At 32.0% G+C, this 247357-nt stretch overlaps 3 protein-coding genes across 10 annotated transcripts; 1 reads left to right on the top strand and 2 right to left on the bottom strand.

Annotated features, from left to right (window-relative positions):
* Nucleotides 1-51165: 51165 nt before the first annotated feature.
* Nucleotides 51166-74227, bottom strand: LOC130445790 (heparan-alpha-glucosaminide N-acetyltransferase-like). 2 transcript variants are annotated; one of them, XM_056781663.1, is made up of 8 exons: nt 73720-74227; nt 72151-72251; nt 71973-72094; nt 71489-71700; nt 70067-70325; nt 63487-63763; nt 59079-59203; nt 51166-52184 (listed from the first exon to the last, which is right to left on the bottom strand). In XM_056781663.1, exons 1-8 carry the CDS (start codon nt 73962-73964, stop codon nt 51822-51824), a joined length of 1704 nt encoding a protein of 567 aa, XP_056637641.1. In that variant the 5' UTR covers nt 73965-74227; the 3' UTR covers nt 51166-51821. The 2 variants fall into 2 exon arrangements, with proteins under 2 accessions (XP_056637641.1, XP_056637639.1); XM_056781661.1 differs by having other exon boundaries at nt 71489-71721; nt 73720-74215.
* Nucleotides 74228-74911: 684 nt separating this feature from the next.
* On the top strand, nt 74912-194535 carry LOC130445787 (serine/threonine-protein kinase Genghis Khan). Of its 7 annotated transcripts, XM_056781654.1 has the most exons (30): nt 78890-78997; nt 85945-85982; nt 95962-96191; nt 112010-112266; nt 114831-114994; nt 115783-115933; nt 115988-116042; nt 117284-117489; nt 120822-121030; nt 122652-122923; nt 123897-124114; nt 124788-125063; nt 128246-128359; nt 128447-128596; nt 138094-138304; nt 145911-146085; nt 148868-148971; nt 164498-164706; nt 167162-167369; nt 172747-172839; nt 172893-173086; nt 175271-175502; nt 178410-178699; nt 181622-181808; nt 184623-184811; nt 186192-186377; nt 188110-188218; nt 188282-188456; nt 189706-189936; nt 193500-194535. In XM_056781654.1, exons 3-30 carry the CDS (start codon nt 95990-95992, stop codon nt 193614-193616), a joined length of 5184 nt encoding a protein of 1727 aa, XP_056637632.1. In that variant the 5' UTR covers nt 78890-78997; nt 85945-85982; nt 95962-95989; the 3' UTR covers nt 193617-194535. The 7 variants fall into 7 exon arrangements, with proteins under 7 accessions (XP_056637634.1, XP_056637636.1, XP_056637631.1 ...); XM_056781656.1 differs by lacking the exon at nt 85945-85982 and having other exon boundaries at nt 74912-78997; nt 123900-124114; XM_056781658.1 differs by lacking the exon at nt 85945-85982 and having other exon boundaries at nt 74912-78997; nt 128447-128587.
* Nucleotides 194536-217487: 22952 nt separating this feature from the next.
* Nucleotides 217488-241749, bottom strand: LOC130445789 (dual specificity protein phosphatase 23-like). Its single transcript, XM_056781660.1, has 4 exons — nt 241584-241749; nt 237046-237170; nt 228062-228222; nt 217488-218232 (listed from the first exon to the last, which is right to left on the bottom strand). The coding sequence occupies exons 1-4, from the start codon at nt 241643-241645 to the stop codon at nt 217927-217929; spliced, it is 654 nt and encodes a 217-aa protein (XP_056637638.1). The 5' UTR covers nt 241646-241749; the 3' UTR covers nt 217488-217926.
* Nucleotides 241750-247357: the final 5608 nt, after the last annotated feature.

Here is a 247357-nt window from a genome sequence, read left to right as displayed (position 1 = left end):
AGAGGCTCAACAACCCCAATCGTTGTCAACAATAAGTAGAGCGATCGGTGTTTCATCTTCTACAGTTTTCCGAGTTCTACATAAATTCAAGTACCACCCATACAAAGTTAAGTTGGTGCACGAGTTGAATGAAGATGATTTTGATCGTCGTCTAGAGTTTTGCGAATCAATGACGCAAATTATCAATAACAATCCACAACTGTTAAACAATATTTGCTTTTCTGATGAATGCACATGGTCATTAAATGGCTTAGTAAGTAGGCATAATTGTAGATATTGGGCTGAAAGTGATCCACATATTATGCGTGAATTCCATACACAACATCCCCAAAAGTTAAACGTTTGGTATGGTATCCTAGGTGACCACATTGTCGGACCTTCCTTCATCAACGGAAATTTAAATGGTGAATCATATCTTGAGTTACTCAGGGAAGGGGTTGACCCACGTATTACAACAATAATAGAAAATGATGATAACCTTTCCGAAGATTTACTGGTATTTCAACAAGACGGAGCTCCCCCACACTATGCTATGCCTGTCCGACAATTTTTAAACGAAACATTCCCCGCTCGTTGGATAGGTAGAAGGGGGCAGATGATGGAATGGCCACCTAGGTCACCGGATTTAACACCCCTAGACTTCTTTTTATGGGGGTATTTAAAAACAAAAGTTTATGCTACCCAACCAGAATCTCTGGATGATTTATGAGAGAGAATAGAAAATTAATGTCGACAATTAAATCCAGCCGTATTAAGCAATGTCAGAGAGGCATTTCAAAATAGATTATACCATTGTATGGAAGTGAATGGTACTCATTTTGAACACTTATTGTAACTTCATAATAAATAGCACAGTTAAAAAGATTAAAGAGTTTGAACTGTTGTACAACCCATTTTAGTACAGGTAAATAAGGTAAGTAAATAATAAGTAAAATTTGTGCTCTTAAAAGAAAAATTGTTTATATCATAAACTAACCACTTTAACCTACAAGTCTTATACATTTTTGAAATCAGCTCAAAGAGGAGTATCCAAATTTTACATAAAAAATATGAAAAGTAATTTAAAAAAATAAAGGGGATGCTGCTAGAGGTGAGGGGGTGGCTTTTCCAGTGAGTTTAAATAAGCTATAATGCTTGCCCCTTCCAACATAAATTGACGTGTTTTTGGATTTTTTCTAAATACCAGTATTACAAAAGTTATTAAAGGTGGATACTTTTATCTGAAAAGCACTGTATACAGCCTACGCAGGCTCACTATGTGTGTGAGAAGGGAGATATTATATAAGCTCGAGTAAACTTTGGCTTACTGGTCAAAGAAAAGCATGTAGATTCGTACCTTAAAATGCAGGGATAGAAATACCTCTCACCCGAAGACAAAGCTACCGTCGCCAAAAACAGCCTGCAAACTATCTTTACTCTTGCTGACAACTCCCATTTTTAACGAACTTTGCCGAAGAAACCCACTTCTTACCCAACTAAATGAGAACTTCTCGCACCATTCACCGTTGATGTCGTTAGGTCGGCTTACCAAGCTGGGAAGAACTCCGCTCCCGGGTTGGACGGTGTCTCAAGATAAGCAATGAAAAACCTGCCTGAGACCTCTCTCTCTAAGCTCTGTAGCCTATTTGACACCTGCTTGGCATTTTCTTACTTTCCTCAATGTTGGAAATTCGCCGGCACAGTTCTCATTCCTAAACCTAGCAAAGACCCTATCAAATCTGAATCTTACCGCCCTATTTCGCTCATCAGCGTCTTGGGTGAAGTCTTTGAACGTTTGATTAAAGACAGAATTTGGGACTCCAATTCGGATTCAGGCTCGAACACTTCACGCACAACGCCATCACCAATCTTCAAACTATCTTGACCAAATGAACCAACGCCAGTGCGCCTCCGCCATTTTCATGGATGTTCAGATGGCTTTCGATCAGGTGACATGCCGGACTTGTTAGGAAGCTTCTGACTATCCGACTGCCACCTCCTACTATAAACTCCAGTCCCCCTACAGTAAAGGTGCAATTGTATGCGGACCTAACCGCACTCATCGCCTCCGCCCAAAATATGCGCTTCCTCAATATTAAATCCCAGAATCTTCTGAACCAATTTTCGGATTGGTTAGGAAAATGCAGAAAATGGAGGTTGACTCTCAATTCCCAAAATACTCAAGCCATCGTCTTCATACATCCCAATTGCGTGCGCAAACATCAACCCCAAAAGCTCCACTTGAGACTTTGGAGAGACTCGAAATCCACAGATAAGCCGTCTATCTGGATGTAAAATTCACTCACACTCATAGTTGCACGGCCAATCTGAATGTCACTCGAAACAGAGTACGGAAACCAGTCTGTTCATCAAGGCACTTGGAGGAAATTTCGGTCGAACCCACTCCTAACCCTACTTCATACGTACAAAACAAACATCCGCCCCATTATTGAATATAGAGCAAGCTGCAACCTGATGAACCGGTTCTTCAGCCAAATGGCCGACGATAGGGAATAATGCAGCCGCAGCTGTACCCGCCCACCTCAAAAAAAGAACAAACTGAGAAGGTCGTTTTTGCTTACAACACTTCGTTTTCATTCAGCCAAAATCTCCTACTAGCAATAGTTAAGCAAACACAACCCAACGAAACCACCACAATCCCAACCCTGCAGAAGAACTATTCCTGTATCAGGGCCTACTCAAACAAAACACATTCTTGGCAAAAATCCTCTTTATCCTACCAAACTTTTACCATCGGATCTATCTCTCTTCCTCTCTTTCTCTCTCTCTCTCTCTCTCTCTCTCTCTCTCTCTAAGAACAACTATTTCTTTAATATCCTCCGTTAAAAAATTTTTGAAAATCCATAACATGCTTTCACAATTCTTATTTAAAAAAGCCACATATTTTTCACGAATCCTTTCTCAATTGTTGGCTAATATCAGAAAAAGTAGAAAAAAATATAAAATTTATTTATACTTTTTAAAGTACATTAGTGAAAAAGAAGCCATGAATCATTTTCGTATTTATTTACACTCTTTCTATTCGTAGGGTGAATTAATAAACACTGTGTCTTACGTTCTTTTAACTTATAATAATCTATTTATAAATACCACTTAAATAATTTCTGCCACTACTTTAACTAATTCTTTTCACCACGACTATTTATTTAAAACTAACTTACTATGCATTAACTTATTTATATACCACAAATAGAATTCTACAAAGTTCCAGAACAAAAATAAACACAAGAAATAAATAAATAGACTTTCCTAGAAATTATACAAAAGAAATACTGAAATAAATCACCCTCTACAATAAAATGTTCATCAAAGGCAGGTCCGTCATTTGTAAGAAAAAACAAATCAAAGGCGTCGCACGAATTCACCGAGTTTTAAAATCTATAGTAGCTGGACAGGGCTAGACTAAGGACCCATTTCGCAAATCTTATTCGTAATAGTACGTTAAATTTTAAAGTTTATTACGTGTTTTAATAAGTAGTTATTGAAAATTTGACCCATTTTGGTTCTTTCAAATATTCAAATATTTTTTTTTAAATGAGACTCCCTACTAATGCCAATAATGACGTAATGATAAATTTTTTTGAAATTTTTAGTCGAAAACCCTTCAACTTTTGATAGAAAAAAATAAAATTGCGTTTTTCCCGTCTGGCCAAAAAGTTTTTTTTTTTTTAATTTTTCCCCAATTATCAAGTATTCAGCTTTAGACTAGCACGAAGACGTGTTTTTGAAAGGATCTACATACGAAGTCTGACCATTAAATAACGGAATGCGCGATTAGAGGACGCTCTAGACGGGTGGGGTAAAAAATGAGTAGTGCGTTGGGTATCTAGATATCTTGTCTATGCATATCTCAAAACACGTTTCCGTCACTAAAATAGTATTTGTGCAGTAGCGGTTTAAAACGAACGTGTTTTTTTTTCTCATGCCGAAAACCATGTACAACCAAATCAGTATCAATCTCAAATTTCTCGTTGGAAATTGGAAACTGAGTACTATAAATTGTTTCAAGAGGCCTATGGGGACAATTCTCTACCTCGTGCGCGTATTTTTTGAGTGTAAGCGCTTTAGTGAAGGCCGAGAGAGCACTGAACGCCAATAAAGAAACGGTTAGAAAAATTTTACACGAAAAATTATACATAACAAAAGTCTGTGTGAAGTTGGTGCCAAAAAAGCAAAGCGGTAAAGCAAAAAACGGCAGAGCTACTAAAGGCGCTCATGAAAGAAGACTTCCAGCACTGCTTCGATGAATGGAAAAAACGTATGGGAAGGTGTGTGACGAGGGGAAGTTAATAAATTTAAGGGGAGCATTCAAATGTAGAATAATGTTCATAATAAAACCCTTTTTCGTAACCAGTCTCGTTATTTTATAGCCAGACCTCGTACAGTACTTTGCGCGTGTAAGAGAGTCTCTTTTAACACTATTTTTCGTGAAAAATAAATGTTCTACGAAAAAATGTTCAAAAGATTTTTCTGAAAAATTTTATATCAAGGGAAATTTTTATATTTTGCACCGTTAACGAGATATTTCAAAAAACTGAAAAAGTTTGTTTTTTTCCTGAAAACATTGGTTCATTTTGAATTACCCCCTTTCAAGTTTCCAATTTAACCATAATTGAAATATCATGGAATTACCTGGCCCTTCAAACCTTCCTATCTTGAACTAAAGTGATCTACTGATACCAAAAAATTCTTAGGTACTTCATATTTGACTCGTGGAATCTGAAATGCTTTCACAAGAATGTTCTTTGAAATAGAAAATATGTGTTTAACTGCTAGCTTCTGATCATTATCTATAGACTTTCAGTCAACCTCAGTATGTTTATTAAAGATACGTATTTCGTTCCTATTTCCATTCATTCATCTCTTCTGTAGATTGATTATTGGATTTGCTAAAACGGATTTTTTTTTATTTGATTTCTGTAAAAACTTCTCAGACATAATAATGATAACGCACATATAGCTAATGATCAGAAAACACCAAGTACTTAGACCAAAATGAAACCTTAACTATTTTATTTTCTCATTTTTCCCTCCCGCACTTGATATATTATCTGAAATTTTCTTACAGTACCTTAAACCAACTGAGATAACAGCGGTGAGCTTGTAGTTACAGCTAGATTACCCATGGATAATGATATGGATAAATTTCAGCGAATCTGCCTTTTAAAACTAATTTTGTAAATTCTGAAGATTTCCAGGACCAAGAAAGTTACTTATACATCACTTATACATCAATTATACATCACTTATACATCACTTATACATCACTTATACATCACTTATACATCACTTATACATCACTTATACATCACTTATACATCACTTATACATCACTTATACATCACTTATACATCACTTATACATCACTTATACATCACTTATACATCACTTATACATCACTTATACATCACTTATACATCACTTATACATCACTTATACATCACTTATACATCACTTATACATCACTTATACATCACTTATACATCACTTATACATCACTTATACATCACTTATACATCACTTATACATCACTTATACATCACTTATACATCACTTATACATCACTTATACATCACTTATACATCACTTATACATCACTTATACATCACTTATACATCACTTATACATAACTTATACATCACTTATACATCACTTATACATCACTTATACATAACTTATACATAACTTATACATCACTTATACATCACTTATACATCACTTATACATAACTTATACATCACTTATACATCACTTATACATCACTTATACACCACTTATCGATCACTTGAGTTTCTCGTATGTACTCGTGTTAGCTCTTGGTTTTTCCGCTAGTGAGGGTTGTTTTGAATTCTATTTTGTTTCAGGGTGCTAAGAAGACTCCATAAATACTGTTTAGATCTGTTTCAGTAAAACTAATACAGCTGATGGTGAGTATTTTTTCAATTTTTTTACTCAGTTTGTAAGTAAGTTTTCAAGCGATTTACTAAATTTAGAACAATTTGTGCTTAAATTTGGGGCTTTTTTTAACATGAGTTTTAACTGTTGCGTGTATGCTTATCAAACATTAGTTAATACTGTTTAAGGTTGCAGAGTGATAACCCAGTGGTAGTTGAAAGATACAAGGACAAACTTGGAGCTTTAGATGGAATTAACCTTTTTTTCATTAGATTAAAAGAGCTTTAGTTAGAATCCTCCTCATTTTCTTTAAGTTTCCAGTCTACTTCATTCACCGTTTCCTACACTAAGCAAAAAAAAGACAAGAAAGCCACGTTTACCGGGAGGAAATATTGTACTTATTTTTGAATCAATTTCTCAATAAAAATGGAAACAATAAGGTCTAAAATCGAACAAATAAGTCACAAACTAGACAAAAACTAAGGGGAAATCCATTTGGGGGTGTTTTGACAATTTGATACATTGCTCTATTCTTCTTGTTCAACTGTGAAGTTGAAGTTTCCTTCCAATCGTTGAGATTGTTCACTGACTTATACCAACGCACTAATTTAAGCTTCTTAGATTTAAAAAAATGTTCACATCTTTGTAAATAGAAATTCTTTGCTGGGTCGCCATTTAAAGGATGAATAAGAAAAAACAATGTATCAATTGAGCTATTTCAATGAATTGAATTAAATCCAAAGATTCATTGCATATATCAAACTACATAATATTTCTTGAATCAGCAACTTGTATTTAATCCATAGATAGTTTAATGCTTAGATTTTGCTTAGTTATTCCAAATAATATTCTTTGGTGTTAGGGACCTTACAGTAAAATTCTTTTTTGCTGCAAAAAGCTTAAAAAAAGTATGTAAGAATATAATTTGACATAGAACGCGAAAATGCTTACCATAGCTAATTCCAGCAAACGTTAGCTATAGAGTGATAAATAATAACACTATTTTCGAAAATACCTACCATAAATATTTTAGAAATACAACTAGGGCAATTTGAAACAAAGAAAATTGTGAACCTCAAACGAAGACACATGGATCAGTCATTGACCAGAGAAGAGAAGCAAAAAACTTGAAATTACAGACCCCAATCCAATACTTCTTATGGGTCATTTTTCTTTGATAATCATCCTCTTCATTTTAATGATAATCGCTACCACAATTTTGCTCCGGAATAATGACCGGCTACCGAAAATTCTTCAACTAAGAAACCGGAAAGAAAAATATAATTCTACGAAGTCAATACACTCTACTCAAATCCTTCATCTCCACAAGGCGAGAATGTTTTAACGAGATCAGGATTACATCAAAGCATTCCTAACAACACTAATTGTAACACCTCGTGAAACACCCACTTATGTGGAGCTTGGTAATAGACGAAGTCATCTACGCAAAATGATGTTTGAGAATACACTCTGTGATATAGTATAAAAAGGTGGTGACGATCGGTGGGGCTAACCGTCGATCCGATCAAGACCTACCTAATTTCCATCACTAGGAACAAAAAACCCAACCTCAAACCCATCAAGTAATCGAGTGGAAAACAGAGGGGAAATATCTTATTGGAAAACCACAAGAGCCCTAAAAGTAAGCAGAAACTTGCATCCTACTGTGGATGTACATGGCAATTGTAAGATCAATTATCACATAGGGTGCAGTGGTTTGGCGTACTACACCTGGGAGTGCATGAAATAGAAAACGAAGATCTCTGGCAATTAAAGCTATCCCACATTCTAGACTTTTCAAAAGGAGTGGGATTAATGGATCCGCTGTAAACCCTGGGTTCGCCGGTATCGCCGCAAGGGACGCAATAGATCCTTTGGGTCGCAGTGTACACGATAACCCAAATCCTTACATATGTACTTACCATAGCAACGAAAATAACTTATTAGAAGTGTAATTGAAAAGTTTGACGTCAAATAAGAGTTACGCAATAGATTAAAAGAAAAAAGATGTCCACCGAAATTGTGAAAATCGAAAAATTAGAGTATCGAGCCATCATCAAGTACCTGTATATACTTAATATCCTTGGTGATCAATGTCCTTGGTATGCGACCGTAAAAATTGGACTGTAAGCTTCAAAAGAGGTAAATTTTCCATTGAAGATGATGACCGATCGGGAAGGCCAGTTTCTATGTCGAAAATATCGAAGCAGTTCATGACATGATTTTATCAAACCGTCGAATTGGGCTAAAACGGATATCTGAAGCACTGAATATTTAATACGAACGCGTTTATCATATAGTTCACGTGAATTTGGACATGAGAAAAATTGCTGCAAAATTGATCCCCAAATGTTTGAATGTTGAACAAAAGCGTGCAAGAGCAGAAGCATCGCGCTCGATCTGCGCTCGATTTGAAAATGATGTAGACTTCTTAAACTTGGGTACATTTCTACGATCCAGAAACAAAGCAACAATCAATGGAATGACGACACTCTGGTTCTCCAAGACCTAAGAAGTTTCGTGTCCAAAAATCTGCTGGAAATTTCTTGCTTCAGTATTTTGGGATTGTCATAGAGTAATCATGATTGATTTTTTTGGAAAGGGTAGAACAATAACTGGACATTACTATTCGACATTACTAGCTACTCTACGGGAACAAATTGAAGAGAAAAGACGCGAAAAGCTATCCAAAGGTGTTTTGTTTTTGCAGAACAAGGCCCATGCACACAAATCTCATGTTACCATGCAAAAAATTCGTGATTTAGGGTTTGAATCACTAGAACACCCCCCTTATTCACTAGATTTGGCTCGCTCTGTCCGTCTCTTTCCTCAACAGAAACATTTTTTTAAAGGTCTAGAGCGTTGCAGGTTCACTGTAATGAATGTATCCAATTAAGAGGAGAATATGTTGATTATTAAAATATTTTGATATCGAAATTTTGTTTCGTTCTACAGTAGGCTAAGAATTTTTCAATATAGCCTCGTATTGGGGTATGCCCATTTATTCTTTCTCTTTGTAGTTGCACTATAATTTATAAAATAGAATTATAAATTTTACTCAAATCGTTTAGGTTCTCTCCTTTTCTAATCTCATTTATACTTTTTCCAATTCACCTCGGGATTGTGTAATAATAAAATATTTCCATATGCTAAAAATTTATGCTTCTAATAGAATTGTCAGTATTTGGGCTTGCATTATGATTATTTCCAATGTGAGGTTAAACAGTAAAGTAGATGAGGGGTCCTTCTACTTCAGCCCTATTTTCCCCGAAAACTTACTGATAGTCTTCCTCACCATACTACTATGATCTCTATAATGATGATACTATGATTAGTTTTCTTAGGACACCTAAGACTTCTGTAGTCTCATACAACTTTGTCCTCTCTATTGTATCGTATGTTTGCCTATAATCTATTAACTGTAGACGTAGATGTAGTTCTAGGTTTTGTTTCCTCCCTAAAACCTCCATGATAATCACCGACTTTTGCATATTTACTTCCTTCATCATATCTTCTTTTATTGCTTCTGTATTTAGATTTGGTCTTAATTTTGCCTGTTTTCTCTTTACGTCAATCTACATTGCTTGTTAAACCAATTCTTTTCGCCTATCCTAGACATTCTTACTTGGTTTCTACCATTCATGATCTTATTGTAATTCTTCCTCGATATGAATATGATCAATATTAAATTCATGCAATTCAAAAATCAATATACAAATTTACACGTGACATAAAAATGGAGCTTTTTATTCTTGTTGCTGTTTAAATTATTGTGTGAATGTTAGGAGTGGCAGTGAATTTGTATTAGTCACATTAATGACATAATTTTATAATAGATCATATGAAATAACAATTTGGCTACATATTTGAGATGTAAGCACAAAGAGAAAATTAATTTTTATCATTAGAACAAAGTTCTATGTTGATTTCATCCTTATTTTGATACTCATGATGCAAGTGATCTATTGATTAATATAAATACGCAAATTGTCAGTGGCAAAATCATATGTTGGTAAAGACTTAAAAAAAAGTCGAAACGTCAATTTTTATCTGTGTTTCAAAAATTATTGAAAAAAACTAATTTTGAAACAGAAGAGACCTAAAATAAACGACATTTAGAAACATAAACATATCAAAAGGTCTAAGAAATAAGAAATTGAAGGAATGATAATTATTATACCCAATACATATATTATCTTTTCATACTAAATTAATCATGGTCTATGGTAAATGATAGAATTCTGTCACAGAATAATAAGGTCTTTTAAGAAAAAATGTCTTTGTGAATATTCGCAACTTATTAAATGTACTTGCCATTATTAATTCCTAAGGAGGCCGATTGAATAATTTTTTGACGCTGAAGATGACGAAATTTTTTATCAGATCAGAAGTGGGTATAGTTAAGTAAATGCCCAAATGCTTTCTTCTAGTATTATAGCTATGAATGGAGAAGGCTTATTAATTTTTTCTAAAATTTTAGTATTTTGAGAAATTCTGTATTTTTCGTGCCCTCGCAAAGAACTAAATACGAGTATTTTTTTAAATTTCTGATACATTATACGAGGGTTAAATTAACAATCCTTAATTTATTTCATATCAAAATTTTTTCAAGATGAAGTTTTTTGAAATAAAATTATACTTAAAATATTTGTTTTATTTAAAAAAGATTTCCCTCTCAATTTTTTCCCAATACCAATAGCTGTAGAGAGAAAAATAAACACCATAATTGTTAATTTTTCTAATAAATTGAATCGAGAACAGTAAAGATGTAAAATTTAATATGGTTCATAATAAATGCTGGAAATGACCACCTCTAGTCAAAATACCCGTTTAGAAAAAAATAATAAAAACTCAACTTTAGTCACCACCTTTTAAGGATGATATCTCGGAAAGAGGTGGTCGGAGAAGAGAAAATATATACATAAATTTCTTTAATTTCTCATTTCTTAGACCTTTTGATATATTAATGCTTAACTTGACCATAAATTCCAAAATCGATATTTCGAAAATGTATTCCTGTATATATATATATATATATATATATATATATATATATATATATATATGAGACGAATAGTCAACATTACCTTCTTGTAAAGACTTTTATTATATCACTTCATATCTTCCGCTTCTTCCTTTTGTTAGTTTTCATTCTTTGTACTTTCTTGATTATTTATTATAATCTCCTCCATTATTCTCGTTAGTCATTTCCTTATCAGTTGCCTTATTGCCATCTTAATTGCCGCTCTTATAAATGCCTGTCGGTTGTTTGAGATATTCTCTTCTTGTTCTTCTTGAATTCGTTCTTGCTCTTCATTTCATGTATATACTCTACCTTTATAACCAGCTTTCTGTAACAAACTTTCGCCCGTTTACCTTTTTCCCTTTCCTCTTTTGCAGTCGTTCTTATTTGATTCTAAATTATTTGCTCCTTCTTTGTGAATTCAGAATCTATTGATATTTTTTGAGGTAGCATTCTAAATTGAATTGTTTGTTACGTAATATATCTTAATTTTCTTCAAGAATTTCTGTTTCTACTGTAGAAACCTCACCTCCCACTTTTCTTGCATTTCTTAATATATATTGATTTTAAGTTCCGTCAACATAAAACTCTCAATCTGTTCCTTTAAGGCTTGCTTTATCATCGTTAATATTGTCTTCAGAACCGATATTCTTAAGTTTTACTTCTAGTTCCGTTGCTCTTTTTCTATAAATCTTTTCCTCTTTCATCTTTTTGTTCTCTTTTTAATTTCCTTCAGTTGTTGTTGGCTGTCTCTAAGCTTCTTTCAGATTAGCTTCACTCACTCCATTAAATCATCATTTTTATTCATTAGTTCCCTTATCATTTCTTCTGTGTTTCTCTTTTCCCTACTTGTTTTTACAGGCGATCTCTTAGTTATTTTGCTTCGACCAAAGTATACGTCCATCGTTCCGCTCATGTTACTACAGTACAATAGTAAAAATAACCCAGATCAACTCTTCGGACTTTATATTTTTCCTATCGGTATACATCCGAAATTCTCTCCTTTTTCTATCACTAATTTAGCTTCTACTATTTCATTTATTTTTCAGATTTTTTGAACAGTATGGCAACACCGCTTTTTTAATGAACAGGGTTTTATTGTTTGCGTATCTATTAATTTTTTTCCCGATGCCGTATGTTTTTGATCACTCTCATTAATTGTTTATTCACTCATTTTGTACGGTAAAAACTTGTTTCGATCAAGAAATGTTTAAGTGGCTCAAAAACCATTCAGGGCGCGTAGTTGCCCATTTACAAATAGGATGTTCGTTTAAAAGAATCGTATGGAAAAGCTACAACAGTTCAGAATGCAAGTAATCTGGCCTAATATTTTTCCAGAACCGGTAAAGACCAAAAATGAATTTAAATCAGGAGGATATGGAAAACAGCACACCTTAAATTCACAGATCACATTTATTATCAACTGAATGTATCAAGACCTCTTCAATCCAAAAAATCCGAGTAATGATGTCGCATCAATTTTAAATCCGTCAGCAATGAATAACAAGAAAATAGATTCGTGGACCTAAATGTAGAAACATGTGTAGAGAATTCTGATTCAGTTAAGGTAGCTGGTAGCTTTTGAAGCTTGCAGTCCAATTTTTCACGGTCGCATACGAAGAACATTGATCACCAAGGGTATTAAGCATATCTTCGTAAATCTACTTACCTTTCAACCCTTTTAAATACAGGTAATTGATGACGGCTCGATACTCCAATTTTTCGATTTTCACAATTTCGGTGGACATCTTTTTTCTTTTAATTTATTATGTAAGTCTGGTTTACTTTTTTGACGTAAAATTTTACACTGACACTTCTAATAAGTTATTGTTCGTTGCTATGGTAACGCAATATTTTGTTTATGCATGGAACTGGTCTAGGGTAACTAGACATCAATATATCCTCGTATGGAAAGAAGAAAAACTGAAAACAATAATTATCCCGAATAAATAATAGATAATGTATTAAAGGGAGATAAGCCAATATTTTAATTAATTTCCGAGAAAAGAATCTTAAGCATCTAACATTAAACAGCTAATTTAGCATGTGTTCATGTAAATCTAGGACTAACATATATTAATTTTTTAGTTACCCATCATCAAAATATGTTTTAATACAATCTCCACACTTACCAAAGAATAATTTAAAAGTGTTTATAGATCTGAGATATTTCATTCATGAATATATCCCTGACGTCACTGTAATCTGTAAATAAATGTACAATGAAAATTAGTTCCCATTTTTTTGACAGGCTATTTTATTTATTATGAAAAATTCACCTCATTTTTTTAATATACCAAGAAGTATCCACTCCAAAATAATTTATATTATGAATATTCATTCCGATCTTACGTCACCAGCTACGATTGATAATAATTGATAGAAATTATTTATAGCAATAAGGCACACGTGCTGGAGGAACTTAACATTTTTATATAAAAAGAATTCAATAGTATAATTATGGGTAGGTGTGTGCATCATTTCGACTTTATTTTTGTGTTTAGCTGCTTGAATTAACTTTCTATATTTCAAATCCGGATTTTTTATTTTAGGGTAAAAAATTACAAATCTGTCGGCAATTTCTATAAAACAGAATTAATGATATACGTCACTTTTTTATGAAAAAAATTTTTGTCTCAAGGCTTATAGAAAATAATTTAAAACAAAGCTTATAAAATACTCCAGTCAGCCTTCTTTGATCTGTACTTCAAACTTCTTATCTAACAGTCAAAAGTGTGGTTTTATACAACGAGTAAAGACATTTCTGTTTTTTAAAGAAGGGTTAAAATTATTAGGGGTGCAGTTTCGAAAACTGGAACCTACCGATTGGCTTCAAATTTTTGCCAAATACTCTATTATACATTAGATGAATGCACCTACAAGGATTTTTGATGCCTCGCAAGGGGGTGAAAAAGTAATAATTTTCTTTCAATAGTTTTCAATCAACTAATTATATATATATAAATATATATATATATATATATATATACAGTGCTTTTCAGATAAAAGTATCCACCTTTAATAACTTTTGTAATACTGGTATTTAGAAAAAATCCAAAAACACGTCAATTTATGTTGGAAGGGGCAAGCATTATGGCTTATTTAAACTTACTGGAAAAGCCACCCCCTCACCCCTAGCAGCATCCCCTTTATTTTTTTAAATTACTTTTCATATTTTTTATGTAAAATTTGGATACTCCTCTTTGAGCTGATTTCAAAAATGTATAATACTTGTAGGTGTTAAAGTAGTTAGTTTATGAGATAAACAATTTTTCTTTTAAGAGCACAAATTTTACTTATTATTTACTTTCACCTTATTTGCCTGTACTAAAATGGGTTGTACAACAGTTCAAACTCTTTAATCTTTTTAACTGTGCTATTTATTATGAAGTTACAATAAGTGTTCAAAATGATTACCAATCACTTCCATACAATGGTATAATCTATTTTGAAATGCATCTCTGACATTGCTTAATACGGCTGGATTTAATTGTCGACATTCATTTTCTATCCTCTCTCGTAAATCATCCAGAGATTCTGGTTGGGTAGCATAAACTTTTGTTTTTAAATACCCCCATAAAAAGAAGTCTAGGGGTGTTAAATCCGGTAACCTAGGTGGCCACTCCATCATCTGCCCCCTTCTACCTATACAACGATCGGGGAATGTTTCGTTTAAAAATTGTCGGACAGGCATAGCATAGTGTGGGGGAGCTCCGTCTTGTTGAAATACCAGTAAATCTTCGGAAAGGTTATCATCATTTTCTATTATTGTTGTAATACGTGGGTCAACCCCTTCCCTGAGTAACTCAAGATATGATTCACCATTTAAATTTCCGTTGATGAAGAAAGGTCCGACAATGTGGTCACCTAGGATACCACACCAAACGTTTAACTTTTGGGGATGTTGTGTATGGAATTCACGCATAATATGTGGATCATTTTCAGCCCAATATCTACAATTATGCCTACTTACTAAGCCATTTAATGACCATGAGCATTCATCAGAAAAGCAAATATTGTTTAACAATTGTGGATTATTATTGATAATTTGCGTCATTGATTCGCAAAACTCTAGACGACGATCAAAATCATCTTCACTCAACTCGTGCACCAACTTAACTTTGTATGGGTGGTACTTGAATTTATGTAGAACTCGGAAAACTGTAGAAGATGAAACACCGATCGCTCTACTTATTGTTGACAACGATTGGGGTTGTTGAGCCTCTAAGCTGACTTGCCCTAAAATTGCCACTTGGATTGCTTCGTTATTTACGAGTCCCTCTCGCTTATGCACTTTATTGCAAACAGACCCTGTTGTGGTAAATTTCTCCACCAGTTGAATTACATACTTATGAGTTGCATGTCTTCCGTCATGTAATTCGTTAAATATTCTAGCAGCAGCTCTTGCACAATTATTATTTTGGTAGTATAAACCTACAATTTCAATTCTTTCTTGCAAAGAGTAAACCATTTCAGAGAAACAAAATAAATAATGTATCAAATTACACTATCAATAGTGACTACAAATTCTAGTTGACAATGTCAAACTTTAATAAAAAGTAGAGTTTTTTGTTGTTTGGATTTTTTAAGTAGAATAAATAGCACAGTTAAAAAGATTAAAGAGATTGAACTGTTGTACAACCCATTTTAGTACAGGCAAATAAGGTGAAAGTAAATAATAAGTAAAATTTGTGCTCTTAAAAGAAAAATTGTTTATCTCATAAACTAACCACTTTAACCTACAAGTATTATACATTTTTGAAATCAGCTCAAAGAGGAGTATCCAAATTTTACATAAAGAATATGAAAAGTAATTTAAAAAAATAAAGGCGATGCTGCTAGGGGTGAGGGGGTGGCTTTTCCAGTAAGTTTAAATAAGCCATAATGCTTGCCCCTTCCAACATAAATTGACGTGTTTTTGGATTTTTTCTAAATACCAGTATTACAAAAGTTATTAAAGGTGCATACTTTTATCTGAAAAGCACTGTATATATATATATATATAATATATATATATATATATATATATATATATATATATATATATTATATATATATATATATATATATATATATATATATATATATATATATATGAATTGTAAAGATGTCTTTGCCGGCTATATTATGAACGGTTTTTTATTGGGAACGTGCAAGGAAACACTAGTGTGGGCCAGTGGTGGACTAACTTCAATATATTTTCCGACCTTTGGAATACTTACGTATTCATCACCTGAGAAATAATTAATTAAGATTGTGTTTGTATGTGTTTCGATAAAATGTATTTCAATTTTTCTCATAGTTTGTCTTCTTCTTTACTTGAATGTATTTGTGTAGTTGGATTTATATTGTTCTTATGGTGTAATTTGTATGTGCGTTGTCGGATGATTCTATTAATTTGTTTTTCTGGATATTGATAAATCTTCAAATTTTTTTATTACTTCGTGGTGATATTCTGGGCAAGTTAATTTTAATTTAATGTTTTTTGTGATTTGAATGGGCTGAGTTATAATTAAGGTACCTTCCAGACCATGTTTCTTTTGTATAATATTTAGTTTTCAATTTATTAGATATTGATTTTAATAAGCGTCATCTCTAAGAAATTCATTTTGTTGTTGTTTTCAATTGCTAAAGTGAAATAGATACTTGGATTAAATTTATTAAAGTTATCAAGGAATGTAATGCATTTGTTACTAGGAATTACCGCTAAACAGTCATCAACGTATCTTCTGAAAAACACTACATCAATATCCATATCATCCCGTATCTTCTCTTCTATATATTCCATAACAATTTGCCCTAGACTTGAGGAAATTAGAGATCCCATTGTACATCCGTTTAGTTGTTGGAAAAAGTTGTCTTTATATTGGAAATAATTATTAGTTTGTATAATACCTTCAAGAAATTCGTCATAGCTGAGTGATGTATGTTGTTTGATTGAATCCCAACTATTTTTCAATACGTGCGTTATGAGATCATTAGGAATATTTGTATACATTGAGACAATGTCTATAGATATGATTTTGTAATTGTCAGGAATATGTACTGTATCTAAAAACTACTTGAGCATAAATGGTTCTTTTATGTAAAAACGTTTTTTGGTTATTTTTGATAAAATGTTGGCAAGGTATTTGGATAATTTATAGAAAGGTGACTGGGTATTATAAGTAATATTTCATCTAAGTTTAATTATTTTATATAAATAATCAACGAATCCAGGAAATTAAAGAGATGAAAAAAATAAATTCATATATATATATATATATATATATATATATATATATATATATAAGAGCGATTTCTTGTTGGGAATGTGGCAACGAAACACCAAAGTGGACTAACTTTAATATATTTTCCAAGCTTTCGAATACTTAGGTATTTATCGCCTGGAGAATAATTAAGATTTTCGGTGGTATTGGATAGTATTAATGCTTGTTTAAATTTAGAAACTCATAGAACTTAATTCACCCACCGAAAATCTTAATTAATTATTTCCCAGACGATGAATACCTTATTTTTTCGAAATCTCGGAAAATATATTGAGGTTAGTCCACTTTGGTGGCTCCTTGCCACGTTCCCAATAAGAAAACGTTCATAATATAGCTTGTAAAGACTTCTTCACAATTTATATATATATATATATATATATATATATATGCATCTAAATGCTCTTGATTTTAGGTCTCTTCTGTTTCAAAATTAGTTTTTTTTTGATAGTTTTTAAAAGAAAGATAAATTTTTACGTTTCGACTTTTCTTTAAGTCTTTATCAAAATATGATATTGACAAAAGGTCTAAAAAATAAGAAATTTAAGAAATTTATAAAAATATAAAATAAAAATAAAAATAAAACGATTTTATTCTTATTTTGATATTTATAATGTAGATGATTTATTGATAAAGTGGAAATGTCAATTTTTATCTGTCTTTCAAAAATTATATATATATAATATATATATATTATATATATATATATATAAAGTAAGTATTTTTAATTAATAATTTTTGAAAGACAGATAAAAATTGACATTTCCACTTTATCAATAAATCATCTACATTATAAATATCAAAATAAGAATAAAATCGTTTTATTTTTCAACAAAATAAATTAATTTTTCCTCAGTTTTACATCTTAAATACGTAGCGATCATCAATTAAATTATTTGTAGTTTGTATATATACAAACAAATTGATTGTTGTACTATTGGAGCTTCCATTTAAGTGTTACAACACAGTTACAGTATTGGAAGATCTTGGGGAGAGTGTCCTAAGCACACTTAATATAAATATTCCATTCTTTTTCCGATATGTAGATGATTGCATTAATGCTGTACGAAAGAATCAAATTGAAAACATAAAAACATAAAAAATTCAATTCTTGTCATAAAAAACTTCAATACATAATCGAGGTTGAGCAAAATAATAGAATCAATTTTCTTGATGTCACATTTTATAAAATTAATAATGACATAAGAAGAGGGTATACGAAACCAACTTGGTCCTCAAGATATTTAAACTTCAATTCGTGTCATCCTATTTCACAAAAAAGATCTGTGATAATAAGTTTGACTGATATATCTATCCAACTATTAAATCCTGAATTTAGATGGTCAGCTATTCAAAAAGCAAACACTGCATTAAAAGAAAATAATTATACGCAAAAAAAGGATAAACAACGTATTCAACAAAAGTATAAACAGATACTACAATCATTTAAAAAGCAAAACAGAAACGAAACACCAAAACATAAAACATTTTCCTTACCATATGTACAAGAACTTTCCCAACAACTATCGAATTATTTCAATAAATATATTAGTATAAGTCATAAAGACAAAATATTTCACTAAATTAAAATCTAAAACACCAAAAAACAAAAGACTTGATATTATATATCAAGTGCCTTGTACTAATTGTGATGCTGTTTACATAGGGCAGACATCTAAGTATTTAGAAAATAGAGATCATCAATACGATAAAAAAATAGAACTGCATCAACGAACCAAAAAATATCAATAAACATAAATGCAATATAAGGATTCAAAAATTCTTGGAACGGAATCTAATACACGAAAAAGGGAATTTCTAGAAATTGTTCACATTCATAAGAAATAAAAAGCTATAAATGATAAAAAAAACCTAAATTATTTGACAAAAATTTATAGCTCAATTTAGTATGGATGTATTTGAAATGTAAAAACTAAGAAAAAATTAATCTTTCTTCTTAAAAAAAAAACTATTTTGATTCTATTCTTGCTTTGATATTCAAAATGTAGATGATCTATTGATTAATATAAATACTCAAATTGTCAGTGGCAATACCAAATTTTTATAAAGACTAAAAGAAGTCGAAACGTCAATTTTTATCTGTGTTTCAAAAATTATTAAAAAAAAACAAATTTTGAAACAGAAGAGGCCTAAAATAAATGACATTTAGAAACATAAACATATTACCCCTACTAGTTATTAATTATTTGTAATAGCTACAATTGAACCATAATAAAAATATCATTGATTTTTGACAAATGCACACATGAAAGTAGAAAAAAAAACAAAAGCCGCTACTATTTTAATAGTCTTGATTTTTTTAGTTCATTATTTATTTGTAATATAAAATGGAGAGCAATAGATTTAATTTATTCACATTAGGAAATGAGTTAAAAATCGTGAAACTATACTAACTTGGTGTGAGAAAATTTTTACCTGAAGAAAGATGAAGAAATATGACAGTACTGGTTAAAGGAGTTTGCGCAGTATTTTATTACTAAATATATGCACAAAATATCAGTAGCGGAAAATACGTGGTTAGGTTAGGTTAGGTCAAGAAATTTTTTTTACCGTTTCCTTGCGAGACGCCAAAAATCTTTTGTGTGATAGAGTATCTGGTAAAAAGTTGAGGCCAATTAGTGGGTTCACGTTTTCGGAACTCGAGCCATTATTTGGAAAATAGGATAATTGTTTTTTGTTCATCTTTTTATCACAAATATTCACCAAGATTTTGAAAATTTATCGGTTAGCAATACTCTACACTTCTTTTTGAATAGTATTAAAAACTCTTCAAAGAATAAATAAAAGCACTTTCATAAACATTGGTAAAATGGAAAGGATTTAACTATTCATATTAATCTACTGAATAATATAATTCGATAATATATATATATATATATATATATATATATATATATATATATATATATATATATATATATATATATATATATATATATATATATATATATATATATATATATAAGCAGTGTAGTGGATAATAAAAACATCTTTTTATTCAGTATATAGTCATTGAAATTAATTTTAACTCGTACACCCTTTTATGTTTTTATTGTTAATTGGTCTTGATTTTAGGTCTCTTCAAAAAAATTTGATAAAGACTGTAATAGATTAAAGCCTCAACATTTTTTTAACTATTTTAAAAACTAATTTTCCATCAGAATAAACCTAAAATCAAGACGATTTAGGAACAAAAACACTAACTAAACTCACAGACTTATCAATTCTACCGTCTACAACAGCTGTTAAAATGATATTTAATGTTAATATTGTTAAAATTTCCAATATAAATGTTCTAGTTAGACTAAGATGCAGTCGACATTTCGTTTTGAGCCATCTCATGAAGACAACTTTACCTGGCTTTTGGACAACATTAATAATCACGCTACTAGAAAGATTTTCACTGGCTATTACATTCGTTAAGCTAATTCTGGAAGTTCTATTCTCCAGGCACTTATGGGTAATTTCTTGAGACGACCATGGTAATATAAATTGACTATTACTACAACAGAGAAGAGATAGATTTTTCGTGATATTTTTATCACGTAAAATCATCTAACCATTTTATATTATTTTCCAGAATTATTCTCAGATCCTTTTCCCCGTGAAATTTTTTTTATTCTTTCTTCTTCTTCTTTATTTGATATAAGTATATGTGGTTTCTAGGTTAGTTGAAATTCATTTAAATTTTATTTATTTATATTCATCTGTAACAGTAAGTTAACTCTTTTATAATCTAATTCGAACGATTCGAACATAATGGTAGTACCATGCTGTAAAAAGTTTCTCAGTCTTCAAGAATGGCACTACTTTTTACACTACTAAAACTAAAGCAAATATAATTAAACGTCGTATCATATCAGATTGAAATGATTTCTGAAGACCGCCGTATACCCATTCGCCATTCCAAAGAGTAATGACAACGCTCTTGCTGGAATTCAAAACAGAAGAATTTTGTTAATTCTCCAACGATACATAAACACATTTCTCATTCAAAGAAAGTTGTTAAGAGACTTCGAAAAGCCAACTTCATTTTTTAATCCAGGATTCCAAAATTCTGAATTTTAATTTCTTAATATGTCGTCTTTGTCAATATGTGATGAATTTTGATGTTTTATGTCATGTTTTGATTTATGTTAAATATTAACTTTATGTACTGTAAATTACTGTTACCTTATTATCAGATTTCAATATTTGTTTCATTGATTTCTAAAGGGAGTTGAATCATGTTACTAGGTTCTAAAATTTCATCTATAGACGGGGATATTCCTGGTATATATTTGTCATGAATGTCTGACCTCGAATGGTTGATTATGCAATAAAGAAGCATTTTCATCATCAGGTGCTTATAGTCTTCTATTCCCTTCTTCAACCTATTTGGCCAGGTCAAATAGTTTCTACTGCCTCTTTGAACTTACTCACAAGTAAAAACTTTTTCGGTTGTCTAATTTGTTTGTGAAGTTTGGATATAAAAGTAGAAATTTGACGATTAAACGGAAATGTACTTGCTATGCACAGAAGAGTTGGTTACGAAGATGTGAATGTCTTAAAATGCGTTTGTCTTGATTGAGGTGTCTAGACGAAATATCTGGTGGAAAATAACTTCAAGGATTGAAAGAGGAAGTACTTACATGAAAATAATGAAAATCAATTTCATTCTCCTACACTGGCAGCATGAACTTCAAATGTCCTTTCAGGAAGATTTGTGGAAGACTTTAAATGATGAGCTTCTAAAGATATCCCTAGGAATGTTCTCGGTTTCTTATTTTTCTACTTGGAAGTAATAATCAACTACAAATGTCTAATAACGACAAGTTTCCACTATACAGACGCTTTTGCGATCCTACTGAGTGCGCCAATTATGTTTTCGCTTTTAAAAAATATATTTTTTTTAAACACGAATTTATTGAAAGTGAAAAATACAATACAAACAGTAGGTGTCATTCCAAGTCAGATTCTACATCAACTTCAAAGTATATTATATGCCATTATGTTTAAACATATAAAACTGCATTATCAGCACAATCAGCGTCTTCTAAACAACTAATAGTCTATTGAATACAACATTTTAACGATTATAATTTCTATATAAATATAATTAAGGGGGAACAAAATACTCCAAGAGATAGGACAGAGAAGCACTTTCGATCATATTTATATGGCTGAAAATTTATTCAGATAACTTACCACCTCCATTAACTGAGTTAATAAGAGAGATAAGAGATAAGAATGCCGATTATTTCTTCAAAAACTAGGAAATTTATCCCTCTCTTGAGGTTGCAGAGCCATTCGCAAAAATAACTAAACAATTACATTACATAAAGAAGCGTGTAGAAACTGGATTTAATTTTCTATGGCTTTTCTGTGGTTTTTCGTTATGGAGATTTTTTTTCTGTTGACATTACTTATTGGTTTGGAATATCCTTGATTTTTGAACTTTTCAAACTGATCTTCATTGGACATACACTGTGGATGATTTAACTTCAAATTAAGTTTATTTATTACAAAAGGCTATCCATATGTTGTTTTAATGAAATATTAACTCTTTATTTTTTGAATATCATTCTACATGGTGAATTTTCTACCCTTGCTCACTTTTTATTAAATCAACTTTTCTTCGATTGGACATATTGCTAAGAATTGATTTATTTCCGAAATACTCTCCATATAATTTATTCTTATTTTAATTTTCATGTATGGGCAATTTGTAAGTTCATCATTAATGGTTAGGATGCCACGAGTATAAATTTTTTCAAAACTTGAAATATTTTTATATTTCAATTCAAATGATAATTTCGTTTGATGGAAGAAATTTACTTTTTCAAGCTCGGTAATATTTATAATACACGGATATAGAGCTTTGCGTTTAAAAACCAATTTTATACGGTTATCATATTCTCTAGATCTAGAATTACATTGAACATAAATCAGAGTTCGGTAAATAGTTTACTTATTTTGAATAGATAAAGCATATTCTAGAAAATCTAAAATATATCTTATCATCACATCACAAAAATCATTAATTCTACAATTTTTGCGTTATACGGTATTTCCTAAATTGTTTCATTAAAATTGTTTAAAATTTTGTTGCTAGCCCTTGTATTTTCATTTGTTTTGGGAGTTTTATTGATTTTGGTTCTGTTTAAAATGTTCCAAAATTGAATTAATTCTTACCTAATAATCTTTAGTTTACTGTATTATCTTCACAATATGTTTTGTTTCAGTTGAGAAAAGTATATTATTGGATAGATTGGAGAGAAAGAAAAAATTTATTGTCAAAAAATTGTTACAATTTATAGACAAGAGCTTGTAAATAATTAATATAATACACAAATAACTAAATAGATACACAAATGAAAATGAAATTTGAATATATACAAAAATGACAATGAATATCGATATTACCTTTCAAAATGTGCAGGTTTTATATGTAATATAAATTACATGTATACATTGTGACAAATAAACCAGTTAATAAAATTATTGAATATACCACAATCCTATAATATGCAATAATTTGTATTAAAAATCAATATTAACATTGACCAAATGTGTAAAGTGTAAAATTCTTATCTTACTATAGAACCAATCAAAATATCAATGTCAAAATATATTATTACTCAACATATTCTCTATTCTTGTCTCTAGACTTTTCAAAAAAAATGTTTCTTCTTGCTCTGCAAACCAGACCTCCACAGCTTAATTTTATTAACTCCTCGTTGGAAGAAAATTTTACGATCTTTTAAACTTTTTTTCATTTGAGGAAAGAGGTGCAGAAACAAAACACCTTTGGATAGCTTTCCGCGTCTTTCCTCTTTAATTTTTTCCCGTAATGTAAGTAAATAATATCGAATAGTAATCTCTAGCAATTGTTCTACCCTTATTCAAAAAATCTATCATGATTACTCCATAGTAATCCCAAAAAACTGAAGCAAGAACTTTTCCAGCAGATTTTTGGACACGAAACTTCTTAGGTCTTAGAGAAACAGAGTGTCGTCACTCCATCGATTGTTGCTTTCTTTCTGGATCGTAGAAATGTACTCAAGTCTCATCCATAGTAACAATTCGGTTTAAGAAGTCTACATCGTTTTCAAATCGAGCACAGATCGAACGCGATGCTTATACACTTGCACCCTTTTAGTCAAGATTCAAAAATTTGGGGATCCATTTTGCAGCAATTTTTCTCCTGTCCAAATTGACGTGAACTATATGATGAATGCATTCGTATGAAATATTCAGTGCTTCAGATATCCGTATTAGCCCACTTCGACAATCAGATGAAATCATGTCATGAACTGCATCGATATTTTCGGGGACTGACACAGAAACTGGCCTTCCCGATCGGTCATCATCTCCAATGGAAAATTTACCTCTTTTGAAGCTTGCAGTCCAATTTTTCACGGTCGCATACGAAGGACATTCATCACGAAGGGTATTAAGCATATCTTCGTAAATCTGCTTACCTCTTACCCTTTTAAATACAGGTACTTGATGATGGCTCGATACACCAGTTTTACGATTTTCACAATTTCGGTGGACATCTTTTTTTTCTTTTAATTTATTGCGTAGCATGATTTAAAGGTGATTAGGTCGCTAAATATAGTCTTATGATATTGGTTGCTCCAAGAGAAACTAGTAACGTCCACAAAATACATATTTTACCGCTGATGTCTATATAGCCAATGTCGTTAATAAACAGAAGAAACAAAATAGGGCCAAGTACTAAGCCTTGAGACACTCCACATTCTATTGACTTGCAAGAAGACATCGGTGTGACAAGCAGACTTCTGTTGGTACGGTATGACTCAAGTAGTACTACTGCAATTTTTTTATTATGATATTATGATTTACAGAAAGTTGTTCCAGTTGACTGATGATTGCTTAGGATGGAATTAACAGGAGGGAGAATTAGCACCATTTGTGTATTTGTTACTTAAAAATCCAAAATGATGGGTAGTAAGTATTTTATATTTAATCAGAAATGATCAAAGCCTTTTTGACCAATCTTTGAGTGAAATTCCTTTTTGACCAATTTTTCAATGATCTTAGGTAACATGAGAAGGAGTGTAATTGGGCGATAATTAGATGCTTGATCTTACCCTCCACCTTTATGAAGAAATATGATGATTGGCGTCTTAAGGCAATTTTTAAAATGCCATTTTGAAACGAAGTAAAAGGCAAACACTTTCAATGTAAGTCCATCAGTACCAGATGAGGATAAAACCACGGACACAAAGAAAGAACTGTGTAATTTCACATTATCATCAGGGAGATATGAAATCGATACATTCAAAAATTATATATTAAGGTTACCAGATGAAGTAGAGCTTTATTTCTTAGATCATTCATAATGGGCCATGCTTCTTTCGCAACATTACGAGAATTGGTGAGTCGCCTATTATAATAAACTAGCAATACCCGTCGCGCCTTCGCCCGTGGTTTATTGAACCTCTCGTAATATAGGGATAATTCACTGAGAAATGACATGTATTCTATGCATTAATTCAATTTGAAAGTGTTATAAAGAAAAGACAAATTATCATTTAAAAATTGCACACATTTATTATTTATACGATAAATAATATAACAAATACATACATACATTTCATTAACATAAAGATATTAAATAAATGATTTATTATTAAAGTAACAATGATTACAAAAGCTCAAAACAAAATATTGTATCATCAAACGGAGAAATTAGTTTTTATATATTCACACGGGACCCATTTCTAAAAAAGAATCGCTTTGATATCACATTTCGTCATGAAGAATTGCTAAATATATGGTTCCGTAATAAAAATTTTTGTTCAACTCTTTGAACCCTTTCCAAGCCGAATTTTGAAAATCGCAGAAATTAGTTTTTAGGTATTTGTACGGAGAATGTTTTAGTGCAAAAACGAAGTCAATATCTCAATTAGCGGCCGAGAAAAACGCAAAAATCGAATTTGCAAACATACCTTGTTTTACCCCTTGAAAATCGAAATTTACCCGCTTAAAATCGAAATTTCGCAAAATACTTTCTTAGCGCACCTCTGCACACTGATACAAACATACTCCTAAAAATTTCATGTCTCTATGTTTAATAGCCTTGGATGGGCGTTGATGAGTGAAGTCGGTCAGTTAGGACATCCTCTTTTATAGATATAGAGCTTTTACTGTCTGATAATAGATTTTTCTGTATAGTTTTTCATAATTTTGGAAGTAAGCACTGCCCAAGAATTTTCTTAGGTGGGATAAACATGTTCTTGGCAAATAGACGTAAACCTTTAATAGACCATGGCTTCTTTTGCTTATTTCTAATACGCCTGAGAGAAGACTAGTTAGTGTTTTTATGAATATACAAAATTGGAAGTAGAGATCACCAGAGAGAATGTCCCAGTTAGTTGTTAGACATGCATCGGTCTTAAATTTTTTCTGAAACATGAATGATTTTACATAGTCTATAATACTAGAACATAGTCAATAATACAGGAACTTTCTCATTAAACTGAGTTATTTCGAAAAAGTCGTTGTTTTTGGACATTATCCTAGTAACTTCATAATATAAATTAGTTATATTAAATCTGCCCACCGTGGTATAGTTCTTGACAAAAAAACAGGCTCATTATTATTTAATACATGTTCAGTGATTGCAATGATTTCTGGAAAATTAAGTTCCTTTAGTAAAAGAAATAATTCATCTGTTTTGTGTCTTGAGGACTGAATATTAATAAGAATTAAGCTAAGCTTGCTAACGTTGAGTTTTTCAAACGGTGCTTAATTCTCTGATCGTGTCATTTCAACTAGAAATATTTACATATAGATGGAGATCCACTGGAATAATATTTGTTATCAGTTTCCCTAATTTTTCTAAGCTATAGAAGTTTCTACGTTAAAAATAGAAACCTGAAGAAATATTTGCTCCAACTAAAGCTGAACCAATACCATAGAAGTTGTGGAAGCGATAACACAACTTACGAGTACGCAAGAAGTCCACGAAGCTAGGAAGTCCCTCTGATGCTAGCGTTAGTTTGATGCTGGTATTCCTGTCCTTAGAAACACATACTGAATTGTTGGCAATGGAGATAGAAGGAATAGCTTGAGAGCTTTTAAGATGGCATCTGAATCTCGCGATAATCTCACTATAAGTGGAGTCATCGGATCCATATGTTAGAAATCATCTCTCTTCCATCTTCCGAGACTTACAAGCAGCTGTTGCCTCCCTGTCAAAACTTATTCCAGCAGTTTCCACTTCCTTAGATAAATATTTTCGCGTTGAGCCAGATTCTCAATGGTGTTTATTTTAATATATTCACTGGTAGACGGAATACTAGGATCTAGTGGATGTTTAATTGCTTTAGTAATGAGTTGTCAGTATCCATTTTGGTACTAGCAGGTCACTTACTTGTGACTTTGAGCAGTTATAAGTATCGTATAAAGTCAGTTTTTCTTACTTTTTCTCTTTCTGTATATATAGGCGGAATATTGGACACCACCACGTAATTCCAGTGCTCCTTTGTGGGGTTTATTTGAATTGGGGATAAAATAGTTTCTAGAGATATAAAAACGGCTATATTTTCATTATTTGTATGGTGGATATGCCCTGATATTGTCTTTTTTCACTGTTGATGGTCTATTACAAATATTTGTTTTATCCTTGTCATCAAACTTCTCCAGCATAAGTGTCATTTATGAAATACTTTGTCTAAGATCAGCTGTGTTTCTTTGATAACACTTCCCACTATCATAAAGTGTCAAATGAGTTTGATGCCTATCAAACATTAGTAATTCTTTAACAGACGCTTCCTATATATTCTTAATCCACCATTGGTCGCTATAACATGCTTCCTACCCATCAAATACCGACTTTAAAACTTTAAATTAGATTTCGAATAATTTCAATTCCATAAATATTCCTGCTTCCCCTCGCAACTAATACTTTTTATGAACTTTGCAATTAAGAGCACGTGATAGGTCATTATCCAAATATTGCTCAACTCCACTAAACTATTTCGGGATATCATTTGCTGAATTGTTTGAGCTTGATGCAATAAATGCCTATGAATTCTCACGGATTAGCATTGAAAAATTCACATGCACAAATTCCAAAGTTGAGTATCCTTCTCAAAGGATCGAATGGAGTGACTACGAGTAGCGTTAACGCGAACATTTTTCACTCTTCCTAAACTGTAAGGTAGCTTGAAATATAACTTGCTGGTCCGCTTTCCTCTGACTAGCCCCGTTTTTTATTGCTTGAAATGCTTTCTGTATATCAATTTTTGTATATTAATTATGAAAAAAACTTACTGATTCCTCAAGACTTCAAGATTGCGAAGTGAATCTGCACTCAACATTGACATTGACAACATTGAAATGATATAAAAATATTATCTTATTATTAAATGTATATCCAAAACGATACAATAAGGAACCAAAGTATGGGTACAGATCCAAAAAAATTGAGACCCCCGCTACAACATTATATAACGGAAATGGGAATATCGTCATTGGTAAGACAATAAAACAATGTTAAAAGATTTGAATTAAGTGTCAATGCTGTAGCAGACGTTTGGTTCTGAATACCAAGATGGCTAGAAACTCCCAATACGACTGGGAGTATGAGATTTTTATTGCATCCTTATCGTGGTGACCCTGTTAAAACTGAACTAGCTAATCTAGACCAAGAGGTGGATAAATATTCCCCGAAACCAAGTTGGCACACGTAGTGGTGATAGATGAATGGCATCAGGTTGATTGCTGTTTCGAACGATTCCCCTGAGGCACCGAGTCACACCCTAATGTATCCAGATCTTACTCCGACAAGCGGAGCTCTGCTGGAGTGGATCATTCTTTCCTCAGCTACTCGTTGCAACAATCCTGGAGAAAAAACAGCAGGAGCCAACCAGAAAAACGGAGAAACCATCTACCTCTCAAGTGAGAATACCTTAAGAGAAAGGGAAACAGGAAGAAGAGCGATCCTCATCTACAAAAAATGAAAAAAACCTGCCGTAGCCAGGACAACTAAGAAGCAGAGATGACTCACAGATACGTGGATTCAATGAAGCTTGTACTAGAGGAAGCACGAATCAAAGCTTTGGAACTCAAATCCAAGGGTAGTGAAACAAAAACGCTACTCTCAGCTTCAAATGGAAAAAGGATTGAGACTACCCCAACCCATAATCCGAATATATATAAAAATAAAAGATAAGAAGCAGGTAAATACACCGTTTCAAACTCTACGAAGGGCACATACGCAGTTGCTGCCAAGCTGGTAAAAGTTGCTTTTGTGTCGAAGGACTAAGGAGTTGGATAAAAAACGGCTTCTACAGCTAATGGAATTGCAGGATGAGAGCCTTTACATCTCACAATGGAAAGTCCTAAATTGGAATGAAGAATGTGATGGTCAGCTCTTAAGAGTAGGTATAAACGAACAGTTCCATCTGACCATAAAAGCCAATGGTTACACTATCCATTATAGATTTGAGAAAATACCAATTCATGCTCTAGATAAAAAGGAGAAAAACTAAACCACTCCCAGCACTTCTAATGAAGGCATTGAAAACGCTAAATAATATGTGAGAGGCCAGATCACTTTCACGTCGACAGTCTGGGCCAATAAAAATAACCTCTGAGGCCCAAATGGAAATAGAAAGCTCAAGTATCGAGACTACAGCAAAAGAGCACCCTTAGTGAGCCGTACGAACCACAGGTTTTATAAAAGGCGTCAAAATAGCACAAGGGAACGCTCATCACTCAAGAGGGACATCAGCCCAGACGTTCACTCAAGAAAACCTTAGCGTAGTCCTAATCTAGGAACTCTGGGTCTACAGGAAACATGTCAAAGGACTCACCTGTGAAAACAACAAGGTAATGTATGGCACTTGTAGCGGTAGTATGAAAAGATCATGAATCATGATGAAAAATGACATAAATCACTTTTGTTTTTGAGTATTTCTGACAATAGACCTCGTACCATTTCGAGTATACATCGAATCAAGAAATCGTCAGTCTTCTGCTACTTCGATGGGAACGGTCCTGCATCGCCAATAAAACTGCAAAGACTAGTGGAGTACTGCTAGAGAAAGAAGCCGCCATTACTCTTAGAAAGCGATGCAAACACTGTTTGGGTAAGTAAAGGCCCAACAGAGGTGATCAACTCTGTATGGTGCAAATGAAAAGAATAATTTCGTTCTTCCCTATGTCGGAAAAATCCTGAATCCCGTTGATTTTTATTTTTATGCGGGCTATTCGTAAGGATATAGGATTATTTTTCAAAATATTTTATTATTTAACATATTACCTCCTCGCTGAAAAAAAATTTACGACATTTTAAACTTTTTCTCAGTTGAGGAAAGAGATGATAGTCGGACAGAGCCAAATCTGGTGAATAAGGGGGCTTTTCTAGTAATTCAAACCCTAAATCACGAATTTTTTTCATGGCAACATGAGATTTGTATACAGGGGCGTTGTCCTGCAAAAACAAAACACCTTTGGATAGCTTCCGCGTCTTTTCTCTTTAATTTTTTCTCGTAGAGGGTCAGTAATGTCGAATAGTAATCTCCAGTTATTGTTCTACCCTTATCTAAAAAATCAATCATGATTACTCCATGGTAATCCCAAAAAACTGAAGCAAGAACTTTTCCAGCAGATTTTTGGACACGAAACGCTTTTGGTCAACATTCAAACATGTGGGGATCCATTTTGCAGCAATTTTTCTCATGCCCAAATTGACATGAATGATATGATGAACGCGTTCGTATGAAATGTTCAGTGCTTCAGATATCCGTTTTAGCCCAATTCGACGCTCTGATAAAATCATGACATGAACTGCATCGATATTTTCGGGTACTGACACAGAAACTGGCCTTCCCGATCGGTCATAATCTTTAATGGAAAATTTACTTCTTTTAAAGCTTGCAGTCTAATTTTTCACGGTCGCATATGAAGGACATTGATCACTAAGGGTATTAAGAATATCTTCGTAAATCTGCTTACCTTTTAAATACAGGTACTTGATGATGGCTCGATATTCCAACTTTTAGATTTCCACAATTTCGATGGACATCTTTTTTCTTTTAATTCATTGCGTAACTCTGGTTTACTTTTTTGACGTCAAACTTTACACTGACACTTCTAATAATTTATTATTCGTTGCTATGGTAACACAATATTATGTTTATGCACGGAACGGGTCTAGGCTAACTAGATATCAATACATCTCGCAATGACTTCATCGCTAAAATTTTTAAATGGAAACGTAGGTGTTCTAATTCATTATTTCGAAGATCTTTAAATACCTATTTAGCCAAGTCAATATATAATTGATTTGCGTATTTTCAGTTCTCTTAATAGAATGTATTAAGTATTGGTTTGATGTATTTATTGACACCCAAAAATAAGTTTTCTAAAGACCGATACTGGTAATGAAATATCTTAACTCTACTACTAATTTACTCACCTCATCAACATCAAAACTGATACTTGGACATTCAAACTTAATTAACTTTCGGACAAGTGATTAATAATATTATTTTAGTATTGAAAAATTCTTTGTATTTGTAAACATGCACCTAACTGAAACGCAAAAATTGAAATTCTAATAATTATTGGTTGTGGAGATAAAACACGAACTCGGAAAGAAGGATGTTCGTTATTTAATAATACATACCCCAACCAAGAAACAATTTCACATAAGAAATTCAGTGAAACGGGTCATGTCAAAGACCTTCCTAACCAATATCAGAAAACAAACAACTAGATGTACCATTCATTCAACAGTCTTAGAAAGCTAAAGAAGAAAAAATGGCATCGCTACAAAGTAAGTTTAATACAAGAATTCATGGAAGATGATATTGATACACTCATTAAATTTTGTGAAATTTGAAATTATAATGGTACAAAATAAAGCTAGATTTCTATTAAACGGTTATATCAATCGTCAAACTTATCGGTACTGGGCTAAAGAAAATCCACAGTGGCATGAATAATAGATAATACGATTATTGCACCATACTCGAAGAAACCTTAACATGTCCTCGATATTTAGAATTTCTCCAAAATTTCCTCCTTGAAATGAACCGTTTGTTTCCAAACGGAAGTGATTTACGGCTGCAGCAAATTACGCCTCAACACTATGCTACCTTGGTGCGCAACTACTTGAACAACACACATTCCAAATCCTTCAGACGAATAAGCCTCACACCAGGCAAACAGGCAAATCTACAGAGACTGCTCTGACACAATTGACAACTGCAATTCGGAACGCATTAACGATCAAAGAAAACGTAATATATGCCTTTTTCTTTATAGAAGGTGCCTTTGACAATACTCCACATGCGGCTGTCAAAAGAGCATAGATATGAAAGGAGCAGATAGTACAACCTCCAAATGGATAACTACAATCTACTAGAAGAAATGAACGTAGGGCAAAACACTATTCAGTTACTACTAACAGAGGGGTAATCGTATCCCCACTTATGTGGAGCTTAGTAATAGACGTACACTTATTAGAGCTAACCGAACTCAGCAAATCCTGTCAAGGATATACCCAGGATATAATCATCTACGCAAGAGGATACTTTGAGAATATACTCTATGACATAATTTAAAGAGAACTCAACTATACAAAAAAATGGTGTCGATCGATGGAGCTAACCGTCAACTCAAATAAGTCCTACAAAATTTCTTTCAATAGGAAGAAAAAATTCAAGCTCAGGTCCATAAAACTAGACGAATCATTGAGTCGAGAACAGATCGAGAGAGATATATCTAGGACTCATACTAGACAGTAAACTTCTCTGGAACAAACACGAAAAGGAGATAAGTAGAGGGCAATCGTGAAACCAATCACATATCGTAGTTAATTTCACAAAGTGTCGTATCTCAAGAAAATTCTGTTTTAAGATAGTATTAAAAACGGTAGCGTTATACAGATATTTTTCACCTCTCAAAGTATCGTAACTCTATCTCTGATACTTTTCTCATAATGATATTATGAGATGCATATTATAGGAATTGAATGCTATAAATCTAACAAACAGTCATATTTTGAGTCATGACTTGTTTATTCGAGCAGAAGTATATTAATTTTGCCGCGGGTTTATGCATTTAGTCTAGTTTTAAACGCAGGGTAGTGCGATGAAGCGATATTGGACGGTGATATTAATATATTTTTACGATGGATGTGCTTGTACTATGGCTGGATGGTACAAAAAATGTTGTGTTTCGTGGTACATTAAAAAAAGGAACCCAAGTAAGAATGTTTTATGAAAATAAGTGGTATAATATTTCCGATGAAAATACTTCAATACCTGTAACTAAAAAGAAAGCGAACCCGTTAGATGACGTCTCCGTTGGTGAATTTAGAAATACAGTGAACAATCCAGATGTCGACTCTCTTTCCGATTCTTTGGATAATATTACTCTAGCCCAAATAAAGTGACTTATCAAGTAATCAAAATGCAGCAATTTCAGAAAGACCTGGAAATGAGAGTGAAATAAGTGAGGAACTCTTTTATGATTCGGAAGGCTATCCTCCTTACGTAGCTACCTGTGAATATTATCGATGCAAGGGAGAAGTATGGGGTTCCATTGGATATCTCCGATCGCGTAGGGAGAACTGCATTGGAGAAAACAAACTCGATTGGTGTTGTTGAGATGTACAAAAGAGGAGAACGAAAATTCGCTCTGATATAGAAAAACACATAGATAGATATCCCAGAATGGAGTACCATCACTGTAGGGCCAGTTCAAATAGGGAATATTTGCACCCTGATCTATCAGTTGCGAAAATGTACTTTTTATATTTTCAGTCATTTTCCTAAGCCAAGTTTATCTACATATCAAAGAGTTTTTCAATCGAAGTATTTATCCTTTCACGCCCCAAAAAAAGATCAATGTTCATTATGTGTAATGTATAAACCAGGTGATACCAGTGTGGATATAAAATTAGAAGAAAAATTTATTAAACATACTGCAGAGAAGAATTCTGTTGGACAACTGAATGAAAATTCAAAACAAAAAGCTGAAAACTATACTACATTTTTGTGTGCCTCCTTTGATCTACAGCAGTTAATATACCTACCATGTAGTAATGAAAGTACTGTGTTCTATAAAAGGCGTTTGTCAGTGTTTAATTTCACCATTTATAATATGTTTAATAAGGAGTGTTTTTGGTACAGTTGGAATTATGAATTCAAAGAAACAAAGATGGCTTCATTATATTCAAATGGTTATAGTGGCCAAAATAAAAATAGTATAAAGACTACCATGATGCTGTATACAGTTTTAAAAAGTATAAACCTAGAGGAAGTTTCTTTGAAATTTTTTGAGACATCTCATGGATAAAATTAAGGAGACTCTGTCCATAGTACTATCTCTCACGCCATTAAACATGCTGGCAACATTTTCATCCCATCCCAGTCTTTAAACTAGCTAGAAGACAACAACCGTATAATGGTTTCCCCATAGAGTATAACGACTTTTTAGATTTTAAGTTATTGGCAAAAGAGCTAAGAATTTTGACAGTAAAAAAATCCGAAAGTGGAGAGCCAATAAAATGGACGGAGTTCGAAGTATCATCATAACAGCAGATTTTTTCAAAACTAGCCACCTTACGGTAGACTTTTTTATCCTTAAAACTTTTTGGCACGGATCTTAGAAAAGTGGTTCCCAACTGTTTGAATAACCAGCCAATTAAGATTTCTGAAGAAAAATATTCCGACTTACAATCAATGTGTACCGGAGAGACTCAAAAATTTTTATCGTTTACTGCCACATTAAGGAAATCTAATCATATTTCAGTTTTATGATTTATAATTTTATGAAAAATTGGTTCATTTTGAAGGGGTTGCATACATTTAATCTCAAATCACAAAGACGTATCTCAACATTCAATAGAAATTTATTGTCACCAAGGCCTTATCTGGTTAATTTTTTTATCTGCAGTTTAAAAAAATATATCACAAAACACGTCACAAAACTAAAAAATAATATCCCAAACCTTATGAAACACAACCATATGATTATATGTTGGCAAATGCTTTTTTACACTTAACGATTGTCAAATTATGATGAAAATATTCAAATCTCCGCCCTGAAAAATAATAAAAAATGAAATACGACACTATAAAATTAACGACGATATGGGCAGTTGTTTGGGGTACTAGAACTAATTTGAATACCACAAGGAACAATCTCTTGAAGGTACAAACACTGGTTTCTATATGTTCAGAGACGGAATCGCCAAAGAAAAACCGTCCCATAGTAATAACCTACCATGAGATATTCCTCTGGATGATGCATCAAAAAAAATTAGCTTTAAGAAAAGAGCTCAACACTAAACTGTAGAAGTAAGAGGTATCGAAACACCATACAAGAAATAAACAGAAATTGCATTGAATGGTATATGGACAGATCTAAAGAAGCAGACAGAACTGAAATATTAGTTAGATAGCTAGATATTAGAGCTCTAAACTCCAATATCCAAACTTGTTTGGGCATGGCCTAGAAAAACTAAACGAGCTAGGCAACATAAATTATACAATGAATTCCGGAAGTCACCGGAATTAAGGGAAATAAAATAGTTGCTAAACGCGCTAAATGAACAATGGAAAAAGCACTGGAAAAGAAGGTAAATAGAAGCAAAACCAATTATTGGGACAATCTACAAGGGCTGATACTGGCAAAGATTCTTCTGGGAAACTATAACTAGAGTAGATCTTCTAAATGTATCTACCTAAGTAAGAACGAATGGACACGTGAAGACGCTAGACTTAGCAGATAATGTGGTCTGCAGATTTTTTGCACAGAGTACGAAACCTCCTGAGTTGGCCTGGATATTTTCAAATCCATGTACTTTCAGTAAATACCGGCCGTATCACAAGACCATCACGGACAAAAATTTATAAAAATCGTACAAGCCGTTTCCGAACTAATTGAGGAGTTCCATACATAAATTTCACTCTGTATTCACACAGACTCTTGAAAAATCGATTTTACTATGAATGAATCATGAGTTTATAATATATTTTTTATATTTTTATATCAATATTTTATAAAAATATTGAAATGCAAATTCGGAAGATACGAAAAAACCTGTTGCTAAGAATCAATTAAATATAAGCTCAATACTATGAATATATTATGTAATTGTAGGTAAGACTACTTATTATCATCACTTTAATTCAACGGAATTGTTTTGTAATCGAAATTTTGAAAATAATTTCGATTTGATAATCTATATGTTGGGTATATCTCATCGGTGTTCGGTTCATTTAAATTTCAATTTGGATTTTTTGAATTCCAAAAACGGAGCATTTGCAGTGAATTAGAACTATTGTTGTTTAAGTTCCGATAAAAATGTTTTTTAAGCTACATTAATATATAAATTTCTTTTCAAGCTTCCCATGTCATTAATTTTACTAAAGCTACCAAAAACTCTATCATAGAATTGCTATAGTCGTTATATTGTTATATCATAATTTTTTACTGAATTCTCATTAAAATAAATTTCCTTTTCCTTCTCTGCGAAATTTTTCATCTAAACATCTATCAACTATTAATTTGAAACAGATACAAAATGAGGATTTTATTTTCGATCAGATTTATTGAAAGCAGTTATTTTACATGAATTTTTTTCATAAAAAGTACCTTTGTACCACGTAACTGTGTTTTTCTAGGAATATGCAACGTATATTTGCCTAACCTATGACGTCATTGATAACAACCAAACCTAACCTCACATCCTTCACAATGACTCAAACTAACCTAAACTTAAATTTGGCAGATTTCATTTTCAGAAACAAAAAAGTCATTGAAATTAAAAAAACTCAATATTTATTTTATTACAAAATTGAGATATAACAATTTTCGGCTAATTAATGTAGAGTAATTTTCAACTTTTTAATATTTTTATATAGAACATATTAATCCTCAATCCCCGATGATACATTCACAATTAAAATATTTTGTTACATGCTGCACCAAAAATTGTATCTCTATGAAGAAAAAAATAAAGTTTATTACATATTTTGGTTTTGACAATAACTTATTTATCGTACGATGGGGCGATTACGTGCCTGTGAATAAGACTTTCATCAAAATATCAAATTACATACCAAACTCGTGATTGTACTTGTGAATCATTTTAGTTTATGATTTGAGTAAATGAAAATATTTGTACAAAATTATTCATGGAATACTTGGCATACCGATACTTTTGTAGCTGTTGATTTACGTTTATGTTTTTCTACTCACGCGTCCAAATACCAAATATAACTTCTTGTGGAGGAATCTCACGAATGCTGGTATATCTTATTAGAATAAAAAAGATATATTATTAATGGAGTAGCAAAATGATTTATGTTTAGCGGTGGGTACCATAATTTCGAGATTTATCCGTAAAAATCTGAGAATTTAGGATTCGATCAAAAAAGGCCTATCGTGCCACGAAAAAGGAAAGAAAATAGAAATATGATAGTAAACTCACCGGACCTAACCTAACCTGACCGAATCGATAGCATCGACGTATTACCCGATCCCGAAATAGCATTAAAAACAATAGAAATAAATGAAAAGCAATTCTATTCCATAAAAATTTAGTCACTTTCCTCATCCTCTTCCTTTTGAGGTCGATCATTCTTTCCAGGATACAAAAATTTTATCTACAATCGAATGGATCCACATTTTTTCGCCGCCTCGCTGTTTCCAAAAAAATTCACAAACATGCAGGTCCAAGTTACTTCTGATTCTCCTCCTTGATATACTTCTTTTCATGTGCCTCCAGCTGGGTTCAATATTTTGGCTGTTTCAGAGTCAACAAAGTGCTCTTGATGGTTGTCTGTAAGCTGGTAGCCTTCACTTTCTAGCGTCAAATGTCCTTTCCAACAGTCAGTATGAATGATAGTCACGACTTTGACATGCTTCTTTATCAGCTCCATCAATATTTCGGCACTTCTAGAGTTATCAAGACATATTTCCAATATTCCTCGACAATGCGCCCTTTATTTCATTTTCTTCGTCTGTTCAAATGATGATTCAATAAGTGATGATTATTCTTTGACAGACGATAGTGTGCAATCGTTCGAACCATGTGTCTTCTGCCGCTGAACCTTTATCTGCCCTTGATTTTTCCGAAACATCTAAAGTTGCCAAAAACGGTACCATCATCATACCATTTAGCAAACTGGTTGTGTTTGCTGCCCCATCTATTGTTCCATCTTTTTGAGAGGATCTGTGTCTGGGATGATGTTATTTGTAAATATGAACTTAAAAATACAAAATTAATCATCAATTGATGAAACATTGGATTATTTAATAACTTTTTACATTTTTGAAAGTATTCCTTCTAATTTTAACTCAAAAATCAAAGAAATGTTTTAACTTGCAATGTTTTATTTACCATATATTCAATGAACGATCAAATTGGCAGATATTTCTGCTCCTACTTACCTGTGCACGAAATGACCGCGATTTTCGACCTTGCGAGGTCACGGGAATTTCAAAAATATCGATCTCATCTGTAAAATTTCATTGGCATTTTTCGGAAATTCAGCCAATTTCCCTGAATGTGATGACCTTTTAGTCTATTTTCTAAATACTGAGATTTATGCCATATGTAGACAGCGTCAAAACTAGTACAAGGCACTTGATATATAATATTACGTCTTTTGTTTGTTGGTGTTTTAGATTTTATTTAGTGAAATATTTTGTCTTTATGACTTATACTAATATCAAATTTATTGAAATAATTCGATAGTTATTAGGAAAGTTCTTGTACGTATCTAATGTTTAGAAATGTTTTATGTTTCGTTTTTGTTTTTTAATTGATTTTAGTATCTGTTTATCATTTTTTTCGAAAAATTATTTCGAAAAAATTTGATTTTTGAATAGCTAAGTATCTAAACTCAAGTCTTCTCTGTTATAAAATTATTTTTATTATCATTTTTAAAAGACCCCTTTTTTTAGTTGATTCCAGGGCATAAATCGAAATCAAAAAATATGAAAAGATAAAAATAGAAATAAAAAGTAAGATGCTCACCATCGATAACACCGTGGACACTAACACTATGACTGCTGGTCTTGAGTTCAGTTAGCTAATGTTTGAGTAGATCCAACATTTGGACAGCATCTACTAAAAAATTTAGATGCTTCTCAAATACCAAAGTTTCGACAAGTTGCTTCGACTAGATGAATTCGACATCTCATCACATGTCTGGGCCACATTGTGAAACCAAAACCAAACTTTTCAATACCAATAGTTCCCATACCAAAACATTCGAAAGAATTGAAAGGATTTCTCGGACTCTTTGATTATCATTTACGTTTTATAAGTTTTTTTAAGCTTTACCAAACCATTAACTATTAGATCAAAAAAGTACAATTCTCCATATAATAGATTAAGATTATGACGAATATTTCAAAAATATGCCAAAATCTATTGATAAATGAGCCAATACTCCAATGTCTAAATCAGTGATTCCGAACCTTTTATGAGGTATCGCCCCTTATTGGAAAACGACTCACCCCTGTCGCCCCCCTTCTCTTAGTACGATACACCCTTATTTGAATGTAAGAAACGTATTATTGTAAAAATAATAGACTCAATTATTCAGTTAAATGATTTATTACTATATACAACAAATAATAATTAACCAATATAGATGTATCCAGAATTCTTCCTCTCATCTTATGAGTTTGAGCTCAATTTAAAATTTTGGGGTATCTTGTAAACCTGTTGAAGAAACAAATTTTTGAGAGTTATATCAAATTAAATGAAGAGTGTAAAATATCATCATCGTCATCAGATATCCAATATCGAATTTGTGAAGCCTCAACGCTTGACTCAATTCAGGGTCACAGGAATCGAGAAACTCAGTCACTGTTTCGAACAATTCAAAAAATCGACGCAAACAGTTTCATTTTGGAAGTCACCTCACAGCCGTGTGAAGGAGCAACCGCTCAAATTCCTTATCATTTTCGTGGCACAGTTGTCGGAAGGGACGGTCTTTCAGGGCACTGGCGATGGATGACGCAGTGTTTGGGGATAACGCCTGGTGGGCCAGAAACCCAGCATGGCGACTAGACATGGTAGAAGCTCTGTCTTTGTAGCGCAAGCGCTTACGTTTAATAGGGGTATATCCTTTTCTTCCAAATACTCTTTCAATACATTAAAAATGGACGACCCCTTCGCATCAGTGATTAAACTTGCAAACAACATTTCCTCGGTAATTTACTTCTGCTCATTGATGAATCTCACATAGGCCAACAAAATTGCTTTGTTATCAATTACAGTAAATTCATCTATCCGTGAAGCAAATTTACTTTTTTGACGTCTGTAGTCATTTCATCAATTCGCCTGGAAACAGTATTGTTGCTTAAAGGCACCGGTTGGCTTATTTTGTTACTAGAACCCTCGCCTAATATAATTTCAACATTTTTTTTCCAGCCAGTAAAACAAGAGTTTCGCCAAACGTGTGAGACTTGCCACATTTAGCGATCAATAATGCTACCTCGTACGAAGCAAGACGACCTTTGTCAAGATCGTTTTTTAAATAGTTCACTTAAATGGGGACGTTTTTCTACTTTAGCTTTGAGCTCTTGAAAGTAACTGACATCTTTATTCACCTTGTCACTGTGTACTCTTGATAAATGTTCTAATGTTAATGATAAACTAACGAATACTAAACAGATACGCACAATGTAATCGCATTGTATACACTGGCGTAGCCTACTAAAAACATAGAAGAATTATGACAAACTGGGTTGAGTGTTACGATTGACACGAAGACTAGATGTGTACGAACTAACAACAACACACCCGCAACACTAACCTGTGATGGTGGTGCCAGTGGAGGGGGTAGCGTTGTGACCTTGCTAGCGAAAAATTCCCTTACCGGCGGCACGTGACCAACGAGCCCTGAGGAATTACGCAACTCTATAATGCACACTTGCATATTTATACAGATCATATTTTTTGCCCATAATTTTTGAGTGAATTTGTTTTTAAAACGCTACTGTGTTTCTGCGACAATTAAGATTCTACTCTACAGAAGAGTTTTTTTTCCTTTTCATACTGATCGCCCCCTTTCACCCCCCACAAATTTATCGTCTTTCTTAAAACACAAATCGCCCACCGGAGACGATCGCCCCCAAGCTGGGAACCACTGGTCTAGATTATAAAAAAACTTCTCAATCTTAGAAAAAAAATGCAGGAAATTATATTTTAGTTGCTGCTTATATCAGTAGAACCCGGCCAGATTGATTCTATAAGCAAGAAACAACTTCTTGCAATAGTTTGGGTGATTAAATACTTCTGTCCTTATCTTTTCGCTGGAAAAGTTACCACTACCATTATCGACCATTAATCACTTCAATGATTATTCTTACTTACTAACCTAACCTAACCTAACCTTACTTATACATCTAACCTCCAAATTTCTTAGACGGCGCTTGAAACGTAAAAAATTCGATATTTTTAGAAGTCATTAGTTTATAAGGATAAATTTAATAATGAATATAATGATGAAAACCAATTTCAGATTCAACAATAAATGGAAAACAGCAATTCATATTTTCAGGAGTAATTTTTCTACGAAACATTCAGTATTGCTCCTCAATCTCACAAAATTCTTAATCGAAAATTAGAAGATGTTCTTATTTAAATGAATAATATACGAGGATATATTGAAATATTCTTAACCTACTACAGAACCAAACAAAATTTCAATGTAAAAATATTTTATTACTCAACGTAATCTCCTTTTAATTGGATGCATCTATTACAGCGAACCTGCAACGTCTCTAGACCTTTCAACAAAAATGTTTTTTCTTGTTCTGCAAACCAGATCTCCACAGCTTTTATTACCTCCTCGTTGGAAGAAAATTTACGAACTTTTAAACTTTTTCTCAGTTGAGGAAAGAGATGATAGTCAGACGGGGCCAAATCTGATGAATAAGGGGGGTGTTCTAGTAATTCAAACCCTAAATCACGAATTTTTTTCATGCAGGGGATTTGTCCTGCAAAAACAAAACACCTTTGGATAGCTTTCCGCGTCTTTTCGCTTTAATTTTTTCCCGTACAGTGGTTAGTAATGTCAAATGGTGATCTCCAGTTGTTGTTTTACCCTTATCCAAGGTCTTGGAGAACCAGAGTGTCGCCATTATATCGATTGTTGCTTTGTTTTTGGATCGTAGAAATGTACCCAAGTCTCATCCATAGTAACAATTCGGTTTAAGAAGTTTACATCGTTTTCTGATCGGTCATCATCTTCAATAAAAAATTTACCTCTTTTGAAGCTTGCAGTCCAATTTCTCACGGTTGCATAGGAAGGACATTGATGACCAAGGGTATTAAGCATATCTTCGTAAATCTGCATACCTCTTAACCCTTTTAAATACAGGTACTTGATGATGGCTCGATACTCCAATTTTTCGATTTTCACAATTTCGGTGGAAATCTTTTTTCTTTTAATTTATTGCGCCACTCTGGTTTACTTTTTTGACGTATAACTTTACACTGACACTTCAATGTCAAGAGTTAAACCAAACCTATGAGCCAAGCAAAGAAAATCCCTGGCATCTATGGGTATATCAACGCCATCAGCGTGTACTATTACAACCATGTTTCATCTTGATAAATTATGTGTCTCTTAGAACTTTGGTAGTCTTTTATCTGAAGCAAATAATCCTGTTGCCATCGAATTATCCTTGACGATTTTGTGTTTAAAATCACATGCTGACAAAACTATATGCAATATTTCTAAACTGATATAATTGTATTCTGGAATGCTGAAATCTGCTACCTCTTGCTTAATTACTTCTAATATCACTATCCTGGTCTCCTTATATAAACTATAAATTATCATACCTATAAAATCTTGAGTAACTGTTTCAACTAATTTCAGTTTTTCTTTACATGTTTTTCGGTTCTGTGATTGCGAAGAAGCGTACATACAGCTTCGACCAATAGAAATGCATTTATGTATACGATTCGACGTTTGGTTTCATTTTTCTTTTCATTGGTAAACAATGAAGATGATGAGTCCACGTGGACTGACAGTTTGTTAGATGTATACCGAATTTTATACGGGGATTAAACATTATTTTTCATTTCTTAATTTGGTATGTATTCCTCGCATAACTGTCTTCTGCAATTGATATTGGAAGAACTTTACTATATCCGGTATATCTTCACGTTTTTCATTAGCTTTAGAGATAACTTTTGATTTATTCCCATACAATTTTTGATTTATACTAGCATATAAAACTTTTATTTTATCTGTGATGTGATTTTGAACATAATTATTACGTCAACTACTTGATCTATTTCAATATCAAAAGGTGTACTAAGCGTTAATAAATTATTTAGGTTTCAAATTGCTTGCAAAGTGAATGTTATAATTATATACTGATGAAGCACAAGTTATTTCGATTTCAATAGCCTTATTTTTGAATATTATTGATTATTTAATATTCTAACGTCTTCAATGATTGTGGAGTGGAACCTTGCGGTAATTCCATTCCAATCAGGATGGTGAGAATTTATAAATTTTCATTTTATGGGCTTTCAGTAACTCATTCATACAGAATTTTTCAACTTGATTCCAGCATCGGAAATTATTTGTTCTGGTATACAATGGTGTGTGAAATATTTAATTAAACTATGAGCTACTACTCCTTGACTAAACTTTAAATTGATCGATCATATTTGCAAAATTGTCGTTAGAAATTTGCTATTTTTTCAAGTTATGGTATCTAAATGCAGAATTAGCGGAGGTTTAGTAGCTTTTAGAGTAACATTTAAAAATTGTTTTGTTGGTCAGTGTCAGTGTAAAGTTTGAAATCAAAAAAGTAAACCAGAGTTATGCAATAAATTAAAAGAAAAAAGATTTCCACCGAAATTGTGAAAATAGAAAAATTGGAGTATCGAGCCATCATCAAGTACCTGTATTTAAAAGGGTTAATAGGTAAGCAGATTTACGAAGATATGCTTAATACCCTTGGTGATCAATGTCCTTCCTATGCAACCGTGAGAAATTGGACTGCAAGCTTCAAAAGAGGTACATTTTCCATTGAAGATGATTACCAATCGGAAAGGCCAGTTTCTGTGTCAGTCCCCGAAAATATCGATGCAGTTCATGACATGATTTTATTAGACCGTCGAATTGGGCTAAAACTGATATTTGGAGCACTGAATATTTCATACGAACGCGTTCATCATATAGTTCACGTCAATTTGCACATAAGAAAAATTGCTGCAAAATGGATCACCAAATGTTTGAATGTTGACCAAAAGCATGCAAGGGTAGAAGCATCGCGTTTGATCTGTGCTCGATTTTAAAACGATGTAGACTTCTTGAACCGAATTGTTACTGTGGATTAGACTTGGGTACATTTCTACGATCCAGAAACAAAGCAACAATCGATGGAATGACGATACTCTGGTTCTCCAAAACCTAAGAAGTTTCGTGTTCAAAAATCTGCTGGAAAAGTTCTTGCTTCACTTTTATGGGATTCCCTTGGAGTAATCATGATTGATTTTTTGGATAAGGGTAGAAAAATAACTAAAGATTACTATTCGACATTACTGACCACTCTACGGGAAAAAATTAAAGAAAAAAGACGCGGAAAGCTATCCAAAGGTGTTTTGTTTTTGCAGGACAACGCTCTTGCACACAAATCTCATGTTGCTATGCAAAAAATACGTGATTTAGGATTTGAATTACTAGAACACCCCCTTATTCACCAGATTTGACTCCGTCCGACTATCATCTCTTTCCTCAGCTAAATAAAAGTTTAAAAGGTCGTAAATTTTCTTCAATTTTTTTTAAAGGTCTAGAGACGTTGCAGGTTCGGTGTAATAAATGTATCCAATTAAGAGGAGAATATGTTGATTAATAAAATATTTTGACATTGAAATTTTGGTTGGTCCTATAGTAGGCTAAGAATTTTTGCAATATATTCTCGTAAATTGCAAAAAGACATAATTAGAGCAAAATAACAAATAACATAACTAATTCTTCACAACAAAATAAAATGACTTCTTATTTAAATGTAATTTACAAAAAAAAAAAAGCAGAAAAAAAAGTTTCTAAAAGACCATCTGGAAATATTAGTTACAAAAGCTGACAAAGGTAATGTCACAGTTATTCTATACAATAATCAATATATGGAGCATGCCAATAATTTGTTAAACAATAATACATATTACAAAATAATAAGAAATAATCCGAACTCAACACCACTCCAAAAAGCACGAGCATTGGTCAGGAAATACTCTGAGATATGACGAGGATGGAAAGCTCCTAAAGATGACCTCCTCTATAATTTCAAAACTTTATGGATTACCAGAACTTCACAAAGAAACCTTAAGGCTATGTCCAATTGTTTCTTCCATAGAATCACCCAACGAAAAAATTGTACAATTTATCACCAATAAACTTACACAAACATACAATAAAAATTACACGTTTTTTGTCAAGGATTCTTTTGATTTTGCATTGTTTATTCAAAACCTACTATGTAATCATCAGTTTAGATGTTGAATCACTTTTTACGAACATTCCGGTTGACCTGGTAAAAAGTAGCATTTCATCAGCTTTGGAGTCAATCCAAAACATCTACAGATTAAACATAAACCAATTTTAAGAACTTGTAGATTTCGTAAACGATACCGCTTTTGCTTTCAATAATAAATACCACATACAATATTTTTGGAACACCAATAGGAAGCTCGGTATAAACCATTTTTGAACAGTACATAATGGATGATCACCTATTGGAGTGTGTGGAAAGATTACAATTCAATATTCCTTTCCTAAAAAAATACGTGGATGATATCATTACAGCAGTACTTGAAGGTATGATTGAGACTGCTCTTGAAACCTTCAATGGTTACAATTCACACTAGAAGAAGAATCCAACAGATCTGTACCTTTTCTTGACACAAAACTAATACCAACCAATGAAAACAAGATAATCCTTGATTGGTAAGTAAAGCCTACCAGTTGGGTTAGGGTAGCCTACCAGTTCGGGGTAATATCTCAACTTTAAATCAAATCACCCATACAAAATGGAAGTAAATTTAGTGCTAGAAATGGAAAACAGAATTTCAAAAATTTCACACCCAACCTTACTCCAAGAAACTTCAAAATACTACACTATTGAAAAGGTTGATCCACTTCACCGCGAGAAGACAGTGATGAAAATGAGCAAAACATCCCTAATACCCAAATGATAGTTTTTGGTTCTATTCTATACATTTAAACTCCTTCTGAAAAAATTAATAAAGAAATCAAAGGGGAAACAAACATTAAAATTGCACATAGAACTGTAAAACCTTTATAATACTTTTCACTAAATTAAAGCAACCAGAAGATCTAAAAATGTGATCTATAGTAATCCTTTTATGATGATATATGTAGGTATGACATCTAAAAATTTAAAATCACGATGCACTGAATTATGAATTATATTTTGGACTTTGTAATATCTATTTTACCCTACTAACCATTTTTTTATAGAAAATTATGTAAATGATAAAATTCTATCCCTTCCGTACAATGATATTAACAATTTGCTATAGTTTGGATCCTCCTATATAATTGACAATAGAAAGAAAGAATATTGAACAACCCTTACCTTTTATTACCTTTCCTTGACATTAAAAACGAAGACGATAAAATTTCAGTTGACTAGTATAGGAAACCTATAAATTCTGGAAGATATATCAATTGTCTTTTATATCAATCACATAACTAACATTAATTTGATCAAAAAGATGAAAAATAGGGTTCTTAAAATTTCAAATCCAATGTTTTATGAAAAAAACCTAAATATACTTTCCAAACATATCTTCTGGAACGAATTCTATATAACACATATTATGACAGTCACTTTAACATCATGTCAATCTCACCTTCAACGCCAATTCCGACCCATTTTTATATACCTTCAACATTTATAAAATCAGTTACTCCTAAACTTTCCGGAATCAACATAATATTAAGAGACCGTACACTCAAATCGTTAATATTCAATATATTTATACTAGAATAGAAGACCAAACACCAGTTAATGAATTGACAAGCCTTCTTTATGAAATTGTGATGAAAATGCATTGGCAGAGTAAGAAGTCACTCACCAGTCGGATTAACTCTCACAAAAATTATAACAAATTATATTCCGATAGATGCTCTTTAGCATCACATGATTTCTATGAAAGTCATTCTATGAATTCATAGATCAAGCAGCACGTCAGTTGAGAAGCTCCGTTTAGTAAACAAATCCAGCCAATTTTCAGGAATTGCAAAATCGAATTATTCTAGAGATAAGAGTAATTGTTTAGAAATGTTTTATCAAAGTGGTTTCATAGAAAACTAAATTAGTTTCATGTCTTTAATATGCTTTTCGCTGTCGAGGCACGTTAAACTGAAATAAAAAAAAATGCTTTTCTGAAAGAAAGAAAGGAGAAGTTAATTTTTCCTTTACTGGCCTATTTCTAATTTGTGCGTATTTCAACCGTGATGTTATTTTGGTTTATTTTAATCCAAAAACGTAGGAGGCTTTTTAAAAATAGTAAATATATCGGAAATATGGAGGCTTAGAATGCAGGTTACGAGAAAGAATTTCACAAATCAACAGCATTGTAGACAGCGATGTGGATAAAATTTATAACACAGAAGTGATGTATGGAAAGCAGTGCTTAGCAATGGCTTTTATTACAAATTATTTTTAATTTAAGACGACAATGAAATAATGTTGTTTACAAAAGTCAATATTTATTAATGTAATAAATACTACACACGTAGAGATTTTATTAAGTTTTTTTTATCAAATTCGAACTAACAATAATATGATGACTCAGTTCTCACTTCTCAAATTTTACAAGGAAACGACCTAGTTCACTGTCATCCATATAAACACGGAAAATTATTAATTTTCGGGATCTTTCAACAGAAATATTTGAAAATTTCATATATAATTCACCAATTTATTTTTTTCTTTGTGCTGTACGCGTTTGTTGGATTAAATTTTTCAAATATTTTCAATTTTCTATTAAGAATTTTCGCCTTAAAGTTAAATCATAAACTTTATTTTTTTGTTACAAATGTATTGAACTATATAATAAAAATTAGCGTGTTTAGCTTTGCTTGAATAATTTGAAACTAGAAATAAGTAATAAAATTTTCCTTGAATCATTCTAACCAGAAGTTGATGGAATATCTCCTATCGTATTAAAAAATTGCGCAGCCGAACTAACAGTCCGCTATGTGAAATCTTTTCATTATTTTATAAAAGAGGCCTCTTCGCTATGGATTGGAAAATTGCTCAGTTTCAACCCATATGAATAAAAAGGAAGAACGGTTTCTAATAACTAGCGTCAGATTGCTTTAGTTCCAGGCATTGCCAAGCTCATGGAGAAAGTCGTTAACCAGCAATCTCGAGTCTGTTAGCATCATCTGAAACCATCAATACGGATTCCGTAAATAAAGATCAACCGACGATCTCCTGGCCTATGTCAACAACGTTTAAACTGAAGCTTTAGATAAATATGGCGAATCCAGAGCAATCGCACTGTACATATCGCAGGCTTTTGAAGCCTTTTGCACGGTTTTGTTCAACATTCAAACATTAGGGGATCCATTTTGCAGCAATTTTTCTCATGTCCAAATTGACGTGAACTATATGATGAACGCATTCGTATGAAATATTCTGTGCTTCAGATATCCGTTTTAGCCCAATTCGACGGTCTGATAAAATCATGTCATGAACTGCATCGATATTTTCGGGGACTGATACAGAAACTGGTGTTCCCAATCGGTCATCAATGGAAAATTTACTTCTTTTGAAGCTTGCAGTCCAATTTTTCACGATCGCATATGAAGGACATTGATTACCAAGGGTATTAAGCATATCTTCGTAAATCTGCTTACCTCTTACCCTTTTAAATACAGGTACTTGATGATGGCTCGATACTCCAATTTTTCGATTTTCACAATTTCGGTGGACATCTTTTTTTTCTTTTAATTTATTGCGTAACTCTGGTTTACTTTTTTGGCGTGAAACTTTACACTGACACTTCTAGTAAGTTATTGTTCGTTGCTATGGTAACGAAATATTTTGTTTATGCACGGAACGGGTCTAGTTTAACTAGATATTAATACATCCTCGTATATTTCTGTCTCAGCTTTAATCTGGTTAACACGTTAACCTTGCTACGCCTAAGATTTGAGTGTTCCATCTTCAATATCTTTAAGACTATTTGCACCGATTAACACAAGCCAAGATTTAGTGAGCCGGCTAATTTTTTAAGGAGGGCTTATTGACGATTGCACCGATATATAAATCAGTTGGCTTTAGTAAACTTTTCTTCTTCTTTCTTTCTAGTGCCAATTGCCGAAAACTGTACTAAAATTTCAATGTTTAGGTCAATTATTTTACATTAATGTCGTATGTCATTTTAACTGAAGACTGTATTGAAGTTGATTTGTTGTGTCTAAATTGTCGATTAATATACAGTATCCTGAATCTATATTATTTCAAATAGTTTGTCAATAATGAGTGTTAGACAAAGGAAGTCGTTAGACGAAGGAAATGCAAACTTTTTACATGATGAAAAAATTATATTATTGAACCTAATATCAAGATGTAAACGTGCAATTGATAAAAGTAAGGAGCTGTTGAACTGCATTTTTATACAGCGTGAATCTCTTAAAAAATACTAAATCATCCATTTCTTCGAAAGTGTTAAGTCTAATATATAACTGTCTAGGAAATCTATAATCGATAATTTCCAATATATCGACATCATCCTTCAAGATAACTTCAAAATATATTTTTATATAACAAAAAAAATATAGTGTGTCACAAAATGAGGTTAGGGGACAGTAATGCCAAGCTTAAGACTCCAATATTGATGGTTTAAAATAGTAGAAGCGTAGCTTTACTGGTGGCGGAAATGAATTTTTGACATAAACGAGTTTATTGTTTTATCGGTGAAAATGGCCCTTACTACACATTTCAGCTTTCAAATTTTGCATTCAATTTTTCAAAATGTTGCAGTGGTTTCCGAGATCTATATCACTTTAAATGTCTTTTACTAACGTCAGCTTATTAAAAATATCTATATCTTAGGTTCTGTTTTTTGATTATATTTATTTTTAAAACTTTAGTCATAGCTGATGTATTATTTTGTTTAATACCTATTCTAACATGATGTACCTGCTTGTGGTCTTGTAATGACTTTTATTCAAAATATTTAGATACATGCCCATAGTTACTTTCCAATTTATTAAGAACTTTGTGCAGGAAACCCATGGGCTAGACACTCATGAGCGTGACACACAAGAATTAATTGGAAAAACTTTGGCGAGTTTTGTGTCAAGTGTCTTGATCACCAACATCTTCAGTAACTTCTTTGTTACACTTTAAAAATCAGTAATTGCTCTATTTTATCTTTTATTATTAAAGGAAAAGGGCATTCACCATTGCTATACCAAATAACAGTTTAATAGCAAAGTACCTATACCACTTCAACGTCTTTATCAAATAAGTGTTGTGGCTTGCCATTTGATCAGACAGATTTACCTTTGTTATATAGTCAATCGCGACTTGAGGCTTTACAACTACTCCTGATCGTCTATCAATGCTTACTGTCTCATCAGCATGCTTTCTAGAGAACATCAACACGTCACGCTTGTCTTTTCATTTTTGTATTGTTACATGCCATAAAATTAAGTATGTGAGATATATATATATATATATATATATATATATATATATATATATATATATATATATATATACATAAGACCATAATTTCAGAGGAACAAAAATTTTGTCGCATAGGAAAACCCTGTATAGAGGGTTTGATGTTTGCATGAGGTAATTCATTTTTTGTCCTAAATAATCTATGAGATATAAAACGTCTTTTTTCATTTTTTCATGACAAGTCTTGGGATTAAATGAAAACACAAAAACGATACAATTATTTATTAGATTAGTAACTAAAGAGAGTTAGTACATTATGTAGTTTGAAATAAACGGCACGTACATTTAACAAATAAATTTTCCTATATATACCTATTGTACAAAGGTATAATATATTTTGACTTCTTTGCTATAACTTTACATTGGTTAGTATCAATATTTTTTAAATGGCATTATATATCAACAATACAGTCTCGTAGTTTTTAGCCTTTCCCAAAGCTCTCAGTGAAATAATTTATTTATTTCATGTCATTTTATATCAATATATTATACGTATTTTCTCTTCTTGTTTCAAATAGTTGTTATCCAAATTTGAATAATGTTTGGATCAAGCTAAACAGAAGATACTAAATAAAAGTAGTAGATTGTAAAGGCAAGTGCATATTTAGAGTTTTCTTTCTTATCTTGTTGTATGATTGATTGATGATTTTTATTTCAAGTTTTACTTATGTTTTTTTAATCTCAGATAATTACAGCCCCCAAGATTTATATTGAACCATTTCCCACTACCTATCAAAAATTAAACATAGAAATAACTTTTGCAATTTAGGTCAGTCAAATATATTTTTGGATAAGATTAAAATTAATCGTCATTAACTAACTATAAACAAACAGTACTTATACAATAATAATATCACATTTTTTTATATTTTGAAAAATATGTTATGTTTGTACATCCAAATTGAGATTGATATCCATAAGAATGTACCCCAAAGGTTCATGAATAGATACGTTGAGTGCGTCGGATAAGTTGGTATCCATCCGAATGGAAAGGTGTTCTTGAACAATTCGTGTCCTACATACAGAATGATAGCATTCATTCCCGGATAGAATAATGGTCTACCTCCCCATTTCTTCAAGACGTCCACAAACAAATATAGACCAGCTTCAATAATGAAAGCCATTCCGGCCGTCACAAATGTATAAGAAAGAGACCAAAGCTTTTTGTTAAGGGGAATTGAGCCTTCATTTATTGAAAAACTACATAGAATTCCACCCAGAAGTGCCTAAAACATTATCACTATAAATAAGGTTTCATAAACTGTATTAATTATTTATTATAATAAGGAACATGTACGTATTTTTTACTATTACTCTCAGGAAGCATGTAGCAAGTTCGAGTTTTTTGCATTTAATTCTTGTATAGCTATAGGTTGGCCGAAACGAAAAAAATTTTTGAGCGTTACTGAGAAAAAATTAATTAAATTAACTCAAGTTGTAATCCCATTGGCCAAATGACCTCGAATGACATGCATTGTCGTGAATCGACATCAATCAACATCAAATGACAATTGACGTCAATTTTTCATCCATTCATAAACTAATTATTATGGGAATTGTCAGGAAATAATGAGGACAAAATTATTAAATAAGTTATTTATGCAACAAGTGCAAAAATAAGTGTTTATTGCACCCGACGTGAATTTGTCTTATGAAGCCATTAGGCCAAGTTTGACAAAACGTCGAGTGCAATAAACATTTTTGCACGAATTAAATACATTATTTTTTCTACGTTCATTATAAAAAGTTTAGTTATAGAAAAATAAAAAGCATAATTTAAGAGCAAAATATTTAATAATTAATTAACACTATCGGTTAATATTGAGAAAGTTAATAATTAAGAATAATTTAACTTAAACATTATTTGTACCATTAATATTTACAATTTTTGTAATTTTCAATATTAATATATCTTAGCGAATTATTTTTTAATTCTACTTCTTGATTTGTGACTTCACCAAATGTACTAGTACTTGGAATCTGTACATTGTCATTTTCTTTAGTTTGAAATATTTGTTTTGCAACATTGAGTTTGTTACATATCCTTCCGCTTCTGTTGACGATTTCCACCCACCGTGTCATTTGAGCTCTAGTATATCTGCTCCAGTATCTGCAAAAAGTGTTGCGAATGATCTCCTAAAGCAGTGAGCTGATTCTCCAAATTCAGAAGTTTTGCAATTTCATATGGGATTTTAGCAAACGTATTTACACCAAGAGCTTGGACAGTGCACTTTCCATTTCGGTAATTGATGAACAAACGTTTATGTGAAATATGACTGGGACATAATTTCGTGTATTTGCGGTATATATCAACCAAATTTAATCCCTGTTCAACATAACCTCTAATGACAAAACTTCGTTCCTTGTCAGTTTTTTAACGTGACACTTTACAATTAATATTGATATCTACATCTTCTATGTCTTCGATACTCAATTTTTGGAGCTCATCTCTACGACATGCACCTGCGATGCCAAATATTGCAGCGATCTACAACAAGTAATATTAAAACGTCTTACAAAAGCTAAACAATAATTACTGACTTACGTTTTTCATCAAATACTGGGAATTCGGAGCTTCTTTTATGAATCGATAAATGTGTCCCCTGTTAAATACTTTTTTACCAAAATCCTGCAGAGTTCTGTTTCATAACTGCTATTAGTTTTTTGTAATTTTTAATATTATCTTTTCTTGTAGAAAGGCAAGCTTTCACCATTGATACTCAGACTAAAGTGATGAGGGTTTAATATATTTTGATCTTTTTGGAAAATATGCAACCAGCACATTTCTTGTAAGATTTACAACTTTTTTATCGAAGCACCACTCTTTAAAACGATTATAGCGAATTTCATATTAATCAGTGATTTTTTAAGAGGTATAAGATTTTTTTTTGAAAAAATTGATGAATTCTTTATTGGAATCGATAGAACGATCAGTATAATTTAATGTTTGAAGATGATTTCATGCAAATGTTGGACGCGGCTCCGTATTTCACGAATAAATTCTTCGATATTGGCTACCAGTGCGTCAACCGTTGTTGGTTTATCCCTGTAGACATTAGCCTTAACATGGTCCCATAAGAAATAGTTCAGAGGCGTTAAATCCCACGATCTAGGCGGCCAATTGTCGGGCCCAAAACGTGAAATGAGCTGTTCACCAGAGGCGACTCTCAATTTGGCCATTGTTTCGCGAGCCGTGTGGCATGTGGTACCATCTTGTTAAAATCACATGTCAGGCATGTCCAATTCTTCCATTTTGGACAAAAAAAAATCGTCAATCATCACACGGTAGCGCTCCCCATTCACAGTAACGTTCCGGCCATCGTCGCTTTTGAAGAATACGGCCCGATGGTGCCACCGGCCCCAAACAGTGACTATTTTGAGATGCATTGGTAGGTAGCTCTTGGCAATGCTTCTGCTGGTTTTCACTCCAGATGCGTGTTGACCTCTCTATTCAACCAGTAATGAGCTTCGTCGCTAAACACAATTTTTCGATAAAAAAGTGGATCTCCCTCCAACTTTACCAGCGCCCATTCACCAAATGTTAGACGTTGTGGGAGATCGTGTGGCTTCAATTCTTGCACCAGCCGTATCTTATAAGGTTTTAAAACCACATCCTTTCGCAAAATATTCCACGTAGTAGAGTAGCAGAAGCCCAATTGCTGCGAACGGCGGCGAATCAACATTTTACGGTTATAGTCTATTCCGGAAATGTATAGAGCAATAAAATGGGGAATTCCGTCCAGTTCGGCTCAATTTCGGTGTCGGCCATAGGTGTAGGTCTTGAAATATGTAGGGATTACTTAGGTAGTAGATTATACAGTTACGTTTTGCTTTTAACAGGTACCGTTTAACCTTGTGCCTCTTCCTAATTTCAACCCTATTTCAGATTCGGCTTAACCATGCGCCGTAAGGTGCCTTACCCAAAGTTTTTTGACCATTATAAGTATATTTGTTTAGTTTAACGCATCCGTATTTACTGTTAAGCCGTAAATAGTGTTCACAGTATTATAAGATTAGTAATAAAATGGCGACATTTACACCAACAAAAAAATGTTCTAATAATTCTCCACTATCAGTGAATGAAAAACTTTTATTTTCTTTATATTTTAAATGTACACGATTGCATAAAATATGATTACCCGAAATTTACTGTAGAAAGAAGAAAAGTCCAGGCAGACCAGTAAAAGTCCTTGATGAAAACACCAAAAGTGTAATTCGAAGAAAAATTCACTCTTTTTTTTATTTTAAAAGAGAAATACCCACCCTAGATAAGATTTCAATGGAGCTTGGCTAGGATGACAGTATTCCGTTAATAACTAAAAAACTTTTATGGACCACTTTAAGAAATATGGATTTTACCTAGGAAAAGCACTTTTACTGGAAAGCGATAAAATTGTTTGCTGACGACGAAAATGCTTAAGAAGTATAAAACAGTACAGAAAATAGTGAAAGAAAATATTTTATCTTGATGAGACGTGGATTAATGAAGGTTATATACTACTAAAAATGTGGCAAGACAAAAATATAACCAGAGTTCGCCAAGCTTTCATGAAAGGCCTGTCAACAGGTATTAAGGTGCCTTCAGGGAAAAGACTAATAATCGTCCGTTGGAAGCGGAGAGGGATTTTTAAAAGAAGGTTTCCTAACCTAACCACGAGGACATGGATTCCGATGGTTTTGAAGACTATTTTGGTAAAATGATGAAATATCTTCCAGCTGATTCAGTAGTAGTTACGGATAACGCAAGAGAAGACTCTAATTTCATCTTGGAGGAAACAAGAAATTATTGACTGGTGAACCACTAAAAGTTTTGAATTTGAAGATAATTTGATAAAAAAAGAACTATTAGCTATAGCAAATTTACACACATCTTTTTATGAAATACTCCGTGGAAGATATAGCAGAACAACATAGTGTAATTGTGTTGCGCACACCACCGTATCATTGCTAACTAAATCCTATAGAACTTATATGGGCGCAAGTTAAAGGATTAAGCCATTAAGGAGATGAACTGGCGACAAGCAGTCCAGCATGTCAATAAAGAAGAGGAAAAAATGTGAAATCTTGACTACTTGATCGATCGGATCGTAGACCCATTAATTATAACGTCAAGAGGAGATAACAGTTCCTCAGATGACGAAGAATATTATGATTTTTTGTAATAAGATTTCTGTATAATGCATTTTTTGTATTATGTTCAAAAAAAAATAAGAGTACCTATTACTATATACATAATACATAATACATAAAATTTATTCTGTTAAAATTAAATTCTTTCCTTTTTACGAGTAACCTACCGGGACGCCTTTGGCACCATATTTTCAGTGTTTGTAAATTGATAACAATAGGCTAAACCCATATACTGACCCAAACCCGGGTGGTACTACTTGCACTTGATAAAAAAAAATTTATTTTTACAGTGAAATCAATGGCAAACTATGAAAGTGGTTTAAATATTCGTTGGGTCACTCTGTGGTGCCTTTACATACCTAATGAGATTTTATTGTTCTCTACCTTTCTGAAATAAACTATAATAGTTCCCTCAGTATGCCGAACAAACTGCCCATAAATTTGAAGAAGGGAGCGATGCACTCTCTTAACCGAGCATGAATTGTGATACTAAAATTCTATAACTTGCAATAGTTGTTCGTGCGTAAGTCGATTCATGATTAAATTATAAACCAAACTGAACAAGTCTGACAATGACAAGAGACACGAATCACGCGGGATCTGTCCACAAAAACAGTGTTGCCAAAAAGATACCAGCAAAAAATCATTAGTTTTCTTGATTTACTAGGTAATAAGTTTAATGACGGTCTATTTGCTATTTCACCAAGTTCTGGTAGGATCCCAACAAATCTATTTTTCCAACAATTTTCATTATTACTAATTTTTTATTAATTTACTATTACTAATGTTTAAACTTTGTTTAATTGTCAAAATTAATTTTCGACTGACATTATTAGAACTGCAGAGTTGTATTATCCAAATCATTGCACTAGTGCAATAAAGATCCACTTTTTTCAGTAAATATAGTTCAATAAAGTTGTATTTATTGCATGAATGTAGAAAAACAAAATTATTGATATTTTTTTGCGTTTTATTTTTAACGGAAACTTTTTATAAATTGAGATTTTTGTTAATATTTACTGATTGCTAAAGTTCACTTGTTATATTCTCAATTCTCATTTTACATAGCTATAACTCGATGAAAAATATATATTCTATCCACAAAGTGGAAATAATATTTAAAGGATCGGATAAATATGGCTTATTTTGAACGCCGCTATTTTTCGCGGGCTTTGAATGACATCAATCGCCACGTATTTAAATTGGAATTTCTGGAACCGTTGGTGATCTTCGTTCTGAACAAACTGTTTACACTACCACTCCACCAACACTCACAATTACACGCGCGTTTCGATAACAGTCTTCAAAAACTGAAGGTAAACTAAAACCTAAAAACTTGACTTACCTGTTTTATACTAAATTTTCCCACCAATAAACCCGAAAAAATTAATTCCAGCAGGAAAAACACCTTGGCGGGAATCTTCACATACATTCTTTGACTACTAAACTATAAGGTGGACTGTGAGGAATTGGCCCTTTATACCTATTTAAGCTACTCTTACATTTAGCAATTTCAATGCTTTCAAATGGATCCAACAATTTTCTATTGTATACATTTTTCAATAATTCAACATTATTTATATTTATTTCATGATTATGACTGGCGGGGTGATCGAAAAGACTCGATTTTCCGGTCCGTTCATATTTTAAATTGGCTGTGGTGATTGTGACTGAAAGTATATTGGGCAGATTAAGAGATCTCTTATTGTCCGTTTTAAAGAGCACATACCTCATTTAAAATATGGACGGACTGGTAAATCAAGTATTACCAATCACGCTGCTAATCATAATCATGAAATAAATATAAATAATGTTGAATTGTTGAAAAATATATACAATAGAAAATTGTTGGATCCATTTGAAAGTATTGGGATATTTAAATGTAAGAAAACCTTGAATAAGGACAAAGAGCCAAGTCCTTACAGCCCACTCTACAGTTTAGTAGTTAAGGAATAAATGTCATATTTACCCCTGAAATTGCCTTTAATTAATTTGATTTTTTTAATGGTGAACGTACTGAAAACGTGTTGTCATACGAGTGCTATTGAATCTTGGTCAAAACATGGAATTAAATCGTTAACATTTTCGTGCGATGATTTTCTATGACGTGGATTAAAGCAACAACAGTGTGTGTCGATCAACTCGTTTTGACTTTTGGTGATGAAGCACTATCTGTAGCAATCGTGCTTCGCTGGTTTCTCGAATTCAATCGTAGTCGAATTTCGCTACAAGATGAATTTCGTGGGGGTCATCCAAAATCGGCTTTTGTGCCAGAAAACATAGATGGTGTGCGTGACTTACAATATTGCATAAACATTTGGTTGTCAAAAAGATTTGTTCTCATATTTTGACAATCGCTCAAAAAAAACAGTTCCGAGTCGATAGGTACAAATAAATGATGAAAAAAATTCAAATATATCATTATGACTAATTGGCTAATTCAAACGAATCATGGATCTATGCATATGAACTCAAAACTGAGCAACAATCGACTGTATGGGTCTTTCAGGACATTGAAGCAAATAGTCGCCTGTTTTTTTTTGGAAATAAGAGGACATGTCATCACCGTTCCATTAGAGCAACTTAGAACAGTCAATTCTGAATGGTACACCAGCATTTGTTATTCTCCACCACGACAATGCGAGCTCTAACAGTTCAAACGAAGACGTCTTTGAACAATCAAAGCATTGAATGGATGGGTCATCTGCCGTACAGTCCTTCTTTGGCGCCCAATGATTGTTTCTACACCTAAAGAAGCAGTTGATGCGTTCAAACCACATTATTTGGAGGTAACTCAATCAGAATGGAAAAAATGCTTCTACAATTGGTTTAAACCATGTATTTATGTTGCTGGAGAATAAATATAAAAACACAACTAATTATAAATATTTGTTTTTGTCTATTTCAAAACTCAAGTAGCAACACTCGTAACAAGTTACGTGTTAATTTCACTATGGAATATAGTTTATTGAATACAAAATAATACTTACAAATATAAAACCCCAAATGAACCATCTGATAAGTTTTCCTCTGACGCCTTCATAAATAATCAAGATCTTTCCAGCCTGAACTCCGAAATAGGCTGTGAGTATTGAAGTAAAAGTGCTAAGAATACCTGAAATTTTTTTAACTAGTTGAAATACCAATAAAACAAGTAAATATCTGAATAATGTTATAAATATAAATTTTGCATTGCCCCTAATTTATACAGTGCATTCATAAAGTAATGCATAAATTCATTATTATGGAAATAAACGATAAAAAATATCAGTGAAGCTACATTTCTTAATTTTAGTAGTATTTATTGAAAAAGATTGATTTTTAAAAAGCGCGTCAAACGGTGTTGGGGAAATGGTAGTGTTGCCAAACGTCCCGTATTTCCCGGGACGTCCTGGAATTTAGGCTTAGTTTAAAATGTCCCGGTAAGATTGACTCTGCCCCGTATTCGAACCGTGTTTCGTTTTTTATTAATAAATCGATCGATCTAGACAAAAATACGCACGCATGCAACGTTTGGATATGCATCTACATTCGAGAGAATTTACGGTTTAATTATTCACTTTAATTGTTAATAATTTTAAAAAATATTATATTCGATAACATGTTTTCAAACTTTCCAGACTACTTTCAATTGTAGAACATTTTATCAAAATTTTATATCCACCTCTTCGAATTTAACCATAAACTTCGTCAAAACCCATTAAATTTATACACTTCTGCTGTCTAAAAATAAAAACATTATTTAAGCTGGTTGCTCTGACCATATTCTCCATAATGCTACAAAACATAGTACCGATAAATTAGAAGTGGACGTTGATACTGAAAATTTTCAGTCTCTCTAGTTGATCTGCAAAAAGAAGAGTGGACTTGGAACTCCAATATGAAGGGATGAAATCACGAACCACGTCTCGACGAGATTTTTGTCTCTCGGTCCTTCTGTTAGAAGAATGATTAAAATAAAGTCTGCTCTAAAATCACAAATGAAGACGAAGAGAAAAATACTTTATCTTTTTAGGTAGAAGTAATAATGGAGAAGATTGAATCAGTCGGTTGTTGATATGCATTGGTTTTCTCGAGAAGATCGAGCAAAGAATAAACGACAAGTTTTTTGGCAGTCAAGCCATTGCTAAAAAATTATTTTCTACAGTTCTACAATAATTTTACAGGCTATCTGTTGTCACGATATGATTTTTCAGAACATAATACTCCCTCCAAGGTACTTTTTTTAAACATTAAATCTGAAAATAAGCTACAACAATTTTCAAGAATCTGTGGAACATTTTAAATCCAAATATTCAAAAAAAGCCTGAATATTGTTAATATAACTCTATAACTAAGGGTTTTCTAATACCGAAATCCTTAACATTTTCCGAATGAAAAGTAGTAACGTAAATTACCTATACTGAATAATCTGCATGTATTTGGCTGAGATACCAAAAACCCACAAAAAACCTCAAAACTTGACAAGAAAAATAAAAAACTTCTAATGATAAGATTTTCGAATAATGGATATTGGCTCTGGAATAAAGACGAAATGAAAATCGAAATGCACAAAAATGTGGAATTTGATAAAGAATCTAAAAATAAAATAAAGCTCAGATAATGGAAACAAGGAGGATGAAATAAAATTTAAAACCAAAGACTATAATGAAGAGGAGATTTATGTTGAAGACAAAGAAGAAAGTCAAAGGAGGATTAAGAAATATGGAGGAAGAAATAACATTTAAAAACAAATGATTCTCAGGAAGAGAAGAATGATGTTGAAGACAAAGAAGAGAGTCAAAGGAGGATTAAGAAATAAGGGGAAATTCTGTCTCTTGGCATGAGCTTAACTAATAAGTTTATAGATTTGACGTGGGGCTATTACCTCGAGCCAATCACAGAGCAGCACTGACATTTGACATAATATAGTGGATGCTTAGTCGATTTGGAGCGGATGCCTACCAACAACAACTTGTTTGTAACACGTGTCTAGTCGGAAAGAAGCGTTTTAATTTATGTACAGTTATTTTGATACCTAAAATAGGTGTGTAAAAGTGTTTAAACTCAAATTGTGGTCAGACAACTAAGATTTAAGGATATAATAAATATTTTTTGTTTCATTTCTAAAGCTCTATTCTACCCATAATTAAAAATGAGAGTATGTTTAAGACCAAATTTCGTCCAGCTATTTTTCGAAACAATTCATTGAACTGTTTCGAAAACAACTCGACGAAAGTTTTTAATCTAGAGTTTGAATTTGAAGTATGCCGCCAAAAGCAGAAAGGAAACTGTTTCATGTACCTTTAGTAGTACTCATTAATTAAGAGATTGCGCTGAAACGAGAACTCGAGTTGGCTATCAATATGATGTGGTTCATCTATGGTATTGACACTATTCTAGTATAGACAATTGTCAGTATTCCACCATAACTGGAAAGCTTTTTATTATTTATTTAGTAATTAATTAATGACAGTCATCGGAGAATATGAAAATGTAGGACTCACTATAAATATTGAAAAAACTAAATTCATGATTATAAGTTAGAAACAAAATATTAATATTAACTCTATTCTCACACTGAATAGAAAACAAATAAAATGGGTGCAAAAATACAAGTATCTGAAGATACCCTGGACTGACGGAATCACCAACGACGAAGTACTAGACGCATTGGTCGCAAAAGAAAGCTGTTGACAATTCTTAAGATAAGAAAAACATCTTAAATAGGACACATCTTACGCAACGACAAATACCTAGTGCTACAGAACATAATGCAGGGCAGAGTAGATGAAAAGAGAGGCATCGGCAGGAAGAAGAAATCCTGGCTCCGTAACATAAGTGAATGGACAAATCTCAGCGTCGGAGAATTGTTTCATGTTGCGAGGGACAGAGACGTATTTAAAAACGTGATCGCCAATCTTCAATGAGAAGACTGCCCGAGAAGAAGAAGAAGAAGAAGTCGTCAGGTTTGTCAAGTAAACAGTGTGTATTGGTGTTCCGAGATAATAATTTTTATTTTGTTAGCGTTTTGTCGCACCTCCGTTATTTGATTGGGATTGTTTAGAACAGGTAATTTAACAACTGAATAAAACATATCTGGAAAAACTAAAAGAAACAAAAGTTGTTTCCACTGATAATATTGATAAGGAAAATAGGAGGGAATTTTCGAACCGTTGAGGTGAATGAACTCCTTTCTCTGCCAAAGTTAAACTAATTATTGAAGAGTGATGATATGCAGGGTGCGAAAGAGAAGTAAGAAAAAATGTCGGTAGATGAACTGACATAAGATAAAGAAGAAAGAAATAAAAAAGATAAAACTGATAAAATGATACAGTTGCTACATTAGTTAGCATTTGATATTGAGGATAATAAGGAGCAAAAACTATATGTAGAAGAAATAGATAGCTAAGCGGGGATAATGAGAGGTTGAGGAAAAAAAATGAAATTATCCAGAAGGAAAGCCGGCAAATAAAAATTGAACTGATGGAACTGACAGAATCAAATAATAGGGTAGATACTATGAAAAGAAAAAAAATGTGTTCATCGCCGGTTTAAAAATAGATAAGAAAATCCTCAAAGAAGCTATGGAGAATATGATAAAAATGATCTTGAACCTAGATATCAATGTTAAATCTATTGTAAAACTAAAGGAGAGAACATGCTTGGTCCATATGGGTAATGCTGACGAAAAAGAGCGAGTAATGAAGGCGAAGAGTAAAGTGAACGAATGGAAAGAGGAATAAATCTACATTAGCACTGATTTGACTGAATAAAAAAATAATGCAACAAGAACAAGAACAAAGAGACGCGAGATAAGGGAAAAATAGTAAAAATGGGGTTCCGGAAACTAGTAATAGATAGCAACATTTGTAATTAGAATCGAAAAGAAATCTGAATCCACCTTTGCTCTAACATTATGGACAGAAATTGTATTAATAGAGGGGCAAAAAAATAATAAATCAAAAAAATATATTTATGATAGGATAAAAATAGGGTCCTAGAATGGGCATGCCACATCAGAGGAGAAAAATAATAAAGTCAAAAATGAATCTCATGAAAAGATTCAATTTATCTATAATAAAATAAAAAAATATAATGTTAAATTAGTTAAATTTTTATCAAAAGAATTTTGCTAAATATATTGATGTTAACCATATTAATAAAATACAAACAATTAAAAAAGTGAAATTTTTTTTTCAATCAAACAAATAGTAAAAATATTAGTCATAACGATTTTTTCTACTGTTTTACCAGAAATTATGATTTGATTCATATGAATATTGTTGCCGACTTAGTCACGTGATGGAAAACCTTCACCTTTTCTATTGTAATATCATCTTTTTACAAACATCGCCCCGGGGCGGGTAGCTAATAATTTATAAAATATTTACAATATAGATTATTTTGTTATCTCACCTTCGGGATCAAAACGAAGTATATTTTCATAAACTCTCTGCGTTTCAAAATTTTTGTACATATGGTTACCAAATACTGATCGATCTATGTATCCTGCCACACCTCCTGTACAGTTGTAATGATGTCCTCCATCTTCTAAACCTCCTGGTCCTAAATAGCCTTTGCCGCAGTTAGGGACTTCAGCGAGGAAAGTTATACAGGTATGGATTAATATCAAACACGAAACTACTGTCCACTGTATCCAGCTTGAAGTAAGGTCTGACGCCCAAGATAAAGTCTAAAATTAATAATTAATTAAATATAATAGTCACAATTAGCGTGGTCAATAACTTTAAATATATTTTTTACAGCATATTTTTTAGAACCTACTCATATTAATAAACTGCACACAAAATCTCAATTGGTTTCAATTGCAGATTCGAAACATAGGTGTTTATAATAATTGCAATTCATTGAGAAATTGCAGACATACTTTTTTTAATAGACCAAGAGCCAGTGACCAATTTCAGGTGGTCATTTCAAAAGTCACGAAACTTTCTACAGTAAATCCTCTATACCTACTGAAAATGGAAAGCCACTTCTGGCAGCTCTTTTTGGCCGGAATAGACTACCCTAAAATTTTAAGGATGGTAAGAATTAAGATTTATTTAAGTTAAAGTACGAGTATCGGCGATAAAATTTCAGGAAATTACTTTCGACTTTCGTGACTTTTGAAATGACCGCCAGAAATTGGTCACTGGCTCTTCCTCTAAAATAAGTCTGTGGGAAACGGCCTATATTCTATAACAATGCATATGTTGTTTTTATTGTCGAATCAAGACAAATCCAAAATGTAAGGCCGGATATCTTGAGCATTGTAGTAATAATGCAATCAATTTACCATATTATAGTCTATTATGAACGAAAAAGTAATAAAACCTACTTACTAGTTCATTACTTAGCAGGTAGTCTGGTCAATTTAGACATAAAAATAGTGGTCAAATAACAAAAATCACCGGAAAGGAAAATATTGGTGGAGAGCTGAAATTTACCAAGTTTTAAAAATCCCCATCGATCCTATGTGTGCTACAAAAGTTATTCAGGGTCAAAATTTGAGGTTTTTGGAATTTGGATTCAAACCTAGGTTTTACATCTTAAAATACTCCACAAAAATGGTCTTAATGAATTTTTTTCTAAGAGTTACCATTCGTGAGATATCGCGATTCTAAGAGTCACATTATACATGATATGCACATATAAGTCACGTATATACATATCAGGTACTTAAGACAAGTATAAATACCTATTTGTCTCTCTAAACAAACTCAAAATGACGTAGAAAAATTTTGCAACAAACACAACAATTGTAGTTGGTGAAGATGTTGATTTGTTGGTAGTACTTACTGCAAGGACTCCAATGGATAAAATTATTTATTTTCTGAAACCTGAAAAGGTTCAACAGCAACAGAAATATATTTTTCAAAATCTGCTTATCCCAAAACTATATTTTATTTTTACATGCGATAATCGGCTGCGTCAGCAATGTACGGAAAGGGCAAAACGTCAGTATTTAGATTATTCGAACTGACTGCGCTCAAGTATTTACAGAAATTGATTCAACACCTCAAACAATAATTACGGAAAGAATTCGCTCTCTTCTTGCGATTTATGGAACTCGAAAAAAAATTACTTGCAATGATAAATATAGATACTTAACTTTTGTAAAAAATACGCGAAACAAGAAACAAGTACAACTATCATGTCTTCCTCCAACATCGGCATCTGCTATTCAACATTTGTATCCAGTGTACTATCAAGTTCAAACATAGCTAGAGTCAATCAACTGAACCCAGAAGACTAGGGTTGGAAATTGATAGATAATACTCTGGAACCGATTAAAACTTTACTCCCATCTGCTCCAGAAAAACTCCTCAACACTATTTTTTTGCAATTGCAAAAATGGTTGTAGTGTCAAATGTGACTGTAAAAAAGTCTGTGTTCTCCACCGTGTACCAATTGCCACGGTCAGTCTTGCTCAAATGTCCAGTTGAGTAAAATAGAAGAAGAATCCTGTGATTTTAATGAAGAGAACAATGACTCAGCCACATTTGAATAATTTATGAACATTCACTAAGAGTAAAAGAAAGAAGAAGAAATCGAAGAAGACATGACTGTGAAAGTAGACTTTCAAGAGTATGAATCTAATTAAAATATCTAAAGAAATCAAAACAATAGTTAACTCAATAATCAATATCAATAATAAGGTAATATTTTGAACTTGGCGGGATGGAAGACCATTTTTGTAGAGAATTTTAAGATCTACAACTTTGGTTTGAGGTTTTTTTCGATAAAACTTTTTTGGGCTTTTATTGGTCTTTTATTACCATAAGCTGTATTGAAGGATAAAAAAAAGGTTTGAAGGATTATGTAACCCTATCTTTAGATCTATAAATACCTATCTACCAATAGAAGTTAGAAATTTTGTTTTATTTATATTCCAAGAATATCTTCCCCATAAATTTAATCAAAAATAAGATTTTAGGGTTCTCCATACAGTGAGGGATTCCAAGTTGTGTATTCTCAACAGTTTAGTTTAGTCGCAACTTGTAAAGTGCAGTGTAAATTTTAGGGTAAATATGGAATATTTGGAAGGGCCGCGTAAACGCTGAAGAATCTGTCTTTTAATTGTTAATGGAAAAACATTAATATCAAATTGTTATTAAATCACTCACAAACATTTATGTAAAAGTATTGATGTCACAATGAAATTAGTTAGTAGTATGGTTCCATTCCAAAAATATGAAATTGCACAAAAATCGTGGAATGACGGTGATCAGATCTCCACCATATCATTGCGAACTAAGCCCGATTGAATTGATATGGGCACAAATAAAGTGAGAAGTTTTAGAGAAAAAAATAATTCTTTTGAAATGAGTTAAACAGTAAATAATTTGAAGCCTGAATTGGGTGAAAGCAGATAATCATACGAATAAAGAATAAGAAAAAATGAGAAAATTTGATACTGATTAAATGATCGAGTAGTCGAGTCTGTTTACACTACTACTACACAAACACTCACAATAACACTGTGTGACGCGCGTTTCTATAACCGAATTATCGTCTTCAGAGACTGAAGGTGTAAACTGAGTCACTCATTGTAAATATTGGTTCTCTGTAATAAAGCATTTCGTTAACAATTCGGCGATTCGGCCTTTCTGTTTTTCAATTTTTCTAGTGTCTCATGTACTTCTTCCTGTGTTATTTTATCTTCTTCTGTGTAGTTATTGTTTGCATAATCTTTGTTATCAATGAAGAAGTTTTCATTTTTTTTTATATAGATAAATTATAAAAATTTAAGTAAAATAAAACAAACACGTGAAAAAAGAAGAAAAAATATCTCAAGAAATTAAAAAGTTATGGGACTTTGAAGTTGCGCTTGCAAGAATAATTTTATTACGATGCAACACGTATTCGCTGAGTACGTACGAATGTATTGTTGTGTAGTTGCTTGCGCCGTTCGATTCGCATTTTGTTTATTACCCGATGGCAGAAGTTAAAAAAAATGCCTAAAAATATTGTATTGTTCCTATGTGTCAAAGCACAACAGTTAAAAATCCCAATAAATTTTTTTTTCTTGTACCAAATAATATAACAAGGAAAAGTAATGAATCGTGATTTAATTTGCCCTAAAAGCACTAAATATGTGTGTTAAGATCATTTTGATGTAAGTAACTATTAATAATAGGTGCCTATTTCTGATCGATATACCTATTGAATCGTAAGTAGGTCCGGAATAACTCAGTAAAAATAACTATATATTTTATGTAAATATATTTGTTATTTACTTCATATTTATGTAAGTACTGTGAATATCGAATTTATTTACAGGTTGAAAATGACACAGAAAATTTAGTTAAACATCGACTAGTTGAGGGAACATTGAAGTTAAAAGCCAACATATGTCCTCATAAATTTGACTGTCAAAAGGCGGTGAAACCTCAAAAAGAACGAGTAGCGTATGAAAAAAGATGTCGAATTGAATTTTATGAACATCTATTAACAAAAGAAGAAGAAGAAATAGAGGATCCGCTATCAGAGAGCATTATTTTTACAGAATCAGATAATCATCCCAATAAAAAGAGAAACAAAGGAGTTCAAGTAAATATGAAAACGTCACAGAAAAATCAAGCAGTGCAAACAATTGTAAGGAGGAACAGTCCGAAAAATACAGGAAATAAATACTCCCAAATTGTTTATGAATCTCCTCAGCACTCTCCATCGAGAATATCGATATCTTCTCTAAGCAGTTCCCAATCAAAAGCATCAATATTTTCACTGAACAGTACAAGTTCGGCTAGCTCCTTCTCAAACACAATCAAGCCTCAATATTTCAATGGCTATAGATTCTGACATTTCTAAAAGCTCAGTAAGTAAAATATTCAATAAAACTGTTTCCTTAATAGCTGACCGAATGAAACAGTTAATATATTTTCCACCTATCGAAAAAATAAGTAAATAAACACGAACGAAGCAAGAACCCTAGCGCAACTGAAACTAATACTTGAATGATTCGTGGTGCGGTGATATTGAATAGGTCAAATGATGCCACAAATGTTCCGTACTAAAATACATAAACTTCAATAATATACTACTTCTAAGTCATTTATAGATGGATTTCAAAAATTTTTTCAGTGATTAAATACTTTTGATCTATATTTTAATACCATCACGTTAAATATAATATTAACAACATCATGAAACTTCTCCATTGCTAGTGATCTGGTATAGGTCTCTTAGGTCTTCACCAATATACTGTATAGTTATACAGGGTGTTTCTATATTCGACCGACAACGCTCTACCATAGAGAGATCTCAATAAATGATTTTGATATAGAAATCCTAGCTGCTCAGATATAGGGTGTTCAAAAGAACGCCTTAAAATTTGTTTTTTCAAATTTGGTGACCACTATGCTCCTTAATAAAGTAATATTTTGACAAACAAACTTGTTGTAGAAATTTGCCTATAAACATAATTATTACAATATTACAATAATAAAATTGGCAATGAAAATAAAAATAATAATAGCACAAATTAAATTTAAACTACACCGTATTACAACAATAACAAAATTGAAAAAGTTACAGTAGCTGTTCAAACTGTTGGCCGATTAATTCAATACACTGATTGTTTTGTCATTGAAATAAGTGTCTTTGAATGATTTCTAGCTATTAGATCATGTTCAGATTCGATGATTGTTTCGTACACCAAGGACTTCATATAGCCCCATATAAAAAAATCGATAGGATTTAAGTCAGGTGATCTTGGAAGTCCACCCCGACCAATCCATTTTTCTCTTAAACGTCTTTATAAGTAATTTCTTGCCGCTGTAGCAAAATGAACAGATGCCCCATCGTGTTGAAAAGGAAATAATAAATAATATTTTTGAAAGGCCATCTTTAAGTACTCGAATTGTAGATCGCGTGTATAATATCTTATGCAGTGGACTCAAATAAGTTCAATATCATTAAATTCGCAATGGTAGGTAAGGTAGCCTTAAGATTTCCTGACCATGTTTTCAGAATTATCAATGATGTAGTAATTTTCTTTTAAGTTCATCTTAGTAGTTTGTAATAGATTCCATTGAACTCAATATTGTTGACATTAATCTGAGTGATAATTTCATATTTTTTTGACAAAGTAGAAGATTAAGCGCATTGTCCATTACTATTAACGGCGGTCCTTTTAAATTAGGAGCTAACTGTTTCGCTATCCACTATGTAAATATTTCTTCATTTATTTCACAGTGGTAATCTGACAACGATGATAGAGAAAAACATCTTCTACGAATTCTTTTGATGACCCAGTGTTTATACTGAATACATTGTTTACACCAACACTCACGATTACACTGTCTGACGCGCGTTTCGATAACCAAGTTATCTTCTTCAGAGACTGAACCACTCATTATAAATATTGGTTGCAACAGTTCATCTTCTGATTTAGATACTGATTTGGATTTGTAAGAATTAGCTCTACTTATACAGGGGAGTTTTTATATTAAAATTATTCTCTACGTAGGGTTGTTTAAAAAACAAAGTTTAAACCCTTATATCTATATAACCAGTATGCCACAATGTGCTTCATACCTTGTGGAAAAATGAATCATTATAGAAAAGAAGAAAAGAAGTGATAAGCCTATGAATCGAATGCTTCATTATTTCACTACCCTCTCAGAACATTATGGAATGTATCAGAGGACGAGATCACCTATTCTCACACTTTTGGTTTTTTCCATATAGTCAATACATTGGAATTGAACAATATTGGTGATTTAGAACAATTTATTATTACAGATGTAAGCATAAATTTCTAAAAGTACGACAACAGAATCTTGTACTGTTGGGGAATATATGAAATTTATTTCAAACAACTTTCATAAGTTGATAGTTTATATCTAATCTTCAGTTTCAAAATTTCAATAGTGTGTACGAGATATTATATAAATAATTATATAAATAAGTAGACAGAATACTATTTTTAAATTTGAAAGTTCAGATACTAAATAGTAAAATACAAATGATTGTTTTTCTTTCAACTTACTTCTGTTTGAGATCTTTTAATGAACACTATTTCCAATATACCAATCAGTAAATATACTAAACCAATCCTTTGAAGTACACCTGGAAATCTTAGTGCTGCAATTGTTGACATATTTTTGTTAGAATTGAGCAAAACTCCAAGAAGGATGAAAATCAACGATCTTCTAATAACTTGAAAAACCATAAGTCTTCTAGGTACCAGAGCTCTCAATTTATGTTGCATCGACATTGTCATAGAAAATCCCATTAACCATATAAACCTAAAACAGAAAATGTAATGAAATTTCATTCAAGACTTTTACCTTCTTTTTTTAATACTATAGTTGAAAGTTCGTTTTTATATTGATTGTAACATATATTGTAACTAGTGTGGAAAATAGGATATTTTATACACGTGTGAAAACATTAAGGTCACTTGACAGGATGCAATATAACGTTCAATGCAATGCAAGACGCAATATTTAATAAATTTAAAACTAATATATTACATTTAAAAAAGTTTAAGCTGATTTTGATTCCTTTTTGATTTTGAAGTGGGCCTCTAGTCGATTTTAGCCCCAGACCCCACTACTTTTTAATCCAACGCTGGTCGCATTCTCTACAAATAAAGTGGGCAGAGGAGAACGATATATACACAAGTGTTAAAAAAACTTCAAAAAAAAAGTATTGAAAACCTCTTTTCAAGCGATGAAACAAAATAAAGTTGGCAGTTTTTCAGTTCCCATGGAATAGACATTCATTAATGTCTATGTTACAAATATAACTTTGTATTGAAAACCTCTTGTAAGACATTACCATTACCAAGTATTAAAGATTAGTTCAGTTTGCAGTACAGTACTTCATTTTTTTTCAATGGAACACAATATCGAAAATATATGAGACAATGCCCTCTAGCATTTATGTTGCTAATTAAATTGCTTAAAATATACATATTTTGTATAGCCGGACAAAGGCTCTTTCAGACAACATCAAAGTTTATAAAAACGTTCCCATTCTCCCCCACCTCTTATTTAAAGATATAAACTAAAACTTGTGAAATGAAAAATGCGCAGAATGTATTGAAGAAATAGATTATCATACATAAAGTAAATTTATTATTCATTTTTTTATTCCTATATTTTCAAATTCGTCCTCTAGTGTTGAATATAAAATTTTGAAAATAATTTTCACATGTTCCTCGGGGCCACTTCTGTTATATTTTTTTTCCCTGAACTGTAAAATAATCTGATCCTGAAATGTGGTCAAAGACAGTTCTTAGTTGCCCACCCTATACAAACCTTATTGTCATGTTTAACTATGAAAAAAAATTACTTAAAGATTAAAATGTGAATATTTACTCTTGAAATTTATACTAGATATAATCATTAAGTACTTGATAAAATTTAATTTTGTATTATCTGATTAAAAATTTCTGATAACTTACCAGGGGAATACCAGGTCAGCAATTGTTAATCCATTCCAAATAGAATGTCTGAAAAACGAGTATTTACCTCCCCCATAGTTAACAAATATCATAACTGCAATACATAAACCTCTAAAAGTATCTATGGACTTCAAACGATTGGGATGTTTTGCTAAAGCTGTTGGTGGCCTCTCGAAAATAATTGGAGTTCCCGCTGATGAACCAATCAAATCCTGAACATTCAAAAATTGATACTACTTTTACTTAAACAATCATTATTTTTCTGTATTACTATTATAAGTCTAAAGAATAGATCATTTTTCCCTCAGTTCTATAAAAAGCAAACACACAATATTTAGATCCAGTTATTTATGAAAATACAGAGCATTTTTCATATTTCAAAATTGTTCTAATAGTTAAAAATTATATTTTATATAGTTAGTTTAACTTTTCATAGTTACACTGCCCGAGTAACATTTATAAAATATTTATAATTATAACTTACTTCTTCCATTTCCGTATTCCAAGTTAATATTTGTCTAACTCTTCCACTATTTTTGTAAATACATTTGACCATATACCAAAATGTTCCAAAAGAAAATAATATAACAAAGGCCATAAGTATAGCTACAAAAAACATAGATGTCTAACAGAAAAAAAATTATTTCTCAATAATAGCTTACGTAAGTAGGCATCATCAGCTGGCTCTTTAATATAAATTTCAGAGCACTTGTTAGTAATATTTAACCCATAACGATAATGTTCATAAAGAAGTTGGTGGTAACTGCAAAAATACAAAATCCCGCTTTACTTAACCTTTCAGATGGAACATGATATGGACAGATATGAGAATTTAACTTCTTTTTTGAAAACTCACTCAATATTTTAATGAATTTATCTACCCCATCTCACTTTTTTGTTAATTAAAACATTACACAATTCGTGGGTAATTAATAAATCAATTACAGAAACTTATAATAATAAAATAAAACCAAATATCACTAATAAGTAATTGAAAGAGATAACATGAGCAATTACTATCAGTCAAATACAAAAAAACCTATTTAGACTGAGGTAAATGCTAAACTACCCCTACTACCCCTTTACTTGCTCCCTACCGAGATCTAGAACCAAATCTGTAAACAATACCTATCTGTCTGACAAATGGATGTTTCAGAACAAGGGTTAACAATTATTCAGCAATATGTTATGTTTTAATCTTTACATTAATACTTTACATAATGTAAAGAAGTTATATTATAATATATATGTAAACATTTTAAAACACTATTATTAGTCTATCCTGGTAATATCAAATTGGAATAATAATTAAATACCGCTAATGTAGTTAAAAAAAAATATACAAAAACCCTCTTCATAGCGCAATCCAAGATACTTAGGCAGTCTAATGTGACTCAAAGAAATCAGAAAGGGCTATCATCAAGATGATTAATGGCCAGTGGTATGCTGCAAAGCACTTCAAAATGATGGGCATCCCGCAAGATGCAAAGGAAACTCCACTCACTGTTCAATTGCAGTCCTCTTTGATATTTGAGAAGACATACTGAGAAGGATTGTAGGAGAACATATTGAAATTAAGAAGGCAAATATATGAAAGCTTTGTTTTTTAGCAGACAAAATAGGACTCCATAATCCATCTCCAATCCATGAATTGTCTTTCATAGGGCCTGAGCTCAACTAATGAGTGCAAGACTCAATTGGAATCTAATTCCAATAGTAAAAACATTACTTATAGCATAGAGGAAAACAAAAATATACCCTTTCACCTACTGCAGATAAATTATTTAGGTTCACCATATTCAATTTAGACCAAGTAAAAAGAACTAATTACTTACTATTTTTGATGTGACTTAACAGCAATTAGATAATTTTAATATTTTCAAGATATCTCTTAGTTTATATTACAACAAAGATATACAAAAAATAGTATATTTATATTTACATTTCTTTAATTTTAATTTCTTATTTCGTAAATTTATATATATATATATATATATATATATATATATATATATATATATATATATATATATAATTATTAACATTTGAACTCTTATAACTTTACAGCACTTATAATTAATTATATATTGGAAAATTTCAAATCTAAAATTCTTTATGTTTGAATTTCTTGAATACTGAAAATTCTTGTGATTATGTTGTTCTTTATTTTTTTGAAATTTAAAAACCTTGGAAATGATCACAATAGATAAGTTTAAATACGTTTTACTCACCGACACGTTATATTTGTAGAATCAATTCGTATTATTTGTATAGGAGAACTGGTCTTAGTGGGAACAGACGTATTTTTATATGGCTCCAAAGTCGTCAAAGTTTGGGGATCACACTTATAGCATTCATCATACTGATACAAGATTTGAACTACTACGTTTAGCGTATTCTGGATGTCCAAGCAGGCCTCATCATAAGTTAAATTAGGTTGCGAGTCCAAGCACTTATTTATATCATCAAATAACATTTTACATAAAATGTATAGTTATAATGTAAAATAATCCACCAGAATATTAAAAACTTAACAATGTGTATCACTTATATGTTCTTTACCTCATTTTAGAAAATTTTATTCTATCAAAACAACAGTCATCGCCCCTCAAATATCATAAATGTTTGTTTTGTTCATCCTATCTAATCTTTTATTCATACTAACCGAGAAATAATATTTGTTATGAACTATTGCAAGAACCATCGAATATTGACCTTTATTTCGATGGTTGTGAAATCAGATTACCACAGATATAAAATAAGTGGTTTGTAGATATATCACAAACCACTTATTTTATAGACACTTTATAGATAGGTGATTTATGGATTATATTTTATTATTGTAGGACTTTTCGGAAACTATGATCGGATTAACCCGATCATGAACTGAATGATACGAAACTGATCCGAATCACGTTCACTGTTGTTCATAATCTGATTGAGTTGATCCTATATATATATATATAGGGTGCATTCCACTAAGCACTTACGATAATCACCTTGACCTTTCCCGTTCCACTTAGTCTAGAGCCTTATAATTGTAAATCCAAGTGAAATGGCTTGCGAGGCGTTTTAAGTGTTGAAATATTAACGAATGGCAAAATAGAAAGTAATTAAGCAAAAGATTAAAGAAGTTATGTTACAATATGTAACTCATTGAATTTTTTAGTGGAGTGGTTAATTAATATACATTGCGTCACAAGAATGATTCAAATTATATATAATATTAATTATAATATCCCATACCGCATCAAATAATGAGATAGATTCTCATGGTTGCAATCTGCGCTAGAGCTTTGAAAATTCGATCGTAGTCGCTATGTGGAACGGTCGAAAGAGTATTTCTGGCGCCGTGAACGCTTAGTGGAATGCACCAATAGGAGGACATACTAGTCATCCTAAAATTATACCGTCTGGAAATAATTAACCACCAACTAAATAAGTTTGTTAATAGACACACAATAAAAGAGCGATTGCATATTATTGATAACGAAAAAAAATACAATGAATTGTAAAATTAAATCTATGAAGGTTTTCAAGGTCGGTGACTACGTTTGTAAGAAGGTTAATAAATTGTCAAATTTGGTGGCATATGAAGTTTGGTGAAACGAATTTCAGAACAATAATTAGATCGGAGTCGTTTCTGATCAATTGTAAATAATTAAGAATGTAGGAACCACAATAGACGAAAATTGCATTATTCAGACAGTAGAGGATGTTTATGTTTCGAAAATTGAGCTACATGAGAACTGAAGATGATTTGAATAAAAAATTGGTCAAGTCTGAAAATGTTATTTGTTTAAAAAAAATAAAAATTGTGATACAGCTTAGCAGAATAATGTATTTATCATCTTTGCTTCGATAAATTTCTCATTTGGAATATATAGCAAGATTAGGTACCTATACAGAACAAGAAATTTCCAAATGGTATGAGAAAAGGTCATTTTTGTAATAGACATCCTATTACAATTAATCCTCATTCTGAAAACGGTAATTTCAGCATTTAGAAATCAAATCTGGTATAAAAATCGTTAACTATTTGCTTCATTTTTTATTTTTCATTTTTTTTATTATATCTTTTTTTAAACTGATGTTTGAATCTTTTCTACTCTGGGTGGGAATCTTGTTAGAAAATCTGAAAACCACTTTACGAATACCAATCCATTCATATCATGTCATAGATGTATCTATCCATATTTTGGAATTTGTGACATTCATTTAGCCATGTTTCATCAAGTTAATTAGGTAATTTTTTCTACTGCTACCACTGGCACTAAGGCCCTCAAAGAGCTTGACCTCATCCACTACTTGCCTCCAATCATCACGGTCTAAGGGTCCATGTTTCCACCTTCACACCTACCTCACGAAGATCCTCTTTAACATGATCTGCTATCGTTTGGCATACTATCAAAGTGACATAGCATCTCCTACATCTCACAATATCATCGAGTTCTATCAAAATATTCTTTCTATTTCTTTTCAAGTATCAAAAAATGTAATTTTCTTAGTACATACCATGAAATAAATAAAGGAACTTTCAATTCATATAAAAATTAGTATACAGTAAAAGCTCTTTATTTACGGGGTATATGTTCCAAAAATATGCCGCGAATGCAGAAACCGTGAATACAGAATGGTAATTTGTATAGGATTATGAGGGATAAGTTCCTAGGTAACAAAATAAATAAATAAATATATAAAAAAATCAATTTTATTTAAGTTTTTGAACATTTTGATTAATTAGGCTTAGGCAACGGTTTGAAGAATTTTGTAATTTTCTCTTGCTTGGCAGTTTTTAAAAGCTCCTTCGATTCACACTGATATGGAGCAGTCGCTTTAGCAATTTGCCTCTTAAAAATAAGGCGTCATTCCATAGATGGATCAATGTTCATAAAGAAATCGCAAAGCTTATTTGCCATTCTTAAACCTTCACTAAGATTTTTCAAATTAAATGTCACGTTTCCAGTGCTTGTTGAAGCCTCTTCTTCAATAGGCTGTGAATTTAACATTATCTCCAAGTCGGTTTCAGTCATAGTCATAGTCATAGTCATAGTTTGAACTTGCACAGATTCTTCATCATTTTCCGCAGTCAGAGCAGGTCACACTTTTTTCCAGCATGACTTAAATGTGTGTGGCTTCAGTTCTTCCAATGCAATGTCAAATTTCTTCCAGCATTCCATAACATTCAATATCAGGATTACATTCCATATTATCCAATATGATTCTGATGTAATAGAGCTTAAAGACCTGTATTATTCCTTGGTCCATAGGTTAAAGCAAAGCCGTCGTGTTGGGAGGTAAAAATGACACTTTTATATTTAGATGCATAGTTTCAAGTTCGCGAGGATGACCTGGTGCATTGTCTAAAAGTAGAAGTGCTTTAAAGTCTAAATTCTGTTTTTTATATAAGTTTCAACTTCAGAAACAAAACAATTCCGGAACCAGTCACAAAAAATAGCGCTTCTAACCCATGCTTTCTTATCAGCACGCTAAAACACTGGCAGGTTGTCCTTGTTTTGATTTTTTAGAGCCCGAGGATTAAACGATCTGTACAGCATCAGTGGCTTAATGACACAATCTTCAGATACATTTGAACATAGCTGCAGTGTAACTCTATCCTTTGCTGCCTTAAATCCAGGAGCAGACTTTTCGCTTAAAAATGAATGTTTTGTTTGACATTCTCTTCCAAAACAGTGCAGTTTGGTCTGCATCAAATACTTGCTCAGGTTTGTATCCTCCATCAGCTACTAGGTTTGCAAATTCTTCTGGATATCTCTGCAGCAAAGCCACTTTTACCATAGAACGGAACAGCAACATTTAAAATATGTATATGTACTTCATCATTGAATAATAAGGTTGCTTTCATTCTGTTTATTTACATTCTAAAAAACACCGATTGCGGCGAAGGCGGCAGATGTCAAAGTCGTCGGCAATATTATTTAAAAACATACTTTAGGCAAAGTTTTTATAAGATCTACTTTACTTTTTTTATTAATCCATTTGACGGCATTTACAATGGGTATTGGGTTGGATACCTATTGGAATCCTTTTATTATTATGTACGTACTTATAAGATCCGCGAATAAGGAACTTTTACTGTAATTTGTGGCTTACCTAAAATATGATGAATGAGAAATGTGTGGTAAATCTGGGCATTTTTTTATTTCCGCTACAATTTCATTCAAAGTTGGTATGTCATTTATAAAAAAAAACTATGAACAATGTATTTTCTACTACAGAATTGCCAATATACACGATACAGATACACTGGTATGCTGCGAAATTTGACACGCCTCGCGCATGACGTCAGCTGAATTCAGAATGTTTTCTTAGCCATTAAGATTAGGTTAGAGTTGTATAGTTCTTCCAATATCAATTGCAGAAGACAGTTATGCGAGGAACAATCAATTTTTCATAAATAGGCATGGCACTCATACCAAATTAAGAAATGAAAAATGTTTACTCCACGTATAAAATTCGGTAAACATCTAACAAACCGTCAGTCTACGTGGACTCATCAATTCCATTGTTCACCAATGAAAACATCAAATCGTAAACATAAATGCATTTCTATTGGCCGAAACTATATGTACCTTCACAATTTCTTCCTGGCAGGGACATGGGCAAACGTAAATTCTTCAAAATTACGAAAAATGTTATCAGTCTTCAGAACTGAGTAAAGAGATTGTAGAACTTGCAAAGAAAGTTCTAGCAGCAAACCGCCAAGAATTTTGGAAACACTGTGTTGAACATGTTATCAAAGAAGAAGATGAGTATGTGGTATCACCCTCTTTACAACCCGTCATAATTCAATCAAATGATAACTCTACTTCAGACGATTCTGACTACCATTATTATTTATAAACATACTTTGGAATTGATATGTTTTTTAATTTTCTTTTGCAAAGAATTATTTTCCTGTATGATTTTTACTTTGAAATTTCGTCTACCCGAAAAAAAAAAACGTCTGGTACCCTATTTAAACCAAACTTCTTTACAGGCAGGTACACTTTACTCGTCTATTTAAGTTTTATAATTAAATATTCGGGACAAAAATATTTACTATCGACTGTTCGATTATCTACTGAGTCAGTTGTTATTGGTTTATGCAAAATATATTTGACGTATAAACATGCAACTATAATAAAGTTTCCATTAATACTTGTCTCGAAAAATGGAAAAAAATTACTTACTTAAATCAAAAGCATATTAAAACAACTACTTTACTTATATGTATCTCCATCAGATTATTTGAAAATACAATTTTTTTAATTTTAAATTAGTTACTAGTACAAGCGACCTAACTTATAGTTATAAAACTAACCAGATTGTATTGTAAGTTTCAATTTCAATTCCGTTCACATTGACATAAATGAAGTATTTCAACGATTGGTTTAGTATTTAGTACGTCCGTGGGAGAGTCATAGACAAACATGGCTGCCGTTAGTGTGTGTTGAAATGGTTATAAGTAATGAAGTGATAAAAAGCACCATTCAAATCAAGGCAAAGGTGATAGTGATATGAGGTTTTGTTTACAAATATTTTATAATATATAACGCCCTAAATTGATTAGGAGAAATCTTTTCAAATAAGTGTATTTATATAGGTTAATCTCGCCTTATTTTTCTTAATTATTATATTCAGGTAGATAGCTAATTCTTTTTACATAACAGTAGATTTTCATTTTTAACTAATACTATGCTGCTGTTATTTTAACAAAGAAAATAATTATATACAATATATTTTTAACTTAACTGACCTGTGACATTTGTGTTTTGATTGACATTTTATTTTAAGCATAAAAAGCCAAACCTTATTTTACATTACTATTACTAATACATCTACTTTTGCTTCACACTATTTCTATTATTACGCTTTTTACTATTTAATTGGGGATCTAGTGAAAAGGTATGGGTCTAGTTTAAAGATATTTTATTCTTCCAAAACAGATGTTTTGGTATAAAAATTTTTTATTGAGCCATTTACCAATTTTTTTAACTAATCATCAAATATTTTATACAATATATAATTTTCATTTTACTTGAATATAAACTATTATTTAGCATTTTTTCAAGTCTAGAAGAATTTATTGTAAAAGTATTCAAATATATTTCATTGTAAATAAATTTAACTTATGCAAATATGTGCTGCTTTTAAGTTTTAGAGTGTATTTTGGAAGTATCTACACTGCCCTTATCAATCAGTTGCAAAACTGAAGTATTTTCTCAATAAATTGAATAACTATACTTTATAAATATATAATATATTATGAAAGCAACAATATATTATTTCAATAATATTTAGATTTGATTGAAGTACACATTGCAAATTTATTCTTAAAAATAAAAATCAAACATGTCTGCAGTTTTACAAGGTGACTGTGTCTCTTCTCTAGTAAATTATATAATTGATAATATTCACTTCTTTCCTTTGCTATTATTGTTATAATTTAATGCTATTGTTGAAATGTGATAATAACTAAGCCAAAAAATACTCATGTTAGTTAGAACAGATAAATTTCTCACTAAAAAGTCTCTGCTCTACCTATTTATATTAATAAGATTACTTAGAAAGGAAAATGTTTTTTTTTTGTAAAAGAAAGCACCTAGAGGGAATTTTTTTTCTAACCCACTCGTAATGTGGAAATTCTTAAACCCTAAGGTCCTACTCATTAGTATACTTTAGTGTCTAATAATTCTAGCAATTCTACTGTTTACGTGTATTCTTTGCTTTGAGCTTCTGTGCGGTCCATAGGCCCACAACTGAACTTTACCCACAACCCAAAGCGGTCCCGCACAACATATTTTATTCCAAACCTACTCCAAGGCTCAAGAGATGGTATTTAAATATGTTTTACAGTTTGGTCGAGCCATTCTGAGTCCTTGAAATCTACATTTATTCCATTTGATTTTTTTTTCCATGATCTTCAATTCCATTGTATTATATTTTTTTTTTGTTTTTTTTTTTAATTTAATACAAATAATATTTAAAACAAGTCTTACATTTCTGTACACTTCACATAAAAGCATAAATTATTCTTCAAAGGATAGAAAATCAAACAAAATCTTGTTTTTCCTTACTGCAAAATATAATGAATGCAAATGCAAAAATGGTGTTTTTTATGTTCAGTCCATGAAAAGCAATTTTTATTTCAAATAAATTTTTCCTTAAATTCAGACTCCATATACAAAAACAATTTTGGTATCAGGGGAATGTTTATCAATTTTGGCAGGGACTCAACGTGTAAACTTACACTGGTATTTAAACTAACTCAAACGGCTTGATCCTATTAAGCCTTCTCACTAAATTGACATTGTCAAGGGGTTGAATAACCTCAATGTGCCCATGTTGTATCTGTTGTTCATGGCTACTGGAAAATTTGGCTGTAGCATGGTTAACAGTTTTCCCATTGAGATCCCTATGGAGATCATTGTAAGTGTAGTACCAAGGTACATTAACGATGTTTCATTATACTCTATTTTGGTTAGAGTATCACTTGAATGTTATTTTTACTGGCACAGCCCCAAGTTGTATCCTCATGTCTAGGGAGGTTTCAATATATCTTTGTATAGAAACAGTTATTGTGCATGTACACTCATTTGGAGCTCCTTCCTATAATCCAGTACATCTTTTTATATTTTATACCTAGCTCTTCAGGTTTCTTTTTAACCTGGACTTTTCAGCAAAGTTTAGCATTCAAGTGTCATTCTCCAAATTATTAGTATAAGGAATTTGAACATTGTTTATTTTTACTAGGATTTTTTGGTTTTGTTTGTTCATAAAGTTAAAATGTTCGGTTTAACTTGTAGATGGTTATTTGAAATACATACTTTGTATCAATTGCAAAACTGAAGTATTCTTTTGACAAATTGATAAGTATACTCTAAATATATGATATATTATAAATGCAATAATATATAATTCCAATAATATTTAAATTTAATCTAAGTACAAGTTTTGTGTTGAAAATGAAAATAAAAAATATCTGCAGTTTTACAAGGTGGTAGTGTCTCTTCTCTTATAAATTATATAATCGATAATATTATGTCGATATAATTTGGCATACTTAAGCTGCATTTTGTATGCGTTTATTATCTATCTCTCGATCGTAACGCCAACTTAGCGGCCAAAGAGTGAGGTAACTAAACACCTGTGAAATAAACCATCCTTGCTACCTTCAAGACCTCTGTGTAAGAAGGTAGCATAGGCAAAATGTAACTGGTGTCCTAGTAATATCAAGTTTTCCAGATATTGATGATCAAATACTAGATATTCATACAAAATTTTCAATAAATGGCTAAAATTAAATTAGCATGTTATGAAAAAAGGTCACAAATATAAAACCCTAAAGAATTTTGACCTAACAATGTTTAATTCGTTAAGTGTCAAAGAAGTCACTATTTGCAGAACTACTCGATTAACAATTGAAAATAAAGACCAATTCATAAACATTACTTCCCATTTGACGATGCCGTTTGCTAGTGACGTTCGTAGCAAATTCTACACCTTATTCATAAACTTGACATTAACCTAAAAATCTTGTTATTCTTTTTGACATGAAATATTGAAGAGAAAACAAGCAAAACCAACAAACCATAATAAACAAACAGACAGAAAGAGAAATAACCTCAACGTCATACGTCAAAATCACGTTACAAATGCAAACAAATGTGATTGCCGAAGAGAAAAGTGAAAATTCGTTTATGTTGAAAGTCACCAACGGCAAACCGATCGGCAAACGGCAACTACGAAGGTCTTATGCATTTCAATGTTTTTAATTTTGTAACAGCATACATACATACAACTACTAAACTGCCACCAACGATAAGTCTGAAGTAAGTATTTGAAATGCGAGGCATTTTGGAAAGTGTAAAGTTAATAATATAAAAACAGGCAAGCGATATTTCTTCTTCAATATCTTTCAAAATAATATAAAGCAATATAGAAAATTGTCAAAATACCAGCCGTGGGGTAAACAAATGCTTTTGCCTAAGTTTTTGTGTGGTTTGTGAACTTTATTAGTTGGATTTTAGACCTTATTTTTCCCAGTTTTATTGCGAAATTGATTCTTAAAGAGTTGATACTAAAATAGAAAATAATAATATTTTCTCCCGAAAACGTGGCTTTTTCGTGTTTTTTCTACTATGCTGTTTTTTGCTTAGTGTAGGCAAGGGGTGAATAAAGTCTATTGAAAACCCGTGAGAAATGAGTGTTGATTCCACCTAAAGCTCTATGTTTGTCTTTGTACCTTTCAACTACCACTAAGTTATCACTTTGTAACTTTAAAATGTATTAACTAATGTTTGATAAACATGAACGCAACCACTTAAAACTAATGTTCAAAAAACTCCCGTAATTTAAGCACAAAACAGACACAAATGTCCTAAATTTTGTAAATTGCTTACTTGCAGACTGATTTTAAAAAATGCAAAAATACTAAGCTTCTGCCGTATTAGTTTCACTGGAACAGATCTTAAAAGTATCTGAAAAAAAAAAGAATTCAAACCAACTCTCACTAACGGAAAAACCAAGAAAAGCTAACACGGGTAAATACGAGAAACTAAATTATTTACCCTACGGCCGGCAGTTTCACGTAGATCAGTTGATGAATAAACTAAAAAGATTTTAACGAATTGTAAAAATACATTGGTCAATCCAAACGGTGACCCACCAATCGTATTACATCTCAGAAAAGTCTCAGCAATTCATACCCTGACAGAAGCTCGCTTACCGAACAAGTTTTCTATGGATTATGAATCTGTTATTGTCAACAGAAAATTAATTAATAAATGCCTATTTTTAGAAATAATATGTATTACTCAAGATGATCGCTGTATTAATAGAAATCTTGATGTAAATAACATAGGTTATATATATAATAGATATGAATAGAAAAAACAAATTCTGTAAAAAATTCAACATCATCAGTAACGACGTAACCTAAGCTAATCTAACCTATAAAAATTATCTGTCTTGAAGATTTAATATAAACTTAAATTGAAATTAAACTTTAAGACCAATTGAAATCCATGAAATTGAACAAACTCAATATTTGTCTACAGCCATTTTGAATGTTGTATTTTGCATAATATGTTTCACTGAAACAGATCTCAAAAGTAACTATGGAGTCTTTTTACCACCATGAAACAAAAAAAAATTCAAACTAACTCTCACTGGCGGGAAAATCAAGGAAACTAACATGGGTCAGTTTGGTTAGAAACCTTGAAAGAAGCATTTTATTTAAAAATTTTCCAGTTGACTTAACAGTCAACACCAAACGAATGTTTTAACGTTTAACATGGTGCTAATAAGATCCGTACATATGATAAATTCAATTGTTTACCCCACTGCCGGCAGTTTTTGTCTGTCCAAATTAATACCATCATTTGACCCATGCAATAAACTAGTCTGAAGGAAAAATCATTAGTGGATACTGGCTACTCGACTAAATTACTCCTACGTTTTCTAGCATATGCCACACGTAAAAATTCTAGGATAAAAGTATCAAGGAAATCTTCAAAAATACCAATAGATTAGATTTTTGAGAATTTTTCGTCCATACCTCGTAAAATATTTGAGAATTGAAATTGGTCTAGTAACATCAGCCAATTAATGTATATAATAAAAAATGTATACTCATCAGAAAAACGAGATATATGCGTTTTGTGTTGTTCATTCAGATCAAGTTCCTTCTCAGTATTTGCTGGACATTTCCACGAAAAACTTTCTTCAATACTGCTACTTCTACAGCTTAATTTTCACCCTTCCTACTTTTATTTTGAACAGAACGAGAGATTTGAAGTAAACACTTTCATTAATTTATTTACTACTAGAGCTGATATTTCAATACTCATACATTGCAACTGCAAAACATGTTCATTAGAGAATATATTTACAAATATGAGAAATACGAAAAAGTTGTTTTCGATGGGGGATTAAATTCTCTATAAATAAAAGTTTTTCTACTATCCACCTCTGAAATAATTTCAAAATTCAATATATCGAAAATGTATTCCGCCGTTCTTCAAAGGGGAAAACAACTACTTATATGGCTAACGCCTCGACGAATATTGAATTACAGCCCCTCTAAAGGGCGTGATGTGAATCGACACTTTTGTCGATATTAACATCCCAATGGCTCGCAATTGCAAGGAGAGGATGTAACTACTGACTAGTTTAGAAGTTATTACGTCTTATCAGAGCAGTTTAAAAACCCTTGAGACCCGAACTGAAGACAACGTCAAAGAGTGTCGCTATTTGGTTCATCTAGTTAATCATTCCCTAGCGAACGCTAACTGGCCGATAATATTATCGGCGACTACGCTAGATTTCTACCTGACCAGTGGTTCGCAGTTTGAAATGAAGATGGCGCTAGTTTGTGCTCTTCAGATGAGTTCTAATTCAATATTCGTCGAGGCATTAGCCAGGAAAGTAGTTTTTTCTCCCTTGAAGAACGACAGAATTCTTAATACTTCTATCAAGAATGAATTTGAATATAGAATTTTGAAGTTGATGAATCTAATGTTTTTAGAAGATGTAACAAAATTTATCACACCGCAATTCTTAACTAATAATTCCCAGACGATGAATACATTTTGGTGTTTAATTTTGCCACATTCCCACTACGAAAACGCTCATACTCTAGCTGGCAAAACTAGGTAAAAAATTGAGGTTTTGACACCTTGATACATATAGGTAGCAACGTCAATTTTTTACTTATTTTATAAACTAATTATCAATCGGAAATCAAAACAATTTAGCAACAGAAACATATAAAAGTGTCAAAGAAATAAGAATCTAATAACATTTATGTAGCTCTATCAGTCAAACTAATAATCACGGAGCTTTTTTGTAATATAGGATGACATGTATTGAAGTTTAAATGTCTTTATAACTATAGATTTGGTAAATTCGTTTTGAGGTATGTCTGTGTGGATTTTAATTTATCTTTTACAATTGTAATAGGGATATTCGTATACGACGACACCACGTTCAACTTAATAAATACATATTCATAAGCAATTATGATATTTTAAATTTTTTATATGAAATCCAATGTGTTTTTGATATATTTGTTTCAAAATATGTTTTGGAATAATTAGATAATGGGGTAAGTGGATACAATTGGTTAAAAAGGTATTTCATGTTTTAGCAGTTTTGGTAGGCCAGATAGAGAGTAAGTTTTATGTATGGAACGACTCAATTATCTCGGAAAAATTTTATAAATTTTTGTGTACGAGGGTCTTGTGATTCGGCCAGTATTATGGTGATATTTACATTGTTGTCAGTTCTTTCCTTTTTCCTGAAAAATAATGAACTTTGTTATTTCAAATAAATCACCCTTTATTTATTATGGGATTTCGGTTAGGATATAAATTATTAAAGATATTTCTAGTTTCTTGTTGACTTTTACGCCTATCAGTATATCATTAAAATATCAATTCGTTCTTTTTCAGATGAACGATCCATTGTGACTCACTCTGTATTTTAGGAGGTAAGGAATTATGAATTTTCAATTTTTTCGAATCTGATGGCTTTGTCTTATCATCTAGTATTTTCATTATTCTATTATTATAATATTTTGACTTTCGTAATAATAGTTGTCTCGAATTTATCTGCTTTCAAAATTTGGGATGTTTGTTTTGTTTAATAAATTCTTAATTTTAGTTATATTTTGAGATTTACTACTGCTCTGTCTTACGTGTTTTTATTTATTTTTGAAATTAGTGATATTACAATTTAGTTTCGTTATTTGGATGATTGGTGCTATATTTAATATTCTCTTCTAAGATATTTTTCACAGGTAATTTGTCATTAGAACAATTCTCGTCCAAAATTGTCACCTAAAGATAAAATTTCATTTAGTATTTCAGTATCAGTTGAATTTTCGATCCATTTTGATTTTATTTCATGTGTACATCAATAGAATGTTTTTTCAATAATAGGTTCTCAATTTTCTTAATATTTCTTTCTTTGCGTTTTTTAAAGTTATACAATTATTTCTCGACATTTTTCTTCAACTTTTTGTTAAATCTTATTAAGAATTAATCAACCTATTTTAATTGTTATGTCTTTCAATTCATTTTCTAATTTCCTTATTGCCGTTGTAGATTCAATAATAGATAGTTTTCTAATTCTAGTGAAAAATGTGGAATATTGAAAGCAGCACTTATCATCTGAATAACGAAACTAAAGATAAAATAAGATCTGATACCTGTAATATAATCACTAGTTTTAAAAAAACATGAAAAACAAAAAACAACAGAGTAATATCAAACCTCAAAACATAAGTAAAACCAAAGAATTTATTAAACAAAACATCTTAACATTTTAAAGAAAGCAGACAAATCTAATAAAATGATGAAACTACTAGATTATAAGACAACTTATAAAAAAATTAAACAAGACACTACGAATTCGTATCAAAAACAAAATAATGATCTAATTCGATTTTGGAAAGATCAACTTTTTATTTCGCCATTAGATGCAAAAATTGACAATGAAATATATGGTTTACCAAAACACATAAAACTGACTTCGACCAATTGTTTCAAGTATTCATACTCCTCTCACCCCATTATCTAATTATTTGAAAAATATTTTTAAACAAATTTGAATATAGAAAAATTCTTAGCCTACTATAGAACCAAACAAAATATCAATGTCAAAATATTTTATTACTCAACCTATTCTCCTCTTAATTGGACACATCCAACCAGATCTCCACAGCTTTTATTACCTCCTCGTTGGAAGAAAATTTACGACCTTTTAAACTTTTTTTCAGTTGAGGAAAGAGATGATAGTCGGACGGAGCCAAATCTGGTGAATAAGGGGTATGTTTTAGTAATTCAAACCCTAAATCACGAATTTTTTGCAAGGGAACATGAGATTTGTGTGCAGGGACGTTGTCCTGTAAAAACAATACACCTTTCGATAGCTTTCTTCTCTCTTTAATTTTTTCCCGTAGAGTGATCAGTAATGTCGAATAGTAATCTCCAGTTATTGTTCTACTCTCTTATCTAAAAAATTAATCATAATTACTCCATGGCACTCCCCAAAAACTGAAGCAAGATTTTTGGACACGAAACTTCTTTGGTCTTGGAGAACCAGAGTGTTGCCATTCCATCGATTGTTGCTTTGTTTCTGGATCCTAGAAATGTACCCAAGTTTAAGAAGTCTACATCGTTTTCAAATCGAGCGCAGATCGAACATGATGCTTCTACCCTTGCACGCTTTTGGTCAACATTCAAACATTTGGGGATCCATTTTGCAGCAATTTTTCTCATGTCCAAATTGACGTGAACTATATGATGAATGCATTCGTATGAAATATTCAGTGCTTCAGATATCCGTTTTAGCCCAATTCGACGGTCTGATAAAATCATGTCATGAACTGCATCGATATTTTCGGGGACTGATACAGAAACTGGCCTTCCCGATCGGTCATCATCTTCAATGTAAAATTTACCTCTTTTGAGGCTTGTAGTCCAATTTTTCACGGTCGCATAGGAAGGACATTGATCGCCAAGGGTATTAAGCATATTTTCGTAAATCTGCTTACCTCTTAACCCTTTTAAATACAGGTACTTGATGATGGCTCGATACTCCAATTTTTCGATTTTCACAATTTCGGTGGACATCTTATTCCTTTTAATTTATTGCGTAACTCTAGTGTACTTTTTTTTCGTGAAACTGACACTTCTAATAAGTTATTGTTCGTTGCTATGGTAACGCAATATTTTGTTTATGCATGGAACTGGTCTAGGCTAACTAGATATCAATACATCCTCGTAGATACTACATCAAAAATACTGAGACTTATTTATTACTTCTTATGAATATGTATTTATTTTGTTAGATCTAGTTTCTTTATGTACGAATATTCTTATTACGATTGTAAAAGGTATATTAATAAAGCGAATTGATTAAAAAAATGGTAATCAGGTAATGATTGTGACGTAGGACAAACATCTCACTTTTTGGAAAATAGATTGAAAGGTCATCAATACCTTAAAAAAATATATAAATAAAATATATATGAAAAAAACATACATTCAATTATAAAAATTCGATATTTCGTGAAACAGAACCTAATACAACATTTTGAGTAAAATATTTTCTGTTTTATAATATTTCAATGCAACTATGAATAATTCAATTCATCCTTGCTACTTATTTTTGAGATATGACAATTAAGGATGAAAAAAATTGTTTTTTTTGTTCAAAACAAATTGTTTTAATATTCATTGATTAATATGCGAATTGCCAATGTCAAATCTGATTTTGATAAAGACCAAAATGGATCTAATTTTCTACAATTATTATTTGATAGACATAAAACGTTTAAAAACCCATGTATATGTTAAAATATTTAATATAATCAATACAACTAATGAATTTAATTTGAAATTTTTTCTAGCAGATAGAAAGTTATTTTTAATAATTAAATGAAAAACAAAAAACAACAGAGCAATATCAAACCTCAAAATATAACTAAAATCAAATAATTTATCAATTTTAAAATTTTGAAGAAAGCAGACATATCTAATAAAATGATAAAAATATTAAATGATAAGACAACTTATAAAAAAATTAATAGGACACTACGAATTCGTATCAAAAACAAAATAATGATTTCATTCAATTCTGCAAAGAATGCGAAATAATTTAAAATTCATAATACCGTACCCCCTAAAATATATGGTCTACCAAACCTGACATTGTATCAAGTATTTAAACTCCTTTTGCCCAATTATCTAATTGTTTGAAATATTTTGAAACAAATTCCATACAAAATAGATGACAATTACACAATTAAAAATTTCAAACATTTTACGAATATGTATTTATTTCATAGTTTCTTTACTTACATATATCTATTACAATTGTAGAAGATATATTAATAATTTGAATTGATCAAAAAATTAATAAAAAATCGTAAAAGACATAGTACATTATCCAAATATTTCATTAAATTAAAACCCAAAACCAAAAGGATTAATACCTTGTACCTTGTATTGATTGCGACATACATCTCACTTTTCGGAAAATAGATTGAAAGGTCATCAATACGATAAAAAAATAAAACTGTATTAACTAACTCTCCTGATTTAAAATTGTATTTTATTTTATTTTTAAAGATAGGTAAAAATTTGACGTTTCGACCTGTTTCGGTTTCTATCAAAATGTGATTTAACACTGACAACTTTCGTATTTGTATTAATCAATAGATCACCTACATCATGAATGTCAGAATAAAAATAAAATCAAACAAACTGTTTTAACATAAATATTAATTTTTACTTAGTTTTTATATCTTAAGAATATATAACAGCCATCTATTAAATGGTTTGTAGCTGTATCAAAATTTACAACATATATTGATAGCTTTCTTGTTCATATGAATGTTACCCATTTCTAAAAATTCTCTTTTTCGTGTATTAGATTTTTTTTTCATAATTAAATGTATTTTTTTTGATATCTCGTGGTTTGTTAATACAGTTTTATTTTTTTAACATATGATGACCATTTAGTCTCTTTTCTAAATATTGAGATGTCTGCCCTATCTAAATAGCGTCACAATCATTACAAGGTAGTTGAATGTAAATTTGAATTTATGTTTTTTTTATATTCCGTGGTTTGTTATTGCTGTTTCATTTTTTTTTCGTATTAATGATCTTTTAGTCTAATTTCTAAATATTGAGATGTCTGCCTTATGTAGACAGCGTCACAATTAGTACAAGGTACTTGATATATAATATTATTTCTTCTGTTTTTTGGTGTTTTAGTTTAGTGAAATATTTATGACTATCATATTTATTGAAATAATTCGATAGTTGTTGGGAATGTCCATGTACATATGGCAAGGAAAAACGTTTTGATGTTTCGTTTCTGTTTTGCTTTTTAAATGATTGTAGTATCTGTTTATCCTTTTGTTGAATATGTTGTTTATCATATTCTCACGATAATTATTTTCTTTCAATGTTAATGGGGGGGAGGGTATCATCGGAATGAGACATAGTGTGACAAAGGGCAGGGGGGGTCAAAAACTTTGTGACATCACATGTTAAAATTCAAAATTCATCACGCAAAATTTAATTAGTCGTTTGTTGCTTCATAACTACTCGTTTGTTTTTCTGTTGTCTAAAATATTTGACTTCTTTATGTTAATTTTATCAAAGATTATATAATAAAAGTAAGAAAAAAATAAAAATAACTGTTTTCTTTTGATTATTTTTGAATAAATATATAAATTTGAAAAATGTGTGACGTCACATCAGGGGGGAGGGGTTTTTGAAATTGTGAAAACCTGTGACAAGGAGGGGGGAGGGGTTAAAAAGTCCTGAAATTTCTGTGACGTAATTTATGGATGGCCCCTAAGCATCTAAATTCAAGATCTGATAGTTGGATAGATCTATCATCCATACTTATTATCACTGATCTTTAAAGTTCAAATATCTTGAGGACCAAGTTGGTTTCGTATACTATTCTGTTCTTATGTGTGTGTGTAAGGGGGGAGGCGGTTGGCATCAGCTTCTGCTATTTGCCACATACTAATTTTGGTGTGTATAGTAACTAAAATGTAACACTAGTTTATATAATTGGTTTTTATGAATTTTATGATAGAATCTGAAACCGATTTATCGTTTGAAAAAATTATTGTAGAAATATTTAAAGGTATTTGGAATCCATGTTTCGTCAATTGAGCTATCAGTTCATTTGTAGGTAAAATATGATTGGTGCACTCGAAGAATATATGATTTAGGTCGGCAATTTTATTATTATTGCAAGTACAATTTAGAGAGCTCACTAAGCCAAGTCTACGAAGATGCGCCGGGGAACGACCATGATTCAATTTTATTCTTGATATTGTGCTAGAGTAATATTTACTTATGTTGGGGAATTTGAGGTGCGATATTTTTTTTGGCAGTTTAGGGTGAATAAGGAAGTATTGATTTTTAGATTTATTAGCGATATCATCATATATTTTCGACCAGTCTGATTTAATATGATTTCTGTAATTACTAATGAGATCAGAGTACTGTGGGGGATAGTATGTAACTGCTCCCGTGATAGGTTTCCTGGCTTCAAAATCTGCTTTTTCATTACCTATGATCTCTACATGAGCCTTATTCCAGATAAATGTTGTATTTATATTTGAAGATCTAATGAAATATGTCAGTTTTTTTATGTTGAAAATTACATTGTTTTTGAAATGTTTGAAGCCCTGAAGAGCTTCCAGAACTGATTTGGAGTCGGATATGATTATAACGCCTTTTGTTTTTTGTTGCAAACACCATGTTAGTGCTTTTTCTATAGCAAGAGCTTCTGCGGTAAATATTGAACATATATTTGGTAATCGGCAGCGAAATGATATATCATTATTAGAGTTATATAACGCTAAACATGTTCCATCGTCACTCCTCGAACCATCTGTGTAAATAAATGTGTGATTTTCAAATTTATTCAATATAGTTTCCATGAGTGCGTTATTTAATGAAGGAATGTCGGTATATCCAGGAAAGATTATGTTTGGCGTGAAAAAGATAATCTCAAATTTGCATCAATAAATTGGATATATTTCATTATTTGGGATGTATATATATATATATATATATATAAATATATATATATATATATATATATACATATATAGTATTTTGGGTATCAACAAAAGCATCAGCTAGTGGCGGAGAGTTTTTTTTATCCAATATTTGTTGGTAAGATTTTGTATATTCAAATTAGCTATGTTTGAAAACAGTAATGAATTAAATGCTCTGTATTTAATGTTTTGTTTACGAGCTAAATAAAGCCTTCTAACATTCAATGGAGGCTCTTGTGCTTCCGCCAGAATTGCATGACATGGGGAAGATTTCATAACGCCTAAATATATTCTCAAGGGTTTGTACTGGATTCTGTCGAGAATGAGTTAGTTTGTCTTGTAGGTTGATCCATATAACGTACAACCATAATCAATGAGCGAGTGTAAAAGACAAGTGAGATGCCTGCATCAGCTCCCCATTTTGTTTTAGAAACAATTCGAAGAAGATTCAAACCTTTCTCACATTTATCCTTCACAAATCTAACATGATTAGACCTAAGCAGTTTTTTGTCTAGGACAATGCCAAGATATTTATAATAATCCACTATAGGGAAGGAGGTGTTATTGATTATTATTATGTCTGCAAGATGAAGCCGGTGTCTCGTAAAGCACAAAACCGCCGATTTCTCTAGTACAAGACTAAAATCAAGATTGTATAACCATCCTTTGATACAGTATACTGCATGATGGAGCTCCCTCACGCATCGCTCATAAGTAATATGGGAGATTTATATGCGTATATCGTCCGCGCATTGAATTATTTTTATATTGTGGTTCATAATGTCATGCAAGTCTGTGGTATAGATATTAAAAAGAATTGGTCTAAGAATAGAACCTTGAGGTAAACCATTAATCACTATTCTAGGGCCATGTAATACATTACTGTTATCGCGAATAAATATCTTACCGTTTTTAAAGAGTTCCAAAATGTTAGCACATACCTTTTTGTTTATACCCATCATATTCATTTTAGAGAATATTATGTTGAGTTTACAACATCGTAGGCTCCTTTGAGGTCAATAAAGAGACATAACAAGTATTCGTTCTTAGAAAAAGATAATTGGATATCTGAGACAAGTTGTGCTAAGGCGTCTACAGCTCCTTGACCTCTACGAAAACCATATTGACTTTTTTCTACCAAGGAGTTACTTTCTATAAAAATCTCTAGCCGATTCTTAATCAAACGTTCAAAAGTCTTTGTTATGCATGAGAGTAAAGAAATAGGTCGAAAAGATGTCGATGAATCAGGTTTTTTATTGGGTTTTAGTATTAACGTTATAATAATCTCTTTCAATTTATCTGAATAATCTTGTCCAAGCCACCAACTATTATTTATATCTAGAAGAAATATTTTGGCTGTTTCAGGAATATTATATACCATTTGAAACTATCTATACCGGGAGCAGTATTTCGCGACGTTTTTATTGCAGTATGCAGCTCTTCTAGAATAAATGGTTTTCCTAGTAATTCCGATTTTGACTACTTAGTACTTAGTACTTTGAGTACTTTTATTAAAACTATTTAAATATTCAAGCCAACATTGCTTCTGTTTTTTCTTGAATATTAATGTTGCTTTGGTGGCAACATTTTTATAATATAGATAGTTCTCTAAATTAGCCAGACGTTTGTATTTATTCAATGCTTTTTTCCGTTCTATAGATGCCGATGAACAGGTAGCATCCCACCAGTATGGTCTAGGATGAAACTGTTTATGAGATTTTTTTATGGGCATCGCTTGATTTGCGGAAGTGGACAGTAGTTCAAAGAATAATGATAGTTTGTCCTCATTTGAAGACAAATTTTGATCACAAGACTTAAGTTTTGATTCGATAATATTTTTGAAAATGTGCCAGTCTGCACGAGAGTCTGTCCATTTAGTTGAAGGGTTGATTAGAGTATACAAGTATACACGGTTTGAAATTCCATAATTATTGGGTAGTGGTCCGATCCCATTGTATCATCAATTACTTCCCAGCGTATTTTACTTGCTAGAGGAGTTGTTATGGTTAAATCAACTGCTGATTTATATTGATTCGGGGGGATTACTCTAGTAGAAGAACCGTCATTGAGTACCACTAGATCTTAATCGTCTACCACGTCGGCTAACATTATTCCTTGAGGAGTATCCGGATGAGGACTCCACATACTAAAATGTGCATTAAAATCTCCACAGAAGATTGTAGCCAAAGGGAATTGTTCCCAATCTTTATTATTCGCATAAATATTAGGTGGTTTGTATATTGATACAAAGGTGAAATTGCAGTTAGTTAATTCTACTGCACAAACTTCAATGTTTTCATTGAAATAGTTTTTTACTTCTAATTGCTTACAGATAATTAAATTTTTAATAATAATTCCGACACCGCCATAATCGTCACCTCGACATTTTTTTAAGAAGTTATAACCTTTCAAGTGAATTGTACTTTGTGGTTTTATCTGTAATTCTGATAAAAGAATAATATCAATATTCTTCTCGTTTAAAAATTTTTCGAGGGTTCCTTTGTTTTGAAGCAAGGATCGAATGTTCCATTGGAGAATTTTCATATTATAGTTACTATTATTAATTGTTATATAATCCATACTATTCTCATAATTTGTATCTACATTGTTGAATGTATTGCCTCTATTATAAAATATATAATATAGATGGTCTTTAATCTTAATTTCATCGGTTGATTCTGGTTGGTGACAGTGGAGGGGAAATGCATTATCTTTTCTTGGATATTTTGGAGTTAATTTTAACTGAGGAGTTTGAAATTTTTGGTTTTCTGAGGAGGTTGTTCGCATCTCTAGATGACACTTTTGGAAAATTCTCATCGTTTTTCAGTAATTCGAATCTATTCTACATGACTATTTTTGCAAAAGATGGGTGTTCTATTACAAACTTAGTTTCTTTGAATGTTGCATTCTGGTGAGCCATTGTTTTTTTAATATTATATTGCTTGATATACTCTGGGTAGTTTCTAGAAATAGAGGTGTGATCTGACGTGTTACAAAATAAGCATAATATTTCTGATTCGCATTTTTTATTCTCATCACTTTCATCATGTTGATTAGTGCACGTTTGACAACGTTTTTTACTTTTACATTGAGCTGACGTGTGACCATAACGCAAACACTTGTAACATTGCACCACAGGATGTACATATGGCTCTACATTAAATTACTAAGTTAATTTTGACTGTGTCTGGAATTTTGTTGCCTAAAAAGGTGACAATTATCATTTGCCTATCTACATAGCTGACTTGTTTTGATTCTGAGTCGATTACCCGTCTTTTCAAACGTTTCACCTCGCCTATTAGATTCGATTTCAGTTTTTAAAAAAATTTCTGAGAAAAAAGTATGGACCATTTGAATGACTTCTTTTTTTGCGTAAAGAATTTAGGTATAAATGCGATTAGGTTATTATTTTTTATCAAATTGTGGTTGATTGAAGAATTAGCAATATGATATGATTTGAATTCTATTCTGACTCTTTTCATATTTATGGATTTGATACCTGTCTTTTAGAGTAAAAACTACTAAACACTTTTTTTTAGCACCAACACTATGTTAACAATCTTACTCGTAGTAGTGTTAGAACTCGACTGTATTCTGTTCTTATGTTAATTTTATATAATGTGACATGGACAAAATTAATTTTATTATTTTATTCGATTTCGATATGTCGTTTGAAAAATTTTCCATTTTACTACTATAATCTGTTACATCGCCTATTAGGTGATGTATTGTTTATGCTGGTTAATTAACGTTCACATTAATGGAAACACGCAAATTGAATTTTATAATTGAAATTTACAAGAATGAACGTTGAATTTTTATATCATAATTTTCAACAATCTAAGTTAAACATCAAATCTTTTATTTTCAGGTGCTAATGGTATTTTCACTTGAGTGAAATGAGTGTGGGAGCCATGCAAGGAGCTTCAGGTGAAAGCCGTTTACGGCAATTGGAAATGTTGTTTCTGGGGGGCCCCGTAGTGGCGAAAGATCAAAGTTTCAGTATTGAAACCCTTATAGATATTTTAATTGTTCTTTACGACGAATGTTGCAACTCAAGCTTAAGGAAAGAGAAAACAGTTTCGGATTTTATTGAATTCGGTAAGTATATTATATAAATTGATAACTAATAAACTACTCCCTAATTATTTAAATAATTATAATATCGTTTTTGGATACTCATTTAGGGAAATATTTAGTCTAGATATGGGGAAAATTTACCCGATTTGTCGGTGATCCAATTAAGAACAAATTTAAAAGAATAATAAATATACTATATATATATATATATATATATATATATATATATATATATATATATATATATATATATATATATATATATATAATAAATAAATATTTTTTTGAAATATTCGCAGAAGTCAATAAATAACAAAGTTTCGAGGGAAAAGTTTTCTTTCAATATTTTCCGAAAAGTTATTAATGTGTCATTGAAAATTTATATTTTTAGATAAATTAATGCATCTAAATGTTCTTGATTTTAGGTATCTTCTGTTTTAAAATTTTTAAAATAAAAAAAAATATCACTTTTCAACTTTTCTTCAAGTCTTTATCAAAATATGATATTGACACTGACAATTTGCTTATTTATTTTGATCTATAGATCACCTTCATCATGAATATCAAAATAAGAATAAAATCAACTTAAATTATTTGTAGTTTTATTAGAATTTATAAAATAGAGCTTTTATAGCTTTTTCGTTCTTATGAATGTGAACCATTTCTAAAAATTCCCTTTCTCGTGTATTAGATTCCGTTCCAAGACTTTTTGGATCTTTATAATTGAATTTATGTTTTTTTGATATTTCATGGTTCGTTAAAGCAGATTTTTTTTTTATTGTATTGATGACCTTTTAGTCTATTTTATAAATACTGAGATGTCTGCCTTATGTAAACAGCTTCACAATTAGTACAAGGTACTTGATTTATAATATTATTTCTTTTGTTTTTTGGTGTTTTAGATTTTAGTTTAGTGAAATATTTATGACAATCATATTTATTGAAATAATTTGATAGTTGTTGGGAATGTCCATATACATATGGCAAGGAAAAATGTTTCGTTTCTGTTTTGCTTTTTAAATGATTTTAGTATCCGTTTATCCTTTTCTTGAATATGTTGTTTATCATTTTTTCCGGATAATTATTTTCTTTTAATGCAGTTTTTGCTTTTTGAATAGCTGACCATCTAAATTCAGGATTTGATAGTTGGATAGACATATCATCCATACTTATTATCACTGATCTTTGAAGTTCAAACATCTTTAGGACCAAGTTGATTTCGTATATAATTCTGTTATTGTTAATTCTATATAATGTGACATCAAGAATATTGATTCTATTATTTTGCTCAACCTCGATTGTGAATTGAAATTTTTTATGATAAGAATTGAATTTTTTATTTATGTTTTTCTATGTATTCTTTGGTATAGTAGTAATGCAATCATCTACATATCGGGAAAAGGATGGAATATTTATATAAAGTTTTCTTAGGACAGTTTCCTCAAAATCTTCCATTACCAATTGTGCTATAACACTTGAAATGGAAGCTCCTATAGCACAACCATCAATTTGTTTGTATATTGCATTTTCATATTTGAAATATGTTGTTGTAAGTGTGAGTTCTATAGATTTTATAAATTCGTTTTGAGGTATTTATGTATATTCTTTAATTTTGTCCCATTTTTTCATTGATATATTTTTCACAATGGTAATAGGAATATTTGTATATAAAGAAACCACATCTAATGAAATAAATACATATTCATTAGAAATTTTGATACTTTTAATTTTTTCTTTGATTATGTGTTTTTGATATAAAATATTTTTCAAATAATTAGATAATGGGGTGAGAGGAGTTTGAATACTTGAAACAATCGGTCAAAGGGAAATGTCATGTTTGTACAGTTTTAGTAAACTATACATTTTAGGGGGTAAGGCAATGTGAATTTTCAATTTTTTTGCGTCTGATGGTGAAATAAAAAGTTGTTTTTCACAAAATCGAATTAGATTATTATTTTGTTTTTGATAAGAATTCGTAGGGTCTTGTTTAATTTTTTTGTAAGTTTTCTTATCGTTTATCTGCCTTCAAAATTTTGAGATTTCTATTTTTATTTGTTAATTCTTTGGTTTTAGTTATATTTTGAAGTTTAATATTGTTTTGTTGTCTTTTGTTTTTCAATTTATTTTTGAAATTAGTAATAATATTACAAGTATCAGATCTTATTTTATTTTAAATTTCGTTATTTAGATAATTGTTTATGCATTCAATATTACATAAGATATTTGTCACAGTTAATTCTTTGTCAGTAGAAATATAATGTGCAAAAATGGGACCTAAAGATAAAACTTCTTTTACTTCATTTGTATTTTCAAGAATAGGTTGTTGTTTTCATATTAGCTTATCAATTTTCTTGATATTTTTTTCTTTGTAATTATTAAAAAGTGATTCAGTCATTTCTCGACATTTTTCCTCAAATTTTTGAAAAATATTTATTTCAACTGTTATGTTTTTTAACTCATTTTCTTATTAGAGTAGTTGATTCCGTAATAGATAGTTGTGTGATTTGGTAAATAAATCTAGATAAAACTTGATTTTCATATTCATACTGCATGCGACTATTTGTAAATTTTATATGGGATAATTTTAAATTTAGAAATGTAGGTATCAACTTATCTTTTTTACATCTGAGTAGAAAAATTCTTCGGTTTTTCAGTTTTGTGGAGGATATTTTCGAAATTTTTCAGATTCTTTTTGGCTTCAGTTCCATATGTAAGTTCAACGTTACGGTAGGTAGGCATTATTTCATCCAGGCCGGTATAAATTTCTTATTTCTTACAACTGCATTAACGAACCATTAAATATAAAACAAAAAAACATAAATTCAATTATAAAGATTAAAAATTCTTGAAACGGAATCTAATACACGAAAAAGGGAATTTTTAAAAATGGTTCACATTCATAAGAACGAAAAAGCTATAAATGATAAAAAAGATAATTTAAGTAAAATTTATAGCTCTATTTTGTAAATTCTAATAAATTTAATATATTTAAGATGTGGAAACCAAGGAAAAATTAATTTTTTTTATTGGAACAAAGTTCTAAGTTGATTTTATCCTTATTCTGATATTCATGATGAAGGTGATCTATAGATCAATATAAATAAGCAAATTGTCAGTGTCAATATCATATTTTGATAAAAACTTGAAGAAAAGGAAGAAAAAATTATCAAAAAAAACTAATTATAAAACAGAAGAGACTTAAAATTAAGAACAAATTTTTGAAGAGTTTTTCTCAAATAAGAAATAACAGTAAATGGAAAACTTGATCAACAAAACTTAGACCTAGACTTAGAAAATTTAAGAGTTACCAATGGAAAAATCCACGACACTAGACAAATAGTCCGGGAGACAGATGTAACTTTGGTTAATTATTTCCTTTGGACAGATAATATCCTCGTTGTAAGTGCAAAAGGTCGTATGTCCAAAATATGTATTTTACAGGAGAACAAAAAACTGATTATTTATTTAAACTTTTTCATGCAACAGTATATTGTTAATTATTTAACTTCTTTTTGAATATAAAAACTCAAGGTAGGAGTTTCAAATGAATAATTTAATAATTTAGTGATTTCCAAATACATACGACGTTTTTCAACTAAGTACATAGACACTTTTTCACATACTACCTTTTACCTTTGAACATAAGATCTTTTGTATTATATATTTTAAGAAATAACTAGAAAATATCAGAATGGAAATAACATCAAAATAGAAATCTGTTTTAAGAAAAATTGTTATTTCGTAGTTCGTTAATGCAGAAACTTCTATTCCACCTTTGTACAATTCCATAAAGTAGAACAACCGTTTCCTTATTCAGATCATTTTCTAGCAAACAATGCTGAAAATAATTGTCATCCAAAATAAATATGGTAAATAGCAAGACGATTTATGCAAGAAACCAAGTGAAATATCGAAGTCAGAGTGTGAGCAATTCGAGTTGTCAACGGGAGTCGCGTGCAACCTTGTCTGTGTTTCACTCAAATCCAGTTGGCAACGCGAATCACATAAGTTACACGCAACGCTGTCTCCCGGTCGCCTGCAATCTCAGTCGCGTAGTTGCGTGCCGTACAATAGAAGATCGGAGGGCCTTATATTATTTAAAATGAGTGATCAATCTCAATCAATCAATATTTCTTTTGTTGAAGAGGTGGAGAAGCATGAAGTGTTGTACAACTACCACCTTCCTGGTTATTCAAAAAAATATCTATTCTGCTTCTGTATTGTAGGAGCAATCAATCTCACCAATTCTTAAAAGCTTTCTTTTGTTATCCTATAGAATGCTACAAACTCTGCAACTGTTTCTTTCAGTTCTTCGGCAAAAACAAACAGCCTGCGGCTTAAGTCTTTTTGAATATACGGATGACACCAATATTTCCATCTTCCTCCTCTACGATACCGTCTGTACTGATAGTTAACTATCATTTCTTTCTCAGAATCACTACTGCTAGAATGCATTTTCAATAACTAGCACTACTAAAAGTAAAATTATAGAAATATAATTTTACTCGTCCGAACTCTATTGCCAACTGAAACCGACTATCAACCGAGAGTTGCGGACTGAAGTTGTAAACAAGTTGCACAACTCCAATTGCGCATTGCCAGTCAAGTTGCAAAATCAAATTGCAAATGAGTCGACCCGTATGCGGAGGGCCGTAGAGTTGTAGTAATAAATTACGGAAGACTTTTCGTTTATTAAAAGATCTGATATGAAGAAGTGTCGCGTCGGTTTGGAGAGATTCAAATGATATCATCTTTTGATTGAGATAACTTTAATGAACAAAACAGTGATTGGTTTACACTTGGGAAGAAAATAATGTTTATAATGAGTTTCCTTAAAAAATGTTTTCATAAAAAATAACTTTCCACAGAACAGACTTAAAAGTTTATACTGAGTTTCCTTTCAAATTTGCAAATAAAAATGTTGTAATGGGAGGGATGAATACATTATGATATTGTCTTTTGAAAACGACATTTTTAACTGTGGCGTAAATTGTCATAAAACGAGTGGTAGTCTTCTTCAAGGCAGGTCTTCAATTCCTGTAGGTCTTTAAATTTCTTCTCATTGCTAGAGGTTGGTCATAGAGATATTTGATTTTGTAGAACACTTCAGATATTGGTTTTGGTCTTTTAGGCAGCTCTGTCCACTCTTCTTGTAGGTCTATTTTGTAATAAATCAAACCATCTGTAGCACACTTGAGATATCTGAAATCGGAAACGTAAGGATCTCCTTTTTTTGACCCAGGGCGTATACTTTTATAGTATCCATCACTGTAGTTAAAAACGTCTTTGTAGTTTATACTTTCAACAGTGTATGGATTTGGCTTGATCCTTGCAGTCCTGATAGCTCTTACAAAGTCTGCAGATACATAATGTTCTTGCTTTGCAAGCTTTTTTTCAATTACACTATGCATCAAGTCAACTTCCATTTGGGTATGTCCTACCTCCAAGTATTTTTGATACACAGTAACATTTTTATTTATTGCAAAATATAGAAGTGCATTAGCAGTAGTTTCACACCTATTTTGGTAAGTACACCCATCACTCCACGGCCTTTTTCTAGTTCTTTTGTCAAAAACCGCACCAGCATTGAAGCGAATACATTACTATCTAAATGACCGTTCCCTTCATGCTATATATAACATGTTCCTTCTTGTGTGCCTAAGTTATAAACACTCCAGTTATGTACCTTCAATTTTGTCTTATAGTACGCTGTGGATGCTTTTATATCTGGACAAGTAAGAACTTTCTGGACATTAACTGAAACATTATTTGATTTTTCAGCTCTAGTCTTATCTTTTTCTTCCTCGTTTCTTGCTTCAACTTTTTTTTGCTTTTCTGATAATCTTCCTCTGAAACTTTTCCTAAGCGTTATTTCAAACATATTTTACATTGATCTTTCTTAGGATGAAAAAATTCTATGTTCATTGATTCAAATACTGTGTGGAAGAGAGCCATCGATCCAGGCTGGACATTTTTTCATGGCAAATTCGTTCATATTCTCTGAACAATTGTGATTTGCTTTCCTACATTGGCTCTAAATATTTTTTAGTTGTGTTGGCACGACAGTAGTGAGACATTCTAGGTAAATAGTCAAAAAATTGCTTAATGTCCTTCCTTTTTCCAGTGTAACACTTATTTTGGTGAGTAAACCCATTACTCCACGGCTTCTTTTCTAGTTCTTTTGTCAATAACCGCCCTAACATTGAGGCGAATACATCACTATCTAAGTGACCGTTTCCTTCATGCCATATATAATATGTGTGTAAATTAGATAATAAATAAACTATTAAATTAGATTAAAATAATGCTGACATTCTCATTAACCATGATCATTGATTTGACCATCGAGTATTTAGACCATAATGAAGAGCTATTTCATGTTTTTGACTGAAAATTTAAGGTTTGGAAAGAATGCTTTTAAAAAAATAGCTTTTTATTACCACATCAAAAAAATAAATCAACATCACGTAATCTAACGTTTTCACTGCTCGCAGCTTGCGTTACTTTTGTTATAAACATTATATTATATAAACCTACCAACTTCTTTTTGTAAATAATTTTCTTTATAAGATATTTTGTCATATTATCTTTGAGTATAAACATTCAAATATTATATTTATTATATCTTTTGTAGTTTTGTACATACTTGTTGGTTCCCGAAATTTAAGTTATTTAGTACAGTTTAATTTGTCCTTTTGTTGTACTATTTTAATTTAAACAAATTGAATGAATTGTTTTGAGGTTAAGTCTTGGTCTACAGGACGCACGCATTATTCGAAATTTGCCAGACGTGGTATAACTGGTTGCAGAATTATGTTGTATGCTGTAAAATCAAAGTTGCTTCCCCTTAGAAGGTTCGAGCGACATCTAGTTAACTGTTCACGAATTAAGTTATTCATGCAGTATTTTTATAAATTTTGCGGATATTAATTTTTGGTTGTTCAGTCCGTTTACAGGTTGTTTTGATGAGTGATTCGTTAGCTGGTGTTTTTGAAATTGAACTATTGTTGCACCTGGACAGATTGTCGTCATGACGTGTGACCCGATTTTTCGAATTTTCTAATTAAATTAAAAAAAGAAAATATACGAAATGCAATCTGTGAACATTTTGATCAATTTTTAGATTGCTAAAAAATAATTTATAACTTAAATTTTCAACATTTATCCTGAATGGAATTAAAAAAGGTACTCTGTAATTTGAAGCCTAACTTAGAACTATTTCTGCTTTTACAAAAAAAGGATCTTACCTTGTTTTCTAACGAAGGGAACCTATATCTACTTCTTATTAGAAGTCAATAAACAATTTTATATTCCAAAATTTTTGAAATCTGCGGAAGACTCCTTTAGGCCGGCAAAATCCCGCTTTTCAAAAATTTTAAATCTAGAGTAATTAATCTTCACGTTAGCACGATCGCTGACCAAAAGAGCAAGGTAATCATCTCTCCAATTGCCAAACTCTCAGTCGAAAATTTCACGACTTCCGCAAATATAAAATTGGAGCTAAATTTAAAACTTTATAATCAAATCCATAATGAAAAATTCCACATCGGTTGACAGTCAAAAGGAAAATATGAATGAAGTTAGCAGCAGACTTTTTTTTAGCAAAATCGGGTTACACGTCATGACAACAATCCATCCAGGTGCACCAATAGCTCAATTTTAAAAACACCAGTTAACGAATCGCTCATCAAAACAACCTTTTAACGGACTGAACAACCAAAAATCAATATCCGCAAAATTTACAAAAATAGCTCAGGGATAACTTAATTCTAACCTTTTAAGAGGAAGCAACTTTGCTATTACAGTCAACATAATTCTGCAACCAGTTATACCACGTCTGACAAATTTCGAATAATGCGTGCGTCCTATAGACCAAGACTTAACCTCAAAACAATTCATTCAATTTGTTTAAATTAAAATAGTACAACAAAAGGACAAATTAAAATGTAATAAATAACTTAAATTTCGGGAACCCTGTATGTCACCAACAAGTATGTACAAAACTACAAAAGAGATAAGAAATATAATATTTAAATGTTTATACTCAAAGATAATATGACAAAATATCTTATAAAGAAAATTATTTACAAAAAGAAGTTGGTAAGTTTATATCGTATAATGTTTGTAACAAAAGTAACACAAGCTGCGAGCAGTAAAAACGTTACAGTTTCTCAAAATTTACTTTATTTTAATAATCAAATCTAATCTAATGAAATCAAAATAATAATAATTGTTAATTTCTTGGTCAAGTTTGCTTGTAATCTTTACATTTCATTTTTTTATTACCAATCATTATGCATTTGAGATTTTGAAAACATATTAAAATTTTTGAACATCATAAACACTACAAAATCTTGTAACGAACCCAGACAACATACATTTGCGTGATGAGCTTAGCCGGAGCCCAAAATGTGACCTTGTAGGTTAAAGTACCTTTTCGAAGAATTAATTGGAATAATTTGTCCTACTACTTCCGCACTTTTCTCAGCAATTTTATTTGAATAATCAGCCAATTTTTTCGGAAAATATTTTTTGCAATTCCAAGACTTCATTATTTTTTTACAATGTTACCTTAGTGACTTCTGTTAATTTTTATTTTTTTTTTTTAATAAGAAGAAAATGAGAGGCTAATTTTCAGAAAAATTGTCAAATATGACTTTTTATATTTTAATATAATCTTGCTTTTCATTTAAAACCGACAACGCTATGAAAAAAAAACATATTATGATATACGTCCGTTATTATTACTGTACTCGATTAGATATTGTTGACTCGGCTCTTTCGTCGCCTCGACCATAAACATCTATCTCGTACCGAACTAAATAACTTCTTGGACTTATAACGTAAATAACTATTTTTTCGTGTTATCAAGTATCATACTTTTCGATTTTGTTTGATTATGACACAAAACAAAATATCATATATTAGAAATTCATTGGCTGGTTTTAGTTTAAATACCGCTCATTTTTTTGTATAGATGTTTTGTACATTTTTTTTGATATTTTCTATGTTTTGGTAAATCAAACTTTTTGTCCTCTGTAGATTAAACTCATATAAAATAAATGTAGCAAAATGTGTATCTATTGGTGTTTTAATTTGTAATAATAATAAAATTGGGAAAACAGGCAACACATTTAAAATATTTAAAAAATAATGAGTGATTCGAAAATTTGTCTATGGCAGTCTTTTCAATAAACTCACTGTTTTCTTTTAAATAATTGCGATGTACGCTCATCAGACATAAACCCGTAAGCCTTTCTTCACCCATGGTGCTTCTAAGCCACGTTATAACTTTTCGCAACGTTCTACGGTTGCCGTGGTGCGTGGGATAGTGCTTAAAATAATCAATGCCTTTCTGACAGCAGTGTAAAAAATATTGGCTTCGTTGAACTGATCAACTACTTCTATGGTCTTTAATTGATCACCCATAAATTATGCCAAAGATTCAGTTCTCCGGTGATACCCAGGTTATAGAATTCTTCGAATGATTCTGCGTTCTTGTGTAAGTCTGTAATGCTGGTTTTGGTGATATACAAAGGATGTAGCTTACTTAAAGCAAACGCCGTTTTCTTGGGAGAATCGAATATTCAACGATGAAATGAGTAAATCAATTTATGATATTATCAGGGAACGCCGCCAATATTCGTTATCATTTTCTGATGGCGGATTACTTCTATGTGTTTGCTTGTAAGCAAGACGTGGAGCCGAAATTTCTATGTTCAAATCCATTGCAACAGCTAGCGCTTTTTGAAGCATTTCATTACTTATTCTATCAGGAAACTCGTGGTCATTTCTGAGAATGTCTTAGATATTTTTGATGTGTTCCCCCACCGAGATCATGTCGATCGATTTAGCTTGCAGTGCGTTAACTACTGGTTCTAAAACTGCAGATTATTAGGCTATTGTTTGTAGAGCAACAATAAACACTGGTTTTGTAACGGCTGAATGCAACTGATATCCAGATTTTTTGGTGGCATAATTTCTCTCTGCGGATAACGTTTCTAGAGATTTCACAAGCTCTGGGAAATGTTGAGACAACTTTCTGGTTGATTTATATTTTTCGGATCATCTCGTCTCGCACAATCGTGATAGGTTTGGAGCGTAGATTCGACGTGTAGTCGATTCTCTGAAAAACTTTGCATGCTTTCGGCAGTCTTCGTGCATATTTTTGAACTTTATATATGGCTTGACCATAAATGATCCCAAAATTCCTTTCACAGTGCTAATGGGCAGAGGGAACAAAACACAGTGCCTTTTAGTTGCTTGGAATATACCAGCCATGGTGCATATTGATCCAACCAAGCATGATTGAATTTTTTTTTTTCAAATGGCTTGCATCACTTTCAAAATCGTAATTTCTGGGCGGGATCCAAGGATTTGGATCTTTCCCGTCGATAGCTGGGTAGCCAACCCAACATATCGACCCAGATCTGCATTTTCACGATAGCCATCGTCCACTACAATTTCAGGATCGACGTTGACGTCATAAGTTTGTTGGGATGTCGATGGAGAAGAATAGTCGGCAACAGATATATTTATAGGTTCTGCTGGAGAATGTGACGCTTGTCCAATGTTAGCATGCAATGATCTTGGCATTACATGAGTAGTTTTATCATGTTTATCATTTTCATTACTTCCACTACTACTTTCCCGACATTTTTTTTCTTTTTTCGCGCGTTGTCCCTAAAAAATGGATACACAAAATTACTCTTACGGCGTTTAGGCATAGGACGAAAATAACGATCAAGATACCTATAAAAACATCACATTCAAATATCATTTGAATTTCGCGGGAGATTTAATTTATATTGCGTCGCTAACAGTATAATATATCGAATGTTGTAGAATATTTAATTATAGATAAAAAAATATTGAATCAAAATATCTGACTGAAAATATATTTTGTTTCCAACACTTCATTTTGTGCAGAGTAGGTAACAAGTTTTTAATTCCCACTTGCCAGGAAAATTGACGTTTATTTTATCTTCTAGGGGGGGGGGCAGTTGCCCTTACCTAGGTACGCCCATGCCTCACAACCTTTACCTGTGACAGTAGGGATAAATTGCGATTATCAAGTATCATCGAACTTTTCTGAAAATCAATCAGAATTTCGAAGACGATCAAATTTAAAAAAATTTATATTGCTGAACAGAGGACTAAAATCCCTTTCCAACAAGGTGCCACAAGACCATCTTTCTTATTTAAAATTAATTAAAATAATATTTTAATACTCATACTAATTGTCAATTTAAGAATAAAAATCGACCTATTTCAGGTTTTTTCACATAACGCATAACGGGTGGCGTAAAAAGAACGCATGAATTTGAGTTGAGTAGTGGGAGTGGAGGAGCGGGGGCTGGTTGTCTTGTAGGTTATGGCGTCCAGTTTTAGGCGCAGTGAACCGTGGCGCATCGAGTTTTCGCTGTTGTCCTCGTCGCTTTACAAGGCGGCGCGCTCCAATTCTGAACTTGTCTCAACGACGCTGCAGCGCGTTCTGAATGATGATTATCAAACTTCGAAGAAAGACTTTTGATGTGTATCGATGCGGAAGGGCGCCATATGTCTGAAGTAATCTTCTAAAAGTGATCAGCTCACTACAAACAGTGCATATCGATATTCCAATGAACAAAGTCATAAAATTGGATAATCTAAACATTGTATTCATGTGAGTCCATTCTGTACGTAATCAAAATAAAGCAAATTATATTGGTTTGAAATTCATGCCTTCTTTTTGCGCCACCTTGTAATAACGCTAAAATTGAATTTATTACATACAAATAGACCGCACTGTATGTATTAAACTGATAAGTGTAAAACCATTGATCTAGTGCTGAGAGCTCTTTACTGATAATTTCTCGCCCACGGGATTTAGAATTGAAAATTTTTGTTCAAATAGCATTAGAACATTTTGGAAGAAACAATTTATTTCAAATGATGCGTTTTTAAAAATACCTCAAAAAATAAAGCAGATTCAAAAAACTTGATAGATCTTTTTTTCATTTATTATGTTATTTTTTTTTAATTTCTGTTGAATAAAAATTGCACCCACAACTATTGTCTGAAGAAAATCGCAGTTAAGAACGAGAAACGTGTTTCTGAAGCCCTTTGATCTGGAAAGTATTGAAATCGATTATGTATAATATATTCGATTTCATAGGACTTATGGCTATTAAAACTATCTGTGAAATGGTTTTTATTTCGATGTCACAACTATTATATTAAGGATATTATCTGCGAAAATTTATAGTAAAGATTACAGTAGCGGAAGTAGATAGTGAAATTTTTAGGACTTGTTTTGAAATGGAAGTTGTATATTGCCGCCTTATCTAAAAATTAAGCTCCTCCTGTTTTGCGTTGAGATCAGTTTCCAAAGAACTGAACCTCTCCACCTCGTTAACAGTTTATTATGCACTTATTGAGTCGCATCTTCGATATGCCCTTCCCTTTTGGGGTACGTGTTGTGCGACTCAATTTGAGCAAATCTTCAAACTAAAAAATTAAAAATTCTGACTCTTCCTTCCTTATTAATCTCTGAATCCGTTTGCGTAATTCGTAAGCACGCTTCTTCAATTTCAGGATGTTGTACGGCTATCGAAGCACGACCTTTTCCTACCTATGTACTTCACGTTCAGAATTAGTTATCGGCTTTATATATTTTACAATGCAAAAAATGCACAATCACTTGCAAATTGAAATCAAATCGATATCCATAGCGACTTCTATTTTAGTAATAATAATATTTAATTCCTGGCATGCTGCATGAGGGTTAAATTTTCTATTGACTTATATACTAATTATTATCTATTACTTCTTCTTCTTCTCATGCCGTCTTATCATCCCTCGCAACATGAAACAATTCTCAGACGCTGAGATTTGTCTATTCTCTTATGTTACGGAGCCAGGATTTCTTCTTCGTGCCGATACCTTTCTTTCCCTCTACTCTGCCCTGAATTATGTTCTGTAGCAGTAGGTATTTGTCGTTGCATAAGATGTGTCCTATCTAAGATGTCTTTCTTATCTTAATAATTGTCAACAGCTCTCTTCTGTGACCAATGCGTCTTAGTACTTCGTCGTTGGTGATTCTGTCAGTCCAGGATATCTTCAGGATGCGTCTATAGAGCCACATCTCAAATGCATCAAGTTTTTTTATCATTTGAGCTTTCTAGGTCCGAGTTTCCACTCTGTACTGCAGTACTGACCACACATAACATTCCATGAATCCTATTATGACCTGGAGGTTTAGATTTCAATTCTGACATATTACTATTACCTATAATTTTGTTATTCATAGTGGTTTTTTTCTGTATATTTAAATTTTATTTTGTTTATCTTTATTTATTTATTTTTATGTTTTTTTTAGTTTTTACAAGCTTTTGTCTACAAATTGTAACAATTTTTTGACAATAAATCATTTCTGTCTCAATCTCTCTCTGTAAAAACATTAATAAAAATATAGAGAGGCTTAAACCAGCAAATGTCGTCGTTACGTTGTTTCGATGAGTACATCTATAGAGTTAACTTGTTGACGTCTTAAGCGTGAAGTAAATCATCGAAGGTGAAAAATCACCTAAAAATAAATTTATTTCTTTTTACTCTTAGAAAATTTCCGACAATAAAATTTACGTTTAATTATGTGACAACTAGTCGACTACTAACTGCCGGACACGTCTCTAACACAACCTAGCCTAACCTAACCTATTCTATCCTTACCTAACCTTACAAAAATTACTAAATTTTCATTTTATCTATCCATTTTTCGTGAAAATAATGCATTTGCATACTTTTTACACAAAACTCTTCTGTGCATGCGTCAATCATGGATCGATACCTGTTGGCCTTTCTGAGATAATGGCCACTTCCGGTATCTCTGGAAGTAAATTTTTCGGCATAAAATAGATAGGATAAATCGAATTCTCGTATCATCAATAGTTCATGTATAGAGTTTCATAATGATCTTTGTGAGATGGCTTATCATTCTTGTGCCTACGAATTATCTAGAAATCTATTTTATATAAATAAGCGCTAGTTTAGCAACCAGAGTCAGTAAACAATTTGATGTCATAGTAATCGCTTCGGATTAGTAAAAAGTAAATGGTGCATTTAAATAAATTAGTAGGTCAAGAATTAGATAAGTGTTTATCAATAATTGTTAGTGGATAGTTTAGTATATTTAGGCCGGGTTTCTGCATTTCCTAATAAAGTCCCTACTAACTATTATTTACCGAATAACTAAATATTCGGTGTCTTCTTCTAATAAAGTAAACCTTCGAGGAAATCGAATTATTTGCCAAATAAGACAGCCACAAGTGTCAATTAAAGAGTTTAGTAGAAACCTAACCTAAAATATTATACATCAAAAGTGATTTTTTAATTTATTATACTTTATTTGATTAGCTCATTTTTGGAAATATTAGTCATACAAATAATTAAATATTTAATATGGATATCTTCGAGATTTAGATGATTTCTTTGATGAAGAATTGATTGAGAAAATACAGAAAATTTCAGAACTAGCTATTCCCTTCGTCATAAAATTGATCATTACAATTTTTTGTCCGATGATGAAATTTTTTGACCGTTTTCTTTTTTCTTCCCTATCAATTATTTTCAATATAAACTACAATTTTCAGACCAGCAAATATTTCTCCAACTAGCGACTACTTCAATATTAACCTTAATAAAACACGTGCAAATATAATTACGCACAGATAATTGTCACAAACACAAATCATAGGAAATCATCAATAGAAGAACATTTTTTCGCTCAAGGTTACTAGAATAATAGAAGGTTTGTGACATGCGCATGTTTTTGTAAACAAAAGATTAGCTGCTAGAACACCAGCCACGTCATTATGTTTACATTTTTGTTTTGTTTATATTTTTATGTCAACCAAAACGTCACTAACATTATGTTCGAGTTATGAGGATGTGTGTTATCTCTTGCTGATCTGGCTATACAATCGAATATGTTTCTAACTAACGAATTCACAGCTGTGAAGAACCGGTGACGTCACTTGTCTACTGCGCATCTTGTTATTATCACAAACCTTCTATTATTGTAGTAACCTTGTTTTCGCTTATTTGTTTCCTTCTTCAATACATGAACGATTGCTATATATGCACCTCTTTCATAGTGTTACCAACAGTATGGAGGGTAGAGGTAAGGAGAACCATCTCTGCTACAGAAAGTGTTTATCAAATTCTTTATATTAGGGATGCGCTACTATCGCAGGAGTGTAAATTTTATAAAGCGAAGACTATTCATTTAAAATTTTTTAACACTACATATTCAAATAAGACGGACGGAAGACTGAACTGAACGAACATATGATATCTCGTCCGACAGGAGCGTCATTCTGGCCAAATTTTGAAAAAAACGGTTGACATTTATTCGTCAATTAAAAGTTATGTGGCTAATAATTATTTGGCACTTTAATTAGAACGTAAAGAAACCGGCCCTTAGTGTTAGTGCTTAAATAATGTCTGTAAGATAAACCGTGTCTGTAGATTCGCCCCACCGTTTAGAAAACTGTTTAAATAAATAAGATCATTACAACAAGTAAACACTAACATAAAAGTAAGAAAGAAATTGTACAAGCATTTATCAGATCTGGCTGTCTATACTTCAGTCATATAACGAAAACACTGACTGCAACATCGTACATTATAGGAGAACAAACGTTTCAATTTGTCTCAAATATATTTGCTTGATTTTTTTTTCCAGTACAGGGTAAATACGTAACTATTTTGAATATTTAGTACATATCTTTGTTGATTTGACTGTTTTTCTATTTAAATAGTTTTGAAACCAATAACCACTAGTCTTTTTTTAATTTTAGTTAAGCCTGTAGCCACTTCAGTCAAATCCTTGAGGTTAACCCGCGACGATTTCGAAATAATAAAGGTGATAGGTAGAGGTGCTTTTGGAGAAGTATGTGTAGTGAAATTTAAGTATACCGAAAAAGTATTCGCGATGAAAATTCTAAACAAGTGGGAGATGCTCAAGAGGGCTGAAACTGCATGTTTCAAAGAAGAACGTGATGTTTTAGTTTATGGAGATAGAAGATGGATAACTCATCTGCACTACGCATTTCAGGTAATAGTTTTCAATACCAAATATTTGATTTCAATACATTGATTCGTTTTTGCTAAAATTACATTCAAGCAAACTTATTTAACCCACACAACCATCTTCCATAGAGCAATTTGTTTTTTATTCCACTATATTTTGTCTAATTTATTTTGTGTAGTTCGTTCTCCCTCACTTTTGTTTATCATCTGTTCAATCAATCAGTGTGTAGCAATTTCTGTAATAGTACTGGTATATTGTTGAAAATATTGACCCGCAAAGCGAATAATTTTCAAAAATTATTCAAGCTTCTGTATCCTCTTATTACTACTTGGAATAATGAAAAAAAAAGTTCTTTTGAAATACAATCAGGTCTCAAGCCCGAACGAGGGTTGTTAAACTGCTTGGATATAATAATGTCGAAACTAGTCAGTAGTTACAAAATCTTGTAATTGCGAGCCATTGGGATGTTAATATCGGCAGAAAGGTCGATAGACATCACACTCGTCAGAGGAGTTGTAATTCAATATTCGTCGAGGCGTTGGCCATGGGAGTATGGTGAATCACTCCTCATTGAATTTTCTTGGCTTACTATCCAACCTGCTGCAACTTCTTGCTCCCTTCCCTCAGTATCTTCCTCAAGATCTTTCTCTCCATTATTCGAAGATCCTCCTCGTCCTTTCCCCGACAGACACATGGTTCCAAACGCAATGACGGGCCTAATTTCTGCTCTATTTTTAACTTTGTGTTCTTTCTCACGTCTTTACTCCATTGCGCTCTATTTGCCACTTTGATTCTCTCTGCCATTTCTATGCTTCTATTATTTGCCTTGCTTATTGTCACACCCAAATCTTCAACTCTTTGGAATTGATATCCTCCTAGAATGATCTCCTTGTCTTTATTTGTCATTCTTTTAGTCACCAACATGTCCTTTGTTTTTTGAACATTCACCTCCCATACCATTTCACCAGCTTTTTCCATCAACTACACTATAAGTTTTCAAGTCCACAAATATAACTTACAGGTCCATTCTGTATTCATAGAACTTTTCTTCAGTTTGTGACATTACATGCATTGCATCTATTGTAGATATGCCGGCCCTGAAACCCTTCTAGTAGTCTCCTAGTTTTTCTTCAATACACCCCACTAGTCTAACTCTTATAAGGGTGCTCAGAATTTGTGTTTAGTGTTATTGGTTTATAATTATAGCACAGCTTGTGGTCCCCCCATTTTCAGGATTGGAATCATCAGTCCCATATTCCATTCTGTGGGCATATTGTTCTTTTACCAACTTTCCTTGTTAATGTCGTATATTTTTGTTGTTAGACTTTCTCCCCCCTTATTTATTAAATATGTAATGTCATCTACTTCTGGTGCTTTCTTCTGTCTCAGCCTGCTAACTACTTCAAAATATTTTTCATGTGATGGTGCCTCTTCTTTCCCTCTTGGTTACTTTTTTGTTCTCTCGTTTCTCTGGAAGTGGCTTCAAAGTATGTTTCCCATTCCTTCCTTTCTATTCTCGATAATGCCTTCCTGAGCATATTTAGTGCCCTGATAAAGTGGAAAAGTTCTCTGCTGTCTGCTATTACCGTCAATTTCCTCAAGTATAGCATTTATCTACTGTTTTTTCTTTCTCCTGTAGCATTTTACTACTTCAAACTTTTGATATCTGCATCTCACAAGCTCGTTTTCTTCTTTTGTTGTGAATCCATTGCAGCCATGTCTGTTTTTTCTTCCTGGTATTTGTCTTGCACCTTTATCAAAGCCTACTAAAAGTATATATAATAATTTAAAACCTCAAATATCTCGGAAACTGCTAAAAGTTGGAATAAGATTATTAATACAATTTGATTTGATTTTTAAGACTTGGCAAGATAAAGAAAAAAACTTTTTTATTTCTTAGTGCTTGTATAAACGGGTCAAAATAAAATTTAGACCACACCTGCATCTCTAAAAATTTACAGAAAATATTTAATATCTGGAAAATGGTAAGGTTTAAGTATAGGAAAGTATATATGAATTTGCCTTATTTTTTACTTCTGAATGCATTAAAATAGAAAAAATCGGGTGGCTCTATTTAAAAAAATGAAGAAATTTGATATTTACGACGTTAAACATTGAACACTTTTTATACACACCCTGTGATGAAAAATTTTTCAACATAGATTCAAATACGTCTGACCTTGCTAAAAGCAACCGAACAGAAACCTGGGTGTTCCGTTTAAAATAACAAAGTTACAGTACCGGAAGTCGGCCTTCTTTGAAAATATTTTAGTTAAAAAGATCGTTTCGGAAAACACAAACGTAGAAATTTTCATAATTTTACTATGAGTATTTTGCCATATATAGATAGTTTTAACTCGTCGTGGGACACCCTGTATACTTACCTACAACCCATAGCTTATAACTCACTGAATATAAAAATGAGAAACCTTCTATTTTATTCAAATTCAAAGAAACGTATTTTTTTTTAAATTTCGGTAACTGCTCAAAGTTATTTCATATTTACTTCGCCCTTTAACAACTAATTAATATCTGTTCTCAATCAACATTTCTCGTTTAGTTTGTGTTGAATATAATTTTTATTTCAGGACGAATCTAATTTATATCTTGTTATGGATTATTACTGTGGGGGTGATTTGTTAACGTTATTAAGTAAATTTGAAGATCGTCTTCCAGAGGAAATGGCTAGGTTTTATATAGCCGAAATGGTCTTAGCCATTGACTCCATACATAACCTCAAATATGTACACAGGTAAGTCTTGAACTCATATCAACTAGGGGAGGGCCGGACAAAGTGGATACCTTAAGGTATTTAAGGTTATTGCAGAAAAGGTATACAATACAAAAACAAAATAATTATTACAAACCAGTCTTTATTTATTGCTATTACAAATTCGAACATCAGTTACCATTAATATTTAAACAATAATCAACTGCAGTTAAAATTTATAAAAGTACGAAAATATTAGTTGCGCCCGGTACCCCGGGGATCAGCTAATTCAAATGGACCCAGAACCCATGGCGTAGTCAAAAGGCTCTGCGGAGATGGATAGAAACACATGGCATGAGGCAAACTAGAGCATATATAGATGGACCTTTTGCCACTCTGAACAAACAACTGTTTCACTTAAATAGACGTAGAAAGGACTATCTGAGATGCTATCTTCACACTATGAACATCATGGTCAACCCGTAATGCCATTGGTGTATGCAGACCATTTCATTGGTGATTGCTCAGTACTCATACATGCGAGATAAAATCTCTTGATCAAGCCTCATAGTTTGCCTAGTGACATCAAAAGGTTCAAGCCTTCGAGTGCCTAATTGGCTATTTAAAGTATATATTGCCTTTGATAGTTTTGAGTGGAGCACGACGGATCTATCAGAAGGCTCAATGGTCCTTGACTGTCCCCAAACCAACTGTGGACTATGAAGATTACGCGTATATGTGTGTATGGGCGTGAGTGTGAATGAGACATTCCAAAATTCGATTCATTGTGATAATCTGACATCAGTTTTTTATAACGTATTTTATTTCAGGGATATCAAACCTGACAATGTCTTATTAGACGCTAATGGTCACATTAGATTAGCTGATTTCGGAAGTTGTTTAAAGCTAAATCAAGACGGATCTGTGCAGTCAAATGTAGCAGTAGGGACACCTGATTATATATCACCTGAAATCCTCAGGGTAATGTTGAATGCAATCTATTTTTAGAATATGTGTTTAATTTAAAAATTACAGGCGATGGAAGATGGACAAGGGAGGTATGGACCGGAATGTGATTGGTGGTCATTAGGTGAGTTAATGTATTCAATTCAACTCTACAAAGGAAACTGAATTTCCATATTAACAGTATAATATAAATCTATATGTAGAGCAATTTTGTTTTTGTGTTTCTTGATTTGATTTATTTTAGATATTGCTAGGAAATTTTCCTCTAACTTTTTTCATAACTTTCAACTCACTCATAAAATTTGCAATTTACAGTGCATTCTAACGAGTCAAGGCGTGGTAGAAAATTTACCCTATCGATTATTTATCTTAGGTTGAAATATCCCTACAGTAGCCACCACGACAATACACCATAAGACATGGACACGAATTTTTGACCAAAATCCACTAATGGACCCAGAACCTTTTCATGGTGTAGCCAAAAGTTGCTATCATATCTCTCAGTAGTCTGCTCACAAAACGGGCTCTGCGGAGATAGATAGAAATGCCTTGTAAAAGAAAAACTAAGGTACACATATATCGCCCTTCTAATTCCTTTAATAAACAACCACTTCACTCCAAAAATTTGACTACTGACTAGCCTTATACATGGACATGGTTATCTAAGACTCCATCTCCACACTAATAGAAATCACGAATGATCTGGATTGTTACTGGAGCATGGGGGAGGAAGAAACTGCAGACGAGTTATCCTTGTTCAAGATTTGAACAAGCCATTCTGTTTGCCTAGTTATGTTGAAAGTTTCAAGTCAAAGTCCCTGATTAGCTTTCCAAATGACATCGGCATTTGTTAGTTTTAAATTCGAGTTGCATGAAGATTTGGAATTAAGCTTGAATTACCTTATCTTCAAAATCTACTCTATGCCGATATGGGCTTATTACTCTAAGAGGTGAAAACAACCTTTATTGCAAAAAATCAATAAAACTATAAGTATAAGCATTTAATGAGTAGAAAAATACTTTTCAGATATGAATAAAAGTTGTTTAATGCTTTAATATAGTATTTATATGATTTTTTAACTCTGTTGATGTATATCATCCTTTATAAAGCAGTCCCGGTTAATATAGAATTAAAAAAATATTATTTAATTACTTTGTATAGCTTACTTTTATTAAATTGACTCTTTTACTACTATCTTAAATTGATTAAAACTAGAAATGCATATGTTCTGTAGTTTTTTTGGTATATATGTAGATTTTAAATCATAATTTTGTCTGTTGTAAAAAAATGCGAATTTCCATACCCATTAATGTTTAATTATTAATTGATATAGATAATTTTCTATAAATAGAAATATGTTGTAGGTGTATGTATGTATGAAATGTTATTTGGCGAAACGCCGTTTTATGCAGAAAGTTTGGTCGAAACTTATGGAAAAATTATGAATCATAAGAATTGTTTTGATTTTCCAACGGATGTAGAAGTAACGGACGCTGCCAAAGATTTGATTAAAAAGTTGATCTGTAGCCAAGAATTTCGCTTGGGGCAACATGGTATTGAAGATTTTAAGGTAACATATCCTGTTGTTTACAAAGTAATTTTAATCAAAAATTTTTGCCAATCAGTAATTTTAAGAGAAAAACTCGACCTTTGGTCTAGAGATTTTGTCAAATTTTTGGTTTTTGACCAAAATTATTGATGGAAAAATTTTGTGTTTAAAAGAAATTTATCCTTGAAAGAAAAGGTCGAGTGTTTTTTGGTAAGATAAATTAACGACCTAATATATGAATGAACAACAACAATAATTATTTATATTGATACAATTAAATTATTTAAATAAAATACTAAATAATAAATAATGTTTTCGAGTCTGCCCGATTGCACATTAAATCATCTTACCACAATTAACGTTTCATTACAAAATGGCTGCGCTCTCTGGGCATGCAGAAGGGGCTTTGGTTGTACATGGGATCGTTCACCTAAGATTCTCCACTGAATTTATACCTTAATGATCAAACCTTATCTCACATATGGGGCCGTCGTTTGGTGGCCCTGTACGTAGAAAGCAAAAACTAAACGTCTTGCATGCCTCAGTATCACAGGATCCATGAGTCCGACCTCAACTGGGGCTCTTGAGATCTTAATAGACCTTCCACCTCTAGATCTTGTGATACAGTTCGAAGCCATCAGAGAACAGCCTAAAGGCTGAACATCCACAAAGAACTGCGGGTTGGATCAATTGGCCATATAAAAATATGGGCATAGACCACAGGGGAATACCCAATCATTTCGATGGACACCGACCAAATGTCGCCTACGATCTTGAATAATAAGGATTTGGAGGCACACATCACTGAGCGGGAGCAGTGGAATGATAATTTCATGTCCGCTGTATTGAAATATGGAACAACCTGGTACACAGACGGTTCTAGGAGGAATGGCTTAGCCGGTGCAGGTAAATGGGTACAGACTTACAATACTCAATCGACGCCACAGGAACACAGTAATATCGATCTGCTCAAACAGCAGAGATGTCATACAAGCTATAACTGCTGAAAATGTATGCTCTCGGCTAGTGCGGGAATGTGAGAGAATCCTTCAAAATCTGGTGAGTGATGGCTGCAAGATCCAGCTCGTTTGGGTGCCCGGTCATTTAGACGAAGTGGACTCACTCGGCAGACTGGGTTCGGCAAACCGACTAATGGGCCCAGAACTCATCCTTGGTAAGGCCAAAAGCGCTGTCATCACGTCTCTCAACAACCTTCTCGCAAGGCGGCCTCGGCAGAGATGAATCGAGACGCCTGGCATGAGACAAGCGAAGGCCCATATATATGAACCCCGTTCGTCTTTCACCAAATAACTACTCCAGCGAAATAGGCGCGAAATCAGACTAGTGTCCGGACTTCTAACCGGACACTGACATCTAAGATGTCACATTCACACCATGAGCATCATGGATAATCCAGAGTGCTGTTGGTGGATGGAGGACGAAACTGCAGACCACGTTATCTGTTAGTGCGGAGCGCGGTTTAAACACCTGGGGAAACTCCACAACCTGCCTAACGACATCAAAGGGTTGAAGCCAAAGCGTCTGATCGGCTTCTCAAAGGACATCGGACTTTGGTAACGTCAAGTAGGGTACGACGAGCCTATGTGCTCAACGGTTTCAAGGCCGCCAACAACACAATTGTACTTTTTCTCAGGTCATCTAAGATCATGGAAAGATTGGTCAAAAAGAGACTTTTATCATTTCTGTTTAAATATTTACTTACTATCCATGAATTTGGGTCTTTAAGTAATAAATGCATAAATGATGCTATATTCTCCCTCCTAAATAATGCCTACTCTAGCCTCTAAACAGCCATCACTCCACTGCAACAACTTTTTTGTGATTTCGTATGGTTTAAGTCATACCTTACCAACAGAAGTAAGGGTTGATACAACGATGTCTTCTTTCAAGACAACGGAATGTGGAGCGCCGCAAGGCTCACTGTGATCAATTTTGTTTCTTCTGTCTATAAACGACATCGCCTATGTAGACACTATCGGTAAAATATGTCTTTCTGCAGACGAAACTAGTTTCTCTTGAAGCAACCCTAATCTCACGGCACTTTATAGGACCATCTAGTGACCTAATCACCCTTAAATCATGGTGCGATTCTGATATTCTCTCTCAAAGTTTCTAAAACTAAAGTTTTATCATATAAAAATACATTGCTGCCTTTTTATTGAATAACACCACCATTGATGTTTCCAAAGAACTGAATTTATACATCTCCTTATCAGTCTATTATGTCCTTATTGAGTCACATCTCCGATACGTCTCTCCCTTCTGGGGTGTGTGTGTGTGTGGTGCGATTCAATTTGAGCGAATCTTCAAACTGCAAAAGAGAGCTGTTAGATATTTATTCGGACTAAACAGCAGGACTCACTGCAGGGACTTCTTTAAGAAATTAAAAATTCTGACTCTTCCTTCCTTATTCATCTTTGAATTGGTTTGCCTTATTTGTAAGCACGCTTCTCCAATTTCAGAAATATCATTGCACGGCTATCTACTTAGGGACGCAGAGCACGACCTTTATCTACCTACTTCACGTTCAGAATTAGTTAAGGGCTCAATATTTTACTATGGAAAAATATGCACAATCACTTGTCAATTTAAATCAAATCGATATCATCTTTTTCCGCATTCCGCAATAATTTTAGGGCATATTTACTGGAAAGTGCCTTCTACTCCGTGCTCGACTTCTAATAATAATATTTAATTCTGGGCATGCTGCATACTGGTTTAATTTTTGCTATATGACATATACTAATTATTACCTATTACTATTACCTATAATTTTGTTACCCATTGTAGTTTGCTTTTGTATATTGAAATTTTATTTTACTTGTATGCTTATTTAGTAATTCTTCTGTTTTTTTTTTAGTTTTTACAAGCTTTTGTCTACAAATTGTAACAATTTTTTGACAATAAAGCATTTCTCTTTTACCCTGTGGGATGCGTATCATGTCAAATATATGTTTTTGTATATTTGGATGTGATATTGGTGAAATAAAAAAATATGCCAATGATGATAATAAAAATATGATATTTTAACTCATAGCTTGCCTTTGTTATCTTGGTAGAAGTGGTAGTAACTTTTTACTGTAAAATCAAAGGTATATTATTATTTAACATCAATGTGGTCAGTATAGACTCCCGTTGATATTTACAGAAAACTAACAAAAATTGTTGAGTTATGATTTTTGTTAACTATCTGTAATACAAACCATTGAATATTTATATAAGCAGTGAGTTGAAATGATATTACTTTAGTAATCTGAGGCAGAATGTAAAATAGTTCCTTCCGATAATCAGTAAGCTGTTTTTTCCTTTCTTACAATTTATGTATTTTATAGAATCATCCTTGGTTTGAAAATTTGGACTGGGATGGCATTAGAGATAGCACAGCCCCCTATATACCTGAAGTTTCTAGTCCTACTGATACTTCAAATTTTGATGTTGATGATGCAGATATTCGATTGTCAGATGTGTTACCACCGACAGCGAATAATGCTTTTACTGGTTTACATCTCCCGTTCATTGGATTTTCGTTTACACAAGGAAGGTATGTCAAATAAATGAAAAAAATTACGCCCGAAAAATTATGGGCTTTTGCCATTTTCAAATGGTTTTTTAACAAAACAAACTTCGTTTACTGGATTACTAAAAGCTAAAAGATGTTGAAGTATATTGCAAGTTAAAAATATTAGAAACGGATCATTTTTTGAAATAGATTCATTAGTGTAAATCAAACGAAATTAACCTTTAACCTCTTGTTTGCAAGAATTGAATAAAATATTGTCCGTCTTGTATACTTTATATTAAAATTAATTTCTTTGGAAACCAGACACTGACATACTCTAACTTTCTCCGTCTCATGGCTATTCGAGGGACAATTTATAGCCTGATTATCAATTAAAAAAATTTCTTTGGTTTGTAAATAGCAGAAGAAATACTTTTAGTTTAACTTTAACATATAATAACTCATAATAAACATACCTTGTTAATATACTCGTATATTCAAAAAATTTTTCTTGTGATATATATGTGGGTTAGGACTCGTGCGTTGTCTTTCTTTTGGAATTTTAATAATTTGAGGTCGCTGCATGCTGTATTCTATCAAATCAATTTCTTTCCGAAACTTTGGAGTATATGATGTAGAAGTTCCAGACATCTTTATCAATAAATAGTTGTAAAATTTTCTTATAATATTTATGTTTTTGCTTTCTACTGGAAAACTAAAACGATATTTACTGATCAGAATGATGAAATCCCCCCATAGTATCTTTGTAATCACAAATAACTTTGGGTTTTATAACTTCTTTTCCAAATTTCTGTCTCACCATTTTTGTTGCTAAATGGGATAGGAGTTGTGCTTGGGTTTTCTTCTTGGAGTTTGAAAATTTGAACTCGAGAATATTTTTATCTCAGAAATGTAAAAAGCCTAACAATAGCCGGACACCGTTTATTTTGACCAGACTCGCAATCAAAAAGGCTACTTATGTCTGGCTTCATCCGGACGCCTGGCAACGCTACTTTCACCCCATTTTCAAATCAAATATTTTTAAAAAATTATACCAAAATTAATACTATATCAAAATCATATGGGATTTAAAAAAAATTGAAAATATAAAAATTCTTAAAGAATGTGCATTTATTTTGTTGAATGTAGTTTATATAAGAATATTCCTGTTACAATTATAAAAGACATATTAATTGAAAAATGGGACAAATACTGCTTCACAAATAGCGAGTTATGGGCAGGTGCGTTGTCCTGATGCAAAATCCACTAATTGCCCTTCCACAACTCGGGCTATTTTTCACGAACTCGTTCTCGCAGTGTTGCCAAAACTATCAATTAAGAAAAACAAATAAAAAGGTCTCAGAAGTTCTTGTTTTGTGATTGTGGCAAAATTAAACACCAAAGTGTACTAACTCTAATATATTCCGAGCTCGAATACTTAAGTATTCATCGTCTTGGAATTATTAGTTAAGAATTGTGGTGTGATAAATTTTGTAATATCTTTTAAAAAATATTAGATTCATCAACTTTAAAAATTCAATATTCAAATTGACGCTTGATATCATTAATATTTGTATTCCGTTCGTTGCTTTATATTTATGGTTATTCTCTGTAATGACTCTTGGTATTGCTTTTTTAATAACATCTATTTTATATTTTTAAGCTACCTTTGCGATTTAAGTAATTTGGCGGTGTATGTTGAGACAAATTTAATGGATAAACACAATCAACGAAATAAAAGTGATATGATGGCTACGGCCACAAACCAAGAAAAGGAAATAGAAAAGAAAATGTCTCCAGATAGTACAAGACGGCTGCAAGATGAAATTAATACGCTAACAAAGAGAAATTGTGAATTGGAATCTCAATTAAGAAGTTTAGAAACGACTAATTCTAAGGAATTGCATATAGATTCGTTAGACGGTGCTGATAATGGTAAATAAATTTTTTTTTATATGGGGCTTTTTGTTTTAACTTATTGACTGAATAATACATGACTATTTCTGTTTTTTCATTTTCGACAAAAATAATGACCTATTGTTCTGTGAAAGGAAAAAGGATATTTCAATAATGTCTGATTCTGCCAATTTATTGATCTGAAGAAGAAGATAGAATCTTCGATTTTAAGCCTCGTCTGGGCTCATGTAAATATGTTGGTTTTTCCTAAAACGTGTACTAGGTAGATCGAAAAGGATTAAGTTAATCGCATGCTATGAGGAACTTTAGAAGGTTTTAAAAGATGCTTTGGAATTTCCCAAAAGAAGATCACTTGGAATTCCCGGAGTCGAAGGATTATTATTTTGGAGAAGTTGTACGGAGAAATGTGTACGTATATTCGATCAAAATAATGAGCTCTTATTCTGTGAAAGGAAAGAAATTATTATATATCAATAATGTCTGATTCTGTCATTTGATGATCTGAAGAAATTTGCCATATTTCACATTTCCTAAATATTGAATAAGAAATATGGACCTTAGTGTTAGGTCGATAATGATGATGAGGTAGCACAATAAACAAAGTTCGATAACTACTTAAACTCACTATATATATAGACCGCGTGTGTCCCATCTCTAGGAGTATCGTAACTCCGCTGATATGCAGGCGTTCGAGACAGAATGAACTTTTCTTCGATTTAAAACATTTCGCCTGGGTTCTTGTAATTGTATTGGTTTTTCCAACGTCTACCAGGTATATCGGAGAGGAGAAGTTAAATACATGCTATTAGGAACTTAAAAAGGTTATAAAACAGAGATGCTTTGGAATTCCTATAAAGAAGGTAATTTGAAATTCCCAAGGTCGAAGGATTATTGTTTTATTGGCGAGGATCAGATTTATTTATTAATAGACGAAAATATTCAAATTATGCTAATTACTAATTATTGATAGAAATTTTAACGTGTTTTTCAGCAGTGAAACATAAGGAGTTGGAGAAACTCGTTAGGATGCTGAAACAAGAAAAAGATGAAATATTGAAAGACAAACAAGATCTTCATGAAAAATTGAAATTTCAGGATATAGAACTAAAGGATGCATTGGCACAAAAAAAATTGGCCATGACTGAATACGCAGAGGTTTCAGACAAATTAGCAGAACTTAGACAACAGAAACAAAAATTATCGAGACAGGTAAACTAAATACTAAATATGTACCATCAATCAATAAGTCCCCAGATTGGCGGTTAAAAGTGACAAAAATCACTTTTTTACCTTTCAAACGATAGCTGTCAAATTTTGAACCCATTCCCTTCAGTAGTTCGAATTTTTTAATTTAGACAATTCCGAAGTTTTAACAAATAATTAAATAAATAATTCTATGGTTTGATCGTGCATCGTTGTTCTACTGGTAAAAATACCGTTGAGGCAAAACCTTGACTAGAAAATTATTGTGCTTTTCAGAAAAATCTATCTGAATTAAACGGCAGTTATTTTAATAGACTGTCCTCGATAAAATTCGGCTGGTGGCAACGTTACATCCTTTGGATATATACATGGTATATTTTTCATCAATTATTATCTGGAAATGGGTAAAATAATTAACGTTGATTATTACTGAAGATTGAAAATAAAATCGCCAAAAAAATGGCACTGTTTTTCTAAAAAGGCCATACAAAAATCAATTTAAAAAATGACATATTAATGTTGGATAATTATTGAACTGGCCAAGGAAATAATTTTGTGGAGTAATTCAAAATTTGACTATAATTCTTATTTTTTGTTTATTAAACCGAAGACTTATTAATCGATGATAAAAAAATTGTATTTATGGAGTATTTGAGAATAAATTAACCTTCCCATGTAGGTTAGGGACAAAGAAGAAGAATTGGAAACGGTAATGCAGAAGGTAGATTCCCTACGAAACGATATAAGACGTGCAGAAAAGTTGCGAAGAGAACTCGAATCTAGAGTTGAAGAATCTCAAGCTGAAGCAATTAAAGAAAGGAAACTTCGTGAACGGTCTGAAGAATATTGTAGACAAATGCAAGCAGAATCTGATCGACTTAGAGTAAGAAGTGAACATGGTCCCAGGGATCAACAAGATTCATTGAGGCTAAAGACGGAATTGGAAAAATTAGAGGTAAGATCCAGATTTCAAAAATTGTAATTAGTTGCAACTGCAAAAGTGCAATTGGAAATAACAGATTATGTACTATTACTTCTCTAACTTCAATTTGACTATAAGATACTCAAACAAAGAACATAAACTGCACTCTAAATAAATGCTATATATAATATAATCGTACGTTCGCTCCGAGGAGTAATTTTGGTCCAATATTTTCAATCCAAAATCCTGAGAATAAGATAAACCTGAAAATGTTTTTGAGAAAACTTTGACCATTTATAAATGAAAAAGGGTTTATTTCAACTATTTAACATGACGTATACACTGAGGTTAAAGCCTTAACTAACTTTTGATTTCTATACATTACTCTTCGAGTTCACTGTTTTCACTCTCAGAATTCACTTATCACCATCATCTGAATATCATCTTCATCAATAATAATGATAATAATAATAACAAGCTAAGTAACTGTATCACAAGCAGGCAAAAGCTAGAATCCAGGATCAATACACTAAAAGAGTGAAGTCACTTATAAAGTCCGAATTAAATGCAAGCAACTTAGTCCAGGCTATGCCACGCCCGTTTTAACGTACTCTTTTGGAGACAGACCCCTAGGGTATTCTGAGGTTGACATGAACAATGATGACGAAGAACAACAACCTCCATCCGAAGTCATCCACAATTAGAACAACATTATCCCGAAAATAGGGCTTGATCGGCCTTCTCAAAGTGCATTCTTAACTGGTAATGAAGCTACATGAATTCTTTCATATAAATTAGGAATCTCAGCCCTACATCGGATTATATCCAAGGCGGATAAGGATTACTCACCCCTCAACCTCGCATCACCAGAATCTGACTTAAATATAGTATGGGACAACGAGTAGCTAGAACCAAAGGCACTACACAGTAGACATCATCACGACCTCAACCAGCCGCATGTTGACAAAGAAGCTCTAAACAGATGGTGTATTAGCAAAAATTTCTTTCCAGAGACCGAAGGCTTCATGATTGCTATCCAGGATTAAGTTATCAACACGAATAACTACAAGAAAAATGTTATTACGGATCCAATTACTCAATCAGTATGCAAAAAGTGACAACAAACATAAGAGACCATTCAACATATAACATCTGCTTGTAGTGTGTTAGCTAATACCGACTATCTACACCGGCATAACCAAGTGTGCAAAATCATCCTCAGGAAACTGGCCAACAAGTTCGGTCTTCTCAATATCAGCTGCAGAAAGTGCTCGAATATGATCATACTACAATAGGTACATTATCACCGACAGACAGGTGACGAATAACAGATCTGATATCGTGGTGGTTGATAGAAAGAGTCAATTCAGTCCTTATCGATGTAGCTATATTGAACACTCATAATCCTCTGGATATTTTGTATCCGGGATAGGTAAATGATACCGGCTCCAAGCTGAGTAGTGCATAAGTTTTTCCCATAATAATAACAATTCAATCTATTCTTACATCTTTGTAAGAGAATGCCATTCTAATAATGAAATAATGAACAATTGTTGAAATAAGTTATTGCAGAAATTTCCAGATCTGACAATCTAAATGTGGTGGTTTGGGTTAAATAAAACCCAAAGAGGTTCAATGGGATTAAGATCGAGGAGATATGGTAGCAATCTCAATGTATTGTATCCAAATTTTGTCGAGTTCAAAAGTCTAAAGCCTCAGCTTATACATCTAAATAATATAATATAAATCTACTTTTAGCCAATTATCTGAAAATGACATATTTTGGGAACAAGCATTTGGTCCTTTCAAAATGCAAATGTAGGAGATTTTGCAGACTACCGATTTAGTAGAATGGATTATAACAATGGTGAATTTAAATTGAGTTTGGTATGTAATTGTGATGTCCCCAACCACGTGATTTATCTTACTGGTTCCGAATAAAAGACTGAGTTTAGAATGTTTTATTCGATGTAAAAAGAAGTATTGATTTACCATCATTAATTTGAATATGATTATTTCTATACTATATTGAAAAAAAAATCATTTTTTGTAGATGAAAAAGTTCATGTTTGAAAATTAGCAAAGCATGTTTCAAGAATCCATTTTCTACTATAACTGGTACCCCTTCGTTACTGTTATAAGTCGCAAGATTTTTAATGAGTGAGTGAAGAATGAATGTATATTTTCTCCATGAAGATAATAGATCCACCCTCCTTGAGATATTGTTTTATTCTTCGTAAAATCATTGTCGTCAATTCTCTAATGTTTTTTCACTTTCGCCTCATCAAATACCTATATTATGTACGATATTATGCAAACTGTCTTTTCCACCATCTATCTTGTAATTTTCTGAAAGTATACGGATTTTTTCTGTCACCTATCAATTTAGAATAATATTCACCAAACGCTATTGGCCCATCTAAAGTTTGTTAGGAAATTGGTTGACGAGATGACAAAAGGGTTCCAAAACTTCTGGCAGACCATCATCTGCAGATACAGAAGAGCGACTAAATGGTAAATTACATATTTTAAGCCAAAATGATGGGAAGAAAAAAGACTGTGACACTTGCACCCATAAGCCTAGACTAAATATGGTGATTGTTTCGAACGTTACCATACACTAAAACATTATAAAACGTAATTATTTTTATATTGCGTATAAATTTATTTAGTGACAATGGTAGTGATTGTGGTAAGGTTAGGTTTGATTTGTGTTTCTCTATCCTTAAAATTTATTATTTTTGTAAGCAATTATTTTTATTTAGTGTTTTTCAAGTTTTTTTTAGTTAATTATTATTTATTATAATATAGATAATTGTAATAAATTATTGTGTTTAATTTGAATAAACATCTGTGTAAAAAAATCCCATATAAATAAAAATTCCGAGTAGACAGATAACTAGATAAAATAATAGTCCTCACAAAAGACATATACGAGTGGAAAGGGTTGAATGTCACAAAAAGACCAGATGTATTTAAAATTTTTTTTAGTGCGTCAGAGATTATTAATATTTTTTTAAATCGAACACTTATTTTGATTTGATGAATTGAGATAAAATCGATGAGTTGAAAAAGTGAATAATAAAAAAATTTTTGTTCCACGTAAACCTATTTAATTGCCAAACTAATTTTGACATCTAACATAAAAAGAAATAATGATACCGTACATTTTTTCAAACGAAGAAATTGTTTCAACTTCAAAAATATCATTTTAGGTCCAATATAACGAAACTTTGACTCAACAGCAAGCAAGATATAACATGGAATTATCATCTCTTAGGGATCAACTTCACGAGGCTGAAACTCATAGAGAACTATTAGAAAGAGAAGTAAGTTATATTTATAATCTTGTATTTCTAAGTTGGGATTGTTTATTTGTAATTGTATATTATGTATCTGTTTTTGTTTTATATTAGGTTCATATTCTTAAAGAAAAACTGGAGAAATCCAGAACAGAAGCATTAGCAGATTCAGATCAATTGATTGCTGATCTAAAAAGCAAGCATGATAGGGAAAAATACATTCTCTCAGAAGAAAACAAAAATATTTCTTCAAATGTAAATTTCGTGAGTTTTACTTATACGATTCATGAGTTTTCTATTTTTTCCAATTAACAGTTTACTAACCTTTCATTAAAAATTAACCAGCTAAAAATTTATAACTAATACAGTGGAGGATAGTATATAATATTATAGTAAGCTATTTACACCAAATTTACTTACAATATGTTAGATGATGAATTATTAAACATTTTTAGTTGAATTATAACAAGAAAATATACAGAATATACCATGATGAGCTGTGTTAACAACGGGTAAATTTTTATACAGTTTTTTTATGCAAAAACAAAGCACAAGAGTAGTTCGAATAGTGCCTGCTGCGTGGAGGTGTCTGCGGATAATGATCTTAAACTCCTGAAGATTGTAGTGTCCCGCAAAGACGTGCCTTGGTAGCTGGTTCCTCAGGCACTTCTCCAAAGAAAGAATTTTCGATAAATTGAGTCTTGTTGTTCATGATCCACGTCTGCCTGTCGAGTAGGTCCCGTAAATATTGCTCTAGGTCAGAAAAGCATCTTCCGTGGTAGTTCGCTAAAACAGTGTCAGCTCGGCGACCTTTCTTCTATGTTCTAAGCCGTCCTAGTTTCTGGTCAACTCTGGATCGCCTATAAGTCGAATTGCTTCCTTCTGTATTGAGTCGAGCATCCTCAGGGTATAGTTTTATGTTTTATCCTTGTATATTCTTCTTAAGAGCCTTTATACTTCGACACGTAAAGTTTTCATGTTTCTTTAAAGATATTAGTGGAGTACAATACTTTTGAAAACTCGAAATAAAAAAGAGTTGATCAAAAAGCTTTGAAATTTCAAAGGCCAATTCCGAAATTATTCTCACAATATTATGACAATGAAAAATATCCAGTTGGTATTATTTTTATTAATGTCCTACCATTGAAACTGCATTTCCACTATATATTAATATGCTCTACATGATTTTGCTTTTAAGGGGGGAACACATTTTGACTGATATATCATTTAAAAGGACACAAAATTGTCTTTCTAATGATACCATATTTGTTGAATTTTACTAAAACAGTTAATGCGAAAACGGCGTTAAAGACATTAAGCTGAAAATTTTGGTATTAATGAAAAATACAAATAAGTTTTCGCATGAACTGTTTTAGTACAATTCAACAAATAGGGTATCATTAGAAGGACAATTTTGTGCCCTTTCAAATAATATATCGGTCGACCCCTCTTTTCATTTAAAATTTTAGGATAACAACTCACCCCCGCTAGGGGTTAAAGACGCAGATTGAATATGTTAAAAATGTGTCCCCCTCAAAAGCAAAATCGACGTGTCCGAGCATTTTTGAATTTAATTACAAAAAAAGGAGAAAAGCTAGGTGCAAACTTTTCGTTGGACCACCCTGTATATCAAAGTCCTCTATTTTGCATTTTTCACACAATATTTCTCCATTCCATTATTATTTTTATTACAGTCATACCATCGCTTCCTTTGTCGCCCCGTCGCCCTTTTCTCTTTTTCCCTATTGGTCTTCTTTGCAGTACTAATTTTGGCATCCGTTCCTCCAATTTTTTATTAGTTCTTTTGCTCCAGCCCTCTTCTGTGTGTACTCCTCCGTAGATTCCTCTTAGTATCTTCCTCTCCTATCTTTCCAACATGGCTTCATCTGCCTTTTTTAATATCCATGCCTCACGTGCATATTTTTCGGTGGGTCTTACTACCGTTTTATATATTCTTATTTTTGTTTTTCTTGACACGTATTTTGACTTCATTGATCTGATACTTCCTAATTCTTCTACTCCCTTGTCTTCTATTACTACTCCTAGGTACCCAAAGCATTCCCACTATAGAGGATTAGAAGCTGTTGCGAAGTATATATCTTTTTGGTTTTAAAGAGGGCTCCAATGGTGAAATTTTATTACTGGACAGGACCAAATCCTGAACCGCAATGTCAGCCTTCTTTGTAGAAACGACAGCTTGAATCTTTGCTGCATTAAACTTAATCAGATTGCTTCCGCTCCACTCCAGAATGTTTTCAAGATCGGTATTGATGACGGTGACAAGATGCATCCCTGGAGAACACCAGCGTTATCTGAAACCTTTTTGAGGTATGTTCATAGCGACCTGGATGGATCAGTCTTTGAAAAAGCTACTAAGATAGTCAATAAATGAGTACGACAAACTGTACGATCTTAATTTATCTAGAAGGTTGGCAAAGCAAAGCAAAGCCTTCGACATGTCCAGTGTGATTGCTTGGGATTCCTCAAAGTCAGGTTAAAAATTTACCATGAATTGCCTGAATCTTCCTAAATATTTGAACAACCTTATACATTAAACGATTTTTGTTAACAAAATGGGATGGTCGAATTCCCCGTATTTGAATATCCAAATATTGTTTCCATTTTTTTACGGAATCTGTCAGATTTTTCAAAAAAATAACTGAAAATTGAGTCCTGCAGGTGTAATATGATTCTAATTAAATTATTTTGAAATCAATTGAAGAATATAAAAAAATTACGTTAGGATCTACTTCTGCTATAATCAGAAATTGTCGAAAATGAACATGAAAACTCGTGTATGCATATTTTGAAAAGCAAATTTCCAATAGTTTTTAATATATATTTCTACTCAGCTCATTGTGATATCCTCTGTTTATGATTTAAGCATAAACACATGAAACGTGATAATTGTAAGAAACGTACTTATCTTGTATATATATATATATATATATATATATATATATATATATATATATATATATATATATATATATATACTCCTTTAGTTCACGCCAGTTCGCTATTCCTAACTTCTGTAAGTCTTCCTCGCATGCACCTAGCCATTTTCTATGTGGACGCCCTCTTTTTCTTTTTGCGGCTCCTCTAATTGTTAAGGCTCTTTTCCCCCACCTGTTTTTTTTTCATTCTGGTTATATGTCCCGACCAACGCAGTCTTTATGCCCTTACTATCTAGTCGATCTCTACCTGATCATATATATTTTAATCTCTGCATTGTTTCTTCTTCTCTATTCATCTTGTTCCACTCGTATTCATCCAAAAATTTTTCTCAACACTCCTCTTTCCGTCTGTTTTCCTCTTTCTTATTCATGACGTGTCCTGTAAATTTTTAGGTTTTTTACCCTCGAGATAACTTTGGACCTTAATAGGTTGCCTTGAGCACTAACTGTGTTATTGCCTCTTGTCGATTTTTCCTCGAATTCTTAAATTTATTCTCCTTTCCTTGTTACCTTCACTCCCAGGTATTCAAACTCTTGTACTTTATCCTGTTGCTCTGTTGAATTTTTAATTGATGGTCAATCAAAAAAGTCCTTATACATTTCAATGGCTTGATAGAGTTTCAAAAAATATACAAGATAAGTACGTTTCTTACAATTATCACGTTTCATGTGTTTATGCTTAAATCATAAACAGAGGATATCACAATGAGCTGAGTAGAAATATATATTAAAAACTATTGGAAATTTGCTTTTCAAAATATGCATACACGAGTTTTCATGTTCATTTTCGACAATTTCTGATTATAGCAGAAGTAGATCCTAACGTAATTTTATATATATATACTCCACTTATTATCCAACTTAAGATATTCACAGAGATTGATAACCAGAACAGTATTAAGTGGTGCATGCTATGAGACGAGATGACATCAGGGAGAAAATGGAATGATATGGCATCTTGCATCAATCACAAATGTCTCTTGTTCACATATGGAAGGCGACGGACAACGCAGCATCTTGGAAGGGAAGGGAAACAAAAACCAAATGTGTCACTCAGTTTTTATGTGTAACGATTGGGAAAATTTTATAGTTAACTATAATAGAAGGCTTCAAAATGGTAAAAAGTGAAAAAAAAATAATAGTAGCATGAAACTCATTGGAAAAGGAGGGGGATATGATAAAAATTGAAGAAAAAATAAATTACGGGCGATCTGAGTTCGAGAAGTGGGAGAGGGTGAGTTTTTAAGGGTGAAAAATAGTTTATCTCGATTTCCGGAAAAACTACAAGTTTTATTGAAAAAGTTAAATTGCAAAGTTGTAGGTAATGAGATCTACAACTTTTGTATCCACAATTTTTTCAAATAACCTCAAAATTTATGTAAAAAATTCAAGTAACCAAATTTTGATTTTTTTTGATTTGATCTTTTTTCTACGAAATTTGGTGAATACTTAACTTTTCATGTCCCAAATATACTGTAATTTATTTGGTTCAAAACATTTATTTTTTCGTCTTATTTTGACTTAATATGAAAAATACAATAGAAAATTCTCGCGTCAAAATATCACCTTTATTCAAAAAATCAGTGTTCTTTTCGTTCGTTAAAATCTGTACTTTATGATGGTTTGAAAATATATATAAATTACTCCAGTAAATGTTCTCAAAAGTTGCAAAAAATCTTAAGAAATTGGAATTTTCATTTCAATCATTATATACAATTTTGAGCTATTTATCAAAATTTACACTTTAATTACTCAAAAAACGTGAGATTACATGATAGTTGCATTTTTTTCAGTAAAAAATTATATTTAATAAATTCTTATTACATTCATGTCATAGGAAACTATATAAATATACTATTGAATTTATATACTTCATTCTGATTACATTATTCATTATAATATTTTTACAAACGTTAATCTTGTTATTTATCAAAACATTATTTTGAATTCTAATCAACTATCCATTAGTTTTTATCTCCTTGAAGGCATTTCCTCATCGTTAGATTCGAAATCTTCAAGACCATCACCTTCTTCGTCTCCAATATTATTTCCAGTCTGCATTGGTTTTTCATCCACAATTTCATCTAAAACATCAACATCCTTATAGGTTTTTTCTTCCATATTGGAGCAATTTTCAGAACCATGACAATTTGAGCATAAATTTGTGCATTTAAAACCACATTGTCGTCAACCACTTTTTATACAGTTACATCCAGTTTCACAGCTGCAGCAAATAGTTTTAAGAAATACTTACGGAATTAATTCCTATTCTGTGAATTTGGGCATAATGCCACGTTGATATTGTTTCCAGCCCCAATCTGTTGCTGTCTGTTCATTACCCAAACAAGTTTGAAGTCAATAATATGCCCTGTGGGTGGGAGATTTGCCGTAATGAAAGATGATTTAATTTTTTCCAACTTAATCTCAATTTATCTAAATCTTAATTGATTCAGTGTTATTTTTTTACTTTTACATTTATAAATGGATTAGATGAACTACGAGGATGTATTGATATTCTCAAAAAATGCAACAATACACTTTAATTACTCAAAAAACTGGAGATTACATGTTACATTGATAAACGAAAAAATTGCATATCGAAATATACTACACCGAAATTAAAAAATCAGTTACTGTCACAATAGTACCAGCAGCTACTTCAACTAAAAGAGGGGAACGTAGTCGTAGAAAAATCTTAGACAATAAACCATTTTTGCAAAAAAATAATTTATTTAACCAAAAAATAAGGACAAAATAATAAAAACTCTAATGAAAAGATTAAGGTCACAAATATTTTCCTGTAAACAAGTAGAGGAATATGTTGATGCTGACATAATAAGACCTAGAAATTGCCTGATATACTAATGAAATTGTCATTGTTGCGGGTCGAGATATTGATCTTTGATTTTTTAAATCATTTAAATTCAAATAATATTGACATTTATTTTCTCAAACTAGGTTCTGGAAATGTGGGGGATCTATTTTTCATGTTTAAATTCTTCAAAAATATTGTTTTTTGTTGTTTGTTTTTTTCGGATGCGATACAACATCTGGATTTGCCGGAAAAGGAAAAAAGTATCGTAAATTCATTATTAGATGCTAAAAATTTGTCAAATTTGGCTAATGTTTTTTTATATCTCAAAGAATGAAAGAAATATATAAAAAATGGATTATACGAGGATATATTGAAAAATTCTTAGCCTACTCTAGAACCAAACAAAATTTCGATATCAAAATATTTTATTAATCAACATATTCTCCTCTTAATTGGATACATTTATTACAGCGAACCTGCAACGTCTCTAGACCTTTCTTGGGAAGAACAACTTTTTATTTCGCCATTAGATGCAAAAATTGACAATGCCTTACCCCCTGGAATATATGGTTTACCAAAACACATAAAACTGACTTCGACCAATTGTTTCAAGTACTCAAACTCCTCTCACCCCATTATCTAATTTTTTGAAAAATATTTTTAAACAAATTTGGATATAGAAAAATTCTTAGCCTACTATAGAACTAAACAAAATTTCAATGTTAAAATATTTTATTACTCAACATATTCTCCTCTTAATTGGACACATCCAACAAGATCTCCACGATGGAAGAAAATTTACGACCTTTTAAACTTTTTTTCAGTTGAGGAAAGAGATGATAGTCGGACGGAGCCAAATCTGGTGAATAAGGGGTGTGTTTTAGTAATTCAAACCCTAAATCAGGAATTTTTTGCATTGCAACATGAGATTTGTGTTCAGCGGCGTTGTCCTGCAAAAACAAAACACTTTTGGATAGCTTTTCGCGTCTTTTCTCTTTAATTTTTTCCCGTAGAGTGATCAGTAATGTCGAATAGTAATCTCCAGTTATTATTCTACTCTTATCTAAAAAATCAATCATGATTACTCATGGTAATCCCAAAAAACTGAAGCAAGAACTTTTCCAGCAGATTTTTGGACACAAAACTTCTTAGGTCTTGGAGAACCAGAGTGTCGCCATTCCATCGATTGTTGCTTTGTTTCTGGATCGTAGAAATATACCCAAGTCTCATCCATAGTAAAAATTAGATCCATTTTGCAGCAATTTTTCTCATGTCCAAAATTTACCTTTTTTGAAGCTTGCAGTCCAATTTTTTACGGTCACATACAAAGGACATTGATCACCAAGGGTATTCAGCATATCTTCGTAAATCTATTTACCTCTTAACCCTCTTAAATACAGGTACTTGATGATGGCTCGAAACTCCAATTTTTCGATTTTCACAATTTCGGTGGACATCTTTTTTCTTTTAATCTATTGCGTAACTCTGGTTTACTTCTTTGACATAAAACTTTACACTGACACTTCAGATAAGTTATTGTTCGTTGCTATGGTAACGCAATATAAATGTAAAAATGAAAAAATAACACCGAATCAATTAAGATTTAGATAAATTGAGATTAAGTTGGAAAAAATTGAATCTTCTTTCATTTCGGCAAATCTCCCACCCACAGGGGATATTATAGAGTTCAAAGTTGGTTGGGTAACGAACTGACAGCAACATCTTGGGGCTGGAAACAACATCAACGTGGTATTATGCCCAAATTCACAGAATAGGAATTAATTCTGGAAGTATTGCTTAAAACTATTTGCTGCAGCTGTGAAACTGGATGTAACTGTATAAAAAGTGATTGACGACAACATGGTTTTAAATGCACAAATTGTCATGGTCCTGAAAATTGAAAATAGAGACGAAGAAAATGATGGTCTTGAAAGTTTCAAATCTAACGATGAAGAAATGCCATCAAGGAGACAATAACTAATAGATAATTGATTAGAATTCAAGTTAATGTATTTATTAATAATAAAATTTCAAAATATTATAATGAGTAATCAGAATGAAGTATCTAAATTCAATTAGTATATTGAGATTTCTTATGCAATGAATGTAAATAGAATTTAATAAATAAAATTTTTAATTGATAAAAATTGCAACAATAATGTAATCTCACGTTTTTTGAGTAATTAAAGTGTAAATTTTGATAAACTGTATATAATGATTGAAAAGAAAATTCTGATTCGAATTTTTTGCAACTTTTGAGAACATTTACTATAATAATGTGTATATATTTTTAAACCATCAGAAAGTAGAGATTTTAACAAACAAAAAGCACACCGACTTTTGAAAAAAGGTGATATTTTGACGCGAGAATTTTAGGGTGCTTTTTTGATATTAAGTCTAAATGATGTGAAAAAATAAATATTTCAAATGAAATAGATTGTGTATTTGGGACATAAAAAGGTAAGTCACCAAATTTCGTAAAAAAAAAATTCCAGAAAGATATAATTAAAAACCAAAAACTTTGTTATTTGAATTTTTCACTTAAATTTTGAGTTATTTGAAAAACATTTTTTCCATAGTTTTGCCGGAAATAGAGATAAACCATTTTTTTACCCTTAAAAACTCACCCTATCCCACTTCTCAAACTCAGATCGCCCGTAATTTATTCTTTCTTTCATTTTTATCATATACCCACTTTTTCCAATGGATTTCATTCTATTGTTATTTTTTTTTGTTTCAAAAATTATCCAAGCTGGTCGATAAGAACCCATCTATCGTACAAAGAATGAAGAAAAAGGAATTCTTCGTTTTTATCACTTACAAAAACCAGAGAATCACACCTTATTTCAAGGAAATTTAGCTCTATAGAAGAATCTTTTTTGGTATCGATAACTGGGTATTTTCAACTCATCAGCATACCACAATGAAAGGGACTCATATCAATGTCACCGACTATCCCTCACATTCTAATAGCAGTGAAATTAGTAGTAATAAATATAAAGATCACATGACACTACTCCAATGGGTACCAGATGAGTACAAGCCATACTTCCAATCAATGGTACATGGTGATAATAAACTTTGATTTTCTGACTAGAAAACTTTAACGAGTTAAAGAAAATCTTGCTCTGCTCATCATTTATTAAACTAAAAAGTTCGAATGATTTTTAAACAAAACTTTCTGTTGTAAAAAGTTTTGAGACAACATGAAGCTAGTAAATAAGTAAAATAAATCATAATCAAGTCCAATATTTTGCAATTTTTGAAGAAAATCGTATTTTTCATAATTGTGATCAATGAGTATAATAATTAAAATGTTTGGGTTATAACTTCTACAAGGTTATAAGGGTTTTGGAATTTCTTGTAAAGTTGATTGTTAGCGACATTCCTCTAGTACATCTATTAGTTGGTGGTGTACTATTAATTTCAACCATTTATAATACATTAAATTTGTCCCAGACATATGTTTTGCATTATCCTTTGAAGACAGTTTCCTATTTTTGAATATTGGAGTAGAATGTTTACAGACGTAATATGTTCATTAAGAATCCAAGAGGTTATTACACAATAAAAACCCTTTCATCTCATGTAATGCAACAGTTGAGAAAACAGATACGAAGGTTTTGAGATATGGCAACACTGATGTGAATATGTCAAATTTGACATTACCATAATAAAGATTGACTACGAGTGCTATTTGAGATGTTTACAGATATTTGAAACATTCACAGTTTTTTGCTGATATTCCAAATTCAATCGTGGTGTCAAGATTTGTGGGATCGGCATGCTATCTCTTTCAGTTTCTATATTCTTCATTTTACTGAAAAATACTAAAGAATTCTTTGTGGAGAAATTATCTGGTTTGATGGACAACTTTTCAAACACCATTGCTAATCATTTTTTATCTAATACTATAATCGAATCCTTCAGTTAACACTAAATTTATGTTGCTTCTAATTCATTAGTAATTTGTATATTGTAATTTTTAGCTTACGGAATCCATGAATCGTCTTCAAACAGAAAAGAACAATTTAGAATCGGAATATGAACAACTGAGAAGCAAACAAGAAGCTCTGGGTCAGTGGGAATCTCAGCTATCTGAAATTATTCAGTGGGTTAGCGATGAAAAAGATGCTAGAGCATATCTTCAAGCTCTAGCAACCAAAATGACTGAAGAACTGGATTATCTTAAACACGCTGGTAAATAAAATTTTTATTTTTCACTTACTGTTTGCAATGTAAGTATAAAAACCCTTATTCCCAAAGTGTTTAAATTATTATATACCAAATCGTATTTTTGTTTTGTTTTTGCTAGTATCAATCCTTTAATTGCTTCGTCGCCGTGTCTAACGTTTCTCGTTGAGTTGGTTCTTTAAATAATTACAGAAAATAAACACAATATTCTGACAAACTAACATTATAATGAATGTATTAATAAAGTTGCTTTTAATTGAGTAACATCTTTATATACTCAATACCATTGTTGGAAAATTTCATATTAATGCGCTAGTTAGTATTTAATATTTTATTTTTCTTTTTGAATCAAATAATTCATAACAAAAAAAATACCATAATTCTATTCTCGATTAATTATTTCAACAATTATGAATATATAAATATTCAATGGCTCGGAATGTATACATTCCCAATACAGTTCACTATTTGTTCCCTCTCGGTAGCGCTATATTCATTCATATATATATATATATATATATATATATATATATATATATATATATATATATATATATATATATATATATATATATGTATATATATATGTATATGTATAATACTTTTGAAATTTCGATATTTTGATATTTCGAAAATATAATATATTCTGCCGTTCTTCAAAAAAGAAAATTTTTGATTTTATAAACTATCTAAAAGGACACTTATCACTAAAACAAACTAGCTGCTCATCAATTGTAACGGCTTCGTATGGTTGAAAATACTTCTTGCATTTACCAACGAACATATTCCAAATTTCTCTAATTGCCGCTAATTCTTCCTTCTCTCTTCTCGCGTAGGTCTTCGAAGTATAAATAGCCAATTATTCGCTCAAATCTATCTCTAGACATGACTAATGTGTGGGTACGACAGCTTGAGGTGTGGGTTCTTGATCTGAATCTTCTTCACTTTATTTTTCTATATTGTCCTCTATTTCTGAAACAAGTACATTGATATCGCCCTCATATTCTTCAACCGTTTCATAGTCAATTCCGAACTATCTATATTCGGATTTTCAAATACCTCTTCATGCTCGCGTTGTCAGTGGTCTACGTCTTCCAATCCATTCTAACCCAAATCTGCAAAAACACCTTATTACTAGTATCAAATTTGGCACCGTTTAATGCCGCTTCGGTCTCTCAGTGGAATCTTTAACTGCGAAATATCGCGACACTGTTGTAACGACTGTTCAAAACACACTAACACACACAGAAGATACCATAAGAAGAAATGCAAACCAGAATATTAACCATAAATAAAAAAGTAAAATAATACCATTACAATGATATAGTACTCTCATTTTGGGATTTAAAAAAAAAGATATTCTATACAAACAGAAGTCTCGAAAATTCATAAACGTATCTCAAAATCAAAACAAGAAAATAAAAAAATTTATACATATTAAAGAGAAAAAATATAAAAAATGTGTATAAACATAATAAACATAAATCAATATAATTGTGAAATAAATCAGCCTTCTAAAATAAACAAAAAAAATTTGATCCCACATGATTCCATAAGTTAACATCTCTTCGTCCTCAACTTCCATTAAATGATACTTCCCTCGTTGGTGGTAAACTGCTTCTGGAGTACAGTTCACCCCGTACAATCTTGTAAAAATAAAAGATACGGCAGCCAAGTATTTTTCATCTATTTTAATTGCTGAATACAAGATGATAAGTTCATTCATTTTATTCACTTGGAGCTTCATTTGTTCCATGATAGTACCATTGATACCAGTTTCAAAAGGTATTCTTGATAATATTCTTATCAGTGTTAAAACTGAATGCAACTGAAAATAATTCGATAAATACCTATACAACATAGGAATTCTTTTGTATATAGAAAGAGCAAACATTTTATCCTGTATAGTCCATCGTTTTCCTGAACCTTGGTTAATATTTTGGCTAGTGTATTCCGATGAACTTAATATATAACCATTTCTTTAGGTGCTAAATTGTTCTTACCAGCTCCAGCTACAGTCAAAAAACCAGATTTTTATTTGTCAAAACTAGTAATTTTCTCTGTACCAATGAAATGTGAAAATTCACTTGAAAACTCCAATGACTGGAAATAAATACAGAAAAAATAAAATATATGAAAATAGGAGGAAAACCATAACAGAACCAACTGAAAATTAGTAAATACAATTTTGAAACAGTTTAACTATCTATGAATAACGTTGGGACAAACAACTAGAAAGAGGATAAAGGATAGGATACAAAAGGATTAAGCCTATGGAAAAAACAAAAACCTACTTAAAAAAACATAACCAAACAAAACAAAATAAAAATGTACAAAACCCTAATAAAACCAGTAATCACATATGCGATGGAAACTACAGTAATAAACAAAAGAGAAGAAGAAGAACTTAAAAGAATAGAAAGATAATGAGAACATGAAACATAACACAGGAAGGAGAAAGAAGAGCAAAGAAAAACGAAGAAATAGAGAGAGAACTGGGCCGGGCACATAACGAGAAAAAAACCAATTGAAATGATTAAAAGAATAACGCAATGGATTCCATTGTAGCCAAGGAGAAGGGGCAGGCCGAGAAAAACTTGGAGAAACGAGATATAAGGATATAAGAGTACTCAATATAGAAAACTGGAGTTCAAAATGCCGGAATCCAAAAGAATGGAAAATAATAACCAGCCAAAACAAACGACAAACTATAAAGAATATAAAAATTAGAAAACGAGGAGTAATCCACCTAAAAAAAAGGATTTGATACATAATCATTTCCCTAGGTGTTAAATTGTTCTTACTAGCTCTAGCTACAGTCAAAAAACCTGATTTTGCTTTGTCAAAAGTAGTAATTTTCTCTGTACGAATGAACTCTGAAAATTCACTTGAAAACTCCAATGGCACTTCTATAGGTAACTTGTCAAATGTTAAGGCATGATCGCTTGGACTATCAACTTGATGCTCCTCGATAATCATATCAGTCTACTATACCTGTATTTTTACCATATGAATCTTTTTGGTTTAGTATACAGCCCTGTACTTTGACATAACTGTGATCTTTATAAATGGATGTAGACAATGAAGACAGATGAGAGGTAGTAATAGATGAAATAGCGATAATTTAGTGTTGAGCATTGAATTTTACAAAATTTTTCACAGGAAAATATTTACATGTATACTTGACTCTGTCACCTACCTTCAAGTCCACCCTGAAATATTTAATGAAAAATTACAGAAAATATTCTCCAATCAAACCGATTTTAATAAGAAATCATAATTATAAATTACATTTCTGATAATATTACCTATCTGTGTACCGAAATCTGAAGGAAATGTGGATGAAATTCATAAATTGATGACGAATGACACGTTGACATTGACAGTAATGACACATTTTTACTACACTAGCGTCACGATTGGTAGGTGGCAGAAATAAATTTGTGTTGAAATTTATATATAAGATTACCTTTTTAATATGTTCTGTGTTAACACATGATAAGCTTTGTAATTTTAAGCACATAGCTAGAGGCGCAGTTGTATTTTGTTTCAAAAATATTAAGAAAAATGTACCGCGGTCCTTCGAGGACTCCATCGACATTCAAAGATTAAAAAGAAACTTCACCGAGCCAACAAAAGCGCAACTGCTCTTTGGCTAATTTTGTTATTATACATACAAAGGAAGAAGTAAATATATTTAAAGAAAATTTTATACCTATCATTTTAGTACAGGATCCCATCGCTAGATCCTCCAGGCATCTGTTTTTTTTGATGAAATTAATTTTAAAGGAATCTTGAGGATGTATGGAATGGATTAAGGATAGGTTGCCTTGTAAAAATTAGCCGCAATTACCTGTAATTAATTTTAATGTCATTAATATATTAATATGACTTGCAGCTATATGTTTTTTCAGTCAATCTTACAGCATTTGAAAGAAAATGATGTCACAAATCAAAATAAAAATGGTTGCCAGCTTTCAGTCGGCCGCAGCATTAGGGTTGCCAGGTATAAACAGGTATATTGTTGTTAATTAACTGCATTCGCCAGTTTTTTTAAAAAAATTTCATGCAAAATTAAAGTGTTGTATACATTGAACATGAAAATCCATGGTTGCCAGTTGCACAATAACCGCAAACAGAGGTTGCCATGATTTTTGTGAACGACTCTCACTCCAGGTAAGTGGAAGCGCAAGAGAGAAGATGCACGCATTATTACGTGCTCTTAACAATAGTATAAAGTTGTGAAAATTAAGTTTCATTATTTTTTCACCTATTATTTATTAAACATAAATTTTTGGGCATAATGACAATTTTCATCGCTTGGGAAAGACCCTTTTTTCATTGAAAAAATTTTCTACAGAATCTTTAGAGAAAATTGGAGTTTTTCTATTTGTTTTTTCTATGTTCTGGATACTTGGATTTTTGTTTTTATTCCATTAAGAACTACATTTGCTTTTATTATTAATTCTAACAATATTATTTTTTATTGAAAAAGTTAAAATCCATTTCGTTTACAAGAAATTTGTCGGACATTAGGCTTATTCTAAATGCAAATCTTATAATTAAATACATCTTCTAGTTTTCTTCTTCATCGACTGTGTCACTATCAACATCATCGGAATCATAAGAGCTATTGTTTATATCAGTTAATAAACAATAATATACCTGTTTACACTGGCAACCCTAATGCTGCGGCCGACTGAAAGCTGGCAACCATTTTTATTTTGATTTGTGACATCATTTGCTTTCAAATGCTGTAAGATTGACTGAAAAAACATAGCTGCAGGTAATTGCGGCTAATTTTTACAAGATAACCTATCATTAATTCATTCCATATATCCTCAAGATTCCTTTAAAATTAATTTCATCAAAAAACAGATACCTGCAAAATCAAGCGATAGGATCTTACACTATTTTAAGCCAATCAGATGCCTTAACTTTGGTAGGTTTCTATAACAACAATCTAAATTTTACGAAATTTAATTTTAATAGCACAGGCATACATTATTTTTCCGCATACCTCTACCCAAAGTATGCATGTCTTGGCCTCATTGTAGGGATCAAAGTCGTACTTTTCCACCCAAAGAGTAAATATGATGTCATGGAATGGCGCTAATAATAAGGACATTTAAAGAAAATATATATCGCTACTCCCTGTAACAGATCAGACACGTTCATTTGTCCGTTATAGAGCAGGAAAATGTATTAACCAAATGGTTGGGGAAAAATACTGTTAAATTCCTAAAAAAATTGCAGAATTTTTGAAACTGCCTAATTCCCTTTTTTAACTTGTCAAAAAAGAGTCAAAAGAAAAGGTCATGTCATAACTACCTTAGGGTATTAAGTTGCCAAAGATCAAATCGAAATAAACGCTTATTAATGTGTCAAAAATTCTATTTTTTTATCTATAATTTTTAACATAATATTGTCCCCAATCTCCCAAGAGTTTGAATTAATCTCCGTAAATTATTTCTCGGTAACAAATTTTCTACAAAAATTTCCCTTGGCCAGAGCCTTTGGACTGTAGCTCGAAACAATTTCCGAAAATGACTCAAGCACTAGGGAGATTATAAGTGATAATTTATGAGTAATATTTGCTAATATATCAAAATTATCACAAATTTTTTTTCTACTATTAACAGCAATCAGAAGACATTTTCTATGAGCTATGCTGTTGGCTATGGACCTATAGGTTGATCTTGGGAATGTCCTGAAGAGACTTTTCCAGTGAGAAGGTCTTTTGCACTTTATTTGAGATCAATTGGCCAGCTTCGTTTCAGTCTTCTGTTCTTTGGCTGTAGTAGTAGATTAGGATGGCTGTCTAGCTTTAGGTAGTGGTTACGGCTTCTTTCTTGTAATGTCTCTTGTATTGTTGGTCTTGATGGATCAATTTGTTTGTGACGTACCATGATGCATTGACTAGTGATCGAAGGATTTTACATTGTCCTCGTTGTATGAGAGCAAAACTAGATTTGCTGGCACATCCCCATAATTCTATTCCGTAGGTCCAGATAGGTATGATGACTGCCTTATATAAGATTTTATTTTGTAGGTTGATTTGCTTTCGATTCTTGGCGTGATGTTTCCTCCAATTGACTTTAGAGTCTAAGTGTAATAATAAGGTATTTGACCCAAGAAGTTACGGGTATCACTATGTTGTTAATAGTAAATGGAGGATATTGGCTTTTTCTTAGGGTGAATATTATGTACTGGGATTTGTTTTCGTTAATTTGTATTCTCCATCTTTCGATCTGGAATAAGTGGTCGTGGCAGAAGCAATTATCGGATCCTCATGTATAGCCAGTATCACTGTATCATCAGCAAACGTGACTGTCTTAGTCATAGTGTGGTTTGAGGTTGGAATGTCAGAAGTATATATCAGGTACAGGACTGGCCCTAGAACGCTACCTTGTGGAACTTCTACTTTAATAAGTTGAAATTCAGAGGTATCATCACTAACTTTTGTTCTGGAGATTCTATTTGACATATATGACTGAAGCAGAGTGTAGTATGAATTGGGTAGATAGATTTTGATTTTATTTAACAGACCTACATACTTGGTTAACATCCAGGAAAGCTGCCGAGCAGTATATTTTTCCCTCTATACCTGTATTGATGGCATACACTACTCGATGACACTGTTCAACTGTGGAATGTTTGTGCCGAAACCCGAATTGGTAATCTGGAATCACATTTAGGATAGAGTCTCTACGCTGTAATACTAACTTTCCTAAAATCTTTGATAATGTTTATAGCAAACTGATTGGTCTGTATGATGTAACGTCCTTTAGCTGGTTCCCTGGTTATGGAATGAGGATAATTTCAGATTTTTTTATCTCCTTGGGTCAGTAGTGTAATCTGAATATGGTATAAAATATATATGTTAACATTACTAAACCTTTAGTGGGCAGTTCTTTTAGCATTATCAGAGTAATCATATCTATTCCTGGTGCCATTTTATTTTTTAAGGATTCATTTTTTTCTTTTATTTATTTCGAGCTTGTGAGTTTTATTGATGTTTGGTCTGGATTGTAGAGTGGAGTATTAATTAGATTGTTATGTATAGGGAAGTGACTGCCTAGAGTGAAAACATTTTTTAAATGTTGAGTGAAGAAGACGGCGTTTTCTTTACTGCTTCTAGCCCAAGTGTTTGCTTGGCCATTTTTTAGTAAAGAGGTTAGTGTTATTGGTTTTCTTGAGTATTTGATAGGTTCCCAGATGGAGTCATCGTATTGGTTAAGGTTTGTTAAGTATGGGGAATAGCTATTGTTTTGTGCCTTTTTAATTTTTAGCTTGAATCCATTACTTACATGATTGAACACTCTTTTATCATTTGGGGTATGACTCCGCTGCCATTTTGCTCTCTTGCTTTTCTTTTTAAGGCAATTAACTATTTTATTTCAATCGGTATATTTATTGATTTTGTCTGCTCTTCTATCCAGGGAGTTGATAAATGTGCCGCATCTTGTATTGTTTTGATTAGTTTGTTTGACGCATCTTCTTTTAGTCCTATTTTCAGGTTTATTTTATTTGTATATAAATTAAAACAATAGTTAATAGTTAAAAAATGGTTGGTGTAAATATCTCATTAAACTATTTGATTTACTTTCAGGCGTATCCACTGTTGTCTCTGGGGCAGATAAAAATTGGAGGAATCGAAGATCTCAAAAATTGGATAAAATGGAACTTTTAAACCTGCAAAGTTCTTTACAAAGTGAAATTCAAGCGAAACAAGCAATTAGTGAAGATTTGAGTAAAACTCGAGAGGCCTTATTAGCTGCTCAAAAGTGAGTGCATGTAAATATATTTTTGTTTTGTTTGAATTGCCCTGCAAATGAAAGAAATGTCAACCATGTAATTAGTACAAACCTAGTATCAGAGGCTTTTCTAACCACAGAAGGAGTAAGATAAGATTGTCACTTGAGTCCATTGCTTTTCAACATATTCATAGATGAAGTATTAAATAATATCTGCTCTGCCAACTCAATGAAAGTGTACAATAGATTTAATAACCTGCAAATGTAATTTCAAAACGGAATCAAATAAAAAAAGGGAATTTTAGAGATGATTCACATATATAGGAGCGACAAAGCTATCAATGCTAAAAAATTTGCACTTGCTACCTCGAATCTTTGCCGCTGGCGCTGCCATATTAGAAAAATAACGCTAAAAACCAGTTTTTTGACAATAACTCCTTTCTAAATATTTTAAGTTGAAAATAGCTATGTAATAAATTAAACTAGATAAAATTTCCAACAATTTATGTAGTAAGAGCGCCGCAAATGCCACTTCCAACACGCGTTTTGGCCAAATCACTCATTTCCAAACCACCATGAGGTAGAGGAAGTGGCGCGATTTTCTTTTGTGATATCCCCAGTAGGCCTAATCCACTTGTAATACAATACGCAGACGTTCGTCTGTCTTGCTATTTTTTTTTGTACCAGGCTTATATCAATAACTGTGTTTCGGAAACAAATCACAGGAGCATTATTGGCAGTTAAAGCAATCAAAATATCGTCATCATATAGGGTTTAAGAAATAAGAAACTTAATTCATTTATAAATAAGATCTTTTGTATTTTATATTTTAAGAAATAACTAGACATGCGACTATTAATGAGATAACTTTAATGTACAAAACAGTTACAGTTAGATAGCAAATAATGTTTATAATGAGTTTCCTTAAAAAATGTTTTCATAAAAAATAACTTTCCACTTGTACAGAACAGACTTGAAAGTTTATACCGAGTTATGTACTTTCAATTTTGCGGTACTTTAAACATGTTTCACATTGATCTTTCTTAGGGAGAAAAAATTCTATGTTCATTGATTCAAATACTGTGTGGAAGAAAGCCGCCGATCTTGGCTGGACATTTTTTTCATGGAAAATTCGTTCATATTCTCTGAACAATTGTGATTTGCTTTCCCACATTGTCTCTTAGTATTTTTTAGTTGCGTTGGCTTGACAGTAGTGAGACTCCATTTTAGCTAATGAGTCAAGAAACTGCTTAATGTCCTTCCTTTTTTCACTGTCTTCTAGAGTTTGTCTGAACATTGGAACCTGTAACAGAAATTAGATCATCATATTCTTATCTTTTTGAGATAAGGGGTTGTCTAGGGCTGCTTTCATAACCCAAGCTCTAACAGCTTTTTCACCAAAAGAGAAAGTGCTCAGAAAATTTTTTTACGCACCCTTATTCTTGTATCTCCCACTTTAAGATGATGTTTAAAAGATATATTTTTGCGAGCATTTTCAATACCAGTTTGGATTTGTCTACCAGACCAACAATTGAAGCTTTCTTTGCTTCCCAACTTTCAATCTCCTTGCAAAAGTTTTTGAAGAGCTTTACTCTTTCTGGGTCCATTACTTTTACACAATCAAACATCTTTACACTTTTACACAATCAAACATCTTTACACTTTTACACAATCAAATATCTTTACACTTTTACAAGTGCACCGCACTTTTAACTTTCTCTCTTCTTTTTGAACTGCATGTTGAGACTTACCTTTCTCTTGTTTTTTTAGTCCTAAATATTTATTCCCTCTCCTTCTTTTAGCTGCATTTGAATTCCTTGCCCACTGATTAGATCAATGTCTTCACCTCTCTTTCGCTTTCTTTTAGCAGGGACCAAGGCTTCTACTATATTGAAATTGTCCTCAGTTACTTCTTCCAAAGATGCTCTTAAGTCAGGTACTTTCTCTTCCAATAGGTGGTTCTCATCCTCATCAACGGCTACACTTTTTTGGGCTGATATTTCTAATTTATTGATGTTCTTGACTTGTTATCTTCCAGTACTTAAATCAAACAAGCATAAGATTATTTGCAATAACAGAAATCAATTGAAAAAACATACACATTTTTGAAACTAAGTTATACGAGTAGATCTATATTAATCAGCTGATGACATAAGATGTTTTACCCGCAGATATGGGTCATAATTTAGCCTCAATAAAAAAGATATCGAAAATTTTGACATACGAACTTTTGCACTTACAACGACGATATGTCCTTTTCATTGGTTATTTATGTAGTTTGAAAATCATTTATTGTATTTCAAAAAATATTATATAGGATGCAATATTCAATACGAATCCCTAAATTGTTATTTCCGAAGCCAGTCCTTGAATTTCTAAGTTTAGCTAATACCAGTTGAATGCTCTATAGTAGTGTACTGCATCATGAAAAAAATTTAAAAAATAAAATGAGCTGTGTAAATATTATAGCCAATTAAAATTTATAGTAAATTTCGCAAATCGTAAATTAATAAAGAAGGGTAGTTGACACTTCTTAGTAGCCATATGATATCCTTTCTGAGAGGAAGGAGATGCCTCAAACAAACATTAGTCAGCTCTTTAAACACCTTTAATTTATTTTCTGAGTGCATGCTAATGAAATATCTTGCAAAAATAGTTTTCCAATTTATGTAAATTTATGAGAAAACGCAACATTTAAATTCTCAGTATCAACAAAGTGTCATTCCCTTATTATATTTTTAATAGAATTTTTACAATACTTATTGCCTTTAAGTTATTGAATTAAAAATCTCTAATCTTCCGAACCTTTTAGGGAACTTAGAGAATGTAGACAACGAAATGAGGCCTTGAATGTAGATTTAAAACGAAAAGAAAAACAACTTAAAGAATATCAAAATCGCATAGATCCTGAAGGATGTAAGTATCATATAATTTATTCTATTTATTCATTTGTTTGATTTTACTAGTTATATATTCATATATTTTATTTCTTTAATTCTACAATCACATACATCTAGATAAAATCAAGCATATTGTAACATTGTAGTCAATAAATTGGTTACTTTTACTTTGGTCATCCTTCTCTTTAAAAAACATACAGTTAGTGTGACACCCTTGTAATTGACTAGTCATAGAGTTTGTTTATGCCCCTCACTATGTAGATACAATCTTCATTCAATCACTTATTTTTTTAATGATGGTCCAACAAGTAAATATACTTTTCTATACCAAAAAGATTAGTTGATAACTACATTCCAATAATATCATGTGATCCATATGCAGGGTGTCTAGCCATCAGGAAATAGCGGGAAAAAAGCGGGAATTTTTTGGCAGCGGGAAAAGACGGGAAAACAACGGGATTTTTTTTCGAGATCGGGAATTTTCGGAGAAATGCACAGAAAGTTGTAGTTTCAATACATAATTTGCTTCCTGCTAGCAAAATTGATATAGGATTTTCAACTAAGAGCGCATTGAAGAATGCTAAAATCAAGTCCTCTGGTGAATTATTGACTAAATTCATGATTGATTGTAAGAATTGTTTCGTTAAAATTATTAAAAAAATTGAAGAACGATCACCTCTATTGTATAAACTTACAAAGTACATAACTTGTGTGAATCCAAATTTAATCGCACATCAATCCAACGTAGCTCTACAGCGACTTGACTCTTGCTTGGCTGTTCTGGTTGACACGAACAAGTTGATTTCTGGCTCGACGGCTGACAAAATAAAAAAAGAGTATCGAGATATTCTACAATTTTCTAACACCATTCAATCTGAAGATATATAATCAAAGTGTAAAAAGGCTTGATAAATTTTGGATAGAATTGATAGAAGATTCCGGTTTGACGTGCCCGAACTTGATTAATTTTCTAGAAATAATTTTCATTTTATCTCATGGAAATGCAGCAGTTGAGCGCGGATTTTCCGTAAACAAAGAGGCAATCGTTGTAAATCAGGCGGAAATCAGTCTAGTTGACTTGCGCATCATTTATGATGCAGTTACTGCGGCAGGGGGCATCAAACACGTATCTATCACATCTAAAATGATGTTGAACGTGCAAATGGCGCTATTAATATAAGTAGTCATTAATTCAATAAAATATTTCATTTATATTTTATGAGTAACTAATATGTATCATTCTTTATGAAAAAACAATAAAAAAGCGATAATTATTTTTTTTGTATTGAATGCTATTGTTTATTGAATATTACTAAATTGGTTTACTAATATCGGGAAAATTAGAAAAAGTTGTCGGGAAAAGCGGGAAAACTGCGGGAATTCAGATGCACGTCAGGTCTATACACCCTGCATATGTATGGTATAATTTCAATTTTAGCTTTATTATGTACTATGTAAAAAAAAATGAAATAGGTTGATTATTATTCTTGAATTGATAATTTACAATATGAAAATATTATCTCCCTCTAGCACCCCGTCGAAAATTTTGGAAAGGCTTTTCCATCCTGTAATCAGCAATATAAAGTGTTTTAAAATTTAGTGCAATCATAACTGAGAAAATTAATTTTTAAGGTGTAAAATTTTTATAATGACCTATCACAGTTAAAAATATACTTTACAATTAAATTAAATGTTCAAAATCACCACCAATCACTTTTTGACAATAACCGAGGCGATTTTGAAATTATCCTACATTTTTTATGATCTCAGGGGTTATTTTGTTAATTTCAGTTGATTCGGGAGTTAAATGAAGATGATCCGGCTAGAAAGCAAGAAAGTTTTACCTAATAGGTGAATTGACAGACATAGAACGATCGAATGGCCGGATAGATCTCCCAATTTGTCTCCTCTGGATTACTTCTTATGGGGTTATTCAAAATCTAAAGTATATGTTATCAGACCAGAAAATATTGCTGATTTAAAAGTTAGGATAATGGAAGAAATAAACAAAATAACCCCTGAGGTCACACAAAATATTGTAGAAGAATTCCAAAATCGCCTCGGTTATTGTCAAGAAGTGAGTGGTGGTCATTTTGAACATTTAATTTAATTATAAAGTACATTGGAAAATACAATCTAAATATTATGCAACATTATTATCTTCATTCTATGTAAAATTTTATGATCGAGACATTATCAAAATTTTATGATTGCACTAAATCAAAAAAACTTCAGATTTCCAAGAAGGTGACACACGACCCTCTTTCATATTTAAAATTTTGGAGGAGTTTAATATTTTAATACTGTAAATTGTCAATTCAAGAATAAAAATCGACCCGTTTCAGGTTTTTTCTTTCACATAGTACTTGAATTTTTTTCATACAAATGGACCGCATTGTATAATTGATCAAAGCCAATTTCCAATACATCACTTAATACAAAATGATTGGTATGCAATACTTAATAAATGAAAAGTTCATTACAAATATATGTTTCAATGTATTAACCAGAACGTGAATTAGAAGTGGTTTGAATTTTATTTTGCTCTTAACGTGAATACTTCCAATTTTTAGGTTAGGGTAAGTCGAGTCAAGGACACCAAAAATGACAATTTTTTCGCAAATGACGTTTTATGTTGCATATGATATGCTACAAAGAAAAAATATTAATTTCTAATCTTATTTATACTGGCTTTGATCTGATATAAAAAACAAACGGTCTGAGTAAAAGTAACCACTTTACTGTAGTACAGTGTATATTAGCACTCCCAGTTGGGTAGTAATCCTTTCTGTGTATTTAGTCAATTCATGGCTGAAACAACTGCCCTTGGTGATTGGAATAACTTCATGCTTCTGGGGAATTATGTTACTCTACATGCGACTATATGGTTGAAACAGTGAAAGTAATTAACTTCTGGTGGCATTTCTGAACTTCTTATAAATAAAAACTTCAAAGGTCAAATGTAAATAATGTGTGAAATGGTGTTGTAAATATTTTCATATAATATGGTTATTGAACAGGATAAATAGAATTCCTAACAAATCTAAAAAATGTTTCATATATAGTAAATAATTCTTAGTTACCTTTTGATCATTTTAATAACAGACAAATAAAGAGAAACTATTAATGATAATTTATCAAACTGGCTAGAACACTCATAAAAATGCAGCAAGAAGGAACACAGTTTTATTATTCTTAAAAAACTCTAGTTTCCAAAAGTTTCCATTTCTCTTTTCCAATTAGTCCATTCAATCAGGAGAAAAAAGTTGTACGATTATAGATTTGTCTTTCACTCTACATATTTTTATGAAAATTTGGAATAAGTTTCATTTACCCTGTAGATCATTTTTAAGCATCGGATTTTTATTCTAAATGGGTGAAAACCACCCTTTATACAGGACAATTAAAAAAGATGAAAAAATACCTTGCATGAGATAAAATCAAACTTTTCTTTTTTAAAAAGTATTGTTACAGATCGTGGAATATAATTCTTATAATATTTATCATCTTTCAACCCCTATAAACTACCCTTAATGATAACAAATAAAAATATTTTTTTTCAGCCTTTAGACGGTTTTTTAATGCTACATAATAAATAATAATACTTAGTGGTCCAAACATTAATTCATAATATTTTCACCCTTAAAAACAATCCTATTATCATGAAAAAATAACGTAAACCCTTTTTTGTTGTTTACTCTATTTCTCAATAATTGAAAAAACAAATAATTGAAAGGAAAAATTAAAATAATGTATATAATAAATGTTTTATTAAATGGATTTTAACATTGTTTCATCGACACTTTCGGTTTCTTCCTCTTTTTCGTCATCTTCCTCTTTTTCGTCATCTTCATCTGTGATAGGGAGGCAATTTAACCAACTGTCACCAGAGCATGTTCTATATGTCGAATTGCAAAGAGTCCAAGTTTTCGACAACTGAAAGTTGTGCGGCATCCTTTTTTGCAGTTGCAAAATATCATCTTCAGAAGTTATTCTGGTAGAGGTTGAATGGTCATTTCAATTGGTTGTAAAGAATTTTCTGTGTTAATCGATCCCCAATATGTTGGACGAAAATCTTTCTTTCCTAGCCATAGTTGCAGGAAAACTCGTTTTATATGCTGATGACAGAATTTTTCAGGTACAACTTAGATATTAATTTTATGATGCGCTGTCCAGACTTTCAGAGTGTTTGGTTCTGCGCCCGTACACTCCTATTCCAGTTCCATCTACTGTTTTTGATTCATCCGTATACCATGGCATTACTGTTCATTTTTTGTATGGTATTTTGGTCTCACCTGCTTTCACAGTTTATTATTGAGGTGAAGTATTTATCAAAGCTAAACTTTTTCGATGTGACGTCCTGAGGCATGTCCCAGGGCTGGTCATTATCTAATTAAGGTTTTTCTTTGATGATTCAGTCTCTGAATATTCTAAATGATGTTTTCTCTGCCACGATTTCCAGAACTAGGTGAAGAGGTGGTAGATTTAGAATTACTTCTAGTGCAGCTGTCGGGCAAGATTTCATGGCCCCGGTTGCACATAAGCAATCCAGTTTTTCTACCTTTGTACCTTTGTAGGTAGAAGGTTGTTCCTCGTGGTATTCAGACTAGTTCTCTAGTACTTCAAATCAATGCCCCATATGTGTTGATTGGTGTCACAATTGGCGTGTTCATCCACCATAGGATCTTTGGGTTACAACCCCAATTCCTCCCTCCGATTGTTATAAATTGTTGTAAGAGGCCTATGGGGATAATTCTCTATATTGTACGCGTGTTTTTGAGTGGTGTAAGCGTTTAAGTGAGGGCCGAGAGAGCAAATCGAAATTCAAGGCAACGTTGATCGTTTTTTTCAATATTATCGTGATGACTGAATTGGTTGCAGAGTGTCAGAATGTCAATCAGACTTACAATTTGTCAGTTTTGGCAATACTGCGAGAATGAGTTCGTAAGAATCGGCCCGGTTTTGCAGCAGTACAACGCACCTTCCCATAACGCGCTATCTTTGAAGCAGTATTTGGCCAGTAAGCGCACTCCAGTGCTCGAACACCCGCCGTACTCACCAGATTTGGCACCGTGCGACTTTTTTTGTAAGATCTGCTTTGAAAGGGGCCCGATCAATGGAAAAAACGTATGGAAAGGTGTATGGCGAGGGGAGGGGAATATATTGAAGGGAAGCATTCGAATATAGAATAATTTTTATAATAAAACCCTTTTTCGTAACCAGTCTCGTTATTTAGTAGCCAGACCTGTACTCCACGTTGCGACAAGCTAGCTTTAGTTTTCTAGCGAAAACTTTTTTAATTTTGTAGTTATGAAATTGATTCAAAAACTATTTTAAAGGAAATTCCAAATGCTATAATTTCTCGTAATTCGAATATTGTGATCGTTTTTTAAAAACTCAAGGTCAACGAGCTCAAGAAAAGTGGGACTGGCTTTTTACTACAGTCTTTAAACTGCATATCTTTTTTATTTTTTGTCATACATTAACAAAAAAAAGATCAAATTGTTAAATAAAAAAAGATTCAATTACTTTTATTTCTGATGTTTTTTTGTTACTGCTTTATTTTTGGAGATATTAACCAAAAAATTTTTTTTAATTCGAATAATTTTTTTTCAATATTAGTTAAATTTTCAAAAATATTGATCATAACTTATTTACCACATAGTGAATATTAAAATACAGTATATTACGGAGTGATTATCTTTAATTTTTATATTCATGGAAAATTCATTACTTTTTGTATTATTTTTTTTTGAAAAATTTAAATAAGAAATTATTGATATAACTTTGTTTATTTTTATCCAAATGATATGAAATCAAATCCATTGATTTTTTAATTTCCTTAAAATAATGTTCAATACATTTTTTTATAATATTTGATATTTGATTAGTCTTGAGATCGTAGTTATTATTTTAACAGTTGTGGGATAAAATTATCATTAACTAACCATATCTCAGTTATTTTTGCACATAGATAACTAAATTTAAGTTAAATTCATTTATTTTTTTTGACAGGCTCCAACTTTATTTCTTACATTTTTTTTTGTAAGTTGTACATTTTCGAAGTTATTTTCAAAAAATCGTCCCAAAATTCTCTTGCACGAAAATCGAATATTTTCAACTACATATAATTTGAGAAATAATCGCTTAAACAAATATTGTCATAGAATTTTTTTTATGGAATGACTTTTTCTCATTCCTGCTTTTATTTTAAGATTATATTTTCCACCCCCTAGATTGGGTGGCTTCAACCCATAGACAATTCGAGGTGTAAGCATATTTTTAAAATCGATTCTTACATTTATTCTAATTTAATGTTACACTGCCGGGACCAAAAATCTTTGGAAAACTCCTGATTGACTGGACTAAATGAGTTATGACATTAGATATTGTAAGCAGTGATAAAGTACATTAAATTCCCGATCTGATAAAAATTACAAAAGTTATATAAACACTTTTCTTGAAGATCGATTTACCTTCTGAATTAAGATAGGTGCTTATTTTCTCCATTTAAATGATCCAGTTGGTCCATGTAACGATCGCTATTGCCTTCTCAGCATACAATTATCTCTAGTTCTTCTCTCTTTCTTAGCTTATCCTATCAAACACCAAATTATTCTTCTACATAAAAAAAATTTCGTTACAGTTAAATTTTTTTTAAAGGTACCGATGACTTTTTCACAACATACATTCGAATAAATATAAATTAAACTTTCCATAATGTTTGTGAAGGGCAAAAGATCAATCAAGAAACAATAAACTCTCATTTTGGAATCTGATACATAAAAAATATTTAGATAATTTCTTATGGCAAACCATCGAAAAAAATGAACATGTGGTGGGCTAGAAACAAAGGAAAACCCTTCAGTTTATAGAAATTACAGGAAATTTGAATCCCAAAAAGACAAATAATATAAAATAAAAGTAATATAAAATATATTACGTAATAGGGAATTCAATATAACCGGTACACTCTCCGAAATAGATTTCAAAGCCTTGAAATTTTCGAGCTAGAAAAATCATACTTATTGTAATGTTTCAGTACTTTGAAAATATTTTGATACTAGGGCTGGTCCCTTTGCTCAACCCTTGACTCACTATCAAAATAATTATTTATCATCATATCGCATTAAAACCTATGTATATAGATTCACTGCCAAAGGGTGCCACATTTACAGGCGATGATTATGTAAATTTAGTTTCCAAATTACATGAGGCGTTAAAATAAAAAGGTGGGAAAAAGTTACGCAAAGGATAACGCGCCCAGTTCTATATTTGTTATTGAAACGGCACCGTCAGCTAAGGAAGCTTCTATATGTTTATTCTTCTAAATATTTTTGATTTTAGATCTCTTCTGTTCCAAAATATTAGTCCAAAACGTTAATATTCACATGTTATTTCAAACTGTTTTTCATAAAAAAAGAGATCAAAACAAATCATCAAGAGAAACATGAAAATATCTAAGGAGTAAAAAAGTTGAAAGAAAATTATTCATTATATGAGCTTTTTTGTAATAATTGTGACGCTGTTTATAGGACAGACATTAAACACATCTATTCATATAAATTTGAATCCCAGTCAAATACAAATAGAAATTTTTAGAAATGTTTCACTTCATAGAAACGATATCAATGATAAAAAAGACCCTAAACATTTTTAGTACAAATTTTAATTCTATTTTGTCATAGATTTTTTAACGTTCTCTACAAATGACAATGAACCTGCATTCAAGACATATTTCCATACACTCAGGTTTAAGCATGAATATTTTTTAGATTTGTTCATTGAAAAATAATTACAGTGTTTTTTTTTGAGTTTTTATCCTAAAAAAATTATCGAAACAAAAACTACTAGTGCTTCAATTTTAAACAGCATTTCTCATAGAGTGAAGACTTGTAAATGTTTACATGCAGCATCTTTAGGAATATCGTCGTTCGGCAAACGTCACGTTAAGGGTTAGTCTCGGCGAATGTTTTAGCTAATGGCCTTATTTTTAATACGCAATTTGGCTTGCGGCTACGATTGCTTTTAGTTAAGAGGAACCTTATTTAAATTGTGTATATAGTGATATTAATTAGTAACCGCAAAAATTAAATTTGAATGGTGATACTGTTGCTGATGTATTTGTCAATAATTATATGTAGTGAGTTTTATGTATGGAAACGCCTCAATTCTCTCCGAAACGTTTTATAAATTTTTGTGATACGGCCGGTATTCTGATGGTATCTATGTTACCGGCAATGTGTATAATTCAGGTATTGAATACAATCCCTAGGTAATGTATACAATCCCTGGGGCGTCCAGGCAATGTATGAAATATCTTGAATATCATTGTCCATTTCATACTTTACCTAGGTATTGTATAAAATTCCTAGGGATTGTATAGAATACCGGTAATGTGTAAAATAAATAAATCTTAAGACTAAACTAATGTTAGGTAAGCCGGTTAATATCAATAAATCTTAACAGACTTACTTATCAAATAGCGGACAAATAAAACATGTTGTATTTACTTGAAATAAACTTTATTATCAACTTTAAAATCACAAAAAAATAACAGGAAACTTAAAATTCTTCTTGTTTGTAACATAACATTACAAGTATCTTTTAACATAATATAAGTAATTTTGTAACAAAAAGTAGGTCTAATAGGCATTCACAATTTTAATTAAAAGTAGGTTTTATTTATTCTTACACGACAAACTATTATGGCACTTTGAAGAGCACAGAGCCTTACTTTTGACACAGGAACACTTTTTAGAGTCACAGTTTTTTTTCCAGCAACTGTACGGAGTGTCGTTTCCAGATTGGGGACGTCTTCTTCTTGCAGTAATTTCTGATGGCAAACAGTGAACTGTTGTCTTGAATACAATGTCTTGACAACGCCTTGCTTTGTGCCTAGTTGATATAGATCGTCATCAGTTTTGTGTAATACTACAGCCAGTATATTGCGAGCATCACCACGACCTCTATCGACTTCTGGAACAGGAATGCGTACAGTGGTACCCAACGATACGGGAGGGAATTTTTTTTCAGAAGTTTTAAGCATTTTCTATCGAAAAGGCGTTTTTTGCGCATAAAGGACAAACAACTTTGGTTCCAAAAACCTTCTGCAATATTTTTTTCCGGAGCAGCATAAATAGTATGAATAGGCCTATTGCACATTCTGCACGAATGACCACCTGTTGTCTCCTCGGAACAAACACAGCATATAAGTGCACAACTCAATGACTCCTCTCGTACTGATACCAAATTCGGATCATGTAACGCTTGATCATTGATCGATGCTAAAACTATAGAATGCAGCGTTTTGTTGATCTGGTGCCTGTAGAGGTTGAGTGTCAGCTGTTTCAGTTTCTGATGTCTCAGCCGCATCTATTACAGATTCTGAAGATGACTTCACCACTTTTTCTAAATCTTCTTCGCTCTCCAGGTTGTGAGTATCCTCAAAAGGCAAAGATATGCCAACTTTTATTTTCGACCCAAAAAGAGCTTCATAAGGTGTTCTTTTGATTCCTGAGTGAAACGCCCTATTCTTCATGAGTTGTACAAATCGCAGACCATCACTCCAACGTTCGCTATCGTTATCTTGCATCCAAGTTGTAAGCATGTTTTCAATGTCCTGGTTAGCTCGTTCGACACTTCCTTGACTTTGGGAATGTCTAGGCTTGCCATGCACAATTTTTAAGTTCGGGTAGTATATTTTAAGATTACTGACCACTCAGTTTGCGAATTCTCGACCGTTGTCAATTGTAAGATGGCTGGTGCACCAATCAGTGTAAAAATATCCAGTAAATTATACGCTACTTCCTCAGCGCGTTTCGTTTTCAGGGCTTTTAATACGACAAACTTTGTGAGATGATCCTGATAGACCATTATGAATTTATAATCCCGGTCTGGATGAGATTGATAGTCTATCAAATCTACTTGACAGCGAGAATTAAATTCTGTTGAAAGTATGGGCTTCACGACAATCCCTTTTTTTATTCCTTTTTGTTTTTGCTGGCAGGGTTCGCAAAGTTGCAAAAATAGTTCAACATCTTGGCGAGTTATATTCTTATATCTTGAAGAAAGCTCCTTCAGAATTCTGTCTCGTCCTCCATGGCCGATTCTTTGATGTGCGTCGTGAAGTATTTGAAATAATTCAGTATCAGCAACGTAGTATATAATATTGTTATTTGTAGTAGCATCCACAGGAAAAATCAACTTATCTTACTGACCAACAGTTATAACATCATAATGCTTCAATAACCAGTAATCCCGAGAAGCCTTTTTTTCAGCTGTTTTTGCATTTTTTGTTTCTTCTATCAATTGTTCATAACTATTTTTTTCAATAAACGTGCGATTTTTTGTATTTGCTGCTTCTCTTTTTATTTGTAATTGTGAATAAAATCTTTCTTTCATCTCAGCTATTCGTTGTTCGGCCGCCATTTTTTAATAAATTAAATTACTTTCCTACCTGACGAAAATTAGCAAAAATAATAACTATGACGCAAATAGCTCAATACACGTGTTAACAGTATCATCGCACGTCGCGAAATGAAATGGAGAAATGCGGCTGTTTGCTTAAATAGTGTCGCGGTATCCTTTTTCTCAAGCGGCGGCTCCTTCGACCTGACCGGCCGCCCGCCCGCCGCGCCCGCGCCGCCTTTTGTCAAAGGATTTAATTTTATTTACAAAGGCTACCGCGTGCGGCGTACACCCGAAAGTGAAATTGACAGTTTTATATCGAAGCGCCTCCGTAGTGAAAGATTGTGTTTGTGAACTGTTGTACTACGAATTGAATTTATCCTCAAAAAATCCGACATTTGATAAGATTCTGGATAAATTACACCTATGTACTTACCTCCGTAGCAACCTACAGACGCTCCAGCCGTAAGTCAAACTAAAAGAAAGTATTAATAAAAAAGGTAATTCCACATTTATGTGGAACATAAGTATACGTAGTTCACGCAATTACAGAAGAAAATAAGTACCTAAATATTTTGTTTTGGATTCAGAGCGTGATAATGCCTGTCTTATTAAAAATACGGGTGGTAGTAACTATGACAGTTCGAGTGATGAAGAATTGTGGTGTAATTTTACTTTGAATTTACCTACTTTCGCATATTTTTGATTAAAATTATCTTTGCACCTAGCTTGTGTGTCCCGATAATTTTTATTCGTATTTTGTTTTATTAAATACAATTGCGTTCGGGTGTACCGACATTATCTAAACGAACTTACTTTGATCGCGCCGCCTTGGCGCCGTGCCGTCTCTTGTCAAAGGATTTAATTTTATTTCCAAAGGATACCCGCGTGCGGCGTACACTCGCGAGTGAACGGTCATGCTAAAACGATTCACTTCCATTAATGCTTGAAATGGCGCCTCTAGGAAGGGTGTCAGGGTTCTATGAAGCTTACCGCACTTATTTGTTTGTAATAACCACAATTGAGTTCGAGTGTTACATTACCTGCTGCAAGTTTGGCATTGTATAGAATACCTAGGTAAAGTGTAAAATAAATTCTATTTCATACTTTACCTGCCCGTTTTAGGTATTCTATACATTGCCTAGGTATTGTATACAATACCGGATTATACACATTGCCGGTAACATCTACATTGTTGTCAGATCTTTCCTTTTTCCGGAAAAATAATGAACTTTGTTATTTCAACTAGATCACCATATAAATCCTTAAGAAATACTGATTATTTTTCATGTAATATTCTCTATACCATATAAATGCCATAAGTTCGAAGTTATAGCTACATTTACAATATCTCCACCAAAGTTATAATAAATATTTTACATTTAGATTGTTACGATTGAATAAATTCGTTTAATTTGAGTATTTTTTAATAATTTATGTGCTAAAACAAATCTCATAACAAGGTCTAGTGTCAGTAAGTTAGTAAAGAGTTTAACGAAACTGATGCAGTAAAATATTTATCCATTTCATGGCGCAGAAAACCAGAACAACTGAAGACAAATCTTTAAATGTTTGTTGTATGGTAAAAGTATCTCTGTGGTAATTCTATCTTTTAATTCCTGAATATTGGCAGGTTTTATTTTATAAACGATGTTTTAAAGTGATCCCACAGGAAATAGTCTAAAGGATTCATGTCGGGTGAAAAATATACAGGGTGATCCATTTGATATAACAAAGTTCATTATTTTTTCGGAAAAAGGAAAGATCTGACAATAATGTAAATACCACCATGGTACCATAATATCACAATACCCTTGCGGACAAAACTTTATAGAAATCGTACAAGCCGCTTCCGAGATAATTGAGGCGTTCCATATATAAAACTCACTCTGTATACAGTGCTAATCAAAAGTCCTCTCTGCCTTTTACTTTTGGATTGATTATACATCAACTATTGAAATTTGGAAACTGAATATATGAAGTCACAAGGACATTGTAACCAACAATCTAATCAGAGATACTAATTTTGTACATGTTGATGGCAGCTTTGATAACTTTTGAAAATGTATTATGTTGAATGAAATCAATTTCGAATTCAACCTCCACCTTGCAATGATCAAATTTCGTTGCAATTGTTGCAAATTTCTTTAATTTGGAATTTCTTAATTGTCTCAAGTTTTCGTACTTTTGGTTGACCATAAATTTCTGCTCAGAAAAAATATAGATATACTGGCTGAAGTAATATTATATCACCACTCAAGTAGCATCTACTTATAAAATCAGTCCAAATAGAGTACAAACCCTCCTGTGAACAAATAAATTGCCTTCCATGCAAATTAAAAATGATTTATTAACTCTCGACGACTATGATTGAAAACTGGAATTTTGGGGAAAAAAGTATACAAATATAAACCAACAGGTAGACCATGTGAAAATAATTTGTTTTATTAACCAAAGTACTTTCTATTATGGTGGAAACGTAAACCACATGATGTCAGGAAGGTCGTGGTTTTTGAACATTTATGTATATGCAAAATGCAATAGAACCGTTAATTCTTGAAATTTTGGAAGATTATCTAGATGAATTCGGTAATTTGGAAATAACATACCAACTATAAACCCACTATTGAGGTGAAGTAAGATGGTATTTGAATGGGAAATATCCTGGTATAGCATCGGACCTCATACATTTTGATTATTTTCTGTTTGGGTATCTCATATCAATTATTGATTATTTTCGAACAATGTAGGACTATTTCCAATAGACGCATTTTAAAAACGATAACTCATTGTCGGGGAGTAAATGGAGCTCACTTCAATCAATTATTTCCGTACGGTTTAAGAAATATTTAAGGTTATTTGAATTTTTATCATTATATTTAGAAAATTTGACAAAAGAAATTTTTAAACGCAAAACTTAGGTTTATTGAATTTTCCTGATTTTCTAGTCTACAATCACACTGGTTATTATTTTTTGCTGTATGAATTTCGAATTTTGTAACTAACAAAATCTCACTTTTTTAAATGATACACCGTGTATATTATACTTCAATAGAACTCGTTTAAAAATAAAAATCTTTTCATACATACATGTCCTACACCTATAATATTATAATATATATAAGTTACTTTTGTTTTTACCACTAAATAAAAAAACGCAATAAAATATAAGGTGTCAAAATTCCAAAGTTAATGTCGATACTGAAAAATTGGAATACCCTGTATAATCCAAAAGTCAATAATCTGATACAAAGATCTTTTGTAATTAAAGTTTTTTGATAATTCTTACAGATTTTGAAAAAAGTATGAGTCACCTTATGTTTGACACCGTGTACTTACCGTTGGTGTACAATTTTTTCATTAAACTCGTCGGTAGAAATAAAAAAAAAAGATTTTTTAATTAATTATAGCCTAGTCAGGATATTTCAAGCAATCCATTTTTTTTAATAAATACTAAATTACTTATAAAATTATTTTCATCCATTAACCAAATGGGTGGAAGTCGATTTTACTTCGAATCTGAGTCCATGTAGCGTGTCTCAAAAATACCTACACCTCCTCATTAATCTTTTCATAGTAATCGCCAATTGTTTTAACACTTAAATATTAATCCACTGTTTTGAAAAAATTCGCTACCGCTTCTTGTATGTCTAACCATCAACCAGCTACCTTTTTCATACCGCTCTCTAAGTAATGTCATTTCATTTTCTTCCGATTGTTTGTTTTTGGTGCTTGCATTTTCCTGTGAATTTCGCTTTCCATTAGTACTTTTTATTTTTAACGTGAAGAATGTACCCCATTTGTTGAGTAAATACATTGAAAATTCTGTCGAAATTTCAACCAATGTACTAAATTTGCACATTAATATGAACTGTAAAATAATACAATTATTCACTGTAATTATTATACATCAGTACCACGTATTTCACGTATTTACAATAAGTTGTGACCTCAAATGCAAGAAATAAAATATTTAATGCTTGGACACGATTGTATATAATTTATCTAAGAATAAGATGATAACCACAGCAATTTTCACAGGGTCGCCAATAGCTACAAAAAAAATAATTGGTAGAAAATATTAAATTATACTTTCTATTATGTATTATAATCAGAGATCGTGAAGTTTCGATCATTTATGTCTTATCACAAGAAACTTTGAATATATTCATTCTCCCTCCAGCACCCTCTCTGAATTATAAGCACAAACTCGAAAATTTTAAATAATAAAGGGGGACGTGTTGCACCTTGTTCGAAAGAGATTCTGGTCCTCTATTCAATCATATGAAGTTTTTTTTTAATTTGGTGCAATCATAACTGAAAAAATTAATTTTTAAGATGAGAAATTTTGAGAATGGACGGATTTTATAACATTCTTTAATCTACCTTTTACAGTGGCTCCTATAGATACTTTTTGTTGATAAACAATAATATTTAATTGATGTATAATTCAAATCAACAATGATTTTTTCTGTTTATTTCTTATATTTATTTAAAATTGGAACATTTATTAATATCATGCAGTTCACGATTCATATCAATTGTTTGAGGAACCCTCTTAACTCTTCTATTTTTCCTGTTGGTTACTGCTTGGAGTGCTAATATATTGTTTTGCCCTTTGATTTTGATGCATAGCATTTTATTATGTTGTAACCTTTAGGTATTTAACATATTTAAGACAAACTCAAGATGACACGCTTTCAAAATCAGGATAATTCTAATTTACTAAAAAATATCAGCGAGTATTCATATTCCTAGCATTTAGTATTCCACGAATTACCACCTCTTTGTTTCTGAAACCGCGGCAATAGCTTGTTATCTGGAGTCTTAAAGGGCTTCGTATAATTCTCTACATCTTCCTTCGAATGTGTCTCACTGTTACATAACTTATTTTTTAAAAGATCACACAAACTTACTGTGGGATTAACAATAGTGTATCCAAAATTGAGAAAATTCGAAGCCCTGTTTAATGCATATTTTTTTGTATTTTATAATATAAACTTCGTTCGCTCTAGTTTAAATTGATAACATCTAACAGCTAACGGAGTTTAAAGTGTGTTTTCTATAATACTTTTTGATGAGTGATAAACCACTAAATTTCAAGATGTTTTATTGATTATATTATTCTACAGTTTTAGAACGACCTTCTTCTCAAATGTCATATCTGGATCATTTTTTAAAAGAAAGCAATTCATCGTTACAACAGGTGAATGCATATGATAACGTACCCATTCAAAGTTTATTCAAGGGTGGATCAATTGAATCAGAAGAGGGTGATATTGAAGACAACAGGGCGTTAAGCATGACAAGCTCCAAGAGTAATTTATCAGAACTTAGTATGGTAAGGCTTTATTGTTCAATGGCAAATGAATCATAGATAGTGGTGAATCGGAACTGAAAAATTTATTCCTAATTTTTTATATTTACTTAAAAAGATTTAGTTTGTTACTAACTCTTGAATAATTATCTGTGATTTCTGTTGAGTGATTACAGATATTTGTGATGTTGATGGATTTAAGCTCGTTATTTATTAAATTTATTTTAAGGAAAATGTAAAGATAATTTAAATAGATATGATCAAATAACGGATAAAATATCACTGACCGACAAGATTTTCGTTAACACAGGCGAGAGCTTTATTTTTAAAATGGAAATACCCGTCCAATAACACAGGTCAACGATGAAAAAACTTTTTTACTGAAAATACTTTTTTCTTGTGTTTTTTAGGTTGCTGAATCCAAATATGATGCTTAAAAAGCTGTATCACCCACCATTTATTCATATTTTATAGTTACATTTATGAAATCAAGCAACATTTTTATAATTTAACAGCTTTTTTATAGTTAAAATAAAATTTAAAAAATAGGTCTAATGAACCAAGACCGACTCCATACCTATCTAGGGGTATTTAATGAACAAAAATGATGTTGGTAGTACAGCTGAAACACTTGTAGACCCCAAAAACGTGCTCCTACCTCCACTATATATTAAGTTAGGCTTTGTCAGAAATTTCCACACCTTTCAGAAGCTAAATTGAAAGAAGGCGTTTTGACTGAATCTGATGTTAGAAAAATGTTTGACGTTAACTTCAATTCCACAATGACCTCAAATGAAAAAAAAGCATGGGTATCCTTCAAGCAAGTTATCACCAAGCTCTTGGGAAATGAAAAAACCCAGAATATAAGTCTATTGTTGCCAACATGCTAAAATAGTTTGAAGAGTTAGGATGTTTGATGAGCCTGAAAGTTTACTTTTTGAACAGCCACCTCGATTACATTCAGGACAATTTAGGAAATTTTAATGACGAGCAAGGTTAGCGTTTACACAAAGATGTTAAAGTGATGGAAAAACGTTACTAGGGCCGCTGAAACACCAACAAGATGGGAGATTACTGTTGGTCATTTCACCGAGAAGTTCCTCTAGCGAATCATCGCAGAAAAAGTTACACAAGAAGTTCAAAAAGAAAAGGAAAAGAAAATATAGACAAATTAGACAAAATACTGTAAATACAAACCATTTTTATGATGTAACATAGTATTTCATTGATTTCAATATATACCGCACAGGGGTATTAGATTATAAAAAAATACATATTGCTTGGAACTATGGGTGATACAAAAAAACTAAAGCCAGATTTGGACTCAGCATATATAAATCTAGAAAGATCAGCTATTAAAATAAAAAAAGTTTTCAAACAAAAGTTTTTTGTTGGCCTGTGTAATAGAAGAAATATTTATTAAGCTCTAACACGTACCACTTTTCTATAGCTTAATTATCCATGTTTACATTAGCAGATAGGTAATTTTATAAAGGGGCGGTAAAAATCGGTAATTTTATGGCCGAACAAATACCAGAATAATAAACATAAAAATAACATTAGAAATTAGTATTCTCTTGAGATTCATAGTAAGTGGTTCTCTTTTCATAGTGCAAAAAACTTCTCCCGACAAATTTTGCTATATTTGTGAAGAATTTATGATGAAATCGCAAGCCAGGCCATTTTCCGAAAATGTGGAAAAAGCCTATTTCAAATATTTTTGTACTATAATTGGAGACCAAGACAAGCAGTGGCCTCCCCACGCTTACTGTGTTTGTTGTAGCGTATCTTTGGTGCAATGGATGAATGGGAAGAAAAAAAGCATGCCTTTTGCAATTCAATTGGTATAGGGGGAACCTACTAACCATTTTGACGACTGCTATTTTTGTCTAAAAAATACTGAATGTAATTCTAAGAAAGGAAAGCACAAGATCAGCAAAATGTTGTTTTAGAAGATACTGGAGACAACGTATCATCAGGAAGCTCCGAATAACTATGCACCGACCCTATTTTTACTCCCAAGTAAACCAAGTGACCAGTTACGCTGAGCCACATTTGATTGTTCAAAGTGAGTTGGGGAACAGTCTGAACTTCTAGCTTGCCGTCTTGAGAAATGGAACTTGTTAGCCAAAGATATGGCGATTAGATAAACCTTCTTGATGTAAGACTTTTGGAGATGTGTGTATTTTCCAAGAAACAAGCAATGTTGAGTTGAGTTGAGATATTGACGTCGAATATTTTGATCATCGGAATATTCCAAAAAACAGCTTTCTCGTAATCAAATATTTATATAATATTAAGCCTATTCCGTCTGTATATTTAAATTGTAGGCATCTTTCACTTTATTCCGGAGTTTGATATATCGGTGTTGGATGTTTGTACCATAATATTTTAGCAAACCAGGCAATAATGGTGCATTTGCCTACTTAACCCTTAAATTTTATTACCTATTATTTACTTGAATCTCACTACATTTTAGCATGAATCTCAATCTCAGTCTCCTTTGAAACACAAAGCTCATCAATTTTTGGTAAGAACGTTTTCTAGTCCTACAAAATGTAGTCATTGTACTTCATTGATGGTTGGTCTGATGAGACAAGGAATGGTGTGTGAAATATGTGGTTTCACCTGTCATACATCATGCTGTCAACATGTTCCTGCAGTATGTCCTGTACCTCCAGATCAAAGTAAGTAATTTGAAAACCAAACTAGGTAGGTGCAATTAAGGTTTTTTCATTATGACTACGAACATATTTATCAATACATATATTTTAAATATTCTATTTTCTCTTGGCCGGTTTTCAATCCACGAAGATGATTAAAAATTGCACCAGTCTACAACATACAAAAGTACTTCTGAATTTGTTTTTGTGATTATGAAATCAATGAAAGAATATAAAAAATCCACAAAGAGATGATTTATTAAAACATATCAAAAATCAACAGGTTTAAAATCTTTCATTCTAAAACTTGCGTTACACCTAGACGTACATATAAAAAAGCTCGTTTGGACCAAGAATTGAAAATTATTGGTGCATTTGGGATTTGTAATAAGCTTGAAGTATGGCGTGTTAAATATACTTTGGCCAAAATTCGTAAATCTGCCAGAACTTCTTACCTTGGAAGAAAAAGATCCAAAAGTGGAGTGCTTGGCTTGATGTAAACAGAATGAAGCTCGATTATGTATTTGGTCTTAATATTTAAGATTTTTTGGAAAGACGTCTTCAGTCACAAGTGTTCAAATCTGGTTTGGCCGAATCTATTCTAATCTAGAGTTCTAATCAGACAACGTCACATCCGAGTGCGCAAACAAGTTGTGAACATTCCATAAGAATAAATATTTTGATAAAGGCTTAAAGAAAAGTCGAAACGTCAAACTTTATCTTTCTTTTAAAAATTATCAAAAAAAAATTTTAAAACAGAAAAGACCTAAAATCAAGAACATTTAGATACATTAATATATCAAAAGGTCTAAAAAATATTTAAACATCCAAGTGTACCAACTTTAATATATTCCGGGCTGAAATTATGATCAAGTACAATATAAAAATATGTATAAATGTAGACAAATGAAAAAATTTACTTACAATAATTAGTTAAGATTAGCGGCGGTATTAAATTGTGTAATTTCTTATAAAAACATTAAATTCATAGATATTGAAATACAATATTCAAATTCAAATCAGAAGAGACCTAAAATCAAAAACATTTAGAAGCATATATAAGGTGGCGCAATAGAAAGTGCATTTATTAAGTATAGGCCAAAAAAATAAATATTTAAGGTGTTGTTAAAATAAAAGTTATGATGATTAGGTAATTAGTTTGTTCATGTAGACTAAAATCAAGAGGTTTCAAGTCAGGGCAACGTGGGAGCCAAGGGATCATGTTTCGTCCTCGTGAATCTTCAAAGAATAATTCCATGAGATTGCTGCCCATACTTACTTCCGGATTATGCAGTGGTTTTTGATGTTTCATTTTTGAATTTTTTTCGACAATTCAATTGTTTAAATGAAAATGAGCTTCATCTGAAAAAAGGATTTGTCAAAAGTGGAAAATTACTAAGCATTTCTTCAGCAGATATCAACTTTGCTCCAAAGTCCTGTGTTAACTGGAGCTTATAAGGATGCAGTTTAAGATCCTACTTCAAAATTCACTGTAAACTTCGTCGGGACAAGTTTAAAGCCGCCGATCGCTTCCGAGTAGACACATGCGAATTTTCTCGTACTGACTCCTTCACCCTATCAATATTGTCTGTGGTCCTAAACGTTCTTGGTCGACCTTTTGATGGTGGTTTAAACGTGGAACCGATCTCTTCAAAACGCTCAACCCATATTTTAATTAAATTTGCACTTGGAGCTTCATTAATGTATCTTAATCCATATTCTAAACGATACAATATGAACGACCGTTCTCGTAAAACGTGCAAACACAAAAAGCGCGAAGCTTTCCGTCGAAGTGACTCCACGAGTGCGAGTATCCAACCACGCTAGGCTCCTCCCGCACACGCAACGTTTACCACGCGAAAAAAGATGATGCAATATGCACGTTCTATTTCGCCACCCTGATATTAAACTGAACAATATCGATGCAATTAATTGTTAAACATTCAGTTAAATTTCAGATTTTGAAGAATGGGTACTGCTGTCATTGTCCAGAATAATTAAATAATTAGTACAGACTTCTTCAAAACATGAAAAGACACTACCCCACATAAATGTGTAACTGAACTAATGACAAGTTTCTAGCAACAGGAACAACAAATAAAAAATATTCAACAAAATAAAATAGTCGGCGATGCTGTGAAAGTTGCCGGATTATGATAACTTAATGTTAAAACAACAAATTTAAATACAGAAATTTCCAGTGCGACATTTTTGGCAGCAGTTTGATCATAATTTCCTAGAGCTACTTCTACCGGTGCCAACGGTTATGTGTATTCATCAGTAAATGACTGAAAGGAAGTGTACCGGGTGTCCCAATAAGAATGGCTCTCGGTCATATCTCGGGAACCGTTTATAGTACAGTTTCGGGAAAAAAATATATAACAAAAGTGATCTCGAGACAAACCTGGAAATTATTTACAGTGTTGTAGGTTCACCGCCAGAGGGTGTAATTAAATACCAAAAATTATAAAAATGAATAATTTACAAATTTTGCCTGATTAAGATGTATGATTATGATTGATTATCGTATTCTTCAAGAAATTCAGCGTTTATTTGATTTTAAAAGTTTTAGTCTATCTCTTGTAACGCTTGTAAGTCCAGTTTTACTTAACCTATCTATGCAAACTTAGTCTTTTTGAAGAGAGCTCCTTCCTACCATTTGAACTATGATTATCGTATTGTTCAAGAAATTCAGTGTATATTTGATTTTACAAGTTTTAGTCTATCTCTTCAAATAAGAAGTGGGGGGAAGCGGGAACTTTATTATGAAAAAACGCTTGTAAGTCCAGTTCTACTTAACCTATCTATGCAAACTTAGTCTTTTTGAAGAGAGCTCCTTCCTACCAATGTAAGAGTTATAACTTCGAAACTAATGAGTAACGTATACGCTAGAGGGTGCTATTTATTTATTTTTTTAAATCTAGCTATCCTTGAAAAATATTAAATGGAAACATGCAATTTTAATTAAGGAATATAAAAGTAGACCAAATTAGCATCAGAATAGCGAAAACCGTATGTTGATATATTTTTCGTATTAGGAGATATCCTAAGAAATGTGTAAATTCTAAGCATTTTCCTTTAAACATAAATTATTCCGGTTTGACTGAACGGATTTTAACATTTTTTGACTGCTCAAAATTGTCTTTCCTTGTTCTATCAATAGTAGTTCCAATTATTCTGTCAATATTACTTATGCTGTCACCGGGAAACCGTTGCGTTATGGAAGTTAAAATGGAAATATATAAAAACAAGTAGAAGGCCATGAAAAAAACAAAACAAAAATTAATGAACCTAGTAATTTGTTCATTTACGTGTTATTGCGATTTGTGTACATTAAATTCGATATAAAAGTTACTTGAAAGTTATATCTAAGATGATTCTTACAAACTAAGAAGCGTTTGATATGATAGGCATTTACTTTGAATGTATGAGAAATGCAACTGTTGCGGCTAGAATATATGCCATACAATATCCCCAAAGACGTCATCCCGGTTGCAGAGTTGTTCGTCAACTCATACACCGTTTAAGAACGACTGGAAATGTAAATCTTCCTGTATTTAGAAGATGCGGCAGAGGCCGTTCAGAGGGAAACACAATAAATGTTTTGGTATATGTGCAATTTAACCCTCATTTTAGTATTAGAGCGATAAGTACATACTTGGGAATAAGCAGAACCACCGTTCAACGTATTTTGACAGGACACAGGTAAATTATGATGTAAAAAGATATGTTTCTTAAACAAAATATGCCCGCATAATATTAGTTGTGGGCATGGTTATATGTTAACATAATAATTTATTTATCATTCCGGAAACATATTTAATAGGATATTATATTTCTTTTAGATTTCATCCATATCATATAGGACTGCATCAACAATTGGTTGATCGTGATACGACAGAAGGTTGGATTATTGCAACTGGTTACTACATATGGTATATGACGACCCTCAATCACTATCACGTATTTTGTGGTCAGACGAAGCTACATTTAGTAGTGATGTTACGGTTAACCGGCATAATATGCACTATTGGTCACAGAATTAGCCACGCTGGAAGGAAGTTCAGCATCAGGAGCGATGGTCGGTGAATGTATGGTGTGGTATTGTAGATGGTCAGATAATTTGACCTCTTATTTTTGACAACGCAAATAACGGGGAACGCTACCTAAATTTTATAAGGGATGAATTACCACTTCTTCTGGCAACTGGCAACTTTTGGGTCTGTTGTTTTAGCACGATGGGTGTCTGTCGCATTTCTCCAGATAAGATAGAGAATTTTTAGATAATGCTTTTCCTGATAGAAGGATAGGACGTGGAGGCCTAGTTTTTGGCCAGCCAGATCACTAGACTTAACCGTCTTAGATTTCTATCTCTGGGGCCGGATTGAAGACCTTGTTTGTGCAATTAGACCCACTACAAGAGATAAAATGATCGAGACGCAGTTTTCCGGTGACAGCATAAGTAATATTGACATAATAATTGGAACTACTATTAATAGAACAAGGAAAGACAATTTTGAGCAGTCAAAAAATGTTAAAATCCGTTCAGTCAAACCGGAGTAATTTATGTTTAAAGGAAAATGCTTAAAATTTACACATTTCTTAGGATATCTCCTAATACGAAAAATATATCGACATACGGTTTTCGCTATTCTGATGCTAATTTGGTCTACTTTTATATTCCTTAATTAAAATTGCATGTTTCCATTTAATATTTTTCAAGGATAGCTAGATTTAAAAAAATAAATAAATAGCGCCCTCTAGCGTATACGTTACTCATTAGTTTCGAAGTTATAACTCATACATTGGTAGGAAGGAGCTCTCTTCAAAAAGACTAAGTTTGCATAGATAGGTTAAGTAAAACTGGACTTACAAGCGTTACAAGAGATAGACTAAAACTTTTAAAATCAAATAAACGCTGAATTTCTTGAAGAATACGATAATCAATCATAATCATACATCTTAATTAGGCAAAATTTGTAAATTATGCATTTTATAATTTTTGGTATTCAATTACGCCTTCTAGCGGTGGACCTACAACTCTGAAAATAATTTCCAGGTTTGTCTCGAGGTCACTTTTGTTATAATTTTTTTCCCGAAGCTGTACTATAAACGGTTCCCGAGTATGGCCATTCTTATTGGGACACCCGGTACAATATCTGCATTATTGTGTGCTAAATGATGTAGTAGTTTTGGATACTGGATAGAAAATAACTCGTAACTAATAATGCGTATAATTCATATTTAAACACAACAAAAATTGACCATATGATGGTTCCTTCTAGGTAATCATATAATTAAACCATAATTGAGGAAAATTATTTTTTATTTTTGCACATTTTCTGTTTTTTAGTTATAGAGGTTTCTTGGTAATATGAAAAAGTTTATTTTTTTGTTTTAGCAAAAAGGCCACTTGGAATCGATCCCACAAGAGGTATAGGAACTGCTTATGAAGGTTATGTTAAGGTTCCAAAACAAGGGGGTGTAAAAAAAGGCAAGTTTATATTCGAAACCTCCTTTCAAGTATATTGAATCAAATTATTTTAGGTTGGATCAGACAATTTGTCGTTGTTTGTGATTTCAAACTATTTTTATATGATATATCCGCAGATCGTAATGCTTTACCTAGTGTTCATGTAGCTCAAGTCTTGGATATGCGAGATACTCAATTTAGCGTATCTAGCGTTAAAGATTTAGATGTTATACATGCAAATAAAAAGGATATTCCATGCATTTTTAAGGTAAATGATTCCATCATTAAATAAATGATATTGTCAGATTTTACATACATTTGCTACATTCCATTTAAAGGTCACAACTTGATTTATTCTACACTAGAAATAATTTAATTAAACCGAAGACTGGAACATTGGAAATGGTTAAAAGTATTGTTTAAAATATTGTAGTCTAAAGAGACGAAGTTTTTCATCAATGTTACATTTTCCATATCAACCAAAACGGTAAAAGAATTTTCCCAGAATTACTTGGAAGTTTTGATCAACTCTTTACAAATTGTTCTGGAAAATATTCACAAGAAATAACTTTTTTACAAATGACGAGAGAATAAATGAGGCACTTAGAATCAAAATGCACCAAGTCCAACTAAAGACATTTTCGGAAAAGTCGAAAAAAATGTCACAAACAAACCAATCATAAGAAATTATTGAGTTTTTGGGTAAAAAATCAATAATTTTTACTTTATATCAAAGACAATGTATGATTGAGGTCATCATAATAAATATTCATATTTGGATATTCATCATATCCAATATTTGGATTTGTCAGATTTTTATACTAAGATTGGGATTTGGCGGGATTTGAGACAAAAATAAGCTTAGGTGCAAAGAAGTTGAGCTGTAAAAGCTATAATAATTGTAATTTTAGTAAAATATATCTTTAGTAAAAAATCTTGACTTTAATTATTACAAAAATTATTGCAAAGTGTCATAAAATAAAATTGAACGTTTTGTAAAAAGTGAACAAACTCTTTTTTGTTATACTAGATCACACTATATCTTTATCAATTTCCTCATGAACAATAATGTTTTCATCTTCTTCATTGTTGAGACCTTCGGCTTGTTCTTCTTCGGTTTTCCAAATTTCGATAAAATTTTAGCGTCTCGTGGTTTCTCCACCTTTGTCCCAAGTGCTTTATTAGTAGTTTCGCAACATCCCTTATTTTTCTAGCTTTTCGGCTAACCTCCTTGTTGATGGCTTTTGGTTTATGTGACTCATTAAACTTTTATTTTGTGACATATTTTGCTTAAGAAATTTCAGTGGTATAAAAGACTTCACCCTGGACCTAATGTTATTTTTCTTCTTGTTCTTTACTAGCATAATCTTTTTTGATGGATTGAATTTGAAGTGCCACAAGTTTGGTTTTTTTTGCACATTTTCAGAGTCGGTTTTTAACAAGGACAGGGACTCTAACATGATGTCCTTCTTTTTCAAATCTTTCTCAATCAATCCAAACACCCTATAGAAAATAAAGCATAAAGCGTAAACAACTCGCAGAGTCGCGTGACGAAACTAGGCGCTCCTATTGGCCGATTTGGATTTGGAAATTGAAAATGACCTCAAAAAACACTAGGATTTGCTACAAAATAATAGTTGTACTGAATTCAGCATGGACATATGTATGAGAAACAAAATTATATTATAACTTCGAAAAAATATAAACTTGACGGTTTTTGATCCTAGGCACCACAAATGGCCAGTAAGGTATCCATTTCAACTTTAGAGAAGAAACAAAAATTATATATTTTACACAGATTTGATAAAAGGAATATGATAATAAAATAAAATAGAAAATCACAATCGGGCATACAAATGCTAGTACACTCCTGGCAGGAGTGTATTAGCATTCGTACACCTCGTGAAAATAAAACTGAAAGTTGCAGATTTTGTGTAAATGAGGTTGAAACGTCGGAATACAATATATAACTTCCATATGGATCGACCAATATAGAAAGAAGACAATTACTCTCCATGTTTTCTCAAATAATGCTCTCTAGGTCTGTATATAGACTATATGTAGCCCAGTTATAGAGAGAGGACACGATAGATCTTTTTAGGTTGCAAGGCATGTACCCCTTAGTCTTCTTCCGATCTAATTCGAGGATTTGGAGTTATTTTTTTTGACAGAAACAAGTTATTTTCAATTCCACTCCAGAAATATAGTATTTTCACATAGCTAATCATGGCAAGCATTCACAATATATAAAATAATAAAATATTAATTTTGTAAGTAGTTGCAGATAATTTAAATTCAATAGATTCGAAGAAAATAAACCCAACAGATTCTAATTAATTGTTAATAATCTATTAAATCGAATATAAAGTGGTTAATCATTATGTATGCCTAACATTATAAAATCTTGAATTTTTTATAATTTGGTGATTGATACAAGTTATTTTTACTATAGATAACAACTTCATTGATGGAACCTCCGGGGCCTCGAAATTCAACATTAATGCTTGCGGATACAGAAGCAGAAAAAAATAAATGGGTAGTAGCTTTAGCAGAGCTCCACCGTATAATGAAAAGAAATAATCTCCCAAACACTACAGTTCTTGTCGCTAGAGAACTTATAGACACATCTCTTACTTTATTGAGAAATGCATTAACTGGTGCAATTATAGATCCTGACAGAATAGGTACGTTCCTATAACAATCTTTTACGAGTACTCAAAAGCAATAATTTATTGGTATTTTATTCATTTGACAAAAATTTTTCCCATTTTATGGTTGCCATAATAGGCATAATTGTAATGTTCTAATTTCAATGGTATTTGATATACAAAATTATTGATAAGTTAGGCTAATCTAATTAAAATTTAGTTTTATATTCGAAATTCCGTCTTCAAAAGCATGTGCAATTTTTTAAATACTGATGTTGAATTGATACAGGGAGAGATAAGCTTTATTGTCATTAGAAAATTTTACAATTTTATCGACAAAGCACCACAATTTTATATTAGATAATATAAAAATATAAAATAACAATTTAATTTAATATTATAGTAATTATAATATCTTGAGATGGTTTGGAAGTATCCCATATTAGTATGTTAATTGTAACGAAGTCTTTGCCAGCTATATTATGAGCGGTTTCTTATTGGGAACGTGGCAACGAAATACCAAAGTGAACTAACTTTAATATATTTTCCAAGCTTTCGCATACTTATGCATTCATCGTATGGGAAATAATTAATTAGGATTTTCGGTGGCATTGAATTGTATTAATTCTTGTAAAAATTTTTAAATTCATAGGTTTCAAAATACAATATTCAAATTGACGTTGATAGAAATATTTCTAATAAGATTCTAAATGAAAAGAGCGAGGAGAGTCAGAATTTTGTGTTTTTCAAAAAAGAATATGCAATGCGTTCTACTACTCAAACCAAAAATATAATAAATAGCTCTTTTTGTAATTTGATTCGAATAGATTCGAAGAGGTGCAAACTACGAGTAGTAAGTTGTTAAATTAGTACGATAATCGAGCTGTTCAGACACAGATTAAATCGCAAAACAAGCAGAAGATAATTTGTTGCCACACAGGCCATTGAAAGGCACCGTCAATATGTAGACCAAAAAACTTGATCGAATTTGAGGATCGTATTAAGCCATTGTTGAGTTTTAGAGCTGGTAAAACTCCTTTATAGGATAAAACTAAAGTTTCTCAGTGTTTAAACAGAGACCGTTCGCGTCAGACCAGGACTTAATAGTAATGAGATCTTTGCCTATAGTAGAATATAAAGCTTGTATATCTGGATCATTCCAGGTTACACTGGTGTCATCTGCGTATAAAGTGAATTTACCATTAATTCGTAAGTCTGTGACATGATTAATGAGTAGCAAAAAGAATGGACCCAAAACTGAACCCCGAGGTACACCAATGCTAGCTGTCAATTTATTTGAAACTTTGCAATTAACTCTTACCAATTGTTTTCGACATTTAAGGTAAAATGCAAATCAATTTAAGAGAACACCTCGGATGCCATATTATTCTAGTTTAATAATCAGAATTTCATGATCAACACAATCGAAGGCATTGACGAAATCACAAAAGAAAACTGACGCCGTATAAAATTTATTGTTAAGTGAGGTAGATATTTCATTAAGAACATAAAACATAGTCATTAGTGCATTTGTTAGGTAGGAAACCAAATTTGTTGAGTTATAAAGATTGTATGTATAAAAAGAAAGGATAATAGACGGTTTTTCATTAATCGTTCAATTATCTTCGATGGAATTGATAATAATGCAAAAGGACGATAGTTAGTCATGTTATTTTCAGCTAGGGAAAACATTAGATTAGATTAGGGAACATAAAACGTTAATCATCACTTTTCGAAAATTCAAAAATAACTTAGCTGATAATCTATCGTTGCCGCAAGAAGTTTTATTTTTTATGCTGAAGATGGTTTTCTCTAGCTCAAATCTATCTCCATGTAAGAATATCTTGAACTATTTTTTATATGCACCAGTTTTTAACGCAAAGTTTTGGATAAATAATCATCATGAAATATAGCGAATGATTGGATGGAAACTCTTATTAGTTGAAAATACTTCCAAATTACAATATTATTAAAAATATTTCAAATGACATTCTGATGCCAGCTGCTGATACTGAACAAAAAACAAAAAAACAAAAATTTTTGTTGAAAATTATCAATATTTTCATACGTCACTTACCTATTTTGACCAAAGTACATGAAAGAATTTCCTATTAAATGTTTCTTCACAATCTGTGATGTTATATAGATATTGAGTGTTTATAATCAATATAAATGATATATATATATATATATATATATATATATATATATATATATATATATATATATATATATATATATATATATACAAGCTGCAAAAGATATTTATTATAATAGGAGACTTGCCAATTTTCGTAATGTTTCTAAAGAATCATGGTCCATTGTGAATGATCTAAGAAATAAGGTTCCTTCATCGAGCATAATCTCTACTTCGCCTGATAACCTCAATAATTACTTTGTGAATGTAGCCAAAAATTTATCATGATCTATTTTCATGTCTCCCTGATGCTAATGCTAAAGCAGGCTTCTCCAATTTCAGAAAGGTCGTTGCACGACTATCCATTTAGGAACGCGGAGCACGACTTTTACCTACCTACTTCACGTTCAGAAGTAATGAAGGGCTCATTATTTTACAATGCAAAAAAATGCACAATCACTTACCAATTGAAATCATATCGATATAATCTTTTCCCACATTCCGCAATAATTTGAGGTATATTGATTGGAACGTATCTTCTTCTCTGTAAACGACTTCTATTCTAATAATAATAATATTTAATTCCGGGCATGCTGCATACTGGTTTAATTTAAGTATGGACTAATTATCACCTATTACTATTACCTATAATTTTGTTACTCATTGTGGTTTCCTTCAAATATTGAAATTTTATTGTATTTGTATGTATATATTGTTTGTATATATAAATTATAACAATTTTTTGCTAATAAAGCATTTCTCTTTATCATATTAGATTCAACATATATCATTTATACCTATTTTAGTTTTAGGTACTGAGGATGGTATGTACTGCATAGATTTAGATAGGACTGAAGTTGCAAAGATAGGAGAAGGAAAGAAAATTTTTCAGTTAGAATATATAAGTGAAGAACATCTACTAGTAGTTGTAAGTGGAAAACAAAGACAAGTAAGGTTAGTTCCCATACGCGCTCTGGATGGTGATGAAGTTGAATGGATTAAAGTTACTGAAAGTAAAGGATGTTCAGTTCTTACAGTGGGACCAGTACTAAGAGCCCCACTCACATTTTGCCTTTGTGTGTCAATTAAAAAACAGGTTAGTTGATATACACCGATATTAATATATAATTTAGAATCAATTTATTACTTTTTAATACATTTACAAGTGTCACAGGAACAAATTCGAAAATTAACAATATTTTTTTGTAATTTTTAGAATATTAGAAGTAAAGTTTTACTTTTTCTGTTCCCTTTGCAGATTTTCAAGGACCGTTTCCTCGACTTCTTTTGAGATGTTTTTCAAGCTATCGACCTCCTTTGAGATGCTATGTTTGAACTTAGTTAATTTTATTCTTGAACTGTTTTTAAATATTCTTTGTAAACTGATCCCGAAGTTTCTCTTCCTACTGCGCCATCAAATTTAACAGCTGTTCTCTATTTTCTAGAACACTCTTTTCTACTTTGTCTATATTGTTGTTCATTCACTCTGCACGCTCATTTTATCTTCCAATCTTCCGAGCATTTCCTTCATTAAACTGACTTGATTTGCATCGCTGGTAGATTGCTCGAACGTGCTTGGTGCAACTTTGTAATCAAATTCAAACGTAGATACATCTTCCCCTGTGTCTTCTAAAGCTGTCTGCAAAGCTAGCACTAATTCTGCCTTGAGTACTTTTCAACTAAGACCTTTTTTCTCACATTCGATTTTTAATTTGTCTAATTGCACCATTTCAATACTCTCACACTTCTGACACCAATTGTTAGTTTTTAGTTGAGTCTAAGGTTTCTCTAAGACCTGAAAAAAATGTGGTTTATGCTTGCTGTTAAAAGAATTGTGTTTTATTTCGAATAAAAACAGGATCATTACTTATGAATTTCATTCCAAATGGTATTTTAAAATTCTAAACATCTGTGATAAAATTGTTGAAGTTGTTAATTGGAATTATGCATTAAATTCACTTAATCTCGAGTAAGAGAATTTTAATTTCTCTTATCACCGAAATTTTCTATCAAAATCGTATTTGATTCCTTCCAATTATTGTAATTATATTATTATTAACTCTACTCTCTATTTTTGACACAATACTTACGATTTAAGAATTTCCTGGCTAATTTAATGAAATCATAGTCATTGGAATTTCTATCAAAATTTACTTTTACTACTATTCAAGTTATCAAAATACATTTAAATTGTTTCCTTCAATACCTAAGTTTGAAATTAGGGTTTTGAAATGAAATGAAGATCAATTTCACTTTTCAAACTATGGCAAAGATGAACGTTCTTACAGGAAGATCTAATTTATATACAATTCCGTCCATATGTATGGAATAAGTTCAATTTCATTATTATTATGTACAGTATGAGAATATTACTTCCCTTCAAAATTTTAAATAAGAAAGAGGGTCGTGTCACACCTTGTTGGAAAGGGATTAATTAATTTTTAAGTTGTAAAATTTTGATAATCTCTATCACAATTATCAATGTACTTTAAATTAAATGTGCAAAATGACAACCATTCACTTCTTGATAATAACCGATTTTGATGACCTCATAAGAAGTAATCGAGAGGAGTCAAATCGGGGAATCCAGCTGGCCATTCGATTGTTCCACGTCTTCCAATTCACTTATTGGGAAAATAAATAATTTCTAATAGTACGTGCAAAATGCGGTGGTGCTCCGTATTGTTGGTAGTAAATAGATCGATCAAACTTATTTGGTTTATTAACATAAGAAAAAATTCAGATAAATCTTACCATTAACTGTGCTATCAAAAAAATAAAGGCCAATAATTTTATTGTTAATGATACATCTCCAAAATTCACTTTTTTAGGATATTGAGTGCGTGCGTCACACATCCAGTGAGGATTTTTTTGTTCCAATATTTACAGTTCTGTTTGTTAACCGTTCCTTTTAAATGAAACGTCGCTTCATCTGAAAAAAAATGTTTGTTTATGAAATGCAAATCTGCGTTCATTCTGTCCATCATCAATTCACAGAATTCTTGTCTTCTATTGGGATCATCTTCATTTAACTCATGAACAACCTAAACTTTGTAAGGGTGGTATTTTTCTTTATGTAACACTCTCAAAATCATTGTCATTGGCAAGTTCTCGAGTTGTCTTATGCGGATTTTCCTCAATCTATAGAAGTACTTCCAACTTTTTTCCATCAATAAATTGAACTTATCTACCTGGTTTTTCAATATTTTTACGTGTCCAGTTTCACGAAACTTTTTTTAAATTTTGTTAACTGTAGACTGCGAAACGTGTTGAACAGGGTATTTATTATCAAAAATTTCAGAAACCTCCTTTTGAGTTCTTGTTTTATCACCACAACCAATCATAATTAAAATGTCTATTCTTCGAGTCCCTGACAAATAAGCCATAACGCGCACAAATATTATACTGACAACTCTTAGTAACTTTGAATACAGCAACCTATAAGATTCATATCAATTGTTTATTTGGCTTTTTGACTAATATTTTGTTATCTTCAAAGATTTTTTCCTGATGTTCCAGATACAAAAATACCAGATTATTCTATATCTAGATCTAGTATATTTTAATAGACCAGACAATATTGCTGAGTTAAAATTTTGAGGAAATTAACAAAATAACCCCTGAGGTCATAGAAAATGTTGTACGAGAACTTCAAAATCGCCTCGGTTATTGTCAAAAAGTAAATAGTGGCCATTTTGAACATTTAATTTAATTGGAAAGTACATTGTGAATTGTGAGAGACATTATCAAAATTTTACATCTAAAAATTAATTTTCTCAGTTATGATTGCACAAAATTTAAAAAAAAAATTATATTGCTGAACAGAGGACTAAAATCCTTTTCCGACAAGGTGCCATTTATTAAATAATGCATAACGGTTTTGATGGAAATTATGAATTAAAATATCCAATTGTAGTTTGTTGAATGCATTTGAAAGTGTTTACATTCAATAGTTTAAATAGATATAAGAAACCAATATTCTATAAAGTACTTATTCTAATAATTTCTATTTTTACAGCAAAATTCTTCTGTAATTATAATTTATGAAATTACCCGTACTAAAACCAGACATCAACGTGTTAGAGAAATAGGATTACCAGTTAGTGTACAATCTCTCCAATTATTATCTGATGGTCGTCTCTGTGTGGGGTCACCTTCATGTTTTACAGTGTACAATATTGAAAGTGGAGACCAACAATTAATATGTAAGTGCTTCATTCATATTTATCTTTAATGAATAGATATTATTATGAATTTCTTTAATTTCTTAGTCATTTTAATATGATTATATTTCAAATGTTCTTGATTTTATGTCTCTTCTGTTTCAAAATTATTTTTTTTTGATAATTTTTTAAAAGAAAGATAAAAATTGACGTTTCAACTTCTTTTAGTCTTTATCAAAATATTCTAATAAATTTTGACAAAGACTGAAAGAAGTCGAAATGGCAATTTTTGTCTGTATTTCAAAAATTATTTAAAAAACTAATTTTAAACAGAAAAGACCTAAAATGAAGAAGACTTAGAAACATAAAGATATTATTATGTGTAGGATTATTCATTATAACCCATTCCTCACACAATATTCTTTGCTGAATTACAACAGTTTATAAATATCAGCAGATATAAATATGAAATTTCGTTTTTGATTGAATATCATTAATATTTTCAACATACATATCCATCAAAGTTACTTTCAGGGTTTGCGTTTTTCAACAATACAATTTTTATTGTTTTTAATTCTTAGAATTCTGATTCCATATCTTCGACGAACAGGGTACATTTTTTCACAAATATAATGTATTTATTTATATCGAGAAAATGTTTTTCTTTGACAAACGGTACCTTCTAAGTCATCAGTGATGTATTTTATTTAAACGCTGTTATTTTTCCAGGATATCGTTTCCAGCTAATAATGAATTATAATCTCCTTCGATGAGTACAGTATCTACTGATAACCTTAATATTTACTTTGTGAATGTAGCCAAACATTTATCATGATCTACTTTCATATTTCCCTGATGTTAATGCTAACTTACAGTTTCTTTTTTATGCCCGTAGTTTTAGCAGAGCTTCGCAGTACAATTAATGACATCAAAAATAAATACTCGTAAACTGATGGACTTACATTTGAGAACACCTCTCGCAATGGTTCAAGTCTTACCTTACCAATAGTGACCTATTTTGTTTCTTCTGTTTATAAACGGCATCGCCTATCTAAAAATCAGTGGTAAAGTATGTCTATTTGTAGACAACATTAGTTTCTCTTGGAGCAACCCTAAACTCACGGCATTTCATAGGACCATATTTAGTGACCTAATTACCCTTAAATCATGGTGTGATTCTAATCTTCTCTATCTCAACGTTTCTAAAACTAAAGTTTTATCACCTTTTTTATTAAATAACATCATCATTGACGTCATTGAATCTTTAAAATTCTTAGGACTTGTTGTGGATAATTCCTTGAAATGGTAGTTACATATTGACGCCTTATCTAAAAAATTAAGCTCCTCCTGTTATAGGTTGAGATCAGTTTCCAAAGAACTGCACTTATCCACCTCCTTAACTGTATATTATGCCCTTATTGAGTCGTATCTCTGATATGCCCTTCCCTTATGGGGTACGCGTGGTGCATCTCAATTTGAGCGAATCTTCAAACTACCAAAGAGAGCTATTAAAGATTTACTCGCATTAAACAGCATGGCTCATCGCAGGGACTTCTTTAAAAGTTTAAAAATTCTGACTCTTCTTTCCTTCTTAATCTTTCAATCCGTTTACCTAATTTGTAAGCACGCTTCTCTAATTTCAGAAAGACTGTTGCACGTCTATCCACTTAAGAACGCGATGCACGACCTTTCCCTACCTATGTACTTCACGTTCAGAATTAGTTACGGGCTTAATATTTTACAATGTAAAATAATGCACAATCACTTGCCTTGCTTTCCTGGTTTAATTTTACTATTGACTTATATACTAATTCTTACCTATTACTATTTCCTATAATTTTGTTACTCATAGTGGTTTTCTTCAGGATATTGAAATTTTATTTTATTAGATTTATCTTTATTTAGTTATTTTTATTTTTGTTTTTTTAGTTTTTAAAAGCTTTTGTCTACAAATTGTAACAATTTGTTGACAATAAAGCATTTCTCTTTCTCTCTCTAACATAACCTTAATTTGCCTTATTTTTTATATAAAAGTTTGCTTTTGCTGGAAATGCATAAATATGCTATCATACCTTGAAATTGAAAAAAAAACAAGAAAAAAATCACTAAAAGAGAATAAATGCATATGGGTCAACCCCTTATACCACTGTATTCATGCGTCGCGGCATGCTTGATATCAAATGTTTAATAAAAGCTTGCGGTATATTCTCCCATTCTCCAATAGCGACCTGTATGAGTTGGTTGTGATTAGAAATAAGTGTTCTCTAGGATTCATATCCGGACTGTTAGGTGGCCACTCTAATAACGGGAAATTGACTTCATGTAAGTAGCCAATAACCTGTCTAGCCACGTAAGGACGAGTGTTATCCTGGAAGAATAAAGTCAGGCTCAACAAACGTAGCAAAACATCACAATGAAGTTGTCTAAGTAATATTTGGCATTCATAGATCTGTTACGTATAGCGACCAATTCTGTACGAGCATCGAAGCAAATTCCTCTTATCATAGCAGAAAGAATTATATGAAAATTTGAAACTAAATCTGAATAAAAAAAGCCTATTATTACTGCTGATTTAATCACCTATTACAAATATAAGACTGATAGGTTTTGCTTCACGTAGTAGAAAATAATAGACGTGATGAAAAATAAAACTAAGCAAAAAATTACAAAAAAAATAACATTTTCTTTCCATGTTTTTTCGAATAATTATAAAACGGAATCACATTTTATTTAGCAAAGAACTGGTTATAACTAGAATATGACTTGAGGCAAATTAGTGATATTAAAATGTTAATTTCTCAATTTAAATATATTGCGACAATGATATATATTTTAATAATGTTTTCACCATTTTAGCCCTACTACATCCAGATAATCCATTATATTCAACTTTGATGTGTAGCTCAGTGGAAGCTGTGAGGGTGATAGAATTACCACGCCACGAATATTTATTAGTATTTGGAACTCTAGCTGCATTTGTAGATAGGCTTGGTAGAAAATCGAGAGATAGAGAAATTATGTATCCAGCAGTACCTGTGGCAATAGGTAAAATATAGATATCGATGAAAATCCTGTACTTAAGGTAGTACTACCGGCATTCAGAATTTAATGAAGCTTGAAATATTAATATGTTATTATAAAATAACGAGTTGAATTTTTAGAGGTCTACAGAGAACTGAAAAAAAGATATTAACATTAAAAAAATTTTGTTTTTCCCCATTGATATTTATGAGACGTTTACGTTTATCCTTTATTTCACAAAGTGTAGCGTGCAGATTTTAATGAAAGTAGTATCCACGGAAAGATAATAATTTTCTTTATATTTTGGTTACTTGAAATTTGGACATCAAAGCTTGTGATAAGAATAATTATAAAATAATTAAGAAAAATGTGCTATGTTACTTATATGTGGCAACGCTGCTGGCGAGATTATGATGCACGCGAAATTTGAACGTGTACATATGTGGGCATATTAGTGTTAAACATATTTTTACTTTCAAATAACATACAATATACATTTTTCAAATATAATTTTATTATAAAAGAAAGTAATAGTTACACATTTGACGCTTGTGGTAACGGTAGTATTACCTTAATGCTTATTATGCCCAATGACGAGGGCTCAAATAAAATTTATACTTGTTTGGCATTAACAAAGATAGAAGAATATATTCTAAGGATTTTTTTGTTCTTCGAATAACAATTTTGAAACTTTAAACTCGGCAATTAACTCTGTGACTCATATAATTAAAAATATTTTCTGTGAAAAGTACACATAATCCTAAATTGGAGCGATATTGAATGATTTTCCAATAAATTAGAACTAGCATATTTATAAATTTGCTGTAGATTCAAAAATAGGTTCACATAATTTATGACGCTTTTAAAGATTGTGAATACATGAATATCTATTACTTATTCATTCTTTTCATTTTGTAGTGTTAAACAAATTGTATAATTTTAACACTTTTATGTTAATAGTTTTATACTAATACGAGGAATACTTTTAAGTTTTGAAATTTTGTTGTGACAAGCAACGCATAGATGTCAGTATGGCATTTTTCATTAACTTTTTAAATTGAATGTTGATTAAATTTTATAGACTCAACAATCAATTTCTTTGGATGTAGCTTTTTGTGAAGAATTTGAAAAGAACTGTCGGCACTTTTCAAACTAGTCAAAAGTATATGACAATAAACACCTACAAGAAGATGTAATACACTAGAACAAGATTATATAAATTTTTATTTATAAAGTCTGCCCTCTTGCACCACGAGTGTTTTGAACTAAATAAAAAATAATTGATTGATTCATATTAACTTGGCTGTTGCTCAAAGCTGAAACAGGTTGTTTATGATAATAAAATAAACTAATTATCAGAAAATTTTATTGGTATCAGTTTTTATAAAATAATTATTTTTTTAGCTTACAGGGATGGCCATTTGGTTGTTTATAGTGAAACTCACATAGACATCTTTAACTGTGCTACAGGTGAATGGGTTCAAACATTAAATATTAAGAAAGCAAAACCATTGAATGATAGTGGAAGCTTGACTTTATGTTTTCTAAACGATTTAGCGCATTTACTTTATTTGTCGAACATTCATCAAAGTAAGTAACAATATTAATTATTACGAAATGTAATTTTTTTTAACAAATTGAATCAATTTTTGTTCCATTCGAACGTAACAAGAATTTTTTGTACCATTTTTAATTTTTGATTAATAATATATTATGATATTCTTTGTTGTCAACCGAGGTACTCTAATTTGCGGGTTTTTATGGTAGTCAATAATTTTCTTTGTGTTGCCATTTTGCGTAAAACTTCTTTTATTTGCCATTCTATTGTCCATGATATTCGTAGTATTCTCAATATCCACTTTTCAAAGGCTTCTAGTTTTTTCATTATTGTTTTGTTTAAAGTAGCTGCCTCCATTCCGTAAAGAAGGATCCAGCTCATGTAACATTTTATTATTCTCTTTTTTAATTCATTATTTAGTTTTTATATTATTATTATTATAGTTTATAAAATGCACATTTCTATCGGTGATAATTAGCTTATCGTGGTAGAGCTTAAAATGGTCACTTTTCAGCATCTTCTGCATCTGATACTTTTAGTAAAGGGTATAGGTGTTAAGAATATCGAACTTGTTTGGCAGTTTCTGATGAATGATGTTTGTGGACTTGATTATGCCGGTATATATAGTCAATTTTAGCAAACACACTACAAGCAATGTTATATGTTCAACGGTCTCTGTATTTGTTGACATTTTCTGCATTTGTCGGATTGGGTAGTGGTTTCCTTATTGGCTCACTTCTTAAGGCCGTGTTGATTACTTGGTCTTTAATAGCCATCATGAGGCCCTTGGTCTCTTGGAAAAGTATTGAAGTTGAACTATTCTATGCCTTTTGTGACCATGGCGCAACTTATAGTATCTTACCCTCTATTCGAAGTCGGATTCAGGCGAGGTGACCAAAGAAATCAAATTTATCTTCATTTCGAAAAATACGTTAAAATAGGCTTGGCAAAGGCTGGGATCCCCTAAACAATTTGACTGCCATCAAATCGAACTTATAAGTGACTTTAATCTTTTTATGGACAGCTCCCGTACTCTACATTTTATTTCTGTGTGGTTCAGTAACCTATAATGCTAAAACCTAATTATTTATAGGTTTCCTCGTTTTCTATTGAGCATACGATAATTGGGTAGTTACACATCTCCGTTTATGACAATGATGCTTTTTATATGTAGACGATTATGGAAGACATATTTGACACGCATTTGCTGCGTATAACTTGATGTCATTGAATTAGATGAGAGAGAGAGTACACTTAGTGTTTCTGTTAGCTTTGACGTTAAAAACTATATTAACTTTGTTCTACCAAGCATGGTGTTTAGGCGGTTAGGTAGTTACCCTGGTTCTTTGCGCCTTTGGTGATATCTTCTAGTAGTTTTGTATTTCTTCGTTAAGTAATTATTTTCCTTGGCGTATCTGTAACATCTGTTAATGATACAAACTTCAAGTATCTTATATGAAATGAGAAGGTATCAAGTGGGGTCATCATGGGAGTATATGAGTGGAACCCAGTATGAATGGGTATTTCTCATATCATAAGTTTTATATATTATCAACCTTTGGCGCTTTCCCTTTCCGATAGCTTAAGCTGTTTGGTGCTGTTAGCAGTCGTAGTTCCAATTTTGCTGTTTTTTGAGTTTGTATAATAAATATTGTTCTCTTTTTTTGTTGATCTGAATAACCGCTTTAAGATTATTATTTGGTTATCGAAACGCGCATAAGAAAATATCATTTTCAAAAAATAAACACTTCGTTTTATTTTTAGGAGAATTAATAAATATTGATAATATAGTGACTGTGGATAGAGATGGAAGAACTATCCATAAAACGAGAAGAAGGTTCTCGTTACGAGAAACCAACAGAACACAACGAATGTGAGTATCTTTTGAGTAAAATTTGTATTTTAAAGGGAAAATATTTATTATTGGCCTTTTTAGGAATACAGATAGAAGATCCAAACTTATATCAGCTCCAACAAATTTCAATCATATCAGTCATATGGGACCTGGAGATGGAATCCAGCGACAGAGGTTAATAGACTTGACGCCTACACGTACAGATCAATTATCCGAAAACAATCCATTTAGTACTGCAACCACACCCCCTCAAAGGGTAGGTTTCTTAGTTTTCTGTTTAAAAATAACAGCGGTGCTTTTTTTGTTAACTTTAATAGGATGTGTACCGGATATAATTATCATCGCTTAATTATTCGTAGAAAATTAGAAGCAATGGGGCTTCGCGTTCGTTATGCAACGAAAGCAAGTTAGTATTGGAAGTATCAGAAGTGTTAGAATGAGTGTGATAACATAAATTATATGTCACCAGAGATCTGTGGAGTTTGAAGAAATGATTGAGGAAGTGAATTAACCAAAATTCACCATTAATTGTACAGAATCAAAGTTAAACACACGAGAGCATAGACTTATTTTTACATTTAATTCGAAAGAAACATCTGGTGGTGTATTAAATCCAATTCCTTCATAAATTGATCAAGACCATTGACACTGTAACTTAAAATGCTGTTGTAGGAACTAACTTTGAGATAAATTAAGTTTTGTTTGACGCACACGTTTATGAGAAATTTTTTGCTACTGGTCAGAACGTCAATGTGAAAAATTTAATCTTTTTGGTACAATAGTTTTAAGTTTCAAGGAAATACAGTAGACATACTATACTGATCAATGACTGAGGTAAACAGATAAAGTAATTTCTCTAGGAGTTACTGTTAATTGGTTTTTTTAGCTATCCTGTACTTTACTCCTTCAAATATCAGTTGTTTGAACAGTGTCGTAATACAATATCTGTAAAAATAAATAACCCATTTCATTGTCAACATTTTCTATTTTATTCAACTAACTAACCCCCGGTTATGATGAAATTAAGTTTCATGAATGTGCAGTTCACTGAAAGCATAACTCATTAGTTAATTCAAAAGGAGTTACCGCGTTTGTATTCTTCTAGATTGAATAAATTTTATAGTAAACCACAGAATGATCAACTACCTTTATTTGCAAACAAATTCGAGAAAGAAAGTTTGATAATATTATGCTCTCAAATCTTTAATCTTTTCAATTTTCTAAACGTGTCTTGATAGAATAGTTTATTAATTTGATCTGTTTGATAATTTTTCAACCCACTTCAAACTGTAAATTGAGCTCACGAAAGAATTATTTTTATTTTGAAATAACTAACTATATTTGTGTTTGAAGATAGTTTGGTATTTGATAACTATATAATTTTTCAAGTAGGGAAGTATATGAATTTCACCAGAATCATCCTCTGAAATGTTGAGTGTACTAGTTACAAATGTAATTTTTGGCAGACCCTTAACTAAGTAAATGATTAAATTATACATTTCCAGATACCAACTAAAGCAGCCCCATTACCTCCCAAACATGGTGAAAGGAAGAGGCCAGAGATTTCTAATCCAACTCCTATTAGACCGTCCTTTCCCGCATATAATGGAGCTAAACGAGCTGCACCTCCACGACCAAGAGAACTTCCACCAGCATTACCAAAATCATCTGATAAAACACCATCTCCTGATCCTGTCAGTATCGGTAGCATGTCATCTTTACACGAAATGATCAAGGTAAGAAGAGAATATAAGAAATTTACAAAAAAGCAGTTTGATCATAAAAAAGCTTTTTAATTAAAAAACGATCATAAGTAATAACTTTCAATTAATTTTTCATGTATGTAAAAATCATTTTATCTTCTCAATTGAAACATTCACAAAATATGAAGCGCCACGACATAAAATCAACTCCAATCATACATATTGAGTACAAACTCAAAGTTTCGTAAAAATTCTTCCTAAATTTCTTTTTAGATATAATAATTGATTGAAATATGATTATTGTTGTTTATAAATTAGATTAGATGAGCTAGTGCGTAAGACCGTGAATCTACTTGACATACTGATCTACTGTACCTCGGACTTTTTACTAGTCAGGTAGCAAAGTGATCTTCCTGGAGGTAACGATTTATGCATGTGAGAATAGCATATGTTTCTGTTTGAAAAATAGAAAGTTCTGATCATTGGGATAGCGAGGTTGGTTCCTGGGCCATATATTCCTGCTCCTACTTGTAATTTTTCCATTTTCGAGCCTACAGTGTATAATACTAATGAGCCTCGTGGGAACACAATTACTGCATTTGTGCATTGGTCTCGATTTGTTAGTTTTTGATAAAGCATAGTTTGGAAGATACAACATCCGTGATCATATCTGTGGACACCTTACATACTTTTAGTTTTGTTCTGTTCCTCGTATGCCTTTATTGCTTCAATTTCTATAGAGGTCTAAAATGACTTTAAGTGCTGCCGTGGTACATGATCGTGTCGCACTTGTTATTGCAAAGAAGCCGCCCTTTTCAGCTTTCTCCAATTTCAGTTTTTGTTCTTGGCCACCATATGAAAGCTGCATAGCTTATGATGGGTCACATAACAGATTTGTATATCGGGTTCATCATCTTGAGTTTCAAGCCCCATATTAGTCTCTGATCGAAGTTCACCCTAAGATATTTAATATCCGACTTAGGACTATTTCTGAGGTTTTTTGGAACCTAATTGTTCCTCCTAGAAAATGAAGTTAGGGTGGTCTTATGCTCAGATCTTCATTAACACACCATCTCTGAGCGATTGCTAGAGCAGATTGCATTTGATACCATACTATATAATCATGCTTACCTCGCACGATGAACGGCAGATCATCGGCAACTCCGCAAAATCCATATCATGCATTGGTTGGATTTATAAGCAGTTGATCGACTACTTAGGGTTTAGCAGTTATAATAATATATAATCTCGTTTAAAGGTTTATGAATGATTTTGTTGGAGGACCAATGATCACATTAAATATTATCATATTATATTAATTATTGAGTACTCACTTTTGTAACATCATAGCAAGACAATTGGGGTTGGCTGACTAGATTTTTTGGACATCTTTGTCACATTTCTCGTACACATGATCAATTACATTGGTAATATCTATCAAATTCTTCTGTACGTTCATGATTTTACGTATTTTTATTAATTGATTAATAATAAAACGTACCACTGCCTGTACTATTTAGTAATACAAATGTCTATTAAAAAGCCGTACTCTTCATTGAAAATTTAGCACAAAATATTTGAAATGGTAGAAGAAACTTCACATTACTAAATCAGACAGAAGAGAAAAATGCTTTATTGTCAAAAAATTGTTACAATTGATAGACAAAAGCTTGTAAAAACTAAAAAACAAACATAAAAATAACTAAATAAAGATACAAATAAAATGAAACTTCAATATACAGAAAAAAACCACAATGAGTAAAAAACTTAAAGGTAATAGTAATAGGTAATAAATAGCAAAAATAAAATCAGTCTGCAGCCTGTCCGGAATTAAATATTATTATTATTATTAGAATAGAAGTCGTTTACAGAGTAGAAGGCACTTTCCAGTAAATATGCCCTCAAATTATTGCGGAATGCGAGAAAAGATGATTTCGATTTTATTCCAATTGGCAAGTGATTGTGCATTGTAAAATATTGAGCCCTTAACTAATTCTGGACGTGGAGTAGGTAGGTGAAAGTCGTGATCCACGTTACTAAGTTGATATCCATGCAAGAACTTTTCTGAAATTGGAGAAGTATGCTTACGAATTAGGCAAATGGATTCAAAGATGAATAAAGAAGGAAGAATCAGAATTTTTAATCTTTTAAAGAATTCCCGGCAGTGAGCCCTGTTGTTTATCTCGAGTAAATATTTAGAGCTCTCTTTATAGTTTGAAGATTCGTTCAAATTGAGTCGCATGACAAGTACCCCAGAAGGGAAAGGAATATCGGAGATGTGACTCAATAAGGACATAATAGACTGTTAAGAAGATAGATAATAAGTTCAATTCTTTGGAAACATCAATGGTGGTATTATTTGATAAAAAAGGCTGCAATATATTTTTATATGATAAAACTTTAGTTTTAGAAACGTTGAGACACAGAAGATTGGAACCCTTACCTCTGTTGGTAAGGTATGAGTTGAACCATGCCTGAGGTGTTATCCTGAAACCGTAGTACTGAAATTTGTTAATTAAAAATGTATAATTAATATCAGGTGAAGTAGAGATTATGCTCGATGAAGGAACCTTATTTCTTAGATCATTCACAATTGATCATGTTTCTTTAGAAACATTACGAGAATTGGCGAGTCACCTATTATAATAAATATCTTTGGTAGCTTTTATTGTCTCATGATAAATATATCTGTAAAGTTTCTCGTATTTTTTGAAGATAAAGATCGCATTTTCTTTACAGATATATGTAAACTTTTAGTGGACCAGGATTTGTATTGCTTATTTTCAATAATCGTGAAGGGAAAGAAATTGCCAGACTAGTTAATGTTTTTATGAATCTAGAAAATTCGAAGTACACATCACCAGAGAGCATGCTCCAGTCAGTTGTTTGACAACTATGCTTGAAATTTTGAAGACTTTTTTCCGAAAAGATACGGCATAATTTGCGAGAAGGATTTTACCGAAAATTTTTTTAACACTGCTCATGATAGGAGAGACCTGAATTAAAGACAGTACAGTCGGTGTATTCTGAATCATACGATGACATGACATGAGTCTATAGTACTAGAACTGGTCTTACTTATTCTGGTTGGTGCCATTACATGCATGATCATACCAAAAGAATTGAGAAGTGACTGAAGAAATTCTTGACCAGCACACACGCTGGAATAATCAATATCATAATCGCCACATAGAAATAGTTTGCTTTTTAGAGGTAAACACTCCAGTAAGGTCAGCTTTTTGTAACAGAAAGTTGCACGTCAGCGCCAGGCGTTCTGTAAATCAGATATTAAATCATTGAACTGTGCTATTTCAAAAAAGTCGTTGTTTGTGTACATGATTATAGTACCTCCATGAAATAAAATAGTTCTATTGAATCAGGCTACTGTGGTATAGTTTTTGACACACAACAGGCTCATTATTATTTAACCAATGTTTAGGAAGGATAAAATACATTGTCAAATAAGCAGTATCTATGTAAAATTGTTTTTAATAGGAAGTTTCGACTTATTTCAGTTTTAATCAAAATATGTGAATTGTTTATAAAAATTGCCTTTATGCATTATTAAATTTTATTTATAATTATTCATATTCCAGGTAACGGATAATAGAGGAAGTCCGCGACATTCAATAGCGAGCAATAATAGTTCCAATTTATCAACTCCACCCTCTCCTCACGCAGATCACCATAACAGTTCAAGTTACGATAGCTAAATTAAGAATTTTTTATATATATATATATATATATATATATATATATATATATATATATATATATATATATATATATATATATATATATATTGTTCACTTGAAAATTAAGACTTCATTTTAAATATATATTATAAGATAAAATTTTTTATAAAGTCTTTGTTCAAATATGTGAATTATTCAAAATGTTTCTCTGGCTTTATTTTGGCACTCATTTAAAAACTATTGATTCAATTTTTAAACTAGATTTGTAGACATGATTAGTTACCTCAAAGAATTTCAAGTTATTATCAAAATGTATATTTGTTTTTTTAAATGAAATGGTACTGTACTTATTTTCATGTAAATTTTTTGTTCATAATTATAGTAAAACACCAATGTAAAATACCAGTCAATTAATCGTTGTAAAATTTTGTTTTTTTATTCTAGTAACTCCTCAATATATTTAGTTTTAAACAAAGCACAATTATTCAAATATTGTAACATTGTGCATTTTGATTTTTATATATTTTATATTTATATTTATTTATTTGTCTTTATTTTTAATACATTCACTAATATTTAATAGTGATATTAACAATTCAATAGTCATAGAAAAAATTAATTAAGATATCTTTATATTTATTATGTAATTGCAATTTAGTACAACTTATTATTAAGATAAACAGACAGAGACAATATAGTATTTGTAACGAGTGACTATGAACTGTAACCAAATTACACTAATTAAATTTTAGTCACTTTGCAAATACATTAGTTCAAATGATGAAATTTTTATGGTCCATATTGAATTTATTGTAATTTTTTTTCTGAGTAAAATCCCTCTCTTTTACTAGCTCATCATCCAGATTTAACACAAATGGACAAATCTCTTACAATATTTCAATAAAAGAATTAACTGCTATTAATGTTTTTATATTAATATCAAGTTCCTTTTTACTTTTCATAAAAGTCAATTAGGCATTAGAAAATATATTCGCCATTAAAAAAAAAAACTGAGGAAAAGATCTTGATAAAATTACAAGTTAATGTGGCATATTAACGATGTTAGTTACCTGGTGTAATTAGCTTTTCTTTAATGTTCTAAACTGGACATATTAACGATGCTAGATAACTGGTGTAATTAATTTTTCTTCAGTGTTCTAAACTGTTCTGACTGTGTTTTAAAAACCCATGATAGAGAAACGTGTTGTGACAATGAGATCAACATGTATTAAAACCTCCGAGTGTTACAATGTGTGTCAAAGGTTTTTTTAAAGTACCAATAAAGATAGGAAAATGTCCACCATATTAATCAAAGGTATGATTGTTGCAATAATATACCAATCATGCTATCTAAAAGCCCCTCCACACTCTCACGAGAACGCAAGAAACATGTGAGAAATGCGAATGTGGAACCGATTCGCGTATTTTTATCAAGTTCTCGCGCTGTTCTCCGGCAAAGATGGAAAACAGCGCGAGAATGTGAGAACAGGTTTATTGACTCAGCACTCGCATGTTTCTCAGTAACAAGCGAGTCGCCGATTTGAATGATTGTGTTGTGTACCGCAAGACATCAATATGTATTCGAGGTGAAATGGCTTCCTTTAATTTAGTATTTTCCTTAGAAATCTGTGTTGACACTATTAAATAAATATTCAAAATGCACTGAAGACATTCGTGTTAACTTTTGAAATTCATTTGATGATTCGGCCACTAAATTCATGCAACTGCTTGTCCATAGTTAGACTGCAATAGAGAAAGTTATTTCAATAGCCTAATATTAAGAAGTGTCAATTTTTTTTTATTTAAGCATTAATTAATTTAAACGACGCGTTCAATGTCTTTTTATTATTAATTGGGAATAATTATTAAGGAATAAAAATGATAACAGCCTTGTCTTTCAAAAAGTACTTACCTTGTTCTATTACGATGAATTTTTGTCATCCACTATCTTTTTCCCTACTTCTTTTTGATCATTCTTTTCTCTTTAATATACGTATAATTATAATATGCAAATGCGCATAACAATAAACTTGCCGCAGTCACTTCAGTGTCCATCGTTATCAAGCGGAGAACTTTGTGAGAGTGTGTACCCAAAAGAAGTTCTCACTACGTTCTCTTGAGATTCTTAGCGAGAGTGTGGAGGGGCTATAATACATATTCTGAGCTTTCAAACATGTATTCATCACCAGGAATTGAAAATAAGGTTATAATGTAACATAAAAACATATATATATATATATTATTACAAAATTAAGATTGGCATGAACGTTACTCACATTAATTGACCAATCTTAATTTTGTAATAAAATATTCGATTCATATGAGTCACAACATTCAAAGTAAAAATAGTCTTTGAATTGAGAAGAGAGAAGAGACAGGTATGACGCTAGAGCAAAACTCATCCAGAGGAGGCAAGTGAAATGGATCAATTGAACGTATGGCCGATGGACCCATTCCTGTTATATAAGTCCGGGTGAACAGGAAGCATGGGGAAACTGACTAATTCTTAACGCAAGCATCCACAGGCTATGGATGTGTTTGCAAGTAACTATATACCAGGCGGAGATCAGACGTTTCTAAATGCACCTACTGCAATGAGGATGGCGATGCCGAGCGTACAGTCTTCCACTGCTCCAGATAGGAAAAAGTAAAAAAAGCCAGAAACGTGGGAGAAATTCGAATATTGCCAATATGACGGAATGCTTATTAGAAGCAGAGGAGTCCTGTGAGTAAATTTATGAAGCGAGACGGGCTATAATAGAGACTAAAGAGAAAGAGAGTAGGAACGACACACAATGAAAGACAGTCGTTGCAACGAAGCAATTCGAGAGTGATACCATTGCAAATTGCGAAAGCCCAGGGGGGTTTTAGTCGGTAAGATTCCTTTCGTTTTAATAGTAAAATAAAAATATAAAAAAGGTTCTGTTCATTTATTTTGGTGTTGTAATAGAAGCTCTATACATACAGACATTTAATTAGTTCAGTGGATGAAAATAAAGAAAAGTATGCTTTTTGCTGTTCCAATGGTTTGGTGATAATCTACCAACCATTTTGATATTTGCTATTTTTGTATGTCAAAGGCTAATTACTTTTTGGTTTTTACAATACCAACTGTAAGTTTTAATAAGATTCCATATCAGAATCAATACTTCAGAGTATATTATACATCTTTATATTTATACATAAAAAATTACGAGTACTACTCTTCATCTGCAAAATCAACGTTGTCTAAATTAATACTAGTCTGTTGACATTGGGGTTGACAAGGGTTGTTCTAAATAAACATAATTGCATATTTAATGAAAAAAAATTGAGTTAGTATGACGTAACTAGCTAAAGGTTTCAAACAAGAAAAGCATAAGACCTGCCACGTTTTTCACATTTTACAATAAGAAAAATTTTGTATGTGCTTATATTAGTGATAATGAAAAACTTCGAAAATATGCAACTTCTTTTAGATAAAATAAACTAGAACTATAAAGTTACCTCAATTTTAGTTTGACCTCACGAAGGGTTCACGACATGTTTCTGGTTTCTTCATTCGTTGGATGGACTTGCAGTGAATGAACAGGGCTGGATTTACATATAGGCTGAAAGGGCTATAGCCCAGAGCGGCAGATTTCAGGGTGCATCAAATTTTGCCAAAATTTACTTTGATAGTGTAGTGTAGATAGGTAGAGGAAGAATTCTATTCAATGTCGAGGTTTTCTTGAATTTCTTGAATAAAACGGGAGGTCGATAACAAATTAATTTCTTCAATAACGTGAAAAAGATTTCCCCATGATATGAAAATTAGGAGTAGGAACATGTTTGCTGCAGTTACACCTGACATCCTTTGAGCGTAATAGTATATTTTGTATTACAGAAAATTATGCAGAATTCGAGCTTCTGTTGAAATTTATTCTCTATTTATTTAGGTTCAATAGCTATGAATTCCATTCATATTAAAAAAATTGAATTTATATAACTGTACAATGGTTCGAATCATATAAATTTGCTTTATGTGTGTCGACGTATTTGTGTAGACTATATGAGGCGTAGAATTCCAAAACCAGCCAAGTCCAATTCGAAGATTTTTTTTAGGTAAATTAATTTTTTTTCTCGAAAATTTTGTATTGCTGTTAGAGGACTGGTATCTAAGTGGCAAAGAAAAAAAAGAAGAGATAATATCAGCTGTTCACTGATAACACAAAAATATGTGACCTTTATCGGCCAGCTGTGAAAAATTTTTAAAAATGGACTTTGCTGGTTTTGGAATTCTACGCCTCATATTTAGACACTTATATTAAATTCTTATAGATTCGAAATTCATTTCATCTAGTCTTTTTATGTAAAATGGATTCGAAAAGGTTCGATTTATATAAATTAGGTTCAAATAGATTCAGATTGTATATTATTTGTATAGTTTCATTTCATAAAGAAATAATTCAAATATATCCGTTGCAGGGAAATTAGAATCGATCTATATAAATATAAAAATATATTATGCAATACATAACAAAGATATATTTGTAACAGTAGCTAAATAGTGTCTGTCAATGCAGGATTCATTTAATCAGATTAGGTTCTTATATGAAAAGAAATCGATTCAGATTAATGAAACTAATTCACATGAATCGTGTAATAAATCGAATCGAATTTATATAAGCTTCATTCGCGGTAGAACATTTGGACACATTCGAATGTATTCTGAATATCTTCTGGACTTTGTTCAGAATATGTTCTGGACTTTATTCAGAATATGTTCTGAACATATATTCCTCCACAAACGATTCATGAACGTCTAAAATTATAATATAAATCAACTAGCAAAAGGTTTATTCTTGATATTTGTAAGTACAACTACAACGTTTTTTAATTACCATTACGTAGAAAACCACATAGGTTGGATGTTATTTCGTGATAAATATCACAAATGCACTGGCGCCAGATTAAAAATCCTCATCCATTATTCCGAACACGTTCGGAACTAGAAATAAGTGTTCCACGAACACATGATTTTAAATCCTGAACATGTTTTATTATCACTGCGAACGTGTAATTTCACACTGCGCATGAATCTGGTGACAAGGTGTGTAGACTACTTGAATCTATCTCAATTGCATCTATAATCGAACCAATTTCGATTTATATCGATTTCTATTCGAATCTTGTGGATTAAACGATTAAACGCACGGCTCGATTCAGTATTCATTCTCCCCTTTGTCACCCAGTCAAATTTTTCAGTTAGCTGGAAATTTATCGTGATTTTATTGGTATTTGCAACGGCTGATCTAAGGTAAGTCTCTAAAATATTCAAATGTACCTGCTATTGCACAAATGGTTAATAAATGATTGGATAAAGAATTTTAGGCCGAATTAGTTAATAAATGATTGGAAAAAGAATTTTAGGCCGAATAAAGTGGTAGAAACGAATTTTCTTTTTGTTTGATAGGTAATATTATTTATTTTATCAAAAATAGTTATTCGGGGTAATGTGGTTACACAAGGTGACCACTTTGCCCCTTAAAGATATGTGGCTAGCTACATTGAAGTTTTCTATTTCAGTAGAAGATTAGAAGGGAATGTTTTTCTATACATTATATATAGATAGATATATATACAAGCAATAAAATATCATGGGATGTGTTTTAATACCACAAGTCGGGGTTATAATCTATTACATACTACACTAAAACAAAGAGTTTTAAATGTCAACAAAGATGCCGTATACAAAAAAATCATAATGGGTGCTTATAGACCGGTATTCAACAAAGAACAAGAACAAGAACTACTCCAGCTAATTCTAGATATGGAGCAAAGACAAATTAGCTCATAAATTTGATAAAGAACTGGAAATAGCAGGTAAAGACTGGGTGGTTGACTTTCGCAACAGACATTCTCTCTGGGAATCCCAGAGTCAACTTCTAGTCGAGGTATGCTATGCACAAATTTTTATTTGCATGGCTGCAGGAGGAAGTTTTATGCCACTTATGATAATTTTTCCGAGAAAATGAATGGAAATAGAATTGATTGAAGGAGCACCACCTGGTTGCGTTTTTGCTTGTAGGGATTCTAGATGAATGAAGCTACATATCTTTGAACAGTGGTTTGATCGCATGAGATTCGAGAAATCTACAAAGGAAGACCCAGTACTTCTAGTACTGGCCACAACACACACAAATAATTTGGCTGTGATAAACACGAGAAAAAAATAACTACAAGACAAAAAAAATTGGAGTAGGAACTTCAGAAAAAGGAGAAGAAATAAAAAAATGAAAAATTATGCTCATGTCACAAAAAATGTGCGATAAACTGAAATCCTGCAAACACTTTTGGTAGTATACAAAATATACAATAAATTTTATCTAAAACAATTGTTCGTAAAAGTTAAAATTAAGACACAAATTCGGTAATCCGATCATTTTGTCCGATCCTGTATACCACTTCCTGAGGTAGAGTCTTCAGCCAGGATAATCTTCATCGAGCATAATTTATACTTCACCTGATAACCACAATAGTTACTTTGTAAATGTAGCCAAAAATTTATCATGATCTGCTTTCATATCTCCCTGATGTTAATGTTAACTTACACAGTTTCTTATTTATACCCGTAGTTTTAGCAGATCTTCGCAGTACAATTAATGACATCAAAAATAAATACTCATATGGAACTGATCGATTTACAATAAAAATGTTTTCAATTCTGCCCGATTGCACATTAAATCAACTTACCACTTTAATTAACGTTCCATTTCAAAATGGCTCTGTTGTTATTTGTTACACAGCAGTGTTGATTAAAATCAATCTAGGTCTTTATATACATTTTATTTACATCTTCATATATATACATCATCTATCACTTATATCTTACAAAACCAACCATGTGCTAAAAACCCGGTAAAACCATATATTAACTTAACCTTACTTTTCTCAATAATAATCAACTACAAAAACAAAACTATGTACATAGAATATTAAACTACTATTTCTACAAATCAAGCGCCATCTCTATAAGAAAGCATTAACTTAAAATAACTCCTAAAGATTTCTATTATAACACCCTCTCTTAATGCGCATCTTATAGAGTCTATAAATTAATATACAATCATATTCAAAATATCACCTATATTACATGAAATTAACAAATAAAATAAAATTAACCCTCTCTCCTTTCAAAATCTAAACCTAATTGTTTACAATTTGAGTAAAATTGTGGTTTTTGCAATCCTTTTGTTAATAAGTCTGCTAACTGGCATTTTGTATTTATATATTCAAGGACAATACAATCATTTTTTACATTCTCATGAATAAAGTTATATTTTATGTCTATGTGTTTGACACATTTATTATTCTCAGGATTTTTAACAAGTGCAATACAACCCTGATTATCTTCAAATACTTTAAAAAAATTCATCATCAAGATTCATATCTAGCAACAATCTTTTTAACCACAAAGAATCCTGGACAGCAGCACATAAAGCTATCAACTCCGCTTCAGTACTGGACAATGCAACACAGTTTTGCTTTCTGGTTACCCACAATACTGTATTACCAAAAATTTTAATAACGTACCCCGACACTGATCTTCTGTCATTCACGTCTCCTGCCCAATCCGAATCTACATAACAGCTCAATGGTAATTCATTCATTCTCCTTTCATACTTTAATCTTGCCTTTAATGTTCCTTTTAAATACCTTAACAGCCTTTTTAGTCCAATCCAAATTTCTTCTGAATTTCTTTCTTGAAATCTACTAAAGTAGTTTACTGTAAAACTGATGTCTGGTCTTGACCCTAACATTAAAAACATCAAACACCCAATCAATTCTCTTACTGGCTTGTTTCCATTTGTATCATTTTTGTTTAGATCTATTCTAAATTTTGGGTCTATTGGAGTTGAACATGGTTTAGAATTTTCAAAATTAAACCTTTTCAAAATTCCCTGTAAATATCTTTCTTGATTTATTTCCAAAATTCCTTTATCTCTGTCATAACAAATTTCTAAACTTAAAAAATTTTTTAACTCACCTTTGTCCTTAATCTCGAAATTATTCATTAATTCATTTTTGCATTTATTAATTATTGTTAAATTTGTTCCACACAATATAATATCATCCACATAAAGTAATAAGTAAATTACATATTCTCCAGTCTTTTTATAGTACAAGCAGTAATCAGTTTCAGATCTACAAAATTCTAAGTTTATTAAAAAACTATTTATCATGTTCCAGCATTTAGATGCTTGTTTTAAGCCATAAAGGGATTTATTTAGTTTTAATATTTTGCCTGGTTTACATTTTACTCCTTCTGGTGGATAGATATATACATTCTCTTTCAATTCGCCATTTAAGAATGCGGTTTTCACATCCAACTGTTGATAATAAAATTTAAATTGTAGACCCACTGACAATAATGTCCTTATTGTAGTCATCTTTGCCACGGGTGAGTAAATTTCATCATAATCAAAAGATTCCTTCTGCGCAAAACCCCTGACTACTAAGCGAGCTTTATATTTGTTACTTATTTGTTCTTCTAAAGGCTTCTTAGCAAATACCCACTTTGTACTTAGTATTTCTGCATTCTTGGGCATTGGTGCTTCTATCCAAGTTTTATTTTTCTCTATTGAACTTATTTCTGTTTTCATCGCTTCCATCCATAAGTCCTTGTCTCTTCTATCAGTCAAGTCTTCCACTGTTTCGGGTACGTTCTCAACATATGACATTGCATCAAAGGCCATATACATTTCAAACTCATTATATCTGTTAGGTTTTCGCCTGGTTCGTTTTTCTTGTATTTCTTGTCCTCTGTCTTGTAAATCATCTTCTTGTAATACCTGTATCTCTTCTTGTATTTGTTTTACTTCTTCTTGTTCATCGTCACTTTCTTCTATTATTGCATTTTTGCTATCAAGTTTTCCATTTTCCTTCAACTCCATTCCTTCATTTTTAAAATAAAATTCGCTCTCATTAAACATTACATCTCTTGCAATGACTACTTTCTGTTCCATGATATCCCATAATCTGTACCCTGTCATTGTGTATCCAATCATCATACACTTTTTCGCTTTAGAATCAAATTTTTTTCTAAATTGTTTTGGAATGTGGCAATATGCTGTAGATCCAAAAACTCTTAAATTACTAATGTCCGGTTTCTTCCCATTCCATATTTCAGCCGGAGTAACTTGTAAAGCACTACTTGGGCTTCTATTTAGAACGTATGCTGCTACTCGAACTGCTTCGCTCCAAAATTCTTTAGGAATATTAGCGTCTTGCATCATGGTCCTTGCTTTGTCCACCAAGCTTCTATTAAAGCGTTCTGCCTTACCATTTTGTTCAGGACTGTAAGGTGTTGTATAGTCAATGAATGTCCCATTCTCCTTGCAAAATTGCTTTATTTCATTTGTAATGTATTCCCTTCCATTGTCACATCTCAATATAGCTAATTTTAAATAAAACTTAGCCTGAACCATTCTCACATATTCTCGGAAACATTCATACACTCCACTCTTAGCTCTTATTACATAAACGTAAACAAAATTTGAATAATCATCTATGAAAGTTACAAAGTACTTGCCTTGTTCGTGACTAATTGGAGTTATTGGTCCTGCAATATCTGTGTGCACTATCTCAAGTAATCGTTTAGCTCTTGTGCGCGTTCCAAAATTCAACCTGGTCATTTTACCCTTTACGCAAGATTCACAAAAATCAACTTTACCTATTTTGAGATTTTTTATACCAGTTACCAAATTATTTTTAATTAATTTCTCTAAATTTGCATTACATACATGACCTAATCTTTGATGCCACAATTTTATTTCATCATTTTATGTGGATTAAAATTCAAATAGCTGAGGTAAGGCTTATGATGGTAGGAGTTTATAGACCACCAAACTCTGCTAGAAAATGATAGGCAATTTTATAAAAGTATTAAGGCAGCATCATTTACTGAGAACATCCTTGTCATGGGGGATTTCAATTTACCAAACCTAAGCTGGCCAATACTAGGTGAGCCCAGTCTCTTTATTTCTATGTATACTGAAAGTAATTTGTTCCAGCATGTTGACAGGCCCACTAGATACAGAGGAATGCAAGAACCCTCTTTACTGGATTTAGTTCTCAGTAACGACGAAAATTTAGTAACCAAAATTGAATATTGTCCACCAATAGGTAAAAGTGATCATTCGGTGTTACTCGTCAACCTACAAGTGCAGTGTCAAAAAAGAATTTTGCCTCAACAGCGACAAAGAAATTTCTGGAAAGCAGACTTTAACTCTATCAATCAATTTATTAGCAATTACAATCCTGAAAATATTCTAGTAGCAGAGTCGGTCGAAGATAAGTGGAATCAATTGAAAACAATAATTGACATGGCAGTAGATAAGCATATACCCTTTAGGGCACCAAGAAGTAAAAAGTCACTTAACAAACCTTGGATAACTAGAGAGATAATTAAAGTCATAGAAGAAAAGCGTAAGTTATGGGACGAACATGCCAGAATGAGATCAGAAGAAAGTTTTGCTTGCTACAGACTTAATAATAACCAACTAACAGCCAAAATAAGACAATCTCGGCGACAGTATGAAATAAACATTGCTACTGGAAGCCCAAAGACATTCTACAGTGACATCAGGAAACAAATCTGTTCAAAATCATCTGTTCCTTGTGTTATCAACTCTGATAAGAATCATACAGTACAAGACGCGACAGCTGTGGCAAATGTATTCAGAGACCAGTTTTGTAAGCAGTATGTTACTGAAGCGCTAGATGAACTTCCAGCCTTTGATGAACTGCCAAGAGTAGAGAGATCCTTTGACAGTATCGAGTTTGCAGTCGAAAAATTGGAAAAAACCTTGAAGAATTTAAGAAGCGACTCAGCACCAGGTCCAGACTGCATCAGTCCATATTTCCTAAAAAATTGTTGGCAGAGCCTGTCCCATCCTTTAAGTTTATTAATGCAGACTTCGCTTGAGTCTGGACAACTACCAAGAGATTGGAAAATGGCCTCAGTAACCCCCATACACAATAAAGGTGATAAAAAGATAGCCTCCAACTACAAAGCCATTAGCCTTACATCAGTCCCATGTAAGATTATGGAAAGGATAATAGTGGATGAGTTACTGAAGTTCATGGATGAAGAAAATATTCTGCCTGCCGAACAACATGGCTTTACCCCTGGAAGGTCAGTCACCACTAATCTGCTTCTTAATTTAGACGTTTGGACTAAGGAATGGGACAAAGGAAATCCAATTGATGCTGTATATCTCGATTTTGAGAAGGCCTTTGACAAGGTCCCAATTAAACGACTTCTGATAAAACTGGAGCATCTTGGAATTAGAGGAAAACTGTTATCCTGGATTGAGTCATTTTTGACTGACAGACGTTAGAGTTGGGAAAAAAGTATCAGAATTTGGGAATGTTGTTAGCGGAGTACCACAGGGTTCAGTGCTCGGCCCAGTACTTTTTATCTTGTACACCACAGACCTGCTGTCATTAATTCAGTCAACAAAAAGCTCATATGCCGATGATACCAAGATATCTAACAATCCTCTTACAAGTGGTGAAACCATACAGAATGATTTAACGAACATTTTCAACTGGACCAAAAAGTGGCTATTAAACCTAAATATACAAAAATGTACTGTGCTTCACATTGGAAGAACCAATCCAAATATAGAATATCTAATAAATGGTAGCCCACTGAAGGTGGTGTCTGTTCAAGAAGATTTAGGTGTCACTATTACCGACAACTTAAAGTGGGAGTCACAAATCATCAAAATTGTCAAAAGGGCCAATTCATTAATTTATCTAATAAAAAAAGCATTTGTACACATCACAACAGAGCTCTTCGTCAAAATGTACAAATCTTACATACGCCCTATTTTGGAGTTTGGATTCCAGATCTGGTCACCTTACTTTCAAAAAGATATTGATCTTTTAGAGAAGACGCAAAGAAGGGCCACAAAAATCCTACCCACTGGTTTTTATGGATTGTCCTATGAGGAAAGGTTGATCAGACTAAATCTACCTAGACTAGAAGACAGACGTTTAAGAGGAGATCTTATAGAAACTTTTAAAATTGTGAAACAAATATACAAGTGTAGTGCTTTAAAAGATATTTATGCCTTTAATCAAAACACCAACCTGCGTGGCCATAGCTCAAAGTTATCAAAAGACAGATGTCATTCCAATCCTAGAAAACATTTCATCAGCAACCGAATAGTGGAACAGTGGAATATGCTACCTGAAGAAGTCATCAACTCAGAAACAATAAATCAATTCAAAAATAGACTTGACTCATATTTGCCCACTCGTTTGTGATATAAACTACTGGCTATAATAACAATACGTATAATATGTAAAACTTTAACAATAATAAACTAATTGTACTCATTAATCTTAAGGGGGCGCTAACAGCCTTAGGCTGCCTGCCCTGTATTAGATAATAATAATAATAATTTTCATTTTCAATATTTAAAGACTCTACATTGTTTACTTTAAAGGATATTTCATATAAATTGTTTCTATAACCAATTCCGATTAATTTTTTTTCGCTATACATTAGTACCTTCCCTTTTTCAAAAACAACTTTTACATTTACACTTTCTAACCTTTTTACAGACAATAGATTTCGCCTTAAATTTGGGACATACAGAACATTTTTAATTTTACATTTGATTTCTTCTCCATTGACCTCACTAAAAACTTCAATATTTCCTACTCCAATGGCTTCCATGTAATTGTTGTTTTTTGCAACCGCTATTTTAATGGGTTTTTTTAACTTCATAAAATCATGAAAATACATTTTATCATTTACTAAATGATCAGTACACCCTGAATCGATATAAAATACTAAATTTTGGTTACTTACAGTTTGGTAACAATCTTCTAAATTAGAGTTTAAATTTGACAAAAAACAAATACCCTGTCCATCTTGTACCTCATCAAGTTCAGTTCCTTCTTCATTTTCCATATAGTTTGCTCCCTTATTGTTATTGTCCTAATACTCATGGTCATAATTTCTTCTATAGCTTGTTTCTTTATATCCTCTTCCTCTGTAACCAAATCCTCCTCTATAACAATTTCCTTGAAAATTTCCTCTAAAATTCCCATAGCTCAAGCCTCTGCTTGAACCTCTGTTTCCTCCTCTCTGATTTCGACAATTTTTTCTATAATGACCTCTTTGTCCACAAGTATAACATACACCTGGACTATAACTTGAAAAAGCTGATGAGTTTACACTATCTTGCTGGTAATAACTGCTTTCGCTATTGACTTCATACAATGCACTTTTTCTTTCAACTTCAGCTCTTAATTTAGTTTTTGCTAAACTTATTGTTAGATCTTCTGGTGGTATGTTCTCTAATATGGTTATTACGGTTTCAAACTCTTTCGGCATAGCAAGTAATAAACTATAAACAATATCTTGCTCTTTCATGTCTGCGCCTGTAGCATTTAATTGTCTTATGGTTTCATCAAAATCAGACAAAAACTTTTCTAATTTGCTACTATCTTGAAGTTTCATAGACATTAGTTTTCTTCTTAGAATTAACTGGCCTGGAATGCCTTTCTTTTCATATCTTTCCTCTAAAACTGTCCATGTACTAAAAGCTGTATCTTTTCCTCTAATTAAATCTATTTGCGAGTCGTCCAAACACTGCACTATAATAGACTTACATTTATTGTCCTTCTTCTTTGCTTCAGCCCGAACTTTGTCACTTTTATAATCAGAATCATTAAATTCCTTTTCGATACATTCCAACACATATTTTTCTTGAAACAAAATACTCATACGACACTTCCATGTGTGATAATTTAATCCATTTAATAATTCTACATTAAAATGGTTTTTAATGCCAATAATACTGTTACTGTTCACCTCCATTTTTTTTTCTTTTTTTATAATAACGACCTTTTTCAATATTGAGTTGTGACCTGGGCCCATAACCTGTTATTTGTTACACAGCAGTGTTGATTAAAATCAATCTAGGGTTTTTATATACATTTTATTTACATCTTCATATATATACATCATCTATCACTTATATCTTACAAAACCAACCATGTGCTAAAAACCCGGTAAAACCATATATTAACTTAACCGTACTTTTCTCAATAATAATCAACTACAAAAACAAAACTATGTACATAGAACATTAAACTACTATTTCTACAAATCAAGCGTCATCTCTATAAGAAAGCATTAACTTAAAATATCTCCTAAAGATTTCTATTATAACAGGCTCTTTTACCAATTTCCTAGATGACTATAATTATACTTCTGCATAAAGAAGGAAATAAAAATTAAGTATCGAATTAACACCTAATAGCACTCCTTTCCACGTTATCTAAGATCATATAAAGATTGGTCAAAAAGAGGCTTTTATCATTTGTTTTTAAATATTAAGTACTTACTACCTATCAATTTGGGCTTTTAAGTAATAAATGCACAAATGATGCTATATTTTCCCCCCTAAATAATGTCTACTCTAGCCTCTCAATAGACATCACTCCACTGCAACAACTTTTTTGTGATTTCGCATGGTTTAAGTCATACCTTACCAACATAAGTCAGCTTGTAAGGGTCGATACAACGATGTCATCTTGCAAGCCAATAGAATGTGGAGTGGTCCAAGGCTCAGTATTAAGCCCTATTTTGTTTCTTCTGTTTATAAATGACATCACCTATCTAGACATATTTGGTAAAATATGTCTATTTGCAGACGACACACAAAGAACTGCACTTCACTTATCCACCTCCCTAACAGTCTATTATGTACTTATTAAGTCGCATCTCCGATAAGCTCTTTCTTTCTGGGGTTCGTGTGGTGCGTCTCAATTTGAGGGAATTCTCAAACTAAACATCAGGGCTCACTGCCGGGAATTCTTCAAAAGATTAAAAATTCTGACTTTTCCTTTCTTATTCATCTTTGAATCCGTTTGCCTAATTCGTAAGCACACTTCACCTCCCTACACCACGTTCAGAATTAGTTAAGGGCTCAATATGTTACAATACAAAAAAATGCACAATCACTTGCCAATTGAAATTAAATCGACATCATCTTTTCTCGTATTCCGCAATAATTTGAGGACATATTGACTTGAAAGTGCCTATTCAAATAATGATATTTAATTCTGGACATGCTGCGCTGCTTTAATTTTTGCTATGGACTACTAATTTTTACCTATTACTATCACCTATAATTTAGTTACTCATTATGGTTTTATTCTGTATGCTGAAATTTTATTTTATTTGTTTTCTCTTTATTTAATTACTTTTATGTTTGTTTTTTAGTCTTTGTCTACAAATTGTAGTAATTTTTTCACAATGAAGCATTTCTCTCTCTCCCTCTCTCTTTCTAATCCGTGAACTGACTTTCTTATAGTTTATTCACTATGACTTGTTACTAATACCGAAAAACTAAGTCGGAAGTAAAGTATTTTCCACTTTTTTCATATGACATATTTTTGAGGTTTGCTAAGTAAGGAAAGTTGCCAACAATTTTGTTCGATGTACCATAGGCGAAAATACCTCATTTTATAAATTTATTATTTTTATAAATACTTTAAAAACATGTATACCTAATACGAGAAAGTTTTCGTTAAAAGGCAATCGAATCATTATTAATTGGAAGGCATTATACTACAATGTGCAATTTCATTTAGTCCTTGGGCCCTCGAGCCATTTTTTTGATGATGACCAACAAGCTGGAAATTTGTAAGTCGCTTGTTTAGGTCAAGACCGACAACTTTTTCCTTTGCGAAAACCTCGATTTTGCGCCATTCGCCCCGTAGAGGGCGGTAAACATGTAATTTGGGCGAGTTATTAATAATTAATTATCAACTGGTTGATATTTATTTCAGACGGGATATTATTTATTATTATTACCTCAAAGAAATTTGTTCGACAAAAATAATGCGCCATTTCCCCTGTCCGACAGGCTAATTATGTCACTTTACCACGCTTATATTAATGGATAACCAGCAAGCTGATTTTTTGAGAATTCGAAAGTTAATAAATTAAAAAAACATGTACTCATTTTGTCCGACCTATAGCGCGCGTTATAAAGGGAATCCAACACTTGCAACCTGCGTTTTTAACAACAATTGCATCACTGATTACCAACCGTCGGACAACGGGAGGGTTTATAAAAAAAACATATTTTCCGACTAATTGTCACTTTGACCGACAGAAATATTGCGCCATAAAGTAGTCCGACACAAAGAACATATGAATTCATTTTTTTCTTGATTTTTTTCTTTTTTGTTAATTTTTAAAATATCTGGGTCAAAGGGCTTAATTTCCTCACTTGTACGCCTATCTTTTCTGTTTTAATTTCATACAAGAAACACTCCATTGCTTTTTTTAAATATAAATTATTATAAGACACGTGGCGAACTGAAATCTACGAGTAAGCCGGTTGTCCCTCAATATTCACGCTCACTAATTCAATAGTATACAAATACATAAAATAGACTCTTCCAAGTATGAGCATGCTTTTGTAATTCGTGGCGAGTTGTATTCACGCACACGGATTGAAGAAAAATACCAATACTTCTCTGTGATTCAGGCATATTACTACCCAGAAAACACAAAATATTTCTGAAATCTTTCTGAAAGATTTCAAGCTTAGACAATAAAAAACTATTGATGTATCTCTTAAGATCTCTTCTATTCCTTTTGAAATATTTCACAAAGCTCTCAGAAATATTTTGTGCTGGCTGAGTAAACTTTAGTTCTGATAGGTCGGAAAAAAATTTATTTTAGAAAATTCTGTACAATTGTATAAAAATTTTGTACAAGTCAACCCTGAATTCGTCGAGTCAAAAACTGAGCCAAGAAAGCTAAAAATGCTTAATTTTATCATTTTTAGTTTTAGTTATTCAAAATAAGAATATGTTAACATTCAGCTGTTTTAAAGTAAGTAGATCAAGGGAAAAAACCAAAAATAAAGATACAGTTAGTCCATTCTACTGAACAAAAAAGCAATTGTATTTTTTAATTATCTAAAGAGTTTGACCCATGATTTTTGTCGGCCAATAAACTTAATAGGTTTCATATATAATTATGAAGTAAAAAAAAATCAGCCTGTTGGTAATCAGTGATGCATTAGTTGTTAAAAACGCAAGTTCCAAGTGTCGGACTCCCTTTACATGAGTACATGAGTGACAATCAGTCGGAAAATATGTTTTTTTTATAAACCCTCCCGTTGTCCGACGGTTGGTAATCAGTAATGCAATTGTTGTTAAAAACGCAGGTTGCAAGTGTTGGATTCCCTTTATAACGCGCGCTATACGTCGGACAAAATGAGTACATGTTTTTTTAATTTATTAACCTTCGAATTCTCAAAAAATCAGCTTGCTGGTTATCCATTAATATAAGCGTGGTAAAGTGACATAACTAGACTGTCGGACAGGGAAATGGCGCAATATCAACCAGTTGGTAATTAATTATTGATAATTCGGCCATATTACATGTTTACTGCCCTCTACGGAGTGAATGGCGCAAAATCAAGGTTTCTCTCAAAGAAAAAAAGTTGTCGGTCTTGACCTAAACAAGCGATTTACAAATTTCCAGCTTGTTGGTCATCATAAAAAAATGGGTCGAGGGCCCGAGGACTAAATGTCTTCAATCGCCCATAGTTTATAGAACGCTATATTTCTATTTATTTAAAGAAATTTATGAATTAAATGAATCTCACCAAACGACACCACTTCTTATCGCAAACTGTCTAGCAGTAATATTTCAAAAAAATTGTGTACGTACGCCTTCCGACAACTTGGGCCAATAAAAATGCAGTTATGTTTACGATTCGATGTTTCCATTGGTAATCAGTGGAGATGATGAGCCCACGTGGATTGACAGTTTGTTAAATGTTTACCGAATTGTATACGGGGAGTAAACATTATTCTTTTCTTAATTTGGTATGAGTGCCTTGCGTATTTATGAAATATTTATTGTTCCTCGCATAACCATCTTCTGCATGTGCTATTGGAAGAATTATAGCTATTATGCCTACTGATACCAAATTTTAAATACCATTTGGTTTTATCTCTACTACATTTTAATGCGATATTGAGGTTCCTTCCATTTCCAAGTTCCACGTTTTTAAATACATCTCACTCATTTATCTTGTTAATATTCTCTGAATCTGTTTATTGAAAATGTGTATTGATAACAAGGTATGAGAAACATATTTGTATTACAAGTGTATAATTGTATCAAATCGTTAAGTTGTCAGAAATATTCAATCTGAAAATATGCTCATCTTGATGGGATCAAAACAATTGATAACAATGATTAAATTGAATCAACTGCGAATATCTACTGATGTATTAGAGAATTCATCGCAGAAATTTAAACAGTTACCACCTATTGAGCAGCAGGTAACAGAATATATATTAATGTTTGTTGCTAAGAATTTTAATTTATATTAAACTTCTATACTGTAAACAAGAAGTCATGGAAAACTCATAAATTTTGATATCGATTTATCTCGAAATTTTAAACTGCTGCTTATTCTTCTAAATCGCATAAAACTACTATTATTAAAGTATTGTTTTACTATATTTGGACATCATCATGTTTTGTAGGTGTTGTTATGAGTTATTATAATTTGAGCATGTATTTCCAGGAAGTTTCAATAGCTGCCTATCACTGAAGCCATAATGGCGAATACAAAACATTTTTCATCATCTACCCAGAGTATAGCATTTTATTGAATGTTATCAAGAGTCGTATTGTGACGGGCAAACAATTCACTCAGAAGCTGTTATTCACATTTCTGTTTATTCAAATCTATTATAGTGTGGAGCTATTATGCTTCTATATCTATAGATATGAGTTTATAAACCAGCGGTTCTCAAGCCTATGAAATCAAACGTTATTTCAAGGAAAACTCCAAAAATTCTATATATTTTACATAAACTATTTTCAGTACTATAAATGTAGAAAAAATAAAATAGTTTCTCGTGAAAAATATGTCAACATGAAGTTCCTACATCCCTAAACATTGGCAAACGAGAAGTAAGAAATAACTCAAAAATAATTTCCGGAAAGTTTGAAACCTATGAGTTTAGAGAGAACAAAGATTATATGAAAAGTCTCTAACCTGAAATTGAAGGTGCCAGTTGGGAGTTAAATTCGCGTATGCGTTCAGAGATTCTCAATAAAATTTCTTCAATTTTTGACGATTAGTTTCTTCTTGACAATCATATAAGTGAATAATTCAAACGTAGCCATATCATTTTTACTGACGACGAACGTTTGGGGTGGCTAAAAAGTGCGATAATTAACGATTTCATCGAAAAAGTTCCAAAAATGATATTGGGTGACCGTCGGATTAAGGCTAGAGAGATAGAATAGGATATTTGGCATACTGAAAACACTGTTTACACTATTACCACACCAACACTCACAATTACACTGTCTGAAGCGCGTTTCGATAATAAAGTTATCGTCTTCAGACACTGAAGGTAAACTTGACTTACCTGTTTTATACTGAATTTTTCCACCAATAAATCTTCTCCCGCGAAAATTAATTCCAGCGGGAAAACCTTCTTGACGGGAATCTTCACATTTATTCCTTTACTGCTAAACTATATAGTGGGCTGTAAGGAATTGGCTCGTTGGCTTTATTTAAGCTTTTCTTACATTTAGCAATTTCAAGGCTTCCAAATGCATACAACAATTTTTTATTGGATACATTTTTTAAAAATTTTACATTATTAATATTTAGGTCAAGATTATGATTGGTAGCGTGATCAGCAATACTCGATTTTTCGTACGGTCCATATTTTAAATGAGCTATGTGCTCTTTTAATTGGGCATTAACACATCTCTTAGTCTGCCCAATATACTTTCCGTCACAATCACTATAACTAATTTCACATACTCCACTCTTTTCTAAATAATAAGGTCAAAGGGCCAATTCCTTACAGCCCACTCTATAGTTTGGTAGTCAAGGAATAAATGTGAAGATTTATTGGTGGGAAAATTTAGTATTAAACAGGTACGTCAAGTTATTAGGTTTTAGTTTACCTTCATACTTAGACGATAACTTGGTTATCGAATGGCGCGTCAGACAGTGTAATTGTGTTGGTGTAATGGTAGTATGTATAAACAGTGTGTACAGTATAAATATCGCCAACGATTCTAGAAATTCCAACTTAGTGGATATCGACATGTCAAAAGAACGCATTCGCCTTATACTGACTGAAGTATTATGCATGCGTAAGCTATGTGGGTGAGTTTTAGCAGGGAGGTTTTCATCAGTCGGAGACGTTATAACATATGTAAATACATATTATGAGGACTACTATTAGAAAGGATTAAAAAGGAAACTACTGGAAAAAGTATATAGACTCTTGTCTCTTTCTTAGTCACCGATAATTTTGATTTTATATAATCCAACCAGTGTTTATTGGAGAAATAGAGGAGCCTGGGGCTGAAATGGGTTAGGGGCCCACTTCAAAACCAAAAACAAAAAGAAATCAAAATCAGTTTAATTTTTTTTAATGTAATATATTAGTTTTAAATTAAATATAAATTATAAGTAAAAATGAATTAAATTTATGGAAAAAATGCAATTTCGCTATGGATCCAATATTGTTTTTAAAATAAATGATCAAATTAGTAATTTTGCGGGGCTCCTACCTGCTCGGGGCTTGGTGCTCTAGCCCCCCTAGACACTCCCTAAATCTGATGCTGAATCCAATATATCAAAATAAATTATTTCTACTATTTACCTCTGAAATTATTTCCAATAAATCCTTTTTGATTTATTTTTATTCTCCATACTACCGCAATGTGAAATATTTCTGGACTACAATTATATCAATTTAGAAACATTGCGTCAAGTTTTGTCAGCATATGGTTTTAACCAAAAAAAACGAAATAAAAGGATGGTAATGACCCAATCGTCAAGGATAGTTCAATGAAGAAGATTATTTGCGTCAGATAAAAGACTACTGAAGTTCTAATAAACGTCTGGTAACCTGTTTAAACCAAACTCCCTTACAGGCAAATACATTTTACTCGTCTATTTACGTTTCATAATTTAATATTCAATTTCAGCAAGTTAACGAGGTATAATAATGATTATTTTCTAAGTTCCAAGTAGTACTACAATTAAGGGCATAAGGTATCTACGCCTATGGTAGATCAAACAAAATTTTCGGCAAGGGTTTTTCTAATCTGCAATTCTGTATTCTGATATTCTGTATCTGTTAGTACTAATGATATGGCACTATTACTTTCTGTAAACTTCATCTTAAAGGATACATTGGCCGGAAAATGTCAAATTTTTTTGGCATATGGCACTTTTAAAATAGGAGTGCGATGTCTTATAAAACGAATAAATTAAACTGGTAAAGAAGTAGACAAACTTAAAAACGATTAACTACAAATTCACAAGTAAACAATAATAGAGTTTGAAATCAGCTCACTCAAATTTGAATAAACATTAAGTAGACATGAATAAATTCCCTAAGTAATAGTCTACTATTGGATTGTAATTGAAATATTGTTTTTCTAGAAAAGAACCTTCAGAATAAGAAATATTTTTAAATGAAATGGTATTAGAAGCACTGTTTTTATTTTATGAAACTACTTACATAGGCCAGGACATTTACGAAATTACGTGACAAAATTAATAGTAGAAAAAAATCAACGCCATTGTGTTCTAGCGGTTAAATTAAAGTTATGTGCATAAAATTCAGCTTTTGTCTATGCGCTATTTTTTTAAACAATAAAAACACTAAAAAATCGGTATAAATTTTGTTTTTTGCGTTTTGCGCTGAACCATTGTTAGTATTGGCAATATTGTAGAGAATTGAAATAAGATTTTATAGATTAAATTTCGATAATATAACCGAGAGGGGGAAATTTTTAATTTTTTAAATTGTTTATAATTTGTTTGATTTTTAATATAAAGGTTTCTTATTCACTGAAAACTGAGATCTCGATGTACTTAATCAAAGCTCTAAAGATGGGCCCTGTGGCCCCAATAGTTTTTGTAAAATAGCAATTAAACCATAGGAGGCCGGCTCTTTTTTTCAAAGAGCCATTCTTGTTCACCGGATGGTGCTATCATTTGGAAAGTCGCGTTGCAAAGTAGAAGAGTTGTACTAAAAATCCCTCATTTCAGTTTTTTTTTTGACCTCAAAAAAGTGTTCAAAAAAGGGGTAAAAAAATTATGAACAATTTATTGTTTTTGAAACATTTTATAAAAATATCGTAATACCAATGTCATATTGTGAAAGCTGGCAGTTTAATTTGGGGCGAAGTTAGACATTTTTTTTTAAATTCACTGTGGCTTTGTTTTTCAATATTAAGGAATGTTTTTTGCGTCATTTTGTAGGGGAAGCTTGAAGTTTTTATCAATAAAAGTTTTAATGAAATATTATTGAAAATGTGCATTTGTTAGCAGTATAAGTGACACTGTTTTTCTCCGCTGCTCTGCGAACAGGAACTATTGGGCCGATTTGGATCTTTTTTTTAAACTGAGCTAACTCGTTCAGCTAAAATTGGCTGTCACATTAGTTTTTTGCTAAAATTAATAATTTTCCCAGAATTTTCCCCTCTATGAATTTTGCAATTTTTTGTAAGACTTATTTATTACTAAATAAACAGTTATTCATACTGGCATAAAATACTTTGCATTCTAGGTGAAAATACTTAACTTTATGGGGAAATATTTCATATTTACTGCTTTGTTTGAACGCATTTATAGGTTTCAAATAAAAAATTTGAAAATACTCCTTTTTTGAATTTGAGTTTAAAAAAAATGTCTAACTTCGCCCCAAATTAAACTGCCATATTTTCGAATATGACATTGGTATTACGATATTTTTATAAAATGTTTAAAAAACAATAAATTGTTTATAATTTTTGTTTACCCGTTTTCTGAACACTTTTTTGAGGTCAAAAAAATTCAAAAAACTGAGATTAGGGATTTTTAGTGCAACTCTTCTTCTTTCCAACGTAACTTTCCAAATAATGATAGGACAATCCGGTGACCAAGAATGGCCTTTTAGAAAAAAGGGCCTCCTATGATTTAATTTATCATTTTGCAAAAACTACTGGGGCCACAGGGCCCATCTTTAGAACATTGATCTCGATTTTCAGTGAATAAGAAACCTTTATATTCAAAATTAAACAAATTATAAACAATTTAAAAAATTAAAAAATTCCTCCTTTCGGTTAAATTATCTAAGCAACAAATTATAAAATCTTATTTTGAAGATTTTTTAATTCTCTACAATATTGTCGATAGTAACAATGACGAGTCTTGCATAGGTTCAGCGCCAAACGCAAAAAACAAAATTTGTTCCGATTTTTTGGTGTTTTTATTGTTTAAAAAAATAACGCATGGACAAAAAATGTTGAATATTATGCACATAACTTTTATTTAACACGATGGCGTTGTTTTTTTTCTACTATTAATTTTGTCATCAAAAGCCTATTTTTCGTAAGTGCCCTGGCTTAACAATAAAGATTCAATAAATTAAGGATTATAAAGTAAACGGAATATTGAGTAATTACCTTGTACTTATGTTACGTCAGGGCGGCAGAAACATTTTTTCGCTTCAATTTAAAAACACCCTATATAGTCGAAGATCTGTCAATATTACTTATAATTCGTCAGTGTAGTATTTCAATTCTTTTAATTTCATTGATATATAAAGTACGTTTAATAAATAATCACGTAAAAGAACAATTTTGATTTTAGGAATATTTCAATAAATATCTTTGGTATTTCGATATAATTTCGATTAATAAGGTCAAAAAATGAAAAAAAATATTGATGTTTATATATATATATATATATATATATACATATATATATATATATATATATATATATATATATATATATATATATATTATACAATAAAAGAGGAATTTCCGCCCTAAATACACTTTCTTCTTCAGAACACTGTCCTTTATTTTATAAAACTGTGGAAATGCAATTGAAAATTATCAAAACGTGGCACAAACTCTTGGGATATCGCTATTAGTTGACGTCATTATATTTATATCTATCGAACGAATTTGGAATAAATTTTGAGGTTGTTGTAGAATTTCTCTTGCAATTGAAGTGCCTTTTGAGTCAGAAAGATTTGTTGAACTTCCAACTTACTCACAAATCGCACAGATAAAATATACAAAATTACTGGTTGAAAAATATGATTCTAAGCAAAGCAATTGCTTACAAATCTAACAAAATGAAAGATGCAATGAGTACAATAGTTACGTATGTGTACCTAGGTGATTTAAATAACTCATGTATGACTTTTGAGGCTCTCCACAATTTAACTTCATAAAACAAATGAATGTACGAGAAAATCTTCATTTTGAAACATATTCTTTTTTTGGTAATCCCCAAGTACCTTTTTTATCTTCCCCCTCAAGAAAACTTAGAAAATACCTATTTTTTTTTGTGATTTTTTTTAATCTCATATTATTTGCATGTTCGGCATTAATTCTATAATTTTTAACACACTCTTCCTGTATAGGGGTATCCAAAGAACCTGGACGATTATATCTCAAATTTTTGATTGCTTGGTCAGCTGTCATACCATAGAAATACATTAGATAGATTGCAATCATTACTCCGGTACGACCTAAACCCATTCGATCGTGTACGCCAACAGGCTAAAAAATATTATATATATTATAAATATATATAGAGCGTGCAAAATGTATTGCAATTTCTACTTTCTAAAATCAATATTTTCAAAATGTATTCCGCCGTTCTTCAAAGGGGAAAACAACTACTGTCCTGGCTAATGCCTCGACAAATATTGAATTACAACCCCTTTGAAGAGTGTGATGTAAATCGACCTTTTTGTTGATATTAATATTCCCAATGGCTCGCAATTGCAAGGAGAGGGTGTAACTACTGACTAGTTTCGACGTTATTACGTCACATCAGAGCAGTTTAAACTTCTCATTTCATCTTGAGACCCGAATTAAATATTTTTTACATTTCCAGTTTCACGAATTCAATTTTGCTAACTGTAGGCTGCGAAACGTGTTGTCCAGGATATTTATTTATTTGAGAAACCTCCTTTCGAGTAATTGCTTTATTACCACAACCAATCATAATTAAAATATCTATTCTTTGAGTCTCGGACAAATTAATTAAGTTTGCAATTTCTACTTACGTGACTCCAATTGTGTTGTAGAGCTGTTAGACATATATGTAAGTGAATCTTACTAAAAAGTGATATTACATTCAGTTTTATTGTTTGTAAATGAGTCTTTGGTATGATATTCATTTTTATAGTTATAAGATTTAGTTAAAATTTCAGTTAACCAAACAATAAGAGGTTTAATTCGAGTGTTTATTGATGCTACAATTGGTTTATCTGATAGAGTTGGTTTACTAATTTTCGATAAACAATACAATTTAGGAGGAATAGCATTATGGTTTGTTAATTTCTCTTTAGTTTCTTTGTCAATTTGTTTTTTGTGAAAACTTTTCTTATTCATTCATTATAATTATCAGTTGTTTTATGATATTGTTCAATATTGCTGTCTCTTCACTATAATTTTGACATTACCTTCGTCAGATGGTATGACTATTAAATTTGGATTTTCTTTTAAAAAATTTTTTGGTTTTATATTATTGTTGCGGTATATGGGCCAAATAACTAGGATAAATTTTGGCATGACCCGGCAGAAAACGTAGAAAAAAGAATAGAAAAATATATCTAATAGAGGATTTCAAGGGAATAGTAGGGAAGCAAGATGAAATATATAAGAGAATAATTGGTAAGTATTGGGAGAAAACAAGAAACAATAATGGTAAACGGCTGCTTTTACATAATGATAAAAAACACAGGTTCCAACACAAAAATATATACAAGTACACAAGGGAAGTGAAGAACAGAGAGGAAAGATCCATTATTGACTACGTTATAGTGGAAAAATAAACAGAATAGTCACAACTGATACTAGGGTTAAACGCAGATCTGAGATTGGTAGTGATCACTTTCTGCTAGTATCAACATTAAGGAAAATAGAATAATATGAAACAAAAGTAAAAAAGATAACTATAGAAAAGTCAATTTTAAAACTATAAGGACATATAAATTGGAAGAGGAAGAAGTAGCAGAACGATACGAACAGACAGTCGCAGAAATTATATGAATTGATCAACTGAAAAAATTTTCGGGAAACTTGGAAGAAACGTGAATACTTTCAAAGTAGCTATAAGCGAAACAGCAAAAGAAATATGCGGAATATCTCTCAAACAACTATCAACAAGACACACGGAAGCAATATTTGGAAAGCATAACAATAGAAAACTATGAAAAATACAAAGAACAGAGAAAAAAGTGGAATATATAGTAGCTAAAGCAAAGGGATCAAGTTGGACAGACTTTGGTAACAACCAAGAATATAATAATATAATAGCAAAAAAACAAACAATCTTCATGAAAGGGTAAGAAACAAGACGAAATATACATAAAAGAATAAAATTGTTGAATTTTTAAAGAAGAGCAAACATAATTGAGAGATGGAAGTGGTATTTTAAACAAATACTGATGGGAACAGAAGATGATAATGAGCTGATAAAGGAATTAATAGAACAAGTAATAAAGAGGACGACGATGAAAACGAAGAAAGGATAATGGGGGAAGAAGTTATTAGAGCGATGAAATGGCTAAAAAATAGAAAAGCTGCCGGATGCGATAAAACGACACCTGAAATTTTAAAAAATATGGGAGGGGGGGTTTAAAATTATTCACAACATAGCAAAGATATCAAAATAATGGGAAATATCATTGTTACTACTACCCTTATTTAATTATAAAATAATCACTTTACTGTCTATATCGAAGAAATAAAAACCTAGACCAAATGGGACCAAAAGTACAAAATACATTAAAAAATGCACAAAGTGGATCCGTCCAAGATCACATATTTACCATTAAACAAATTATGGATAAAACTGTCCACTGAAATACAGATGCAATATTTGGCTTTATTGATATGGAGAAATCTTTCGATAGAATACTGAGGGCAAAAATATGGGAAAGTTAGGAAAGAACTAAAATAAATGTTGACTCACGAAATGCAATCATGAGTGTCAATTATGTTATTAGTAAAAAATTTGAGAGTCATTTCTAACAACAGAAGAAGTAAGATAAGGTGGTTGCCATTGCTTTTAACAAATATGTAGATGATTTAACGAATATCTGTTCATCCAGCTCTAATAAAGTGTACGGTGGAAATAAAACCCTGCACATAGTGTAAATATTTGAAGGAGCATATTCTGATGATATAGTCCTCATTGCAGAAATTATCCAAGATCTACAGAAAAACTTTGACACCTGGAATAATACATGGCACGAAAAATGAATGCAAAAAATGAGGTAATGGCACTCTAACAACAAACAATAAACCATACTTCAAATGGAGACGCAGAAAATAAAAAATGCCCTAAATACATATAACAACATAAACAACTGCCTGATAAATGAAAGAGAAGTTTGAAGAAATAGGAAACTAAATGTTCATAAAGCAATTTATAGACCAATATTGTCTTACAGCTATGAAATTTCAAGCTGTAAATATGGAATATCTTAGGTGTTAGAGATAAAAGGGGGTAGGTTAACAAACGTCCAAATACGGAACTCTGGAACTCATGACATATATGGAATTCACTGAGCAGACAGTTGAGTTGGTGGGGTCATTTACAGAGAATGGAAACTTCAAGACCAATGAAGAGAGTATGGAAAGTGAAATTACACAAAAACAAAAAAAGGGGAAAACCTACAGTCACATCCGACAAAGTAATTGGTACTATACTTGAGAAAAGAGTGATAACATGGAGAGAAGTAAGAATAACAACACTTTCTAAAAATGAATAGACAAAATTTGTATATAGTTATAACTGTAAATTTAGACCACACACCACTATGTGGTATAGGTGGATTTTAGTGGTAGAAACTGTAAAATAAGAGGTATATTATCAATTGAAATATTTTTAATCTAATTGTTTACATACTCGTATCACACATGACTACCTATTAGCGGGAATTCACGAACCAACGAGCGGGATGTGTAATAGTGATTTAACAGTGAAACACCTATTAATTGACCGTTTACAATATGACTATGAACGAAAAATTGATAAATCATCATATTCACTGGAAAAGCTACGTTAAAAAGACCCAAAGAAAGTTATGAACCACATGAAAGACTGCAAACTAAGCAGTCATATCTAGATCTCTTTCTCATTCAGGTAGCCGACGAGCGCACACGCATATTGTTCTATCTGGATAAATATTGTTATCTTCGTGCTAATTTCATATTAACGTTTTTATTTTACTGAAATCTATTAAAAACCAAATATCAACATGTTAACATCATTAAAATTCAATTTGCGACCGTTTTAGTTTTGTGAAACTATTGACTGCAAATAATACAAGAAATCCACCAGTGTCGTAGGAGTGCAAAAGGTAACTATTATTTTCCTACTATTTATTCCACAGGGTCCTTCTCGGACGCCTATTCCTTTCTGAACCTGAAACTTGTAGCTTTGGTATCCAGAGCTACTAGCAAAAATGACTACATTGAATAAAATAACCCAATCATCTTTATCTTATCAAAACTCATCTCATGGTCCAAAATCATATGTTGATGCAACGTTAACAAAGCCTCCTCCCCTTACTTTTCCTAAACGCGAGCAAGCAATTATTATGCATTCTATCCCCAACACCGTTTTATTCGAATACATAAAATCTATAGGAGATATCGTTTCCCCAAAAAACATTACATTCGCATCAAGTATTTCTAACAACCATATTTGCATATATCTCTCCTCAACAGCAATTTTAGATGATCTTCTCAAAACTCACCAGAACATTTGCATCAACTCTACAATAATTCCTATTCGAAGACTAATTTCACCAGCTAAACGCATCTTAATATCGAATGTATTCCCTACTATCCCTCACTCTGTTATCGAAAAAGCTGGACTGCAAATAGCTTCTCCTGTTTCTTTTGTGAAATGTGGCGCGCAAGGAGATGAATACGCTCATATCATGAGTTTCCGTAGAATTACTTACGTCATCCCTGAAAACGATAACTTTAGCATAGAAACCTCGATTCTGATTACTCACGATGGTACCCCGTATCGTATATTTGTCTCTACTGACAAATTGTTGTGTTTTCCCTGTAAACAGAGTGGACATACTGCTGATTCTTGCGCCAATACCACACCATCTGAACCTCAAAATGACATATCCTCCCACTCTCCTTCACTATCACAATTACCAGCTTCTACTTCACTCAGTGGTACCTCCTCTTCCCCCCTGTTATCTTCTGAACCCCTGTCGAATAATTTATCAATAGCTGATCAAACTAATGCTGAATCACCATCTAACCCTACACTTCCTCATTCATCTCATGGCCAAAAAAGAGCTATATCCTCTGACAGTAATGTTGACACCCCCAGTCAACTATCCCCCTCAGAATCCCCATTACCAACAGACAGTCAAATGCCCCCCCATCATATAAAACATCACACAACACAACTAAGCCCTGTAAGAAAAAACCTAAAACGCTAGCCACCGAAAATCCTAAACTCACTCTCAATTCTCAAATCTCTAGTCAGAACCTTTATAAGAACAATCCGTCCAATCTCACGCTCTCTAAAATCCAGTTCACGGCATTTTTAAAAAACTCGTACGGTAGTTCTGATCCTCTCAACGATGCTTTAGAATTTACTCCTAATATCCAAGGACTGTTAAATGATTTATCACTTCTTTATGCTGAAACAAAAGAGCGATCTCTGAAAAACCGTCTCATTCGACTCCAGAGAAAACTTAAGAAGCAACTTAATCCTGAGGAACTATCTGATAACAAAAGCGTTTCTTCGGATAATCAAACGGATGATGAATGCCCGAAACTATTAACCCCTTAAGTCTCCATTCAAAATTATTCAATGGAATTGTGATGGGTTTTTTCCTCGCCTGGAAAGAATCCAACAATTAATATCAGATATGTGCCCTGAAATCTTGTGTTTACAAGAAACCAACTCTAAAATAGATAAACTCCCTAAATTAAAAAACAATGAAGGATATCATTATGTTTGCACCAACTGCGCAAGAGCTAGCGGTGGCACCTCTATTTTCATTTCTAGTGAACTATTTTCCTCCCCTCTCCAAATCGCTACAGATCTTGAGGCTATTGCTGTTTCCTCCTGGTGCCCAAATAATCTTACTATTTGCAATATTACCATGGGAAAGGGAAAAACTATCGAAAACGTGATCAATTGTACTGGCTCCTGCTTGCTAAATACTGGATCAAATACACACTTGAATTTCTCATCTGGCACCTTCTCATGTATCGATCTTAGCTTTAGTGACCCCAAACTTGCCCCTTCACTAAATTGGCATACTGCTAATGATCTATATGATAGCAACCATTATCCTATTATCATATCCTCCAGTATCCCTAACGAAAATGATACTTTATCCAGAAGGTATTGGCGCTTAAACTCTGCCGACTGGACTAGTTATACGTCTCAAACGAAATCCAACCTATCGGAATTATCTCTCACAGATGATATAAACAATAACATACGGAGGATTACAGATGCTATACTTTCAGCTGCTCATCAGCACATTGGTAAAAATAATATCTGTCCCAAACAAAAAACTGTCCCTTGGTGGAACTCCAGCTGTGAAAGTGCTATAAAACAACAAAAAATAGCACTTAATTTGTATCGTAGCCATAAAACACAAGAGAACCTTCAATCTGAAGAGAACCAGAGCCAAGGCTAGATATATTATAAAGCAAAGTAAAAAATGTTCCTGGAGAAACTATGTGTCTTCCATAAATGTTAATACAAGTCCCACCCAACTTTGGAATAAAATAAGACAAATTCAAGGTAACAATTCCAATTTAAAAATTCCGTCTCTCTTATATAACAATAAAATAGTGAGTGAAAATGAAGAAATCAGCAACATTCTGGCCAAAACCTTTGAATCAAAATTTAAATGTAAAGTTAACTTCACGCCACCCTCTATAAACAAAACTACCTACCTATGCTCTACGACTGTAACGCAAGATATTACCTCTCTTAACTGCGCATTCTCCTTCTTAGAGCTTACCTCAGCCCTCAGTAGCTGCAAAAATACTGCCTCCGGTCCCGATGACATCCCGTACATATTTCTTAAAAAACTCTCCAATACAGGTTTACGCAAGCTTCTAGAAATTTACAATTTTATATGGATCACCAATCAATTCCCTAGCCAATGGCGTACTTCTACGATAATTCCTATTAAAAAGCCTGAGCAAAATGTTACCTCCCCGAACTCTTTCCGGCCCATATCACTTACTTGTACCATGTGCAAATTATTAGAAAAGATGGTTAATAAGCGGCTTCTATGGTTTCTCGATAAACATAATTTATTTTCAAAAGAACAGTCGGGATTCCGAAAACATAGATCGACCCAAGACAATCTGGTTCTTCTCCAATCCCATATTTCTGGTGCCCTTAATAAAAAACAAGAGGCAATTGCAGCTATATTTGATATTGACGGTGCTTTTGATTCTGTCAGTAGACAGTCAATTCTAAATAAACTAACTTCACTAAATATCTCCGGACACATATTTCATTTTATTCAGAATTTCCTAACTTCAAGGACATTCAAAGTCTTTGCTAATGAAATTTTCTCGTCAACCTGTGCCCAGACTGATGGTGTTCCCCAAGGATCGGTTATAAGCCCCACTTTATTCAATCTAGCAATAAACGATATTTGCTCTGATCTCCTGCCCCCCATCAAGTATGCTTTATATGCAGACGACTTGGTTATTTACTGTCAGGGCACATCTACTCCTACTACAACTAATCTAATTCAGTCAGCAGTAAACACCCTAAGTAAAAATATAATTCACTTAGGATTAACTTTTTCACAAACAAAATCCAGAATTATTAAATTTAGTAGACGACCATCTACATTATCTCTTACTATCCTCATTAATAATGATCGCCTTCCCGTTGTTGATCACTGTAAAATACTTGGTCTAACATTCGACTCTCGGCTCAACTGGAAACAACATATTCGAGAAATCAAAGGCGAATGCGGCAAAAGATTAAACCTTATTAAAATCCTTTCACATTACCACTGAGGAGTAGACGAAAACTCCCTTATCAAAATATATAGGGCCATTATTCGCTCGAAATTAGATTATGGCTGTCACATATATATCTCGGCCACAAAATCTGATCTCGATCTCCTGAACTCGGTGCATAATACAGCTTTACGCCTCTGTTTAGGTGCTTTTCGATCTAGTCCTGCAGAAAGCATTTACTGTGAAGCTAATGAGCCCCCTCTTTGGATCAGACGGCAACAAATTCTGCTTTCTTACGCAGCCTCCGTATCGTCTAACCCCCTCAATCCTGTCTACTCGCTTTTCACATCAAATTCTAACACGTTAGACAACTCGTCAGCCTTGCCATTATTAAAACCTATCCCTTTAATTTTATCACAGCTGCTTGACGGCGTCAACCTCAAACAAACTAGCCCACTTCCTATCCCCTCTACTCCCCCATGGACTATCAACATTCCTAAATTCAACACATCCCTTATGAGATACAATAAGCATGCAACACCCAAACAATTAATTATAAATGATTTTAATGACATAATAATAAATAACCACTATGATTTAGTGTTATACACAGATGCATCCAAAAATGAAACAGGAGTAGGCTGCTCTGTTACAACGTCACAAATTGCAATAAAATCTTCCCTAATCCCATCAACCTGTAACGTTCACACAGGCGAACTATTCAGCATTCTACAGGCCATCAATACAATCTCTCCACCTTACAAGCTCGTCGCCATATGTACAGACTCACTTGCCTCTATTTTATCCATCCAAAATATATTTACCGAACATCCTATTGTCCAATCAATACATGACTCCTACCAGCTTATCTCATTCCAAGGAATAGCAGTTACTTTAATTTGGCTACCTTCCCACATAGGCATCGAAGGCAACGAACTAGCAGACAAACAGGCAAAAATTGCAGCTACATATACCGTCACCGACAATGTAATTATTGGAAAGGATTTAAAATCACAGATACATGGCAGCAGCATTGGGATACTATTAACACATCCCTACGTCAAATACAGCGTTCAATTGGTAACCAACCTATTATCTTCGCTGGTCTCTCAAGGCAAGACTTAACTGCGATAAGAAGAGTAAGAATTGGCCATTCAAGACTTACTCATGAATATCTTATGACTACTACTGCCAGACCGTTTTGTTCCAGCTGCAACTCGAACCTAACCATGAAGCATATTTTGACCGAGTGTCACAAATTAGCCCGAACTACAATGAAGTCCTTAACAACTCGGAACAAATTACCTCTCTACTTCAGTTTCTCAAAGATGTACAACTGTACCACAAACTATAGAATAATTGTGTTACTGTGTATTCATATTGTATACTTGAATCAAGAACCATTTCATATTTAATGTATTAATAGTAATAGCCAAGCACATTAATTTTAAATAAAAAAAAATATCTAGATCCAACGATCGAATGTATCAAACCTAAATACTCGAATAACCCTGCGTTGTTGATACATAAAAATAAAAAAAAATCCAATTGTTTTGGGTGATACAAAACTAATAAATTCATTTTTCTACGTCCGTTATAATATTCACGGTTTTTTTTCATTTATTTGCATTCATAAAGAATGTAATTTCTGAATAAGTCAAAAAGTATGAAAAAAATACCGTAGCAGTTCATTTTTTCACGCTTTTGCATTAAGAAAAGTGCCGTAACGTGTCGTTTTTTAACGCAAATACAAAATAGTTTTATCAAAATAGTGAGCTGTAAACACTTTCTTTCTCATGTCAATTCGTTTCTCCCATAAAAACTTATTTCTGTAATAGTGAAGAAAGTTTAAACTGCACAGCAGATGTTGTTGAATCGGCAACTGTAGCGACTATGAATCCAGGGAACAGTATTTAAAAGAATATAATTCTTTTAAGAGTGGCGTACTAAAAAAGGCGAAAACATCTTCTCAGAAAGAGTGTTACTATCTTACTTTGAAACTAAATCCAAAATGTGGAAGTCTTTAACACTTTGGTCAATTTATTCAAAACTGAAAGGCACCCTATTGGTAAATAACGACGTACTTTCAATATTACTATTACTAAATAAAAATTGATAAAAGTTTTGTCGAACTATGAACGTAGAAAAATTTTTGTATGAAACTTGTGAGTAAAATAACTTTTTTTCACTCGAGGGAATTCTTGGTCAAACCGTCCTACTCGTGAAAAAAAGTATTACTTTACTTACGTGTTGCATAAATAACTATTTGAAAATTTCTCCCATAAAACCAAAAACAAGTAAATTGTTTTGAAAATTTGTAAATTGTAAAGTAAAATAAAAATACCTTTTGTTTATATAAAATAGAATGTTTTTCAAATTAAATATTTACCAATTTATGTTTTCTGCACATCTGTATTGTTCTGATAAATTTGAAAATTTGTTCAATATCAGGAGCACTACATTCTTCGATAGGTATGTAAGTCCAACTGAATTTTGACTCATTTATATTGGGTATTTTTTCTGGGCACAAAGTTACTATATGTCGCATTCCTGTAATAAAAACAATAATGTTATACCCAAAACTTAATTATTAATCTATTTACGATGACAAACGAAAGACTCACATTTGAAAATCATAGACTTTGAACCATATAAAGAAAGGGATATTAAGAAGGACATTGTAAGATAAAAATATCGACAAGCTCTAGCTTACTTACGGCATATAAAAATCGCACAGAGTGCAGATTTGGTGTAAAAATTCCGTTATGGAGATTTTTCCATCAAAGATGAGCAACGTTCTGATCGGCCTACTGAAGTTGATTATGAAATCAAAGTCATAATGGAAGAGTATCGTCATATAACTGTTCGAAGAGGCTACATGTGTTGCACACAACAATTGAAAAACACTTAAAATGTCTGGTGCTAGTTAAGAAGCTTGATATTTGGGTACCTCACGAATTGAAGAAAATTCATTTAACAACATTTGCGTTATGCACCTTAAACGAAATGGAATCGACTCTTTCCTGAAAAGAATCATCAATGGTGATGAAAAATGGGTCCTGTACAGCAAGGTAGTTCGAAAACGATTGTGGAGAAAACATGATGAACTAGTACAAACCACATCGAAAGCTGAAAAACAATAAAAAAAGCTTATGCTGTTAGTTTGGTGGGATTACAAAGATGTTGTGTTTTTGAGCTGGTTCCAAGGAACCAAACGATCATTCTGATATTTACTTTAAATAATTAATGAAACAGGAGGAATTCATCAAAGAAAAACAGCCAGAATTGTCAAATCGGGAAAGTTTAGTGTCCCTTTATGATAATGCAAGGACTCACACATATTTCACAACTCATGAGAAACTATTGGACCTTGGCTGGGAAATGATGCCTTATCCCAAATTCAGCCTTGATTACCATTTATTTCGAGGTTTGCAGAATGGTTAAACTTTCCCAAATGACGATGACCTTCAATCGCAGACTAAACATTTTATGAGTTAAAAGGGAATCATGAAGCTAAAAGAAATATAGCAAAAGGCCATTGAACAAAATAAAAAAAATTGATTAAAAGCTATTTTTCGTTAGAAAAAAATGTTTTATTTTATACTATAAATCCGAAATTACTTTGTCGTCAACCAATAATATTAACAGCTGTAGAAATTTATTGAATCTCATATCGAGAGACAGGCCGAAATATATTTGATTATTGAATTTTCCCACAATTGCATTTTGTTTTAATTCTAAAGCGATATGTGTTTTAAGTCAGTCTAGGTGAGTGTCGTTTGAATTATCTGTAGCAGAACCGAGAAAGTTGAATAAACCTTTGAAATAAGTTTTCGGATATGTGTATAATATTTCTTCTAATTTGTTTAAGTCAATGAGCAAACATGTCTATGGTAGTGAGAAATTTCTCTTGATTTCCGATTTCTTCGGAGTAATATGCATTATTTGGAAACTCATTTTTGAGAGAGAGATTTTTGAGAGTATGTCCCAGGGATAGGATTGTTCTCTTGTAAAGAATTGTTTTCCTGGGAGTTTTTATTCGTTACCTAACGGACCCGCTTTACGTATTTTAAATGTGTAATAGTTTGATTCTTTTTATTAGTTTTACCAATTATTTTTATTTTGTTTTGTATTTCTGATTTCATAGTGGTATAAGAAGTAATTAAGAAGTAAGAAGTAATCTAGATTTATGTAACGTGTAAAGTTTGTGACGGGTTAATCTCATGAATGGGCTCTACCTTTTTTGGTTTTAAGTTTCATATAAGGGAAGATCGATATCAAAATGTAATTCTTCGGCATAACGACTACAAAGAATTGAAAAAAGGGAGAAATTTTTACCGCTATGAATAGATAGATTAAAGTAGCATGTGTGAAAATATTTTCGAGAGGTTCTTGAGGATATTTTTCTTGAAGAGTTCTTAATTTTTTAATCAGTGTAGAATGAAAGCGTTCGAAGGGAGAGTTTGACGAGGAGTTATTAACAGTCGTAAAGTGAATTTTAATGTTATGTAATTTCAAAAATTCTTTTATTATTGAGGAAATTTCGTCATCGTATTCATTCCCAAGAAAATGAGTAGACACAGAAATACCCTTGTGTAAGACCAATCCATCAACTCTGAGTAGTAGGATGCATTGGAGTTCAAAGTAGGATTGATAAAATTTATAAGTTAGTCATCAGATGTGTAGAGTAGGGATGTAAAAAGTTTCCCTGTCATTTATAAGTTGTAGAAAGGTGCGTGAAGCTCATCACCGAAGCGTCGCTCAAGGTGTGTGGGTCCCAATCAAGAGACGATTACATTAGAGCTCTACTAGAATCTACATTATTTATGCCCAATTTTGAAAGCAAATCAAAATACAGAGTGGTTCATGGATCAAGTACAAGTAAAGATTAGAAAGGTACAACAAAAAAAGGTCTACCAAAGAAAAGATACTAAGAACCAAAGAAAAGTACCAAAAATACAATGTGCAACTAATGTAAATAACAAACCCCATCCTCATTGGTTGGATGGATGAGAGGGGTGTGGATGAAACTCGAAGTGCAGCCACCTCCACTAGATAATATTATTATCTAAAAAAGAGAAGAGCTGCACAATTGGCACGAAACTCAAAATCAATAACCTTTATGCCTTACATGATTTTTTGTTAAAGTAAATCAAATATGTCCAAAACTGGTGATTTCCGTTAAATTGTAGTTGCACGATCGGAAAATATTCTTCTAAAGGAAAAACAATTTTTTATTGCCGCTTTTGAAAGCCTAGTGTATGAAACTTTCCACTGCTTTCGCGTTCGCAAGATGAACTCCGATTTCAAAAAAAATAGTAACTTCTCCAAACTATAGAAACTCTGATTTCCCAACTTGAATTTTCACGCACCACCCTAATATGGACTGGAATTTTATAGTATAATGTTGAAAAAGGAACTCTAATATTAATTTTCTTATAAATTCTATTTTCATAATCAATTAAAGCATTAAAGCATTAAAACGTTCTAAATCAAGTAAAATATCGAAATCTCCACTGCAATCTGCTATACAAACATCGATCAGTTTATCAATACCTATCTGGGCAAATAAAGGTGTTCTAATTGGAGAAATACTTATGGGTTATTTTCATGGATATTAATAGGAGAGGTTTCTCGTATTGATGTGAAGGGTTGAAATATGCAGATGCTTTTGGAGAAATTATGCTATGGGAGTCTCAAGAATCAATTAATATCTTTAAACCTATTTTTGGTAAAATAAAATATGGTAACTGGAAAAATGTTCTAATACGAGGATATATTGTAAAATTCTTAGCCTACTATAGAACCAAACAAAATTTCAATGTCAAAATATTTTATTACTCAACATATTCTCCTCTTAATTGGATACATTTATTACAGCGAACCTGCAACCTCTCTAGACCTTTCAAAAGAAATGTTTCTTCTTGCTCTGCAAACCAGACCTCCACAGCTTTTATTACCTCCTCGTTGGAAGAAAATTTACGATCTTTTAAACTTTTTTCAGTTAAGGAAAAAGATGATAGTCGGACGGAGCCAAATCTGGTAAATAAAGGGGGTGTTCTAGTAAATCAAAACCTAAATCACTTATTTTCCCGTAGAGTGGTCAGTAATGTTAAATAGTAATCTCCAGTTATTGTTCTACTCTTATCCCAAAAATTAATCATGATTACTCCATGGCAATCCCAAAAAACTGAAACAAGAACTTCCCAGCAGATTTTTAGACACGAAACTTCTTAGGATTCAAACATTTGGGGATCCATTTTGCAGCAATTTTTCTCATGTCCAAATTGACGTGAACTATATGATGAACGCGTTTAAGCCCAATTCGACGGTCTGATAAAATCATGTCATGAACTGCATCGATATTTTCGGGGACTGACACAGAAACTGGTCTTCCCGATCGGTCATCAATAGAAAATTTACTTATTTACGAAAGTACGAACAACATCAAATGTTGGGATCTACTGTCAAAATTCACTGGCGAATCGGGCAATACTCTAAAAAAACTAAATCCGACTAGATGATCCAGTATGGACGATACGATATCTGCAGTAAAACTTCGTTATTTTGAGCATTATCAGCAATAGATCTAAAGAGTTCTAATAAAGATGAGCGTAGTGAAGCAGAGAGTATTAACACAAAAACGCTAAATTTCGAATTCGTGTTGCTTTGCGAATTCATGCTACAATGTATTGAACGACATCAATTTTGCATCCAAAACTTTACAAAAATGCGATATCAATTTGGGCGAGGCGAGTAAAGTTTTAGCAGAGACCAAAGCAAAGTTACAAATTTATAGAAATGACTCGAACTATTCAATTTTTATGAATGAATGAATGATGAAGCAACCTTATTACAAAAGTGTGACAAATTCCATAGAAAATATTCAGATATAAATAATAGGCCCTAGTTTTTCATTTCAATTTATTTATATTTACCACCTAGTTTACGTAAGGAAATAATGAGCAAATATGCAGTGCTAGAATGTAATAGTAATTCTTTACAATTCCTGTTACTTCTGCAGCAGCTGAAAGGTCATTTAGCAAATTAAAAGTAATAAAAAGTTATTTAAGAAATAATATGGGCCAAACTCGACTCCGACATTTATCGCTATTAGCAATTAAAAACCGCATCAAGCCTGGATTTAAACGAAGTCATTGATACTTTTGCGAAAACTGAAGCTAGGAAAAAATTGTAAATATAATTGTTATTTAGTCAGTTGGTAGGTCCAACCTTTATATAATAATCCCTTGAATCTTCTCTATTTCGTTTATTAGCAAAACGTACATCAAGTATTAATTGTAATTTATATAGTTACTGTTTAATATTTTTATTATCTTCCCTGTAGTGCACAAAAAAGAGCTTACGAGGATATATTAAAAAATTCTAAGCCTACTATAGAACCAAACAAAATTTCAATGTCAAAATATTTTATTATTTTATTACTCAACGTATTCTCCTCTTAATTGGATACATTTATTACAGCGAACCTGCAACGTCTCTAGACCTTTCAAATCTTCTTGCTCTGTAAACCAGACCTCCACAGCTTTTATTACCTCCTCGTTGGAAGAAAATTTACGACCTTTTAAACTTTTTGTCAGTTGAGAAGCAAGAACTTTTCCAGCAGATTTTTGTAACGGAAACTTCTTAGCTCTTGGAGAACCAGAGTGTCTCCATTCAATCGATTGTGGCTTTGTTTCTGGATTGTAGAAATGTACCCAAGTCTCATCCATAGTAACAATTCGGTTCAAGTAGTCTACCCTTGCACGATTTTGGTCAACATTCAAACATTTGGGCATCCATTTTGCAACAATTTTTCTCATGTCAAAATATTCAGTGCTTCAGATATCCGTTTTAGCCCCATTCGACGGTCTGATAATATCATCTCTTGAACTGCGTCGATATTTTCTGGGACTAATACAGAAACTGGCCTTCCCGATCTGTCATGATCTTCTATGAAAAATTTATCTCTTTTGAAGCTTGCAGTCCAATTTTTCACGGTCGCATACGAATAACATTGATCACCAAGGGTATTAAGCATATCTACGTAAATCTGTTTTCCTCTTAACCCTTTTAAATACAGGTACTTGATGATGGCTCGATACTCCAATTTTTCGATTTATCTCAATTTGCGTGGACATCTTTTTTCTTTTAATTGATTGCGTAACTCTAGTCCACTTTTTTGACGCCAAACTTTACACTGACACTTCTATAAAGTTATTGTTTGTTGCTATGGTAACGCAATATTTTGTTTACGCACGGAACTGGTCTAGGCTAACTAGATATCAATACATCCTCGTATTATTTAGATTTACGGAGAAGGTGATTCGGTAATCGGAAATATCCGAACATCCTGACCATCTACCTATTCGTAATTGTTCGGGTACTTCATCACGTACGAATTCACGTTGAAGTGATGAGTTCTACTGGTAGGATTCATTTCTAGAATAAAAAATTTGTACACCACTCATCGGTGCGTGATAGGTATCATTTTGAGAGTTTGAGGGGTTTCTATGGAGTTGAGAACGGCTTTAAGATTAAAAATAATCATTTCTTAAATTATTAGGTTAAACGTTGAAAATTTGCTTTCTAATTTGATTCTAAATGAATTGAAACGTGGTTGAGATTGAAGATTGGAATTTTAAGTATTATTGAGTGAAAAATTAGGTCTCATATTCGATGGTGAAAATTGTGCCTTTTGTATGCAAGAAAATTTTCTTATATTGTTGTCATTTCAAGAAAGTCATGTATTGCTGTTAGTTTTTATGGTTATCGTGAGCTTTCTCTAAAGAATTTTTCTGAAAGTTCGAGAGATATTCGGGGGTCGTTTATATCTGTGCAGAAAGTTTTTTTGCGATATTCGCAAAATAAGGAGTTTTGAAGTTTACTGTTTGTTCAGTATAATTAAGTATGTATATGTGACAATAAATCATTCAAGTTATGACAGACTCTTTGGTGGTATTGGTTGTAGGTTTCGTTATGTTTTTGTATAGTCGTTGATAGTTGTGTAACTATTACATCTTCAAATTGTCGATAACCGTATTGAGATAATAAAGCTGGTCTGATTTCTATCCAAAGTGATTTATTTTAGATAATTTGAAAAATCTCTAGGTACACCCTTAATGCCAGATACAATGTTTGCATTTAAAATGAATTATTCAGGTGCAGTTATATGTTGATCAACTAAGAACGCTTGGCAAAATTATAGTTCTTCCAATATCAATTTTAGAAGAAAGTTTTGCTAGGATCAATCAATATTCCGTAAATACGCATGGCACTCCTACCAAATGAAAAATAATGTTTACTTGCCGTGTAAAATTCGGTAAACATCTAACAAACCGTCAGTCTACGTGGACTCATCATCTCGAATCGTAAACCGAAATGCATTTTATTGACCGAAGCTGTCGGAAGGCGTATGTACACTATTTCTTCGAAATATTCCTGCCAGACAGCTTGCGATAAGCATTGGCGTTCACAAATTTCTTTAAATAAATAGAAATATGGCGTTCCTTATACCAAGGGCGAATGAAGACAATGAAATTGCATAGTATAGTGAGAATAAAGACAGGTACGGATTTAATAATAAAGATTTAGATATACCAACACAGCAAGTTATTTTAAATATATTCGAATGTTTGAAAGAGGAAAATATTCAGCAATCTTATAATGCAATCATAATAAGAATTGCTGATTTGAATAGAGTAAACAAATGTAAAGAGAAACTGAAATCAGTTGACATAGCTACTCAAGATTTTATACGTAGGACAACTTATAGTTTATATAAGGAGAACAAGGTTGCGATATTAGAAGTAATACAGCAAAAAGTAGCAGATTATCTAGAAGACAATTAAGTTTTGACAGCTTGTGGCTTTAAACACAAAAAACTGAATAAACGGATGGCAAGTGCAAGTGCAGATGGTTATCATGAAGATATGACAGCAGAATTATTTGAAAAGTGGATTAATGAACACCTTTACCTAATGTTCCACCGCAGTCAGTAATTGTTATGGACAACGCATTCTACCACTCGCGGCAACTCCTTAAGAGTTGTAACATAACCTAACCAAATAGTAGTAGTAACCAGGCTCAAATTTTAGCATTTATGCTGAAAAAAATTCCTATTTTTGTAAAGTAAAGAGGTTGTAGAGCTCGTAAAGAATGTTCTAGTAGTAGACCACCAAGAGCTTAGGAAAAATTGTGTTGAACATGTTATCAAAGAAGAAGATGAGTATGTGGGATCACCCTCTTTACAACAAATTATAATTCAATCAAATGATACTTTGGAATTGAAATGTTTTTTTTCTTTTGTTTTATTTGCAAAAAATTGATTTTGATTGGTTTTTCCTTTGAAATTCCGTTTTCCAGAAAAAAAACGAGTGGAATACAAAACAAGCTCAGTTCACGTCCGGTATCCTGTTTAAACCAAACTCCTTTACAGGCAGGTACATTTTACTCGTCTATTTACGTTTTAAAATTTAATATTCAGCTCTAGCAAGTTAACGAGGCGAGGTATAATAATGATTTTTTTTTCTAAGTTCCAAGTAGGACTACCATTAAGTGCATCTGTATATTTCCAGCTTTTAAATATTTGTGTAGAGAATCAGTAGTTATGAATTGCGGTGTGATTAAGTTTGTTGATTCGATTTATGAATGACATTACATTTTATAGGTTCGGTCGTTAAGAGTGAAATTGAATTTCATAGGTTGGATGAGGCTAGTTGGTTATCGATGGCGTTGAATTTCTTTACTAGAATTTGTTTTTTAAAATCTAAAGAATATGCATAGTTTACACTAAGTTTATTTAAATAAGTTTTCTCATTAATACATTGATCATTTTGGGCAATATACGTTGTTTCTAAAAATAGACATTGGCAAATCCATAATTTATATTATATTATATCCTTAATCATTAGCGACACATTCTTAACTAATTGATGAAAGTAATTTCTATTATTGTTTTACACATATTTTTATATTGTATTTGATCATAATTTCAGTCCCAGACGATGAATACATAAGTATTAGGAAGCTCGGAATATATTAGAGTTAATACACTTTGGTGTTTAATTTTGGCACAATCCCACTACGAAAACTCTGATAATATAGCTGGCAAAGACTTCGTTCCACTTCAAACAGGTGATTAGTCATGACGGACTAGTTAAAAGATGAAATCACGAAAAATAATTTTATGTCGTACAAAAAACAATTTCTCAATTATGGGAAGACTGTATATATGTACCTCCAAGGTTAAATGAATCACATAGCAGAATTAATGATAATATTCCCATAAATTATAAATTCCAATTAGTAGATGGATCGTTTCTTGGAAAGCTTTTAGATACATATGTAAGAATCATCTTGATTTTTACTTACCTATTTGCCAAAGGTACTCCATATTACCCCTAGTTTGAGGCCAAGCAAATGCAGTTACTTCTTTATCTATATAGGTGAAAAACCATGGTGGATATAAAGCATCTTCTTCATTTCGCAACATTAAGCTTAGAAAAACAATGAAGTTAGATTATTTATTTGTGAAAATATTTCACTATAAAAAACCAACATACATTTGTGACGTATATAATAATATTAAAAAAATTTTGTACTTAGTATCACATAAATATACAAATAAATATTATTTCAAACAAAAAATTAGAAATATGAACATTCCAATTTACAATTGTAGATAATATATAAATAGTAAAACAAATTTCAAGCATATCTCATAACAAACTTATACCAGTTAAGAACCTAAGATTCAATTATTTCAAATTTTCGAATAAATAAGTGTTCTATAGTATATATTTATATTTATTGGGATAGGGATGTAATGGGTAAACCAAACATCAACATTCCATTACTTTTGAGTGAGTTTTAGTTCGGCTGATCGAGGTATTCAACTTTAGAATTTAGACACGCTGCTAGTATGAAACTGGACTAAAAAAATGTTATTCCCATGACATAATAAATAACTTATTAAAATGGATAAATAAATATTGAATCCCGTTTGAAATCAACTGGTAGTCCCGATCAAAATATTCTCTTATAAATTATTTCTAAATATATAATGATATAATTATCTAGACAATAACGACCTTGGAATTTTAGAGCTGCGGGAAGACGACGACGATGAAGAAGAAGAAAATTGAAATTAGAACTCATTGTCCTTATAATTATTTTTTATTTGTTTTTTTTTTAATTTTAACAATCACAAATGTATCGAATGGCATTTTTTAATAAACATTAATTACATGTTTATTTCTTTCCTATTATTTTTTATTTACTCAAGAATAATTATTGTAAATAGAATATGAATTATAATACGATTAAAATTTTCTATCTCAGAAACGATTCACTGTATGAACAAATTTTTGGAACAAAAGTTGTTGAGAATTTAATGCTCTACAATATTTATGATAAATACAAATAGCGTAAAACCCATAGGAAACGAGTTATTTGCAAATAATGTGCAAAAAATCGATTTTTTTCACATTTGACGCCCGATTTTTAAAGTTGCTCACATCGGATTATATGTGAGTTTTGAGAGGAGTTTAAGGATGTCATATGAACAAGTTTAAACTACTTTATAGCTGAGTATCTCGATTTTCCGAAATTCTTGCATAAATCTACCTAAAATGACTGGACTAGTTCAATAAAAATAACTAACTAACTACAAGTGTATAGGGATGTACTTATAATCGAAAACGTTGTATAGACAATGGAAGTAAGCTTTTTTTAGGTTAATGAAGTATTCTTTATTAAAGTGACGAATATATTTCAAATTAAAATTCTTGGTAGCTGTCTAGGCATCAAAAGTAATTATTCATATTTTTTCTAGGCGAGAATATGCCGCACATAGTTGTCCAAAAACCACTTTGAACTGAGCCTAATATTCTACATCAGGCTCATACTGGAATGCTAGTCGAAAAAATGAATCTGATGTAAATGCTCGAAGAACTTGTTAGTATTATTGGTCAATTCCTCTACGTCTGTTTACTATGAATCTACGCGTTTCTCTCCGTTCTAATTGTCTCTGTTGATTTCGTGCCTCTTGTGATTGTGATTGACATAACTGCGTCGTGCTCACACGCATATCTGCATTGTTTGTCCGCCTGATGTTCATGCTCTTGTATGCATGAGATTTGATTGTTCGTTGGTCCCTTTAATCTTGCTGACACCTGTAAATAAATCAAGTTAAAATACTTATTTGTGAGAAACAGTGACTCAATATTGTACTCGTTTGCTTATTATTTGACTTACCTTCCAAAATAAGAGAACACGTATATTTATTAAACACGTATACGTTTTTGTTTCGATTTAACACTATTTACAAAAAATGATAGGTACAATATGTACAGGTACGATAATGGCCGTTGTTAGCGGGAGCTCACAACACGTGTTTATTTACATGAGAGTAAAAACTGTCTTCTCAGTTATTAATAAATAATTATTGCACTGGAACTTAATGACAAATTTACGATGAGAGTAAAATTAACTTTAGAGAACAGAAAAATCAAAATGATACGTATAACAGTCACTGCTACGATCGATACAAAAAAGAAATTGAAATTATAAATAAGAATTTATTGTACTATAATTATTATATTCCATTGCCATCTTGCCATCCTATTGCGGATCTGTGGATAAAATAAATATTCGTTGATTGTATATCTAAAAAATTTTCTACTACCCTCAACATCTAAGGGGGGGGGTGAGAAATATATGCTGTTCGATTCGCAGACCTACCCGATATGCACACAAAATTTCATGAGAATCGGTGAAGCGGTTTCGGAGGAGTTTAATTACTAACATCGCGACGACGCGAGAATTTTATATACAGTGCTTTTCAGATAAAAGTATCCACCTTTAATAACTTTTGTAATACTGGTATTTAGAAAAAATCCAAAAACACGTCAATTTATGTTGGAAGGGGCAAGCATTATGGCTTATTTAAACTTACTGGAAAAGCCACCCCCTCACCCCTAGCAGCATCCCCTTTATTTTTTTAAATTACTTTTCATATTTTTTATGTAAAATTTGGATACTCCTCTTTGAGTTGATTTCAAAAATGTATAATACTTGTAGGTTAAAGTGGTTAGTTTATGAGATAAACAATTTTTCTTTTAAGAGCACAAATTTTACTTATTATTTACTTTCACCTTATTTGCCTGTACTAAAATGGGTTGTACAACAGTTCAAACTCTTTAATCTTTTTAATTGTGCTATTTATTATGAAGTTACAATAAGTGTTCAAAATGAGTACCATTCACTTCCATACAATGGTATAATCTATTTTGAAATGCCTCTCTGACATTGCTTAATACGGCTGGATTTAATTGTCGACATTCATTTTCTATCCTCTCTCGTAAATCATCCAGAGATTCTGGTTGGGTAGCATAAACTTTTGTTTTTAAATACCCCCATAAAAAGAAGTCTAGGGGTGTTAAATCCGGTGACCTAGGTGGCCACTCCATCATCTGCCCCCTTCTACCTATCCAACGAGCGGGGAATGTTTCGTTTAAAAATTGTCGGACAGGCATAGCATAGTGTGGGGGAGCTCCGTCTTGTTGAAATACCAGTAAATCTTCGGAAAGGTTATCATCATTTTCTATTATTGTTGTAATACGTGGGTCAATCCCTTCCCTGAGTAACTCAAGATATGATTCACCATTTAAATTTCCGTTGATGAAGAAAGGTCCGACAATGTGGTCACCTAGGATACCACACCAAACGTTTAACTTTTGGGGATGTTGTGTATGGAATTCACGCATAATATGTGGATCACTTTCAGCCCAATATCTACAATTATGCCTACTTACTAAGCCATTTAATGACCATGAGCATTCATCAGAAAAGCAAATATTGTTTAACAATTGTGGATTGTTATTGATAATTTGCGTCATTGATTTGCAAAACTCTAGACGACGATCAAAATCATCTTCATTCAACTCGTGCACCAACTTAACTTTGTATGGGTGGTACTTGAATTTATGTAGAACTCGGAAAACTGTAGAAGATGAAACACCGACCGCTCTACTTATTGTTGACAACGATTGGGGTTGTTGAGCCTCTAAGCTGACTTGCCCTAAAATTGCCACTTGGATTGCTTCGTTATTTACGAGTCCCTCTCGTTTATGCACTTTATTGCAAACAGACCCTGTTGTGGTAAATTTCTCCATCAGTTGAATTACATACTTATGAGTTGCATGTCTTCCGTCATGTAATTCGTTAAATATTCTAGCAGCAGCTCTTGCACAATTATTATTTTGGTAGTATAAACCTACAATTTCAATTCTTTCTTGCAAAGAGTAAACCATTTCAGAGAAACAATATAAATAATGTATCAAATTACACTATCAATAGTGACTACAAATTCTAGTTGACAATGTCAAACTTTAATAAAAAGTAGAGTTTTTTGTTGTTTGGATTTTTTAAGTAGAATAAATAGCACAGTTAAAAAGATTAAAGAGATTGAACTGTTGTACAACCCATTTTAGTACAGGCAAATAAGGTGAAAGTAAATAATAAGTAAAATTTGTGCTCTTAAAAGAAAAATTGTTTATCTCGTAAACTAACCAATTTAACCTACAAGTATTATACATTTTTGAAATCAGCTCAAAGAGGAGTATCCAAATTTTACATAAAAAATATGAAAAGTAATTTAAAAAAATAAATGGGATGCTGCTAGGGGTGAGGGGGTGGCTTTTTCAGTAAGTTTAAATAAGCCATAATGCTTGCCCCTTCCAACATAAATTGACGTGTTTTTGGATTTTTTCTAAATACCAGTATTACAAAAGTTATTACAGGTGGATACTTTTATCTGAAAAGCACTGTACAATATATATATATATATATATATATATATATATATATATATATATATATATATATATATATATATAATTTTCACTCACCGATAATCCTCAGCATTTGTAACTTCTAATAATTTCAAGCGTAATTGATCTTCCAAAATCATAGTTCAGTTTTGGGAATGAAAAACAATGATTAATACCTCAACGATACTTTTCACCAGCGAAAATAAAATTGTGTAACAAAACTCAATGCACAATTTTATATTTTAATCTTGATGGGTAGGTATGTTGATATTATTTTTACTTCAGTACAACACGTTTGTTCTCTACTTGCCAAATCACATGCTTCACATTGTTTTCAACCGACAAGGCTACAAGTGTTTTTATTTGATACAGATAAATAATTTTAAATTACTTAGTGATTCCTAGAATAGCATCAATGTTTATAAAAAATGGAATATATATAAAACGTCAAACGTCATTTTGAATATTGAAACCCATGAATCTAATATTTTTACAAGAATTAACAAAATTTCAAACCACCGCAAATCTTTATTAATTATTGTAAGTAAATTTTATTATTGTTTTACGTTTATACGAATTTTTCATATTGTAACTGAAAAAGTATTCGAAAGCTCAGATTATATTAAAGTTGGTACATTTTGGTGTTTAATTTTACCACATTCCCAACAAGAAAAAGGTTATAATATATGAATTAAATTATTAGGTGATATATGAGGCATGCTCAGTAATTAAAAAACATAAAATCTATTTACACCTATTGTTTCGAATTTCATTATTCGAAATGCTGGCTTACCGTTCTTAAAAGGAGAAAACGATGACTAATGACTCGCAATTACTCGCAAAAAATAAAAGGAGAGGGTCGTACCACTGATTAGTTGCGACGTTGTCGTTACGCCATATCTTTAATTGTATAATATTATGAAGCTGTGACAATTTACCGCATTCAAAAAAACAAAATAACAAAAAACAAATTACTTTTTCAGAATGAGACGCCATGTTACTGATGAAATGTAAACTATTGAAGGAAATAGTGTGAACAACACATACACAATAATATTTCGTTGCCCTGAAAAAAGGAACCAGGTTCAAAGGTTGGTATCATATATGATACGACCCCCGTTTAAGAGTTAAATAGATAAAATTTATGGTTTAGGAGATATGTATATTTTTAGATCTTTGTATATGCCAAGATAACCGTTCGCCATAAAGAGACATTCTGAAAAAAATTATCATAAATTGAAATTATTTATTGAAAATACCTACAGGAGATAATAAAACACAGCTAAGCATTTCTAATTGAACTGCATATTGTCCAACACCGTGTAGTACGCTTCTGATAATTTAAAAACTCACAGCTGGCTACCTAAAACAGCATGGGTAAGGTACTCGATGTTTGAGCTTGGAAACGGGGGTCCCGTAATTAGTACATCACCAAACGGCGTTTCTGGCACTCTATACAGTTCGGATATTAAAATTCATATGGTACACGAGGGAAAACTCTTGGATCGTGGGGTCCGAACCTCAAATAAGAACGCTGTAATAACGCCAGAAGTTTTGAAGGTCGGAAAAGCCTCGCCAGAAGCGACCGAAAGTGTCGGCATATTCATCCGAAAAACCACACGAGGTACAGGCGTCAAACTTTTTTACTTGACTTTTGTGGTCTTAACTAAGAGTGGTGTAATAACGCCAGAAGCTTTACAGGTCGGAAAATCATTAGTAAACGATATTCGAGGTCTGGCTTCTACGCTCACTTGTCATTGACTGGCATCAGCGGAATGGCAAAGCATCTGCTCGCTTTCTCTATCTCTCTTCGACGTCAGATGGTAAGGCCTATGTCAAAAATTTGGACGTGCTCGGGTGAAAATTTTTAGGGTGGGTCGTACAGCGATGGTCATTCTCTACTGGGGAAAGGCTACGTCAATTGAAAGTTTTCGCTCATAGCCTTAGTTTCTTTGCGAATCAATAACGGATTTTTTTTTAATCACAACATTTTGAATTTGCTATCTAGGAAATTTTATTTAATTATATATTGTTTATACAGCTCAAATCGAATCCTTCTATTATTACATATATTGCGAGCAAAAAATGTCGTAATGAATTAAAAATGAAATGGGCGCGTTAAATGAGCGAACACATTTCTGAAAAGCGAGCATCATCTTACCCCAACGTTCTTCAAAGTTTCTTGGGGCATCATGTGCAGATAAACATTACTGAAGGACTTTTGGCATAAATACAACTGTTACCAGATATTTTAAAAGAAAGTTCATGAAAATCGGTTAATAATTAGCGCTGTAAATGAATTTACAAAAAAATTTGAAGCCCATTTTCGCGGCGGCGACATGAAATCACGCGCGCGCAAAAAAAGATTGTATTTCAACGAGTTTTCATCGTTTCCTTATGATTTTTTTTAATTTCGGGTAGCTAGATAGTTTCAATGAAGCCAACAAAACAAATTTTCATTTGAGCCGAAAGCGAAAAGTTTTCATTTTCACAAGTACGTCGATTTTCCTAATTTTTTTTGGGAGGTTTTCCGACCTGTAAAACTTCTGGCGTTATTTCACCTAACCTAACCTAACCAAAAGTCAAGTAAAAAAGTTTGACCACGTGAGGTTTTTCGGATTAATTTTCCGCTACTTTCGGTCGCTTCTGGCGAAGGTTTGCCGACATGCGAAACTTCTTGTACTATTACACTGTTACTATTTGAGAGTCCGGCCTCACGTTCCACAAGGTTTCACTCGTGGACGAATTTTCCGACACTTTAGGTCATTTCTGGCGTTATTACAGCGTTCTTATTTGAGGTTTGGACCTAACGATCCAAGAGTTTTTACTCGTGTACCATATGATGTTTTCAAGCCCATTTTTTCGCCGGGGAAAGCCGGCTGGCATTTTCATATTCGACATGTGCCAGAAATGCCACTTGTCGATGTACTAATTACGGGCCCCACGTTTCCAAGCTCAAACGTCGGGTACCTTATTGATGCTGTTTTAGGTAACCAGCTCCCCGACTATTAACAGCTTTAATGAACGTCGAAATATTATCAGTGTCTTTAGAAAATTCAGGTTGAGTAGCACAAAGTCTAGCAATATCGATGTTACTTGATGATATTTCCTTTTTACAATTATTATTTCGAGAATCTTCAGAAAAAATATTTTTTATAGAACATCAAGAACAATAATTTATGATAACTTTCTTCAGAATGTCTCTTTATGGCGAACGGTTTTCTTGATATGTACAACGATCTAAAAATCTACATATCTCCTAAATCATGAATTCCATCGAGCTAAACAATCTTATTGTTAAAAAATCGATCAAAAAACTCTTTTTTTATGTCACACCATTATTTTCACGACATCAGCATAATTAAATGAATTCTTGTGTAAATTGTTTTGTTCTTTTTTACTTAATACGCAATGATGTAACTAACAATCATTAACGAAAAATTGTAAGAAAGTTCCGTTGTTGTTGTGAAACATTTCTAGTGCCGCGAACAGTTTTTTCGTACGAAACTTTCACGTTTCCTGGTCAACTTCAGTTTCTTAGCGAAAATTCATTGAACCCTTCCAGAGGTCATCATTCGTGATCATTTTATTGTTTTTAGTACCTTTATTTCCTTATTTTCCTTGATTTTATTTATGAACATTTTTAAGGATATTACCGATAAAATTTCCTTTTTTTATTAGCCGAAAGACTAAAAGTTCTCGATATCCTATAAAATTTTTTTTTGAGGAATCTCGAAATAATAATTTATAAAATGAAAATGTCAGTAAGTAGCATCGATATTGCTGGACTTTGTGGGAGTTAATAGCTTTGTTCAATTGTGTAACATTAAGAAATTTGGTGAAGTTGTTTAAGGAAGTCACAACCTATCATCATTAGTTGAGTCAGCGTGTATCCTATAGTATTGGAGAATATTAAAATCGCCAATAATAACAAGACCATCATCATTCAACAAGTAAACACAGTTTGTGAGAATATTATAGAATATATCATTTACATCTGAGCTCAAATTTTGGTGAAAATAAATTAACACAAAATACCAAACCTTTCCCAACAAAACAGTCCTGATTCCAATAACATCAACCATAGTACACTTTTGGTATTGGTTAATTATAATTTACGATCTGAACTGAATATTACGAAATCGTCGGTAAAAAGATTGTTAAACATGGACATACGGATTCATCCGTTGAAAATTCATGATGCTCAAATGTATAGTTTAAGAAAATATACTCAAAGTTTTGATTTCGCTACTTTAAAGACCTATGACTCAGAAACGAGTGGTCGTTTTTCTGTCACATCATCTCACCTCATCTTCTCACTCCTCAATTTTTGCATCATGTCTCGGAAAACTCTGTATATTAGTTCTGTGAATGTCTAAGTATGTTTTCATAGAATCCAAAGTTAAGCCAAAATGTGGAACATATTCATCAAAATAAACTAACGAAAAACACTTAACCGAGAAAAACAATTTTGATTTTTCTGTTCCAGAACATTTATTTATTTGTATACATTTTGGAGTTTGCGTAGGTATTCCTATGTATACGAGTACGAACAATGTATAAAGTCTTCTTGGCTTTGTATTTGATTAGAATTTTTGTATTTTGGTGATTGAGTATACTTTTTCTGTTTCAAGGTTCGTTGATGTTGCTTTCATTCTGTCCATTGTATTTATTGTAGAACAGAAGAAGTCCGTCAAGATTCGGAGATATACATAAAATCAATGAGCACCATGCGCGATCTGAGCGCAGGGAAGGACTTTAAGAGATCTATTAGCATCTCGAAAGCGACGAACGATTAATTACTCGTAATTGATACCATTGGTTTGGTCACTAGAAACCATAATAAATAATAGTTTTGAGTGATGTGTGTAGGAAAAATCCATCTCAAATTTTCTTATAAGTGAAAAAGTGATCAGATCAAGACCACAAAAGAAGAGAACTTCAGATCATCGGATATATTACAGTGGATATGGAATATTGAACTATCACAAGATATGACGTTGATGACAAATACAAGGTTCATTGAAAAAAATCAGAAAAGCTGAGAGACTAACAATAGTAGACAAAATATTTGAAAAAACAGAATATAAGTTCATGTGAGCAACATCACTAGAATTCCAGCTGTCTTCCGATTGAATGTGTTAACGAGCACAAAATTAAATGAAAGTCAGAAATTAGCAAAGTAAATTAGGAAAATTGGAATTAACATAATCAATTGTAAATACGAACTATGTTGGCACTTTTTCTACGTTTTTAAAGTAAATTACGATAAAATACTTTACTCCAGGTGAAACGAACTGTTATTCTGTTTAGTAGACAATAATCTAAAAATGACTAATATTCCTAATGTTAGTAGAAGTCGAAAACGTTTAAGATTTTGATGCTTATAAAAATGAATTCCAATTTAATCTTCAAATCATTCTCGAAACTACAATAAAATGAAAATTTTTACTCACATCCAAGAATGCCTTAACAACAATTAATAATACTAATAATCTAATAATACCTAATCACAAGGTCCAATTCCTATTCGACCTTGCCTAATGAATAAATCAAGATATTTTTCTAATACATAAGTATTTGGTAGAACCGAGTTTTAGAATTGTTAGAAGCTTAAGTTATGATCAAAATAACTTGCCTAGACGTCTACCAATAACTACTGCGACAAGGAAAAATGGAAATAATAATCATTTTGAAATGTAATCGAAAGTAGATGAATATATTGGTAACGAAAACAATACAATTCACATTTTCCAAAAAAATACAGCAATACGTTGCCTAACGTAAACTTGAATATAACTGACATTTTTGCAAAATTTTCAGAAAGTTGGACGAAAAATAATTTTAAAGTT

This window comes from Diorhabda sublineata, chromosome 6, assembly GCF_026230105.1.
Source record: "Diorhabda sublineata isolate icDioSubl1.1 chromosome 6, icDioSubl1.1, whole genome shotgun sequence".
NCBI classification, from domain to species: Eukaryota; Metazoa; Arthropoda; class Insecta; order Coleoptera; family Chrysomelidae; genus Diorhabda; species Diorhabda sublineata.
The sequence above is the reverse complement of the archived record's forward strand: the minus strand, read 5'-3'. Positions and strand labels throughout refer to the sequence as shown.

What these genes read in the sequence shown, in the direction of transcription:
- LOC130445790 (XM_056781661.1), bottom strand. Translation starts at nt 73,964, where the DNA reads ATGTTATTTGATGATATAAATAAGTGCTTGGACTCGCAACCTAATTTA. An exon ending in GGAATACGGAAATGGAAGAA is followed by an intron (nt 71,722 to 71,972) that starts GTAAGTTATAAT and finishes AAGTAAAAGTAG; the next exon opens with TATCAATTTTTGAATGTTCA. An exon ending in TTAAAAGATCTCAAACAGAA is followed by an intron (nt 63,764 to 70,066) that starts GTAAGTTGAAAG and finishes TATTAATTTTAG; the next exon opens with ACTTTATCTTGGGCGTCAGA.
- LOC130445789 (XM_056781660.1), bottom strand. Translation starts at nt 241,645, where the DNA reads ATGATTTTGGAAGATCAATTACGCTTGAAATTATTAGAAGTTACAAAT. An exon ending in GGAGTACCTTTGGCAAATAG is followed by an intron (nt 228,223 to 237,045) that starts GTAAGTAAAAAT and finishes TTTTTATTACAG; the next exon opens with GAATGCGACATATAGTAACT. An exon ending in TGTGCAGAAAACATAAATTG is followed by an intron (nt 218,233 to 228,061) that starts GTAAATATTTAA and finishes AATATTTTTTAG; the next exon opens with CCTGTTGGCGTACACGATCG.
- LOC130445787 (XM_056781653.1), top strand. Translation starts at nt 95,990, where the DNA reads ATGAGTGTGGGAGCCATGCAAGGAGCTTCAGGTGAAAGCCGTTTACGG. An exon ending in TGGAGACCAACAATTAATAT is followed by an intron (nt 181,809 to 184,622) that starts GTAAGTGCTTCA and finishes TCACCATTTTAG; the next exon opens with CCCTACTACATCCAGATAAT. An exon ending in ACCAACAGAACACAACGAAT is followed by an intron (nt 188,219 to 188,281) that starts GTGAGTATCTTT and finishes TGGCCTTTTTAG; the next exon opens with GAATACAGATAGAAGATCCA.